Source organism: Lepidochelys kempii, chromosome 2, assembly GCF_965140265.1.
Source record: "Lepidochelys kempii isolate rLepKem1 chromosome 2, rLepKem1.hap2, whole genome shotgun sequence".
In the NCBI taxonomy this organism is placed as follows: Eukaryota; Metazoa; Chordata; order Testudines; family Cheloniidae; genus Lepidochelys; species Lepidochelys kempii.
Window position 1 is genome coordinate 185,741,773 of NC_133257.1, and position 288,358 is coordinate 186,030,130.

General features: G+C 42.6%; 2 protein-coding genes across 2 annotated transcripts; both read right to left on the minus strand.

Moving 5' to 3' along the window:
• Window positions 1–39,069: 39,069 nt before the first annotated feature.
• On the minus strand, window positions 39,070–211,210 carry LOC140906153 (uncharacterized). The gene is made up of 4 exons (XM_073329656.1): window positions 211,156–211,210; window positions 210,460–210,591; window positions 200,194–200,413; window positions 39,070–39,472 (listed from the first exon to the last, which is right to left on the minus strand). The coding sequence occupies exons 2-4, from the start codon at window positions 210,566–210,568 to the stop codon at window positions 39,070–39,072; spliced, it is 732 nt and encodes a 243-aa protein (XP_073185757.1). The 5' UTR covers window positions 210,569–210,591; window positions 211,156–211,210.
• On the minus strand, window positions 53,971–59,208 carry LOC140907333 (uncharacterized). Its single transcript, XM_073333021.1, has 2 exons — window positions 59,135–59,208; window positions 53,971–55,538 (listed from the first exon to the last, which is right to left on the minus strand). Exon 2 carries the CDS (start codon window positions 55,525–55,527, stop codon window positions 54,370–54,372), a length of 1,158 nt encoding a protein of 385 aa, XP_073189122.1. The 5' UTR covers window positions 55,528–55,538; window positions 59,135–59,208; the 3' UTR covers window positions 53,971–54,369.
• Window positions 211,211–288,358: the final 77,148 nt, after the last annotated feature.

Below are 288,358 nucleotides of genomic sequence, written 5' to 3' on the forward strand. Positions count from 1 at the left end.
AACAATCCCAGCTCCCTCAGCCTCTCCTCATAACTCATGTGTTCCAGACCCCTAATCATTTTTGTTGCCTTTCGCTGGACTCTCTCCAATTTATCCACATCCTTCTTGTAGTGTGGGGCCCAAAACTGGACACAGTACTCCAGATGAGGCCTCACCAAAGTCGAATAGAGGGGAACGATCACGTCCCTCGATCTGCTCGCTATGCCCCTACTTATACATCCCAAAATGCCATTGGCCTTCTTGGCAACAAGGGCACACTGCTGACTCATATCCAGCTTCTCGTCCACTGTCACCCCTAGGTCCTTTTCCGCAGAACTGCTGCCTAGCCATTCGGTCCCTAGTCTGTAGCGGTGCATTGGATTCTTCTGTCCTAAGTGCAGGACCCTGCACTTATCCTTATTGAACCTCATCAGATTTCTTTTGGCCCAATCCTCCAATTTGTCTAGGTCCATCTGTATCCTATCCCTCCCCTCCAGCGTATCTACCACTCCTCCCAGTTTAGTATCATCTGCAAATTTGCTGAGAGTGCAATCTACACCATCCTCCAGATCATTTATGAAGGTCCAAGGTAGAGATGAACTGGGCCCGTCCCAGTTTCTCTAATAGTTCATCTGTGCGTGGCATTGGATAGTTGTCTGGGCGAGTTACAGCATTTAGCTTATGGTAGTCCATGCAAAAACGTTATCTCCTCATCTGGTTTGGGAACTAGAACCACTGGAGATGCCCATGCACTGCCAGAGGGGCAGATTACACCCATCTGTAACATATCCTGGATCTCCCGTTCTATAGCATCTTGTCTCCTCAATGGTCATTTTGGTCAGGTGCCAGCGAGGTTATCCTAGCTTCTTAACCCTTTACAGGTGAAAGGGTTTTTCCTCTGGCCAGGAGGGATTTTAAAGGTGTTTACCCTTCCCTTTATATTTATAAAATGCCCCCCAAATCACAGATAGGGTGAAACGCTGGCTGTGATTTCTTCCTGGAGCTCTAGGAGAAAACAGAGTTAATAAGATACATGCACCTCTAAATATACTACCCAGTATATAAAGACTAACAATATTTTCCACATCTCAAGGATGATTTTAATCAGTTGATTCTGGGAAACTTTCAAGGGAGAGTGCATCAGCCACTTTGTTAGAAGCTCCTGAGATGTGTTGGATGTCGAAATCAAAATCTTGGAGAGCTAAACTCCACCAAATAAGTTTTTTGTTATTTCCTGTGGTGGTATGAAGCCACTGTAGCGCAGCATGGTCGGTTTGCAGGTGGAAACACCGTCCCCAAACATATGGGCGTAGCTTTTCCAGAGCATAGACAATGGCATAACATTCTTTTTCACTGACTGACCAGTTGCTTTCCCTCTCAGACAGCTTCTTCCTGAGAAACACTACAGGGTGGAATTCTTGATCCGGTTCTTCCTGCATTAAAATTGTTCCCACACCATGCTTGGATGCATCTGTGGTTACTAGGAATGGTTTGTCAAAGTCTGGGGCCCTTAGTACAGGGTCAGACATGAGTGTCGCTTTAAGCTGGTTAAAGGCCTTCTGACACTCTTTGGTCCACTGAATGGCATTTGGCTGTTTCTTTTTGGTAAGGTCTGTCAGGGGGGTGGCGATTTAGCTGTATTGCGGTACAAATCATCTGTAATAACCGGCAAAGCCTAAGAAGGATTGAACCTGTTTCTTTGACTTGGAGACAGGCCACTTTTGGATAGCATCCACTTTGACCTGTACGGGGTTGATAGCTCCTTGACCCACCTGGTGTCCAAGGTAAGTCACTCTGTTCAGGCCTATTTGACACTTCTTAGCCTTAACAGTTAGTCCTGCCTCCCTTATGCGCTCGGAGACTTTTGTAGACGTTCCAGGTGTTCTGCCCAGGAATCCGAAAATATAACCACATCATCAAGGTAGGTGACTGCATATTCTCCTAATCCCGCTAGGAGACCATCTACAAGTCTTTGGAAGGTGGCGGGTGCATTCGCAGCCCGAAAGGGAGTACATTAAATTCATACAGCCCGACATGGGTGGTGAAGGCTGACCTTTCCTTGGTGGATTCATCTAGCGGTACTGGCAGGTACGGGCCCAGTTCATCTCTACCTTGGACTTAACCAAGAGATGAACTGGGCCCGTCCCAGTTTCTCTAATAGTTCATCTGTGCATGGCATTGGATAGTTGTCTGGGCGAGTTACAGCATTTAGCTAATGGTAGTCCATGCAAAAACGTTATCTCCTCATCTGGTTTGGGAACTAGAACCACTGGAGATGCCCATGCACTGCCAGAGGGGCGGATTACACCCATCTGTAACATATCCTGGATCTCCCGTTCTATAGCAGTTTTAGCTTGAGGAGACCCCCTGTAAGGTTGGACCCTAATTGGATGAGCATTACCTGTGTCAATGGAGTGGTATGCCTGTTCAGTCAGTCCTGGTGGCTGAGAACGTCAGTGCGTAGCTAGTGCACAGCTCCTGGATCTGCTGTTGCTGCATACGCCCAAGGGTCATGGAGAGGTTCACCTCTTCCACACCACCAGCACTTTTCCCTTCGTAGTAGACACCTTCAGGCCACTCAGCGTCATCTCCTCCCTGGACTGTAAACTGACAAACTTTTAATTCTCTGGAATAAAAGGGCTTTAGAGAATTAATATGGTATATCTTAGGCTTTCGGTTGGAGGTGGGGAATGCTATGAGATAATTAACAGCTCCCAGGTGCTCCTGGACCGTGAATGGCCCTTCCCACGATGCTTCCATTTTATGCATCTGGAGCGCCTTTAAGACCATGATCTGGTCTCCTACTTCGAAGGAACACTCTCTGGCATGTTTATCGTACCAGGCTTTTTGCTCTTTTTGAGCATCCTGTAGGTTTTCTTTAGCAAGGGCTAGAGAGGTTCGGAGGGTGTTTTGTAGGTTGGTTACAAAGTCCAGAATGTTAGTTCCTGGAGAAGGTGTAAATCCCTCCCATTGCTGCTTCACCAACTGTAATGGCCCCTTAACCTCGTGGCCACATACAAGTTCAAATGGTGAAAACCCTAAACTAGGATGTGGTACGGCTCTGTAGGCAAAGAGCAAACTGCAAAACTCGGTCCCAATCATTGGAGTGCTCATTTACAAATTTAATCATGACCCCCAAAGTCCCATTAAATTTCTCCACCAGGCCATTTGTTTGATGATGGTAAGGGGTGGCAACCAAGTGATTCACCCCATGAGCTTCCCAAAGGCTTTCTGTAGTTCCTGCCAGGAAATTAGTTCCTGCATCTGTGAGGATGTCGGAGGGCCAACCTACCCTGGCAAAAATGTCTGCTAGTGCCTGGCACACACTTTTAGCCATGGTGTTGCTTAGAGCTACTGCTTCCAGCCATCGGGTGGCAAAATCCATGAAAATCAGTATGTACTGCTTTCCTCTGGGTATCTTTTTTTGGAAAAGGACCCACAATATCCACAGCGACTCGCTAAAATGGAACTTCAATGATGGGGAGTGGCTGGAGAGGGGCTTTGACCTGATCTTGGGGCTTTCCCACTTTTTGGCATACCTCACAAGACCGGACATAGGTAGAAACATCCTTGCCCATTTCCTCCCAATGGAATGACCTCCCCAAACAGTCTTTGGTCCTGTTCACCCCAGCATGGCCACTAGGATGATCATGGGCTTGGCCCGGTACTTAGTTGGAACTACCAACTGTCTCTGAGGATGCCAGTCTTCCTGGTGTCCACCAGAAAGAGTTTCCTTGTATAAAAGTCCTCTTTCTGCAACAAACCTGGATCGATTAGAAGAGCTGAGAGGCGGTGGGTTGCTCCATGCCACCATCCAAGCTCTCTGGAGCTTTCATCTGCTTCCTGTTCAGTCTGGAACTGTTCCCTTGATGCTGGAGACATCAGTTCCTCATTGGATTGTGGACCTCGGCTTGGTCCCTCTGGAAGCGATGAAGGGGATGGGGCTGTTTCTGTTGATGGTGAACCGCTCTCCGCTGGTGCACTATGTTGGGGTTCAGGCTCCGGCTGAACCTCTTGGGTAGGGTTATCGGCTGCTGCCGGTTCAGGTTCAGTGGGGCCCTCTGTTGTTGGGGTTGCAAATACTGGATTCAGTGCTGGCAATGGGTCTGGTGCTAGTTGTTTTGCCGGTTCCGGTTCTGGGACTGGCTCTGTCTGGGTCTCTGGGACTGGATCCACTGCTGCTGTTGCAGACATTGGCCTGGGGTCCGGGTCCATCACCTCTGACCAGGTCCTGGTAGAAGTTTCTGGAACAGAGCTAGGCGTGACGGCTGATTTAGCCTGGCTGCGGGTGACCATTCCCCCCCTCTTGGCTAGCTTCACATGATTGGCCAAGTCTTCCCCCAACAGCATGGGGATGGGATAATCATCATAGACTGCAAAAGTCCACGTACCTGACCAGCCCTTGTACTGGACAGGCAACTTGGCTGTAGGCAAATTTAAATTTTAAATTTAAAGTTTGACTTGAAGGGTTGAATCGTCACTTGGATCTCTGGGTTGATTAAACTGGGGTCCACTAAGGAAGCATGGATAGCCGACACTTGTGCTCCGGTGCCCCTCCAAGCGGTGACCTTCTTCCCGCCCACACTCACAGTTTCCCTCTGCTCCGAGGGTATCTGGGAGGTATCTGGGCCTGAGGACCTCTGGTGTGATTCCGGTGCAATGAACTGTAATCTGTTGGGGTTCTTGGGGCAGTTGGCCTTTATATGCCCCGGCTCATTACATTTAAAACATCATCCAGCTGACGGGTCACTGGGGCGAGGTGGGTTGCTGGAGAATGGTGTGGCGGGACGATAAGGGGTCTGGAGGGTTCCTTGGGGGGTAGTTGGGGCCTTGGGCTGCCTCAGGTAGTAGGGTGTGGTCTGAGGTTGTCCCTTCTGGTATCCACTCCAACTGCGACCAGTTTTTTTCTTTTCTGCCAGCTCCACCCATTTGGCTCCAAACTCCCCCACCTCGATTACAGTTTTGGGCTTCCCATGTAGGATGTATCTTTCTATTTCCTCAGGAACACCCTCTAAGAACTGCTCCATTTGCATTAGGAAGGGCAAATCTTCTGGAGATTTAACACATGCTCCTGATAGCCAGGCATCCCAATGTTTCACAATGTGGTATGCATGTCGGGTAAATGACACGTCTGGTTTCCACCTTAGGGATCTGAACCGCCAACGGGAATCTTCGGATGTTAGCCCCATTCTGACTCTCGCCTTGGTTTCAAACAGTTCATACCGGTTCGTTTGTTCCTTAGGCATTTCAGCCACCACCTCAGCTAAGGGTCCACTGAGCTGCGGCCTCAGCTCTACCATGTATTGGTCTGCAGAGATGCTGTACCCAAGGCAGGCCCTTTCGAAGATTTCTAAGAAGGCCTCGGTATCATCACCTGCCTTGTAGGAGGGGAACTTTCTGGGATGGGAAGTGGTACCTGGAGAAGGATTGCTAGGGTTTGTTGGTATATTCTGCTGAGCCTTTGCCTTCTCCATCTCCAGTGCATGCTTCCTCTCTTTTTCCTCCTCATAGAATCATAGAATATCAGGGTCGGAAGGGACCTCAGGAGGTCATCTAGTCCAACCCCCTGCTCAAAGCAGGACCAATCCCCAATTAAATCATCCCAGCCAGGGCTTTGTCAAGCCTGACCTTAAAAACTTCTAAGGAAGGAGATTCTACCACCTCCCTAGGTAACGCATTCCAGTGTTTCACCACCCTCCTAGTGAAAAAGTTTTTCCTAATAACCAACCTAAACCACCCTCACTGCAACTTGAGACCATTACTCCTCGTTCTGTCATCTGCTACCATTGAGAACAGTCTAGAGCCATCCTCTTTGGAACCCCCTTTCAGGTAGTTGAAAGCAGCTATCAAATCCCCCCTCATTCTTCTCTTCTGCAGACTAAACAATCCCAGCTCCCTCAGCCTCTCCTCATAACTCATGTGTTCCAGACCCCTAATCATTTTTGTTGCCCTTCGCTGGACTCTCTCCAATTTATCCACATCCTTCTTGTAGTGTGGGGCCCAAAACTGGACACAGTACTCCAGATGAGGCCTCACCAATGTCGAATAGAGGGGAATGATCACGTCCCTCGATCTGCTCGCTATGCCCCTACTTATACATCCCAAAATGCCATTGGCCTTCTTGGCAACAAGGGCACACTGCTGACTCATATCCAGCTTCTCGTCCACTGTCACCCCTAAGTCCTTTTCTGCAGAACTGCTGCCTAGCCATTCAGTCCCTAGTCTGTAGCGGTGCATTGGGTTCTTCCGTCCTAAGTGCAGGACCCTGCACTTATCCTTATTGAACCTCATCAGATTTCTTTTGGCCCAATCCTCCAATTTGTCTAGGTCCCTCTGTATCCTATCCCTGCCCTCCAGCATATCTACCACTCCTCCTAGTTTAGTATCATCCGCAAATTTGCTGAGAGTGCAATCCACACCATCCTCCAGATCATTTATGAAGATATTGAACAAAACTGGCCCCAGGACCGACCCCTGGGGCACTCCACTTGACACCGGCTGCCAACTAGACATGGAGCCATTGATCACTACCTGTTGAGCCCGACAATCTAGCCAACTTTCTACCCACCTTATAGTGCATTCATCCAGCCCATACCTCTTTAACTTGCTGACAAGAATACTGTGGGAGACCGTGTCAAAAGCTTTGCTAAAGTCAAGAAACAATACATCCACTGCTTTCCCTTCATCCACAGAACCAGTAATCTCATCATAGAAGGCGATTAGATTAGTCAGGCATGACCTTCCCTTGGTGAATCCATGCTGACTGTTCCTGATCACTTTCCTCTCATGCAAGTGCTTTAGGATTGATTCTTTGAGGACCTGCTCCATGATTTTTCCGGCGACTGAGGTGAGGCTGACTGGCCTGTAGTTCCCAGGATCCTCCTTATTCCCTTTTTTAAAGATGGGCACTACATTAGCCTTTTTCCAGTCATCTGGGACTTCCCCCATTTGCCACGAGTTTTCAAAGATAATGGCCAATGGCTCTGCAATCACAGCCGCCAATTCCTTTAGCACTCTCGGATGCAACTCGTCCGGCCCCATGGACTTGTGCACGACCAGCTTTTCTAAATAGTCCCTAACCACCTCTTTCTCCACAGAGGGCTGGCCATCTACTCCCCATGCTGTGATGCCCACCGCAGCAGTCTGGGAGCTGACCTTGTTCATGAAGACAGAGGCAAAAAAAGCATTGAGTACATTAGCTTTTTCCACATCCTCTGTCACTAGGTTGCCTCCCTCATTCAGTAAGGGGCCCACACTTTCCTTGACTTTCTTCTTGTTGCCAACATACCTGAAGAAACCCTTCTTGTTACTCTTGACATCTCTTGCTAGCTGCAGCTCCAGGTGCGATTTGGCATTCCTGATTTCATTCCTACATGCCTGAGCAATATTTTTATACTCTTCCCTGGTCATATGTCCAACCTTCCACTTCTTGTAAGCTTCTTTTTTATGTTTAAGATCCGCTAGGATTTCACCGTTAAGCCAAGCTGGTCTCCTGCCATATTTACTATTCTTTTGACTCATCGGGATGGTTTGTCCCTGTAACCTCAACAGGGATTCCTTGAAATACAGCCAGCTCTCCTGGACTCCTTTCCCCTTCATGTTAGTCCCCCAGGGGATCCTACCCATCCGTTCCCTAAGGGAGTCAAAGTCTGCTTTCCTGAAGTGCAGGGTCCGTATCCTGCTGTTTCCCTTTCTTCCCTGTGTCAGGATCCTGAACTCAACCAACTCATGGTCACTGCCTCCCAGATTCCCATCCACTTTTGCTTCCCCCACTAATTCTTCCCGGTTTGTGAGCAGCAGGTCAAGAAAAGCTCCCCCCCCTAGTTGGCTCCTCTAGCACTTGCACCAGGAAATTGTCCCCTACACTTTCCAAAAACTTCCTGGATTGTCTATGCACCGTTGTATTGCTCTCCCAGCAGATATCAGGAAAATTAAAGTCACCCATGAGAACCACGGCATGCGATCTAGTAGCTTCTGCGAGTTGCTGGAAGAAAGCCTCATCCACCTCATCCCCCTGGTCCGGTGGTCTATAGCAGACTCCCACCACTACATCACTCTTGTTGCTCACACTTCTAAACTTAATCCAGAGACACTCAGGTTTTTCTGCAGTTTTGTACCGGAGCTCTGAACAGTCATACTGCTCCCTTACATACATTGCTACTCCCCCACCTTTTATGCCCTGCCTGTCCTTCCTGAACAGTTTATAACCATCCATGACAATACTCCAGTCATGTGAGTTATCCCACCAAGTCTCTGTTATTCCAATCATGTCATAATTCCTTGACATCACCAGGACCTCCAGTTCTCCCTGCTTGTTTCCAAGGCTTTGTGCATTCGTATATAAGCACTTGAGATAACCTGCTGATCGCCCCTCATTCTCAGTATGAGGCAGGAGCCCTCCCCTCACAGACGTTCCTGCCTGTGCTTCCTCACGGTATCCCGCTTGCCCACTTACCTCAGGGCTTTGGTCTCCTTCCCCCGGTGAACCTAGTTTAAAGCCCTCCTCACTAGGTTAGCCAGCCTGCTTGCAAAGATGCTCTTCCCTCTCTTCGTAAGGTGGAGCCCGTCTCTGCCCAGCACTCCTCCTTCATGGAACACCATCCCATGGTCAAAGAATCCAAAGCCTTCTCTCCAACACCTGCATAGCCATACTTTGACTTCCACAATTCGATGGTCTCTACCCAGGCCTTTTCCTTCCACAGGGAGGATGGAGGAGAACACCACTTGCGCCTCAAACTCCTTTATCTTTCTTCCCAGAGCCACGTAGTCCACAGTGATCCACTCAAGGTCATTCTTGGCAGTATCATTGGTGCCCACGTGGAGAAGCAGGAAGGGGTAGCGATCCGAGGGCTTGATGAGTCTCGGCAGTCTCTCTGTCACATCGTGAATCTTAGCCCCTGGCAAGCAGCAGACTTCTCGGTTTTCCCGGTCAGGGCAGCAGATAGATGACTCAGTCCCCCGGAGGAGAGAGTCCCCGACCACCACCACCCGCCTCCTTCTCTTGGGAGTGGTGGTCGTGGAACCCCCAATCTCAGGACAGTGCATCTCATGCCTTCCAACCAGAGGAGTCTCCTTCTGCTTTCTCCCCCCAGACATATCATCTGGTCCACTCTCCGCAATGGTACCTGTGGAGAGAACATGAAAGTGGTTAGTTACCTGTGCCTGTGTTGCTGGAACCTGGACATTCCCCCTTCTTCTTCTGGAGGTCACATGTTGCCAAGCTTCTTCACTGGCCTCTTGGCTCCGCTGTGCAACTTGCTCTAAATCTTTAGAGCTTTGTGCCCGTAGAAGCATATCCTGACTTTTGTCCAGAAAACCCTCAGATTCTCGTATGCAATGCAGGGTCGTTATCTGTTGCTCCAGACCTTCAATCTTCTCTTCCAATATGGAGACCAGTTTGCACTTTGTACAGACAAAGTTGCTTCTGTCCTGTGGAAGAAAGACAAACATAGCACATCCAGTGCAGGTCACAACAGTTGAACCCCTCCCTTCCATATCACCTTCCTACTATGAGCTTCCTCAGAGAAGTTGGCAAGATGTAAGCCTCAGTGGGCTCACTCCAGGCGAACTCCCAGGCAAACTCCTGCTGTGTGCTGCTTTGCTGGTTCGCTGCCGCTCAGCTGGTTCGCGAAGCTCTGGCTATTTTTAAACAGCCAGGCTTCCCTGAAACAAACAAACAGACAGCCCCAATGCCTCCTCCTCCTCCTCCCACATGCTTCCTCTCTTTTTCCTTCTTCTCCAGTTCTTTGGCCCTTGCCTCCATAGCTCTCCTGTGGGCAGCCTCTTGGTTTTTTTCTGCCTCTTTCGCTGCCTCCATTTCTCACCTGTGGGCAGCTTCTAGGGCTTTTTCTGCCTCTTTCTCTGCCTCCAGTCTGGCTAACTCCAATTTGTTTTGTGTCTTGGTTTCTGTCATCTTTGCCTCTCTGTTTTTAACTAACTTTACACCCGAGAGTTAGAAAAAAGACAAACAAACAAACAAAAAACTTGGCTTGTAAAATTTGGCTGTGCTGTAATATGATACCTATATTCTCTGATAGTGATTGTCAGCCTACAGAAAAATCCTAAAAAAACCAACAAAACAAAACAAAAAAAAACCCCAAAACCCCCTAACACCTTTGTCTCCAGGCAAATAGGCAGAAAACCCCTCTAGTTGCTCTTAGGTAAAAAAACTTCTTCAGGTCTGTGAAGACTGGTGAATTTCCCTGCAGGAGGTTAACTACTGTGCCTTTAGGTAGAGAAAACTCCAGCTCACAAAAGACAGTTTCCTTTTGTCTCTTCTCTGGCCCCCAAGCAGAGAAAAAAAAAAACCTCTAACTGCTTTCAGCTTAAAACCTACTTTCCAGCAGCTCAAAGGAAAAAAAATTCCTTTTCAAATCTATGTTTCTGGTTCAAAAAATCTCAAATTGATCTCAAAATTATTTCAAGTTAATCCCATCACTCTGCCACCATGTCAAGGTTCCTTCCCCACTCTAAACGCTAGGGTACAGATGTGGGGACCTGCATGAGAACCTCCTAAGCTTACTTTTACCAGCTTAGGTTAAAACTTCCCCAAGGTACAAACTATTTTACTTTTTGCCCTTGGACTTTATCGCTGCCACCACCAAACGTCTAACAGGTATATAACTGGGAAAGAGCCCATTTGGAAACATCTTTCCCCCCAAAATCCTCCCAAACCTTACATCCCCTTTCCTGGAGAAGGTTTGATAAAAATCCTCACCAATTTGCATAGGTGAACATAGACCCAAACCCTTGGATCTTAAGAATAATGAAAAAGCATTCAGATTCTTAAAAGAAGAATTTTAATAGAAGAAAAAGTAAAAAGAATCACCTCTGTAAAATCAGGATGGTAAATACCTGACAGAGTAATCAGATTCAAAACATAGAGAATCCCTCTAGGCAAAACCTTAAGTTACAAAAAGACACAAAAACAGGAATCTACATTCCATTCAGCACAGCTTATTTTCTCAGCCATTTAAAGAAATCAGAATCTAACGCATATCTAGCTAGATTACTTACTAAGTTCTAAGACTCCATTCCTGTTCTGTCCCCGGCAAAAGCATCACACAGACAGAGAGAGACCTTTGTTTCTCCCTCCCCCCAGCTTTTGAAAGTATCTTGTCTCCTCAATGGTCCTTTTGGTCAGGTGCCAGTGAGGTTATCGTAGCTTCTTAACCCTTTACAGGTGAAAGAGTTTTTCCTCTGGCCAGGAGGGATTTTAAAGGTGTTTACCCTTCTCTTTATATTTATGACACCCTTAATTCTGTATTTACATTTTGTTAATAATTTCGGCCCTGCTCCCATTCTCACTGGCCAATGGCAAAACTCCCATGGCCTTCAGTGGAAGCAGGATCTGCCCCTTGCATCTTAAAGAGTTACAAGATTAAAAAAACCAACAACAAAAAACTACCACCTTATCATTTCACCCGAAACATCTGTTTGTCAAAAGTGCTCAGTGTTGATTTAACTTTGCTCCCACTGAAGTCAGTGGGAGTTTTACTATTTACTTCAATGGCAACAGAGATAGACTCCTACTGAGCACTTTGGAAAATACCATGCACCATACCATTAGCTATGATGTACTAAGCAACTCAATTCCCACTGACACCAACAGGAGTTAAAGATACTCAGCATCTCACAGGATGACTGGTATAAAAATCCCCTATTTATCATTCCCCTAACCTCAGTCTACTTGTCTATGTCCTTAGATTGTGAGCACCTTAGATGAGGGGCAGTCCTTTCTTAAATGCCTGGGAAGCTCTTAGCACATGGTCGGTGCTATCATAAAAGATGATGATAATAATAGGCTCTTATTGATTAGAAACTCAAAAAGATCCTGGCATGGTGGCTTTCAAAGCTGCTTTCTTATTTTTTATTATATTGTCTTCACAAAGCACTCGACGTGTGTTTTAGCCCCACAGAAGATTAGAAGACCTGTGGTTGTTATTTTGCAGCAGACAGGACTGCTAAGCTTTTTTTCTTCCTCTTTCTTTTTTGGAAGAGATATTTTTGGACGCAGAAGTTGGACTGTCAGTGTGAATCAATGCCATTACTTAAAGCTAAGAGATATCTCTCAGGCACTGTGGAAGAATCAGCTGGGTTTTAAATTGATAAGTTACCTCTGACATTTATAAACACCCTTTAGAATCAGAACATTATTTTAAAACATTTAGTATCATTTTGTGAGGACGGTTCATCCTTTAAAATCTCTCTTTGCTCCTCCTGAGAACTAATTCAATGTAATAGACTGCAGTTTCAGCTAGATCATTCAAGAGGAAAAAAAACTTTTAAAAAATGATTGACTTAACCTCACTGTAAATATTCTATTGTTATTGGTTCTATTAACCTTTTTGCCCCTTCTCTCTTTCCCACAATGGCTCATAAAAGGCTCCTTTTTCAATGCAGAAAGTGCTTTGCTAATGAGAGCAACCCCTCAAGGCTAAAAATAGACCTAGAGAAAGAAGAGAGGAGGTCCGCAGATTTTAAGGCCAGAAGGGACCATTGTGATCCCTTGCATAAGACAGGCCAAGAAACCTCACCCAGTAATTCCCGCATCAAGGTGTAGGTATTGCTTCCAGCACAGTGAGTGTGGACAGCTCAGGAGAAGAAAAGTCGAACATATCAGCAAAGGCTATCTGCACACACAGAAAGCTGTGGAGACCCATCAGCCCCATCTTACCGAGAGGTGGCATTTAGTGGATACAGAGTGACAACTATTGACCTATATACCAGTTAGAAAGATCAGCCATAGAACTGAGAAAAACTTGTAAAACTTGGCACTAGCTTATTGCTTTAAGAGTAATAGGGGCCTATTGTCTTTCCTCAGATTAGAACAATACTCCAACCTTTTGGAGACTGCAGATATATACTGCACAGGAATCCTCCTAAATGTTTGTTTGTCTTCGACTCTGGCCAGCGAGGAAGGATGGTCCAGTGGTTAGGATACTAGCCTGGGATTTTGGAGAGTATCCAATACTAATAAGGGTATGTATCTCTGCACACTGCAATCAAAGGTGTGATTTGTAGCTCAGGTGGGCATTCCAAGATGAAGTTGCAGCAGCACAGGGTTCAGCATGGCCTGTACAAGGCCACAGGTCCCCCTGAGGATGTATGTGCCTTGCTAGCCCACAATGAAGCCTGTTCCACCACATCTTCACTGCTATTTGTAGCTGTGCTAGCTAAATTAAAGCTAACACAGGTGTACCGACCCAGGCTGCAATCATACCTCCAGTTGCAGTGTAGACATACTTTAAGTCTAAAAAGTCTACCATGGACTGCAAGGGAGATGCCATCTATAATTAATCCTTGGCTATAGTAGTATTACAATAAAGTAGAATTTGAAAGGTATAAGACGTAGTCTATACACCTCTCCCACGCTATCAGCACTTTTTAGACAGCGAGGGCCTTAAGTTTTCTGGATTTGTCATGCAGAGCTAGCTATCCAGTGCAATCAAACTTTTCTTAAGAATCCCAATAAAACTACATTTATCAGAGTCCATTTGATGCCTTCATGGACAGCACTGTGTGCTGCTGCCATGCAAAAGACTAGGGTTTGAGATTCTCACTGCTCTGGGAGTACTATAGTGGTGATGCCTTCTGTCTGTACTGGAGGGTGAGCCAGTACCCTGCAAAGATCTTCTTTGCATTACACCAGGAGGCACAGACTCACTGACACTATTAAGCAAGCACTCCTAACACGTGGAATGAAAATGTTTGCTTTTTGCGGAGAATCCCAAACCAATCTCTTATTTTCTGTGATAATAAATCTGGCCATCATCTGCTCGAGAAGATCCAAGATGAAAAAGGTATCCAGTGATGTGAACTTTGTAATAGATCCAGCTGTATGAATGTGTAAACTTGCTTTTCTGAAACACAGGCTGACAAAGCCAAGTGACTCACTTCTTCTGGCAAGATGGAATCGGATGTTAAATTTCCTTGCTCCATCTGTGGTGTAATACGGCAAGTAAAATATTTCCATTGCTTCTGATATTAGAATGCTATGTGGATATTCTAGGATGGCTGTGAAGGCCCGTAATTTGTTAACAAGGATGTTTTGGGGAGAACCAAGTACCCGCTTGTTATACAAAAGCCAAATAGTTCAAGGACTGTTGCTGTCAAATCTTTGTATATTTGATAGCGTAATAGTTTCATCCTTCCCATTTTGGGTTCTTCTCTATGAAGGGTTATAATATTACAACTGTTTATACTCTAAAATCAAGTAAATGAGCACTTCTTTTCTTCCTCCTCCATCTTCATAGAGGATGGAATAGATTCATAAATTGCAAGGCCAGAAGGGACCATTTTGATCATCTAATCTGACTTCCTCTATAACAGAACATAGAACTTCCCCAAAATCATTCCTAAAAGAGCAGCTCTCGTAGAAAAACATCCAATCTTGATTTTTAAATGGCAAGTGATGGAGACTCTACCAAGATTCTTGGTAAATTGTTCCAGTGGTTAATAACCCTCACTGTTAAAAAAATTATACCTTATTTCCAGTCGGAATTTGTCTAGTTTCAATTTCCAGCCACTGGATTGTGTTATACCTTCTCTGCTAGATTGAAGAGCTCATTATCAAATATTTGTTCCCCATGTAGTTACTTGTAGACTGTGATCAAGTCACCTCTTTACCTTCTCTTGTCAAGCTAACTAGATGGAACTCCTGGAATCAATAATATTTTCTAATCCTTTAATCATTCTCGTGGTTATTTTCTGAACCATCTCCAATTTATCAACACATTTTCTTAAACTGTGGGCATCAGAACATAAGACTGGCCATACTGGGTCAGATCAAATATCCATCTAGCCCAGTATCCTGTCTTCTGACAGTGGCCAATTCCAGGTGCCCCAGAGGGAATGAAAAGAACAGCTAATAATCAAGTGATCCATCCCCTGTCAAACAAAGGCTAGAGACACCACCCCTGCCCATCCTAGCTAATACCCATTGATGGACCTATCCTCCATGAATTTATCTAGTTCTTTTTTGACCCCTATTAGAGACTTGGCCTTCACAACATCCTCTGGCAAAGAGTTGTACAAGTTGACTGTGCATTGTGTGAAGAAATACTTCCTTTTGTTTGTTTTAAACCTGCTGTCTATTAATTTCATTTGATGATCCCTAGTTCTGGTGTTATGAGGAGGAGTAAATAACACTTCCTTATTTGCTTTCTCCACACCAGTCATGATTTTATAGACCTCTATCATATCCCCCCTTAGTCATCTCTTTTCCAAGCTGAAAAGTCTAGTCTTATTAATCTCTCTTCATATGGAAGCTGTTCCATACCCCTAATAATTTTTGGTGCCCTTTTCTGAACCTTTTCCAATTCCAATATACAATTTCATTACAGAACACAGTATTCCAGCAGTCGTCACACCAGTGTCAAATTCAGAAGTTGTGACGTTATCTGATTAAAATATGACCATGTAGATCATTGTTGCTACCACTGTTATATAATTGCAACAAATCTTGTAGAAAGGCTGTCAAGTAAGATGTCTATGGTAAGGTTATGAATTGCTGAATACAATTATGCTATTTGTATGCATGTATCATTTTTGTATTTGAAGTTATGAGTATTGGCTCTATACCTGGATTTCAAATGTTTGCTCCTATGGTAATGCCCACAAGGTATTTAGCCTGCACATCTTGAAGGGACTATTCAAATTTAGTGGCTCATCACGGAACATTTAACTCACAATGGAAGACCCCCATTTACACTGAACGGACTTTCCTGTGAACATTCTGTCTGGTGTATAGGTAATGGCTTCTCATGTGACTTGCCCGTGTAACTCCAAACTCCATCTTTACCTGTAATTTTCAATGACCTGTGCTGAGAGCTTGAAACAATAGATTTCGCTCCACATGGTAGAAGCTATAAAAGGCACTGGAAACATCTCCATTTTGCCTCTTTCTTGCTCCAGCCTCTGCACTATGGACTTATACTAATGGGAGCATTCTAACCAAGGGATTGAGGACCTTCCAATGATTTAGAAACAACCAGAGACTTGACTTAAGCCAGCAGTTTATTCCATCACTGCTTCAAGCCGGATCCAAGAACTTTGTAATTATTGTAGATATTTGATTTCTTTAACCAATTGTAACTCTCATCTTTCTTTTTGTAAATAAACCTTTAGATTTTAGATACTAAAGGATTGGCAACAGCATAATTATTGGGTAAGAGCTGAGTTATACATTGACCTGGGTGTATGGCTGATCCTTTGAGATCAGAAGAATCTTTCATTGGATGAAATTGGTTGCAAAGAACCACTCATCTTAAAGTCTAGTGGTTTTTGTGGCAATACAAGGATTGGAATGCCTAAGGAAACTGCTGTTCTGACTTCTTGTTAGCCAGTGAGGTGAAATAGAAGTTTACTTTTGTTGGTGGTTTAGTAAATCTCATGGGAGAATAACCATCAGTCTTGGGCTTTGTCTGCCCTATTTCTCAGCAGTTTGTCCTAAATTTGGTATTCTCAGTTGTGACCCACTCAGACACAGTTACAGAAGTAAAATAAGCTCTCTACTCCTACTTCAGAATCTCCTGTTTATGCGTCCAAGGATTGAATTAGCCCTTTTGGTCACAGCATCACACTGGGAGCTCATGTTCAGCTGATTATCCACCACTAGCCAAATTGTTTTCAGAGTCAATAATTGTGTCTAGGAGGGGTAAAAGACAGAAATATTTCTGTAATTATTTAGGTACTAATTACTTACGAAATTCTATTAAAAATGTCATTGTACTGTCGCTATTTGCTAATATATATTCATAATATATTAATATGCAATATATTTAGGCTTGGACTTTTATCAGTAAATGTCAATTTCAGCATACACACACAAACCAGTAAAGAAATATTTCCATTGATAATAGATAAGCAAAGAAAGAAAAATGCTGCTTGAGAACTTATTCGTTTGATTTCAAGAAGTTTACTTTGTATATTTTGACATGTGAGGTTGTGGTTGTGGCACAATTTGTGGTTTAGTGGTTACCAAGCTTTAACACAATGAATATCAACATCTGTTATTAAATAATTATTGTCTGGCATCTCTCCCCATAATTTACCACAACAGTGAAAAAGTGATTGATTAAAAATAGAAAAAATGCTTAAAACATTATTTTTGCAACTGTGAAAATTTAAAATTTCTAAAAAAAATGTTTAAAAACATATCCATTAAAAACATAAAAAAATCTGCCAAGTCTAAATACGTTCAAAGTCCTGAGCAAGGCTTAGGGAGGAAAGCAATAAAAACCAATTAGCAATAACCAGGAGAGACAAACACACAGACAAGGCCAACAACTATTTACTGCAATGTTTCAGAGTAACAGCCGTGTTAGTCTGTATTCGCAAAAAGAAAAGGAGGACTTGTGGCACCTTAGAGACTAACCAATTTATTAGAGCATAAGCTTTCGTGAGCTACAGCTCACTTCTTCAGATGCATATGCATCTGAAGAAGTGAGCTGTAGCTCACGAAAGCTTATGCTCTAATAAATTGGTTAGTCTCTAAGGTGCCACAAGTCCTCCTTTTCTATTTACTGCAATGTTCATTCAATATCAGGCTCCACAAAGAGAGTGCTAAAGCACTGAAATGGGTAGTTTAAGAGGGAGGAAGTTAATGTCTGAGAGAGGCCTGCTACAAGTGTGTAGACTGGCTGTTAGAACAGAAGACTATGAAGCAGGAGATTCTGAGCCAAGCTCTGACAATGTGGCCTTAACAAGTCACTTAAGAATTCAATTTGTTAGAACTTGGGACGGATTCAGATGAGCACGGCTTGCTGTATTGGGTCCTGAGTCCCGCCGTTTCAGATTCCAACAGATTATAAAATAAGGATAATTAAGCTTACGTACCTCCCAGGGATGTTGTGAATATTAATAAGCTAATGTGTTTAAAGCATTTTGAAGATGAGAAGTTTTCAGTGTTACTGCTTACCACTGTCTTTATACATACCGAAAAAAATGAGAAAGATTAATTTTTAAAGCTATAGGAGGAAAAGATGAGAAATCCCAAGGAAATAAACTTTCTCCTAATGCAGATTTTCAGAATGATATCAAGAAGTTGGGGGTGCAACAACTGTGTATTATTGATGCATTCATTATGAAGAACTGCAATGCTGTAAATCTGAAATGATGTATAGGTAGGGTTGCCAAGCATCCAGTTTTCAACCGGAACACCCCATTGAAAAGGGACCCTGGCAGCTCCAATTGGCACTGTCGGCTGGGCCCTTAAAAGTCCAGTTGGTGGTGCAGCAGGGGCCCAGGGCTAAGGCAGGTTCCCTTCCTGCCCTGGCTCCACATGGCTCCCGGAAGCGGCCGCCACCTCCTAGCAACCCCTAGGTGTATGGTGGGCCAGGGAGGTTCCACGCACTTTCCCCGCCCTAAGTGTTGGCTCCGCAGCTCCCATTGGCCAGGAACTGTGACCAATGGGAGCTGCAGGGGCGGCACCTGTGGGTACGAGGGCAGTGTGTGGAGCCTCCCTGGCTGCCCATGCGCCTAAGGGCTGCCCATGCGCCTAAGGGCTGCCAGGACCTGACAGCTGCTTTCTGGGAGCTGTGGTAAGGACTGCCAGGACCCCACACCCTGAGCCCCCTCCTGCACCCCAACCCCATGCCTCAGCCCAAATTCCCTCCTGGAGCCCGCACCCCAACAACACCCCAACCCTCTGCCCCAGTATGGAGCCCCCTCCTTCACCCCAAACCTCTCATCCCTGGCCCCACCCCAGAGCCCTTAGCCCCAGCCAGAGCCCGCACTGCCTCCTGCACTCCGAACCCCTCGGCCCTAGTCCAGAGCTCCCTTCTGCATCCCAAACCCCTCATTCCCAGCCCCATCCCAGAGCCTGCACCCCCAGCCAGAGTCCTAAGTGCCCACACACCATTCTCTTGCCCCAGCCTGGAGAAAGTGAGTTGGGGGGGGAAGAGTGTGCAATGAAGGGAGGGGGGATGGAGCAAGTGGGGGCGGGGCCTCATGGCAGGGGCAGGGCCTCAGGGCTGGGGTGTTTGGTTTTGTGCAATTAAAAAACTGGCAACCCTATATACAGGAGTTGGTAAAAATAGCAACACAAGTCAAATGAAACTTCAGAGTGATAATCAGCTACAGTTTTTATTCCAGCACAGAAAACCTTCCTTCTCACTTTTCTACCTAGTGTAGTACATGTGATGCTAAAGAAATATCTTTCAAAATATTCAGCTCTAGAGCTGAGCAAATAAGTCACAACAAATATGTATCCAATGATTTAAGTTTATTCTTCTGTGCAAGGAATAGCTACAAGCAGATCATGGTTTCTTTTATTTCATTATTTAAATTATTGTTCAAGAACTCATTAACATTCATAGAGCGTGAACCCAAAAAACCTGGGTTCCTATGCTCCTGAAGTACTCATTTTAAAATGAAAGGAATTGAAGGAAATATTCATGGAATACCTTTGCATTTACTAATTTTGCAGTATTGATTCAGTTCTGCATAGCACTTATATAAGACTTCACAAAGAGTTATTCCATAAAACGTTCATGTGAAGGTGGTGAGTATATTATACATGTATAGGGAAACAGAGTTTAACAACCCATGGTAACATTTTCAAAAGCACCTCAGTGATTTAGTAGGCTAAATCCTATTTCAAAAGTGACTTTGGCCCAGATTTTTAAAGGTATTTGGGTATTGTTGCGCTCAGCGTCACAACACCTAGCTGATTCAGGAGCCTAAATCTCATTTTCAAAAGGAATTTAGCACTTAGGAATCTACATTCCATTGACTCTTGATAGAATTTAGACTCCTAAGTGCATAAATCCCTTTTGAAGATGAGATTTAAGCTCCTAAATCAGTTAGGCATTGCAATGTTGAGCGTAGCAATGCCCAAGAATCTTTAAAAAATCTGGGCTTTAAGCATGGACTTTCAAGGAGACTTAGGCTCTCAAGTGCCTAAATCACTTTTGAAAATGGGACTTAGCCACTTTTTGAAAATTTAACCTGAAATCCTGCAAAATGCTGAGTATCTTATCTGAGTTGCTCAGCATCATCAACTCCCTCTGAAGTCATATGAACTGAAAGCACCTAGCACATTATGGAGCATTCAGCTGCTGGCAGGATTGGCCCTAAAATAATTTGGCCAAAGCCATATTGTGAACCAATAGCCAAGCCAGAATTACAGTTCAGGAGTTCCTGATTCTCAATTCAATATGAAAACGCACCCAATCACACGGCCTTCCTTCAAAGGTCTCTACTGCCTCTTGGCCCTGAAACAGTATCGCACTGCCAGAAAGCATTACTTGAGCTGACCTGCATAAGACAGAACAAAGAACCTCACACAGTAATTTCTGCATCAAGCCCATAATTTCTGTTTGAGCTACAGTATATCTTGTATAGAGACATCTAACCTTGATTTAAAGACTTAAGTGATTGAGACTCCACCATGTCCTAGGTAAGCTGGTCCAATGGTTAATTACTCTCATATTCTAAATTATTCTCTATAACATGTCAATAACATTAGAATTTGTATGCATCTGAACACCTCATTCAGGGCACCAAATGACTACCGCTCTTAGGGAATTCAAGGAGCACTGAGGGGGCTCAGCATTTTGTAGAATTGGACCCAGGGGCCCCTCTACTTGACTTGAAGCACAACCTGAAGCAGTTGAAAAATAAATTTATTTCAGTAAGACCAACGGTAATCCATCACAATAGGCCATTCCTGTACAAAACAGCCAGAAACCTATAAATGCCTGATTGAAACAGGTCATTCTGAAAGGGTTTGATGATTCACAGCATCAAAGGCCTTATTAAGGTCCATAAATAGCCCAAGCAGAGTTTAAAAAAAAAATCTTTATCTAATGGAGCAAGAAAAATATGTCATTATGAGTGTTAATGTCACCAGCAGCACTGTGCACTTAGTAGGAGCCTGATTGGAGAAGGCTCCAAGAAGAAAGCCAGGTTGATTTAATCCTTGTATGCCAGCGCAATATATCCTGTGGGTAACTGCCACAAGGACACTGCCAGCCTCACAGAATTCAATACATTTCAAGTTGTTTTTGTGTCAAAAGACTGCATTTAGACATGCTGTGTTGACTCAAAATTGGGAAGCTTGGATTGTGTTTTGAGACACTTGAAATTTCTAAATGGATTTTTTTTAAAGCAATGACCCCCTCCTTGAAATAGGATATTCATGAAGCTTCATTAAACTCTTTGCGTGTGGGGGGTGCAGGTGGATGTGGATGTGGGTGGGTGTCAGTTGTGGTGTCTTTATATTAACCTTTCATGATATAAACAATGTTCTAAAATGTTTAACTGTCTTTAGAACTGATCAGGTTGGACTTCTTGCCCAGAAATCATTTTTTTTTAATTTTATGGTAGCATTTAGAGATCCCAACAGAGATTGGGGCCCCATTGTGCGAGGCACCGTACAAATACATTATGAGAGACCGTCGGCACTCCGAAGAGCTTACAGTCTAAACAGACAATAATGCCAACAGGTGGGATGAGAAACAGAGGCGCAGGCAAGTGAATAGACTTGCCCATGGTCACACAGCAGGTCAGAGGCAAATCCAGGAATAGAATCCAAAACTCCGGACTCCCACAACAAGGCCCCCTCCCAATTTTAACTCCCATATCCTGGGTGCTAGAACATGAGGCATTACCACATAGCCTTACCCTTATCTCGTATCTTAAGAGATGAAAATGCAATAAGCTCAATTAAGCCATTATTAATGTGGACTTCATACCAACAGATGGTTTCCAGTACTTTGCAAATTGCCTGATTTGTCTTGTGTCTTAGTGTGAAATTTACAATGTCTCTGGCATCAGCTAGTATGGTGGGAACAATAGAGGTGACGACTGCATAGAATAAAGCTATATATTCTGGCTATGTCCCTGGTCAGTTATTTGTCTAGCAGGACCAAGCCCATAGTAGACCAACAGAGCTGCTTTGCCTAACAGTTGCACAATAGCCAGTTTTAATTTACTTTTATAGAATGAAGTTTCCTCTGAAAATTATGCTCAAAATATAGTTCTGCAGATCATAGACTAGAATCATAGAATATCAGGGTTGGAAGAGACCTCAGCAAGTCATTTAGTCCAACCCCCTGCTCCAAGCAGGACCAATCCCCAACTAAATCATCCCAGCCAGGGTTTTGTCAAGCTGGGGCTTAAAAATCTCTAAGGACGGGAGATAACTCATCGCCAGCGAGGATATAGTCTCAGGGAATGTCGGAGATTAATATTGTAACTGTTGCCACCACGTTATAACCTGTTTTTCTCATCTTCGGCTTGTCTTGCAATACACATGTATCCTTTGTTTATAAAAAGGTGAAATATGCATAAAGAATGTGTACCTTAAATTCTGACTTAAACTTTAATTCTTTGGAAGGGATGAAAGTTATTAACATTCCTGATCTGGAGAGGTACTGAGCCATGTCCAGTTTCTCCTGGGTGACACACATATATAGTTCCAACAGTTCCAACCAACTCTCCATTCCGTGCAGCCAAATCATAGCATCGCTAGTCCCCAGCGTTCACATACCATGAGTCAGTCCTCTAAAAATTGAGATTGACTTAAAAATCATGAGTTTTTAAAATGTTTAATTTTTTTTTGAGGCGTTAGGGTTGTGTTTTCAAACTTTTCTTCACAACTATGAGGACTAGAAACTTCCATTTTTTAAATAAAACCTGGGAGTCTCAAACAATGACATGACTTCAGGGGCTGGAGGTTTCAGAAAAAAAAACAAAAAGGTATCATAAGAATTGGTAACACAGAAATGGTGAGGGGAGGAGGGGTCAGAATTCATGTAGTTCTAATTAGCAGCTTTTTAAGAGTTTCCTCAGTTCCCTTTATAGTCTGCTCATGTCTAAATACGGAACCCTTCAATGCTGTTTTTTTACAATCACTTTTCAGGACAGGACTACAATAAGTTCTGCCAATATCTGAACAGGCACAAAGATACAGAAATAAAGCTCAAACCGTTTTAGGTTCAGAAACCTATATAAAACTGATCTGTCCCAGATTTAGGCCCTGATCCTGCAAGTTGATTCACCTGGGTACAGGGCCATCCCAGGCCTTAGAAACCTTAAACCACTCCACAAGACTGCACCTTTCACTAACACAAAGTAAAACTACTCTGCTCAGTTGGGAGGTGTATGTTAGAACCAAATTTGCAGAACCTTTACAGAAGCTCTCTTGTAATTTTATCACCAATAACTTCTTAAATGAAAACAAAATATTAGAAAAAAAATGTTAATTTCCTTAATGTTTGCATCTCTGATATGGAAGACTGGGGTGCCCAGAGGCACTGCAATGTGCTAGATTTATGAGCCGCTAAAAAGCTTTCTTAGCAGGTTTTTTTTTTTAGCCTCTTTTTCTCACCGCAAGTCTCAGTATATTTTAGAGAAAGTCTGTTACAAAGAAAGCTCTAATGGATTAGTTTGTTTCCTGCAGCGATTAGGCACTTTATTAATATTAAAAGTTGGCTGAGTCAATGAAAGTCTGTCTATAAAACTCAGATCTGTTCCCAGATAAAAAAACTTTAAGGTTATGCACATGTACCACCAAGTTTTTAAAAAGGCATAAACAAGTGTTATAAGTTCCTTTGAAATCCTACATTCTTTAAAAGGATGGAAAGTCAAAGCTAAGGTGCTACGTATAAAAAACAAAACAAAACAAAACAAAAACTGCAATCTCTGGAAATTATGAAAAAGCAAAGTTTGATCCACAATAATTTCCATGTTTCAGAGTAGCAGCCGTGTTAGTCTGTATCTGCAAAAAGAAAAGGAGGACTTGTGGCACTTGAGAGACTAACAAATTTATTTGAGCATAAGCTTTTGTGAGCTACAGCTCCATGTACACTCAATGTCACATACATACACACTTACATGCTCAATCATTTGCATACTTTAATACACAGATTCACAGTCATATACATAGCTATGGCTATTGCTTTTACATGAAAGGCACTCAGATACTACATGATGGGCAGAAGTGTAAAACGCTAATATAGATACATATTCATTGACACACACACAGGCTTATACAAAGGCACACTCACATAACTTTTAGAGATGCAAGCAGTTCGCCCCTATAGAAATTGTTGGAATGAGACATGAGTTTGGATGCTTTGAGCATTTATTTTATTGCATTTTTAGCATTTGAAATGTGGCTAGTGAAAGCTGTCCTGTTAGGAACGGGGACGGGGGGTGACCCTTTATTGTGTTAGAGACAAAGACCTGTGTGTAGAAGATTTTGCTTGTGTGTCCAGAGAGTGGAAGACTCTGCCTGTGTCAGATGCAAATGGGTCAGAATTTGGTTTAATAAACTTATCTGTCCATAAAGCAAGCCTCATTCTTGAAGATACAACATTAGCACTGCACTTTTGAGGGACTGGATGCCTCGGGGCATTGCTCATGAGCTCAGAGTTTTTCACCTGTAGATCACCAGTTTGACTCCAACCCAGCTCAGGGCTTGCCAACACAAAAAAATTGTACTGTTTAACTACAACACCACAGGTAAAGCAGTACAACTCCCTAGTGTGGACTTAGTTATACAGGTAAAGTGCTTAGACCTGTAGAGTTTATTCCTGTATAGGAAGGGGAAGAAGATACAACAACAATGGCACTTTTATACTGGTATAATTGCATCTACACTAGATGATATGCCAATATATGTATGTCAGAAAAATGTACACCCTTAACCAACATATTTATACAAGTATAAGAACTGCCTGCAGACCAGGCCCCAGTAGAGATTAAAAATTGTTTCCATCAAACGCATGTTGGGTAAGCCCTATAGTAGGTGACTTTGTCAGTCCCCATTCCAACTCCCATGTTTTATTGACATACTATACTTTGCACTAGAATGTAAGTCCTTTGGGGCAGGAAAAGTCTCTTACTGTAAGTTTGTACAGTGCATAGTCTAGCCATGATCTCAGCTGGGCCTTCTACCAAGAGCTCTGACAGCACAAAGCAAATACATAGAATCATAGAAATGTAGGGTTGGAAGGAACCTTGAGAGGTCATCTTGTCCAACTCCCAAAATGAGGCAGGACTAAGTATATCTAGACCATCCCTGAGAGGTGCTTTTGTCTAAACGGTTCTTAAAAATTTACACTGATATGGATTCCACAGCCTCCCTTGATAACTTATTCCACTACTTAATTATCTGTGTAGTTGGAAAGTTTTTTCCTAATAACTGAAATCTTCCTTGCTGCAGATTAAACTGATTACTTCGTGTCCTCCCCTCGATGATAATGGAGAACAATTGATTACGGGCCTCTTTATAACTGCCCTTAACATATCTGAAGACTTCTCAGGTTCTTCCCCCACCCCCTGGTCTTCTTTTTCTCAAGACTAAACATGCCCAGTTTTTTTAACCTTTCCACATTGGTGAGGTTCTCTCTTATATTTGGTGCTCTCCTCTGGACTGTCTTCAGTTTATCCACATCTTTCTTTAAGTGTGGCACCCAAAACTGGACACAAAACTCCAGCTGAGGCCTCACCAGTGCCAAGTAGAGCAGGACAATTATCTCCAGAGACTTACACACAACACTCCTGTTAATACACCCCAGAATATTTGCTCTTTTCGCAACTGCATCACACTGTTGACTCATTCAATTTGTGATCCATTCTAACACCCCACATCCTTTTCTGCATTACCACTGTCTAACCAGTTATTCCCCATTTTGTATTTGATTTTTCCTTCCTAAGTACAGCACTTTGCACTTGTCTTTATTGAATTTCATGTTACTGATTTCAGACTAATTCTCCAGGATATGAAGGACCTTTTGAATTCTAATCTTCTCCTCCAAATGCTTGCGAACCATAAATATGTCCTCCCAGTTTGGCAACGAGCCACTGATAATGATTGAGTATGTCGTGAACCCACCTTTTAGTAATTTTATCTAGACCACATTTTCCCAGCTTGCTTATGAGAATGTCACATGGAATTGTGTCAAAAGCCTTACTAAAATCAAGACATATTACTTCTACTTCTATTCACTAGGCCAGTAACCTAGTCAAAGAAGGACGTTGATCAAGACAGATCAAAAAAATATTTTACTCGTTTATTTTTAATCTGATATCTTGGCCACTCATAATTTTTGACCATTCACAGTTGGCAATACTGGAGATATGCATTATGTATCTGAAAGTCCTGGGTTCAAACCCAAGTAATGACCCATGAAAAAGATATAGGTTATCATGTAATTAGAGATTGTAACATGATGCATTTGTGCAAGGTGAAAGAGTTAAGGTTGCATGAATAACCTTATTTCTCGCATTTCCTAACTTTTGAATGTTTGGCTTTGCAATATTAACAGTCCTGAAAGCATATGCAGTAGAGCCTCAGAGTTATGAACACATCAGGAATGGAGATTGTTCATAACTCTGACATGTTTGTAACTCTGAACAAAAGGTTATGGTTGTTCTTTCAAAACTTTACAGCTGAACATTGACTTAATACAGCTTTGAAACTTCGCTATGCAGAAGTAAAATGCTGCTTTCCATTTTCCCCTTTATTTTTGTAGTAGTTTACCTTTAACAGTACTGTACTTGCTATTGCTGCTTCTTTTTTTTTTTTATTTTGGTCTCTGCTGCTGCCTGATTGTATACTTCTGGTTCCAAATGAGGTGTGTGGTTGACTGGTCAGTTCGTAACTGAGGTTCTACTCTGTGTGTGTGTGTATATATATATATATAAAATCACACACACACACACAGTTAGAAGAACATTACTGAGCTTGCAAAGTAAAGCACTCAAACTAGGCAATGCCAGGATTAGGGTTGCTTGTGCAGCCTTAATTCAGCTCCCTTCTAGATATGCATTGTGATACAGTCTTTAATTAGACAATCACGTACTATTTTCCACACAAGATCCCTGCCTCATTGATGGACAGTGCTCACTTAATGAGCTGCTATTCAATATTTTATTACCTCCTTATTGTTCAATGTGTGGCCCATGCCTTATTTACTGCACACTATTCAAACCCCGCTCTGAATACAGAATCATTAAATTTCCTCATAGGTTTCCTCTGCAACTCATCAATGTAGTAGCCAACTGCTTATCAAACCTTGATTTATTTTCACAACACCCCAGTGAAGTGAGGTGGTGGTTTAAACCCAATTTTACACCTGGGGAACTGAGGCACAGAGATTAAAGTCAAAAGTGTCTAATTTGGGATGCCCAATTTGAGATAACTAGAGCTTGAGTTTTCAGAGTATCAAGCCTTGTAAAGAACTTTATATATTCAAGCATAGCTCCCACTGATTTTGGTTACAGCTGAGTGCGCTTAGCACTTCTGCAAATCAGATCTGAGGGTCTTAAATTGGACACCCAAAAGATGAGAAATTCACAATCCATGACCACCTGTCAAAAGTTTGGTGCAAATGATTTACCTAGCATCACATAGAAACTCTGTGGAAGAAGCAGGGATAGAATCGAGTTCTCCAGGGCAGCATTCAGCCGTCACAAACATGAGCTCATCCTTTATTTTCCTGCAATCCCCTTCCTCATTCACTACACACCTTCCAACTTCTGCAACAATAAGGCAGGGGTCTCACAGACAAGAATATCCTTCATTACACAACCCTGATTCATTCCCACTGCAGGGTAGAAGTAATAATATTTGACTATGTAATTAAAGACTATCATAATTAGGCTTGGAAGGATTAGATTTGTATTGATAAATGTTGATAATCAATTTCACTGCACACACTCAAACTGACTAAAAATATTTCAATCAACAATAATAAAAAAATGTACATACAGTAAAGTAAGAAAGATGCTACTTGAGAACTTATGAAAATTTTTATTAGAGTTTGATTTAAGGGTATTTACTTTGTATATTTTGATATATGGTGTTGACAATTTATGTTTTAACAGTTAGCAAGTTTCAACTTTTTGAATCTCAACATCTATTGTCATTAAACTACTGTCTGACACTCTCCCCCCCACCCATGATTTCCCACAATTGTGACCATTTAAATAGAGAAAAGTCCAAAAAATGCTTAAAAGTAAACATTGATATTCTCTTTTGAAATGATAAAAAAAATTCTGCCAAGCCTAATCATGATGCATATGGACAAGGGGACCAACTGAGGTACTAAATCCTCACATTTATTTAAAAACGGAAGGAATGTGGTTTAGGTGAAAAAATATTTTACAAATATGCACGCTAGCTCATTCAATAATTTGCATAAAACATCCCCCGTGGAGCCGCACAAAGCTTGGCAGCTATGTAAACAAGCTGGTGGAGCTGCTGTTTCAGGCTTCAAGCTGTGGCTGAGCTGTCCGGTTGCAACACACTGCCTTCTGTGGCTCAGCCCAGCCCATCAGCCATGGCTGCAGCAGCAGCCTAGAGCCCTCAGCTCTGCACTCATGTGATCTCCATCTGTTTGGATAGCACAGAATCTCCCTTGGCTTTGTTGACAGAGACTTTCACAGATTTTTTTAATTCAGCGTAAATAGCTTAAAGATTTTACTACTGCTGCCCTCAAAAACTAGCTCTTGCAATAGCCAGAGCAAAAATCTACCCCCTGTTGTAAAACATGAAACTACCACAGAGAACTCAGAAGAAACCAAAATAAAACAATAGAAGCCACCCAAGAAGATTGGCTGGAACACACCCACAAATAATACTTACCGGGGCATCAGCACCATTATATTTGGCGGGGCCGGGGGGGTTGAATGGCATTACTTAAGCACAGGTTGCAGTGTGTCTGGGATCAGAAGGACTCACATAAGGAGTGTCTAAAATCCAGAGTGATAAAACATGGGAAATAGATTTGATACATAGGGTTCCAGGCAGGCTTACATATCCACTGTAATCAGGACTCAGTTGCTACAAATGTAATGCTTTGTCTGTTCTTATGTTTGAAGTTAATTTAGCAGTTATGAAACCCTGTGAAAATCATTCAGGTCTATTACCCCTACCCAGGGATCGCATTGGATCCCCAGCACAAACAGTCGGAGGTTGTTTTTAAAAGTTACAGAAAACAGGCTCAGGCTTAGTCATTATTTGGCTCGGAGGTTTCCAAGGAAGACTCACAAGGGCATAATTCTGCACTGCACCTCTGAAAGGCACGGGATAGAATTCACACCCCAGGGAAAAGTAGGTGAAGGCAGTGTACCACCTTTGTGCTTTTCCAATCCTGGGCTGCTCCAGGGACTGCCAAGGTCTGTTATGGCAGCCTCCTGGGGCTGCCCTACAAGCCACAGTGCTGCCCAGAATTTCTGCGAAGCTATAGGCTACCACCACCCAGGATGTTCCCTATGTTAGGGCTTGTGAGAGGCACCTCAGAAGGACTGTCTTACAACTCTCCTCCCCAGTATCTGGGGCTTGGGAAATCCTCTTCCAGACGCAACTGGGGCTTTTAGGACCCCTTTATGCCTCTCCAGCCCTTTAACTCAGCATAAAGGAGATGGCGTGGGGGTGAGGCTCTCATCCAGGACACTGACGAAAGAGATGGCAGTAATTCAGCTGGACGCGCTCTTCCCTCTGAGTCAGTGCTGCAAAGGCACAAGACAAAGTCACTGGCAATGCAGTACCTACAGCACAGAGTGGGGGACTCCCTTCTGTGGATCAGTCCTATACCCCTGAGAAGCCCCATTACCTGTGATGGAGGCCTGCTTGTGCCTACAGGATCAAATTTACAGGATCAAATCATGAATTGGGGCCTTTGTGTTGCAGAAAAGAAGTGAGCATATGGCAACACGGTGAGCAAGGGGTTAAATGAACAGAAAATACAATTAAGCTGAAACATTGTTCCAGGAGGCTAAAATACTTATTCTAAAGTCCTTCACGTTGTTCTGTAGCCGCACATCAGAGAGTCACCGTTTCTTTTCTTTTTTTAGTTAGAGATGACAGACAATTAGTTTAACAGACGCTTAAAGTGATTCCTTCAAAGCTTCATTTAATTCTCTATGACTGAACAGTTTCATTGCCCACTTTTTAATTGCTGCTTCTAATGGAGATGGGAAGGTAAATCAAAAATTCTAAGCTGTATGAGACATTAAAGACTGCACAGATAAGTAATTTCTATTGTTTTTCCATTTATTTCCATACTGTGGAAAATTCCATTATTTGTGTATCCCTTTCTGCTACCTGCATTTGGAACCATTTTCTTTAACTGTACTATTGTAATGCCACTAAGAGGACACACTTATATTTTTTAATATTTTGCTCACTGTTGCTTATGATAATAAATCTTGGAATAGTTTGAGACTGAAATCTTTCTCTACAAAATTAGGTCCCAATCCTGAAAATTGTGGACTTTTAAGCTCACAGTGAACCTCACTAAAGCCAACGGACGACCCAAACACAACTTGACCATTTTCAGGATTGGGGCCTTTTATTTCCCATTATGATATACATCTGCGGGTTTGCTCATCATTTTTGATAGCCAGCACCGGTTTTCTTGGAACTGCATGCTGGTTATGTTAACAATTTTTTTTTAAAAAAAAGAGTAATAACAAACATACATTAGGTTAGGGGAATGGCTCTAAAGAATTTTGGGGTTGACAAAAAAGACCCAGGTTTTTCACATGTGGGTGTTTAAATTAGGAATACATGGAGTGGGATTTTCCAAAAGTGCCTAGACCATCTGGGAACCACATGCCATGGAACTTTTAAAAATCCCATCCATCAATTTATGATGAGACTTGGGCTTTTAAGTCATTTAGCGTACTTGGAATTCCACACACCCATATTAGGCACCTAAATAAGTGACCAGAGTTTCCAAAGTGAGGAGTATCTGGCAGTTTCCATTGACTTCTGTATAACCAAGGATTTGACCCTGCGATAATTATGGCTCTAATGGCCCCCTAAATTGGATGATGCTTCCAAACAGCTGGGCATTGGCTTCAGGCAGGTACTAATATATAGAGCTCCACAGCCACAAATCCTTCTGTTTATTCAGCAGGATTGTCTGTTTAGTTTATTGATTGATTCACTCACCAGGGAAGGAAGGATTCCCAGGAAGCTACACAGCTGAGGCAATGGCAGAGTGGCCCATCTTTCCATGTGCTTGACTTTTGTTTGGTCAGGGAACCCAAGAAAGGGAACTCCATTCTTTCTCCTCTTCAAGAGACTGAGGCTGTGTCCTTTTCAGTTTTTTCGTTCCAACAATGCAATGAACATTTATTTTTTCATGCTATATGTGCTATGGGTGCTTTGTTAAAGCTCTTTTGTGCTTTTTTTTTTCTTCCTATCAGCTGTGACATTCTATTTTTCCATCCTTTCTCAGTACAGGAGAGAGTCCAATTGCCTTTATTTCTTGCTTGAACACATTAAGGGTGGAACAGCATGCCTGCAGCTCCACAACAGTTCAGCAAACAATACTAGGTATAAAAAGCAATCCCTTAATCCAGTTTAGCTTGTTTCTCCTTTTCTTCCACAGCACATGATGAAAGCTATCACCTTGGGAAGAGAATAATTAGTTTAATAATCCCAGTTTAGTCCTAGGGAGGAGAATGAGTCTGTAAGCAGCTTCCTGTCAACTGGATGCTATTAGGCCACAGGCAGCCAACCTGGGACTAATGTAAAGAATCACAGGTGTAGCAATCAGCAAGCAGGCACTATGGGTATTCTGCTCTATAAAAGTTCTGCAGCAGATACTTGAATCACTTCAGGTATTTGCTTTTAAGGAGGCAGGATGGTGGAAAGAACGTTCCACAGAAACTAAATCTTCGCAGTCATATCTCACTTATGCCTGGCTGTCTTCTGATCTCTGGGGAGACTATACTCTATGTTTATGGTACTTTCTTTTTTTCTTTTAATAAATACTGCTCGTTCACACATTTGATTTTTTCTGGTCCACAGTTATTGTTTGGGATGCCACTCTGGTCACTCGGTGGCTGATGTGCAGTCTTAGGCCTTGATCCTACCACTGCCTCTGCAGGCTTTACCCACCCAAAACCACACTGGAGTCTGTGGGGTTCCATGTGGGTCCACATCTGCAGAGGAAGCAAAGGGCTCCTGCAGTACCTAATTGAATCATGTCTGCTGAAGTGTTTAGACAAAACCAGACCTGCATACTAGTAGCAGACTGAGTATTGTGCCAAAGCCATGAAGGGACACACTCCAGTCCTCTTATAATTTTTAATGTGTGCATTTTGCCTTCCACCATTTGCAACACCTTTTATGGAACATGAGAATAAATTTCTCCCTTAGTTTCCCCATGCCCTTTCATTTGACAAACACTATTCCAAACCTGCAACCCTCCCCCACAATACACCCCACCATCACCCATTTCTCATTCAGTGCAAGCCAACACAATATTGCTAGCCCCAAGTGTTTAAAAAAAAAAATCACAAGACTGGTTTAAAATTCACGACATTTACAAAATCATCAATAGGGCAGGGGTGGCAAGACTTTTTGCCAGCATGACCCCATTTTAATGAATTACTTCCTTGTAGAACCCCAGACAGCAGGGAGGATGTCATTTTGTAGAGCAAAATGGAGTTCTCTCCACAGCATGACCTTGCACACATGGTACCTATACGGTCATGCCACAGGGAGGAAGCCATTTTGGTCTAAAATGGCCTCCTTCACAATGTGACCTTGTACATATGATGTGTGTGAGATCATGCTGTGCGGTGGACATTTTGTAGAGCAAAATGGCATCCTTCATGCACTGTGACCATGCAGGCACTGTACATGCGAGGTTGCACTGTGTGGAGTGAAATGGTGTCCTCAGCACACTAGGGATCGCTTCTACCCCATCTGCTGATGGTGTGACTCCATTTGGGGTCATGACCCAGAGTTTGGGAACAACTGATATAAGGGGGGGGGGGGGTTCTTGTTATTTGCTTCCTGGGTTTTGAGCCTCTAGAGTTTCACATTTTCAAGTTTTTCTCTGCAACTGTAAGAGCTAGGAATGTTGTTGTTTTTAAATCAAAGCTGAGATTTTCACAATCCTCTGGCGCTAGGAGCAGAACCTTTAAGAAAAACCATCATGAGATTTGTGATGAAAATCACAAGCTGACAACATGGCTCCACCCCCTTTGTTCTCATCAGCATCACTAATGAGACGATGGAGTTGGGAGTTACCATCTGTGCAGGCTGGCTTTGCAGATTCTAAGTAAAAACACTGCAGAGTCATAAAGAAACAATGACTGCTGTTTGGAGGAGATTATGGGGTTTCAAGGTTCTTAATGAGAGAATGATACAAGGAAGAAAGAAAGAGCCCTTTTAGGATATTTTCTGCCAGTTTATAACAAATTCACCTTTAATCAAATTGTGTACCTAAGTTACTTGACAGTGTCCCTTTAGCATTATTTAAAAATAGTCATTTTAGCATTTTGTGTATTAATAGTTTGATTTCTCACCAATTATCTCTGTGTAGAAAATTTGCATGTAAATGCTCACAGTAGAGTACCAAAAGTGACTTTTTTAAAATTCACTTAAAGGGATAGCAGAGGGATGTCATTCAAATTGTTGAAAAAGATTGAAAAAAAAAATCACTTTTCTTACCCACAAATAAGTATACATTCGTTTTATTGACTACACTCAAAGGTCACTCTTAAAAATGTTTAAGAAACCAAATAACTAAACTTAGCCAAAATTTATTGTCTAAAGACAAAACAGTACAGTACAAAATGATAATTTACATACCCTCCTTCCAGGAAGCAATTCTTATCTTGCAGCATGTTCACCTTACACAGAAGGCATGCTTCCAAGATACACCAGTGGTGTTTATAATATGCTTTTGCAGGTTACAAAACTTTCTATATCACTACAATAGACCCCATCAATTCATAACAGTTCCTGAACTTGTTTTGTTTTTAATTCTCTCATTTCCATCTTGGATACTACATTCCAAACCAGTTGTTGTAGAGGTACATCCCAGCCATTCATGTGTCTTGGCTTTGACAGGTTTCCTATTTTCTAATGCCAAAGCTGCTTTCAGCTTTGCAAAGTGTTGTGGGATACTTGAAATGGGCGAAAAGAATTGTGTGGAGATTATTATATATTCTGCTAATATAACTTCCTAACACTTATACATTATATATGTAATGTATATTTTATTAACATAATACCCATTAATGTGGTATGCCTAACATATAGGTATTGGCTAACAGTTTTCTGTCAAAAATTGATGCCTTTTTCAAGCTTTGTGCAAAAGTCAGTTTAGGAAAGTGAAACAGTGTTGTCTGCTAATTACAGCAGAGGATCTGCTAGGTTTGCTTCCTGGCTTTTACACTAACTCTGTATAACCTTGGGTAAATCACTTAAGTGCAAAGTATTTTTAATGAAAAGAAGGACTATGATGTTCGGTTTGCTCCAGTTGGGAGGATTAGGTTAGATGCAGAATGTTATACATCAATGCAGAATCTTTTTTTCCCTATCATGTTTTGATGAAGTTTGTACATATGGGAATGTGTAATAAGAAAGCTGTATAGCTGCTTCTATAACTGATGTATAAGCTAGTACGCAGTGATAAAAGTCTTTATTCACATTCATTTCCACTGACAATCAAAAAAAAAAGAGGAAAAATGTTTTTCTTCTGTGAACCAAAGGTCTTTCAAGTCATATTTTCATAACATTTTTCAGGTCTTAAAAAAAAAAAAGAAAACAAAACAAATGATGTCTCTGACTACATTTGGCTCACCAGAGATGAACTTTTGCTGTAAGAGCTTGGAACCAGAGAAGTTGACTAGCTGAGAGTTCTACCTCTCTACCTTGTGACTATCATACCCACTTCTGGGGAAGGGAGTTGAAACTCTAACAATAAAGAGAGACAAATCCCATCACTCTCTTTTTTGGGGGTTGACCATCACAGATTAGGCACTTTAGTCCTTAGAATGCAAATTGAAGCCTTTGTCACCATGGTCTCATCATCACAAAGCCAACTAGGGCTGGCCTTACCATGAGATGAACTGAGGCGACCGCCTCAGGTGCCAGACTGTGGGGGCAGGGGAGGTGCCACTAGGACCCGGAGTGTAGTAAATTGTGTCTGCTGCTGGTGCGTATGTATTCTCTCTGCTCTAGGTGCACAGAGATGGTGGAGTGCTGTGCTGGAGGAAGGAGGGCACAAGAGACATAACAGGCAGGCAGGAGGAAAGGTGAGAGGGGATAACAAAAAGCAGCAGGAGCTGCAGGGAGAGAGAGGAGGAGGAGCCTCTTATGTACCTCTCTATGTACCTCAGGAGCCCGGACTGATTAACACCAGCTTCTCAGGGAGCTTTCTGTTTCCTGCTGCTTCCCTTAACCCACTTGAGGAGAACAGGCAGTCAACTGAAGTAGTAGGAGCCAGTTAGGCCCTTAAGACACTGATATCTTCCCTCACTCAGGCCCTGCTACCAGCCTGCTTATTTGTCCCCTTCAACTGAGTGTTGAGAGCCACTAGAGCTGGCACAGGAGAGCAGTCATGAGTGAAAGAAGAAAACGCCCCTCTGGGACAGCATTCAGAAAAAGAAAGCAAGCAAAGGAAGCTTTTCTATCTAAGCAGGAAGGAGCTCTCCTGAGATACATAGACTCAAATGTTCACGGTGAGCCTTCCGGCCCCAGTGGGGATGTGATCCCTGATCTTCCAGTTAGTCAGAGTGCAGGTGACCTGGCAGCTACTGCCGCATCCATATCTCCATCTCAAATGGATGTAACCATGCCCATTCCTGAAGAAAAGTGTAGATCAGAGAAGAGTGTGGTGGAGGCGCAAGAAACAGCTGCTGCTGAGTTTAGTTCCTTAAGTCTAGATGATCCGGGACTGTGGACCCACTTGAACAGTAGCCTGAGGGACTTTCTTGTACTGCATGGGCTACAGCAAGTGAAAAACTTCATATTCCCCAAAGACAATGACAATAGAAGTTTCCATCCAACACATTACTGGCATGAAATCCCCAATGGTGACAAAGTGGAGAGGCCATGGCTTATGTACTCAAAAAGCCCAGAATGCTGCATACTGTTTTTGTTACAAACTCTCCCAATCTAATGTTCCAGCCACATTGGATTCTACAGAAGCAAAGGACTGGAAAAATCTGGCTAGAAATCAGGTATGCCATGAGAAGGCAGCAAATCACCAGACAGCATTCCATAGGTGGAAAGAGCTTGAGACGAAACTAAAGTTAAAGGCCACCATAGATGATCAGCATCAAGAGAAGATTGCATCAGAGTCTCTTTACCGGCCAAATGTTCTGAAAAGGCTCACTGCCATTGTGAGAATGCTTGCTACCCAAAACTTAGCACTGCATGGCACTTCAGATGAGCTTATGTGCCAAACAATGGAAACTTCCTTAAAATTGTGGAGCTGATGGCTAAGTTTGATGCTGTACTCCAGGAGCATCTAAGAAGAGTCACCATCCAAGAAATATACACACACCACTACCTTGGAAAAACAATTCAAAATGAGATCACACAGTTACTGGCAACAAAAGTCAAGCAGAAGATTGTGGCAGATCTGAAGTCAGCAAGATATTACTCTGTTATTCTGGACTGCACACCTGACATCAGCCGTATGGAACAAATGACTTTAATCGTGCGTTTTGAAACAACAACAACAGAACCTAGTGAAAATGTCCCTGCAATGGTGACTGTTAGAGCATTTTCTAGAATTTATTGACATTGATGATACTACAGGAGCTGGTATGACAAATGTGCTTCTTAAAAAGCTGGAAGATATGGGAATTGCAATAGCTGACATGAGAGGTCAGGGCTACGATAATGGTGCCAACATGAGAGGAAAGAACAGAGGAGTGCAGACACGGATCCAAGAGTTAAACCCTCACATGTTTTTTGTCCCATGCAGTTCTCATTCATTGAACTTGGTGGTCAGTGATGCAACATCAGCTTCTGGTGAGGCTGCTGAATTTTTTAATGTAATTCAAAGCATCTGTGTATTTTTCTCTGCATCAACTCATTGATTGCAAATTTTGAAGCAACACCTGAGAACATCCTCTCTGACACTGAAACCACTGAGTACCACATGATGGGAAAGTCAAGTGGAGGCGATAAAGCCTATCAAACACCAAATTGGGAAGATAGATGATGCCACAGTTGCCATTATGGAGGATAATGCTATGACAGGAACTGTTCGTGGGAGAACAGTGGCAGAGGGAAATGGAATCACCACAAACATATATAACTTCAAATTTCTGTGTGGCTTAGTGTTGTGACATGACATACTGTTTGAAATAAATGTTCAAAGCAAGAGATTCCAAGGTGTTGACCTTGATATATCTGGAGCAATGGAACAAAGCAAAGTCATACCTACAGTCTTACTGGTCAGATGAGGGATTTCAAAACTTTCTGAAGAGTGCACAGAAGTTGACAGAGGAACTTCACACTGAAGCTATTTTCCCACCCATTCAAGAATACAAGAGTCACCAGAGACGACATTTTGATTACAAGGCACGGAATAATCCCGTAAGAGACCCCAAACAACAATTCAAAGTTGAATTCTTTAGCCAAGTGCTAGATTGTGCAATACAGTCAGTTGAAGAATGTTTCATGCAGCTCAGGGAACACAGCAGTATATTTGGGATGTTGTATGATATTCCAAAACTCCTCACTATACCTGAAGACGACCTACATCAGCAATGCAGGGCACTAGAGACCGTGTTGACACATGATGACATGAGCGATATTGATGCAAGTGATTCAGGTGATGAACTGAAAGCCCTTTCAAGATACATTTCAGCAGGATCAACTCCAAAGGCTGTTCTGGAATATATGTGCCCAAATAAGATGACCACCCTCTTTCCAAATGCTTTTGTTGCTCTGCGCATACTTCTAACACTTCCTGTAACCGTTGCCAGTGGAGAATGCAGCTTTGCCAAGCTGAAGTTAATAAACACATCTATGCTCCACAATGAGCTGGTTGGCCTTGCAACCATCTCAGTAGAGCATGAGCTGGCCCAGACTGTGGACCTTCAGCAGGAAGCAGTTCAAATCTTTGCAACCAAGAAGGCACGGAAAGCACCCCTTTGATTATTCAAACAGATAAAAATGCCAGTGTTTACTATGCAGACAAGAAAAGTTAACTTTCAAACACCTGAACAGCAAATGTAAGTGTTACTTAAAATTTTTTAACAAGGCATTTTAAGTTGTTAGTTCTCCTTTATTGGGGTAGGTAGCAGAGCAGTACCATAAGAGGAGTAGAACAGGAAGAAGGAAGAATTGAGACCTTTCAAAATTTTGGGCCAAGCGAGGGGATATGGGGGCGTCATTTGAGCTCCCCGCCTCAGGTGCCAAAATGTTGTGGACCTGCCCTTAAGCCAAATGTTCTTTCAAACTGAAATGCACTACAAGTGTCATGCACTCAGGACCCAAGCTGACTCTCATTGATTTCAATGGCAGCTAGATCAGGCCCTTTATGTTACTGTGTTTTTGTGGGGATGAGAGAGAGAACAAGAGAGAGCATTAATTAAGTTGCAATATTCTTTAGGACGAGGACCCATCTATTCTCTGTTTGTACTGCACCTAGCACAGTTGGATCCTGGTTCATTACTGGGGCCCAAGAGGCACTTTCATTAATGCAAATAAGAAATAAGATTTATGGATAGCAGTAAGCAAAAGCATGAACTTTCAGCTCCACTTGTTTCTGTGACAGAATGTGTAAATTACAATAGGTGACACCAGCCTGAATTTAAGAAAAGGATAATTAGTTTAATTACACTGATATTTTTAAATCCTACTTGAGAACAATTTCACACAATTACTAGCATGACTACAGTATTACTTCATCTCCCCTACAACCATAAATCAGGGTAAAGAATAGTGTAAGACAAAAATGTCAAGATTTTCTTAACTCTATTGTTTTCCAAGCTTCTAATTATATTGGTCCTTTTGCTGACCACGTGTTATCAAATTGGAATAAAGAAAATCTTTTATTTTATATTTCCACTTCGGATCTCTTTTGTGACTTCTTGAAGGAGAGTAAAATATGTTGCTACCTTCTTGCACAAGGAAATGAGAAGTTTTCTGTGTAGACCCTTGTCTCTCCTAATAAAATTTCATGTGCAAAGATCTTAAAAGTGTTTTACACACCAGCTATGCCACACACTAAGTCTCTGAGGCAAGTATTGGCTCTATTTTATACATGAACAAACTGCAGAGCAGGCAGATTAAAGGCCAACATTTTCAAAAGAGGCCTCTGACTTGAAATGCCTTAGTTCTGAGACAACTTGGCCCTATTATCAGTGGTGTTCAGCACCAAAAATCCAGCTGCAGTAAGCTGGAACTGTGGGTGTTCCCTGGAAATCAGGTCTGTGGGCTCTCAAAAACTGTGTCAGTAGCCAGGCTGCCAAAGGGCAGCTGCCTCGTCCTTCATTGAGGTAGCAGCACCTAGACATCCAGAGGCTGGATTCAATGAACACCTCAAAGACTTGTGGTGTAGCGAGGACTCTGTTGGAATTGCAAGCTATCATTTTAAGGCGGCGGGGAGGGGGGAGGGAATTTTCCTGGCTTTGCTTGCAGGCTACAGGGCACTGTAGCAAAGCATGCCAGCGCTGCCAGAAGTCGTCAGTCAGTTGTTTTGCCTTGTTGTTGTAGGGAGCAGCCTGTCTTCCCGGCCCCGTTTTGAGGTTCTTGTTCTGCATCCTAAAAAATAAAGCAGTATTATATTGCAACTTTCCAGCAAGAGCTTTTATCTAATTTCTCTGTGCATATGCTGTGAGCATAACAGATCTCGGTCCTGATGCAGGAATAACAGCCGCTGCCTTGGAAGCAGGGTTACGTGAGTGCTTCAGGTAGGAAGCTAAACCTGCTGAAACCAACAGTGTTGTAGATACCAAATCAAATCCAAATCCCTTCAAGTTCCAGGGGTGGCCTAGCAGATCAGCCTAGAAAGCCCAGCCAGTTTTTAGGGAATGTTGGAAAAGATTTTAGATTCAGAACAGATGCTGAATTCAAGGTCAAGTCTGAAGAGTTCTGGTTGGCTGCCAAACTTGAAGCCAGAGCTACACACATCTCTAGGTCAGCCAGCTGCATGAAAAAAAGCCTATGGGAGTAGGAAAGAGGAGTAAGGAGAGCTGGACGTCGACTTTCATTGGTAAAGATAACTATCTAATGTTAAGACGCTATTTTAATTTATGGAGTTATTATTCACCTTTGGCAAAGAGCTTTTGCCTTTTAAAAAGTCTCCAATTTATCTGTCTTGCCCCCGCTTTTTTTATTGTCTTTTCTTCCTGTTAGTATGATGTGACCCTTCAGAGGAGCTACCAGAGTCCAACATGGCACATGAATGGGCCTTTGTATTAAACAAAAGCTTTGCTTTTGAATCTGCCCCTTTTTGTTAGTCAGCAGTGGCCAAACTGCAGCCTTCCAGGTCTTCCAATATGCCCTTGGAAAATGCTTGGCTTTGCAAAAGAAACGCTCACGTATGGCTCCCTCTCTACAACAGCTGTTCCACCATGTGGCAGCCAAGCAGAAAAATGCACCAGCTTCCTTTGGTTTCGGCTTTTGCCACGGGTTAATAGGGACAGAAAGTGGAGAAAAGCCCAGCTCAACGTGGAATTAATGGAGTGTGTTATGCTAAAAAGGATTGCAAGACAAAACTACGGTGGTTGGGCAAGCAAAAGATTCAGCAGGTAAGGGGCCAAGGGAGCTTGCTTGGAGGCTAATCTCTGAGCTAAAACGTAATCTTCAATCATTTTGAAAGGGGAACTAGAAGCCTGGAGGGGCGATTGAGAGAGGAATCTGGCTTTTCGGAGCTATTATTCTTCTGTCTTTTCATGAGGCAAGGGGCCAGATCTTCCGCTAGTGTAAACTGGACTAGCTCCACTAGAGTCAAGGGAGTTATACCAATTTACACCAGGCAAAGATATGGCCTCTCGGTTGTTTCCAGCCTGCCACATCTCTGCCTACAGTAGAGCCTTTATTATGTTCATGATGAATGCACATCACTGTGGTATGGGCAGGAATCCATACATCACCAGCAACACTGGGCAAGGTGGGGGTGGGAAGGAACATTTCAATTCCTCTTATGCCCACTGGTTTTGAAAACATTTGTACTGAAATAATTATTGTTTTATTTAATAACGCACTTAGATAATTACAACTTTGAAAGCAACGCATTTATCCTCCAGTGAGTCAGAAAAACATGTATAAATCCATGTAATATCCAGACATGTCTCCGATGGGACCGAAGAAAGCAGAAGAGGAAAATATCAATGGATTTTTTAACCATTTTGCAAAGGGAGAACAACAACAAAAACCTCTGACGCACAATGAACAGCAATAAAAGTTAGCTCTTCTGGACTGCAACACGATGCCCCCGGATGAGTTATTGGCAATAGGAATTAAACCCAGGCTCTGACTCTGAAAGCATGTGACCCTACTACCTGAGATAATGAACCCTGGCCCCATAGCTTAAAGGCTGTAGACAACTCATAAATCTCCATATGGGGACTAATCAATGGAGGGACACAAAGAGCCATCACATGGGAGCAGTTGATATATGCAAAGAACCGGAATTCATTCATACACACTGTGGTAGTCATGTATTATTAGCCCACCTTATATGCTGCGAAACAAAGTGCAGAGAGTTGTCTTGGGTCACTCAGGCTATGTCTACACCACGGAGCTTACAGCGGCACAGCTGCACCAATGCTTCTGCACCGCTGTAAGCTCTCTAGTGTAGCTGGTGTAAGCAGATGGGAGAGAGCTCTCCTGTGAACTTAATCCACCCCCAACAAGCCGCCAATGTGGCACTGTCCACACTAGCGCGTAGGTCAGTGTAAATCATGTCACTCAGGAGTGACTTATTCACACCCCTGAGCGACATAAGTTATACCAACATAAGTGGTAGTGTAGACACAGCCTAAGTCAGACACAAAGCCAATATTAGAAGTCAGCAGTTTCCTGGCACTCCCCCCAACCCTGTGTCCATCCCCATAAATCACAATCTCCTACTCTACACTCAAGGCCTGATCCAACGCCCCCTAAAGTCAATAGAAAGACTCCCATCAATTTCAGTGGGCTTTAGATCAGGGCCTTAGTGTTCTGCTGATGTTAAAGGAAGCTCAGATCTATGAAGTGAATGCAGAATCTGTATTAAAGGTCTGCACTGAGAACTGGAGAAGAAATGCTTATGTGATTAGTTAGTTTTGAGATGTAGGTTCTTTGGTGCAGGGAGAAGAACTACTGCACAACAGCTAGAGAGTTTGCTCTCCATCTTATTCTTTCTAAGTAGAGTCAGTTCTTGAGGCAGTTCCTCTCCCTAAGAATTAGGCTTTGATGCTGAACTGAGATACCTGAAAGAGGGGGAGTGGCCTTGATGCTGTTTAACTATCTGTTCCAGGCCTAGCATATATAGAGTAAATAAAGAAAAATACCTACTCTCCATGTCCCAGAATTTCCCTTCAATGGGAAACCAGGCGAGAAGGTTTCTCGGTTACACTTACCTGGACTTAAGAAAATGTCTTCTCGAACTTAGAGTATTATACCTCTACTATAGAATTCTATTTGTTGGCTTTAAAAAATAATGAAAGAGAGTTCATTCTCTATCAAATTCTAAATGTGTTTAGAGTAATGTCTACATAACCCACTATATTTCTGTAAAACCTGCTTGGTTTCCTCCCTATTAAACTTTATAGGACTTTTCCATGAGGGTTGTTTCCCCAAAAGTTCCCTCACTGTCTTCTTTTCATTAGTGACTTCTGCCTTGAAGCCCAGCAGAGGTATTTCTTCCTCCCTCAACTCCATCCCCCCAAAAGGGAAGTATAAACAAAGTCTCTGTTCCTTCCCACGCCTTGCCATCTTTTCACCACACACTCCCTCCCTGAGTCCAGTTGGGCTTTTCCTTTCCCCATATTATTTGAGTGAGGGAGGAGCATTTCTTTTCCTCATGCTTTCCCATTTAAACATGAGGAGCTGTAGCGTATGTCTACACTACAATTAAAATCCATGGCTGGTCCATGCCAGCTGACTCAGGCTCATAGGGCTGTTTAATTGCAGTGTAGACGTTCGGGCTCAGACTAGAGCCTCAACTCTAGGATCCTGTGAGGTAGGAGGGCCCCAGAGCTCAGGCTTGAGCCTGAGCCCAAACATCTACTCAGCCATTAAACAGCCCCTTAGCCCAAATCCCACAAGACTGAGTCAAATGGTACAGGCCAGCCGCAGGTGTCTTAACTGCAGCGTAGACATACCCATAGGAGGCCGGTCTTTCCCTGCCCTCTTCAGACAAAATGGTTGTAGCTGTTTAGTCTGGCAACCAAACTTGGCACAGCTGGGCTAGGCCTGGAAGCAAAAGCACAAATTAGTGCTCTGCGAACTGCGCCTGGCCTTTGGCTGGACAACGTTAGTGGTGCGCGTGTCAGTCATTCCATGCACTCTCAACAGTAGTAGATTCTTGATATAACTGAGGCTGGTGCTGTCAGCTGTGGTTGGGGGCCTGCTCCTAAATTCATCTCTGAGGGTTAAGCAGTGCTGGAAAACTTGAACCAGCTTCATTTCCCCCAGGTACTGCGTCTGACAACAAGAATTGACTTACTCTACTATTGTTATTTCCGTCATTATTGTAAATACATCCGGTCCAGTGACAACACATTCAGTGAACAGATCGATCTTTTCCTTGGATGATTGTGTATAATTGATTCCCTAGTTCAACACCTGTGCCCATGCTTCAGCCCCACCCTCACCCCCAATTCAGAAGGCAAAAGAATATGTGCATGGAGTGGTTATTTAGTCTAGTGTCTGAGGCACCCCAGTTGCTATGGGGGGGATAGGAGAGAGTTGTGCATCGGGAGGTGGTTCGCCGGACTAACTGAAAGCAATCAGGTAGTCAGTGAACCACAGTACACTGTCTGCCAGCTCATGCATACCATAGGTGGTGTCTCAAATTATCCACTACATCTATCCATAGCATCTCTCATTTATACCATCACATCGCATTATGTCAGATTACATCGTGTCAAGTCACTTCATTTTCTCTAAAGGAAACTCATGTCAGACAGACTCGCAGAAGATAGATAAAACACCACAGAAATTATATTTAATATGAACAGCGTGGCTGCTGTGGGATTCCCGCAATAGTATCAGTGATCGCAAAGATCTCTCTTATTTCAAATACTGGATTCAAATGTCTAATTTCTTATGTTAAATGTATGTTGCTGGTTTAATAAAGGCCCCGTTATCTAGTCCCACAGAAAAGGCTGTTTACTTTCAAATCCATAACAATATTTTCTATTCTACAGTGTTTTTCAGCCAAATCTCAAAAGACATCTGTGCAAACATTAACCATTTAAACAATCAATTCTCAATATAGAATTGTAGGAATGGAAAGGACCTTGAAAGGTCAGCTAGTCCAGCTCCCTGCACTCATGGCAGGACTACGTATTATCAAACACCCTGACAGGCGTCTGTCTAACCTGCTCTTAAAAATCTCCAATGATGGAGATTCCACAACCTCCCTAGGCAGTTTATTCCAGTGCTTAACTACCCTGACAGTTAGGAATTTTCCCTAAAGCCCAACTTAAACCGCCCTTACCGTGATTTAAGCCCATTGCTTCTTGTCCTGTCCTCAGGAGGTTAATGAGAACATTTTTTCTCCCTCCTCCTTGTAGCAACCTTTAACGTACCTGAAAGCTGTTATGTCCCATCTCAGTCTTCTCTTCTCCAGACTAAACAAACCCAATTTTTTCAATCTTCCCACATATATCATGTATTCTAGACCTTTAATAATTTTTGTTGCTCTTCTCTGGACTTTCTCCAAATTTGTCCACATCTTTCCTGAAATGTGGTGCCCAGAACTGGATACAATACTCCAGTTGAAGCCTAATCAGCATGGAATAGAGTGAAAAAATTACTTCTCATGTCTTGCTTGTAATACTGCTGCTAATACATCCCAGAATGATGTTCACTTTTTTTGCAACAGCATTACACTTTTGACTCATATTTAGCTTGTGATCCACTATGACCCTCAGATCCCTATCTGCAGTACTCCTTCCTAGGCAGTCATTTCCCATTTTGTATGTGTGCAACTAATTGTTCCTTCCTAAGTGGAGTACTTTGCATTTGTCCTTATTGAATTTCATCCTATTTACTTCAGACCATTTCTCCAGTTTGTCCAGATCAATTTGAATTTTAATCCTATCCTCCAAAGCACTTGCAACCCCTCCCATCTTGGTATCATCCACAAACATTATAAGTGTACTCTCTATGCCATTATCTAAATCATTGATGAAGATATTGAACAGAACTGGACCTGGAACTAATCCCTGAGGGACCCCCCACTTGATTTTCCCTTCCAGCTTGACTGTGAACCACTAATTACTCTCTGGGAATGATTTTCCAACCAATTATGCACCTACCTTTTGATAGCCCCTTCTAGGTTTTGTTTCCCTAGTTTGTTTATGAGAAGGTCATGCAAGACAGTATCAAAAACCTTACTAAAGTCAAGATATACCACATCTACTGCTCTCCCCCATCCACAAGGCTTGTTACCCTGTCAAAGAAGGCTATTAGGTTGGTTTGACATGATTTGTTCTTGACAAATCATGCTGACCATTACGTATCACCTCATTATCTTCTAGGTGTTTGCAAATTGATTGCTTAATTATTTTCTCCATTATCTTTCCGGGTACTGAAGTTAAGCTGACTGGTCTGTAATTCCCTGGGTTGCCCTTATTTCCATTTTTATAGATGGGCACTATATTTGCCCCTTTCCAGCCATCTGGAGTCTCTCCCGTCTTCCATGACTTTTTGAAGATAATCACTAACGTCTCATATCTCCTTAGTCAGGTCCTTGAATATTCTAACGTATTTCATCAGACTCTTCATATATATAGTTCATTATATAGTTTAGTTTGAAAATACTTCGGGGCTGCAGCCCTACTTGTTTCCATTGGAACAATGCTGGAAGTATAAATGCTGACCATTAAAGCTACTTGGATGGGCTCGAAGTGTGGGTTGGTTTACTTAGGGACCCAAGAATATTCCACCCCTGCCAACATTTCATTCCACCCTACCTACATTCTGCTATATTTTATTTCTATTTCCCATGTTATGCCCTATGTAGGCTGAAAGTGCTCTCCCTTACTCAGAGACTGTAAGGCTAGAAGGGACCCATCATGATCATCTAGTCTGTCCTCTGCCACATTGCAGGCCACAGAACCTCACCCACCCACTTCTGTGTACACACAGCACAGCAAGCACAATGAGGCTTGATCTCAGCTGGGCAATTAGGGTATGACTACATGGCAAAAAACAAACAAACAAAAAAAAAAAAACCAACCCTGCAGCGAGTCTTCAAGTCCAAGACTTGGGCTAGCTAAACATAGCAGTTGACATTCCCACTCAGGCTGGAAAACAGGCTCTGAGACCCACCCCCTTGCTGGGTTTCAGAGCCCAGGCTCCAGCCTGGGTGGGAATGTCTACATTGCTATTTTCAGTGCCTTGGCACAAATCCCCAAGCCCGAGTCTGTAGTCCCAGGCTCTGAGACTCCCTGCCACAGGTGTTTTTGTTAGTGTAGACATACCCTTATGCATCAAATGCAATACAAATAATATGCCATGTCAGACTGTCACAGCTGCAGTGAGGGTAGGAGCTCAGAGTACCAGAGGGGGCTGATGACAGAGCATTCTCTAGGAGGTCGCCTTGATTCTGAAACTTATGCCAAAATAGCCCAGACATGTTAACCTTTTGGGCTTGCTGCAAAAGCCATCTTTTGATAGGGCTTTTGGGGAGGGCTGACGATCTGAAATGTTCGGGGGAGGTGAGATAGGAGCATTTCTGCTGCTTTGATGCACTAATTGCTTATGTTAATCTATTTCTTTGCAAGTTGCTATTGTTATTTTGCTGATTTGTTCTGATGGCTGAACTTAACCTGGATTTAGGTGGTGCATGGGACCAGTGATGACCCTTACCAAAGGAGTCAGTTCCACCCTATGTAAATTCTGAGTTTACTTAATTTGCAGAGCACTCACAGCTGTACACGAGCATTTTTATTGTATTTAAAACTAATCAAATACTATTCTACTTTAATATAATTTTTCAATAATCCACAAATTTCACCCATCATGAAGTGATACTGTGAAGGATTAACCAAAGCCCTAAAAGCAGAAGTTAACTTCTACTTTTATTTAGCTATAATATGATGTAACAATACTCATGTGAAAAACAGAGATTTTATTCCCTTCAGGATACTGGAGGAATTTAATTTCTCATACCAACTTCATTCTCCAGCTTTAATTAAGGCCCTGTTGTTTATTGATCCAGAAGGTACAATGATTTCTCTTGGAGCACCAAAAAAAAAAAAAAGAAAAGAAAAGAAAAATCTGATTTGTTGTGAACAATAAGAATCTTTGCTAGTTATAAAGGATCAGAGAAACATGGGATATTTGCTCAAATAGAATATTAGACAGGTAACTTCGCAAAACGAATAGCAGTGACTGTGTCTTTCACTTCCTGGTACTTGTATGTAATAAATTAAAAGCATTTGCTGCCCACAGAAATCACTTTCCATTTCTAAGAAAAATACAAGGCATAAAACATAAAAATGATTTATTTTTAATGTAAACTGTGAGGAGGAATTTTGTATGGTTCCTGCTCCCTCTCCCCCCACACCTCATACGTACACAGCTCTTCTCAATGAAGATTTGAGTTCAAAACCTGTTTGTAAACTATTAAAATCCAGCAGATCAAGATCTAACTTCCATTATACATATGCACATGAAACCCCACTGAAATCAAAAGACATTCACACAAGTATAATGGAGGATATAATCTGGCCCAGAGTCCACATGGACAATTTCACCAATGGGTGTGATTTTGAAATCACACCAAAGCCAAAAAAACAACCCTGCTGTGCTTTGCCTCTTACAAGGATTAAATGTCTGCTTAAGAGAACCCAGGAGAACACACTAGGTATAATTTTACAACATTGCTGTGTTCATTTAGTCCTTGTTCCTGCAATGTGCGCTTTGCCATTGACTTCAGTGGCATAAGCAGAATGCTTACAAGATGGCAACGCACAGGATGTTCCTGTGATTTAATAAAATCATCAGTGCATGTTGGCTCCTTAAAAATAACCCAGAAAGAAAAACAACAACTTCACATGGGAGAATCTCAAAAGGGTCAGATTAAGCACCCAAAATTTGGCTATTTATTACAAGTTTAGATTAATATATTAAACCTTTTAGATCTGCAAATCTGGCCTATTCTGTTGAGATTTCCAGCACCTACTGCTGGAAAGATTGGTCAACAACCCAGAAATATACAAAACTCACTAAATGAAAATAAGGGGAAAAAGTTAACTGAACATTTTCCAGACACAAAAAAATAATACACATGAATACATAAAATTAAATAGAGTTTTGAGTGGAGGTTTGAGGGAGAGTGTTCTTATTTTGTCTAGCCTAATTCATAACAACAATCTCGATAACCCCAAGAAATACTGCTGTTGCAAGTCCTGTTACATATATCATCAACATTCCAAAATCAAGTAAGAATCAGGACTCAGCTATTCACATAATTGGATCTGACTATCCCTTCTTCTGCCATAGAGTTCCTACATGATGCTGAGTATGTCACTTAAACCAAAATGTTCACAGGTGCCACAGATTGTGTGTTCCTCATTTTCTGAGTGCCAAATGTGAGGGACCTGGAGACAGATTTGCAGAACTCTTGGGCACTCACAGCTACAACTAAAGGTGATTGGAGCTGTGATGGACACAAAGTGCTATAAAAATCAAAAATAAGGCTCTAAATGTTTCAAGTTGGGTATCCAAAGTTAGTGACATTTACCAGTTTTGGCCTCAATCTCTCTGTCCCTCAATTCCACAGCTGCTTAAATGGAGAGAATACCATCTCGTCTCCCAGGAGTGTTGTGAAGATAAATTCACTAATATTTGTGAAACTGTGGTGGAACACCATTGAAATGCCATGAGGAAATTAAGAATTTGGCATTCAGTGCAGGGTTTGGATGGTGTGTGCTAAATAAGGGCTGGGCCACACATTCAGTGTGGAGGATAAAAAGAAATATTGAACAAGTGCCCATGTCAAGGTTCCTCCCCCACTCTGAACTCTAGGGTACAGATGTGGGGACCTGCATGAAAAACCTCCTAAGCTTATCTTTACCAGCTTAGGTCAAAACTTCCCCAAGGTACAAAATATTACACCCGTTATCCTTGGAATGGCCGCTACCACCACCAAACAATTACTGGTTACTGGGGAAGAGCTGTTTGGACACGTCTGTCCCCCCAAAATACTTCCCAAAACCTTGCACCCCACTTCCTGGACAAGGTTTGGTAAAAAGCCTCACCAATTTGCCTAGGTGACTACAGACCCAGACCCTTGGATCTTAAGAACAATGAACAATCCTCCCAACACTTGCACCCCCCCTTTCCTGGAAAATGTTGGATAAAAAGCCTCACCAATTTGCATAGGTGACCACAGACCCAAACCCTTGGATCTGAGAACAATGAAAAAGCATTCAGTGTTTTACAAGAAGACTTTTAATAAAAAATAGAAGTAAATAGAAATAAAGAAATCCCCCCTGTAAAATCAGGATGGTATATATCTTACAGGGTAATTAGATTCAAAAACAGAGAACCCCTCTAGGCAAAACCTTAAGTTACAAAAAAGATACACAGACAGAAATAGTTATTCTATTCAGCACAATTCTTTTCTCAGCCATTTAAAGAAATCATAATCTAACACATACCTAGCTAGATTACTTACTAAAAGTTCTAAGACTCCATTCCTGTTCTGTCCCCGGCCAAGACGACTACAGACAGACCCTTTGTTCCTCTCCCTCCTCCCAGCTTTTGAAAGTATCTTGTCTCCTCATTGGTCATTTTGGTCAGGTGCCAGCGAGGTTACCTTTAGCTTCTTAACCCTTTACAGGTGAGAGGAGCTTTCCCCTGGCCAGGAGGGATTTCAAAGGGGTTTACCCTTCCCTTTATATTTATGACACGCCCCCCAAATCTCAGCTAGGGTGAAACACTGGCTGGGATTTCTTCCTGGAGCTCTAGGAAAACAGAGTTAATAAGACACATGCATCTCTAAATATACTACCAAGTACATAAAGACTAACAATATTTTCCACATCTCAAGGACGATTTTAACCAGTTGATTCTGGGAAACTTTCACGGGAGAGTGCATCAGCCACTTTGTTAGAAGCTCCTGAGATGTGTTGGATGTCGAAATCAAAATCTTGGAGAGTTAAACTCCACCGAAGAAGTTTTTTGTTAGTTTCTTTGACAGTGTGAAGCCACTTTAGTGCAGCATGGTCGGTTTGCAGGTGGAAACGCCGTCCCCAAACATATGGGCGTAGCTTTTCCAGAGCGTAGACAATGGCATAACATTCTTTTTCAGTGACTGACCAGTTGCTTTCCCTCTCAGACAGTTTTTTGCTGAGAAACACTACAGGGTGGAATTCTTGATCAGGTCCTTTCTGCATTAAAACTGCTCCCACACCACGCTCGGATGCATCTGTGGTTACTAGGAACGGTTTGTCAAAGTCTGGGGCCCTTAGTACAGGGTCAGACATGAGTGTCGCTTTAAGCTTGTTAAAGGCCTTCTGACACTTTCCGGTCCACTGAACAGCATTTGGCTGTTTCTTTTTGGTTAGGTCTGTCAGTGGGGCAGCGATTTGGCTGTAGTGCGGTACAAATCGTCTGTAATAACCGGCCAAGCCTAAGAAGGATTGAACCTGTTTCTTTGACTTTGGGACAGGCCACTTTTGGATAGCATCCACTTTGGCCTGTAGGGGGCTGATAGTTCCTTGACCCACCTGGTGTCCAAGGTAAGTCACTCTGTTTAGGCCTATTTGACACTTCTTAGCCTTAACAGTTAGTCCTGCCTCCCTTATGCGCTCAAGGACTTTTTGTAGATGTTCCAGGTGGTCTGCCCAGGAATCCGAAAATATGGCCACATCGTCAAGGTAGGCGACTGCATATTCTCCTAATCCCGCTAGGAGACCATCTACAAGTCTTTGGAAAGTGGCGGGTGCATTTCGCAGCCCGAAAGGGAGTACATTAAATTCATACAGCCCGAGATGTGTGATGAAGGCTGACCTTTCCTTGGCAGATTCATCTAGCGGTACCTGCCAGTACCCCTTGGTTAAGTCCAAGGTAGAGATTCATAGATTCATAGATATTTAGGTCAGAAGGGACCATTATGATCATCTAGTCTGACCTCCTGCACAATGCAGGCCACAGAATTTCACCCACCACTCCTAAAAAAGACCTCACACCTATATCTGTGCTATTGAAGTCCTCAAATTGTAGTTTGAAGACCTCAAGGAGCAGAGAATCCTCCAGCAAGTGACCCGTGCCCCATGCTACAGAGGAAGGCGAAAAACCTCCAGGGCCTTCCAATCTGCCCTGGAGGAAAATTCCTTCCCGACCCCAAATATGGCGATCAGCTAAACCCTGAGCATATGGGCAAGATTCATCAGCCAGATACTACAGAAAATTCTTTCCCGGGTAACTTGGATCTTACCCCATCTAAAAACCCATCACAGGCCATTGGGCCTATTTACCATGAATATTTAATTACCAAAACCATGTTATCCCATCATACCATCTCCTCCATAAACTTATCGAGTTTAATCTTAAAGCAAGATAGATCTTTTGCCCCCACTACTTCCCTCGGAAGGCTATTCCAAAACTTCACTCCTCTGATGGTTAGAAACCTTCGTCTAATTTCTAATCTAAATTTCCTAGTGGCCAGTTTATATCCATTTGTTCTTGTGTCCACATTGGTATTGAGTTTAAATAATTCCTCTCCCTCTCTGGTATTTATCCCTCTGATATATTTATAGAGAGCAATCATATCTCCCCTCAACCTTCTTTTAGTTAGGCTAAACAAGCCAAGCTCCCTGAGTCTCCTTTCATAAGACAAGTTTTCCATTCCTCGGATCATCCTAGTAGCCCTTCTCTGTACCTGTTCCAGTTTGAATTCATCCTTCTTAAACATGGGAGACCAGAACTGCACACAGATTCCAGGTGAGGTCTCACCAGTGCCTTATATAACGGTACTAAAACCTCCTTATCCCTACTGGAAATACCTCTCCTGATGCATCCCAAGACGACATTAGCTTTTTTCACAGCCATATCACATTGGCAGCTCATAGTCAACCTATGATCAACCAATACTCCAAGGTCCTTTTCCTCCTCCGTTACTTCTAGTTGATGCGTCCCTAGCTTATAACTAAAATTCTTGTTATTAATCCCTAAATGCATGACCTTACACTTCTCACTATTAAATTTCATCCTATTCCTATTACTCCAGTTTACAAGGTCATCCAGATCCTCCTGTAGGGTATCCCTGTCCTTCTCTAAATTAGCAATACCTCCCAGCTTTGTATCATCTGCAAACTTTATTAGCACACTCCCACTTTTTGTGCCCAGGTCAGTAATAAAAAGATTAAATAAGATTGGTCCCAAAACTGATCCTTGAGGAACTCCACTGGTAACCTCCCTCCAACTTGACAGTTCACCTTTCAGTAGGACCCGTTGTAGTCTCCCCTTTAACCAATTCCCTATCCACCTTTCAATTTTCCTATTGATGCCCATCTTATCCAATTTAACTAATAATTCCCCATGTGGCACAGTATCAAACGCCTTACTAAAATCTAAATAAATTAGATCCACTGCGTTTCCTTTATCTAAAAAATCTGTTACTCTCTCAAAGAAGGAAATCAGGTTGGTTTGGCACGATCTACCTTTTGTAAAACCATGTTGTATTTTGTCCCATTTACCATTGACTTCAATGTCCTTAACTACCTTCTCCTTCAAAATTTTTTCCAAGACCTTGCATACTACAGATGTCAAACTAACAGGCCTATAATTACTTGGATCACTTTTTTTCCCTTTCTTAAAAATAGGAACTATGTTAGCAATTCTCCAATCATATGGTACAACCCCTGAATTTACAGATTCATTAAAAATTCTTGCTAATGGGCTTGCAATTTCTTGTGCCAATTCTTTTAATATTCTTGGATGAAGATTATCTGGGCCCCCCGATTTAGCCCCATTAAGCTGTTTGAGTTTCGCTTCTACCTCAGATATGGTGATGTCTACCTCCATATCCTCATTCCCATTTATCATGCTACCATTATCCCTAAGATCCTCTTTAGTCTTATTAAAGACTGAGGCAAAGTATTTGTTTAGATATTGGGCCATGCCTAGATTATCCTTGACCTCCACTCCATCCTCAGTTTTTAGCGGTCCCACTTCTTCTTTCTTTGTTTTTTTCCTATTTATATGACTATAGAACCTTTTACTATTGGTTTTAATTCCCTTTGCAAGGTCCAACTCTACTTGACTTTTAGCCTGTCTCACTTTATCCCTACATATTCTGACCTCAATAAGGTAGCTTTCCTTACTGATCCCTCCCTTCTTCCACTCCCTATATGCTTTCTGCTTTTTCTTAATTACCTCTCTAAGATGCTTGCTCATCCAGCTTGGTCTACAACTCCTGCCTATGAATTTTTTCCCCTTTCTTGGGATGCAGGCTTCCGATAGCTTCTGCAGCTTTAATTTAAAATAATCCCAGGCCTCCTCTACCTTTAAACCCATAAATTCTTCAGTCCAATCCACTTCCCTAACTAATTTCCTTAATTTTTGAAAGTCAGCCCTTTTGAAATCAAAAACCCTAGTTGCAGATTTATTTTTGTTAATCCTTCCATTCAGTTTGAACTGAATTAGCTCATGATCACTTGAGCCAAGATTATCCCCTACAACCATTTCCTCTATGAGATCCTCATTACTCGCCAAGACCAGATCTAAAATGGCATCCCCTCTAGTCGGTTCAGCAACTACTTGTTGAAGGAATCCATCAGCTATCGCATCTAGGAAAATCTGAGCCCTATTATTATTACTAGCACTCATCCTCCAGTCTATATCTGGGAAGTTAAAGTCTCCCATGATCACACAGTTTCCATTAGTATTTACTTTATTAAAAACATTAAAAAGGGCTCTATCCATATCCAAATTAGATCCCGGTGGTCTATAGCACACCCCAAGCACTATCCTAGGGGAGGCTCTAATAGTTTTCTTCCCCAATTTAATTATTGCCCAGACAGACTCAGTCATATCCATTTCATCGCTTCTTATTTCTTTACATTCTATCTCATCATTGATATACAGTGCTACTCCACCACCTTTACCTTTATTTCGGTCTTTCCTAAACAGCACATACCCTTCAATACCTGTAGCCCAGTCATGACTACTATTCCACCAGGTCTCTGTTATACCTATAATATCTGGTTTCACTTCCTGCACCAGTAACTCTAGTTCCTCCATTTTGTTACCTAGGCTCCTTGCATTAGTGTACAAACATCTTAATTTTTGCTGTTTGGCCTCACTCACATTCTGTACCCTATTAGGCACGGTTATTTTACTACCAGTATAACCTATTAGACTTGTATCTACACTGCCCTTCCTCCTACCTACAGCTGTATCCACTCTTACTTCATTTTCTTTCCACTCTATGCTAAATTCTGGCGTGGAGATTACCTGGACATCTCCCAACCATCTCCCCCAAATTCCTAGTTTAAAGCTCTCTTAATCAGTTGTGCCAGCCTCCATCCTAGAAGTCTATTTCCTTCCCTACTCAGATGAAGTCCATCCCGAGAGAACTGTCCTCTATCCATGAATGCCTCCCAATGGCCATACATCCCAAAGCCCTCCTTATAGCACCACTGCCTAAGCCATCTATTGATAGTCATAATCTTGTCACACCTTTGTTGCCCTTCTCTAGGAACAGGCAAAATCCCACTAAAGATCACCTGAGCCTCAATTTCCTTAAGCGTCCTCCCCAGCCTAACATAGTCTCCCTTAATACTTTCCAGTGAGAATCTAGCCGTATCATTTGTTCCCACATGAAGGATAATTAGGGGATTCTTTCCCGCTCCCTTTAGAATCCTTTTTAACCTCAGGTCTACATCCCGTATCTTAGCACCTGGAAGACAGCACACCCTCCTATTTTCTGGATCAGCTCTGGTTACAGGCCTATCTATTCTTCTCAATAAAGAGTCCCCAATCACATAGACCTGCCTTTTCCTAGTGACAGTGCTATTCTCCAGTCTATCCCCTGTTCCCTCTGGCTGCAAGTTTTTTCCATTCCCATTCTCCCTTGTAATCCTTTTTAACCCATCCTGTATCCTCCTGGGGCTCATATTTGGTGTAATCTCCATTAACTCTTCCCCTTTTCCTATAGGACTAACCGCTCTTCTCTTCTTCCTTGCCCTGTCACCTTCAGTGACTACCTGCTGAGCCCCTTCTTCATTTTCCAACTCTGCAAACCTATTCTGAAGCTCTATTTCTCCTTCACTAGCCCGTCTTTTCCTCTGCCTAGTTCTTTTAGTCACATGCTTCCACTGACCACTTTCCTCACCCAGTCTCCCCTCAAAATTCCCTAGTCCTGCTTCCATCTGCAAGTCTGAGCTTTTCCCTTCAGATACCTCATGTCTTTGCTCCATAATCTGCTCAAACCCCTTCCTAAACTCTACCAGACTTTCCACCTGCATCTCCAAACCTCTGATCTTTTCCTCCATCAGCTCTATCAGACGGCATTTCATGCAGACAAAACTCTTACCAGGTGCCCCCTCCAGGATCATGTACATACCACAGCTTCCACATCCAGTCATCTTCATTGTGTCATCTGCTACATGGGTCACTCCCACTGCCACCTCTGAATCTGTCATAGCCTTCCCACCTAAATCCTGTTAATCTGGGAAACACAAACCACACCAAAACACCACCACCCACAGCAAAACCAAACCCCACACAAGCACCACAAGACAAACTCCGCTTTCAAACTCCCACTCAAACTCCCCTGTTTACAGCTCTGTTTGCTAGCTCCTGTGCTGCTGCAGCTGTCTGTGCTGCTGCCTGACTGGCTGCTACCTTTATAGGACCCCTAGTCAGTGAAGCCCCGCCCCCTAATCAGGGCTCAGCTTCTCTTCCAGCACAAAGCCCCTACAAGCCTCTACACATACAAATACTACCAATACAAAGCCAAACAAACACAAATACCTTCTCCTCCAACAGAACTCCCACTCAAACTCCCCTGTTTACAGCTCTGTTTGCTAGCTCCTGTGCTGCTGCAGCTGTCTGTGCTGCTGCCTGACTGGCTGCTACCTTTATAGGACCCCTAGTCAGTGAAGCCCCGCCCCCTAATCAGGGCTCAGCTTCTCTTCCAGCACAAAGCCCCTACAAGCCTCTACACATACAAATACTACCAATACAAAGCCAAACAAACACAAATACCTTCTCCTCCAACAGAACTCCCACTCAAACTCCCCTGTTTACAGCTCTGTTTGCTAGCTCCTGTGCTGCTGCAGCTGTCTGTGCTGCTGCCTGACTGGCTGCTACCTTTATAGGACCCCTAGTCAGTGAAGCCCCGCCCCCTAATCAGGGCTCAGCTTCTCTTCCAGCACAAAGCCCCTACAAGCCTCTACACATACAAATACTACCAATACAAAGCCAAACAAACACAAATACCTTCTCCTCCAACAGAACTCCCACTCAAACTCCCCTGTTTACAGCTCTGTTTGCTAGCTCCTGTGCTGCTGCAGCTGTCTGTGCTGCTGCCTGACTGGCTGCTACCTTTATAGGACCCCTAGTCAGTGAAGCCCCGCCCCCTAATCAGGGCTCAGCTTCTCTTCCAGCACAAAGCCCCTACAAGCCTCTACACATACAAATACTACCAATACAAAGCCAAACAAACACAAATACCTTCTCCTCCAACAGAACTCCCACTCAAACTCCCCTGTTTACAGCTCTGTTTGCTAGCTCCTGTGCTGCTGCAGCTGTCTGTGCTGCTGCCTGACTGGCTGCTACCTTTATAGGACCCCTAGTCAGTGAAGCCCCGCCCCCTAATCAGGGCTCAGCTTCTCTTCCAGCACAAAGCCCCTACAAGCCTCTACACATACAAATACTACCAATACAAAGCCAAACAAACACAAATACCTTCTCCTCCAACAGAACTCCCACTCAAACTCCCCTGTTTACAGCTCTGTTTGCTAGCTCCTGTGCTGCTGCAGCTGTCTGTGCTGCTGCCTGACTGGCTGCTACCTTTATAGGACCCCTAGTCAGTGAAGCCCCGCCCCCTAATCAGGGCTCAGCTTCTCTTCCAGCACAAAGCCCCTACAAGCCTCTACACATACAAATACTACCAATACAAAGCCAAACAAACACAAATACCTTCTCCTCCAACAGAACTCCCACTCAAACTCCCCTGTTTACAGCTCTGTTTGCTAGCTCCTGTGCTGCTGCAGCTGTCTGTGCTGCTGCCTGACTGGCTGCTACCTTTATAGGACCCCTAGTCAGTGAAGCCCCGCCCCCTAATCAGGGCTCAGCTTCTCTTCCAGCACAAAGCCCCTACAAGCCTCTACACATACAAATACTACCAATACAAAGCCAAACAAACACAAATACCTTCTCCTCCAACAGAACTCCCACTCAAACTCCCCTGTTTACAGCTCTGTTTGCTAGCTCCTGTGCTGCTGCAGCTGTCTGTGCTGCTGCCTGACTGGCTGCTACCTTTATAGGACCCCTAGTCAGTGAAGCCCCGCCCCCTAATCAGGGCTCAGCTTCTCTTCCAGCACAAAGCCCCTACAAGCCTCTACACATACAAATACTACCAATACAAAGCCAAACAAACACAAATACCTTCTCCTCCAACAGAACTCCCACTCAAACTCCCCTGTTTACAGCTCTGTTTGCTAGCTCCTGTGCTGCTGCAGCTGTCTGTGCTGCTGCCTGACTGGCTGCTACCTTTATAGGACCCCTAGTCAGTGAAGCCCCGCCCCCTAATCAGGGCTCAGCTTCTCTTCCAGCACAAAGCCCCTACAAGCCTCTACACATACAAATACTACCAATACAAAGCCAAACAAACACAAATACCTTCTCCTCCAACAGAACTCCCACTCAAACTCCCCTGTTTACAGCTCTGTTTGCTAGCTCCTGTGCTGCTGCAGCTGTCTGTGCTGCTGCCTGACTGGCTGCTACCTTTATAGGACCCCTAGTCAGTGAAGCCCCGCCCCCTAATCAGGGCTCAGCTTCTCTTCCAGCACAAAGCCCCTACAAGCCTCTACACATACAAATACTACCAATACAAAGCCAAACAAACACAAATACCTTCTCCTCCAACAGAACTCCCACTCAAACTCCCCTGTTTACAGCTCTGTTTGCTAGCTCCTGTGCTGCTGCAGCTGTCTGTGCTGCTGCCTGACTGGCTGCTACCTTTATAGGACCCCTAGTCAGTGAAGCCCCGCCCCCTAATCAGGGCTCAGCTTCTCTTCCAGCACAAAGCCCCTACAAGCCTCTACACATACAAATACTACCAATACAAAGCCAAACAAACACAAATACCTTCTCCTCCAACAGAACTCCCACTCAAACTCCCCTGTTTACAGCTCTGTTTGCTAGCTCCTGTGCTGCTGCAGCTGTCTGTGCTGCTGCCTGACTGGCTGCTACCTTTATAGGACCCCTAGTCAGTGAAGCCCCGCCCCCTAATCAGGGCTCAGCTTCTCTTCCAGCACAAAGCCCCTACAAGCCTCTACACATACAAATACTACCAATACAAAGCCAAACAAACACAAATACCTTCTCCTCCAACAGAACTCCCACTCAAACTCCCCTGTTTACAGCTCTGTTTGCTAGCTCCTGTGCTGCTGCAGCTGTCTGTGCTGCTGCCTGACTGGCTGCTACCTTTATAGGACCCCTAGTCAGTGAAGCCCCGCCCCCTAATCAGGGCTCAGCTTCTCTTCCAGCACAAAGCCCCTACAAGCCTCTACACATACAAATACTACCAATACAAAGCCAAACAAACACAAATACCTTCTCCTCCAACAGAACTCCCACTCAAACTCCCCTGTTTACAGCTCTGTTTGCTAGCTCCTGTGCTGCTGCAGCTGTCTGTGCTGCTGCCTGACTGGCTGCTACCTTTATAGGACCCCTAGTCAGTGAAGCCCCGCCCCCTAATCAGGGCTCAGCTTCTCTTCCAGCACAAAGCCCCTACAAGCCTCTACACATACAAATACTACCAATACAAAGCCAAACAAACACAAATACCTTCTCCTCCAACAGAACTCCCACTCAAACTCCCCTGTTTACAGCTCTGTTTGCTAGCTCCTGTGCTGCTGCAGCTGTCTGTGCTGCTGCCTGACTGGCTGCTACCTTTATAGGACCCCTAGTCAGTGAAGCCCCGCCCCCTAATCAGGGCTCAGCTTCTCTTCCAGCACAAAGCCCCTACAAGCCTCTACACATACAAATACTACCAATACAAAGCCAAACAAACACAAATACCTTCTCCTCCAACAGAACTCCCACTCAAACTCCCCTGTTTACAGCTCTGTTTGCTAGCTCCTGTGCTGCTGCAGCTGCCCTTCCCAGTTTCTCTAATAGTTCATCTGTGCGTGGCATGGGATAGTTGTCTGGGCGAGTTACAGCATTTAGCTTACGGTAGTCCACGCAAAAACGTATTTCCCCATCTGGTTTGGGAACTAGAACCACTGGAGATGCCCATGCACTTTCAGAGGGGCGGATTACACCCATCTGTAACATATCCTGGATCTCCCGTTCTATAGCAGTTTTAGCTTGAGGAGACACCCGGTAAGGTTGGACCCTAATTGGGTGAGCATTACCTGTGTCAATGGAGTGGTATGCCCGTTCAGTCAGTCCTGGGGTGGCTGAGAACGTTGGCGCGTAGCTAGTGCACAGCTCCTGGATCTGCTGTCGCTGCATACGCCCAAGGGTCATGGAGAGGTTCACCTCTTCCACACCACCAGCACATTTCCCTTCGTAGTAGACACCTTCAGGCCACTCAGCGTCGTCTCCTCCCTGGGCTGTAAACTGACAAACCTTTAATTCTCTGGAATAAAAGGGCTTTAGAGAATTAATATGATACACCTTAGGCTTTCGGTTGGAGGTGGGGAATGCTATGAGATAATTAACAGCTCCCAGGCGCTCCTGGACCACGAATGGCCCTTCCCACGATGCTTCCATTTTATGGGCCTGGAGCGCCTTTAAGACCATGACCTGGTCTCCTACTTTGAAGGAACGCTCTCTGGCATGTTTATCATACCAGGCTTTTTGCTCTTTTTGAGCATCCTGTAAGTTTTCTCTAGCAAGGGCTAAAGAGGTTCGGAGGGTGTTTTGTAGGTTGGTTACAAAGTCCAGAATGTTAGTTCCTGGAGAAGGTGTAAATCCCTCCCATTGCTGCTTCACCAACTGCAATGGCCCCTTAACCTCACGGCCATATACAAGTTCAAATGGGGAAAACCCTAAACTGGGATGTGGTACAGCTCTGTAGGCAAAGAGCAACTGCTGCAATACTAGGTCCCAATCATTGGAGTGCTCATTTACGAATTTACGTATCATGGCCCCCAAAGTTCCATTAAACTTCTCCACCATGCCATTTGTTTGATGATGGTAAGGAGTGGCAACCAAGTGATTTACCCCATGAGCTTCCCAAAGGTTTTTCATAGTTCCTGCCAGGAAATTAGTCCCTGCATCTGTGAGGATGTCGGAGGGCCAACCTACCCTGGCAAAAATGTCTGCTAGTGCCTGGCACACACTTTTAGCCCTGGTGTTGCTTAGAGCTACTGCTTCCGGCCATCGGGTGGCAAAATCCATGAAAGTCAGTATGTACTGCTTTCCTCTGGGTGTCTTTTTCGGAAAAGGACCCAGAATATCCACAGCTACTCGCTGAAATGGAACTTCAATGATGGGGAGTGGCTGGAGAGGAGCTTTGACCTGGTCTTGGGGTTTTCCCACTCTTTGGCACACCTCACAAGACTGGACATAGGTAGAAACATCCTTGCCCATTCCCTCCCAGTGGAATGACCCCCCCAAACGGTCTTTGGTCCTGTTCACCCCAGCATGGCCACTAGGGTGATCATGGGCTAAGCTCAAGAGCTTGGCCCGGTATTTAGTTGGAACTACCAACTGTCTCTGAGGATGCCAGTCTTCCTGGTGTCCCCCAGAAAGAGTTTCCTTGTATAAAAGTCCTCTTTCTACAACAAACCTGGATCGATTAGAAGAGCTGAGAGGCGGTGGGTTGCTCCGTGCCGCCGTCCAAGCTCTCTGGAGGCTTTCATCTGCTTCCTGTTCGGTCTGGAACTGTTCCCTTGATGCTGGAGACATCAGTTCCTCATGGGATTGTGGACCTAGGCTTGGTCCCTCTGGAAGCGATATAGGGGATGGAGCTGTTTCTGTTGACTGTGAACCGCTCTCCGCTGGTGTACTATGTTGGGATTCAGGCTCCGGCTGAGCCTCTTGTGTAGGGTTATCGGCTGCTGCCAGTTCAGGTTCGGTGGGGCCCTCTGGTGTTGAGGTTGCAAGTACTGGATTCAGTGCTGACACGGGGTCTGGTGTTGGTTGTTTGGCTGGTTCCGGTTCTGGGACTGGTTCCGTCTGGGTCTCTGGGACTGGATCCACTACTGCTGTTGCAGACATTGGCCTGGGGTCCAGGTCCATCACCTCTGACTGGGTCCTGATAGAAGTTTCCGGAACAGAGCTAGGCCTCACGGCTTGTTTAGCCTGGTTGCGGGTGACCGTTCCCACCCTCTTGGCCTGCTTCACATGATTGGCCAAGTCTTCCCCCAACAGCATGGGGATGGGATAATCATCATAGACTGCAAAAGTCCACATTCCTGACCAGCCCTTGTACTGGACAGGCAACTTGGCTGTAGGCAAATTGAAAGAGTTGGACTTGAAGGGTTGAATCGTCACTTGGATCTCTGGGTTGATTAAATTGGGGTCCACTAAGGAAGCATGGATAGCTGACACTTGTGCTCCGGTGTCCCTCCACGCGGTGACCTTCTTCCCACCCACACTCACAGTTTCCCTCCGCTCCAAGGGTATCTGGGAGGTATCTGGGCCTGTGGACCTCTGGTGTGATTCCGGTGCAATGAACTGTAATCTGTTGGGGTTCTTGGGGCATTTGGCCTTCACATGCCCCAGCTCGTTACACTTAAAACATCGTCCAGCTGACGGGTCACTGGGGCGAGGAGGGTTGCTGGAGAACGGGGTGGTGGGACGATAAGGGGTCTGGAGGGTTCTTTGGGAGGTAGGTGGGGCTTTGGGCGGCCCCCGGTAATAGGGTGTGGTCTGGGGTGGTCCCTTCTGGTCTCCGCTCCAACTGCGACCAGTTTTCTTCTTCTCTGCCACCTCCACCCATCTGGCTCCAATCTCTCCTGCCTCAATTACAGTTTTGGGTTTCCCATCTAGGATGTATCTTTCTATTTCCTCAGGAACACCCTCTAAGAATTGTTCCATTTGCATTAGGAAGGGCAAATTTACTGGAGATTCAACACTTGCTCCTGATATCCAGGCATCCCAATGTTTTACAATGTGGTAGGCATGTCGGGTAAATGACATGACATGGTTTCCACCTTAGGGCTCTGAACCTCCGACGAGACTGCTCGGGTGTTATCCCCATTCTGACTCTCGCCTTGGATTTAAACAGTTCATACTTGTTCATGTGTTCTTTAGGCATTTCAGCTGCCACCTCAGCTAAGGGTCCACTGAGCTGCGGCCTCAGCTCTACCATGTATTGGTCAGTAGAGATGTTGTACCCAAGGCAGGCCCTTTCGAAGTTTTCTAAGAAGGCCTCAGTATCATCACCTGCCTTGTAGGTGGGGAACTTTCTGGGATGGGAAGTGGTACCTGGAGAAGGATTGCTAGGGTTTGTTGGTATATTCTGCTGGGCCTTTATCCTCTCCATCTCCTCCACATGCTTCCTCTCTTTTTCCTTCTCCTCCTCCACATGCTTCCTCTCTTTTTCCCTCTCCTCCTCCACATGCTTCCTTGCCTCCATTTCCCTCTTGTGGGCAGCCTCTTGGTGTTGTTCTGCCTCCCTTTCTTGTTCCTTCTTCAGCTGCATGAGTTCTATCTGTCTTTCATGTTCCCTTTGTTTTTCCTCAGCCTGAAATTTGGCTAATTCCAGCTGTAGTCGAGCTGAGGATTTGGCCATTCTAATCTCTCTGTTTTTAACTAACTTTACACCCGAGGTTTAGAAATAAACAAACAAAACTTGGCTGTAAAATTTTGCTGTGCTGGAATAGAATACCTATTCTCTGATAGTGATTGTCAGCCTACAGAAAAAGACAATTCCCTTGTCTCTGCTCTGGGCCCAAATTAAAGCAAAAAACCTCCAACTACTTGGAAACCTGCTTACCCAGCCCAAAGAAGAAAAAAATTTCTTTTCAAACCTGTGCTCCTTGTAAAACAAAAAAAAAAATCAAAATCCTAAAAAAAACCCTGCCACTTTTGTCTCCAGGCAAATGGGTAGAGCACACACCCCCTATTTACTTTTAGGAAGAAAAGAGAAAAAAAAAAAAAACCTCTGGGTTGGAAGACTGTGAATTTCCCTGCAGGAGTTAAGTACCCTGCCTCCAGGCAAAGAAAACCTGCAATTCACAAGATAATCCCCTTTTGTCTCTGCTTGGCCACAAAGCAGAGAGAAACCAAGCTGCTTTCAGTTTCAAAGCTGCCTTCTGGACTTCCTAAAAATTCCTTTTTAAAATCTGTATTTCTAGTTCAAAAAATCTCAACTGGATCTCAAAATGATTTCAGGTTAATCCCACCACTGTGCCACCATGTCAAGGTTCCTCCCCCACTCTGAACTCTAGGGTACAGATGTGGGGACCTGCATGAAAAACCTCCTAAGCTTATCTTTACCAGCTTAGGTCAAAACTTCCCCAAGGTACAAAATATTACACCCGTTATCCTTGGAATGGCCGCTACCACCACCAAACAATTACTGGTTACTGGGGAAGAGCTGTTTGGACACGTCTGTCCCCCCAAAATACTTCCCAAAACCTTGCACCCCACTTCCTGGACAAGGTTTGGTAAAAAGCCTCACCAATTTGCCTAGGTGACTACAGACCCAGACCCTTGGATCTTAAGAACAATGAACAATCCTCCCAACACTTGCACCCCCCCTTTCCTGGGAAATGTTGGATAAAAAGCCTCACCAATTTGCATAGGTGACCACAGACCCAAACCCTTGGATCTGAGAACAATGAAAAAGCATTCAGTGTTTTACAAGAAGACTTTTAATAAAAAATAGAAGTAAATAGAAATAAAGAAATCCCCCCTGTAAAATCAGGATGGTATATATCTTACAGGGTAATTAGATTCAAAAACATAGAGAACCCCTCTAGGCAAAACCTTAAGTTACAAAAAAGATACACAGACAGAAATAGTTATTCTATTCAGCACAATTCTTTTCTCAGCCATTTAAAGAAATCATAATCTAACACATACCTAGCTAGATTACTTACTAAAAGTTCTAAGACTCCATTCCTGTTCTGTCCCCGGCCAAGACGACTACAGACAGACCCTTTGTTCCTCTCCCTCCTCCCAGCTTTTGAAAGTATCTTGTCTCCTCATTGGTCATTTTGGTCAGGTGCCAGCGAGGTTACCTTTAGCTTCTTAACCCTTTACAGGTGAGAGGAGCTTTCCCCTGGCCAGGAGGGATTTCAAAGGGGTTTACCCTTCCCTTTATATTTATGACAGCCCATTAATTGAATGAGGCAGGGGTCCTGTGGAAAAAGTATTCTGTTACAGTAATTAATGTCTCTGTCATAAAGCATATGCACAAGTGAGCTGAATTAAGAGTGTACAGACAATTTTTGGAGGCTTGTAACCTTGCCAAGATTGGACACATTTTCACAGGAAACAGCAAAAGGTAAATCCCTAATAGATGCAGTAGATATTCTCAACAAAACAGTTGTATGAATTGTTTTTTTAACATGAGCAAAACTACGTATTTCCCTCCCCTCCCTACTTGTTCTCAGAAGCAACTGGACCTTTCCAGAAAAATTAAGCCCAAGATTGAGACCTGGCTGACATGAAAAACTTCAGCCCAAATTCTTAAAGTTTGCCAAGGTTATAAACAGGAAAAAGGGTTTTATAATGGAAAATGTTGGATAATATTAACTATAAGCATCACTACTAGCTTCTCCATAGAATATAAAGGCTGGGGAACAAATTCATCTCAGTGTGAAGGGATACACAAAGCCCTAGGCTCTCTTAATTCCCACATAATAACTCACCACAAAGTGCCCTAATGTTAATGTCACACCTGGTGAAACTCCACAAACTTAATGAAGTTACTCCTGATTTGTACCAGTCTAAGCGAGAGAAGAACCAAGCCGTGTATGTCTGGGTTTGTTTATGATTCAGCTATCCCAGGAAATGCATCAAAATGTCAAGAACACATCAGCCTGTCAGCTTTATTTTTTCACAAGCCAAAATGGTGTATTGAACCACAAGGAGCTTACGGCTTAGCAAAGCTCTCTTCTGCCATGCAGGCTTTGATTCCTTCCTAGTCTCCTCATTAGAGTGGAGCGCCTTATTCGTCTGGCTGTTGTTTATACCAATAAGACATGTAATAAAATGTGAGTCCCAGGGTGCCAAGTATTGGAAACAGAGAGAGGAAGAAATATGCAGTGGAGGCTTTTCTCTGTTGTTGCTGGTTTCCCCCTCCCACTCTTCTCCCCTGCTCATCCTACTGAAAATTATTGCTCAGCAGCCCTTTGCATCATGATCTCACTAACAGAAGCCCCAAATTTTCTTATTCAGATAAGTTGTCCAGATGCAAAGGATGTGCTTATCACAAAACAACAATGCGACACTTAGGCTAATAGAACATCTCCCTCACCCACTCCAGAATTCCAACACAAGCTGTTTCCATTCACTGGTAGATTATTTGTGTGCACGCGCATGTGCAAGAGAGAGAGAAAAGGTCACAGACCCACCATTGCATTTATTACAACTTTTCTTTTGGAGCTGGCAAATTTAATTTCAGTTCTAGCCAAGGTGTCTAGAGAGAAGAGTTAATAAGGAAAAATCTGAGTTATGTGAGAAATAGGGGAAGAACCCAGCTTTGAATATATGCCAGGGGAGTTTGTATGTGGATGGGTTTTTTGTTTTTTAATTTTCAGACACATTGACTTTTTATGATATCTCTTGGAAAAGTGTGGTTAAAAAGAAAATTGTAATAAAAAATATAGCTGCATTATCTTCCCAGGAATATATTGGATTTCTTCTGCAACAATGTGTAAATTTCTGTTCCCCAAAATGTAAGATACCATATAATCTTTAAAGATCATTTTTATATCATAATGTGAAAAAATAATACATGGTGAGATTCTCTAACGATGCTTTATATCCATGAGTTCAGGTTTTAACCTCCCCGCACCTCCATTAGAACTCAGTAAAACCTAAATGTGGATATAGGTAAATATACGAGACAGACCCTTAGCTGAAAATCAGCATAGCTCCACTGACTTCAATGGAGCTACACCAATTTATACCTGGTGAGGATCTGGTCCCAAGTTATTAAGTATTTTAAACCATTCAGTATTTTAAACCAATTGGATATGCCCATTCTTGACTAGCCACAGACTTTTCCTTAAATAGCATGACATGGAAAGTTGAATCCCTATTCACCAATGCCCTGTGCTCCTTAGAATCATTAGTAAGCGGAAGTAATGGAACCAGAACAGACCTCTTGGCCTTAGCTTATGCTCACAATTCTAACAGATTGTGCCAGAGCCTACCTAGGTGCGGTGCAAGCTGGAGGGCAGTAGTCGACATCGTCACAACACTAGCCCATGCACACCCAAAGACTTTGCACAACATGGTGGCAAATTCCTCACATAATAGTGCCCAGAGAGATAGCCTGACGTCTTCCAAGCTAGAAGATTGCTCCAAAATTATTGGTTTTTTTTTTTACTGTAGCGATCTATTTTATGCCTTAAATATGTATTCTCATAACGATCTAATCCCCCTATCTAGGCATCTATACTGCACTCATCACAATGATATCTGAGCTCTGAGGTTGTTGGGTCTTTTGCACTTGAATATTTATCTGCATAAAGTATTCAGTGCATAAAAAATATCCTAAAGGGTCTGGACAGCCCATTCTTAAGGGAAAGTTAAATTCCAGATACAAACTTCACAGTTAGCCCCTTTCCCAATAAAGGGCTGAATTAAACTGCTGGATCCTAATTACCCATGAATTTGAAAAATTTTGGATTGGTCCAAACTTTATAGCTCAGGCCTATCTCAAACTTTGAGGCAAACTGTCAAAATAAGGAATCTGGGTTATTTAAGCAGCTGAAACATATCCTCCAATTTGAGCCTCTAGACTTGCCCAAACCTCATCTGAGAACACATTGTATGATGGCAGCAAGATCATTTCCCCCACAGTAATATCAGACTGCATTTCAGAGCTAATTTTAGTGCTAAACATCTTTCATGATTGTCCCAGTGCCGTTTTGCTCCTGTGCTAAAAATCAGAGAAACAAATGAACCTCAAACAGAAACAAGACAGGCTTCAACTGAACGAGAAAATTGTATGCGAGTTTGAAATCAGACCTAGGTGGAACTGAGCGCATAAGATTACTTCTCTGACCTGTGTCTGTAATTGGGTAATAGTAACTGTAACTGCTGAGTTTCAGCTCTCCATCCTCATCTAAATTTAATCTCACTCTCCAGGGTGCTTGCTATAGTGCTGAAAATCCATGCTAATGGGAAACTTTACAGACCACACACAATATATTGAATGCTAAAACTGAAAGCAGAAGCACAGAGTGAACTCAAAGAGAGGGAGAGAACAAGGTAGAAGCTGCGTGATGATGGTCAGTTGGCTCACTGAGTTCTGCTAGTTCTAGGGTCAGCCCAGTGAGTTACTGCAATTGCAAAGCATGTTCTCACATACTGCATACTTGCTACTAGAAGTACTGCAGGTGGGCACCTTCACCTGAGCATTGAAGAGTTAAACACACCAGAAGGAAAACACTTTAGAATAGAGCCAGGTGAATACTGAAAAGAGATACTTGGAAAAAATTTCCACTAATTTTATCATGAGCCATTCTCACACCTCTTTAGTTCTTGCACATTCATCCAATTAGGGACCAGAGATAATACAGGCCAGATTCCCTGCTGGATTAAATTGGCACAGCTCTATGGTCTTCCATTTACACCAGCAGATAATTTGGCCCAATGGTTCTTGTCTGCCAACATGGGACTTTTCTGACATACACAGCAAGCCAACACAGTTGGAATACTGTACACTAGCAGAGAACTGTTTATAAAAAATTTACAGTGTTAAAAAGAACTGTAAACAATTTGGTCAAGAATTTCTAATAAATCTGAGGAAACCAAGATCTCTTTGTGAATATCTACAAACAAAATAATGAGACAGAATTTATTGGCTACATTGTGACATTTGTTGTTGTTGTTTTTTTTTTCTTTTTCACTTAGCTCTGCACTGGAATGTGATCCATGCTTACAGCATTTGCAGCTCATAGACTTTAAATCCAGAAGGGACCTTCTGACCTTCTGCACATTACAGGCCACAGAACCTCACCCACCCACTCTTGTAATAGACCCCTAACCTCTGGCTGAGTTACTGAAGTCCTCAAATCATGATTTCAAGACTTCAAGTTGTAGTGAATCCACCATTTACACTAATTTAAGCCTGCAAGTGACCCAAGTGACTCTGTGCTACAGAGTAAGGTGAAAAAACCCAGGTCTGCCAGTCTGACCCAGGGGAAAATTCTTTCCAACCCCAAATATGGCAGTCAGTTGGACCCTTAGCATGGGGGCAAGATCCAGCAGCCAGACACCAGGGAAAGAATTCTCTGTAGTAACCAATGTTCCCTCTCATTTTTGACAGGCCGTGTGCGCAAAAAATTTCTTCTGTGCAAATTTTTGTGCATGTGGTGTTTCGCTGTGTGCGCGGGGTTTAGGATCTGTGTGTGCTCGCACACACGCACAGCTTAGAGGGAACAGTGGTAGTAACTCAGAGTTACTCTGTAGTAACTCCCCATCTAGTGTCTCATCATTAGCCATTGGAGATATTTGCTATTAGCTTCCTATGCTTCTATTTCACTGAAAATGATAGCTCAGAGGTTCAACACTGAAGGCGTAAGCTACAAGCACAGATTTTTCTCTTCACTGAGGGCCATTTTCTGACACACTTTCTCATGCTGAGTACTCCAACAAGTAGTCCTGTCAAAGTGAATGGGACTACTTGTATGGCCCGGTCCATAGCTCATGTGAATTGGCTTAACTATATTGAAGTCAATGGGTCTATGCAGAGCCCCACCAGCTGAGAACATGGCCCATGGAATAAAATGCTATTTAGTGTGAGTAAAGGAATCATCTGATGACCCTGAATAAGCAGGAGGTTTGTGAAAGATGAAAAAGAGTGGGAGAGGAGTAAGGAAGCTATAAACTCATGTTACCCAGGTAATTTCAGAATTTAAAAATAATTTCCAATCCCATGTAAACCACAAACTGGTTCAAAGAAATTCATATGAAGCTGAGAAGGATGATGATCTTGTGGTTAAGGTACTGGCCTGGATCTTAGGAGATCTATGTTCAATTCCCAGCCCTGACAAAGGCTCTCTGTATGACCTTATGCTTAATTTCTCCATACCTCTTTATAGAGTAGAGATAATGGTACTTTCTTTCTCCCACACTTTCTCTGTCTTGTCTATTTACAGTATTAGATTAGGTATGGACCATCTCTGACTATGTGGATGTACAGTGCCTTGCACACATAGTTTTGTCTGGGTCTTCTGAGCATTGCTGTCATTTAAATAAAGTTTGATCTAGCAATATGAATGAATACATTAATTCCAGCAACTATGGAAATATTAACCCTCATTACTCCAGGTGATAGTTTTCTCTGTGTTTTTCCCACAGTCATTGCATGGAATCTTTAACTTTTTAATCAAGGGCTCTGTAGAAATTTAACACAAAACTGTAAAAATATGATATTTGTAAAAATATAAAGATGTGAGACCCATGCCCTTCATCATCCAACAAACAACAGCTGGACACAAAGTGAAGCTGAGAATTAAAATGCTCTTCTTTTGCCTCTGACGGTGGGAAAATGAGAAAAGGGTGGATGTAGATTTTGCTGTTGGAACAAATCTTCCAGATAGTTATACCTGTTGGCTCTTTTCATCCTACACAACAGCTGTCCTCCCTGTCATCTGTGCTAGTAGTACCATGAGAGATTATATAGATTCATCCTGAATCTTTCCCTCAGAAGTTAGGACCTCTTCATTTGTGACAGAACACAGTCTCTCTCCTTCACACCCACTCTGCCTCTCTGCTCTCTCTCAGACCTCTACTGACTGCGTTCTGCCTCATTTACTGGAGAAACTGACTGTAGGGGAGAACACTGACAAAAAATAATGGTATACATAGGTACTCTACATAGTTCCCAACTTACATAAGCACGATTTCCCCAATAGCAAAGGATAGGCAGGACTGACAGAGTAACAGCCAGAGAGAAAGGTAATTCACTGGAAAAAAAGGAAGTGAGTCTGTGAAATTATATGGAGAGACATTTTTAGTTCTCCACGGGTGCGAACAGGCTAAAAACAAGTTTGGTGGTGGTAGCAGGGTGATTCTGAACTGACCCTTTTTGTGAAGTCTAATAAAGTCTATATAAAATATAGTCTATAAACAGTTTCATAGCAGGAAGCCCTGAAGAGGCCTAGAAGTTTAAACCAGGACCTAATTATAGAACTTATATTGCCCCATGCAAAGGCTTAAGTTCAATATTAATAGAGTAATAATAATGGTTTGCATCAATAGATGCTGCTCCTCACTTATCTCTTATAAAGATCTCAGGATTTGCTCAGCCAGGGTCAAATTACAGTTCTCTCTTGCTCCAAGCTCTTGAACAAACAGTCTCATACAAAAACATAGCAGAAAACATAGTATTGGCATCAGTAGGGTTGAGACCAGACTAGGGGACTCAATGGGAATGGGGTAGGCGTCTATGTGTCAGAGAGATTTTTAAAAAATTGGAGGCCCACACCGTGCCTGGAAAATATGCACATTCATATACAAATAGGAGATTGTGTAGACCAATTGGGCTGCCTATTAATTTCATTAGGTGACTCCTGGTTATAACATTTCCCTATTCATTTTCTCCACACCATTCATGATTTTATAGACCTCTAGTATGTTCCCCTTTAGTTGTCTCTTTTCTAAGATGATCAGTCCAAATCTTTTTAATCTCTCCTTATATGGAAGCTGTTTGATAATCGTAATTTTTTTTTGCCCTTCTCTGTACCTTTTCAAATTATAATTTTTTTAAAAAATGGGACAACAAAAACTACATGCAAGTTGTGGGTGTACCATAGATTTTATATAGTAGCATTATGATATTTTCTGACTTATTTATCCCTGCCACTGCATATTGAGTAAAATGTTTTCAGAGTACTATTCGCAATGACTCCAAGATCTCTTTCTTGGGTGGTAACAACTAAGTTAAACCCCATCATTCTGTATTTTAGCTAGGATTACTTTTTTTCCAATGTGTATTACTTTGCATTTATCAACACCAAATTTCATCTGCCATTTTGTTGCCCAGTCACCTTTGTGAGATTCCTTTGTTACTCTTCACAGTCACCTTTGGACTTATCTCGAGTAATTTAGTGTCATTAGCAAACTTTGCCACCTCACTGTTTACCTCCTTTTCCAGATCATTTTTGAGGATGTTGAATAACAGTCCAGGTACAGATCCTTGGGGGACCCCGCTATTTACCTCTTCCCATTGTGAATACTGACCATTTATTCCTACCCTGTGTCTTTTAACCAGTTACTGATTCAGTTACTGAGAGACTTCTAAGGATACAAAATCCAAATTGACATTTTGTCAAAAAAATAACAAACATCTGAAAACCAAAATTTGTGATTTAGACTTCATTCTCTGGACTTGGTTCCTTATCTGGACTACATTTCCTGTGATGCACAGGAGTAGTTCAGCCAGAGAAGAGTGTGCACCACAGCATGAAAAATGTGGTCCAATCAGAGAGCCTGGACCATAGAGGAGAAGGGGATCACAAGACACCTGGCACTACAATTCCCATGAACCCCATGGCGGTAACTCTGAATTCAAATGTTCAGATATGTTTTAAATTTTTCACCAAAAATTTGACATTTTCCATAAAAAAAATATGCATTTTCTGATCAGCTCTAGTATTGACATCAGAAATTTCCCCTTGATTAATCCTAAACTTAAGACTTTCTTCTTTCCATCCTTTTGCAGTTTTTCTCTGCTGTGGAATACCATTTTTATTTTAATACTGTGATATGATAAGGCATTTTGGGATGCCTCAACATAATAGTGTACTGTACTGGATAAGTTGTTGATACTCTTGTAATTGTGGTGTTAATAAAAGGTAGCTGCACACTGAAAGACCAAATGGACTGAAACAGGACGAAGGATGTAGTTAATGAAGGGTACGTCTTGCATGCACAGGAACAAAGTCACATTTTATATTCTTCACTATTCTTTCAATGGTTTATCTTATTGTTGGGTGGAATCATGCCACAACTGAACTGTGGAAACAAGCAATGGACAATGCTGCAAAAGTCTGAATCTCTGTCATCTCAAATGGATAGATTTAAGGCTGCTACGCTAAGTTTTCTTCTCTGAAGGAACACGTAATAGGTACTTGGATCAGATAATCATAGCGTAAGTTGCCATAACCTACTAACCAACCATAGCAGTGTTAGTAGCACTGATTCTGTCTGAGAGATGTTCAGCTATTTAAGGGTCAGATTCTGATACTTTCAGTATCAATAAGGGTCTTACTCCACATGTGATTCTACTGAAGCACTGAGTAATTTCAGTGGATTAATACTATCCCTCTTTGTAGCATTCTTTCGCTTTACAGTAAGATTTCCTGTAGTGAATTAATAGACTTGTTATGGTTCTACTCTGACACTGTTGCTTCTCATTGCATTTTTAAATTAAAATGACCAAAACGTGTTCTTTGGGAAGAGTCCTTTTGATGTAAATTGGAAAATGGACTTATGTTTGATTTGCCCTTTTGCTGCCACTCTAAAGTATATTTAAATGGTGCCCGCTCATTGCAACAGACAAAGTAATTTTACAGATTTCATCTGAGCTTTTTGACTTTGCTGTTTATACAGCCACAGCATATCCTCCAGAAATACATATCTGTGGAACAGCAAGTTGTTTAGTTGCCCATCCCTGAGAAGCTAGGAACTACAAACAGAAAGAGTTGCAAACTCAGTTTAAAACAGCTGGACACCCTAGATCCGAGTCACACATTCAACAGGTACAAAACTTCTGGCACTGCTTTGGCTCTCAATCTGTCACTCTTTCAAAAATAGTTATTTTTTAAATACTCAGCACAGAATACTCAGGAGACACTGAATTCAAACTTATTAGCAAAATATCTAGAGTCAGATTCAGAATCATACAGACATTCCCAAAAAAAGAGGATACTTTAAAGTTATAAAAGCAGAAGACACTTCTGTCATGGCTTACTCATGCAGAAGCATTAAATTCAGCAATAGGGATAAAAGTAGAACTTTTAAGGGACTTGGTTACAGCAGCAGAAAGAATACTACAGAGAATCTTCTGAGGAAATCAAACCAAGGGAGTAACAAGTTCTAAATGACAATCTTGTTATTAATGATCAACTATGACCCTGATCCAAAGCGCGTTAAAGTTAACTGAAAGACTCACACTGACTTTAGTCTTCAGAGTGGTAGCTGTGTTAGTCTGTGTCAGCAAAAAAAATGAGGAGTACTTGTGGCTTCTTAGAGACTAACAAATTTATTTGGGCATAAACTTTAGTGGGCTAAAACCCACTTCATCGGATGCATGCAGTGGAAAATACAGTAGGAAGATTGTGTGGAGGTATATATATACACACACACACACACACACACACGACATGAAAAAATGGGTGTTACCATACTGTAACGAGAGTGATCAGGTAAGGTGAGCTACTACCAGCAGGAGAGGGGAAAAAAAACCTTTTGTAGTGATAATCAGGATGGCCCATTTCAAACAGTTGACAAGAAGGTGTGAGTAACAGAAGGGGTGAAAAAAATTAGCATGGGGAAATAGTTTTTACTTTGTGTAATGACCCATCCACCCACAGTCTTTATTCAGGCCTAAGTTAATGGTGTCCAGTTTGCAAATTAATTCCGGTTCTGCAGTTTCTCGTTGGAGTCTGTTTTTGACGTTTTTTTGTTGGAGAATTGCAACCTTTAGGTCTGAAATTTCAGACCTAGAAGTCTGAAGCTTTTTTCCCCCCTACAGTTCCTCACACCTTCTTGTCAACTGCTTGAAATGGGCCATCCTGATTATCACTGCAAAAGGGTTTTTTTTCTCCTGCTGATAATAGCCCTCCTTAATTAATTGGTCTCATTACAGTGTGTATGGCAACACCCATTTTTTCATGTTCTCTGTGTGTATATATATACATATATATCTTCCTACTGTATTTTCCACTGCATGCATCCGATAAAGTGGGTTTTAGCCCACTAAAGTTTATGCTCCAGTAAACTTGTTAGTCTCTAAGGTGCCACAAGTAATTCTCGTTTTGTTTTGTTTTTTACTGACTTTAGTGAGATTTGGTCAGGCCCTAAATGCAATTCTCTACTCCCTCCGTGGAACCATTCTGTTGGGAAGTGTGGGTGGGGGAAGAGAGGGGAAATACACTGGGGACCCTGAGCCATTGTTGGGGAACCCAGGGGATGCTCCAGGTATGGGGATGAGCTCTGTAGCTCATTCCAATGGAGGGCAAATTTCACCCATCCCTAATGGATCCCACTATTGATGACTCCATGGGTAAAAGAAATTGAGAGTCAGCCACAAAAATCATGAGATGGGCTTGGAAATCATTAGGTTTTAAAACAAATGCTAGGTTATTTTTATTTAGTTCTGGATTCTGAGCATTTGGGGGTCATATTTTCAGGCTTTTTCCACAACCACGAGGGACAGAATCTTGCTTTAAAAAAAATCAAATCTGAGATTATTCCATGATCAGGACTCCAGGAACTGGAGCTTGCTGGAAAACATTAAATATTGTGACAAAAGTCACAAGAGTTGGCAAAACTGGGATCCTCACAGAATCATCCTTTTCCTTTACCCTTTCCTATCCAGGCCTTATATTATTTACATGTAAGGCTTCAGTGTGTACATTTCCTCTTAATTTAGGAACAATAGCTGAAATTTTTCTCTCATGCAGTTGGCGTGATATAATACCTGGAGTTATAGAAATTGCTCCTTTTAGAAGATTAACTCATTTAGAGATTGATCCTCCCACTCTTAGGGTATGTCTACACTACGGAATAAGGTCGAATTTATAGAAGTCGGTTTTTTAGAAATCGGTTTTATATATTCGAGTGTGTGTGTCCCCACAGAAAATGCTCTAAGTGTATTAAGTGCATTAACTTGGCGGAGCGCTTCCACAGTAGAGGCTAGAGTCGACTTCCGGAGTGTTGCACTGTGGGTAGCTATCCCACAGTTCCCGCAGTCTCCGCTGCCCATTGGAATTCTGGGTTGAGATCCCAATGCCTGATGGGGCTAAAACATTGTCACGGGTGGTTCTGGGTACATATCGTCAGGCCCCCGTTCCCTCCCTCCCTCCATGAAAGCAAGGGCAGACAATCGTTTCACGCCTTTTTTCCTGAGTTACCTGTGCAGACGCCATACCACGGCAAGCATGGAGCCCGCTCAGGTAACCGTCACCGTATGTCTCCTGGGTGCTGGCAGACGTGGTACTGCATTGCTACACAGTAGCAGCAACCCCTTGCCTTGTGGCAGCAGACGATACAGTACGACTGGTAGCTGTCATCGTCATGTCCAAGGTGCTCCTGGCCATGTCGGCCACGAGCACCTGGGCAGACATCGGCGCAGGGACTAAATTTGGAGTGACTTAGAATCATAGAATCATAGAATATCAGGGTTGGAAGGGACCCCAGAAGGTCATCTAGTCCAACCCCCTGCTCAAAGCAGGACCAATTCCCAGTTAAATCATCCCAGCCAGGGCTTTGTCAAGCCTGACCTTAAAAACCTCTAAGGAAGGAGATTCTACCACCTCCCTAGGTAACGCATTCCAGTGTTTCACCACCCTCTTAGTGAAAAAGTTTTTCCTAATATCCAATCTAAACCTCCCCCACTGCAACTTGAGACCATTACTCCTCGTTCTGTCATCTGCTACCATTGAGAACAGTCTAGAGCCATCCTCTTTGGAACCCCCTTTCAGGTAGTTGAAAGCAGTTATCAAATCCCCCCTCATTCTTCTCTTCTGCAGGCTAAACAATCCCAGCTCCCTCAGCCTCTCCTCATAACTCATGTGTTCCAGTCCCCTAATCATTTTTGTTGCCCTTCGCTGGACTCTCTCCAATTTATCCACATCCTTCTTGAAGTGTGGGGCCCAAAACTGGACACAGTACTCCAGATGAGGCCTCACCAATGTCGAATAGAGGGGAACGATCACATCCCTCGATCTGCTCGCTATGCCCCTACTTATACATCCCAAAATGCCATTGGCCTTCTTGGCAACAAGGGCACACTGCTGACTCATATCCAGCTTCTCGTCCACTGTCACCCCTAGGTCCTTTTCCGCAGAACTGCTGCCTAGCCATTCGGTCCCTAGTCTGTAGCTGTGCATTGGGTTCTTCCATCCTAAGTGCAGGACCCTGCACTTATCCTTATTGAACCTCATCAGATTTCTTTTGGCCCAATCCTCCAATTTGTCTAGGTCTTTCTGTATTCTATCCCTCCCCTCCAGCGTATCTACCACTCCTCCCAGTTTAGTATCATCCGCAAATTTGCTGAGAGTGCAATCCACACCATCCTCCAGATCATTTATGAAGATATTGAACAAAACTGGCCCCAGGACCTACCCTTGGGGTACTCCACTTGATACCAGCTGCCAACTAGATATGGAGCCATTGATCACTACCCGTTGAGCCCGACAATCTAGCCAGCTTTCTACCCACCTTGTAGTGCATTCATCCAGCCCATACTTCCTTAACTTGCTGACAAGAATACTGTGGGAGACCGTGTCAAAAGCTTTGCTAAAGTCAAGAAACAATACATCCACTGCTTTCCCTTCATCCACAGAACCAGTAATCTCATCATAAAAGGCAATTAGATTAGTCAGGCATGACCTTCCCTTGGTGAATCCATGCTGGCTGTTCCTGATCACTTTCCTCTCATGCACTTTCCTCTCATGACTTGACCAGGTCATTCTCTTTAGTCCTGCAGTCAGTCCTATTGAACCGTCTTATGGTGAGCAGGCAGGCGATACGGAGCAGCCATGAGATGTGGATGGCATGCAGTCCTTCTGCACCGTCTGCTGCCAGCCAAAGGTGTAAAAGATAGATGGAGTGGATCAAAACAAGAAATAGACCAGATTTGTTTTGTATTCATTTGCCTCCTCCCCCATCTAGGGGACTCATTCCTCTAGGCCACACTGCAGTCACTCACAGGGAAGGTGCAGCGAGGTAAATCTAGCCATGTATCAATCAGAGGCCAGGCTAACCTCCTTGTTCCAATAAGAACAATAACTTAGGTGCACCATTTCTTATTGGAACCCTCTGTGAAGTCCTGCCTGAATTACTCCTTGATGTAAAGCCACCCCTTTTGTTGATTTTAGCTCCCTGAAGCCAACCCTGTAAGCCATGTCGTCAGTCGCCCCTCCCTCCGTCAGAGCAACGGCAGACAATCGTTCCGCGCTTTTTTTCTGTGCGGACGCCATACCAAGGCAAGCATGGAGGCCGCTCAGCTCACTTTGGCAATTAGGAGCACATTAAACACCACACGCATTATCCAGCAGTATATGCAGCACCAGAACCTGGCAAAGCGATACCGGGCGAGGAGGCGACGTCAGCGCGGTCACGTGAGTGATCAGGACATGGACACAGATTTCTCTGAAAGCATGGGCCCTGCCAATGCATGCATCATGGTGCTAATGGGGCAGGTTCATGCTGTGGAACGCCAGTTCTGGGCTCGGGAAACAAGCACAGACTGGTGGGACCGCATAGTGTTGCAGGTCTGGGACGATTCCCAGTGGCTGCGAAACTTTCGCATGCGTAAGGGCACTTTCATGGAACTTTGTGACTTGCTGTCCCCTGCCCTGAGGTGCATGAATACCAAGATGAGAGCAGCCCTCACAGTTGAGAAGTGAGTGGCGATAGCCCTGTGGAAGCTTGCAACGCCAGACAGCTACCGGTCATTTGGGAATCAATTTGGAGTGGGCAAATCTACTGTTGAGGCTGCTGTGATGCAAGTAGCCCACGCAATCAAAGATCTGCTGATATCAAGGGTAGTGACCCTGGGAAATGTGCAGGTCATAGTGGATGGCTTTGCTGCAATGGGATTCCCTAACTGTGGTGGGGCCATAGATGGAACCCATATCCCTATCTTGGCACCGGAGCACCAAGCCACCAAGTACATAAACCGCAAGGGGTACTTTTCAATAGTGCTGCAAGCTCTGGTGGATCACAAGGGACGTTTCACCAACATCAAAGTGGGATGGCCGTGAAAAGTACATGACGCTCGCATCTTCAGGAACTCTGGTCTGTTTCAAAAGCTGCAGGAAGGGTCTTTATTCCCAGACCAGAAAATAACTGTTGGGGATGTTGAAATGCCTATATGTATCCTTGGGGATCCAGCCTACCCCTTAATGCCATAGCTCATGAAGCCGTACACAGGCAGCCTGGAGAGTAGTCAGGAGCTGTTCAACTACAGGCTGAGCAAGTGCAGAATGGTGGTAGAATGTGCATTTGGACGTTTAAAGGCGCGCTGGTGCAGTTTACTGACTCGCTTAGACCTCAGCGAAGCCAATATTCCCACTGTTATTACTGCTTGCTGTGTGCTCCACAATATCTGTGAAAGTAACGGGGAAGACGTTTATGGCGGGGTGGGAGGTTGAGGCAAATCGCCTTGCTGCTGATTAGACGCAGCCAGACACCAGGGCTGTTAGAAGAGCACAGGAGGGCGCGGTACGCATCAGAGAAGCTTTGAAAACCAGTTTCATGACTGGCCATGCTACGGTGTGAAAGTTCTGTTTGTTTCTCCTTGATGAAACCCCCCGCCCCTTGGTTCACTCTACTTCCCTGTAAGCTAACCACCCTCCCCTCCTCCCTTTATTGCCTCTGCAAGCGGTGATCAAAGTCATTGTTGCTTCACATTCACGCATTCTTTATTCATTCATCACACAAATAGGGGGATGACTACCAAGGTAGCCCAGGAGGGGTGGTGTAGGAGGGAAGGAAAATGCCATACAGCACTTTAAAAGTTTACAACTTTAAAATTTATTGAATGCCAGCCTTCTTTTTTTTGGGCAATCCTCTGTGGCGGAGTGGCTGGTTGGCCGGTGGCCCCCCCACCACGTTCTTGGGCGTCTGGGTGTGGAGGCTATGGAACTTGGGGAGGAGGGCGGTTGGTTACACAGGGGCTGTAGTGGCAGTCTGTGCTCCAGCTGCCTTTGCTGCAGCTCAACCATACACTGGAGCATACTGGTTTGGTCCTCCAGCAGCCTCAGCCTTGAATCCTGCCTCCTCTCATCACACTGCCGCCACATTTGAGCTTCAGCCCTGTCTTCAGCCCACCACCTCTCCTCCTGGTTATTTTGTGCTTTCCTGCACTCTGACATTATTTGCCTCCACGCATTCGTCTGTGCTCTGTCAGTGCGGGAGGACAGCATGAGCTCAGAGAACATTTCATCTCGAGTGCGTTTTTTTCTTTCTAATCTTCACTAGCCTCTGGGAAGGAGAAGATCCTGTGATCCTTGAAACACATGCAGCTGGTGGAGAAAAAAAAAGGGACAGCGGTATTTAAAAAGACACATTTTATAAAACAGTGGCTACACGCTTTCAGGGTAAACCTTGCTGTTAACATTACATACACAGCACATGTGCTTTCGTTACAAGGTCGCATTTTGCCTCCCCCCACTGCGTGGCTACCCCCTCAACCCTCCCCCCTCCCCGTGGCTAACAGCGGGGAACATTTCTGTTTAGCCACAGGCAAACAGCCCAGCAGGAACGGGCTCCTCTGAGTGTCCCCTGAAGAAAAGCACTCTATTTCAACCAGGTGACCATGAATTATATCTCACTCTCCTGAGGATAACACAGAGAGATAAAGAACGGATGTTGTTTGAACACCAGCAAACATACACTGCAATGCTTTGTTGTACAATGATTCCCAAGTATGTGTTACTGGCCTGGAGTGGTAAAGTGTCCTACCATGAAGGACGCAATAAGGCTGCCCTCCCCAGAAACCTTTTGCAAAGGCTTTGGGAGTACATCCAGGAGAGCCGCGAATGCCAGGACAAAGCAATCCTTTCACATGCTTGCTTTTAAACCATGTATAGTATTTTAAAAGGTACACTCACCAGAGGTCCCTTCTCCGCCTGCCGGGTCCAGGAAGCAGCCTTGGGTGGGTTCAGGGGGTACTGGCTCCAGGTCCAGGGTGAGAAACAGTTCCTGGCTGTCAGGAAAACCAGTTTCTCCGCTTGCTTGCTGTGAGCTATCTACAACCTCATCATCATCTTCTTCGTCCCCAAAACCTGCTTCCGTGTTGCCTCCATCTCCATTGAAGGAGTCAAACAACACGGCTGGGGTAGTGGTGGCTGAACCCCCTAAAATGGCATGCAGATCATAGAAGCGGCATGTTTGGGGCTCCGACCCGGAGCAGCCGTTCGCCTCTCTGGTTTTCTGGTAGGCTTGCCTCAGCTCCTTAAGTTTCACGTGGCACTGCTTCGGGTCCCTGTTATGGCCTCTGTCCTTCATGCCCTGGGAGATTTTCACAAAGGTTTTGGCATTTCGAAAACTGGAACGGAGTTCTGATAGCACGGATTCTTCTCCCTAAACAGCGATCAGATCCCGTACCTCCCGTTCGGTCCATGCTGGAGCTCTTTTGCGATTCTGGGACTCCATCATGGTCACCTCTGCTGATGAGCTCTGCATGGTCACCTGCAGCTTGCCACGCTGGCCAAACAGGAAATGAGATTCAAAAGTGCGCAGTTCTTTTCCTGTCTACCTGGCCAGTGCATCTGAGTTGAGAGTGCTCTCCAGAGCGGTCACATTGGAGCACTCTGGGATAGCTCCCGGAGGCCAATACCGTCGAATTGTGTCCACAGTACCCCAAATTTGAGCCAGCAAGACTGATTTAAGCGCTAATCCACTTGTCAGGGGTGGAGTAAGGAAATCGATTTTAAGAGCCCTTTAAGTTGAAATAAAGGGCTTCATGGTGTGGACAGGTGCAGGTTTACATCAATTTAACGCTGCTAAATTCGACCTAAAGTCCTAGTGTTACTCATGAAAGTTAGTCTAACTGAAAATCATCGGGACTATCAGTCTAGACTAGAATAGAGTATATTCCATCTGTCTGTTTATCCGAGGTATTTATAGGGTGCCCAGCCAACACCATTGCATCTAGGTGCCAACTAGTCACATAAGGACTCCAGGATCAGGGTCCTAATTTTGGGAGTGGCATTTAAAAAGTAGGAAGATGCTAGCCAGAGCCTCAGTTTTTCTGTTGCTTTTGTCCAGCAGAACCAGAGAATCACTCAACCCCAGTTTAAATGTGACATTTAAACGGGGTTAGTTTTGACTCAACATCTGGTCCACAGTTACGTGCATGGTTCTTTTAAAATCATTGGCAGATGCAAATCTTCTGTGACACTTCACAACACTATTTCACCACAAATTACCCTAATTCTGAATTTACAGCTGCAGGCACAAAGAGGGGAATGTGTTGTGATGATTTCTTCTGTCCTCGGTTAATTGCCACGTGGAAAGATTGTCAACCCTAGGGCGGGATGGCTGGTGTCTGTGAAGCAATCAGATTGTCTAAGCAAGTCCAGCTGCAGATGGGCCAGATTAATTTTTCTTTGACAGCCAATAAAAAGAGGGAGTCAAAGAGCTGCATTGTTTACAGATGGCTCATATGTGAAGGTCTGCAGCACTCACAATAAAGCTGATACAGAACATGTAGCTCATACAGGGCGACAGCTTCTTAATGTCTTTGGACACCATTAATATACACAATTAGCGCTGCTGACAGGCAGCTCCTCCATTACTTCATTAAAAATACCAGGACATGCCAACGTGCAAATTTTATAGCATCACTCTTCTTGACGTGGGCAAGTAGGTACTGAAATAACACCACAAGACTAGGGTGCCACCGAATATCCCACAAGCAGTCAGGTATTCCATGCACCATAGCATGAAATAGGGGGACAATTCAAGAGGGCAAATGCTCCCTTTAACAAATATAAACATGTGGAAGGGAAGCACAAGCATACAGAGAGAGACAGTCCCTTTTGAAATCCACCACATCTCCTCTGGGGGGTGGGGCCTTTGGCAGAGCAGACTGGTCAGAGTGTGGGGGCACTGACTCTTACAAAAATAAGAATCATCCCAAAGGTTTCAGCCTATTTGTGATCTCTTTAGGCTTCCCAGCTGGGGTAATAGCCGCATGGGTTTTATCCCCTGCCATACTGATCTGGTTGGGCCCATGCCATTCAGTCACCCATACTCCCTTGCAGTCTGTTCAGCCTATAGATGGGGAGTTATTGCTACTCATGACAGCAGTAATTTCTGTATTGCTCTTTGCAATCATGAAGCTTCTTTGCCCTGCGAAGTGATCATGCCATGCAAAATGCTCAGACTCGCCTCCATAATGCAAACAACACTGTATCTTGGAATAACACCTACTGAATACACAACATATTAGAGAGCAGGAATGAGCCCTAAGGGACACGTTTTCCAATGTAAATACAACAGCTGGATTTGAAACACACAGACCTTTGCTTGTTTAAGCAACAAGGGTATCTTTAGAATTTGGGAACCCCATCATGGTTATGCTTGGGGACCTTCCATTATGTACACTGGAAATTCTCCCACTCTGTGTTTGTACAGCACCTAGAAAAATGGGACCCTGATCTTATTTGGTATCTAAGTGCTACCATACTAAGAGTAAACAATATAATCCGATCAACCTCTCATTTCTTCCCCCAATCCTCTCAATCTTTCTTCCCTCCTCTACTTTCTCTCTCTGCTAAGAGTACATACAGCCAGCAGACTGCCAATTAATGCATTCCAACATCAGCAGCACCCACAGTCAACAAGCTGAATGTCACAGTCACATGCCATTAACTGAGAAGCCCCCATGGGATTTGGATCTGACCCGTCCCATAAACTGATTCTGACAAATGGATATCAGTATATGCAAACTGGCTAACTGAGCACCTAACTAGCCATTACTGATTTCACTACACTCATTTTTGTGGGTGCTGTCTACTAGAGAGAGTACAGGGCTGGAAGTTGGGAGACCACTTTCTAATCCCAGCTCTGCCACTGAGCTGCTGTAGGATCTTGGGCAAATTCCTTCACCGCTCTGTGGCTGTTTACCCTCTCACCAGAGGTCTTTCTTGTCTATTTAGACTGTAAATGCTTCTGAGCAGGGTTGGTCTTTACAATGTGTTTGTACTGTGCCTAGTATAATGGTCCCACCAGAGTCAGCTGGGGACCCTAGGTGCGAGTGTAATACAAATCCTCGGTAACGATAGTAATAATACACCCATATTTTAAAAAATTGGCCCTGTTGATATGTTACAGGTAACTAGTGTGTATAATTTATTACTTCCAGCAGCGTATCCGTATTTCAAAATATAGCCAAAAAATTACACAATTTGCAGCACTTAATGCAAAGACCTAGTGTATTGGCTTATTTTCCTCTCTTTATACTAATTTTATACTCTGACTTCAAAGGAGTGGTTTTGGATTTACACCAGAGTGAGTGAAAGGAGAATCAGACCCATTGTCTCTAAAAGTGATGCAGCCAGTATAAAATTCTGCAATTTCTATGGCAACAAGAAGGAAACTGCTAGCTGTCTGGGATTTGCTCGCTCACATGCGAGAGAGAGAAAGAATATTTAACATGCATAACCAATTTAGCTTCACCAAGGGACAAATCAGTTGTATAGAAACATCACCTTGGCTTCTTCCATGAATTCTCTTTCTCATGAACTCACAGGGTACCTGCTTGTTTTCTATAACGAATGATTATGTGAGACATCAGTATTCTTCATGTGAATGAATGGTAAAAATGGACTTGCCATTGATTAGATCATTTGGTCACGTTTCCAGATTGCCGTGGCACTGATCCTCACACAACCCTAGCCCAGTACAGTACTAACCTCAGGTCTGAGCCCGCAAACACTTACTGACAAGCATACATTCTGCCTGGCCCTTTATGTGGGTGCACAGGGGCAAGAGCTAGAGGGGGAGGGGAAACAGAGCCGTCTCTGACCTGTACAGCTCACATAAGGTTAGGGCCAAGCAGAATTCCATTCCTACGCTCAGGAGAGTTCCACTGAGTTTGTTTCATCCCGACTCTCCTGTGCGCATGCAGTGCCCCAATGGAGGCAGGGAATGATGAGGGGCGGGCAGGGCCACAGCTCCACCCTCTTATTCAGCCAGCAGAGCCTATTGACCATGTGGATGGAGGAAGATGCCCCTCACAAAGGCATTCCTTGGGGCAGAATGCAACCCAATGCTCCGTCTGGGATGGTGCAGCTCCACGCCACACCCAAACTGAGCCTACCGTGTCCAATCCAAGGCCCACTGAATAGAGAGACTCCCATTGACTTCAATGGGCTGTAGGTCAAGCCCACAGTGTTGTTACTGTAGTACTATTGCTCTGAGTAAGCAGAGCACTTAGGTGTGTGAGAAGACCAATTGACTATTCGTGTGCTTAAAGTTAAGCACAAGCTGAAGAGCCTAAGCACACAGTAAGTGCAGGGTTAGATCCTCACACTGTACAAACTCCTCGTGCAATACAGTCATTACAGTTAAATGACGTGGGTATATGAATAATTTTTTAAAAGGCAGGGAAAGGGCCTGATACTGCAGAACTCATTTGCACAAGTCACTGGAGTTTTGCACAAGTAGAAGCAGTCCAGCTCAAAACTAATCTCTTGACTGAGTCTAATTCATATTGTGTAAAGAAGAAATACTCCCCTTTCCTCAGTCAAGCACCCTGAACACTTAAATGATACGTAATACTCTCTAAACGTGAATGAATTCAGGGCTACTATATAGTACATATCATATAGCATCGTCTTTTAAAACTGCACACTTGCTGGATGAGCAAGATGGCTATTTTACTAGTAGGTATTTTACAATACTACCAGGATGTGAACATAACATAATGTAAATAATTCATCCAAAAACTGAGATAAGGTTTCAGAATTTTGTGGCACATCACTCACATGCTTTAATTTTATTTAATTTTTTTGGCTGCAATGTGCCACCTAGGCGGTGCCACCTGGCAGCAGTTTCAAGGCACAGCCTGCATATTATAAAACTTACCAGAGCCAAAAAACATATGTGTGACAAACATATGTGTGACAATCCATTGTTAAGCAGGCAGCATGCCACAAAATGCTATCATCCCTACAGCACAGTCCTGAAATGCATTGTAGTTGAGTATTTTGGACTATTAGGATATATACACCTGTATGTGGTCAGAAACGTAATTATCTGATGTAACTATCTCTGTGTAAATGAAGTGCTTTACACAATATTCTTAATAAATAATAATAATGCTGAGAATATGGATAGATTGCTATAGGGATAGAGGAAACATCTGACATCCCCACATTTTTACATTACTTTTACCATAATAGTGATGCTGCAAAAGGTGCACTTCCTATTACATTACTGAGTTGGGTACTGAGTGAACACTGACAATATTGGGCCAGACTCTCAACCGGTGTAAATCAGTTTAAAATGGGACCTTCAAGGGAGCTAAAAAGATTTTCTTGGCCATGCTTTTTCCAAAATATAAATAGGCTGCAAATGGTGATGGGTGAATCTCAAAAGCCTTGGAATTCGGAGCAGGCAAACTGCAAGCTTCAGATGTGGAGATATAAAGTGGATGAGTGTATATAGTTCAGTACTACAAATATCTGATCAGGCAGCATGCTCTAACAAACAGAGTGAGATGGAGTCTAGAATTCCTATATTCGAATCCTAGTGCTTCCAGAAGGTCACAGTGTGGGTTTGAGCAACTCATTTAATCACTCTGTAAAATGAGGACGCTAGTTTTATTTATCTCCCTTAAGTAGGTAATTTTTGTACTGTTCTTTGAAGATGCAAAAATATTTGCAACAGGCTGTGATTCTGAAGTCAGGCCTTCAAGATATTTTAGTTTGTGTGTGTACATTTTTGATGCTGGTGCTCTTTATCTGATGTGCCTTACCCTCTAGCAGTAGATGTGTGTTGCACTAGAATCCACTGCAACCAAAAGGTGTCTGTAATCCATATTACTATTATTTATACTGCAATAGCACTGAGAGGCCCCTCTCCAGGCTCTGTAGTGCTAGGCACTGTCCAGACATGCAGTGAAAGGGGGCGTGGTAGGGGAGAGGAGAGAGAAATAAGTTACTGTACATTAAGCAGAGGCCTCAGCTCACTAGCTGCATAGCTGCTGTCAGCTGGTTGTACCTTGTAAGCATTGCAACAATATTGTTTCAGGAGGAACTATTACTATGGTATCTGCACAAGTACTAAGACAGAGGCTGACAAGGGAATAGATAGTGTCGCCTTCCTGTGGGTTCTGCTAGCTTATGCAATGGAAATAGGAAAGAAAAAAAATCAGATTCCCACATTAAGATTCAGAGATGCCAACTCACAGCACAAGCCAGGAATGCACCGTAAAAGTGGCCGGTTTATTGATTGCTGTTCTTTTCATTACCTGGTGTACACAGCTGATTAGATCTCAATAGAATCAAATTTCAGGCTCAAGTTCAGGAAGCAGGTCAGCCTCCTGCACAAAGAGAAAATACAGTGACGGTCTGCTGAAGCTGGGCAAATGGGAAACAGACAAATAGCTGGTGTTATATGAACCAGACTTAAGAGAGCATTATATTTGGAGTCTCATGCAAAGTTAAAGCACTTCTTACACTTGAGCTTTATTAAGGCAGAATTGGGCTTAAGATTTTCAAAAATGGCTGCCTACAGTTGGCCTCCCATGTCAATATTTAAGTGACCTCCTTTTCAGAAGTGCTGAGCATTCAGCACCTCCCCCAGACTCCAACCTGGTTGTGGAAGCTCCACACCTCTGAAAATCATGCCACTTACTAATATGAATATAAATGCCCAAGTTGTAAAGAATTGTATGTTAATTAAATATAACCTTTAGAGTCATTATAACAAAAGCATTTGAAGTGAAGTGTAAGACCCATATTTCCTCTGCCCATCCAGTTCTGTTGCATCATGTGACAAAATGGCCAATCTTGGTATGGTGAGTCCTGTGCTTTTCTTGGCAGGGGAGCTAGGATGCCACCCCTTGCCCCTACTCTTGGGGTGCCAAGGGCCCCACTAGTGGCCCAGGAAGGTGGTAGAGGAGGGAACCAGGGAAGCAGTCTGGGTTTGTACCTCACCCTGAGCCCCAGCCCCTCTCTACCCCTGTGGGTTTCTTACCCTCTTTGGTAGAGTTACCCTTAGTCCTTGACACTGGGGAGGTAGTCTCCCTTCCTCCAGTTCTCTGGACTTTCAATTCTCAGTAATACAGCTCCAATCCTCTCTCCTTCCTCACTCCCCCACTATCTACCTGAGGCAGGAGGTTTTATTAGGTTCCTGACAGGGCCTTAATTGGCTACAGGTGTTCCATTAACCTGTAGTAACCTTCCCTAGTCTACAGGGAACCACACCTTAATTAGCCTAGGGTTTATATATCTCCCCTCTCCCTGGCCCCACTGTATCACAATATGAAATGCACCACTACAGTCCTTCATTGTATAAAAATGATATATGTTAAACCTACTCTTCTCTCCTGTATCAGACAACAGGGATCTCTCAGCTCAGGATTGTGAGTGTAAGATATTGGAATGTTAAGGCCTGCATAGGCTAAACACAAATATTTGGGAGGATGAAAGGTTTCCCCACCCATAGCAGGATGGTGGATGAGGCACAGTATGTGAAGTGTGTAAGCTGCTCTCTCGCCCATTCCAGGTGGCCAGGGAAGGTAGTACTTTGGGCCATAGAAGATGAGATTATAGATTGCAGGTCACTTAATTAGATACCACTTATGGACAGAGGTGGTTTGTGGCAAATATCTGGCTATTAGATGGAGAAATGCAGCCAAGGATAGTGAGGCTGAATGAATGTTTGGTGAAGGCACCTAAATTATGGATTGTGTCGCTTTTAAATATTTGGTGGCTATTTTGTTTGCTTTATGAGAATTTTCAGTTTCTAAAACGGTTACTGTACATTAATAAATAATTACCACCTTAATCAACTCTTAAGTATGCTCATTTGTGAATATCCTTAGGTTATATATTTTCTGATATATAGATTTTTAAAAATACATTTATACTATGAACTATCAGGACATATAGTTACAACCAATCTAAACCTAAAAATCTTCAAAGTGGTTGCATTGGGGAAGATAAAATCCTAAATTACTGCTACAGATCTCAGGGTACATCTATACTTTTCTAGTAGAGTAATTTTCCAGATCAAACGTTGATTGAGCTAGTGCACTAAAATCACCAGCATGGCGCTGCCTACGCGGGTCGTGGCACAGTCTAGCTGCCCCATGTACAATTCCACCCAACTCCCCCGAGTATGTACTCTGGCAGCTAGCCCGTGCTGCCACCCTGGTGGCCATGGCATGCTTGCTCAATCAAAGCTATTGTGAGTACATTTGCCCCAGGGGGAAGTTACACCTCCTGCCGCAGCATAGACCTTAAAAACCACAGTAGCGTCAGTTTAGAGTTTGGTTACTCCAAGCAGTCACCCTGGATCTCCCCATCTTCACTCTGTAGCATTAGGCACAGACTGCCTCTATAAACTTTGTAGTGCATGGTGTGGGCATTTATAGCTCTTGCATATCCCAGACTGTGCTTGCAGGCCTTGTAAACATCATAGTTGTAAGCTTACAAAATATACAGGGTGAAATTCTGCCCCATAGAAATCAATGGAAATTTTGCCATTGACTTCTGTGGGTTCAGGCTTTCACCCTATGTCTCCTAACTACTAGGCTTATGGCTAATACTCCAAGGTGCACGTCAACTCTTCAAGCCTCAGTTTCCCTTTACTATTCCCCCATGTTTACCACTCTTGAACAAATTACTTAGGCCCTGATTCAGAAAAGTAAGTACCTAAGCACATGCCTAACTTTAAGTATATCAATTGTACCATTGACTTCAATGGAACTACTTACATATGTAAAGTTATAGTTAAGGTTGGTGTATAAGTATCTTCTTGAATCAGGGCTAATGTGTGGCCCTGCATAACTCCAGAATCATACACATAAAGAGCAGGATATACAATTTGTACAGTTCCAATGTACTCATAAGCACCATGCACATAACTCTAGTGACCTGACATATCCAAGATTTGTCAGCCCTTTGTTACATTTTAATATATTCAGTAGATTATACCCAGGGACAATTTGTCTATTTCTAATCTGATTGTAAATGTTTTCCTATAAGGAACATTTTAATGTCTGGTTTCAGAGTAGCAGCTGTGTTAGTCTGTGTCTGCAAAAAGAAAAGGAGTACTTGTGGCACCTTAGAGACTAACAAGTTTATTTGAGCATAAGCTTTCGTGAGCTACAGCTCACTTCATTGGATGCATTCAGTGGAAAATACAGCGGCGAGATTTATATACGTAGAGAACATGAAACAATGGTGTTACCATACACACTGTAACGAGAGCAATCAGGTAAGATGATCTATTAACAGCAGGAGAGGAGGGGGGTGAACCATTTGTAATGATAATCAAGGTGGGCCATTTCCAGCAGTTGACAAGAACGTCTGAGGAACAGCGGGGGAGGGGGAGGGAATAAACATGAGGAAATCGTTTTACTTTGTGTAATAACCCATCCACTCCCAGTCTTTATTCAAGTCTAAGTTAATTGTATCCAGTTTGCAAATTAATTCCAATTCAGCAGTCTCTCGGAGTCTATTTTTGAAGTTTTTTTGTTGAAGAATTGCCACTTTTAGGTCTGTAATCGAATGACCAAAGAGATTGAAGTGTTCTCCAACTGGTTTTTGAATGTTATAATTCTTGACATCTGATTTGTGTCCATTTATTCTTTTACGTAGAGACTGTCCAGTTTGACCAATGTACATGGCAGAGGGGCATTGCTGGCACATGATGGCATATATCACACTGGTAGATGTGCAGGTGAACGAGCCTCTGATAGTGTGGCTGATGTGATTAGGCCCTATGATGGTGTCCCCTGAATAGATATGTGGGCACAGTTGGCAACGGGCTTTGTTGCAAGGATAGGTTCCTGGATTAGTGGTTCTGGTGTGTGGTTGCTGGTGAGTATTTGCTTCAGGTTGGGGGGCTGTCTGTAAGCAAGGACTGGCCTTGTCTCCCAAGATCTGTGAGAGTGATGGGTCGTCCTTCAGGATAGGTTGTACATCCTTGATGATGTGCTGGAGAGGATTTAGTTGGGGGCTGAAGGTGATGGTGGCGTTCTGTTATTTTCTTTGTTGGGCCTGTCCTGTAGTAGGTGACTTCTGGGTACTCTTCTGGCTCTGTCAATCTGTTTCTTCACTTCAGCAGGTGGGTATTGTAGTTGTAAGAATGCTTGATAGAGATCTTGTAGGTGTTTGTCTCTGTCTGAGGGGTTGGAGCAAATGTGGTTGTATCGTAGAGCTTGGCTGTAGACGATGGATCGTGTAGTGTGGTCTGGATGAAAGCTGGAGGCATGTAGGTAGGCATAGCGGTCAGTAGGTTTCTGGTGTAGGGTGGTGTTTATGTGACCATTGCTTATTAGCACCATAGTGCCCAGGAAGTGGATCTCTTGTGTGGACTGGTCCAGGCTGAGGTTGATGGTGGGACCTAAAAGTGGCAATTCTTCAACAAAAAACTTCAAAAACAGACTCCAATGAGAGACTGCTGAATTGGAATTAATTTGCAAACTGGATACAATTAACTTAGGCTTGAATAAAGACTGGGAGTGGATGGGTCTTTACACAAAGTAAAACGATTTCCCCATGTTTATTCCCCCACCACTACCACCACCGTTCCTCAGACATTCTTGTCATCTGCTGGAAATTGCCCACCTTGATTATCACTACAAAAGGTCGTCCGTCCCCTGCCCGCTCTCCTGCTGGTAATAGCTCACCTTACCTGATCACTCTTGTTACAGTGTGTATGGTAACACCCATTGTTTCATGTTCTCTATGTATATAAATCTCCCCCACTGTATTTTCTACTGCATGCATCCGATGAAGTGAGTTGTAGCTCACGAAAGCTTATGGTCAAATAAATTTGTTAGTCTCTAAGGTGCCACAAGTCCTCCTTTTCTATTTTGACGGCTGTGTGTCATAATATTTTAGCTGCCAAAAAAGCCATCGCCAGACATCTTCATTCCATACTTACTGTCCCAGTGTCAGTAAATCAGTAGGCTTAGGTCTATGAATGAATGTTTTAGAATTAGACCCAAATGGATTGTACCTAGTTCTCTTCCCCTTATAGACAAGGAGTTGACATGCTGCTTAAATTTTGAATTAAAAAATGAAAACATTCTGTACTTTTGTCAGATGCTTGAGCTATGGACAGCCCTGCTAGGGTTAAAGTCTGAAAAACTAAAACAAAACACACAAATGTTTTCTAAACGTTTTAATTGACTTATTAAGAGCCTTCATAAAAAAAACAATCAAAAACAGACTCCTCCCTTGAACAACAGCTGAACAGATCTCATACACATGAACAGTCATTGACTCAGTATAGTCCACAATAATAATACATTCCAATCTCTGTGCTGAGAGTGCTCCAACTGCTTAGGCCACATGGATTCTTAGCTTTTATCTGCTGTATTTCAGCTTGATTTTGGACAAAATGATACAATAGAAGGATAAGAGACTCCTTCCTCATTGTGGGCTCCACCTGTAAGGTGCTTGAGCACTGTGGCACCAGTCCTGCAAAGCACACGGACACAAATGCTTTGCTGATTGGGACCAGAGCATTTAGTACTCTACAAGATTGACCCCATATTCCCAGTCCTCTTCTCTAGCAGTTGCTATATCTGCCTCTTACCTGTTCTGCCAGTTCCACTTCCTAAACAGGTAACACAAGTGAAAAGTTGGGCTATATTAATAGTGCAGACACTGGCTTCCCACAAGGACGAGAAACCTCACATTAGTGATGCCCTTAATATTTGTCTCAGTCTCCAAGAAAAGGACCTGACCCTGCAAGCTTTATCCCATTGACTTCAAATGAGTTTCTCCTTATTTTACTATTTTACCAGCCTACTCAAAACTGCCAGCACAAACACTGGAGAAGGCTTTACACCTACACATTGAAATTTGCAATGGGAAAGGCTTATTAAATCATCTGGTCCATGCCCATGTCAATGCAGTACTGTCACCAACAATATATTCCAGCTTTAAATAACTACTGTGATTGGGTTTTCTCTGCTTTCTTTTTGAATTTATTCCACAGTCTAACAAACCTCCTTGTTAATCAGTCACTTGATATTCAAGCTACATTTTCCTTTGGTCATTTGCATCATATACCAGTTATATAAGGCCAGAATGTGAAGTTACTGCTTGTCACTGTTAGTAAGATGCCACAGAGCTCAAGCACAGTCTGGCCCTCAATGTTTTGAGCCTGCTGTGCAATTTCTCATGATGCTTCCTACATATTAACTTGCTTGGCCCATCAATCATATTGTCATTAGAGCATCCCCAAGACCTCAATCCTTTTGCCCAGAGCTATGTGAAACAATTCATTTTCACTTTCCGTTATTAGTTATTGAACACTGTGTGTACAAAGTAAGGTTTTTGCACAGAGAGAATTCACAAGCTTGATCAAGCCTACATTTCATCATTACTATTGACACATTTCTTCTCCCTTCAACCAAAATGATGAATATCCAACTATGAAACTCACACGTGCATCACAAGTAAAGGTTGGCCACCGTCACTGAGAAATGTCACCATCTTGTAGCAAGAGACAGGTTTGCACCTGCAGAAAAACCGATAAAACAAAAAACACCTTTCTCCATTGAAATCAGAATAAATAAGTAAATAAAGGCCAATACCACAGTGAAAATAAGATTCTTCATTGGCAGTGCAAATTCTTACTTCACAGCTCTGTTACTATATCTTCTGTTTGAAGGAGAATAAAATAACTCTGACCTGGTTTTTGCCTCTTTTATCTCAGTAGTGCAGCAGGTTATAGAAACATCACTGGAAGCTGTCAAGAGGTCTAAAGAGAAGACTTTAACCTTCTTATTACAAAAAGTGTTCTTTTCCCTGTGCATTCTTGACCTCATGCAGCAAATCATTCCCAAATCAATCTCCCCTTCATGTCAGAAATCATTTGTAGAATTAAGTGTACAGAACTATTGTAGAGGATTCTGAGTCTATCCATCCATCCATCTGCTGCATCCATCCCAAGAGGCAATGGGTATTTAGTTAGTTATCAGTAATTGTTCTAATATTTTAACAGAGCAGCCATGATGATGAAAGCCACAAACAAACAGAGATAGAGGAGGTATAAAAAGGTTACTGAGGTGTGCTTATCCAAAGTCAAAAAGTGATGAACATTATAAAATTCATACAAATCATTTTAGGACTATCCAAAGATTGAGAGGGCTTCCCTCCTCTCCGTTATTTAAAAAATGGTAGATAGAAATGTTCCATCTCAGTTTGTTGCAAATCTAAAAACACAGCAAAGCCTGTACAGATATATATCAACACCAGGTTCAGTGAAAGGTATCACTGCCAGCAGAGATGAATTCAAACTGCAAACTAATAATACTGATCATTCAAACTTTGACTTTTCAATGTAATTTTTCATTGGGAATTCAAATTCCAACAACTGGGGGGGGGGGGGAAAACTCTCCAAAATGTTCATCAATATTTTTGGGTGATGGACCATGTGGTCAATTTTTTTCTAATTTTTGAAAAGTGTCATCAAAAATTAAAAACTAGTAAAAAGATTTCAAGAAGTATTTGAATTATTTTTAAACCAGTTCTACTTTCAGATAACCCTATGTCTGTGATTGTTCAGATCAAGAACATTTGGTTTGGCCCATTAGGATGATAGTGGCTGTTTGCAAAATTTAAATCCACGTTCAGATTTGGATTTTGCTGTTGTCGATAGCTGTTGTGAGTGTTCCTCTGACCTGGATGCTGTGGTTGTGATTGGGGGAAGGCTAGAGTTTTAGCACCCACTGTTCAAAAAAGGATCATTTGCAAAACCCATTTTGTAACAGATAAGGCTCGGGTGAGAACTGTGTCTCGGTCTATATATCGCTAAAGCTAACGTGAGAGAGCTGAAACTTGGCACTGGTGTCAGTGGTTTATTGCTGGCCCACCTGACTGAAGGGGTGAGACAAAAATAAATGCAAAGGAAAGAGCTAGGTGCTAGAGCTAAGAGCTAGGTAGACTTGAACCTACTGGGGAGGGGGTTAATCCCCCTCAACTCATTTTTAAGTTAGTCTCTTGTTACATTTAAGATTCTTTAGTGCCCAGCTCTCTGCACCTCTCTGCTGAGAAAAAGGCACATGACTCACATCCACTGAGGGTGAAATTATCAAAGTAGATTCCTCAGACCACTTAGAAAAATTTTGACCAAATGACACAAGGAACACTACTGTGTGTGTGTGTGTTTGGTGAAGGGGAAGAGGAACTGTGCAAAGGGGATCTGCTTTTTATTATAGTTTAGGAGATTTTTTCCCCCTCCCCTTCTTTTCAGCAGCAGTTAGTTGCTATTTTCACCACCTGCTAATTACTTAGCGCTGGTTTGTGGGAGGATTCTGCTTCGCACAGCATCCCACACAGGTTGTCATTTTGTCAAGAATTCCTTCATTAACGAGCTGTCAATACACTGCCAACAGCCACCATTTGGTTTATTCAGGGAACGGGGGCGCTCTGGGGTGGAGAGTTGGCCCCATGCGGTTTTAAAATAAAATAAAATAAAATAAATAAATAAGGGAAGAGGCAGATGTCTGACAATCTGTTCCTCTGTGACATGTTGCAGCCATTTATTTTAAAGAACCAGGCAGAAGGGGGAGGAGATAATTGTACAGATTGTGCAGGTTGTACATCAAGCCATTCCTTCCCTCTTGCACCGCTTCCGAAAGAATTTCTGGGTACCAGGAGTTCTTCCCACCCATCCTCTAACTTTAAAATAATACTACCAGAGAAAAGCTTCTACAGCAAAAAGGCACAGTTTGCCGGTAACCTTTGAGAGGAGTCATCCAAAATGAAATATGACGAAAGCCTGCCAGTCGCATAGGTGTTTTCAAAGGAGTTTGTCCTTTCCCACTAATTAAATGGATTAACACAGAGGCTGACAGGCTTTGCCATGTCTTCCTATCACCATTCTGTGCAGATACTAATGATTTAGAATGGCTTTCGGGAAGGGAGAGGCACAAAGCCATGCTGTATTTGCACAGTCATCTTTTCTCATCTATTAGCCCGAGATCAAATCCCAGCTTGGTTTTACTGATTAGTTTTTGATTGTACTGTGCCTACTGGGTAGGCTTTTAAGGTTAGCACAGCTGCTGAGAGAATTAGTGCATTTGTCCATTCTATTGGGTATTTCTGAGAACCTGTGATGCTGCTATTAAGATCAAGGTTTGGTTCCAAAATGTCAAGCTGGATCTTAGCTGTGTTGGTATTGATAACTGGAAATGAAAAGGGAAGTGGGGAGAAAGAAAGAGAAATCTATGGAGTTTCCAGCAACCAAGGAAATAAAGCATCATTTGGATTTCCAAGTGTGAAGAACATTGTTTCTTTTCCCAAGAGGCATCTCTGTAAATGCTAGGCAGGTTCTCGAACGGTGAGACTGGCTACTTCAGGAAGGCTTCAGTTATGTCCAGGGAAGATTCAAGACAGCTTAGGGGAAATGAAAGAGAAATGTATTTTGTTCCTGCATAATTATTTTCCCTTAGGCCCCAAGAAAAACAGGCCCCTGTTTTCACCTGTCAAATATGCCCACAAAACCCACATATGAACACACAAAATGGGTAATTGCCCACACAACACTCCTATTTTTATGTATATGCCATTACCATATTTGCATATGCAAATATAGAATTGTAGGCCAATGTAACTGCAAATATTGGACTTATAATGGAAACTCATTTCCAACTTTAAGGTGGATCAAAAATTATTTAGGCAAGTAGATTTCTCTAAGACAAGACCCATGAATCTTTGCTTCATCATTACAAGAACTTTTGCTCTAGGTCCAGCAAATAGAGAAGAAGTCTTCATGTCAAAATGACTGCATGACTGAGGAAGGAGGTAGAATAGGTCACCTGCAATTCTATTACAGAAAGCATGTTTAAACTGATGTCAAAGGCAGCACAACAATTGCTTCAAAACATTCAAGTGCAATTTAAAATGTTGCTGTTTGGATGAAAAAGCCACTTCCCCTCACAATTGGAAATACCTCCCAAAAACTCACTTCCATGAAGCCTTTGTGAGTGGAGTGGAGGACAGATAGCAGTAAGACAAAAATGGAACTGGTACAACATGTCTCAGTTATCCTCCACTTTGCAAATATGTTGCATCTTTTCCTTTCCTTCTTCATTTTTCCCTTATTTTGTTGTTCGTCTACTCAGATTGTAAGCTCTCCGGGACAGAGTTCTTCCTATACAACTGTACTACACCAAGCATATTTTGGGCACTACCATCAGTGCTTAATTTGTCATGAAAGAGGTGCTGGGGCTCAAGCATTTATTTATTTTTTTTACATTCACAACTGATGCACCAAGCCCAGAGGTGCCGGGGCGATGAACTGCCAAGCCTAGAGGTGCTGGGGCTCAACCGTGGCACAAATGAAGCCCTGATTACCATATTACAAATCAAAAACAGCTGTTCCTGACATGCTTAAACTCATCCACACCGAATCCTCCCATTTTTCCATGAAACTTCTCATTCAGAAGTATTCAGGACTAAATGTAGGAGCACCGGAGCTTTTATAAGTGTAGCCATGGAGAGACCCCAGAGTATTTTTTCATTGAAGATAAATTAGGCAAAGGAGTTTAAACACAAGTGATCCTCACCTCTCTTCTCACATTAATCCTTTAAAAAACTGCAGAATAATTCTCAATGAAAAAACTTAAAATGACACATCTGTAATCCGTTTGTTCAAAAAGAAAAGGATAAGTTTGCATTTCAGAACAATTCACAGCATGCAAATGAAAGAATCCCCACTGTTTGCAAACATTTACCTGGCTACTCTCTTCAGGGGGCAAGGTGGAGGAAATATTGTAGGCAGAAAACTCATGAGCAAAGCTAAAGCTTCAAATAAATAACGTTTATAATGATGCTCTGCTATATCTTTACAACGTACAAGGTGACACACTGTTAGAAGAACTTCTCCAGAAGACCCATCTCCACAGTAGTTTGAAATCTAAAACAGTGGGACCAGGATTTGACCCACAATTTGGCCTTGTATATCACTTTTTTCCCCCACAGTAATCTTCATTAGTTAAATGCAGAAATAACCGATTGAGAAGAGGTTTGAAAAAGAAGTACTGAACAGTGTTTTCAGCATCTCTTAGCCTGTTGCCCAAACAATCGTCTACACTTTTAAAGTGGTGCTTAGGGAGGGAGCTGTGTGGTTCCGATCTACTTTCATGGGAGTCACACCGCTAAATCCCTGAGGTAACACTTTGAAAATGTAGGAAAATATGTCAAGCTAACCCGCCCAAACCAGTCGCTGTTCCTGGCTGTAGAGCAGAGAACATTAACATAAACCATTGAATCAAAAGGAAAAACCTACCGGGCTTTAAATTTGACTATTATACAAATATTTCTTCATCAGACTAAATGGGAGAGAGAGAGAGAGAGAGAGAAATCATCAACAGAGGTAGTACCATGACAGAACACAGCAATTACGGATGGCAGATATCATCATTGTTACTTAAACACTGGCGATGTGCGTGGCGTTGCTCACGACAGAATAGTCTGTCCTTACCAAGAAGAGCTTAAAATAGGATAATGAGATGATCCCTCTGGCAGAGGTAAGGGATCAGGAATATTTTTATAACATATTCATCAGGATGAATTTAATGGCATTGGGCTATTGCTTCTATTTTTCAGCTGCTCAGGAAGGGTGCCGGATGGAGTCTAATTACAGCATTCACTTTCTGGTGTGGAAGTCAGGTAAAAGCTATTGTTGCTCCCACGCAATCAGGATCCACTAGAGCTGAAATATTCTGAGATTGGAATGGTGCCAGTGCTGAGTGACACTGCTCTAAGAGCCGGCTCCTCAGCTGGTGTAAAAAAGCTCAGTCCCATTGACTTCTAAATAGCTATGCCAGTTTACAGCAGTTTAGGATATGGCTGTAAGTGTCTATTTCATTAGTACATTGTCTGTTTAAATAATATGGGAACAAAAGCGTCACAGCCAGCTTAGCCCTTGACATAGCAACTGAGTGTCATTTTAAGTTGAAACGTGCACATTTAGGATATTCAAAATGTTTTTTAAATAAATGATAAAAGAGACAGCCTGGTTTCTTGGAAGTGCGATTAAACAGTGAATCGGATGAGATCTGAAACCTATGTAATTAACTTCTGCACACAAGTCTGGAGTTAATTTTCTGTGCATCATATGTTTCTGTAGAGTGGCTCTGTTTTGATGTTTAGCTGTGATGTTTTATTTGTACTGTTTTATTGTTCACAAAATAATAAAATATATTACATAATAAAATATATTACATACATAAAAGGCAGTCAACATAAGGCCATATTATGCCATTGAATCTTAAGCAGTTCTCACCATTTGTTTCAAAGGAGGAGTTTGGCTCAGAAAATTTTGGTACGATAAAATTTATTGGAGACAATCAGGGCCAACTCTCCCCTCACACTGTTTTTAGATTGGTAGGATACCACTGACTTCAGCAGAGATGATTCTGACTTACACTGATGTGAAAAGAGAGTCAGGTTCTCATTTTGCAGCCCTCACAAAGGCAAACTTCTGTTGAAATCCAAGGGGGGATTTACCGGCCTGAGAAGGTCCTATATACACACACATATACATACACACACACACACATATAATTGCATTTGCAATATGACCATAATGAAGAATCATAGTGAGTCACTTTCTTCTTACACTGAATAAGAAGTCTTTATTATCGAGGAAAATGGTATTACCCCATAGATACTTTTGTCTCTTTCTGCCACTGTAAAACTTTGCCAAGCCGTCTCCTTCCTGGCTTCGTACTATAGATTTAAAGAAACAGTGCCTATATATCATCACATCATTTAGTCTAAGGACAAACTAGAAATTTAGGGACAAATAATCAAATACAATGTAAAAATGGTAGGGCTTTTGGTTCTTCAGTAGCAACTCACTCCTTGGAAGTCGGAAGGTTCAGTATTCAGATGATTGTCATTTAGAAACACAGAACAATCCAGGATGTGTGTTTGAAGATAAGAGAGTAAACATAAGTGAATATTCATAACAACAAAAGCACATTCTGGAAGCTATTGCAGCACAGGCTTAGCAAATAGAATCTATTGCAAAACCCTAGGATCTCTGCCCTGCAGCCCAAGCTGTAAATAAGACACTTACAATGGTTCATTAGGTAGGTAGCTGTGTGAATCGTTATTATTCGTGCTGCTGTCAAAACTACAATGGGATGGAGAAAGTTACATTTGTGACAGGTTTTGGAAATCGTGATATGAGTCATTTGCCACAAGAAGCTAAAATAGGATTTTTTTCCACAGAGGACAAAAATGTCATGATGTTATTTGCATAGTCTGCCAATTAACTTTATCCTGGACTATATCGCCTCCTGGCTCCCTTCATAGTTCTTCCAGTGTGCTGCAGTCCTAATCTATAGTGCCTCTTAAAGGTGACCTGCAAACGAAAGGGGAGGGGGGAAGGAGAGCTTTTTGCTTCTTTGACATGGATAGAGGTAGCCCGAAAAGTTTTGATTTTGATTTTTAAAAAGTTGTTTTTCCCTCCAGTTTTTACAATCAAAATTCAGGTCTTGAGTAAAAATTTCAAAAGCAGCTAAGGGTACTGTGACAGCTTTGCCCACCCCATCTCCAGGGTGCCACCTGATGTACTGGGGTACTACTGAGCTCGCCGGTTCCACCACACTGCCCTGCTGAGCCAGGCCTTCAAGCCCCCTCCAGCACACACACAGGTAGGGCCACACCCAGCTGCAGAAAGAAAGACTCAGCTCGGGAATTGCCCAGCACTCAATTACACCCCTCTGGAGCGTAAACTCAAAATTGTATTGTCTTGCATGGCACAGAAATCTATACAGCATAAGCTCATGAAATCCACCCCTTCCCTCAATGTGGAGGAAGATATGCACAGCTTTTTGCCTCTCTCTCCCCATTATGAGTTCCAAAAACTGGTTTTAGAATAAACCAAAACAAGTTTATTAACTACAAATGGTAGTTTTTAAATGATTATAAGGGATAGCAAACAGATCAAAGCAGATTACTGAGCAAACAAAACAAACATGCAAACTAAGCTTAATATATTAAAGAGACTGGTTACAAGTAGTAATTTCTCAACCGTAATGTTGCTTTAGGCAGGATGCAGAGGTTCCTGAAGACAAGCTGCTCTTACCTGAAGCTTAAAACTCCTCGTATTTCTCTCAAAGGCCAGACACCTTTTCCAGCCTGGGCTCAGTCCTTTCCCCCCACCCTCTTTGTCTTTGTTTCTTAGATGTTTCCAGCAGTCATCCTGGGAGGGGATTCAATGAAGATGAACCTTGATTAACTCACTTCCCTGCCTTAAATAAGATTTACACATGGCGGAAATCCTTTGTTTCCCAGTTTGATCCCCACCCCCATTAGTGGAAAAATACTAGTAGTCCAAGATGAAGTCCAATACCAAGTGACATGATCACATGACCCTGCAGTGTCAAAGCAGCATCCCAGGAAAGTGGGAAATTAGCATCTTCAAAGTCCTATTGTTCTCCCTAATGGCCCATCCAGGCTGATTGCATTCTGTCTGGTGAGCATTCCCCAGGTGTAAACCCACTTGTCATTATTACATAGTCAATATTCCTAACTTCAGATACAGAAATGATATATGCATACAAATAGGATAACTATATTCAGTGAATCATAACCTTTCCAATGATACCTCACACGACCTATCTTGCACAGAACACATCTTAGTTATGCCATATTCATATCATAATATCTCTATGAAGAATATGGGCCGTAGTGTCACAGGTACCTCTACACTGCAGTAAAAAACCCTGTGTCTCCACATCTCAGGTCAATTGACTCGGGCTTGCAGGGCTAAAAATTGCAGTGTAGATGTTTGGGCTTGGGCTGGAGCCTGGGCTCTAAGACCCTCCCCACTCATGGGGCTTCAGCACCCAGATGCCAGCCTGAACCCGAGCATCTACAGTGCAATTTTTAGCCCTGCAGCCTAAATCCGGCAATCCCAAATCAGATGACTCAGGCCAGCCACAGCTGAGCCTTGGGTCTTTTATTGCAGTATAAATGTACCCTAAGTAACTTACAAGAGGGTAAATTCCATTTTCAAAAATGACAATCTCTAAGGAGCCTAAAGATCATTGAGTTTCAATGGAACTTAGGGCCAGCTTTTCAATGGTATTTAGTCTCCTAAAAATGCACAGAGGCACCTAGTGGGATTTTCAAAAGTATCTGAGCAGGTTAGATGTATAACTCCCATTTATTTCAGTGTTTTAATATTGTATTTGTGTGTGTCAGATTTTCTTTTTTTAGATGAGAGCTTTTGTAACGTGGTCTGGAAAAAAATAACATGGTTAGAAATTGGATTTCTTAGATTTATGCTTTCAATGGGAGTTAGGCTTCTAACCTGATTAGGCACTTGTCAAAATCCCAGCAGGTGCCTATCTGCATCTTTAGGAACCTAAATACATTCCCAAATCTGCCCCGTAGGCACTTGGAAAAATTTTATTCCTTGTCAGCTCTGGAAGATTCAATGGCCAAATGGAGAACTAACCAGATGATGATATAAGAACCATGGACATGAAACCTGATTAATGAGAGGGGAAAGCCATTTTTATTCTGACTGTTAAACACTTTGATTTTTAGCGAGTGGTCTGTTTGTTGTTGTTGTTGTTGTTGTTGTTAACGATATCCCTGTTAACTATCAGAGCTGGGAGAAAATCTCTGCTAAGAATTCACCACCCCAGTGCACATTTGAGTTGTCCAACAAAAAAAGGAAAGCCAAGACTTGGGCTTGCTGATACTTGGAAGGTGAAAAACAAACAGAATTTTAAAAAGAAACAAATCCCCCAACCCTTCAGGCCTTCTTTATACAGTATATAGAATCAAAAGGGCATCCTGCCACAGGGTTTTTTCCCTTTGCAGGTCACATTTAACAACTTAGTCCTCACATAGCTCTGCAAAGCACCTCAATTTCTTGAGCTGCCTATGCACTCTGATGCTGACCTGCTCTTCCAGCTGTGACAGTCACCTGTTGAGCTTAGGCTGCCAGCTGTGCCAAATTGTGTAGTGGGGTGTGAAGTGACATATGGGGACCACGATGAGGCCAGAGTCATTTGGGGCCAGATTTTCAAAGGTATTTAGGTGCCTGAAGATGCAGATAGGTGCCTCGTGGGATTTTGAAAAGCATCAAGGCGCTGAACTCCCATTGATGTCAATGGGACCCACAGACCCAGTTAAACCCTTTATAAACATCCTCAACTTTGGAAAAGAAAGGGTGTAGCAAAAGAAAAAATAAATAAAATTTTATAACATTACCATTCTGTTGCATTTTAAAAGTTACTGAAGTTAATAAAGTTCCAGAGAGAGAAAAGGACACATTTTTAAACAGGAAAAAGCAAAATAAAAGACATGAACCTGGACATTATTCATTTTCTTGCACTCAGTGACAGAAGAGGGAAGACAAATTTTAAAAAAATTACCTTCCAAAAAATATACTTAGTGAAAAGTTTTGAAAAAAACAAAAATTGGTTCCATTTCAAACCCTACAAGATGGAAACAACTTCAAAACACTGAATTTTTTGTAAAAACATTTTTTTCCTTTTCCCACCTGTTCTAGTACTAATATTCTACAATTTCACAGCATAATCAGGGGGATGTCCTTATGCAATCCCACTCATAATCAGACTGCCCCAGTATTTATGAACTTACTTATCCTCACAATACCCCACAGAGGTAGGGAGGTATTGTTCCCATTTTACAGATTGGAAAATGCAGCACAGAAACAGAATGGGACAGTTGCATGGTTTAAGGCTGCAGAACATGTCTCACACTTAGAAAAGGAATTTCTTTACACTCAGGTTTCACAGGAACAGACTGCTTTTTTTGCCTTAGAGAACTGTATTCTTCAGGATCACTGGGACACATCAATAGGACTGTACTGCTTATAAATCAGGTCAGAAGAATGCAAACTCAGCCTCCTTATTTTGTGTGCCATGCTCCCTACTCCTGTTATAGACTGTGTCTTAGCAGTGTACCCTCAGTGGTATCTTACTGTATTTGATAGAGCTGATTACACATATTCCCTTGCAACAATGTAATATAGATCAGATTCTTCAGCTCCAGTAGTCATATATGCTATCCCATGATACGACACTCAATACTTCCATTCACCTACACCTGCCACTAGTAACACCAATCACACAAGTGTAGCACTGGCAGGCCAGATGCCAGCTCTTCCCCAGGCTGCAGGCATTAGCTAAGAACTGACAACCTTATACCTGGAGACCAGACCAGTGCACGTCTATGTCAGTTTTGCTCAAAATACTTTTACACACAAATGAGTTATCACCTTAGTCTTAGTCTTATAAGAATGTATTTAGACTCTATGAAATGCATGTAAATTGCTGCATCCATTAATCTCACTTGTAATGTCGGGATTCCATGCTGTAAGGAAATATGTAAGTTTTGCTTTATAACTTTGAAAACGTTTGCTCAGAATTTGTGAATCCAGGCACGGGAATCGTCCTCCTCACCCATCCAGAAGGAACTATCAAAAATCAGATTGGCCGTCAAGGAACATCGCAATACAAAGGATTGGTTGATGGCCATATTGTACCTTGGACATTCTACATGCCAGGAACCCCGTTCTGTAGACTTGGAAGCTGATTGAAGGAAATAAAACAAAGGGTATGTCTTCACTAGCAACGTTAAAGCGCTGCCATGGGGAGGGGAATAGCTACCAGTGCTAGCAGCGCAGCTCCCAGCATTGTCTACACTGCTACATTACAGTGCTGAAACTTGCAGCGCTCAGGGGGGTGTTTTTTCACACCCCTGAGCGAGAAAGTTGCAGCACTGTAAAGTGGCAGTGTAGACCAGGCTAAAATCACAGGAAAATTTTCCATCTCCCTCTTCAATGTTATAACTCTGACAGGGCCAGCAACTCTAAACTGAGGTAGAAATCCCCAGGGGTTACCCTGTGTTCGCCTTGAAAGATGTTTTGAATTGACAGATCACTACAACTCTGTCACTCTTAGGATTTAGATGATAACTCACTTGTGTGCATATGTTTACTTGCTTTAACCTGTGAATAACTCTATTTCTTTTTCCTAGTTAATAAACCTTTAGATAGTTTATTACAGGATTGGCTACAGGCATTGTCTTTGCTGTAAGATCTAAGGTACCAGTGGATCTGGAGTGAGTAACTGGTCTCTTGGTACTGGAGTGATTTTTGGTGTAACTGACCATTTATCACAAGTCCATTAGCCTGGGTGGCAAGTTAGTCTGGGGAGCCTAAGGAGACTGTTTGTGACTCCATGGTAAGACTGTTACAGTGATCCAGGAGTTCACATTTGTTACTGATTTGGTGAAATCTAAATATAGAACACACCACCAGTTTGTGGTGTCTGCCCTGTTTTTGACAATCTGTCCTGACCCTGATGTAGGCCCTCACAGTTGTGAGCCACTCCAGACACTGTGAACAACAAGAAAGAAAGAGTTACTGTGGAAAGAAAGTGGGGCTTCTCTGTAATAATTTATTAATGCTATACATTGACCAGGTTATTGGAATATGTACTGTATGGCTATACTGGTTTAGTTATCTAGCAGACTGTTGGAAAAACAAGCAAACCGGGACAATGACTCCAGATAAGATATCCCTCAAACACTTGGGAGGATGTTACTAAACTATGGGAGAACTATGGCCCAAAAGAGGTTGACTTAACCTCCAAGGAGTTCGCCAAACTGAATTTGGGAAGTGGATCCAAGCCCAGGAAACAAAGACAAAAGACATCTGGATAAAAGTCTCTCTCTCAACAGGGGAGAAAGCTGTCTGTGGGGAGCAGATTGAAACACACAGACCCAGCTGCAGGGGCTGAAGAAGCTAGACCTTCCTAGGCTCCCTTCACAGACGTGAAAGGGCTTAGGTAGATGGACACATATTTAGACCTGTTCTTGTTTTTAAATCCACTCTCTCTTATGTGATGCTTTGATCCTATAGTTAAGATTAAACAATACTTTGGTTTTAGGAAGAATGGTCACTAAACTTAGCACTGGTCACAGACTCCCAAAGGGAAGAACCACAGGTTCTGAACCCAGGCAGACCTGGTGGGGAAGCATGACCAATACACAGAGTATTGCAACCCAGGACCAGTCTAAGGCCTTGTCTACACTACACAGTTTTATAGAAAAAGTCAGCTGTCGTTGACAAAACAACAAAGGCATACACACTACAATGCTCCTCCTGCTGATGTAACTCTCCTGCTATGCCAACAAAATAAAACCACCTCAACAAGAGGTGTAGAGATTTTTGCAGCAAAGTTAGATTGACACAGTGTCAGTGTAGATACTGCACTTGATTATGCACTAGATTATGTTGCTGTAAATGGCCTCCAGGAGGTGTCCCACAATGCCCATCCTAACCGCTCTGGTCAGCAGTTTGAACTCCAATGCCCTGCACCCAGGTACGCAGGCATCCACCCTTCCGCCTTTAAAGGATCGGGAATTTTTGAATTCCACTTCTTGTTTTCTTGGCATAGGCTGCTCACATCGCATCTTTTAAGCGAACCATGCCGGCTCCAGGCAACAAATTCTGTCCCGTGTGGAGTACACTGGAGTTGGTGAGTCTGCTGGCTCTGTGGGGAGAGGCGGTTGTGTAGTTCCAGCTCCACTCCAGCTGTAGGAACTTCGATACCTACAGGAAGATTTCTCGTGACATGTTGGATAAGGGCTACAAACAGGACGCACATCAGAGCCGTATGAAGATCAAGGAGCTGAGGCAAGCATACTAGAAGGCAAGGGAGTCAAACCGTCGCTCTGGTGCTGCGCCAAATATCTGCCACTTCAAAAAGGAGCTAGACACCATCCTTGGTGGCAATGCCACCTTGGTGCCAAGAGCGCCATGGATACTTTGGGGGGGGGGGGCTGGAAACAGCAGCCAGCAGACTCAACCCCAAGAACAAAGTGATGGACAAGGAAGTGGAGTCAGATGATGAGCTGGGACAAGCAACAGGGTCATCTGATATCGTGGCTCCTCTTCTTGACTCCGGAGGGTTTAAGCCAGTCCCAGCACTCTGGCTCTGGTGTGCATGATGCAGGAGAGCTCTGGTAAGTGCTCATTTTGAGCAGCTACTGCTAGGTTATATGAGGTAGAGCTGTCCTTTGCTTTGTTACATGCTAGAAGTGGGTTAAGGGATAGAAATGTACAAGTCTAGCTGTGTCTGCTTCACATTACCCCGTGCAGCTACCAGTGGAAAAGTGTGTTAATGCACATCAAGATTTCATGGGAATCCTCGAGGGGCTGAACTCACCATGTTTAGGGCATTCACCGAGTTGTGTGCTTGCCAAGGGACGGTGAGAAAGAGGTCTGTTTTATTATTATGATTCAATGCTGTGCATGCGCTAACAATCATGCCTTTGTTTATTGTTTCTTGTGGTTCTGCAGATGTGGCCTTGAGGGAAACCCCCTACACACCAGCGGAGCATCTCTGCCAGATAAGGAAGTGACCCAGAAGGAGCAAGGATGACATGTTTCAGGAGGTGCTCCAATCCTCTGATGGCAGGCATAGAGAGAGATAATTAATGAAAAATTAAAAATAGATATCCAGGAGAGGAAGCAGATGACAAAAGTGATGGAGGACCAAACAGAGATATTGAAGCCCCTAATCAAGCTACAGGCAGAACACATGCGTGTTCTTCCCCCCACCCCACCCCCCCGCAGCCCATCAGAAATGCTTGCCATACTCTCCCCAACCTCCTCCCACACATTCCTTGCCACAACCTCCTCCCACACATTCGTTGCCTCTTCCCAGCCCATCACAGCACCCCATTCACTCTACCCCTTCGGACAGCTTCCAAAATGACAGCTGGACTCACACACAACTTTGAGAGCCTCCATCAAGAGATTGCTCCACTCAGTGCTATGTCCCTTTCAAGAAAGCATTTTCTGTGTATTGGTTAATGCTGTTTAATTAAAAAAATACTCTCTGAAAGATAATCAATTTTTATTTGCCTCTTGCATGCGGTGCTTGCTGCTGAAATTAATACACAGTGGCAACTGGCACATTTGCAGACTACAAATCACGGTCAGGAAGCAATCATCAAAGCTTCCATGCTAGGCAGCAAGTTAACAAAGCCTGGCAGAATGCTTTATAGAAAGACACATTACTGGTTCTCACTATCAACATGGTGCCTCAAAGCCTCCCTGATTTGACTAGCCCCGCATTGTGCTGCTCTAATAGCCCTGGTATCTGGCTGCTCAAAATCTGTCTCCATGCTCCACCCCAGGGAAACTTTTCACCCTTCGCCTCACAAATGTGATGCAGTGCACAGCAGGCTGCTAAAACCATGGGAATATTTTTCTCATTGGGGTCTAATTTACCATATAGGCAGCACCAGCAAATTTTTAATCTGTGAAACACACATTTAATGGTCATTCTGCAGCTGCTCAGCCTATTGTTGAAGCTGCTGTCCAGGTCCTTGCTGTCATCCAGATTGCTGGTGTATGGTTTCATGAGCCACGGGAGCAAAGGGTATGCTGGGTCTCCTAGGATCACTATGGGCATATCAACATCCCCCACTGGAATCTTCTGGTCTGGAAAGAAATTCCCTGCTTGCAGCTTTCTACATGGGCCAGTGTTCCTGAAGATGCATGCATCATGCACCTTCCCTGGCCATCCCACATTGATATCAGTGAAACAATCCCAGTGACCCACAAGCACCTGCAATACCATAGAGAAGTACCCCTTTCTATTGATGTACTCTGTCACAAGATGGTCTGGGGCCAAAATTGGGATATGCTTGCCATCTACCACCCTGCCACAGTTAGGGAGTCCCATTGCTGCAAATCCGTCCACTATTTCATGCACATTTCTGGAGTTGCCAGCTTCCACACAGTGATCTCCATGCACTTCTCCACTGAAAGGGCAGCTATCATTTTGGTGTCCTTCCAGCGTATTGCTGGGATGAGCGCCGCACACAGTTCCAGGAAGGTGGCTTTCCACAACTGAAAATTCTGCAGCCACTGCTCGTCATCCCAGACCTGCATAAGGATATGATCTGACCACTCAGTGCTTGTTTCACAAGCCCAAAAGTGACAGTCCACCATGTGCAGCTGCTCCATGAATGCCAAAAGTAATCCATGGCACACAACAGGGCCAGTAGCACAGATTCCTGTTCAGATTCAAAGCTCATGAAACACTGCATGATCCACCAGATTATGTTCATAACATTGACCACAAGATTAGAGAGCAGTGAAGGATTCATGCTTTCAGGCAGAGATGGCAGGTGCAAAGTATACAGGGGCTGTTGAAAAATGGTGTGAAACTTCATCTGAAGCCCACGGAATGATGGGACAGAAAAAACTGCATCATGGGACATTGATGAGCCCACACCCACAATACACTGCAATCCACTCCACCTTCCCATAACTCCCAGCTGCAGAAGATGGCAAGTAGCACACTGGGCTAGCTACCCACGGTACACTGCTCTCACTATCTCACCAACTGTGGATGTGCTCCACCGACACAAGGAGCGTCGTGTGAACATGCACAAGCAACATAATTCTAGTAGTTTGCGATCGTTCGCATAACTTGAGTCGGCTTACCTCTGTAGTGTAGACATAGCTGCAGAGTGAGAGAATTATGAGATTCCGCCCCAGGAGATGTAAAAACATGGAGGCCTCAGGGCTGTGGGGCTGCAGTCAGAGAGACTAGAGAAGGGGTCAGAGGTGCAGCTAGCCCTGTACCCAGGACATCTTAGACCAGTCATTTTCCTTGTTTTTCATTCGTTTGATATTTTCTGAAACACAATCATCCCCATGTAGGGCTTCCCCCCCCCTCCCCTGCAGCTTATTTTATAGATAGAGAACAACATGTCATGAGATTATACGCTCAATTAAAATTTAGAAGAAACATATATTGGAATGGCATAAGATTGATATGAGGTGCCATTCACTTCAGCTGTCTTTGTATCTCTAAGGAGATTGAGTTGTCTATTATAGCCTGTGTTACTATACACCTGTCTACTGTCCAGTGGTATGGGACACTTGGACTTGCCATCTTCCTGTCAGCAAAACTTATTAAAGGTTTAGGGGAAGAGAACTGCTGAGCCCTGCCTTGAAGTTTCTTCAATGCAGGAAATTCTCTTTTTGTATCTGCTTTTTTCAGAGATAAAAGCTTTTAGCTACAAAAGCTGCTCCCTTGAACTAAATGCCCTTTTGCTGTTGGCAATGCCAAAAATAAGACTTTTACATGTAAAAAATATTTTTCAAAGTCCTATCACTCAGATATTATAATTTAATAACTTCAATTAGTTACTTCTCTGCTTATGTGAGTACATAGCCTGCCTTTCTCTTGTTTGAGTTTTGGGAAGTTTCGAATTAGAAGGATCATGCCTTAGAGAATATTGCAGAGAAAAACACAGAGATTGGGGCTTTGAAAGAAATAGGTGTTAAAGAGGATATACAATTGTAGTTGCAGTCATGTCTATAAAAAGGATGTCGAGGGCCCTGCTATGAATGTTCATTTACAAAGTTTCAAGCTGTGAATTTCATTTTACTATTTTCAAAATGCCACATTCATAATCTGTGAGAATGGATGACTAACTACATATGAAGTTACAAGATCATCAGGCTAAATATAATATATATACATTCCTCTCTTATTTCCCTGCAATGCATGACAGGTTATGAAGTACAGAGCTGTGGAAAAAAGTGGAAGTGCCATTATCATGATTTAGAACTGGAACCAGAGTCCTACACCTTGACCTTCTTTGTGCTATTCAAGGAGCTTTTAGCACTGCAGGAAGGCCCTGTTTGCAACATATTACTCAGCAAATACTTTGGGGACTACCAGGTGTTCAGAAGTATCAGCTCATGCAGCTGTATTTGCAATGTATGCTTCCCAGGGGAGCAGAATCACCAACTGGAAGAGAGATTGTGGAAGCTCTTAATAATATCATAGGACATATCATGATGTAACATGACATGACACACAGCATGACAGATTGTAACTTGATAAAATGGCAAATATTTGGAAGGAAAGAAATTTCAACTCACCAAAAACCCAGATTGCAAATATCTGCTATAAATTCCCATAATTTGGTAGAGATGTTGTTGATAAATTTTCATTATCGTCTTATTGCAACAGCTGTGAATCAGTTGCCCTCTAGGCACTACTGTAATACAAATAATATATTATAATAATTTTGACACAGGCTATTTTCAGATGGGCCTTTTTAATAGATGCATCATTAGAGCTCTTCAGACAAGTTATCAGCATAGGTGGTAAATGCAGGTGAAAGATCATGAAGCTATAAATGCCCTTGGTCCCAGGTTTAGCTGGTCCCTTTTCCCTGGGTACGGAAACAGGGGCAGTTCCAGAACAATCAGGAACTTGCTGGAACCAGTTAAGGCAGACAGGCTAATTAGGACACCTGGAGCCAATTAAGAAGCTGCTAGAATCAATTAAGACACGCAGGCTAATCAGGGCACCTGGTTTAAAAAAGACCTCATTTCCCTCAGTGAGGGGTATACAAGGTGTGAGAAGGTGTGCTGCTGGAGGATTGAGAAGTACAAATGCTAGCTGGCGTCAGGAGGCAGGTCCTGTGGTGAAGATCCAGAAGATGTTGGGAGGAGGCTATGGGGAAGTAGCCCAGGGAGTTGTAGCTGTCACACAAGCGTTACATGAAACAGTGTAGACAGCTGTGATCCACAGGACCCTAGGCTGGAACCCGCAGTAGAGGGCGGGCCTGGGTTCCCCCCTTTGCTCCCCCACAACTCCCTATTGGATACAGCAGGTGTTGACCTGGACTGTGGGTCCCACCAGAGGGGAAGGTCCCTGGCCTGTCCCCCAACCCACTAGGTGGACCAGCAGAGACTGTGGGGATTGCTCTCCTTCTTTTTCCCCATGTTGGCTAGTGATGAGGTTAGTTGAGTGAATGGCAAGTTTGAGCCACTAGCAAAAGTGGCCAAACTGAGGGCTGCCGTGAATCTCTGAAGCGAGCAAATCCACCAATAAGCACAGGACCCACCAAGGCAGAGGTAGAACTTTGTCTATATATATATATATAAAAAATAATGCATTTGATTAAGTGTGGCTTGGTTTGTGCACACAAACAGGGTGGGGGAGGGACTATAATGCCACCTGCTACAATGCCACTAACAACAGGACAGTGGGTGTATCATGAAAAGTCATCTGCTTGAAAACACATGGTTTCTTCCCCCAATGCTGCATATACTTCTGCCAAACCTATTTAGCACATGGAGTCAAATGTATCATATACATGAAAAGTATTCCTATTTTAGAGGGCAGCCCCTGGGATTATAGTTACTGAAACCTATTAACATGTACAGTGAAACTATCCTGGCAAGCAGAAATCGTGTCATTTACTTAATTGTTCCATAAAACAATCACATTTCATTGCAAGAATGTGCATGTACTTAATCAGCCTGAGCCACCTCCCACTGAAGTGAATAATTCCCTCTGAAGTCATTGGGAGTATTTCCACTGACTTCATTGGCCTTGGATTAAGCCCTAAAGGATTAGAGAATTTTTAGACCTCAGTATCACTAAGAGTAATGAAGAGCTGCATTTGGCCCCAATCTTGCAATGACTATGTGAGCAGATTCCAGTGCCTGCACAAAGCTCTACTGAAATCAATGCAATAGGATTGCTGGAGTGGGGCCTTATTTGGGACACAAACTGGTCAGTGAAGTTAGGAAGTCACTTGTGCCAGGAATGTGACCATTAAAGAGCTTGACCCTGACGTAGCAGACTCCTGTGTGAAATTATTAGGCAGGTGAAGGATAGGCTGTTCAGGTCACCTTCATAAAAAAAATCTAGTTATTAGTTCTTCCAGCTATGCAGCAGCCAGATCTAGAAGATCCTATGAAACAGCGTGGACTCCCTTTGCTTAGGCTTATGGCTTCATGCAACATTCTTGCAATGATGAAAATAATTAGTTATTGGGAAGATTTTTTTCCCCTAGACATCACAAAGAATTGTCTGGGACAAAAATCAAACAGAACAGTTTTAGAGTTTGCCTTTCCAGAAAAGCCTATGCTCACACTTGGATAGTAAAGTTGCTTTGGGACCACTGATGAATTCTGTTCTTTTATGGGTCATCTAGGAGATCTGTGTGTAAAATCTAGGGCAGGGCTGTACATTAAACAGCACCATTTTCATCCTGCTCCCTCTGTACCTCAGCAGCCACTCTTTTCCTCTTGCTTTAACGAAACAGAGTTAACAAGCCATTCAGAAACTGCTCAGCCACTTCTCTAGACACTTATTTTTTAAACCTCTAATGCTGTACACCTGTATGTAACCCTTCTGCCAGGTGTTGTCAGCAGCACAGACATGTTATCGAGGGGTTCCTTCTGAAAGCTTAATAACACCATCTCGAGTCCTCACCAAGAAACCTGGAAAAATCAAATATCTTCCAGAGTGCAGTACTTCCTCTGAACAACCACTGATGTTGTACCAAGAAAAGTTTATTGGGGGGAAGAGGGTCACAGAATAAATTTTGGAAAGCCAATAATAATTGATCTGTATTTGTCTATTAAGACTCCCCCCCCACTCAAAGCATCTTGCCAATTGTCTTAACTAAGGTCTCCGCTCGGGGTTCTAAGCATCCAACACAGACAATGTGTTCCTGCAGTAGCCACTTCTTCCCTGCTCCCCTTCACCCCTCACTCACTGTTTGCTGTATCATGTGTTTTCAGAGTCCAGAGTTCATGCAGGTCCGTCCCCAGCACCTAAGGGAAGTGCTGCATAGTCTACTACATAGGATCTAACCCAGCTGTAGTGATTACAGCCTTTATTGATTGGAGGAGGGGGGCAGGCACCTCACTGGAATTCTTCAGCTATGCTGCTGCCCTCTGCATCTTCAGCAAAAGTCCCTTTGATCACCACTGCCTGTCTCAAAGCCATCTCGCTCACGAAAGCTGTCTTGTCACAAAATCTTCAGAGGGGGATGGAGCTGACCAGTTCTTGGCACTAGAGATGTACTCCCACCAGGAGATAAACACCCCTTTCCAAACTCTCTCTCACTAGTGCCCAGGCCCACTCAGTGAAATCAATTCCCCTTGCTCATCAACAGCTGCCAGCAAAAAATGTCCTTCCCCTCCATGGAGCCTCTGTCCAGCTGGAGTTCTCAAACGGCTCTAGGCTGCTCTCCTCCCTATTCACCAGCAGGTGTCAATAGTGAGCTCTCTAGTTCCTACTACAGGCACAAGGGATTGTATTATATATGCTTTACATGTCGCTCATTTTCTAGTGTTTTTTTTTCTTTCCCCCCAGTCACTATTAAAGGAATTAATACCTTTAACCCCATTTAACGTTTCTGGATTCCCAATCTGAGAAACTGAAACCTCAGACAGCAGCCTGAACATCATACAAAGTAATCAGACTGGCAGAAAGAAAGCCAGGGGGAGCATCAAGGGTAGTTTTTTATAAGGGACAGAAGCAATAGAAGCAGCATCCGGGTTAATGCATGCAAACTACACCTCAGACCCCTTTTCGTGCCTCTCAAGTAAACCCCTCCGGTGAAAGTGACCTGCCCCTCACTCCAGATGGAACCCGGTGGTCCAACAATTCTGGGAATAGATTTCTGGGCTGCCGCCCACCTGTTTTCCAACTCTGTTTAACATGACACGCCCATCTTCCTTGGGTAGCTGTAAACCCTTTCACTACAGTAGGGTTGCCACCAGTCCAGATTATCCCTTTTTTGAGGTAATTGTCCTGGGAAATCTGTAAGGGGGCTCAGTACACATGTCCAGCTGTACGGTTTTGTGGGCTCAGCATCAACCCGGATGTCCCAGTTTATTGTACATTAGAGGTAATTATAACAGATAGGGCAATTTCCTGAATAAGCCATGTTGTATTAAGTATCTTAGGAGCTCATAATACTTCTCTAGGAGATATAGCTAATGTAACCTTGGGACACATTAGGAGCGTCTAAGGACTCTGAAACAATGTGCTAGGCAAACAAAGTGGCATTGCTAAGAAATACTTGGGAGGAAGTGAAGGCAACTTCTCACCTCCAGACCCCATCCTTTGAAACCTGCACCATGAGGAGAAACCCAGTGTCCGCTGATCACCTGTTACATAAGGCCAAGACCAGACACCCAAACTGGATAAGAGTGTGACTCTCAGATTCATGGGTGTGTTTGTTCTGAGCCCAAGCAGTTGTGAACGCATAACCACAGAAAAACACCATGGGTAAGGTTTAAAGGACTGTTCCACTACAGAAGCCCTCATTGGAGGGGGGATGATCTTTGGTGAGCTTATTAGCATGCATATAGCTTCTTTTATTGTTTTTAAATATGATTTTGCTGTAATGCTACCTTAAGGATAAGTGTGCTTGCCTAGAGACAGCTGGGCGGTAACTTACTGCAGGCCATCATGCTGTTTGCAGTCTCTGAAGAGAAGGGAAAGCAGGCCTGCTGGGGCAGCTTGCCTTTTTAGGGATTCACAGTGTAGGCAAGGAACCGTAAAGCCTGGAAATATGCAGGTCAGAAGGGAGAAACATGTCATCAGGAGGTGACAGCTGGGGAGCTGAAAGCCTCAGAGTGGGTGCCCTTGCAGGACCATAGAGGAGGAATACGGGTGCAGTTGCCCTGAACTGTGACAGCAGCAACCCTACCCTCCAGGGACCTGTGACCAGTAAGCTGAGTAAACTGACTCAATAACAGTCTCTCAAAATAAAGCATTATTTATTCAGCGCCCTCAAAAGGTGCACAACAAGTAGGACACATAATAAGAGGCCTATACTCATGAGTCTAACTTATACCTTAATCTTTTGCATCTTATCCTCAGCATAGCCAAGCCCCACCTCTGGCTAGGAGAAACTTACTGTCTTGTTTACAACAGGCTCTCTCTGGGTTTATCTACAACCTTTATTTTTCAGCAAGCTGGGGTGTAAATCTACCCCATACTAGCCTGCAGCATACTAAGCATCCACATGGACCCTGCTGCCACACACTAACAGTTCCATAGTACACTACACTCTGATACTCCCTTTCAAAGCCACAAGGGTCAAAAAGCACTAGGGAGCTGTTACTGAACGGTAGCAGGGTTCCTGGGGATACGGTGCACAGCCAGATAACACAGGGCAGAGTTATACCCAAACTTACCATGAACTAAGTATGTCTGTGTGCCCCCTTCCCGCAGTGAACTTTCACTGACTCTCCCCCGGCTGTGTCTGGCCACAGGGTATGTCTACACTGCAATCGAAAACCCATGGCTGGCTCATGCCAGCTGACACAGTCTCATGGGTGGTTTAAAAGCCATGAGGAGTTGTGGGGGGAGAAAATGATTGACACAAACAAAGGATGTTGTATTGTAGGTAGGAGCTATTGAAAAGGGAGGGGACGTTGTTGCACAAGAATATTAGATAGCAAAATCAAAAAGTGCATCTTATAACTCGCATATATAACTCGCATATTCCTCCCAAAGGTTCAGACACTTGGGCTCTGGGACCCTCCCACCTTGCAGGGTCCTAGAGCCCAGGTGCCAGCCCAAACCCAAATATCTACACTGCAATTAAATAGCCCCTTTGCCCAAGTCAGCTGGCATGGGCCAACCATGGGTTTTTAATTGCAGTGTAGACATACCTTCACTCAACCTCCACCCTTTCCTACATCAAGAGTCCTGTAATGTTTCAGTGCCCCCTTTGAGCTCTCTCTCCCCCTCAGCCTTGGTAAAACAGCTCTGTGAAGAGGTCATCCCCTGGTAATAACTATAAATGATTGCATTTAAACTATTGCAACTGAGTGTGTGTTAGGCTGTACCTTATCCATGCCATTGTTTTGTCTTTTCTGCTTAGGTCCTTTAACAACTCCTTTTGATCTAATTCCATAGCAAGTAACACATAATAAACACACAGACATACACCAGATTAATAAACAATACAGATACCTCTCCATTTGTTTTAGCCAGGTATATTAAAAAAAAAAAACTTATTTAAACATACAGGATTTATTTATTTATTTTGGAAGGATGAGAAAAGTAATAAAGAAAAACTATTCACTGCTGTGTTTAAATGGCCTAACATACATTTGAGGTAGCTAAGTACATTAAATGTACTGATCAAGAATTATTTCTCTATAGCGTGGGCAGGGTCTAAAGCTATTGCCGTTGATGGAAGATTTGCCAGAGTAAGCATTTACCCTAGAGACACCTGCATTTTAGCTTAGTCTGAATGTCTGTGAGTTTAGTGTTAATGGCTTCAGGCTTCCAACATTGAGCTCTTATTACTTTGTGGTTTAAGTGCAATTATTTATACAGAGGAAAATATTGGCTTGTTTAAGTGTCTGTATCAAGAAATACCTTAAGATACCTGCAGAACAGGTTAATAGAGCCCAAATGAGAATTTAGCACAATCACTACTTACCCTACTAAAAAAAATGTCTTCTCCTGAATCAATCATTTCCCCCAGCTCATAGCCCTATCTCCTTTTGTCTCAGGAGGTCTGTAGCTCTTACTGATTTTTGAGCTTTTTTATTCACACCATCTGAGAAATATTATGGCTTTCATGCTAGTCCTACTAGCACAGTATTTAAACATGCACCTAACTTCAAGATAACAGAACTACTCCCATGATTAATGTTAGACGTGGTTAACGATCTTCTGAATCAGGACCTTAATGCTACCTATGGCCAGAGGCAAATAACCCCCCAGCTTACTCCCACCCCCTATAGTATATGATGTTGGTACCATACTATGAAAACAAAAGGCTTTTGTGCTAATAAAATATATGAAGATATATTGGTTTGTTAGTACTGTCTGTTATTCTTGCTGTCTCTACGTATCCACATAATTATATGGCCCTCATCCTCATAATATATGAACACTTGTCTAACTGCTTTTCTTTAAAAAGAAAAGGAGGACTTGTGGCACCTTAGAGACTAACCAGTTTATTAGAGCATAAGCTTTCGTGAGCTACAGCTCACTTCCTCAGATGCATATCTGAGGAAGTGAGCTGTAGCTCACGAAAGCTTATGCTCTAATAAACTGGTTAGTCTCTAAGGTGCCACAAGTCCTCCTTTTCTTTTTGCGAATACAGACTCACACGGCTGCTACTCTGAAACCTGCTTTTCTTTAGAAAATCTTCCGAGGTGAGGAACTATTAGAAGAACACTTGACTTTCTTGTTCAAGGTTAGTTGCAATTATCTTCACTGCCTCATTTTCTTTAATTTAGCCCATTGTTACGGCTCTTCTTCTGGAGGAAGGAATCAGCCAAGCTGATATACCTGCTGCTCTGTGCGGACAGATGTCTCAGCTATTATTATAGGCTTAATCATAATTCAGAAGCATACAGCACGCTACCAACTCTTGTGCTGAAGCTAACGAAGCTGTGGATGTACTGAAAAAAATTAAGTGTTCCACAGGTAGGTAGGTTAGGTATCATAAAATATCCACTGTGGGAGTTTTGGAAACGGATGAGCAAACTATGGAATTATAAAGAAATGCTGAACCATGGTGTGATACATGAAGGAACACCAGAAACACAGAAAGTTAAGAGTGAAATACTTATCTGTACTGTGTGTTAGTTAAGCAGTTGGGCCAGTTTCCTTGAGCTGCTCATTATTAACCTGTTGCCCTGCATGACCTCGTCCAATTCCCATCTAAGCTGAGATGAGAAATGCAACAGAAGGTCAGATTCTGCCTCATCACTCAGCATATAGATGGAGGCTTTCTGCTGCAGAATGCGTCAATTTGGAGGGATGTTTTGTATGTTATAAGGCAATCACTGAGGGGAAATTAAGTGGGTTATGCAATTGTGGAGGGCGTAATGACCTGGATGGATGTAGTAAGGTCTCCAAGCAGCAAAGCTGGAGAAGTTGCTTTTATGGCTCACCTGGGTGGAAATTTAAGGCCACATTGTGGTTGTTAAACCACAGCTTGCAGCGTGCCACTCATTCTAGCTAACTCAGCCAGAATTTCTCTGAGAAACCTGAGGGAATGCACCACTTTTTAAAAAGCCACATGTGTTTCCACCACACACACCATGGCGCACTCTTCTTGTACCCCGGTACAGGACTAGACACAATCTGAAACTTTATATAGCTAGATAAACAGAGGAAGTCATAAAATCCTCCTTTTTTTGCTACTTTCCTGTGGAACATTGCTAACTATGCACTGGAAAATAAAACAAGCTGAAGCTTTATCTGAAACAGTCTCATGAAGAACTTAAAAGCTACATAATAAAACTAAACCACCACAACACAGGGAGTTAAGATATCTTAGGCTATGCAATTAAAAGTTTTTGAACCTCCAAAAGCTATTTATTACTAACCAGAGCAACTGTGCGATATTACCGCTGTAAACCTTGCCCTTCCCTCCTCCTCCTCCTGTGTTCATCATCCTCCTCCGCTCTCATCACATTCTACCTTTCTTCCATTGAAATTAGTGGGAGAGGGAAAGCAATTTCCATTGAAGTTAATGGGCGCTCAGAAAGATTTGGAGCAGGGACCATGGCTGGGATTTCTAAAAGGAACTTGGCACCCAACTCCAATTGATTTACAGTGAGTCAGGTGCCTAACTCCCTTATGACCCTTGTAAAATCCCATCCAGGGGAAAATTGAAACTCTCCCTTATGGACCATGTAGGGGATAGCCTGGGTGATATGTCCCCTGAAACCCTTCCCCAGTACTACATCAGATTGTTCCCTGATCATTTGAGCCTGATTTCAAATAACTTCTGCTGCTGTAAAGGCACGCTTCATTCACTGGGTGGGCAGAGCTAGAATGTTTTCCTTGTACAAAAATGGCGCTAACTGCATCTGTTACCACGCTAATCCCCATGGAGAAACAGATTTGTGTATGTGCCACCATAATGTGATAACATTGCCATGCTATTGACTGATGGAGACATTTTTAGGATGTGTAGTATCAATTTCTCTTTAAGATTGGTGGATTTCAGAGGCCGGAAACATTCATCTCCATCCCTCAAGTCAAAGTTTGCTCAGAAACTAGACTCATCTAACATAATTAACTCCATACAGAGTTAATTGTGATGAAGTTAACATAATAGAGAAAGAATTACTGCAGTTTATGACATACCAAAGCAATTGTGTTGCTAATTTTTTCTTAGTTTGATTATTGATTCTAGCAGAGGCAGCCTGGTAGAGCTCTTTCCCCTTGCTCCCTTCTGCCTTCCCACCCGCCCCCCGCAAAACATTGACTAAAAAGGTGTTTTTAAAAGTCTTATTCTACACTTAAGGAAAGACTGAAGGCAAACTGAAAATAGAACATTGCCAAAAAGAAGGGAAAGTCAATAAATGATACTAAACAAAAGTTAATGCTGTTTTGCAACAAAATGGCCAATCCCAAGTGTTAAAAAAATGCCAGGCACCCCCAAAAACATGCAATTGTTTTACAAGTCATGAGAGCTAAAAAAAAAAATAAACAAACTTTTGGATTCTTTTTACTTGCCTCTTGATTTGAGTCCTTAGGGTTCAAATTTCCAAGCTTTCTACACAACCATGAGGGCTAGAAACTTACTTTTTGAAAGCTTTTTGTTTCTCACTGTAATGGCCTGGAGGCAGGGGTGAAAGTAAGGCAGTACGGGCTGGTACAGTGTACTGGTAAAAAGTGGCTGCCGGTACTGACCCATACTGCTGACTTTAACATTGTTGCCCCTTTTGCCCTCCTCCCGGGCCACCAACAGCAGGGGGCAAAAAGAGCCGCTTCCCCAGGGCCGGTGATTTAAAAGGGCCCGGGGCTCCTAGCCACCACCTCGGCAGCAGCCATAGCCCCGGGCCCTTTAAATCGCCACTGCAGCCCTGGGCAGCACGGGCCAGGCAGTGCGGATGGGCTGGCTAGTGGACGCCCCTTCTGCCTGAGGCTCCGCCCCTTCCGGGGAGGCCCGGAGCCAGCCCCCATACCAGTAAGAGTTCAATTTTACTTTCACCCCTGCCTGGAGGTCTCCCAAGTGCCCCACAAATGAGCCCTGCCTCACTTCCTTCACCCACACAAACCTGTTTATCAAAGAGCACCCCTCTTTCTTAAAGGTCTAATTTGTTAACACCAGCCATAAGTACTGTATAAGTATGAGCCTACTCAGACACACCCAGCAACAGCCACCATCTCAGGCTCAGCCCCACGAGCAATCTCTGGCTCTTTCTTTCAGGAGACTCTTCTTTCTCATGCCCATACACAGTCTCTGCTTTTAAAACCTATCCTGGTTTCTTCTCTGGGCTACTTCTTTTCAGTCCCTCCGTAAGCAGCAGCTCTCCTCTCTGGAGCTGAGATGTTAGTCTGCTCGCTGTCGGGCCTTGCACAGCTTCTCCCTCAGCTACCCCCTCTTTCTTAATTAGCCCTCAGACTTCAGTGTACACAGGAGCCCAGCCTACCCCTACTGACATCTCCTAGTGCCTCCCCACTGTGAGAGAGGAGGCAGCTTTTATGTTGGTCCCCTTCTCCCAGCTCCTCCCCAGTTGGTTGGGGGAAGAGAGACAAGCAAGATGACTGGTACCTGCTGAGAGTGAGAGGCACAATTTAAAGAATTGCGCTCCCCCCCCCCCCAACAGCTTGAGTCACTCTCTCCCAGGCACGGCCCCCTTCTCTGGCCTCAGAAGCCCCTTCCTGCCGCACAGGGAGGGGGCCAGGCTGGCAAACTTTGGCAGAAATCTGGGAGGGCATATTACTCCACATTCCCACCCCCGTGTGTTGCCTCTGCCTACTGCATCCTCACTACAAAGCTCCTGGCCTCAGGCTCTTAAAGAGAGAATGACAGAGTTTCCTCCCAAGCACCACTTATTCCCAGAACCTTTTCCTCTCTATCCATATACCCCTCAGATCCATATATATATATATATATATATATATATATATATATATTGGACCTTTCAGGTCCTTTGAGGGCTATGGCACATGACAGGGTGGGCTAACCATAAGCCCTACTACCCCTAAGGGCAGACTACCCCATCATACTCATATATCATAAAGGAATAAGAGATTTAAGAAAAGCATCTAACTTCAGGAGACTCATGACAGAATCATGAGAGTTGGCCACACTGCTTCAGCTGTTGTGGAAGAAACACATAGCAAGCACTAGTGCCTGCATAGAGGAAGATCTGGTACAAACCCAAATCCGTTTCTGGGCTAGTATGCTCTGCATTTTGAGGGGTCAGAAAGGGTACACCAGCCATGAGGAGTTGTGGGGGGAGAAAATGATTGACACAAACAAAGGATGTTGTATTGTAGGTAGGAGCTATTGAAAAGGGAGGGGACGTTGTTGCACAAGAATATTAGATAGCAAAATCAAAAAGTGCATCTTATAACTCGCATATGTAACGAAATATTCTCAGAATCAGAGACTTTCAGAGCATGAGTGGGGCCCAGGACACCAAGAGATTGGGCCCCAATGCTCAGTGTGTGCTTCTAATGGCCTAGCAGATTAAGATGCATCTAGTTTCCTTACCAGTTAACCCAAATGATTACTGACCTATGTTTACTGCTGTTTACTAACCTTTTCTGTAGACTTTCATCTCAGATGTGCCATTTCCATAAAATTATGGGTTCCATATTTACTGTTTCTTTTTCTACAGTATTTTTCTGAATTATAGTACATGTGAGAAACATTTAATAAAAAAAATCCTCCACTTGGGGGGGAGTGTAGGGCTAGGAGTCTGAACATGGGTGTCAGGCTTTTTACCTCAAAGTTGTTGGTCACAATCCAGACCAGATCTATAATGACTGACAGTTGTTTCCACAGGCTGCCAGATTAGTGGTATATATTAAATAAGTTTACCAATTCAGTCTAGATCATGATGGACAATTGTTCATAACTCAGAAAACAGTACCACAACTGGGAATAATTCTATAGCTTTGGCTCTAAGCAATATAACTTAAACAGAAGTTATGGGCTAGATTCAGTGATTGCTGGGTGAGTTTGTCTGGCCTCTGTTATGCTGGAGCTTAGACTAGCTGATCATATTTTTTCCTTCTGGCCTTAAAATCTATGACTCTAGCATTGGCAGCATTGTTGGCAGTTTCAACAGAGAGGTCTATGAGTGAAGTGAACACTGGTAGAAAAGAAGAATAATTCAGTCATTCAAATATAAAGGCAATCTAGAATCATTGGTGGACACTTTTTCTAAGCCCTGGTCTACCCTAGGACTTTAGGTTGAATTTAGCAGCATTAAATCAATGTGAACCTGCACCTGTCCACACCATGAAGCCCTTTATTTCGACTTAAAGGGCTCTTAAAATCGATTTCCTTATTCCACCCCTGACAAGCGGATTAGCGCTTAAATCGGCCTTGCCGGCTCGAATTTGGGGTACTGTGGACACAATTCGACGGTATTGGCCTCCGGGAGCTATCCCAGAGTGCTCCATTGTGACCGCTCTGGACAGCACTCTCAACTCAGATGCACTGGCCAGGTAAACAGGAAAAGAACCGCAAACTTTTGAATCTCATTTCCTGTTTGGCCAGCGTGGCAAGCTGCAGGTGACCATGCAGAGGTGACCATCAGCAGAGGTGACCATGATGGAGTCCCAGAATCGCAAAAGAGCTCCAGCATGGACCGAACGGGAGGTACGGGATCTGATCGCTGTATGGGGAGAGGAGTCCGTGCTATCAGAACTCCGTTCCAGTTTTCGAAATGCCAAAACCTTTGTGAAAATCTCCCAGGGCATGAAGGACAGAGGCCATAACAGGGACCCGAAGCAGTGCCGTGTGAAACTGAAGGAGCTGAGGCAAGCCTACCAGAAAACCAGAGAGGCGAACGGCCGCTCCGGGTCAGAGCCCCAAACATGCCGCTTCTATGATGAGCTGCATGCCATTTTAGGGGGTCAGCCACCACTACCCCAGCCGTGTTGTTTGACTCCTTCAATGGAGATGGAGGCAACACGGAAGCAGGATTTGGAGATGAAGAAGATGATGATGAGGAGGAGGTTGTAAATAGCTCACAGCAAGCAAGCGGAGAAACCGGTTTTCCTGAAAGCCAGGAACTGTTTCTCACCCTGGGATCTGGAGCCAGTACCCCCCAAACCCACCCAAGGCTGCCTCCTGGACCCAGCAGGCGGAGAAGGGACCTCCGGTGAGTGTACCTTTTAAAATACTATACATGGTTTAAAAGCAAGCATGTGAAAGGATTACTTTGCCCTGGCATTTGCGGCTCTCCTGGATGTACTCCCAAAGCCTTTGCAAAAGGTTTCTGGGGAGGGCAGCCTTATTGCGTCCTTCATGGTAGGACACTTTACCACTCCAGGCCAGTAACACGTACTTGGGAATCATTGTACAACAAAGCATTGCAGTGTATGTTTGCTGGTGTTCAAACAACATCCGTTCTTTATCTCTCTGTGTTATCCTCAGGAGAGTGAGATATAATTCATGGTCACCTGGTTGAAATAGAGTGCTTTTCTTCAGGGGACACTCAGAGGAGCCCATTCCTGCTAGGCTGTTTGCCTGTGGCCAAACAGAAATGTTCCCCGCTGTTAGCCACAGGGAGGGGGGAGGGTTGAGGGGGTAGCCACGTGGTGGGGGAAGGCAAAATGTGACCTTGTAACAAAAGCACATGTGCTATGTATGTAATGTTAACAGCAAGGTTTACCCTGAAAGAGTGTAGCCACTGTTTTATAAAATGTGTCTTTTTAAATACCGCTGTCCCTTTTTTTTTCTCCACCAGCTGCATGTGTTTCAATGATCACAGGATCTTCTCCTTCCCAGAGGCTAGCGAAGCTTAGAAAGAAAAAAAAACGCACTCGAGATGAAATGTGCTCCGAGCTCATGCTGTCCTCCCACACTGACAGAGCACAGACGAATGTGTGGAGGCAAATAATGTCAGAGTGCAGGAAAGCACAAAATGACCGGGAGGAGAGGTGGTGGGCTGAAGAGAGTAAGTGGCGGGCTGAAGACAGGGCTGAAGCTCAAATGTGGCAGCAGTGTGATGAGAGGAGGCAGGATTCAATGCTGAGGCTGCTGGAGGACCAAACCAGTATGCTCCAGTGTATGGTTGAGCTGCAGCAAAGGCAGCTGGAGCACAGACTGCCACTACAGCCCCCGTGTAACCAACCGCCCTCCTCCCCAAGTTCCATAGCCTCCACACCCAGACGCCCAAGAACGCGGTGGGGGGCCACCGGCCAACCAGCCACTCCGCCACAGAGGATTGCCCAAAACAAAGAAGGCTGGCATTCAATAAATTTTAAAGTTGTAAACTTTTAAAGTGCTGTGTGGCATTTTCCTTCCCTCCTCCACCACCCCTCCTGGGCTACCTTGGTAGTCATCCCCCTATTTGTGTGATGAATGAATAAAGAATGCATGAATGTGAAGCAACAATGACTTTATTGCTTCTGCAAGCGGTGATCGAAGGGAGGAGGGGAGGGTGGTTAGCTTACAGGGAAGTAGAGTGAACCAAGGGGCGGGGGGTTTCATCAAGGAGAAACAAACAGAACTTTCACACCGTAGCCTGGCCAGTCATGTAACTGGTTTTCAAAGCTTCTCTGATGCGTACCGTGCCCTCCTGTGCTCTTCTAACCGCCCTAGTGTCTGGCTGCGCGTAACCAGCAGCCAGGCGATTTGCCTCAACCTCCCACCCCGCCATAAACGTCTCCCCCTTACTCTCACAGATATTGTGGAGCACACAGCAAGCAGTAATAACAGTGGGAATATTGGTTTTGCTGAGGTCTAAGCGAGTCAGTAAACTGCGCCAGCGCGCCTTTAAATGTCCAAATGCACATTCTACCACCATTCTGCACTTGCTCAGCCTGTAGTTGAACAGCTCCTGACTGCTGTCCAGGCTGCCTGTGTACGGCTTCATGAGCCATGACATTAAGGGGTAGGCTGGGTCCCCAAGGTTACATATAGGCATTTCAACATCCCCAAGAGTTATTTTCTGGTCTGGGAATAAAGTCCCTTCCTGCAGCTTTTGAAACAGACCACAGTTCCTGAAGATGCGAGCGTCATGTACCTCTCCCGGCCATCCCACGTTGATGTTGGTGAAACATCCCTTGTGATCCACCAGAGCTTGCAGCACTATTGAAAAGTACCCCTTGCGGTTTATGTACTCGCCGGCTTGGTGCTCCGGTGCCAAGATAGGGATATGGGTTCCGTCTGTGGCCCCACCACAATTAGGGAATCCCATTGCAGCAAAGCCATCCACTATGACCTGCACATTTCCCAAGGTCACTACCCTTGATATCAGCAGATCTTTGATTGTGTTGGCTACTTGCATCACAGCAGCCCCCACAGTAGATTTGCCCACTCCAAATTGATTCCCAACTGACTGATAGCTGTCTGGCGTTGCAAGCTTCCACAGGGCTATCGCCACTCGCTTCTCAACTGTGAGGGCTGCTCTCATCTTGGTATTCATGCACCTCAGGGCAAGGGAAAGCAAGTCACAAAGTTCCATGAAAGTGCCCTTACGCATGCGAAAGTTTCGTAGCCACTGAGAATCGTCCCAGACCTGCAACACTATGCGGTCCCACCAGTCTGTGCTTGTTTTCTGAGCCCAGAATCGGCGTTCCAGAGCATGAACCTGCCCCATTAGCACCATGATGCATGCATTGGCAGGGCCCATGCTTTCAGAGAAATCTGTGTCCATGTCCTGATCGCTCACGTGACCGCGCTGACGTTGCCTCCTCGCCCGGTATCGCTTTGCCAGGTTCTGGTGCTGCATATACTGCTGGATAATGCGTATGGTGTTTAATGTGCTCCGAATTGCCAAAGTGAGCTGAGCGGCCTCCATGCTTGCCTTGGTATGGCGTCCGCACAGAAAAAAGGCACGAAACGATTGTCTGCCGTTGCTCTGACAGAGGGAGGGGCGACTGACGACACGGCTTACAGGGTTGGCTTCAGGGAGCTAAAATCAACAAAGGGGGTGGCTTTACATCAAGGAGTATTTCAGGAAGGACTTCACGGAGGGTTCCAATAAGAAATGGTGCACTTTAGTTATTGTTCTTATTGGAACAAGAGGTTAGCCTGGCCTCTGATTGATACATGGCTAGATTTACCTCGCTGCACCTTCTCTGTGGGTGACTGCAGTGTGACCTAGAGGAATGAATCCCCTAGATGGGGGAGGAGGCAAATGAGTACAAAACAAATCTGGTCTATTTCTTGTTTTGATCCACTCCATCTATCTTTTACATCTTTGGCTGGCAGCAGATGGTGCAGAAGGACTGCATGCCATCCACATCTCATGGCTGCTCGGCAGAAGATGGTACAGTACGACTGCTAGCCATCCTCATCTCTTGCCTGCCCAGCAGAAGATGGTACAGTACGACTGCTAGCCATCCTCATCTCTTGCCTGCCCGGCAGAAGATGGTACAATATGACTGCTAGCCATCCTCATCTCTTGCCTGCCCGGCAGAAGATGGTACAGTACGACTGCTAGCAATCTGTATCGCCTGCCTGCTCACCATAAGACGGTTCGATAGGACTGACTGCAGGACTAAAGAGAATGACCTGGTCAAGTCACTCCAAATTTAGTCCCTGCGCCCATGTCTGCCTAGGCGCTCCCAGCCGATGTGGCCAGGAGCACCTCGGACATGACGAGGACGGCTACCAGTCGTATTGCACCGTCTGCTGCCAGAAGGCAATGGGTTGCTGCTACTGTGTAGCAATGCCGTACCGCGTCTGCCAGCACCCAGGAGACATACGGTGACGGTTACCTGAGCGGGCTCCATGCTTGCCGTGGTATGGTGTCTGCACAGGTAACTGAGGAAAAAAGGCGCGAAACGATTGTCTGCCCTTGCTTTCACGGAGGGAGGGAGGGAAGGGGGGCCTGACGATATGTACCCAGAACCACCCATGACAATGTTTTAGCCCCATCAGGCATTGGGATCTCAACCCAGAATTCCAATGGGCAGCGGAGACTGCGGGAACTGTGGGATAGCTACCCACAGTGCAACGCTCTGGAAGTCGACTCTAGCCTCAGTTCTGTGGAAGCACTCCACCGAGTTAATGCACTTAGAGCATTTTCTGTGGGGACACACACACTCGAATATATAAAACCGATTTCTAAAAAACCGACTTCTATAAATTCAACCTTATTCCGTAGTGTAGACATACCCTAAGTCAATTAAAGGCTCTAGAACAAAATCAATAACATGTTTGATTACCCCATGGTAATTTTTTCATCTAAAATGTTATCCAAGAAATAATTAACTGAATATTTTTTTCAAAATTTAATCAATATCTCCATGGGGACTGGCTGGCTCAGATCATTTCTGGCAATGGGACACAAAGCCTTTCCAGGTTTGAACTGAGCCCACATCAGTAATGATTGAGAACTGTCATACTCAGAAGCTTGAGTGACCTAAAGCAGATGGAACAAGTCAGTGGTCTCAGTCCAGCCCCTAAGGAACGTGCATCCCCCATGTGCATACACCATGCCCGAGCACTCCGCTGTCGCAGGGTGGAGGAAAGCGTTAGGGCACAGGGAGGTGGTTAAGGCTCCCTGAACCAACTGTGGCTAGTCCCAGCAAAAGCTAGAGGAACTGAAGGGACCTTTCACTAATGGAAGCTAGGCATAGCAGAGTTCTGTTCCATCACTCCTCCGACACAAAGGAAATCTTCTGCTGGCCTCTAATGGTCAGATTCTGACTGGAGCAAAGTGGTTTGATTGCAATTGAGAATCTGGCCTGCTATTCCTGATAGGATAGCACTCAGATACATGATTTTTACTGCTGCTTCGCAACCAATATAGAAACTTACACTAATTGTGTCTGCCTGGCCTTGGCTGCATCTTGTTCACAACAGACATAGCTATCTGTGCTCAAAAGGATTTGATTTGAGGATGGGAGCAGCATTACCATAAAGGGCAACAAGCCTGGGACTCTGCTTCATTGCCTCAAACTGGAGATTACAGCAGATCCACTGCATTGTAGGAAGGATGCATGTAGCTCTCTAGTAACCCCTGCATCTGATTCAAATGCATCATTGGTGATCTCCCTCAGAAGCCATATCCAGCTTTCTTTGGGACAGGAGATCAGACAGTGTGAAGTGCTGTTTAAGGATTGGGGGGAAGGAAAGAAGGGGAGGGGAATGACAGAGCTCCTTGATGCTCTGAATGGCCGGGAGGAAAAATAAAATTATGTGCTCAATGTTGTTTGAATTCCACTATGGTCATCCTTCCATGTATACATTTTCTCACATATACACCCAAACAGCAAAATTACTATAATTAGTTATTATTAATATTGATACACCACCACGAGATGGCATGGTGCTTGACAGACAAATTAAAGATCATTCCCTCCCTGAAGAATTTACAGGCACCAGCCCTGATCCCGCAATTTGTTCCACTCAAGGGGGCCCTCCTGTGCCTGCGCAGAACAAATTGTAGCATCAGGAGCTTAACTTCTGAGATCAAGACAAAATGTGGGTGAAGCCTGTTGTAATGTAACTTGGTAGGAGGCACCAAAAGCTACACAGTATCCAAATATACTAAAATACGGAAATATTTCTGTAATTTGTTGTAATTTCTACGGTCATAAATGACTGGTATTTCTCTGCCTACCATATGCTTAAATGCTGTATCTCTGGCACGCTACATAATGCTCGACACTCACAGAACAGTAGGGGAAAGGAAAAGAATGAGGTTGTACCTAGCAGTAGCATGGTTGTTATTAGTGTTTAAAAAACATTGTTAAATTAATGAGCGCACAGGAGGGAATAAGTGATGCCTGAAGTTATAACAGTGTTGATGCTATACTTTTGTTTTGTTTTCTGTACTAGCTGGGGAGCCTCCCATGGGGAGGGCAACCTGGCACAGCACAGAATGTTTGGGACTGGCAAATAAAACCTCCATGGTCATTCAGGTGAATTTGAGAGTAGGAATAAATTAGCAGGAGGTTTTTGAAGGAGAATTGGATTATTTATTGGTAGTTCTCAATGTGGAAGCCCCATCACTGGGGCTGGGAAAGCAACTCAGACTCAAAGAATAAAAATGAGAGAGAGCTGCCACAAACCCTAGCTCCCCCTCCACCACCAACTCCTCAACCCACCCTGCCAACCAAATCCTTCCTTTAAATGTTATTGGTAACTATCATAATCTCATACAGCTCTAAATTGCACCCAGTCATTTGCCCAGGGGCCAGATCATAACTTGATATAGTGCAGAAGAATACAGTGGAACAAATATGGGGAGAAGAAATACCTATTTCTAGATTGCATAGCCACGATCTAAATTGGTAGCAGGTATCAGAACTGAGGGGTTTTTTTAAATGATTTTTCCCTCCGCCCCCACCCTCCTCCACATTCTTTTCTAGGGATCTGGGTTTTATTCCACAAACAGCTGAGAGAGATGATATTTCACGGCCCACATTTCTCAACAAAGAACCCTGCAACTGTGCATTTAATGAGGAGGAGTTTTATTAAAAGGATAGAGCAGTTATATTGGCTAACATAAAAAAGAAAGAGATAAGAGAATGAGCATGTTTCCATAGAAACAAAGCCGCAGCCTATAATATTCTTGATCATTTTTGTCTATATTGGTTTTTTAAGCTGTAAAAACAGATACTGTTCACAGGATCATATAGGCAAGTATATTCTATTTTTTATTTTTAAATCCTCAGTTGGGGTGAGTCAGGCTCGTTGCACTGATGTCAGCATGGCTGGTGGAACTATGTTGTTCTACACCAGCTGAGAGGATCAACCCAGAATCTTTATGGAGAAATGAAATGTGTGGCCATTGAATGTTTGACAATGTATTAGTTGTTGCGTTACAACAATAAGATATCAAAGACCTGATTGTGCCTTTATGACATGGGCCTGTTTAAAATCATGCAGAGGAACACTGTCACAAGGGGGAGCCCTGGAAAACACATCTTAGAAAGACACCTGTGTGTGCCTAGCCACGCTACTGGTATGTGTAGAATGAGGGAGATGGGACCAAAGACTGCTAGCTGGAATTAGTCCCTGCACTCAAGAGGACTGCAATTGTGTCAATCTGTCACTGATGCTAGATGGTATTTCATCAGGAGCACTGTATAATTTACCCATGCAGTCAATAAAGCATCGCCATAGACCGGCACTGTCTAAATAGACTTTGAAATCTGCTGCAGCCAGATGCTGAGTTAAGCAGGCCTTATTTCCCCCTCCACCAGCACTAGAAAAAAAGAAAACATATCTGCTAGTGTTAGGCTTCCACGAAAAATCTCAGTTCAGAAAACCCCTACAGTTGGGGTGGAGGAAGGGACTTCAAACCCTGGTCTGAGTGGTGCAGCTGACCCCATTTTTCTAGTCAGCCCAAACTAAAACCCCAAAGCCTCTAAGATCCCTGAATTTGGGGTCATTCAAAACCTAGATCCAGCTCTGAATGGTCTGAGGGCTGGCTCTCAGCCTTGTGTGAATGCTTTGACCATGGTGGGTGATGCTGTGCAAAGGGCACGAACACTGAGGAGATTTAGGAGGAATCTCTATGAGAGGGAACCCTTCCTCCCACTTCCCCGCGCTTTACATCAGACTTCATCGATTTCTTTGTGTATGGAAAACATATCAAGAACAGGACCCTTATTTAGAGCTTTTCCACCTCCATTTATCTGGCAGAACTAGGAGAGGTGGTGTGATCTGAAAAAGAATATCACACACTTTTGAGTCATCTCTTCATGAAGGAGGAAAAGGGATTTCTAACAGAATGGCAGAATTAGAGATGGATATATGTCCCAATATCATAACTTCAAGACCTAGCTGCTTTCTCCAGTAGCACAATTCATCCTTCCTATAGCAGTGACTGTGTGTCAAGACTGAGGTACTCACTTATAAACGAAGAGTCACTGCAGAACAGACCCTAAAAGAGCATCGGGCCCATTAAACGCCTAGTCATAAAGGTAATGAGTGTGCAGCACCCTGTCATTCAGCCTGTGTGTCCGCTACGGGTTGGTGAAAGAGACCACCCTGACAGCGCAGTTTGCTCAGACAGCAGAGCAAGATGACACACTCTGCTCCTCTCCAAGGAGTGAGCCCACTCCTCCCTCAGATGGCTCTGCTCTCTTTCTGTCCCACATCCCTTTGACAGGGGCTGGTGAGTCTAGCTTTTCCAATAGTAACACTGTTCCACTTCCTTCCCAACAGCCTGGCTATTAGTACCATTCATTTAACAAGCCCCTCCCAGTGCTCCTTGCACTTTACAAACAGATAAGACATGATGCCTGCCCCAGCGAGGCTTCAATCTAGATCAGAGATGGACACAACGGACCGGACATAAATAGCACAAGTTGTGCTGGTATGAGTCAGAGGTGGCATCGGTCAGCTTTAATAGGCTTCTGAAGAAGCACAATGTTTTAAAGTTCCCCCTGGCACCATCCTCACTGCAGGATTCCCATGCTCCTGTGGGCACTCCCTTGAACTCCACTTACCTCTGGCAGGGTTGCAAGGCCCCCTCCATCATAGGTCGATGAAAGCCATAATTGCTAGCTAGGGAGGATGTGGCTCAGAGTTCTACTGTGGAGGGGTCAGTCAGAGAGAGGTTCAGTACTCCTGAGCTAAGAGATCTTCCTTGGCTGCCATGTTATCGGAATGTCATTGTATTTTACCTCTGCCAGATGGCCAAGCAGGCAGGCAACACTACAGGACAGCCTCAGAAAAATAAAAGGAAGAGACAGAGGGCCCTTTGCTATCCTCCTGGGGAAAGGATTTGACGTGCTTCTCACTTCATGAGGATGAAAGTGAAAACATCAGTGACTCTGAAAAGGTGGAACCATTCTCCCATACAGAGGAGGAGTTATCAGCCTCACAGAAAGGTCTCAAAGCACATCCCATATCAGGCAGAGCCCCAGGATCTCTTGGAGAAATCAGAGCCCATCTCCATGGATAGCTATCAAAGCCTTTGTCCACGGGTCCTGCCTGCATGGCTCCTTGAGGAGCCATGGGTGCAATGGATGAACACTCCCAGCTATGCAGTAGAAGGAGACACCATGGGAGTCCATGCTGCTTTTATAACTTGGATCATTTTTCATACAGAAATCCATGGGGTCCTGAAGGAAGCATGCTGTAAAGAATTGCTGCCACCTACCTCCACTCATGAGAACCCCCTGGAGAACTGAACATGGAAGAAATTCAGAGGGGCATCTGGGGGCTTAAGAGAAGCAGTAGCAGCGTGCCATGTTAGCTCCTCTCCCTCCAAGCACTTAGAGGCTGGACAGTTTGCCTCTCGATTCCCTGGTCTTTGGGCCATGCATGGGAAGATAGCATAAAACTCAATTGAAAATTTTAAAAAATACTTTGCATTAATGGACCTAAACCTGAGGCCCTCCCTTACTCTAGTGTTCAAAGCCATCACTGTAGAATACTGCGGTATTATTTTATAAAGGAAAAATAATAGGTTTTTATTTCATTTCCCTTTTAGAGCTTGAGTTTTAAGAAACAGTTTCTGATGTAATTTCTTAACTTTCCTTGTGGAGGGCAAAGTCTCTGCCTGTATCTAGAGTAGCTGCTGCCAAAAGGCAATTTGGTTCTTTGACCAATTTGACACTTCATGCCAGCAAACAAAGGAAAAGGATCCATTTGTTAGGATGTGAAGGTGCATTTTACCACGTATCCCTTCCTTCCCCTCCACAACATTCATTGATTCGCTTGGTATGAATGCAACCCATGCAACCCCTGGGCAGCCGTGATGGACTCGACTTCCTTTATGAGCTTCTAGGTACGTTCACCTGCCTCAGTACAATAGCTCCACAAGCAGCAGTAACAATGAGAACCTAAAATACATAATAGCTGTATATGTGCACCTTGGGGTGAGTGTATTATGGATACAGAGCCATCAGAAAATCCCCGTTTCTCAAAAGCAAATTTGCACCTGTTCATGCAGTGTACATCTGTGGTGCCGTTGGCAGTCAACTTGGGTGCAATATGGGAGACTCCCTGTGTTGAAAGCTGGCCGGCTTGCATCCACTGGCTCCATTTATTATGTGAGTGTAAGTGTGTTTATTCCCCGGTCTCTTCACGGCTCCAGTGTGTAATGCTCTTACTCTTAAGATTTAGACCAGAACGGACATTAAACATCTATTTTCTCCTCCCCCCTTCTTGTGTCTGATGTGCTGAATATTAAATAAGAAAACAAACACATATATCATCTGGAGAAGGGAAGGAAGCACAGGTGCACCTAGCAGGCGATGCGCAAAAACAAAACAATTCATTTCAGAGGCTTGGATTCACTATTGTATCTTGAAGCTTTATCTGACAGCCCAACGTGATACCACTAGCCCACCTACACACGCACACACACACACACACACACAGAGCTAGGAACTGAGGCATATTCTTGACTCCTGAACGTTGTGAATTTTCACAACAGCTTGGCTTAAAGTTATGCAGTACATGTGTTTCTTCAAGTGTTTTATTGTGGGGGGCAGGGAGAGGAACTCAGGTCTCAGTGGCCCTCTCCCTCATATTGTACATCCTCGTGCAATGGAGGCGGGGAGGATGATGCTCTGAACATACACAGTGGATCAAGAAGGGCTTCACATTTTATTCCCGCACTCATTGCTTCTTTGCTTATCTAGATGTGTTCCCTTGTTTCTGCAGCCCTTCCTGAAACAAAGACCTGATCAGCTGTGATCCCCTGAACAATGGCTGGAGATGTAATGAACCGCAGCATTGCTCTCGTTCGTTCCCCAGGGGTGTCTCCATCTTTTATTTCATTTGCACATGGCCCAGATGTTGTAACCACAGTTTATGCCTTTCCATTTTACATTGCCTTTCATTTACTTTTCCAGGTCTGTAGGCCTCAGCACAGACAGCTTTTGGGGAATGAGCAACACACCTGTGCACTCATTTTCAAGCATTAGCATGCGTGTTGGCAAATGCACAGCAGTGTGGGCTATCGGACAGGGCACAGGAATTAAGATACCTGGGTTCTGCTCCTAGTTTTGCTACAGATCTATTCTGTGACCTTGGCCAAGTCACTTCACCTCTCTGTGCCTCTGTTTCCTGTTGAAATAATTGGGCCTACAAATTTACCCAAATTGTGAGCTCAACTGTGGGAAAGTAGATAAAAGTTTACAAATGCTTTAGACACATATAATGATAATTGTTGAGGGGGAAAGGTGCCAAAGGGAGACAGACAAACAAAAAGCCCTCCTGATATAATTCAAGGACCACGTTAAGATCATGTTGGTAAACAAGGGAAGTGTAGGACTGGAACTAAATGAACAAAAACAAGTGGGTCAGAAATTAGGTTTAATTTATGGACCAAATAATGAGAGGATGACCTATTCCACCCATTACTCTCTTTTGAGGTCCTGAAAAGAAAGGATTTTGGGGGAAAAATAAGAAGGCAAAGTGAATGCAACACTAGCTTACTGAAAGAAAGTGAAGGAGCAGGCTTCATCATCGTAGTTGCCACCCACACCTGAGACCCTGGATTCTAGCACAACACCATTAGGCCTATGTCCTCCTGATCCTGAGAGATGTCCTGACCAGACTGGACCAAGTGAGGGACCAGATGACATCACCACCTCTCCTGGTTGTGGCTAAATCCCAAACACAACCTGGGATGTGAGACTTTGTCTCTACCTCCCATGTCCTTGTCCTTCCTCGCTTTATTTTTTTTATTTCATAAGAGTCTGGCTTAGCCTGCCAAGACTGCCTATTTTGCAACACTGCTGTGAGCCTGTGACCAGAGAGGCACCAAAAGCAATGCCCTAAACCACCCTATGCTGGTACAAGTTTGCCAGGTCTTGGCGTGGCAGATAAGACTGTGTGCCATGCCTGTGTTTTTCCAGCCATGAGATTGCAACACCAGAGACAGAAACTGGATTGTCTGTTTTAGCTGTTATTTTCTTTTCCCTTTTGTGCATGTTTGTCTAGTTTTGTCTTCTAGGAAACTGGAACAGACTTCAACGACAACAACAGCTCCAGCCCAATTCAATTAACTTTTCTCTTTTGCCCCAAAAGGACAGCTATTATTATCTATAATATCATCTAAAAACTGTCATATAGGAGGGTTTCTCCATATAAAGACTTTCTACAACTAACGGGAAAGGGTACAAGGGTTATGGTTAAAGTGAAAGGCTTATTTAGTACTTTACGTTTCAAATGCTTCAGCTGTTTTTGCCTTTTATTTCCTCTGTATCTTTAATAAAAGACTAAAAGGATATTTAATGATGTGTTTGCCATAGTACTAAGCAGGCTGAGGTGTCTACACCAAACCCCGAACCTTGTTTAAAACGGTTTAATGTGGGACAGTTTCAGGGTCATGTTAACACCTTTGACTCTTTAGGCTCATATATTCCATCCAGATTAACACACCATTCCCCTCCCAACCTTTCGACTTTGTCTATTTAGAGTGTAAGCTCTTTGGGTCACAAACTGTCTCTTACTAGGTGTTTGTACAGTACCTAGCACAAATGGGGACCTGGTCTCTATTGAGGCCTCTCTAATATAAACAACAACAGCATGAGGGCAGAATCCACAATTAGAATCTATGAGCTACATGCACAGGTGTTTGGAAAAGTGTATGAGCCGATATTTGAGCAGCCAAAGCAGGGAAAGGGAGGGGATGTCTCCTCATGCCCTCACCCACTGTGCACCCATGTAGTGATTCAGCAGATCCTGGTACTTGGCACCATTTCAGCTGAGGCAGCAGGAAGAATAATTCAACTGACATGACAGGAAACGCAATGTATACAAAGAAATAAAACATTCTATCGAGTTAGCTCTGTTTTTTCCATTAGCAGAGGGCCCGATCCTGCTATCTTGACTCAGGTGAAGTAAGTTCCAGTAGAAGCTTTACCTGAGTAGGGACTTCAGGATTTGGCTCACTGAGAAGGACATTAGTAACCTAATAAACTGCACATTGCTTTCAAGAGGGGAATTTTCTTGTTATTATTTTGCCCAAATTAAAATATTCTAGGCAGATTCTTGAAATTATACAAAAGTGAGGCTTTTGACCTCAACCCCCTAAACATTATAACAAATAAAAGGGTAACTAAAATAAAGCAAGGGAAAGACTGATATTAATAGGAAGGGCACAGATGAGTGGCAGATGCGCTTTGAAAACTCTGTAGGACACTAAGTCAAAGACCTAGCCATTGTTTCAAGACTTTGTTTTCATACACACTAAGACTCAAGTTAATTAATCCTTTCACAGCAGGAATCCCTGTAACACATCTAATCCACTACGGGCATGGATTTTTTTTTTAAGAGTTTGAATAAGGGTCTCCCTATTAATATGAAAAGCTCATGATTTATGACTTTCTGTGTGTCCAGACTTAAAGGTGGGAGAGAGGGAGAAGAGAAAGAAAGAACTGAGTAAACTAACTCTGGAGGCTAAATGAATTAGGACAGAGCTGTACTCTAAATGAAATGCTGGCAGTGTTTTTGGACTATATAAAAAGGCATGACGATTTAGAAATAGCAGAATTATCACTGTTCAACTGGGAATGAACTGTAAGTGAAAACTGTGCCCTTCAGCACTATGCCGTGTTAAAATGGAAATTGCTAATTATAAAACTGCTCTCTGGGCTAATTAACCAGAAATACTGTGCAAGCTGGCTAAGGACACTGGGTAAGAGGGCTGCTCTCAGGACACTGGTGGTAGCTGACCTTCAATGTTTTTGTCCATTATACAAGGGAAGCTTTTGTCAGGGAATGATGTTCCAACTTTTGGAGGCTGCCCTCTATTGATATATCATATTCCCCTGGTGCAAAAGTGGCCTTGGAGCTTTTGGTGACCCAAGAAAGATGAGATTACAGTCCAGTAACAAAATATGAGGTCAGAGATGACAGAGTGTGTAGCAAGGATTTTCTCACTAACAAAATGAAAGCTTCAATATTTCAGTTCAGAGAGCAGGGGCCAATAGAAGCACATCCTTTCTTTATCACTTCTGTAGGCAGAGATATTAAGGTCACTCAGGTGTAATGATAGGAAGCTGGAGGCCTGAAACCAGGCCTCTGCATACTTAAAAATGCAACAAGGAGTCCGGTGGCACCTTAAAGACTAACAGATTTATTTGAGCATAAGCTTTCGTGGGTAAAAACCCCACTTCTTCGGATGCAAAAATGCAGGCACTTAAAGCAGCACCAGCAGGTAGCAGCTGTTTTAAATTCAGAAAGGACCGGTGCAAGAAGTGATTACTTAAAGAGAGACATCAGATCAGCCCAGAACAGGAATGCCCCTTCCACCTTGGAACTCCGTGCAAACGTTCGTTTCAAGTGCCCCCAAGTCCGTTCACACCATTACACGGTAATTTGTAAGGAGATCTAAAAATAATTGTTTTGGGTTTGAGAGTGCAGTAGCCTCTGTACTGTCCAGCTGAAACTGCTTGATCTTTCTCTCCCTCTCTGGGTCTATCTGGCTATGTGAGTCAGTTGTTTACATAATACTCTCACTCCAACTATTCTTTTGACTCTCACAGAACGAACAGGCTTACACACAACACTTATGACAAAAACTGTTCAAATCCTGTTGATGGGCTTTTGTTCAAAGGCTATTAATATCTGTCTCACACCATGAATAAATTCTCATCACTTCAACCTTCTTCTAAAACAAAACCAAGCATAAAGTCTAATCTTATTTAAAAAATTGACACATCCAAGAACAGGCAACTTGTTGATGGAGCATGTTACCTTTTTTCTTTTCTTTTTTTTTTTTTTTTTTTTAAGCTAAAGAATCTGCTATTCAGTATTCTGGCAGTTTACGTGATTCATTTGGACAACAAGACTTGGGATAATGGATATGACATTTCAGACATTAGTTGAGGGTGCTGCCTACATGCAGCTGCTGATACTGAAAAGAACAGATGGGACAGTTTCCCGGGCCTTGACTTTCATTGATCCCAAAGTATATGCGATCCTTAGAATGAGACCCTTAAATTCTTGAAACTTCAAAAGACAATAATCCTTTTCTCTGTTTATTTGAAATATTTTTTTCATCCCGTGCTTCTTAGGTAGCAGAGCATCCACCTCTGAGATAGAGTAGACCACAAGGAGGGTAACATAACAAATCTTTCAGTTATGCAGTCACATGCCCTCTCTACTCCTAATGATGGGAATCAGTGGGAAAAGTTTGCAGCATACACTTTTTGTGGCTCCTTTGAAATCGATGACTTAGGAAGGAGATACTGACGACCAGCCAGAGGGCTGCTTTACCTCAGAGTCATTTTAGAAGCCTTCTGTGCCAAGTCAGACTTAGAAAGCTTCATCAGAGGCTAGGAGCAACTTAAGCTTATCCTCTTCCAGGTTTTAGGCACATCTTTCTGTTGTACAAAGAAAACTGCCTTCTTTTTGTCCTTTACACCAGACACCACAGAAAAACACAGCTTTCCACCAGGTAGAATTAAGAATTACTTAGCTCAGTAATCAGGTTCTCTTCCTTTGCTAGGCCACACACTGGTCTCTCGCTCACTCCCCCTTGCTTCCAATATCTGTATGTTTCTGCCACTCCTCCATCTTCCCCTTCATATTTTCCTTCTTTTTCACCTCTTACTTCCTTTTTCTGTCTCCTCACTCTACTCCATTCTTCCCATGATACTGCAGCTGCCAACTCAGCCTATGATGTCAGAGTGCTGCTCATAGAATTTATACCAAAGAGCCTGCTTTTTAATACCTCATTGTGGATCTCAGCTCTGCCTATTTATACTGATTAGAAGTCCCGAGTAAGCAGACTGGGTACATGAGAGTGGCATTAGCAATGCTTCCACAACATTGCATGGGCCCCACTGTGTCCAAACACACCAGAGGACCTCCTTGAAAACTGGAGACTAGAAACCAAAAGACGATGGAACTCTTTAGGTAGGACCCTAAATAAATTCTTGGCGTGACACACCCTGGACCTTACATCATCTCTTTGATAGGCAGTTAATTAGTTACTTTTTGACCTTCATTCTCACCTGAAGAATCTTCTCAAATTAATTCCATCATGAGCTTGTGTAGCTCACATATACATAACCGCTAAATTGTGGAACAGAGCAGAGAGGATCAGGAATAAACTGTTCCAGAGCTGATTTTGTGAACTAGATCAAAACTGCAACAACTTCAAAGACAAGATTTGTCAGAAACTTGTGAATGGATTAACATACTGTAAGAGGGTAAATTAAAGGAACTCAATATGTATAGCTTGGCTGAACAATGACTAAGGTGAGATATAACTACCTACAAAGATCTGAATAAAATTCAGCGATAAAAAGAAATTATTCAGAACCATATCCTGGGTTTTAATATAAAGTTACCCCCCTCATTACCTCCAAACCATTCTACATATCACTCTCACAAGAATTACCTTAGTTAGAGTTTGTAGCCTGTGGACAAATTCTCAGCTGACTTACACACCCAGGTGCCCCTACTGATTTAGTACCATAAATTGTTCTGCACAGTTAATGAGGTTGCAAAGGGCATGCATTAGCAAAGAATTTAATTCACAGGCCACACAGAGTTTCAAGTCTTCTTCACTGATATTCAGAAAATTTATCAAAATAAGTCATTGATGGTGCACAGGGTGCAAATAGTTAGACCCCAGAACATAGTAAGAACTCAGCTTCTATGAAAAAAAAAAATAGGCTATGTGTTTTGATCCTCCTTTATCTACAAAAGTTGTTTCAGGGACGGGCAAATGGTTCATTTTAAAACTAGAAACTCCCACCCTTTTATCCTGCAAGGTTCATTGAAAACACATCCAGTGAATCCACCCACTATAATTTGTCCTTACGGATTTTTCCACATAGATGAAAATACTGCAAGAAGCTTGTTTTTACAATGTTTCCAAATATATACTGAAAGAACATTCTGTTCCAACAATATTTCCAATGAGGTTTACCTTGCAAGGGAAAATATTAAGAGAAGAAGCAAAAGTGGAGAGATAAAGGGGCAGAAGGAAAAGGGAGAGGGAGAGAAATCATGGCATTAAACCACTATGTGTGTTGCATTAGCAATGAAATGAATACAATGCAAAATACAAAGAAAATGGTAAGTGCATACAAGATGCATTTAGCCCCATAGGAGCTTAAGAAGCCACCGGCCACAAAGGCCCAGCTTCTCAAAGGTATTTAGGTTCCTAATTCCCATTAGGCATTGAACACTTACATACCTTTGAGGAACTGAGTCAGAATTCTCACACCCTGACAGGGAGGCATGGTCATCTGGAAAGGAGGAGGAGAATGGGCATGCCCTTAGAAACACTGTCAGTCTGGCATTATTCCCCTAGGAAGATGCCTATAAAAGAGACCCCAACGGACACACAAATTAAAGCCACCCCAAATATGTTGAGCTTCAACTTCCAGCCATTGGACCGTGGTGTATCTTTCTCTACAAGGCTGAAGAGCCCATTATTAATTATTTGTTCCCCAGATAGATACTTATAGATTGAATTCAACCTTTGTCTTTGTTAGGTGAAATAGATTGTTAGGTGAGCTCCTGGAGTCTATCACTATAAGACTGTTTTCTAATCCTTTAATCATTCTCATGGCTCTTCTCTGAACTCTTTTGAATTTATAACATCCTTCTTGAATTGCAGAATGCAGAACTGGACACAGTATTCTAGCCACAGTCACACTAATACCAAATATAAAAGGTAAAATAACCTCTCTACACTTACTTCAGATTCCCCTGTTTATGCACCCCAGGATCTCATTAGCTCTTTTGGCTACCTTGTCACACTGAGAGCTCATGTTCAAGCACCCCAATATTTTTCTGAGTCACTGTTCCTAGAATAGGAATCCCCATCCTATAAGTATGGCCTACATTCTTTGTTCCTATATATTGTGATACAGCATGGCCAAAGGGCAGCAGGAGAGTGTTAGAAGGGAGCTTTTATTCCCTGTAGAGGGAAGAGAGTTTGCTATAGATTAATTAAAGCACCTGAAGCCAGTCACCTGATAAACCCCCCCTGCTTCAATCAGACAGGAGAAGAAGTTGAAGCAGAGTGGATTGGTGTTAGAGTAGAGAGTAGTTTGGAGGAGTTGAAGCAGAGTGGATTGGCGTTGGAGCACAAAGCAGTTTGGAGGGAAGCAGAGGAAAGTTTGGAGAAGTACTGCAGTGGCTTACCAAGGCCAAGACCCTAGGTAAAGGGACACCTGGTTTGTGCAGAGGGAGGGTAGGAAGCCCCACAAGCTGAAGGGCAGGAGAGGGAAGTAGCCCAGGGGAAGGTATTGCTAGTTCAAGCCGTTTACCACTATCCCTAGGGCCCCTGGGCTCGGACCCGGAGTAGAGAGCAGGCCTGGGTCCGTCCCTCCCTCTCCACTCCACTCCTTTAGGACTAGTGGGGAAGTTAATACCCCAGTTCAGGAGCGAGAAATGGTGCCCTGAACCCCACCCCCCACCCCACCCCCAAGAAGAGAAAGTGTGAGACCCATCAAAGTAGTGCTGGCAATTTGCCACAATATATAGGCATATTAAAATGCATATGGTTTGCTTGAACCCAGTTTACACAGCGATCCAGATTGCTTTGAATTGGTGACCTTTCCACTTAGTTATTTACCACTTCCCCAATTTTTGTGTCATCTGCATACTTTGTCAGTGATAAATATTATTTTGTCCTTGATAAAAATATTAAATGAAACTGATTTCTGTCAGATCCCACTGGAAACACACCTCCTTGATGATGATTCCCTATTTACATCTTGAGAACTATCTGTTAGCCAATTTTTAATCCACTTAATGTGTGCCATGTTAGTTTTATACCATTCTAGTTCTTAATCAAAAGGTCATGCAGTACCAAGTCAAAAGCCTTATAAAAATCTAAGTATATTATATCAGCACTATTACCTTTATCAACCAAACTTGTAATCTCCTCAAAAAATGTATCAGGTTAGTCTGACAGGAGCTATTTTCCATTAACCCATGTTGATTCGCATTAATTATATTACCCTCCTTTAATTTCTTTATTAACTCAGTCCCATATCAGTCACTCCATTATATTTCCTGGGATTAATGTCAGGCTGGCAGGTCTACACATTACTTGGGCCATCCCGTATAACATTTTTAAAACTGGCACAATGTTATCTATCTTCCTGTCTTCTGGAACTTCTCCAGTGCTCCAACACTTATTGAAAATCATCATTAACTGTCCAGTGAGCTCCTCAACTTTAATCCAAGAGTTTTAAAACATCTGGCTATCTGGACCTGCTGATTTTAAAATGTCTACCTTTTAGTAGCTTCAGTTTAATATCCTCTAGAGACACTAGTGGAATGGAAGGAGTGTTATCATCACCATATGATGAGACTATATAATCTGTTTTTCCCCCAAATACAGAATAAAAATATTTATTGAACAATTCTGCCTTTGCATTATTATTGATAATTGTATATTTCCTTCTAGTATTGGACCAGTACCATTGCCAGGATTCTTTTTGTTCTTAATATATTTCAAATATATTTCTTATTACCCTTAATTCTGCTGGTCATAGATTTTTTCCGTGTGTTCCTTTGCTTCCCTTATCAATTTTCTACAATTCCTAACTTCTGACTTATATTTATGATCATTGACTTCCCATTTGTTCTGTTTGTTATATATATATTTTTACTTCACTTCCCCTCTTAACCAGGTTGTTTTTTTAACCAGTATGCCCTTCTTGATTGTGGGATTGTGATTTTGGGGGCATCTAGTAAAGCATTCTTAAACAATTCCCAATTATCATTCACACTTTTCTGATTCCTTAGAGACTAACCAATTTATTTGAGCATAAGCTTTCGTGAGCTACAGCTCACCTCATCGGAAGTGAAGCTCATGCCACAAGTCCTCCTTTTCTTTTTGCGGATACAGACTAACACGGCTGTTACTCTGAAACTTTTCTGATTAAATTCTTTCTCCCAGCTGATTTGCCTCATAACTGTTTTCAGCTTCATGCAATTGGCCCTATTAAAGCCCCAAGTATATATGCCACTGCTCTGTAGTTTATTCTGCTTGCACATTGTAAATGTAATCAAGTCATGATCACTTGTACTTAAGCTCCCATTAATTTTTAGTTCTCTGATCAGTTCCTCTTTATCTGTTAAGACAAGGTCTAAGAAGTCCCTCATATAGGCTGCAACACCTTCTGAATTAAGAAATTGTCATCTACAACATTTAGAAATAGCAAGGATTGTTTAATACTGGCAGCATGAGACCTCCAGGATATGTTACTCAAATTGAAGTCCCCCATGACCAAGCATTTTTTTCCCCTGCAATGTAGGTATATACATAAGGAAGTGGTTATCCTGGTCCCTCGTGTCATTTGGTGGTCTTTATCTGTTAGACATTGATCTATAAGCATTCAAGATCATTTTCTTCTGAGCGATCAGTGATTCAGAGAAGGTAGTGCAATTTTGACATAGATAGCCACCACTCCTCCCTTTTGCCCACTCAATCCTTCCAAAATAGGTTATAAGCACTGATTTTAACATTCCAGTTATGTGACTCATCCCATCAGGTGTCAGTAATACCATCTGAAGCAAATGTATGCTCATAAACGAGCAATTCCCATTCCTCTTGTTTATTACCCAGGGTCCTAGCACCAATGAATAGCAAATTCAGTAATTTCTTCTCTTCATGTCCTTTGGTTCCTGGATTAATTTTGTTCTCAACATCCCTTTTTACCCTCCCATTTTGCTATTAGTTTAATGCTGTCCCATAGGAGATTGGTTCCTCTTCTACTGAGATGGAGGTCATTCAAACTATATAGCCACCATTCCCCATAGAAGGTGGACTAATGTTCCACAAAACCAAAGCCCTGCACCCTACACCACTTACCTAGCCAGCGGTTCACTTCCAGAATCTTCTGCCTGCTGTCTTTTTTTTTTTTTAACTCATGGGACAGGAATAATCTCAGAGAAAATCATTTGAACATTATTTTTTTTCAACATACTTCCAAGTTCCCTGAAGTCATTTATTATCTTCAAGATATCCCATGAACAGTGTCATTAGTGCTGACATGAACCATCACCAATGGATCCTTTCCCATTGACTTAAGAAGACTATCCAATCTTAGAGTGACATCTTGTGTCTTGGCTCAAGGAAAGTAGCGCACTGTCCTGTTGTCTGCCTGTCCCTTGCAGAATGTTCTTTCAATTCTTCTGCGTATTGACTCTCCATGTTTGTCATCCTTGGATGGTTAGAGAACTCTTTGTGGGAAAGCTTGATTTTTCTTACAGGTTTGGGCTGAACTGCCATCCAGGTGTCCCCGATACATCTCTCCATTCCCTTGGACCTGCTGGATCTCAAGAGCTATCTTTCATAGTTTTAACACTGAGGACCTGGTATCAATTTGAAACTTCTAGCTGTGTGGTATTCCTCCTGTTTCTCTTCACTCTAGAGACCACATCCTGCCCATCCTAATCTGTCTCCAGCCATGTAAAATGCCACCTTTACCTCTTGCCTCTGGTGGATTCAAGCCACCAGTCCTCCTCTCTGACTTCCTTTCTCTTCAATTCCTTGCTGGCCAGTTCCATTTTATCTTGAACCTGGGGTACTGGTGTTTCCCAAACCTGGCTGTCTGGGAACTCCTCAGCTTCTCTGAATGTCAGTTGCATCTCAGCTTGTCCCTCCAATCCATGAATCTTCATGCCCAGGAAATCCCTTCTGGCTGTAGTAGCTTTGCACACTTTCTACAGGCTGTTGGCATTTCATCTAGCAGTTCAACACCAGCAGGCAAACGTTAAAGGGACACTGATGCTGCTGACCAATATTTTTAGTTTTCATTGTTTGTTCTTACTTTTTTCTGTTTGCAGTACCCTATGAAGCCTGGAAATAACACTTCTCCCTTGACAGATTTTGTCCTTTTCCATTTGGCCAGTAATAGTTCTATTCTAAGCCAACTAGTTTTGGTTGCTTCCTTGTTTATGCACTGGTATCACTGATGTCAGCAAGAATGTGCCCACCTCTGCTTGTAATTCAGTTGGTCCACAATGCCAGCAGACAAATATCAGGGGTTAGCTGTGTGTTAGTCTGTATCCACAAAAACAACAAGGAGTCCGGTGGCACCTTAAAGACTATTTGAGCACAACCTTTCGTAGGTAAAAACCCCACTTCTTCAGATACATGGAGTGAAAATTACAGATGCAGACATAAATATTCAGACACGTGAAGAGAAGAGAGTTACCTCACAAGTGGAAAACCAGTGTTGACAGGGCCAATTCGATCAGGGTGGATGTAGTCCATTCCCAGTAATAGATGAGGAGGTGTCAATTCCAGGAGAGGCAAAGCTGCTTCTGTAATGAGCCAGCCACTCCCAGTCCCTATTTAAGCCCAAATTAATGGTGTTAAATTTGCAAATGAATTTTAGTTCTGCAGTTTCTCTTTGAAGTCTGTTTCTGAAGGGGGTTTGTTTGTTTGTTTGTTTGTTTGTTTTTATTCAAGTATAGCTTCTTTCAAATCTGTTATAGAATATCCAGGAAGATTGAAGTGTTCTCCCCCTGGCTTTTGTGTCTTACCATTCCTGATGTCCGATTTGCGTCCAACACTGGTTCTCCATTTGTGAGGTAACTCCCTTCTCTTCATGTGTCCGAATATTTGTCTGCATCTGTAATTTTCACTCCATGCATCTGAAGAAGTGGGGTTTTTACCCACAAAAGCTTATGCTCAAATAAATCTGTTTGTATTTTTATACTTTCTCTGCTGGCATTATAAACTAAGAGGGACCTTTTTGTGTGCATTTCCCACATACAGTAAAGGGAAATTCTTTACAATTTCTTGGCAATAAAATAATTTGTATAGCTGAGCAAAAGTCTGTTCATAGGTTTCATGACAGCTTCATTGCAAGCACATGTAAACCACCATTGGTGAGTATGTGTGTTACAGGTCCCCCAGTGCCAATCTAGATGATATGCGTAGTTACAACCGCCAGCTACAGAGGTTTGTTTCTTTAGCTCAAGTTGTAACAGCTCGTGCTTTTAGCTCTGGATGTCCCTGGTTCAATCCCTAATGTGCTGGCAAAAGGGTGCCTGTCACACACACAATTAACGTGTGGAAGTCACTGCTGCAAGATGTTATCAACTCAAAGATCTTTGTAGAGCTCAAGCAAGAATTAGAAATTGACATGAATATTAAGAATGCTATCCATAAATTATAAAGGCTATGAATAGTCATGCTTCAGGACAAAAGCCAACCATTAACTGCCTGAAGTTAGAAAGGAATTCCCCTCCAGACACATTATTACAAAATTATCCATTATGGAGTTTTTACATCCTCCTCTGAAAGATTTGCTATTGGCTACTATGGAAGACAAGGGTAATGGACTAAATGCATCATTGGTCTGACCCTGTGTGGTGCGCTTTGTATGTTCCCAAAACAACACTGTGAAAAGTTCACCAGTTCAGTCAAGTTTTTTGTTAAATTTGTCTGTTTCATTTATTATAGATCCAAACCTACATCTGGTTAGTTGGTTGGTTGCCTTTTGATATACAGAAGGAGGACTATGGTTTTGGGGGTGATCTAATGCCTAGCGAAGCCAATGGGTGTTTCCATTGATTTCAATGGGCTCTGAGTCAGACCATGAGTTAATAAACTGAGAATCATTCACATCTCCAATTCAAGACACTGAGAGCCTGGGAAAGCAAAAAACTAGTAATATCTCTGATTCTGGAGAAGAATCACCTGTATTCCCCTCTCTAATCTCAACCCTAATCTTCCAACAGGGATTGACTGAAAAAAGACAAGTGACCCAGATCAGTCAGAAACAGAGTGCCCCAAAAACATTTGCAGAGGACATTCAAAGGGCAGGGGGGAGGATTTTCTCCCCCAGGTTCCATAGGGTATACAGTGAGGTCAGATTTAGTAGGCACCATGAGAGTGTTTCTATCCTGGCTTCAATTGTAGGCCTACATCTCAGCTGATGACATGAAATAAATTGAAAAGAAATGAAACTACTGCAAAGGAAGTTAGTCCCCAGCCAGCTTTAGAAGACTCCTTGAGGAGTTATAAACTTTAATTTTTCAAGGAGGGAGAGGAGGGGTTGTTCTCAAACTACAAGAATTAGCATATTTTCTTCAATGAAAAGCTCCTCTTGCAGCATTATAACTTTATACCAAGGCTACATTAAAACTCCATGTAGAATTTATTCACGGTTCACTTTTTTCTGGCTAAAAGTCCTTTTTTTCTTAACGTAATAGAATTTTATAATGAGACCATCACAAGAACTTACTTTTTCATTAATTCATTTTCAGACACCAAAGTCTTTACTTAAAACTAAAAAAGAAGGAATGAAGGTGGTTGAGTCTTTACAATTATAAACTTAGGGTTTGATCCTCCCCTGCCTTGTGCAGTTATTTACATGCATGCAAAGGGGGATGTAAAAAGCCAGGCAAAATGAGAACAGTGCTCCTTTTGCAAAGGTGTGAATGACTACATAAGGGACAAGGCAAAGGAGAATTAAGTCGCTGGGGCTTAAATACCTACAGTTGACTAAGATGGGTTTGAACCAGAACCCCAGATCCAAATACACCTCAGACTTTAAAAATGTTCCGATCTTGAGCCAAACTTTGCCACATAGGTGCATTATTGCAATTTGTCCAAACTCCAACACACACACACAACTGTAAAGAAGATGGCAAGTAACCAATGGACACTATTTTCTTTACATCTTTTTTCTTCTACCCTCCCAAATCAGGCTGGTTATTTTTCATGCTTGTCCACATTGATTACATTACCTATAATCCAAACAGAATCCCTCGTTTCCCATATATGTAATATCAGTGCATAGCCAGCTCTTTCTTTCCAGCAAACAGCCTACTTCTCTTGTAAAATATAGACAGCTACTGATGGTATTTCATTGCAGCTGGCCCCAGACACAGATTCATTTTCAATTTAGTGAACTGCAAGGATTAGACCTTATGGATTCAATCCAAGGAGAGAACTGGGTAGGTGACTTCATTCCATTACTTTCAGTGGAACTGTGTCTGTCCTGTTCTATAAAACAGCACAAATGTAAACAAGGTGTGAACTGCTTTCACATCTCATTTAGGTAACAGATTAGGCATGAAATGCATTTCACAGCCACAAGTACCAGAGTGGTACTGACTGCTAAGACTTGTAACAATGAAGGACTCCCCACACCCCAGCTCTGGATTAGTTCTGAAAGTGGTTACTATATGGAGGGGGTGAAATACCAACATAAGATGGCATGTTAGCTATTTTTATTAGCTGTCTCAAAATATTTTGATAGTAATCAAAATTCCTAGGGTCTCCTATTGCTCAGAAGATTGATTTCTAGCTCAGACAATAAACCACATCCCAATAGCACCAAACAATGGGAGGGCGGTAGGAGAGGAGGGGAAATGTGTGTGTTTAATAATGAGCATTTGAGCTAACTCTTCAGAGGACTGGATTTGCTTCTCCTGCAAGGAGGAGTATTTAAGGTGTCAGACAAGTTACTGTCCTCTATCGCCCTCCAAAATACTGTACATAGTTGGGTTCTGCATACACTTGCCACTCACAGAATACACTGTAACATCAGCATTCTCCAGTCTTATAAAAAGTACAGATAAATACTGTTATAGAGGACACATTACTGATGTTTAACGATAAATGCACTTGGCTGCAAAACAGGTTGTGTAAATGCAGAATGCAGAAATGCAGTGTTTGTTCATAAATGGAGTTAGGAAATGACTGTCTATTGTGTGGTATCCTAAATAAACAGGAATCCATGGGGAATAACACAGCTCCTCAACACTGTCTCATATTTTAAGGAAATTTGATAGGATGGGGAAAGAGTTAAACTGAATTTTGAAATGTATTTAGATGCCAGTGGCACAGTTGAAAAGTTCAGCAAAGGACAAAATCATGATGACTACTTCGTATGTATAGGACAGTAGAGATTGACACATCCACCTGGAAAGAGGGGAAAAGATGCAGAGGATCTTTATCGTAATACCCAAGAAGTCTGAAGTTTTGCAAGTTGTGATGCAACTCAACAAAAAGTCACTCTGTCTTCTCTTGTGTATCAGTTTGTTAGATCAAAAAGGTTTTAATGTTTGCATTTACATTTATGCATTTTGCATTTATGCATTTTGCATTTATGTTTAATATATAAATAATTAGTATGTACGTCTTACACAGTGCTTTTCATCAGTAAATCTCAAAGTCCTTTGCAAAATTGATCCCGGTGCTGTTGAATGGGCTCTGGTATTACAATTTACTACCCCGTGTCTTTATTTTTTTTAAGTAGGTAGAGCCAAATTCAGGTGCATAGATCAATTATCTGATGGATCTGTAGTACTTAACTAAGTGTAAGTCTACACAGTAATGTAAGCCAGGGGTAGTGGGACTCGAGTCAGCTGACCCGTGTCAGGGAACCTTGAGCATCTACACTGCATTTTAACCCTAGGCTAAGAATGTTCTGACCCTTGCTCAAACTTAGGGTTCTTGCATCCACACTGCAGTGCACAGACCCAAGTGAAAATAACCATATCCTAGCGTGCCTAGCACCCCCTCTCCCCCTGCTAATGTCGACACTCTAGCCTTAGGAACATAGAGCACTGTGGGAAAACTCTACTGCCCACCCTGTTTCCTCACTGTGATGGTGCTAGGCACTCAGGTGCCCATAAGAAGCACATGAAGTGCATTACTAACTCCTTTAGTGGCTGGCTGAGTAGAATGACTTCAGTTGGAAAAGGCTTTACACTGAACTACCATCTAATCTGAGAATTGGGTTCTCCACCTCTAGGCTCAGTTACGTTGGCAGGACATTGTCCATGTGCACCTGTTCTGAGGATAATTAGGACATCAGTCTCCAGGGTTGTCAAACTGTTAAAATGAAACTGCAATTCTGAATTGGTAAACTGGGATGTTCAATGAAGGGGTTTTTAGTTGGTCGGTTTTTCATTTTTTTTTTTTCTGTTTTTGAAGTTTGAAATAAATGTAGATTTCAAAGGAAAACCACACCCACCCCAGCCCAGCCGCCTCTGGCAGCAGAGCAGTGAAGTGCATCCCCAGGGCTTGGGGTGCAGTGTGCTCCAGTGCCCCCTGGGGATCCCTTATCTCTGCCCCTACCGCAGCCCAGAAGGCAGGGAGGCAGGGGGAGGTTTTGAGGCTGGCTTCCACTCACCGCCATCACAATGCACACTGCATGAGGCCTCAGAGGGTAGGATTACATGTGAAACTGAAACTTGAAGCCTAAAATGGCAGCTCATATTCTGCATGAGGCTCAGATAACGGCATTCCTCCAGGAAGGTGTAAACACCAACCCTCCTCCTGTCTATGAGTTGCTATTAATTCTACCGGTACTATCATAAACACTCACCAAAAGGCCACGGCCTGAACTGGTAATGTTGTCCTCCAATAGCAAAGTGTAGGAATGATGTTTGAGACTGTCGAATTGGGATATTTGGGAATTAGGCATCCTTCCAATCTACTGATGTCATGAAATCCCCTTTATTGATGCCTGCAAGCCATAGACAGTAGGTCTGAATAATTCTGAATTAGTCATTGTGATGATTGGGGGAATCTTTCTTTATAAGCTGAGAATTCTGATTGATGCTATTAAGTTATTATAAAGCTACTGTATCAGGGAATGTTTCTGTGTGTGTGTGAAATCCACCTTTTGCTAACATGGGCTGAACAACAGCCTGGTGAGTGTCCAGGAGAGGGAGCTAGTTCAGATCTGTGGTATTCATTGTTTTAAAGAAACTTGTTCTAATGAATTTACATAATATACAAAGTATGATGAATACCAATAGATAACAGAGTAAAGAATTAATTCCACAGGACTAGAATATTGTCATAGGATAATGGTTTCCCACTGATAGATAAATTTGCTGCTGCATTTATGGACAAATAAATATTAATGTGAAACAGTGTCATTTATTGTCTTTTATAGTAAAAGCCTCTGTTATTGTGATAATGCTCTGTAACTTCTATTGTACCAAATCCTCAGCATAGACAATTGTTCTGTTTCTAATAGATCTATCGGGGCAGCAGCGTGACAGTTGCTGAATGTACCATTGCTTACCTGTTGTTTTCTTATCATCTTAGTGCCCTTTATGTGAGATGCTGAGCACTTCTTGACTCAGGAAATCAGTGGGAGTGGATGGTGTTTAGCACCTCAAAAGGAATACATCCTTTGAGACAGATCTGTTCTGTGCTTGTCAGAGACCAGTTTATCCATAAAGGTATGGGCAGGAGAGTATTTCAGTTATGTAAATACCTTTTCTGAATACCTGATTTGTCTTTTTAAATGTTATCAGTCAATGATGGTCAGGAATTGTGCTGTTAGATTAGTTACTGATAGCAGTTAGCAGAGCTTAAAACAAAGACTAATGTCTTTGATTCTAGACATCTCCTAATTATTTACTTCATGATAGAAAACAAAAATTAAACAAGAAACAATCACATTATTCTCATTTTATTATCCATCAATGGTATTTCATTCTCCCTAATTCTTGTCTCTCATTTCCCCGCTTTTTTCTCTTCCTTTCCTGCCTTTCCCCCTGAGTCTCTAAAGTTATGTGTCAGTTGTAAAACCAACAAAAGTCTTTAATCACAAAGTCAGATTATATTAAGAGATGCCTATTCTTTCCAAAGATTTATTTCTAGATGTTCAGGGAATGGAGGTGTTCTTTTCATTTCTGTAAGGGTCTTAGTGGACTTTTCTTTTTTTTTTTTTTTGGCTAAGTAAAATAAATAGAGACATCAAAAAACACTTAAGGCCAGAGTTTTCATACTTGGGTGCTTAATAAACTCATAAATGCCTAGCAGCTCCCATTGACTTCCATGTTCATTTTGGTTTCTTCAGCACCACTGAAAATCAGGTCACTTATTTAAAAAAAAAAAGGAGGACTTGTGGCACCTTAGAGACTAACAAATTTATTTGAGCATAAGCTTTTGTGAGCTACATGCATCCGATGAAGTGAGCTGTAGCTCACGAAAGCTTATGCTCAAATAAATTTGTTAGTCTCTAAGGTGCCACAAGTCCTCCTTTTCTTTTTGCGGATACAGACTAACACGGCTGCTACTCTGAAACCTGTCACTTATTTAGGAGCAGCTCCTCCAAGACATTTAGGCATCTAATTCCCAAGAAATCAAGGACAATTTTAAGATCTGGGCCTTGGTGCCTATCTTTAGACATCCACATTTTATAGCTTTGGCTTTATGATTAAGATAGTGAGAAACAGCTACATTAATTTAAGAAATGAAAAATGTAAAAAAAAGATTATGGGCTTCATTTACACATACTGGGAGAGACATAAGGAAATTATGTCTGCAATACCTTGTACAGTGCTGAGCATACCAAGATGTGGTATTGCAACACTATGCATACCAGCCCAGGGACTTTAAAAGACAACTAGCCATATTTAATGGAATCTGCCTATATAGACCTTGTATAATTGTTGAAGGCAATAAGGTGGCTGGTGAAGCACTAGAATGGGTTACCTAGGGAGGAGGTGGCATCTCCCTCCTTTGAAGTTTTTAAGGCCTGGCTTGACAAAGCCCTGGCTGGGATGATTTAGCTGGTGTTGGTCCTGCTTTGAGCAGGGGATTGGACTAGATGACCTCCTGAGGTCTCATCCAATCCTAATATTCTATGATTCTAAGGTTGCTAATGAACGCCGATTATTTCAAACATATCCAGGCCAGCAAATTCTGAGATATCACCTACACATTTTCTCACCCATATGGACACAATAAATCTGTCTGTATACCAAAGCTACAATTAATTTTATTTCAGAGTCATTGGAGGGAATCGTAGGAATGCAGCACATTCAATTGGCCCTGGTTCTGTGACCCTTACTCATGCAAGTAAGTAATCCCTTTACTTCAGTGAGATTATTCACATGAATACAGTTTGAAGGTTCAGTTTCCCTGTATTTGGTTTGTTCATTGCCTTTCAAATGTTTTACACTTTATATAATCTAGCAAAATCTGGGATTAAAATGGAGATGTTGAGACCGAGAATTATAAAAGAAAAATTGTTTCCCCTCTCCCCCTCTCTCCTTCCTCCCACCCACACACACTGCATGGCAGCATCTGGTCATCATTAAAGTCTCAGATCCTGCTCTGATTGATATCAATGGCAAAGCTCCCATTGTGGTCAGTGGTGCAGGATCAGACCCCAGAATAGGAGAACCAGGAGGGAGTCCTACATCTAGAGTTTGTGGGGGCAGGATGGTGGAAAAAAAGGTACCTTGAAAACCTCACATATGTTTTATAAGAGAATTATCACAACAAATGCAAAGATACAGCAATGATGGACCAGTCTGATTACCGTTAACTACCAATTTTACGGAACCGAAGGGGCTGGTGGTTAAAAAATTTCTCAAGTAACTGTAGTATCTTCTGGTTTAAGCTAAATTTAACACTTACAGAGTCGCAAATACAGAACAATGTTTACTCAGGAGTGCTATTAGCCATGGGCTCTCAGCTCTAATTGTTAAACAACATTCATTACCAGAATCTCGTATAAAAATGGCGAGAAGAAAGCATCTATGACTAAACAATGTTCTTGGTGTTTCTTATGTAACTGCCTCTTGGGGCTAATTAGAGCGGCTTTTGTAATTCACAAGCTATAAATTCTTTCAGATGTTTTCCAAAACAGTGTGATCTCCTCGGTGAGATTCTGGTTTGTGCTGATACTGCAAGTCAGCTAAACATCCCAAAGCATGTAACAATCCGTTAGATTAATAGCGAGTGGAAAGCTGAGCAGAAACTGAATAATGGCCACTGATTTGTTAATTTGCTGTTTCTCTTCCTCACTCATTTAAGGTTAATTGTACATCCTGTACAAGGCTGCAGTCTATTGTTTTGCTAGACTTTTTAATTAGCTTGATAAACACTATCTTTTTTTAATGACTGACCATAGCTAAAAAAATGTAACTAACTACTCCAGTACAACAGAGCAGTTTGGTTTTTCTTTCTTTCTGGGGGACATGAGGGAGGAATTGCCTTATTTTTTTAAACTGGTAGGGAAAATAATGAACAGCAGATGCTTTAAGAAATATTCTAGTCTGACAGATCTACAGATTCTCAGATGTGTTCTGAGACTACAAGGATTGGCACCAATATAAAAACCTGGATATACAGACAGGTATTTTCTCTCTTTAAATACTTCCAGTTCTACTGAAGTGTTTGTGGTCCGGTCATGCTGAAAGGAAGAGAGTGGGAAGAGAGGTGCCTCTCAGTAGAGCTGTTCAGAAACTTTTTGACAAAAAACAGGTTTTGTTGGGTTTTTTCCCCCAAAAAAATGCTATTTTTGTCAAAATTAAAATATTTCAGAAAACATACAGATGAAGTTTCATTTACAAAATCTAAACAAAGTGTTTCAATAAAATCCTGTTTCAGAACAGAACATTTATGACTTTTTTTTGGTTCAAAACCATTTTTGGTGTGTATATATAATATATAAAAAACATTTTGTAAAGCTGTCAAGTTTAAAAGGTCAAAATGAGAACAAAAATGTTTTAATTTTATCAAAGCAATATTGGGATCGACCAGGAATTTTTTTCTGAATAACATTTCATGGGACATTTCAAAAAAATTTCATTTTTTTCCATTTCAGAATGTGGCATTTCCCATATAACAGAAAATCCAGTTCCTGGCCAACTCTAGGTCTGAGACACTGTTCTGCTCCCCTAATTCTGGACCAGTTTGGGGCCAAAACAGCCTTTAATGTAACTTAGAGCAAACCAAAGTTTTCCCAGCATAGAAACCTGCATGGGAGAAAGCGGAGAAGATAGTTGTGGCAGGAGTAATGGAACTGCCAACAATGGCAGAACAGAGGGGACAGAGTGGTAATTGCATTAGATACGGTTATGGATAAACGGGGAAGGATAGTGTTCTATAGGACCATGCAGGTGATCACAGAAAATTTGAGCTGGATGAAGTGGAGAAGATGGAGGCAGTATAAGGATTCAAAGAGGGCACTGGTCAGATGGACAGGCAAAGACAACAGTCTTAACAACTGTTTTGTGTGGACTGGAGGTTGGTGACGTGGGTACCAGGGAGACAAATGAGGAGAATGTTACATTAATCAAAATGGCAGATGATGAAGGCCTTCATGAGAGTTTTAGCTGTATGGCCAGGAGAAAAGGTCAGATCTTAAAGCATTAGAGTGTTTAGCAACTGTTCTAATAATACACAGAATTAAAAGAATGAAAGGATATTAAACTTCTGCTTCCATGCCAGTTCCTGGTTCATGAACAGTGTAACAAACAGTGGTTTTTCTTTGTATCTGATCCAAGTCTGGAAGAAATAAATAAAAAGTTTTAAAAAAATGAAAAAGAAAAATGTTTGGAAGGGAGAATCATTCATTAGAGGATAATGCAAGCAAATTAATAGCAAGATGTCTCCCTCTCCACAGCTACAATAAAAACAAATTGTATTATGCTAACAAAACCAAATTGACAAATATAGAATTACAATTTGGCTTAATATACCATTGCACCTTGTGTACTAAAAGTATTCCAAAGTGCCTTGTAATAGGAAAAAATATTGTATGTGTATTTGTTTTCTTGATCAACTAAACTCTACATGGAACCTTTCTCTCTCTTACACATTTATCCAAGTAGTTTGTTCTTATTTTCCTCCCAGAAAGAGAACACTGGACCCAAATTCTGAAATTCTTACCAAGCTTTGGCTTAGTCCTGATGTAAGCAGAGTCAGGATGAGCTCCACCCTGACACCTGGTGGTGAGGTGTGGCAAGTTGTGGAAAAGAACTTCAGAGGCCTATCTCATTTGCATAGGCACACCCACCCCGCCGAGAATGAGGCCATAGCTGCCCAAATGGTCACTTTGGCTGCTGTGGGATCCCCAGTGTCTCTGTTATTGGGAAAGGCAGAATAAATTGTTATTACCCTGATTATGGGAACTGTGCTTGGAACTGTACTTGGCCTTTTGTTATGATGGAGGGACTCACCATCAACTAAGTAGCACTCGCTAGGCAAGGGTCATGGGTTCCAAAACTCTGTGAATGGAGAAAGGCTGGGAACAGGTATTAATACTTGGTGGTATGGGACCCCTGGTGATTACATGCTAATTGCACTTTCTCCTCTCTCCACTGTGGAATATCAGAGCTAATTTTGATTCCATTAGGAGTTTAGTTAAAGCTGCTGAGCTCACTTTGGGCTAATGGTGCACCAGCACTGAGGCTCCCCTACTACAAGCTGAATTCACAAAAGAGCTGAACTGACTAAGAGCTGAAATCACTGAGTGTTGTGTTAAGTAGTGGGGGAGCCTGAAGATATATTGTGGAGCAGTTCATGGGACGGCAGGAGCTGCTTGTGGGACACGGAGCAGTTCGTGGACCGGCTCGTGGAGGAGTTCATGGGGACAGCGGGAGCTGCTTGTGGGCCCTGGAGCAGAGCTGAGCGAAGCAGTTCGTGGGGGGGCTGGTGGAGCGGCGCAAAGCCCTATGGAGCTGCGGGGCGGTCAGCTTCAGATCATGTAAGGTGCCCCTTACCTCTCTCTTCCCCCCCCGCAATCTCCACCCAGGTTGGGAGGTAAAGCTCTGCAGATAAACTTTTGAACTCTGGGGCTGCCCTGACCAGGGACAGAGACTTTTGGGTTGTTGGACTTCTGGAACTTTGGGTGATTTGGGGTTGCTGGACTCAAGAACCAAAGGAAAAGGGCATGCCCCAATTTGCTTGGAGTGGGTTTTTTGCTCATGGGTCATGTTATGAATCCTGTTGGTGGTGTTTCCCCAACATAATGCCACATTGTTTCTCTCTGTTATTAAAAGGCTTTTTGCTACACTCAGACTCTGTGCTTCCGAGAGGGGAAGTATTGCCTCTTGGAGGCACCCAGTGGGGGTGGTATATATTTGTCCCAGGTCACTGGGTGGGGGCTCGAGCCGGTTTTGCATTGTCTTATTGGAATGGAACCCCTAGATACTGAACCCGGCCCTTGTTGCTGCCAACTCTGACGGGCAGAAGGGTTACACTTACGCTCAGGCTCAGTGCACACTAGAAAATTAGGTCAGTATAACTATGTTGCTCATGGATGTGAAAAACCCACACCCCTGAGCAATGCAGTTAAACAGACTTAAGCCCTGGTGTAGACGGTGCTAGGTTGACAGGAGAATTCTCCCGTTGACCTGGCTGCTGCCTTTCAGGAGGTGGGTTAATTACGCTACCTTGGGAGAATCACTCCCGTCAGCATAGGTGGTGTCTTCACTGAAGTGCTACAGCAGCGCAGCAGCTGCCGTGCACCTGCGCCGCTGTAGCATTTTAAGTGTAGACAAGCCGGCCTTGCTCGAAGTTTGGCCTGAAGAGTCATGACTGAGCAAAAACTGAGTTAGGATTCCCTCTGTATTTTCCATACATTAAAGGCCAGATTTTCATAAGAGCTCAGCTCCCATTTATACACCAAATAAGTAGCCAGATTTTCAGAAGATTCACCGTCTTGCATGCTAAGCAGTTTTGAAAAATCTGGCTTCTTCATTTAGGTGCCTAAATAGGAGCAGAGTTCTTTTGAAAATCTGGCCTCCACATGCGCTAGAGATAACTGCAAGTGGAACAATAAAAAGATTTCATTTGGAGTGGAATATTTATCCAACTTTGACGTGAACTACCTAACCTCTCTCACAATCTGCAAAATGGAGCTCAAAATCTCCCAGGCACAGGCTCTCATAAAAGATTTCTGATACATCCAGCTTCTGGATAAGCTGAAAATACTGTGAGAACCACTTTCCTCATGATATTCAGGATTTCTGATTCTGTTTGCACTGAGATCCAGGAAGCACAGGGGGGTGTGAAAATGCAAAATAGTGGAGAAAGAAATTAACTGTATTTTTTCACACTCCCCAAAATGCTTCATTTTAAGTTTTAATCTATTTTTATTTTATCCAAATCACTTCCTGTCATGCACAGATATAGGGGATGCACTTGAACGCATTCTGGATCTAGAGATATCACCAGTTTCTAGCAATGTTCTCTATTTTAAGCAAAGGAAATAACTCTGCGAACCTGCAGTAGCTGTAACACCAGAATGAATTTTTAAGTGTGCTCACTCGAGGGACAGGTTCAAATTATGGAAGGTCAGTAAGTGTGAACAACACAGCCAAAACATGATCATGGCAGAAACAGCACTGTTTCTAACCATGCTAGCAACAGCTATATAAAAGCAGAGTTGTTTGGCTTGGAATTAACATGGTTACTATAGTCACCCTTACTCTGGGATTAAAATCAAGGGCCTAATCCTGTGAGGTGCTGAGTACCCTCAATTCCATTACTTCATTGGGATCGAAGGGTACACAACATTTTTCAGGATTGGACTCTTAAAGCTCTAATCCTACTAACTAATCGATATGGGCAGACCTCAGTCATTGACTACAACGGGGCAGTGGTCCACATGACAGATCAGTTTATAGGATCAGGGCCTTACTCTGATACTTCTGATGTCCTTTCACTTTCTAAATTTACACACACACTATGGAATTTCAGAGGGAAAACAGCTACCCTCACTTGTGTGCAGTGTACTGACCCAGGGCTGGCTCTAGGCACCAGCTAAGCAAGCTGGGGCCTGGGGCAGCGCTGCTGAAGGGGCGGCACTCCGGCAGCAGCCCCGGAGGCAATTTGGCAGTGACTCTTCTGACTTGGGTCTCGCTGTCGGCAGCAATTCAACCGCAGCTCCCTCCGATGTTCCTGTTCTCTCCGGCGGCAGCATATTTGGCAGGGGTGGTTTTTTTGTTTTTTTTTTTCCCCGCTGTTGCTTGGGGCAGCAAAAAACGGAGAGCCGACCGTGTACTGACCCCAGCACACTCCAGCCCTCAGGACAGAATTTTTCCCAGAGTTTTCACTCCTGCTGTCTTCAGCTTATTCCAAACTAATCATTATGGCACAGAACAGAAAGCTTTTCCTCTAAAGTTCTGACAGATTTCCTCAGAGAGGTTTAAAAGAAAAAAAACACAAGGAAACCAACTCTGGTTCTAAAATCTGTGAGTGCCCTAAATAGAGGTTGGAGAGGGGGTGTTGGGTTTTTATTTCCTTTTGACTCAAAATCAAAATAGGGTTATTTTCTTAATCGCTTGTACCAGCTTGTTTTCTTTTTCTAGCAGCACTTTGAGTTGAGCTCACACTGTAATAATTTCCTTGAGGAGAACAGATGGGGTTGTGGGGGGAGCTTTATATGAGCTTTGACTTTTTTTTCCTTTGTTATTTCATTTGACTATTTAATCAATACAGCCAGCGGTATTTCTTAAAGACAAAAAGGATCTGAAGCTAAAGCTAACATATTGCTTAGCAAACACATTAGGAATAAGCTGAGAAGACATTCCATACGGTGTTTTCTTAATTGAGTCATAGGACCAGATTCTTACTTATAGCCAAAGAGCACAGAGCAAAAGTGGTGGGAAAACTTTTCACGCACAATTCCCCGATTCTGGGCCTTCTGAGTACCCTGGCTGGTCCCCCATATATGATATAGCACCCTGAAGGCTGCTCTTCATTACACTGGCTGCCAACAGCTCCAAGGAGCTGAAACCACAGCCAGAGATTAGAGGGTACAGGGCCACGTCAGCAGAAAAGTAAGGGTACTGTGGAAGCTGATACACTGACTCTGTGCTACTAAAGCATTCTCCCCTACACTGAAGTCCTCGTTTAGCCAGTTATACTTACTCCATAGTCAAATTCTGCCAACAATAGAGTGTAAAGCAGCTGTACAGCACCGAGAGTCCAGACTAGAATTTGTACAGCTTTGTCTTTACGTCTACCTCGCAGTTCTCACCTGCCCTTCTGTAGATTACCAAAAAGTTCCAAACTTTATAGGTTTTGTCTGCTCAGCCACCAGGCATCCTAAGACATAAAATGTATATTCCCTGTCCTTTTGTGTTTTAGGATGCCTTCAAGTTTCTAAAGTTTGAATTTGAAAAAGCGAACCATATATGACTTTTGTATAAGCATAATTCATGGGTGGCAATGGATCAGAGAAAACAATCAGACTAATAAACACAGATATATTCAGCACATTTAAAGTTGGACAGGCTTGTTATATCACAGACACTAACACAACATTATATTTGAGAGCTTGATTCTCTGCTGCCTTGCTCCTTAGGTGATCATTTATCTTTGTGTAAAGTAGATATAAAGAACTGCCTTTCCGATTTGATAGCATTTTACTCCTACTTTGCACTGGTATAAATGATCACACAAGGAGCAAGGCAGTGGAGAGTCAGACCCTGAGATTGCAATGCACAAAGACCAAGAAAATTAGGATTCCCAAGCCAGAAGGTAAACAATACCCCGGTAATGGTGCTAGTTAGAATTGTTAAAAGGCTTCCCAGAAGAAATATGAAGAAAAAGAGGGAAATCATTTGATACATGAACAGATGAAGAAAAATGTTTTCCTCTCTTCTTGTTACATTTCCAGCTTAGCTTTGCAGATGCAAAGGGTTTGGACAAACATATGCATGCAAAGTTTTGGATATTTCTCCAGAATGTATCCAAACTGTGTATCTTCTGAGGTCTGGCCATCCCTGGTGTGTGTATCTGTATGTATCCATCTATATTATCTGTCTTTTATTTTTTGTGTGAGTAAAAACAAAAAAGAAAAAGACTAGCAGAAGAGCATAGTTTCTGGATTTAAAAGCTGCATTTGGTTGTTATGGTAACTTGACTTTTGTAAAGCTGTCTTTGTGACAAAATAGAAGTCCTCTGCTTTAGCAGAGATCCTAGTGAGAAAGGATGCAAAATTATACGTACAAGATATATAATTTTAAAACTTACAAAAATCCACACTGTTTTCTTTCTAATCAAAATAAGCCAGCAGCCAGTTCTTGAGTCGCAGTGACAAAGTAACAAAGCATGTTAGCCTAAAAATTCTTTTCATCTGAACATAGGTTGGAAAGTACAGAGATTTTTGCCTTCAGCACATAAATAAATAAATAAAATGAGCAGCTTAGGTCTTGGGAGATTACATTCTCTCACACACACACACACACCTGCCAGCCTCACTCTTTCATGCTGCCCTTTCTGCACAGTTCTGAGAGGGGAGGGGGAAAAAAAGACTACACATTTTGTCAAAAAGGTTGGTGACAGAGGCCATTGTCCCTTTGGTTACGTTTTCCTTGCAACCTCTCTTTACGAGTTTAGGTGCCTCCTTCACCATCTCTCCCCATTCCCACCATCAGTTACTTACAGATGGGGAAGTTTAACACACCTATGCAGACACATGCACACAGTTGTTAAAGGCCTGTCAACTGCTGACAAAGTGCCAAGTTGCAGACATTAATTTGCACAGTGCACTTTTCTGAGAAGATCAGAGTTTCACACATGTCCTGCTTATTTTTCCTTGACCTTTGAGGGCTGATTCAACATGTAGGTTTGACTAATTTCATTATTCCATCCAATCTGTAGGAAGTGCTGTGTTTGAACATCAGTAATTAGCCATCCTTTCACCATTATATTCATATAGTCTGTCCATAATGAGGTATGTAATGCTTTGCTAATGTGCTACACATCTTACTTTAAAAAAAAAAAAAAAAACCTGTCACATTGAATATACAGTAGCAACAAATCAACAGAAGAATTGATTCATTCTCTCAGCATTCAAGATATTATTCCAGATTCAGTGAAACACACACACATTATGTGTAGCACCAGCCTATAATGCATATGTATCCATAAGTTAAATGTTTTTGCCTACAATGATATTTGTGTTAAAAGCAAGCCAAACTCTTAACTCAAATTTTTATTCCCCAGCCTCTGATTTTGCACACCTCCTTTCATATGCACAACCGTTTGTGTGAGAGTTCCATTTTGAGCCAACACGTTGGGCATTTGGGCATCCTAGTGTATAGCATGCAAAAGCAGATTTTGCCTGAGAAGACTAAATCCCGATTTTTGAGGACTCAGTTAGTTGCACACATACAAAATCACAGGTCAGGACTGAAAATGTGTCATTGGATGGCTTGTCCATAACTGGTTGTCATATTTTCCTCTAGCATGAGATACAGAGCGACAAAGTTCCAGTTTTCAGAGTAACAGCCGTGTTAGTCTGTATTCGCAAAAAGAAAAGGAGTACTTGTGGCACCTTAGAGACTAACCAATTTATTTGAGCATGAGCTTTTGTGAGCTACAGCTCACTTCATCGGATGCATGCCGTGGAAACTGCAGCAGACTTTATATACACACAGAGATCATGAAACAATACCTCCTCCCACCCCACTGTCCTGCTGGTAATAGCTTATCTAAAGTGATCATCAAGTTGGGCCATTTCCAGCACAAATCCAGGTTTTCTCACCCTCCACCCCCCTGACACACAAACTCACTCTCCTGCTGGTAATAGCCCATCCAAAGTGACAACTCTCTACACAATGTGCATGATAATCAAGGTGGGCCATTTCCTGCACAAATCCAGGTTCTCTCACCCCCCCTCCAAAAATCACACACACAAACTCACTATCCTGCTGGTAATAGCTCATCCAAAGTGACCACTCTCCCTACAATGTGCATGGTAATCAAGGTGGGCCATGTCCAGCACAAATCCAGGCTCTCTCACCCCCTGCCCCTTTTTTCCCCGGGGACACACACACACACACACACACACACAAACTCACTCTCCTGCTGGCAATAGCTCATCCAAACTGACCACTCTCCAAGTTTAAATCCAAGTTTAACCAGAACGTCTGGCGGGGGGGGTAGGAAAAAACAAGGGGAAATAGGCTACCTTGCATAATGACTCAGCCACTCCCAGTCTCTATTTAAGCCTAAATTAATAGTATCCAATTTGCAAATGAATTCGAATTCAGCAGTTTCTCGCTGGAGTCTGGATTTGAAGTTTTTTTGTTTTAAGATAGCGACCTTCATGTCTGTGATTGCGTGACCAGAGAGATTGAAGTGTTCTCCGACTGGTTTATGAATGTTATAATTCTTGACATCTGATTTGTGTCCATTTATTCTTTTACGTAGAGACTGTCCAGTTTGACCAATGTAAATGGCAGAGGGGCATTGCTGGCATATGATGGCATATATCACATTGGTGGATGTGCAGGTGAATGAGCCTCTGATAGCGTGGCTGATGTTATTAGGCCCTGTGATGGTGTCCCCTGAATAGATATGTGGGCACAGTTGGCAACTGGCTTTGTTGCAAGGATAAGTTCCTGGGTTAGTGGTTCTGTTGTGTGGTATGTGGTTGTTGGTGAGTATTTGCTTCAGGTTGGGGGGCTGTCTGTAGGCAAGGACTGGCCTGTCTCCCAAGATTTGTGAGAGTGTTGGGTCATCCTTTAGGATAGGTTGTACATCCTTAATAATGCGTTGGAGGGGTTTTAGTTGGGGGCTGAAGGTGACGGCTAGTGGCGTTCTGTTATTTTCTTTGTTAGGCCTGTCCTGTAGTAGGTGACTTCTGGGAACTCTTCTGGCTCGATCAATCAGTTTCTTTACTTCTGCAGGTGGGTATTGTAGTTGTAAGAAAGCTTGACAGAGATCTTGTAGGTGTTTGTCTCTGTCTGAGGGGAGAGTTGTCACTTTGGATGGGCTATTACCAGCAGGAGAGTGAGTTTGTGTGTAGGGGGGTGGAGGGTGAGAAAACCTGGATTTGTGCTGGAAATGGCCCAACTTGATGATCACTTTAGATAAGCTATTACCAAGCAGGACAGTGGGGTGGGAGGAGGTATTGTTTCATGATCTCTGTGTGTATATAAAGTCTGCTGCAGTTTCCACGGCATGCATCCGATGAAGTGAGCTGCAGCTCACGAAAGCTCATGCTCAAATAAAGTTCCAGTTGAGGAAAGCTCGGCACAGCCCCACCTAAATACACCAGACAGAGGCTCCCTTTTGGTTCACATGGTAGAATTCCTGCCTTTGGACAATGGTTCAAATCTCAGTTACAATAATGTGCAGGATGCCCATGCACTGTGAGACCAGTCATCATGTGGGGGATTCTGCACAATGGGGAGATGTGATCATCAGTGATGAGATCTCTTTCCCCCATTCTAACAAGAATCTTGGTTGAAACCTAACAGTGTCAGAGCAGCTAGTAGAACTAAGAGCCCCAGTGACTGTCTGAAGGCCTTGCAGAGGGGAGATAATAGCAGAGCCATGGGAATTCACAACACCGTGCTGAAAGCTAAAGCAAGACTCGCTATAGCAATCCCTGCAAGAGTGGCGACAAGAAATTTAAAATAAATATTTAGCTTTGAAAGGCCCCAGTTTGTCAAGCACTTCTGCAGACGTGAGCTGTCCCGTTCTTTGCATGCTATTCATAACGTTTGTAGAGTCTGCGTCCTACAAACGTTAGGTAAATATTATTATGTCCACTGTAAGGGTCATGAAATTGAGGCACAGACAGGAGTGACTTGCCCAAGATTACCCAGCAGGTCCAGGACAGAGGCAGGACTAGAACACAGATCTCTTAACACTCAGTCCAGTGTGCTAACCACGGGGAGATGCTGCTTCCCATCTGCCTATTTGCATTTAACTGTAAAGACTTTAACTGTACGTAATATTCCCCCATGGCTTATACTGCTGGTGACTGTAATCTTGCTGAAAAGTGACATCATTTGCGACACAGGCAATGCAGGAACTTAATGAAAGAGACTGTAAATAAATTTCCATCCCCTGTACTAATGGTTCAGCAATCAGAAGACAGATGTTCTAGCTTAATATTTAAACAAAATGGTTCATGTTCAATCAATAAAATCCTTTGTCTGATTCTGAAATCAACATCAAAGCAAAGAAAACTGCTGTACAATTCTTTACTCTGAATTCCCACACCGCTTATGTTACTAACAATCTACTCTTCAGCAAAATTAAAACAGAGCAATTGTGTAGTAGTCTGAGCACAGGACTGGGAGCCAGAAACTCCTGTCTCTCTATCTCTGACAAACTCCTTCTGTGATCTTGGGAAAGTCACAACTACTTTGCTTCACTTTAGGCTCTGTAAAATGGTGATTATATTTACTTACCTATCTCACACAGAAGACCAAGAGCTCTGGAGATGTTAAATGCTAAGTTAATGAATTATGGTCATCCCCAACAATAAATGCATAAATGTTGTTTTTCTTTTTAAAAGTCTATTTTCAAATACTTTTCACATTTTGAAGAAAGAAATGCTGATCAGGAGGGCTGGGTAAACTTCATGGATTTTGAAGACTGACAAACTATCTGAAATATGTTTAGGGCTTGCAGTGTGCAAACCTAGATAGTGAACCTTTTACTTCTTTAAATACAAAACCATTTTTTTCCAAAAAAGGTTTAATTTACATAAAAATTCCAGCTAAGTGTCATGCTTTATAGCTAGAACCTCCTCATCTTCAAAAGCCAGGCTGGCACAAGTGGTTTATATACTTGTAACTGACTGTCAGGACACAAAAAGAACGAGGAGTACTTGTGGCACCTTAGAGACTAACAGTACACAAAATCTTGTACAGAGAGGAGAGGGGTTGCAGAGCTATTCTGCTGACTCACCCTGGTAGCTAGACCACGAAGGTCTCATTAGCTCCACTTAAACATGGATGCAAAAAGGAAGTCTCCCTCAGGCAAGAGAGAGCTAGAGGAAAAGGCTAGAGGTCCTACAGGTAGAAATGCTAAATATTCCAAGTCAGAAGGGATATTTTGAATTAAGGCTTATGTTTTTAAATACACTACAGTCCTGCTTCCTTCAGGCTTTGTTATTTTCATTACAAATAAAAGTAAATCCCCAGGAAAAGGTGGGAGGGCAGCATGAGTTTAGCCAACCCCCGCAGTCGATATGCTGTGTTAGAAGAAGGACGGGGACACCACAAATTTACAATACTGTTTATATCTTTCATGAGTTCATGCCTTTCTACACCTTTTTCAGTCTTTGTTTTTACTTTCTCCCCTCCCTACTCCTTTTCGTCTTTCACCTTCGCCATGCTCTTCCTTCCATTCACCCTAGGCACCTCTCACCACATTTGCCTAAGAGAAATGCAAATCCAATAACATCGTTTGAGTGAGTCTGAAATTAGGCAAAATGAGCTTGCCCAGCCCTGCCATTGCCATGTGATCTTTCAGATTTCTGTACTGAGAAGGCAGCGGTAGGATAACTTTAATTCAGCGATGTGCTGTCACTGGGCCGTGCTTCTCCCCAGCTCCAAAGCACGTATTGCCACGTCCAGTCTCAGTCAAGGTGGTTTATTTTCTTAACAGAGGTTAACAAACAAATGAAAAACAGTCTCAACTCCATTCTTAGCCCCAAGCTGCAGGGCTACTCTTCCCAGGGGTCTCCTCCTGGCAGCCTCCCAAGCTCAGTCAGCTCTACTCCCTTCCCTTGCTCCAGGGACCCATCACAGCAGCCAGCTCCATGCCACTGTAGCTTTCCCTCCTCTCAGTCCTTCCTCCCTAGCTGCCTGCGAGCAGCCCTTTATAGGCCCAGGGGTAGCCTAGCCTTTTTAATTAGCTGGATTGGGGCTCACCTGCTCCAGTACAGGGACCCTGGGCTTAATCTATCCCCAGGGACCAGCTACTCTGGGACACGTGGGTAAGTTTAGATGGTCTACAAAAGCACGACCATAGTATAATGGCACCATCATCCTCTACCGTCAGACTGTGGAAAAGAGACCACAAATAATCCTGGTAGATCTAGGTTATATTCAGAGATGTAGATTTGCTGGTTTGCATCTGCAACTTTTAACTCAAGGGCACCCCAAACCCTCTCATTTTAGGACCATATTGGCAAATTCATAAGGAGCCAGACAAATACACCAATTTGCATAAAATGGAACATTTTGAAGCTGCCCTGATCTTAACTAGAGTTAGGCCTGTAATCCACACAACCCTTAAATTTGCAGGCATTTGCATCCAGATTTGCCTCTGGATCTAAACTTTGCAGGCAGCCCATCTCTAAAATGGGCCAAGTCCAAACTCCAGTTTTGACCCCACCACATGCTGGAGAATTTGCATATGGATCTGAGCTTTGCATCTTGGGCCCATCTCTAGGCCAGAATCCCCTTTCATGCTGTTTTTCACTCCAATGCAATTCCATTGACTTTAGTACAGTTACTGCTATTTTACCAGTGTGAGAGCAGAATCAAGCCCACCCTCAGACATGGTGGTGCAGTCCACAGAACTCCAGGTCCCAGCATGCAATGCTCTTTCACGCTCAAAGTGCCCTAGTTGCTGAAGCATGCAGTCTTTGCGGGCCACAGGTAGTCTCATTTGGTTAATCTCTATTTTAGTTAATCTTTTCTATACTAACTGTGCTTGTTTCTGAGACTCTTCAGTTAAGTTCCAGCTATAGAATATTTTCATTTCATAAGCTGATTCCATTTCTTAAGTAAAATTCTTGTTTTCTGGATTTGCGCATGTTGGCTGCTTTATTGCTTTTGTTTGACATTTCCACAAATTCTCTTTTGTATGTGACATGAAATCTGCTTAATTCTCCCTTTGTTTTCTTCTGAGCTATACAAAAAAAAAATACAATGCAAGCTGCTGCATCTCTCTGAACACTTTCTCTCTGTGCAGTGCCAAGGAGACACACTAGAGGGGCAAAAAAAATCCCTTTACAGAACAAGATAGGGCAAGTGAAAAAAGCTGCAACAGTAAATGACACATGCCTGGGCAGCTGGTTTCTTCAGGACCCAGATAAGGACAAAATGTTTTCTTTTGTGAAACCCTGTAAATGTGATTTCACAGCCCCAGAATCGAGTTGTTCACTTTGACACAATGAGAGATGAGGATCCAGAAAAACACCAAAACGAGTATAAAGCATGCAGGGGGGGAAAGTTGGCTCACTCCTTTGCTTTACAAGATACAATAAAGATATCTGAAGCAGAGGTAGATTGTCGTCATCTCAGCAGTGGAACCCAACTTGTGGTCATGCCTTGGGACACCTATTATGAAGTTTATTGAAGAGTATTATCCTAAGGTGGTTGTGACTGTGAGGATGGTGTGACCTCCCATAGGCAAAGTTCACTGCTTGCGATCTGTTGGGAACAGGCTAGTTAGAAAAACAATATTTTTCTGCAGCAAGCATGCTGAACGCCAAGGACTTACAGAGAGAGACCAAGCCCTTTACATATTATGGGATCCGCAAGCCTGAGCTGTGAGGGAAAGAGAGAGATGGAGCACCGTTTGCTTGGGTTCCTGTTTGCACTATCTTGCAGAAGGCAGGAATAGGCATAGTGTGTCTCTGGGTCCCAACACCCCTTCAGTACTCGTTACATGTATTTTTTTTAGATGGAACATGCCCTCCCCTCATCACTTCTCTATGTCAGTGCTGACCAGTTTCCCACTTGCATTCCTCAGCCCTTTGCAACCAAATTCTAAAGTGCTTATTACCATAGCGTGTAGGAACTTCCCAGGGGTTACACAAAACAGTGGAATGTAACCGGAAGGGAAAGCCAGTTCTCTGTCCAACTCTGTTTTAAACACCGGGTTCTAATTTTATGCACACTGCCAAGTTTTCTTCTATTCTGGTACTTTGGGGGAAATTTTAATCGAACAGGACAGTCTTGCAACCAGATCAGAAGGTGCGAAGAGCATAACTCTTTCTGACCTCCATTGGGGGAGTGTTTCAGGGCCTTGGAACTACAGTTGGGAAGATTCTTCTTCTGGCTCCCTCAAGTACATATCTGGGCTCTGATCGTACTTGTACTGGTGGGTTGCAGAAGGAAAGAAAGAGGGTCCCTGCAATAACATGGGCTTGCTTTATTAAAGGCTTTGTAGATTGGCACTGAAGTGGATCTAGTAATGAATAGAGAAAGAGATGAATGCTGGTGTTATGCACAAGCTATAGCTTGTTTTTCAGCTTCTTGTTAGGAGCCAAAGAGAGTGAATTCGGGGAGTGGGGGGCAAAAAGGTAAAAACTACTGTGACCTGGTCATTGTCCAAGAGGAATGGACAGATTCTGCTTGCTAGCTAAAGATGGACGGCATCAAGCTTTGATGGCTGTTGCTGATTGCATACCCAGAGTTAGCAATGAGCCCAGCATGATCAAGGCTACACTGCCTTATCTACCAGAGGATCGATGTTCTTCATTTAGGCTCCAATTTCCTCTTTGCACTGAGATAGCCGAGAAGCAACGCTGTCAGAGCAGGCTGAAAAAAAAAAAAAAAGAGAAACCTGTGTGTCACCAGTATATTGCAAGCCATATTGTCCACTATATCCCCTAACACTGATATGGTATAAGATCAATGACTGAAATGAGATGATGTGATGTCCATGCCCTTGGAATGTGTTTCAGGAAATGCTATTTCAAGCTCACTACATCAGCAGTTTCTGCACTGAAACATCATTATTTCAAGCTGTATGGAAAAATGGCAATTGTACATGGACTGAAGAGGAGAATGGTATAATAATATCTGTAAAATTGGGGCCCGAGAAGACAGGTCTCCTACAGTGGTCTTACATTGTTCATTTCCCAGTTAACATCTACTGGATGTTAAAAAGCAGTGCTCAAAAGAATCAGTGGGAGTGGAATGTCAGTCATGCAAGAATTTTACATTCCGAAGTTTACTGTTTACATGGACTGTTGGTACAACCAACACAATTTCAGGAGGAGGAGGAGCTGGTGCATTCCTGTACAAAGGGACTTACGTCTACTAACAATAAGAGCAAAATCATTGCCTTCTCAGTCTTGTTGCTGGAAAAGGAAAGGATTGGATATTTATATTTCGAGTGAAAACATCTACTGTTACATAAGATAGGATAAGCAATGTTTATAAGAAATGTAAATCTTCATGGTCCAGGGCAAAGGACAACCACTAACTGATGGGGGTCAGGAAGAATTGCTCCTATGGACAGGTTATTCCTTAAACTTGCCCACTCCAGCATCTCTTGCTTTTTCCATGGAAGAATCGGGTTTTGTCCACTATCAGATACCACTGGTCTGATCCAGTACAGCAGTTCTTATGTTCCTAAGAATCATTATCTTCTGTATTCCAAGTGACTCAACTAGACCTTTCCTTGATTATATGAAAAGCATTTTCATGTGGTTTCTTATCAACCTGACAAGCACATGGGTCACTGTAGAATAGTCCAAGTCCTGCATTCCTTCTGACATCTGAGCCTTATTTCACAGCAGCAGCTGTCAGCTCCTATGGCAGAGCAGATAAAAACACTTCCACTATTGTGCCAGGCTCAGGAAAATGCCTCGCTCATGCTGCATTTGTTTGCAGAGGTTAATCAGATTCAGAAGGTTTCTAGAATTTTGAAGAGAAAGTGCTGAAGAGCTGAGATGTTTATGCAATGGGTGAAACCCCTAAAGAGCGCAGAGAAACAAGGGGTGAAGCAGAATTACTCTGTGTCCAGGGAATAGTCCCACAACAAGCTTTCAACTACACTTACCTACACTAGACTATCAAGGAACCTGATAACATCTGTATAAAAAGTACATCCTCTGCCTATAGGAAAACAAAGTGTTTTACTTTCCACATCTACAGGAGCAGACAGTCAACACATTCTTCTCACACCCCCATAAGCAATTTCAGGGGCCATTTCCCTATCCCCTACCTTGTGTCAAGCAAGAGGCATCTCTATTCTGTTTCTCTTTCATTCTCCTTCCCCATCTTTCTCTCTCCCTCCCCTTTGTCCCTTCTATCTGCCTTTGAGGTCTCTTTGTTTTGTACCCAAACCCCACCCCACCCCAGTCTTTTACTCTCTGCCATTATTTTCTACCTCCCCAAAAGTCCTGACCCCTCTTGCTCGTCTTCCAAGATCACTAGACAAAGGAAGAATGTGGCTGCCATCACCTCTGGGTGCTGTGTTGCTGTCTCTCAGCTGCTTGCAGCATTCTTTCAGCTCCCCAGCTCCTCTGCTGCAAACACAGCACTGCAGTGAAAGGCAGTGGGGCACAGCCAGGAGGATGAGAAGGAGCTTAGAGACAGAAGGCACTCGGAGTGGTTATGGAGAAAATGTTTGAGCTACTGATCTGCCTCCCACAGGCCCTACAGCAGCTGGGCAAGCAGCCCTCAGTGGCAGGCAAGTGTTGAAGATTTTTTTCTTTTTTGCACGTGCGTGCGTGCACACACACACACACAGATATAGCTATAAACAGCTAACCAGGAAGCCAGATCCAGATTCCAGAGAAAAGGGAGCAAAATGCTTGATCCTTCAGCTAAAAGCTGGAGGTCAGGTAGGTCTGCTTTCAACCTATCAGTTGGGTTACATTTTGAAAACTCCCTCTACAATGGTAAGGGCTAGAAACTCTCTTTTGAAAACAACACTTTGCTCTGTGTTTTTTCTAGATTTCAGAGTAGCAGCTGTGTTAGTCTGTATCCTCAAAAAAGAAAAGGAGGACTTGTGGCACCTTAGAGACTAACAAATTTATTTGAGCATGAGCTTTCATGGGCTACAGCTCACTTCATCGGATGCAGAGAATGGAACATATAGTAAGAAGATATTGTGACAGGCTGGTTAGAACACCTGCAGCCAATCAAGAAGCTGCTAGAATCAATTAAGGCAGGCTAATCAAGGCACCTGGGTTTAAAGAGGAGCTCACTTCAGTTTGTGGTGTGCATGTGAGGAGCTGGGAGCAAGAGGAGCCGAGAGTGAGAACGTGGACTGTTGGAGGACTGAGGTGTACAAGCATTATCAGACACCAGGAGGAAGGTCCTAGAGTGAGGATAAAGAAGGTGTTGGGAGGAGGCCATGGGGAAGTAGCCCAGGGAGTTGTAGCAGTCGCACAGCTGTTCCAGGAGGCACTCTAGACAGCTGCATTCCACAGGGCCCTGGGCTGGAACCCGGAGTAGAGGGCGGGCCCGGGTTCCCCCCAAATCCTCCCAACTCCTGGTTAGACACAGGAGGAGTTGACCTGGACTGTGGGTTCAGAAAAACGGCCAAGCTGAGGGCTGCCATGAAGCTCCAAGGCGAGCAAATCCGCCAATAAGCGCAAGACCCACCAAGGTAGAGGAGGAACTTTGTCACTATATATATATATATATACACACACATATATATATATATACACACACACACACAGAACATGAAAAGGTGGAACATGAAAATCTTAATTAGCCTCTTACTCAGCCTTTTCACGTTCTGTGTGTGTGTGTGTGTGTGTGTGTGTATATATATATATATATATATATTATATACACAATCTTCTTACTATATGTTCCATTCTATGCATCCGATGAAGTGGACTGTAGCCCATGAAAGCTTATGCTCAAATAAATTTTTTAGTCTCTAAGGTGCCACAAGTACTCCTGTTCTTTTTTTCCTAGAGAGTTTAGCAATGATACTAAAGAAGCCAAAAACTATGGTGGAGGCTGATATCCCTGGAGCAGCCAGGAGGGAGCCAGTGACAGGGGAAATGGCTAGCTCTGAAATTCTGCAGGAGACAACCAGGCATCAGACCAGGAGCCCAGAGCTCCCAACAAATACGAGAGGAGAGCTGCTAACTATTAGGTGCAGTACACCCCTCCTACATTTTATTTTTGCTATGTCTACGATCAGCTAAGGTCTTATGATTTTAAAAGGACTCACCCCTGATACCATTGCTGATTTAAACTTCAGGTGGAGTCAATTAAGAAGAAGCAGAGATTAGAGGGGCTGGACATGCAGGCATGAGATGGAGAAGCAGAACCATAGCCAGCAGTTTTAATTTCACATTTTCAGAGTTTTTAGATTTTTCACTTGATTTTTTTTTGTTTTTGCTTTATACACTGAGTGTTACAAAAAAACACACACACGCTAACTGCACCTTGGCATTTGCTTTGTAGGAACAATTTTTCTGAGCCTAAGTATAGAAAACACCACAGTAAATTCAAATACTGTAGTAAATGTTCAGGTTATCTTTTTTTAAAAAAGAGGCAACCACTGTGTTTAATTCAAGGCTTGGATTTAAACTAACCTTACCCTCCATATACATATTACACAGGGCCAGATTCCAATACCTTTACTCATAAGAAGTCTTATTGACATAAATGGGATTATTCATTTAGGGTCTGATTTAAAGACTATTAAAATCACTGGTGATCTTCCCATTGACTTCAAATGGCTTTGGATCAGGCCCACAGTAAAGTTGTCTTCTGGGTGAGTAAGAATATTAGAATCTGGCCCATAGTGAGATGGTGTTACAGAAGACAGTGTAAAAACAACCGTTAGGGCCTGTCATCCTTCTCAACCTTCAATACCATTGAAGTCAGTGTTGTTACACTGGGGTACAGGCTGTGTGCAGTGAGAATCAAGCCCCGTCTGGGGCTACATATACTTGTCTGAAGCATGGCGGCTCTAAAGTGAATGCTTTGAAATGCTGCAAGTTTTAAGTAGTTTGAAGTGCTTAGTCTGCATTTTCATAGCCTGTGTCAGAGGGAGTTTGTTTTATTTAGTCTAAATGCCAAAATGAAGTGTGGATTAAAAAATAAAACACCTCCAGTCCTCGGAAGTGTTATTATGCATGCCTGCATCTCAACAGCTTTTCACAGTTTTCCAGCATAGGAGGAAAGTGTTTGCCACTAGAGTTCCAAATATGTCTTTTAGAGCCGGCTCCTGCTATTTTTTGGCCTACACACACTTGAGAAACACAGTGAAATGCTCTTGTATTGAATTTATACAAAGGCCTTCTTAAGAATATGAAACAAGAAAGATTGTTAGATTTCAACATCTATAATCCAAATGAACCACTAGAAGTGGCACAGACATGGATTCCCTGCTATCAGCATAAAGGGATGTTTAAACTAGGTGGAAAGACTAAGAGGGTATTAATTCAGAAGAGAAGTAAAAGGAAAAAAAAGTCAAATTTCCATCTACTTTAGCTACAGAAGCACTGCATCGAAACAGCAGCACAAGTTGGTGGATAGAAAGCTGGCTAGATCGTCGGGCTCAATGGGTAGTGATCAATGGCTCCATGTCTAGTTGACAGTCAGTATCAAGCGGAGTGCCCCAAGGGTCAGTCCTGGGGCCGGTTTTGTTCAATAACTTCATTAATGATCTGGAGGATGGTGTGGATTGCACCCTCAGCAAGTTTGCAGATGACACTAAACTGGGAGGAGAGGTAGATATGCTGGAGGGTATGGATAGGATACAGAGGGACCTAGACAAATTGGAGGATTGGGCCAAAAGAAATCTGATGAGGTTCAACAAGGACAAGTGCAGAGTCCTTGCACTCAGGACGGAAGAATCCCATGCACCGCTACAGACTAGGGACCGAATGGCTCGGCAGCAGTTCTGCAGAAAAGGACCTAGGGGTTACAGTGGATGAGAAGCTGGATATGAATCAGTGTGTCCGTGTTGCCAAGAAGGACAACGGCATTTTGGGCTCTATAAGTAGGGACATTGCCAGCAGATCGAGGGACATGATCATTCCCCTCTATTTGACATTGGTGAGGCCTCATCTGGAGTACTGTGTCCCGTTTTGGGCCCCACACTACAAGAAGGATGTGGAAAAATTGGAAAGCGTCCAGCAGAGGGCAACAAAAATGATTAGGGGACTGGAACACATGACTTATGAGGAGAGGATGAGGGAACTGGGATTGTTTAGTCTGCAGAAGAGAAGAATGAGGGGGCATTTGATAGCTGCTTTCAACTACCTGAAAGGGGGTTCCAAAGAGGATGGATCTAGACTGTACTCAGTGGTAGCAGATGACAGAACAAGGAGTAATGGTCTCAAATTGCAGTGGGGGAGGTTTAGGTTGGATATTAGGAAAAACTTTCACTAGGAGGGTGGTGAAGCACTGGAATGCGTTAACTAGGGAGGTGGTGGAATCTTCTTCCTTTGAGGTTTTTAAGGTCAGGCTTGACAAAGCCCTGACTGGAATGGTTTAGTTGGGGATTGGTCCTCCTTTGAGCAGGGGGTTGGACTAGATGACCTCCTGAGGTCCCTTCCAACCCTGATATTCTATGAAATTGTAATTTTGTGTTGTCTTGTATTCCATGCGAAGATTTCAACTGTGGCTGGCTTACAATAAGGAAAAACTGGCAGCAGGTATCATAAGCTGGGGAAGGCTGTGGCTCCCCCTATGTGATGGCCCCAGCTTGGGCTGCACAACCTACTATCCCGGCGCTGGGAGCTGGGGGGCTAGCCTGGGCAGGGGCTGGCGGCCATGGTGTGGGAGCTCGGGGCTCTGGCGGGAGGTGAAAGGGGTGGGGCCTTGGGTGGAAGGGGTGGGGCTGGGGGCTAGCCTTCCCCAGCCAGCAGTTCATATGCCGCCCATAGGAAGAAGGCCTGAAAATATAACTAATTCTTAGAGGGGGTTGCAAAAACGTGTGTGGAAGGTGCCAGTTCAACAGCACTAAAGGCCGAAGTCTTCTGCTCCGCCACATCATAAGGATGGCACAGAGAGGGGCAGCACAAGCCACTCCATTCTGACTCAGTCTTGTCCTGGAGGGAACACTCGCTATGCCCAATAAGTCCTTAGCCTCTCTGCTAGCACTACCAACTAGATGGCTGAGTTTGGGCCTGTCCACTCGGAAGGGGGTTGAGACCACCAGCTCATTTCCTAGAACCCACCAAATAGCCATCACTACCAGCCGTGGCAAGATTCTAACCAGTGGCCTAGAGGTGGAAATCCCATTGTCAATCCCCTGTCCTATCCAATGTATCTTCTTTTAAAAGTTAGTAGCCCCAATCTGCCCTCAACTTCACCTTCAGTTATACAGTATAACCTTATTTAAGTGCATAAAACTGATTGCATGTAACAGAAAGCAGAATATAGCCTGTGTGTCTATGTGACCTACTATTATTCATGTTCGAGGTACAAAGCTTTCAGAGCAAAAATGCTGTTGATAATCTGGAGCTCAGCACAGCCTCAACACTGCAGAATGAATGTGACCTCTCTTCTGCATCAAACCTAATATATTATAAAGGAAAAAGGAGAAATTAGCCAAGTTCTTGAATGTAGGTTTTGTCTTTCATTTTAATTTAAATCTTAATACGTGGTGGGGCTTTTAAAAAAAATAATGTTGAGAGCTCTGTATCACGACTGTGTCATTCTCTTCAATCATTCGGTTTCCTTTTGAGAACAAAATGACACCGAAAAGCATGAGAGCTATGTGGGTAGTGATACTAGTGAAGAACCTGCTGCTTGAGTCTGCCCACTAAGATACCAAAAGAAACTGCCTGCTTCTCACGGAGAGCATCACCTACTACTTCCCTAACACAAAAATGCTGCAGTATTTTACAACAGAGCTCAAGGTTGCTATTACAGGCTGTAACGCTGTAGACAATTACTGTAGAATGCTCAGATGCTCTTAGAAAAGCCTATTTTAACATTTGTAAAATCCTGCATGTAATTTTTCACAACCCAGTCTGCACCCTCAAATCTGGCCCCACCATGAGTAAGAAATAAGACATGGTGAGGCTGATTTATCACCACACATTTTCACATAAAATTAACACAGGCATATTTAGTACATATTATTCTCAAATCTAACACCATGGAATGGTGTCCTAGTACCCATACCTTTGCAGTACAGGGTCCATATCAGAGTTGTTTTCTATGCATGGTTTTTTGTTTAGCTAGAATGTCCCTTTGCTCTTGCATCCACCATATGTTCCCCACATTTTAAAGAAAAGGACAATTGGTTTATCTTTGTTCATTACCACAAGGAGTGACATAAGGCTCTGATTTGGTAAAGAGAACTATGCAAGAGTTCCCTTGTGCCCCCAAACAGCCTCATTGGCTTTGGGGTGCATGGGTCTGTTTACACCGCTCTCTTTGCGGGGCTCATCCCTAAACCAGTAAGTGAGAATCCTAGGACCTCCCAATCTAGTAGTCTCTTAATCTGCATTCTGAGGCATTACCAAGAGCCATAACAGAGTATAATCATATGAGCTGGTGAAAACAACAACATATGATCACCAGAGACTGACGACAAACTATGGCCATATTGTACTTATCCAAATGCACAGATTCAGCAGTTGCAAATACAGGTGTTTTCAATTAGCACTTTTCAAGATACCAAAGGAGGTGAGCCATGTTCTTTCTTAAAACCACACTGGGGGGAGGGGGTGAATTAACAAACTGAGGAACTATGAAGGGGCAGAATTGGGGTGACAAACTCAGCATGAATGAAAGCATTGAGTGTTGTGGGAGGCATATAAATAGAGCGCTTGGGACCCTATTAATGGCCAGCAAGTCTTGTCTCAGGTATATATTGTAGCTGCATCTTTTCATTCTTTTATGTCTGCGATATCCTTAAATGAATTATATAATTGTGGGGGAGGGTAATACAATTTCAAAAATAAAAATTAAAAACCAATGTGGGGAATATTTAAATTTAAATAAAGTGCACAAGGGTATGTTTAGTGATAGTCACTACCATGGTAAAAAAAGGGGGAAGATTTTACAAAATTGGTAATGGACCAGTTAAACATCAGCAAATGAGAACCACAAGCTGCATTCAGTGGCAATTTAGGGTATAGCAGAGCGATAGGATCAAACCTTGAGATGGCACATTTAGCTAATCTGGAGAAAGCCATTTAAAAATAGACATCTGAAAGAATGGATTCTGAGACATGGTCACATTTCCCATCATCCTGTGATGTAGGATTTAAGCTACTGTAGCAGCAGCAATACAGTAGATTCACTAATCTGCAGTTCATTGAACCACCACCTGTGTACTCTGCACAAAATATGAGCATTTTTTCCCCAACCTCACAGCAAAGATGTGATAGCAGATTCTGTAGTGAGGTCTCCTATTACACATCCCTTTTTTAAATTCATCCAGAAAAAGATAAGGGGGAGGGGCAACCAGTCCTCCATCTGACTTTTTTCCCCATCTCAGTTGCACCTTAGGGTTGCACCATATTAGGTTGGCATATTCTCTTTGATGATTAAACTGTACTGTATATACAGTGGAGCTGGACTAATTAATCACGTCTTAGAGAGACCCTGGCTGGTGACACTAGGCAGAACAGGTTTGTCTTATTCTGGAAGCTAGAGCCAGGGAGAATTACAGAGTCTGTCTGTATCGATTGGTCTCAACAAAGAATCCGGTATTTGTTAATTACAACCAAGCTCTCTCTCTGCTCTATCACAAGGGACATTACATTGGCATGGTGGACACGTGTCTCATACATGGAGGCAGCAGCCAGCAGAGCAGAAAATCATCATCAGGTACATCCAGCACAAAAGCTGCCAGAAATGAGGTAAAGGCAAACATGAAATCCAACGTCAATAAGCTGCTGGTTTCCCTCTGTTCTGAAGGGGTTACATCATCCCGCCGACACTTTGCTTCTTTGATCCTGTTACATCAAAGCCCTGCAGGAGAAATCTGAATTGGAGTAACCCCTGCAAAAAAGGGTATTTTCCTGAAGCTGGCACCATCAAATATGTTCCTCTTATCTGCTCTGCCATAGGAGCTGACAGCTGCTGTGAACTAAGGTGCTGCATGGCCCGACAAGGAAGCATGCTAATTGTGGTGTGACAAGGCAGGTAACACAATAAAACTTTATACCTCTGAAGCTGGATGGATTACTGCCAGCTCTTCAAGTACAGCTCAAGAGGTTCACTAATAGGGCTGTTTAGAACTATTTTTCAGAAACACCTCTGCTTTGGCTGAGGTTGTATCCACGAGATTTGCTTTTACGCCATTCCCAGGGTTTGCCTCTTGCCCCAAGCCTTCAATAGATGATTTCTTGCCTTTAGATATGAAGTGTTATTGTCTGTCCAATTAACACTAATAAAAAAAAATCCACACACACGCAAAGCGGAATAGCTACAAGGAAAAATATACAAGGATTCTGAAAGACTTTGGGAAGCATGGTAAGAAACAGAAACCCAAACACTGAACCCCCTGCATGATGGTATAAGTTGCCCATGAGAAATAATCCCTTCAGTAAGTCAACAGTGCCAATTTTCTCTCATTATATAGCATCTGACATGAATTTCTACTCTGAATGCCACCGAAACAGAAAACCTCCAATATATGCAGAGATTAGCTGACATATGCTGCTGGAGATGTGACATACATTAAGCTTGTCCTATGGGCAAGATTCTGGGTTCGCAATGGACAGCTGGATAGCACAGCTCTAGCAGATGAGCAGATGTGGCTTGAAGCATTCTACCTCCACAGGGCAGACTCAGGCAGAATACCTCAGGATGGCACTATGGGAATGAAGCATCAGGAGGTAGCCATGTTAGTCTGTATCCACAAAAACAACAAGGAGTCTGGTGGCACCTTAAAGACTAACAGATTTATTTGGGCATATGCTTTCGTGGGTAAAAACCACTTCTTCAGATGCATGGAGTGAAAATTACAGATGCAGGCATTATATAATGACACATGAAGGGAAGGGAGTTACCTCACAAGTAAAGAACCAGTGTTGACAGGGCCAATTGATCAGGGTGGATGTAGTCCACTCCCAATAATAGATGAGGAGGTATCAATTCCAGGAGAGGCAAAGCTGCTTGTGTAATGAGCCAGCCACTCCCAGGCCCTATTCAAGCCCAAATTAATGGTGTTAAATTTGCAAATTAATTTTAGTTCTGCAGTTTCTCTTTGAAGTCTGTTTCTGAAGTTTTTTGTTCAAGTATAGCTACTTTCAAATCGCTTATAAAATGTCCAGGAAGATTGAAGGGTTCTCCTACTGGCTTTTTGTATGTTACATACATACATACTTTCCGCAGTACCCCTTCCTAGGCAGTCATTTCCCATTTTGTATGTGTGCAACTGATTGTTCCTTCCTAAGTGGAGTACTTTGCATTTGTACTTATTGAATTTCATCCTACTTACTTCAGCCCATTTCTCCAGTTTGTCCAGATCAATTTGAATTTTAATCCTATCCTCCAAAGCATTTGCAACCCCTCCCCGCTTGGTATCATCCGCAAACTTTATATCTAAATCATTGATGATGTTCTCTCTGCCACTTTTAGTGTGCCCACCTTTGACCCTATGGTGTATTGAGGACTATGTTGGAATTGCAAGCTACCACTTTAAGGATAGGGGAGTTTTCCTGATCCTTCTTGCAGGCAAGAGGGCTCTGTAGCAAAGTGTGCAATCTGAGTCAGCTAGAAAGAGCCAACCTAAAGCAAGGTGGAATGAGTTTTGCCCCTCTGCCACAGGGAGCAGCCTGTTTTTCCCTCTCTCTGGCTTTGGGTTCTTGTGTGTTACCACTCTGAACGCTAAGAATTAAAGTAGTGCTACATTGCAACCTTCCAGCAAGAGTATTTGTTTTTTCATCTAACTTCTCTTCATATGCCATGAACGTAACATCATTCAATGGTGTTCCCCTCCTGTCCTCCCAATCTGGTGCTGCAAAAAAAAACAACAACAAAAAAAAAACACACAACAGACAACTACTACATAAATTAAGCATACCTGAGATGCCATGGTAGAACCCTGGTCTGTAATAGGATGAGAGGGACTGGAGAAAGAGGGTCAAGTTTCAGGAGGGACATAGTTTGATGGGACAGGAATGCAAGCTGGTGGCTGGATTGCTACCAGACAAACACAGGCTTCCCAGGTTGTTATGCATGCTCTCTATGCATGCTCAACAATAACCTCTTTCTTACAATGCTGCCTGACCACCACATCATTTATTGCTAGTTAAATATGGTCCTTCAGTTGCAAAGATATGGCCTCTTGCACTTAAGCTAAAGGAGAACTTCCTTAGCTAGCAAAAGGGTTCAAAAAGGTGTGAGCAGGAGACAGTTAATCAAATACAGGAAAAGAATTCAAATTGAAGCTAGCTAAAAATAAAGTAAAGAACTCCCTAAAACATTTCAATATTTTGGCCAAAGCAGAGGTTTGGGGATTTTTTTTCCACCTCCTTGTCTTTAAAACTGCTACAAACTTTGCTGGTTCCAATTTGTAAGTTTACCTCTTGAAATCTAGCATGAAAGGGCAACACTCTGCAAAATCTAGCACTAACAATGGTACATGCATGGGAAGGGGGAGTTGGTGCATAAGTCAACCATTATCATGTCAGCACTAATATCATGGCTCACACATCTGAGGGCACACCTGTTGCAACTACCACAAATGTAATCACTTCCTATTATTTTTCTTTCTACATATACTCTCACTGAAAAGCTTATTTTCTTTACAGACAATACATTACTTCACTTAGCCCAGCATATGAAAGGAGAAAAGTGGAGATGATTATTGAGATGACCCTTCCGTCAGTCCTTTGATGATAGCTCCTCAAATCCAGACAAAAAAATAAGGTTACCCAGCAGCTTTAATGAACTAACTATATTTAATTGATGTCTGACATTAACTAACTCTCATGAGAAAGGTTATACTTTTGTCCCAGACAGACATCATTCATATCCTCACATAAATCTAGTGTTTATTGAGTAGGACAATTTATATCATCTTACAAAATGTCAAATAGATTGACTCTTGCTCCAGTTTCTAATTTCCTGATATAATGAATATGTACATTCATTGTTTGCTAGAAAGTGGATCTCAGATAAAGTCTCAGATTATACTTCCTGACTTTAAAATTAATTACTGACAGATTAAAAAATATTAATTAGGAACAGCAAGATCCATCTATTGTCATTTATACAGTAGCAGTCATCATAGTATCTGAACACTAGGATTGCCCAGTGCAGCAGGAGAAGGAAAACATTTGCAAAAGCACGTCTGCAAATTATTTGAGGTCAGGATTTGCAAAGGAGCTTCTGGTAGCAGGGTTCCAATTCCATGTGGACTCTAACTCCCACATGTGCCTTTGAAAATCTCAATACAAAACGCTACATGGAGTAAATTGCCAGCTATTTCTTGTGATTTTTAATCAAATGGCACCTGATTTTCACTCAGTGATAAGCCATTTTAAAATATGATCCAAACTTGGGACAAATTATATGCTCACACAGCCCCATTGACTTAATGTTTTTGAAGTTGTCTAGGCTTTTGTTTGCTCTCAGATCTAGTTTTATTATGTTTGCCTATATCTAGTCTATTTTTATACATGCTTATACAAGGGAGAGCTCACTACCTGTGCAAATCAAGGACTGACTGGAAGGTGCAGCAGGGCTGAAGCACACGAAGGAAAGTGGAAGGGAAGGGAAACTCATCTTTAATTACCAGTGCCTTAAAAGGGCCAAAACACTTAGTGCTATGAAAGTTCTAAAACAAGAGAAGCTGGAAACTCCCCGTCATAACCATACTGCTAAGGGCAGCCTAGAATTCCTCCTTACCTGTAAGGGGTTAAGAAGCTCAAATAACCTTGTTGGCACCTGAACAAAAGGACCAATGGGGAAAGAAGATACTTTCAAATCTGGGGTGGGGGGAAGGCTTTGTTTGTGCTCTTTGTTTTGTGTGTTCTCTGGGGAAGCAGAGAAGCATCAGGTCAGAAAACTCCTTCTCCTAAAATCATCCTAAAATGAGTCTCAATATTGCAAAAAGAGTAAGTAAGTAAGGTGCCAGCTTCAGGAAAACACAGCCACACTCCTGGAGACTAAAGAATACGGGGTTGTCTCCATAGATGTAAATCTTAGTATATGCTACTATTAAAAACGTTTAAAATTTAAGCCACTCCTGGGAGTGGCTTTTCACCATTATTAAACTGGTGAAAAAAAAGCAATTCTCTCTCACATTATTTGCAAAATGAAATTTAAAAAAAACGAAAAAAAACCTTTGAGAGAGATGATGAAATTCTCACTCCATCAACACTAAAAACAATTACTATTAAACTGCATCTCATGAATATGTAATGAAAGCGCAAGATGCATTTCTCTGCTGGTACTGTTTCAAACAGCTGCCTTTTGGTAGTAGGAACACCATTTACACACACATCAAGGTCTCTTGCTGGTAAATGTCTGCCTAAACCAGAACCTTCTCTCGAGAAGGTATCATGATTTACTGCCTGGAAAATGACTGTGTTGTCACAAACACAACTTTGCTTCCATGGGCATGATCAGGATGCAGCAGGTTAGGATAGTCAACGTTTGTCCGTATACCATTCACTCAAACCACTTCAATGCCTAGGAGAAACAGCAACCCAAATATATCTTGGGGACCAGCATTCCTTGTGCACCAACACTGCAGTTCACATGAAGAAGAAAGTTTCCTCTAGCTTTGTACATAAAGGGCCTAGGGACAGAGCACTCAGGGAATGTCTCTTGATTCTGTTTGTTTTCACCAGCAGTCTAACTAGTTTCTTAACCAGGCCCATTTACCACGGTATGTGTGATACATGAAGGGGCGGGGGGATGAAGGGGGAAGTAGCTCCCTTTGATGGGCACCCAGCCAGCCAGTTAGCTGTAAAATCCTTCTTGGTCTGTTCTCTGCTTGCCTTACCTGTAAAAGGTTAACAAGCCCACAGGTAAAAGAAAAGGAATAGACACCTGACCAAAAGAGCCAATGGGAAGGTAGAACTTTTTATAATTGGGAAAGAAACTTTCCCTTTGTCTGTTGTTCTCTGGGCTGCAGGGACACGGAGCAGCAATGCTATCAGCAAAAATGCTGTATAAGGTTTGAACCAGGTATGAAAAAGTATCTTCCATACCTAAAAGAAATAATTTGAATAGGGAATGTTTAGTTAGACGCTATCAGGTTTATTTCTTATTTTGGCTTGTGGATTTCCTCTGTGCTAACCCCTGATTCTTTTGTTTGCTTGTAACCTTTAAGCTGAACCCCCAAGAAAGCTATTTTGGGTGCATAATTTTTGTAATTGTTTCTTTTAAGATCTAGCAAAAAGCCTAAATTCCAGATGTATTTTTTTCCTTTTTGTTTTTAATAAAATTTACCTTTTTTAAGAACATGATTGGATTTTTGGTGTCCTAAGAGGTTTGTGCATGTTGTTTGATTAGCTGGTAGCCACAGCTAATTTTCCTTTGTTTTCTTTTTCAGCTCTTCCCCGGGAAGGGGGCGGTGAAAGGGCTTGAGGGTACCCCACAGGGAGGAATTCCCAACTGCTCCTTCCTGGGTCCAAGGGGTTTTTTTTTGCATTTGGGTAGTGGCAGTGTTTACCAAGCCAAGGTCAGAGAAAAGCTGTAACCTTGGGAGTTTAATACAAGCCTAGAGTGACCAGTATTAATTTTTAGAATCCTTGCGGGCCCTGACCTTCTGCACTCAAAGTAAGGATTCAGCCTTGACAGTATGTGAGTGGCTCCATTCAGAAAGCCAGAGATGGTTGGCCTTCAAGGCACACTGTGTTCTGCATATTTGCTCAGGCTTTTCTCTGAAGGGTAGCTTGAGGAACTGTGGGAGGCTTTCTTGCAGTTTGGGGAGTTCTGACTAACTGACTTTGTGTCTATCTAGTTTGTTCTGAAGCATGTGGTTGAATGTTTTCTGCGCAGGCACCTATCCCTTGCGATGGGGGACGTTTTACTGACAACAGACCCAATCCTACAAAGTGCTGAGCATCTCCTGCAAGGTGCTGAAGGCCTTCAACACTCTTTTACATCAGTGGGAGCTGAGAGACACTCAGCATGCCAGAGGAATCGCTCAGCACTTTGCAGGGTATGATCCTGACAAAATAAATTAAATGAGAGAAATGTGGGAGAGGGAGGCTGAATGTCTTCTCTCTCCTGGGTGGGATTAATCTTCTTTCATCATCCCCTCTTTCATTTTCAAAGCACTAGAGCACACCATTTTTCCAGACTAAAGTGTTTTAATCTGCAGCCAAATAAAAACATTTCCATCATTCATATTCTCTAGGTCTGTAGGGGCCCATACAAAACAGTGAGATATTCCGATCATTAAAAGTGACAATACATATGTGCATTACCATCCATTATGTAGGACCAGAAATATTGTTACAACACTAGCATTATATTAGGGGGGAAAAACTGTAGCCAAAAGCTCATCCACATTTGGATTAATAGTGCAAATATCCAACTGTCTGATTATTGTATATGTCCTTGTGTAGATGTTTTCAAACTCATGCTGTCTCTATAATTGTGACTAAAAAGGCCATCAGATTCAGAACATTGTTTCCCATATTTCTGAGTTACATTTATGGGCTAAGACACGCCAGGGTACACTGTGCTGTTGCCTTGTAGTAATTCAAAACATGACAGGGGAACTGCAATTCTAGACTAAAGATGCATTAGCAGGGCTGTCTGAGGGCAACTTGCACAACACCTGCTCATTCTTAGCTTAGCTCTAGTCTGCTAGGAGACCCTCAATTTCCTGAGCAATACATTTTGCACAGCTATACCAGCAAAAAAAAAAACAAAAAACCACCCTTTGCTGAAGCTGGAATTGTAAACAAATATCAGTAAGTTAAGTTGAAAAAGCCTTAATAGAATGCAACAGTTGAAACGCTGAACGGCCCAAAAGCCCGGGAATTTAAAGTTAAGGTTACACATTAAAAAGACAAAAACAACAAGGAGTCTGGTGGCACCTTCAGAAATTAATCTGTTAGTCTTAAAATGCATCTGAAGTGGTTTTTTACCCATGAAAGTTTATGCCCAAATAAATCTGTTAGTCTTTAAGGTGTCACCGGACTCCTTGTTGTTTTTGTGGACACAGACTAACACACGGCTACCCCTGATATTAAAAAGACAAAAATTCAGGCACAGGAAAATATGGTAATGCCAGTGATGCCAAATCTTAACAACCGGTTCCCTCCTCACCCCATGAGAGGGTTGTGGCCCACCCCCGGCGACTCCTGCCCCATCCAACCCACCGCATTCCTTGACACCCCCCACCACAGACCCCTGCCCCATGCTCCCCTGACCTCTGACTGCCCCCAGAACTGGGCAGGAGGGTCTCATGAGCCACCATAGTGGGTGCCAACCCCACCCCTAAGAGCCAGAGGGACCTGCCGGGGGGCAAGGTGCGGAGTCCTGGTGGTGCTTACCTGGGGCAGCTCCCAGGAGCGGGGGAGCGTAACTGAGAGGAAGCAGGGGGAGCGGCTGCTCCCCCACTGATCACATCAAAAGTGGCGCCTTAGGCGCCGACTCCATGGGTGCTCCGGGGGAAGAGGTGGAGCGGAGTAGAGCGGGAAGCACCCACAGGGAAAATTTGGTGGGTGCAGAGCACCCACCAGCAGCTCCCCGCCCTGCACCCTGCCCCAGCTCGCCTCTATCTCCTCCCCTGAATGCACCACCGCGTTCTGCTTCTCCGCCTTCCCGCGAATCAGCTGTTTGCATGGGAAGCCTGGGAGGGCTGAGAAGCAGGCGGTGGCTTTGCACTCAGGCCCAGGGAGGTGGAGGCGAGCTGGGGCGAGGAGCAGTTCCCCTGCGCCACCCCGGGTTACCTGCTGCGGCACGGGTGGCCCTCCTCGCGCCCCCCCGCCTCAGCTCGCCTCCGCCTCCCTGGGCCTGAGCGCAAAGCCACCGCCTGCTTCTCAGCCCTCCCAGGCTTCCTGCACGAACAGCTGATTCGCGGGAAGCTGGGGGGTGGGGGCGGAGAAGCAGAGTGGGATGACGTGTTCAGGGGCGGAGGTGGAGCGGAAGTGAGCTGGGGCCAGGCACGGGACGGGAAGCTGCTGGTGGGTGCTCTGCACCCATCAAATTTTCCCTGTGGGTGCTCCAGACCCAGAGCACCCATGGAGTCAGTGCCTAAGGTGCCACTTTTGGCCGGTTGTTAAATTTAGAAGCTCTTTTAGAAGCTCTTTTAGAACCGGTTGTCCCATGAGGGACAACCGGTTCTAAAAGGGCTTCTAAATTTAACTGGTTCTAGCGAACCAGTGCGAACCGGCTCCAGCTCACCACTGGGTAATGCTGAGTTAAGATACAGCAAACAGTCATGTTGCTGAGGTGCACAGATACTAGGATATGGTCCATAAAAGCACATAGATATATCAGAAATTTTGCATCTAGTGATGCCCATTTCCTAAAGACCATTAAAACTGGCATATAGAATTCCTAATCCATGGATAAACTCTTCTAATCCCCAAAAGCTAGCCAATGGTACTGTGATAAATGAAGGGGGTGGGTAGCTTCCTTTTATGGGCAGCCAGCCAGCCATAAAATTCCTGTTAGTAGCTGTTCTCTACTTGCTTTACCTTTAAAGGGTTAAAAAAGCCCATAGGTAAAAGGATGGGAGTGGGCATCTGACCGAAAGAGCCAATGGGAGGGCTAGAACTTTTTAAAATTGGGAAAAAACTTTCCCTTTGTGTCTGTCTGTCTATTGTTCTCTGGAGAGAGGAGACACAGAGCAGGAACAGGGCTGAACTATGCTATAGGAAGCTTTAAGACAGGTATGAAAAACCATCAGATCATACCTAGAGACTACTTCTTTGAAACCCCCAGATATACAAGTAGATCAGGGAATGTCTAGGAAGATGCGATTATATTTATCTCTTTTTTTTTCCCTTCTTCTTATTGGCTCGTGGACTCCTCTGTGCTAACCCACAAATGCTTTTGTTTTGCTTGTAACCGTTAAGCTGGATCTCAAGAAAGCCATTCTTGATGCTTAATTATTATATTTGCGCTTTTTAAATCTTGCAATAACCTAAATTTCAGATGTATTTTCTTTCTTTTTGTTTTTAATATTTCCCTTTTTAAGAACAGGATGGGGGTGTGTGTCCTAAGAGGTTTGTGCATATGTTGTTTAATTAGGTGGTGGCAACAGCTGCTTTCCTTTTTTTTTTTCAGCTCTTCCCCAGAGGGGTGTGTGAAAGGGCTTGAGGGTACCCCACAGGGAGGAATTCCCAAGTGCACCTTCCTGGGTCCAAAGGGGTTTTTTGCACTTGGGTGGTGGCAGCATCTACCCATCCAAGATCAGAGAGAAGCTGTGATCTTGGGAGTTTAATACCAGCCCGGAGCGGCCAGTATTAAATTTTCAGAATCCTTGTGGGCCCCCTTGTGGGACCTTCTGCACTCAAACTGCCAGAGTGGGGAATCAGCCTTGACAGGTACCAATCAAATTTTTAGACCAGGAGAGAGTAAAATCCGAAGATGTAGCTATTTCAAGCCATCTGTACATTTTTGGGTTATGACAAGGCAGAAGATGGGAGACTTCTAAAAGCATTCAAACACTTCATTTTGATAACTCGTCATTCACAAATGCCTTATTTGCTTTAGACTTTCCAGAAGAATTCTACATGTAAAATTTCAATGAGATTGGTTTAGTTTTGGTAAATTACAGGAGGTATTAAAAAGGGGGGGTTATTGGGGAAACTTAGCTTCAAGCTTAAATGTGGACAGATTACTATCCTTCAAAATTACATACACTCAGAGGACACTTCTTTACTGTAGTGGAACATAGCATAGCAAAGAAAATGAAAATAGACTACAGAATGCATACAGCAAAGCAAAAGTGATATAAATTATGGTGACAAGAATATAACTGGTAAAAACACTGAAGTAAAGAAACCATATCATGTTAAATGTGAAGTATCCTATCATATATCATACTTCAGCATGAATATATGAACTTACTGGAATGAGTACATCACTCCTGTAGCATGACTAATACAATCAGCTTGTTCATGTGACCCTGATGAGAGCTTCCTGTATGTGAGATTTTAAGGTGAGAATTTAATTATGTCATCTGGCACTTTAAATCTCTCAAATGAAAAGTTATCAGCAGATAAAAACCTTTTGCTGAGTTCAGTCAGTGATTCAGAGAGGTGAGTTTGCAGAAATGGCACAACTAAATCTAAAGGTAATGTTAACATTTATTCTTTTGGAATAAAGAACAAATTTAGGAGCTCATGAAGTATTGTGCTGAGAGCACTCAACAAAGCCAGGCACAGCATGGGGAGACACTGTTAAAACTTGCCCTTTTAGCTCCATAGTTCACTGCTTCAGAATAACCTGCTGCTAGTTCACCACTGGTCTCTGCTACCCAGACACTCCCAGTAATGGCCCCCCCAGTTATCTGGTGGTACTTTGATATAGACAAATATCCATGTGGTACTAGAATAAAATCACCAAACTCACTTCATCTTGTGACTTAAGCAGTGCTTAAACTTCTAGAAATAGAAGAATTGAGCTCTTACCTCCTATGCCACTATTTTTATTCAGAACAGTCATGACCCTGAGTTTTCCCCAAGCCTGCATTTGTTAAAGGGGCTACATGGATTCACCCGCTTGCTGCTAAATCTTCATCAAACTATCAGAAACAGAAGAAAGAAAAACCATTACTAGTACTTCACGACTTAGAGACGGCTCTTTGAAATGAAGGGCTGGAATCTCTTTCCAGGAAACATTCAGATCTGTATCTGATGCCAGCAGCAGTATCCAACTGAGAGGAGCTACAAACCAAGCATGTGTTAGTACCCCAGGGCACAGTTTGGGCAGCAACATAAAATGAACAAGACAAGGTAGTAGCAAGATAAGAATGGACTGAAGGTTCTTTGAAAGGCTTTAAATGATGCTGATATTTTTAACAGCTTTTAAACCCTTTTTAAAGAGCTCCTCTGCTAAATGTTACAACTAATACATTAGAAGGTTTGTTTAGAATTTTTCCCTCCTCTTAAAACCAGTTTTCTTCTCTCCTATTTCCTTCCTATCTTGCATTCCCAAACCAAATAGTAGCATTTAGTCTTTTTTGGTTTTGTGGTGCCGGTGGATGTTTGAATATACAGAGGCACATTTTTAGAAGGGTGGCAGCCTCTCTTTCATATAGGGACTTGCGTGTATGTGTGCGCACGCATGCCCTCACTTATGGCCAGAAAGGCATTTGAGATTATGAATCAGATTGGAAGAAATTGCTTTAATTTTCTTTGATGTTCCAAAGGCAGGAAAGAATTTCACACCTTTGAGAGTGCCTTTCGTCTGCAAGAACATTATAGCTTGTGGGGGTGCCAATCAGAGCCAATTATAACTGGATTGGCCTCTGTTAGCATAAATCTTTCCTTCTCAAACTTGCTTTTGTGGTAAGCTCACAGTTTCTCAGATCTGTATGTAGTGAGATGTATAGAGATGAAACATGCATTTGCACTTTGTATTAACGTTTCAGACATAATGACTAAAAGGAGTAGGAAGGTGTCCAAATCAGCTTTATTACAAATATCCACTTCTTCAAGTAGGAAAAATATTCAGATCTATGAGCAGCAGGCAACATGCTAGGATTCACTAATACATAGCACGAAAAAGATTCCAGTGGTGCAGAATTGTGGGGTCAGGGAGGAGAGGGGCCTGGTCCCCCTCTCACTTACATCATTGAAAAACAGCAGGAACTCCACTAAAGCTAAAGCATGAAAAGAGAATCCAACCCCAGAACTTGGAATTCTACTAGAGTGCAATAAATTGCACACACCTATCACCACACCAAGAGCGTTCCTGAATGCTCAAAACCCTCCCTGAAGAAATGAGGCTTGCAGTGGCACAGAAACTTATTCTACCGGCTCAGTAGCTAGGCTTTAGGCCAGAGGTGGGCAAACTGCGGCCTGCAGGCCACATCCAGCCCGCGGAACCATCCTGCCCAGCCCCTAAGCTCCTTGCCTGGGAGGCTCGCCCCCGCTGTTCCCCCACCCACGCAGGTGTGCCACCGCATGGGCAGCAGGGCTGCGAGCTCCTGCCGCTCTGAACGGCATGGTAAGGGGGTGGTGGCGGCGGCGCCGTGCACAGCACTTAGGGGATTGGGTAGGGGGTCCCGGGGGGCAGTCAGGGGACAAGGAGCAGGGGGGTTGGATGCAGAGCATGCCTCTTCAACATTGTGGTGTCACATCATGGCCGGTTTTGCTTCCCCTTCTATCAATTTTAAATCAGTTTGTGTTTTCATGAATGTTACATGGGAAGAATAAAGACTGTAGGGTACAAGTCACAATGGGGCCTGGAGTGTTGTCCTGCTGAGCACTGGACTGCCTGCTGCCAGGTAGAATTTGCAGCCCTGAGTTAGGTGTCCAGACTCCCTATCCAAGGCATGGGAGCGTGAGGTGCCTAAGAATGGGATTCATAGAAGCTGGTACATTGAGCAGGGAAGATGCCTAACTAGCCAATAGGAAATGCTGAGGAGAGGGATGTGACCTGAGCCCTATTCCTCAGTGGGAGTTAGGTGCCCATCTCCATTTGGGATTCACAGCTATGAGCTCTGTCCTGGAGTTAGGTGCCTAAACCAGCCAGATTAGTCCTTTGTCAAGAAAGACTAAGGCAGACGAGCCTTCCCACTCTCCCCCAACCATTACCCCTGTGGTTAGAGACCCCAGTTCAATTCTCTCCTCCTCCTGTCATGGACCAGAGACTTAAACTTAGGGCTTCCCCCTTTCAGGGGAGGGCCTTAACCACTCGGCAGTGGTCTCTCAAGCTCTCCTTTTGAAGCCATTCTACTGTGTCTAAATAATTAAACATTCATTGAAGGAGGGGGACCAGAACCTGGCTCTCCCACCTCCCAGATGAGCACCTTAACCACTGGGGTTTGGAATCATTCTGAGTCACTCTCTCCAGCCCAATGACTATTCAACTACTTCTACAATGTGGACCAGCTTCAACAGGAGAGATTGAGAGTGCCCTGTTCCAGAGAACCATGCACCCCAGAGGTCACTGCTGGGACATAGCAGACACTTATGCATGTCAAGCAGCGTGGGGGTGGATTAAACCTGGGTTTGCCGCATCCTCAGCGAGTGCTCTAACCACTGGGCTAAAGTTGTGGGTGGGGGCACCTCTCCCATCTGTTTTGTGTGGATGTGGATGTGCTCTGAGCATGTCTACCAGATTGGCCCCAAAAGCAAGATAGGTGGGAGAACACCTAGTCTCTGAATCTTGCAGTGGCTTAGGCGTGAGTTAGATATTGAGCCACCGGTCAGTGTCAGGATTCGGCTGCGCACATGTCCAGCCACAGAAATACAGGCAAGTTGGGAACTTCAACAGCAGAAACCGAAGGGCTTAGGGATTTTGGCACATGCAGGGTTAGGTGACCATTGAGTAGTGGTTTTGTGAATGCCAATGACACTAAATGTTGGACTTAGGCACCTAATGTGTAGTTAGGTGCCTAAATCCCCCTTGTGAATCCCACTCAATGTCCAGAGTTTTTTTATTTAGGGCCTGATCCTGCACCACTGAAGTCAATAGGTAGGTGCAGGATCAAATCCTTAAGGCCAAAAATAGGTTGCTAATTTATACACATATGTAGAAGCATAATCGGGACAGTGTGTTACAAATGGCATAGCTCTTAATTGTTCTTAACTAAACAAAATTCATATTGATGTCCATGGGCTTTTCACAGAGTAAGAACTTTAGGAGCTGGTTTTGTGCATGCAAAGCACATTGGTTGCAACAGCATATTTGGCACATATAGTTATCAAGAAACCACCACCACTTATATTTTGCAAATTAAGGCCCCAAACCCTACAATGAGCTGCAATGGGGCAGACGTCTGTGCCCACACAGTGTTCCATTGAAGTCCATGGCGCCCAGTGTGGGCAGAGGGTCTGACAGGTGCACACATTGCAGGAACTGAGTCTCATTGCCTATTTTTTTTTTTCCAAATTTGACCTACCAAGTACAGATCATACATCTGTGAGGGGTAGGATACAAGAGAATCATTTGTCTCGATATGTCAAAGAGTGAATCATCTACTCCAGGAAGAATGGCGCGTGAACTGGCAAGATGCAATTCATGTTGACAGGACAAACCTACTAGAATAGTTTCTGCATGCTGAAGGATAATAGCATCTATTGTGGGACTCTTGTGTTTCTGAAGGAGATTGTTTGCGGGTGCTAAGTTAAATTTAAGTCTTTATGTTACTGTAACAGACAGAAAAAAACAAAAAGGTAGTTTCTTCCTCTTAAAACCCCCTCAATTCAAGCTTCTGACCCGGATCCTTGGCTCCAGCTGAGGAGTGCCCAGCGCATCTTTACATTATCTTTGTAGTCCCCCACCCAATCCTGGGGCAGTTCTATGTCCAACTGGAGCTCCAGCACAAATGAAAGTAGCCCCCAGACTTTGCTCTATCATCGATACAGGACCAGAGAATGAAAAAAGAATCTGTTAAATCTATTCATTAATCAACATTTCTTGTTTAAAATAAAAACATAAATCAGCATGATACTTTGTGGTTGCAGTCTCCTAGCAACGGAACTTTCTCTTAAGTTGTCCGCTCACGGAGGGGGTGTTTAAGTCTTTAACCACCTTCCTGTACAGCTATACTGAAACCGCTAATCAACTCCTTTCTTAATATCAGTTGGATTTTCCATCAAGAGTGGTTGTTTAGGCTAGTTCTCTAATCTGCCAACTGCACTGGCGGAGGAGTAGCCAGTGCAAGTGCACAGGGTCCCATCTAACTCAGAGGAGCCCAGGAGCGCTGGTGGCTCTAGGCAGGGTTCAGTGGTACAATTGCATCCACAGAAATGAGGCCCAGATGTGCACTGCTCACCTGGATGAGAGATGGCACCCAGGTCCCACTCTGCTGGCCGGGCGCTCCTGCCAGAACCTGCAGCACCTTCTCTCAGCACCAGGGACTTACAGGAAGCCTTGAGCCGGGGAAGGGGGGGGGGGGAAGTATGCACGCCACCGCCACTGGAACAGGGGCACCTGGTATGTGTGCTCCTGCCCACTGCAGATTGTGATGGCAACTCCCGCCCAGAGACCCCAGGTACAGGAGCGGGAGCTGGGCTGGATTGAGGGTGGGAGTAAGACTGGATGTGGACTGGGGAAGGTGGGCAGCAATCCTGTATGTGGGGCATACAGGACAGGGGAGAGGAGCAGGGCTAGATGGAGGACAGAGAGGAAGAGGGAGAGGAGCAGGACTGGCTATGGGGGTGCAGAGTGTGGGGAATGGAGCAGAATTAAATGTTCTGACATATTGAAAAGTTGAATTAGCACACTTGATGAGTACAAATAAGTGTTACCCTCATCAGAATTTGAGGGAGGGGACCCATCTTTCTGTTCTTCCACCACTGAACACTGTCTCATATAATACAGGTGTCTTCAATCTTCACAGCATTAAGATTTTCAATCAATTTAAACCATACTGTGAAATATCTTTCCTTCATAAATACACCAGAGGCTAGATCGTCAAGGTGATGAGCACTTTAGGCCTCACCCAGCAATGCTCTTAAGAATGCTCTTAACTTTACACATGTGAGTAATGCCCTGAAGGTAATGGGACGTCTCGAATGCTTCATGGTAAGCATGTACTTCGCTGGATCCAGTACACGGTACTCAACACCTCACAGGATAAAGCACCAAGAGGTTGGGGCTAGTAAACTAGAAGTAGTTCAGACTGTTTGAAAGCTCATCTTCTGTGGCCTTCTCTCTACTTCTGGCAGCACGTAGGGTATGTGTAGCTACGCGCCACAGGGAAAAGCAGGCCTCACTCATACTGTAGTGTGTAGCTCCATGCAGCAGTGATGCAGGGAGGAGGCAGTGGAGAGCCAGCAGAGCCTTTTCCCGCTGCCTCCTCCCTGCCAGAGCCCTTCCTCACTGCTGGAGTCTCCCTCTACAGTAGGGAAAGGCTCCAGGAGTGGGGTGACAGCAGGACACTACACTCCTAAAAACAGCAGTGTAGACCCAAGAGACACTGCTTGGGCATGTAGAGAGCTATGTAGGGGACATTCCCTAAGGCTCAGGTGTGTGTCTTAATTCACCTAAGCAGTGCCTCGCTGTTTACAGAGCTATTTATACCGATGATAGGGAGGCATGCATGCAGTGTATGTGCTCTACATACTGCCGTAAGTGTAGACGTAGCCTATGAACCACAGGAACTGCCTCTGTTTGTGTATCAGGGGATCAAGCCTCTATAATCATTAATGATACGTCTAGTGTTATTAACAAAAATCCATACTTTGACTCTCTTGTGCATATGCAATATGCCCAGATTTTAACATTAGATTTGTGTTTTATTTATTTCTTCTATTGAAGATTTCACTTAATCTGTACATGGGTTTTTGTAAGCCCTTCTAATTAGATCAGAAGCATTTCAAAGTCCTGCAATATGTTGCAGTGTTCCTACTGTAAGTGCAGCAGGAAATGGACACAGCAACCTATCTGGCATATGACTAGTACTGCCTAAAAAGAAGGTTTTAATGATGCCTTGAGCCAGATTCCTGATTCCCTACATGTTTTATAGTGCAGCAAAATGAGCAGCCTCTAGGCAACCCCATGACAGGTTAGAAATGAGAAATTTTAAGGGCTATTAAACTTTCTAAAGTGTTCCCAGTGGATCAGCATAAACTCACTTAGTGCCTGTATTTCTGTAATTGTAATACAGTGGGAACATTCACGGTGTTCAATGGCTTATTCAAGGAACTAATACTTCCAGCTCTGTGGTATTGCAGAGGGAGTGGGTTAAAGCTGTGATGCAAGGGGAAAAAAGTGCAGTGGAATGGTAGTTGAAGACATGCTGCAGGTGTTTTACTTATGCATCCTCTTCTTCTTTGGGTCTAGATTCACATGGGGGACTTGGGCACCTACCTGCCACTTCAGGTGTTCCACACCCGCATCTCACCTGCGGTGAGATCCAGTCAGCATGCTCAGAGGCCATCTAAGAACATGCCTCCCAGTTGGGCTGTGCACAAAACACAGTGGTGGTGGTTCTGACCCTTACACCCAATAGCCCTGGGCTGGAGCACATGCCTTAGGATGTGGGAGATCCAGCTCCAAGTCCCTCCTCTACCTGATTCAGAGCAGGGACTTGAACACAGAACACATCCTAGGTGAGCACCCTCTCCACCGAGCGATAGGAGTGACATTCTGAGGTGGAAAGAGAACAGGAGGACTTGTGGCACCTTAGAGACGAACCAATTTATTTGAGCATCAGCATTCATGAGCTACCGCCCACTTCATCGGATGCATACTGTCATTCGGAGGTGGGAATCTCTCCCGTTGAAGCTGTTTGAGTGTGTAAGAAATGCTTAAATAGTCATTGGGAAAGAGTACGAATGACTATAAAATGAGTGTATTCACCCAGTGGAAAGGAATGAGTGAATGGTGCAAAGACAGGAAATACACAGAATAAGGAATTAGAGCCTCTTCCTAGACCTTTGAGTTTTGTATGAACTTTTGGACAGAGATGACATCCATAAAACATGTCTCAGAGTCTTGGTATATGCGTATAGTCTGAGAGCACAGTCTAGCCCTTTACTGTGAAACAGATTTCTTGAGACATATCCCAGGGTAGCATATAGTGACAGTCTGTATCATAAGAGCGGTTTCGACATTAACATGGATAAGCACTGTACATTAAGTACTATAAATTCATCTGTGTTATGACTATATATGGGTAAAAAGGGGCGAATGACTATGTATGGGTAAAAAGAAAAGGAGTACTTGTGACACCTTAGAGACTAAAATTCATTTGAGCATAAGCTTTCCTGAGCTACAGCACACTTCATCAGGTGCATGCAGTGGAAAATACAGTGGGGAGATTTTATATACACAGAGAACATGAAACAATGGGTGTTACCATACACACTGTAACGAGAGTGATCAGGTAAGATGAGCTATTACCAGCAGGAGAGAGAAAAAAAAAAACAACCTTTTGTAGTGATAATCAAGGTGGGTCATTTCCAGCAGTTGACAAGAATGTGTGAGGAACAGTGGGGGGAGAAGGGAGGGGAACTGGGGGGGAGGGGGAAATAAACATGGGGAAATAGTTTTACTTTGTGTAATGACACATCCACTCCCAGTCCTTATTCAAGCCTAATGTAATGGTGGCCAGTTTGTAAATTAATTCCAATTCAGCAGTATCTCATTGGAGTCTGTTTTTGAAGTTTTTTTTGTTGAAGAATTGCCACTTTTAGGTCTGTAATCGAGTGACCAGAGAGATTGAAATGGATGCCAAGTAAGGTTACGCTGCCAGAGTGGCATGAAGGGGCCTTTGTGTCCAGGAGAATCAGAGCCAGAAGAGTACCCAGAAGTTACCTGCTACAGGACAGGCCCAACAAAGAAAATAACAGAACGCCACTAGCCATCACCTTCAGTCCCCAACTAAATCCTCTCCAGCGCATCATCAAGGATGTACAACCTATCCTGAAGGACGACCCATCACTCTCACAGATCTTGGGAGACAGGCCAGTCCTTGTTTACAGACAGCCCCCCAACCTGAAGCAAATACTCACCAGCAACCACATGCCACACAACAAAAACACTAACCCAGGAACCTATCCTTGCAACAAAGCCCATTGCCAACCGTGTCCACATATCTATTCAGGGGACACCATCATAGGACCTAATCACATCAGCCACACTATCAGAGGCTCGTTCACCTGCACATCCACCAATGTGATATATGCCAACATGTGCCAGCAATGCCCCTCTACCATGTACATTGGCCAAACCGGACAGTCTCTACATAAAAGAATAAATGGACACAAATCAGACGTCAAGAAATATAACATTCAAAAACCAGTCGGAGAACACTTCAGTCTCTCTGGTCACTCGATTACAGACCTACAAGTCGCAATTCTTCATCCAAAAAAACCCTTCAAAAACAGACTCCAACTGGTAATAGCTCACCTTACCTGATCACTCTCGTTACAGTGTGTATGGTAACACCCATTGTTTGATGTTCTCTGTGTATATAAATCTCCCTACTGTATTTTCCACTGAATGCATCCAATGAAGTGAGCTGTAGCGCACGAAAGCTTATGCTCAAATAAATGTGTTAGTCTCTAAGGTGCCACAGGTACTCCTTTTCTTTTTGTGGATACAGACTAACACAGCTGCTACTCTGAGATCTGTATATATGGGTAGTAGTCAATTTTTAATTTAGCATCTCTAACATTTTGCATTAAGAGGAAAACCTAAAAGGCTTGGATCCAGATGTCAGGAAAATCACATACTCCCAGCATCCTCCTGGGCCTAGGTCTGACCATTGTTTTTTTACAGAGAACTCAGATATCAAATCATATCCCAGACTCTTTAGTACTGTATAAGCAGATACTCCAAGCGACTCTTTTGAAAGGGAACTTGGGAGAAGTTTCTCTGTATCCCACCCTCATCTTTTCCTGTTATGGTGGTAGAAGATGCAAAGTTAATGCAGGAGTAGCTGTCTACTGAATGCAGACAAGACTGGAAAAGAACAGAATTAATTTGTTGGTGCCTCTGTAAATAATACAGCTGAGAGTGGATATTGTTTCAACTCAGATTGTGGGCCATATTCTTGGCCACAACCTTATTATCTATTATTATTTCTATTGCCGAAGTGCTTATGAGCCCCCGTCACAAAGGGACCATAAAGCCACCTTAATTGCAAGTTAAAGATTCCCTTACGTGGCAAGGCAGGCAACACCAGCTCTACACCACCCCATCTGTCTGCACAGGAGGTGTAGAGGGAGTGTGGCAGGCAAAGTGGGGAAACAGAGCATCACAGTAATCTCAAGCTGGTGGCACAAACTCTTTGAGTCACTGGCAACCAGGCACAGCTCAGAGCAAGCATGAGATAGCTTTAAATTGTGCCAAAGGCTCTGTCCGGCTCAACCATCAACAGTCTGTAAAGGTGGCATAAAGCTAGTCTTATGCCACTCAAGCCCTGTGCCTGTCAGTTTCCTTTTCTTTTAAAAAAAGAAAAGAATCCCTGCACCTTAAACCCCCTTCAGATTCCCAAGGAAATCCCGGATGCAGGTTAACTTCTCAAGAGGACACCATTATAAGGTGATTACAATGGCTACTGCTGAAGATGTGCAATGAACAGGTCTTTCTTGGGAGAGCTATATTTTTCCCGTTACCAGAACTTCAGGCCACCTTCTTATTTCATTGGTAATATAGACATAAATCTTCCAAAGAGACTTCCAGTACTGTGGACACTGTCATTTTATCCAGCTATTGCCCCGGCTTAGTCACAAGTTCATTTGATTTTATTGATGCAGCCTCAAACTCGTCAGTCAAAGGAAACATCTGAGTGAAATCTGTATGTTTTTAATAGGGTAACGATTCTGAAAGCCCTCAGACAGAGCTTTCTTGGGACAAGAGAAAAACAAGAAGCCTACTACAATGAGCCCTTCAATACAGGATTTTTCACTACGAAAGCAGCATTATCTAATTGTTTTAGCATCGGCTTGGAAGTCAAGAGATCATGGTTTTAATAGACTCTATCCGTGCCTCACTTATTAATCTCCCTAGCTATTATTACTCAATAATACACCCTAGCATACCAGGGATGTTGTGAGGCTTAATCATTGAATATACGTGAAGCACTTTAAAATCCTTGGATGCAGGTGCTATTCTGACAGCAGACATTTGGACCAACACACACAGGATCGAACAAGGGACTGCCAGTTCTAAAGCCTGGGCTGCTACAACTTGATCCAAAACTCCACGAGTGGGGTTGTTCACAGACTCATATCTCCTGAGGATCAGGCGCAGAGGGGAACACACATCCGCCAGTGGGTTACACTATATTGGGGTGCTCAATAGTACTATTTTAGTTTTATTTTTACAAGTAGTACCAAGAATGGTGTATTGGCTCTCTGTTTCTTATGAAATTTTATGAAACCTTGGTCCGAAGGTTCCTTGCTTTAAAGTACAGGAATGGTTTGGCTTCTACTGATAGGAAACATTGAAAAGGAAACAGTGCAAATCTCTCCAGAAGAACATGAGATGTGGATGTGTACATGCCTGTCATAAACATACAGCCAAGGGTAGCATAAAATACCTCCTTTACCTGTAAGGGTTAATCAGTTCCATTAACCTAGTTGGCACCTGACCAGAAGGACCAATGGGGAAAGAAGATACTTTCAAATCTGGGGAGGGTTTTTTGTTTGTGCTCTTTGTTCTCTCCAAGACAAAGAGAGAAACCAAACAAGTAATCCAGCTCCTACTGAATGATACATCTAAAATTACAGAAATAGTAATAGCAAGGAAATGCATTAGAGTATCTTTTGTTTTAGCTTGTGAATTTTCCCTATACTAAGAGGAAGGTTTATTCCTATTTTTTGTAACTTTAAAGTTTTGCCTAGAGGGGAATCCTCTGTGTTTTAAATCTTATTACCCTGAAAAATTACCTTCCATCCTGATTTTACAGAGGTGCTTCTTTTAGTTTTTTTCTTTATAATAAAGTTCTGTTTTTAAGAATCTGACTGGGGGTTTTTGTGTCCTAAAAACCCAAGGGTCTGGTCTGTGCTCACCTTGTTTACTCTCAAGCCTCCTCAGGAAAGGGGGTGAAGGGGCTTGGGGGGATATTTTGGGGAAACAGGAACTCCAAGTGCTCCTTTTCCTAAATCTTTGTCTAACTCACTTGGTGGTGGCAGCGATACCGTCCAAGGACAAGGAAGAATTTGTGCCTTGGGGAAGTTTTTAACTTAAGCTGGTAGAAATAAGCTTAGGGGGTCTTTCGTGCAGGTCCCCACGTCTGTACCCTAGAGTTCAGAGTGGGGAGGGAACCCCAACAACCCCCCATACTCTCAGGGAACACAGAACCTTTTTAGTAGCATCCTTTAAACACATGGACAATGACAGCATCTCTGTTTTCCTTTCACACTAGCCTATTTCCATTTAAGAACCACTTAAAAGCTATCCACAGAACATTCTCAGCACAAATAATGAGTCCATGTTTATTAAGTCCTCGATGAAAACAATTAAGAAAGGAGAATTAACTATTTTTCTAGTTTCCTTTGGCTTTCTTTGAGCCATGAATTTGCAGATTCTTACCTGTATGGAGTTATCAAGACTGCATACATGAGATAAGTTACATAGGTGCATTAACATTTATAAAGACAGGGCCTGTCAGGCTGTGTCATCTCTGCCAAAATAAGAAAGCAAAACCCAGCAGGAGCTAAGAACACTTACCATCTGGACAACTGGGAGATGCAGACAACAGCATTCTCTTGCAAAATGGCTACTTCACAGCTGCAGCCTCTTGTCTCTGTCACAGTTAGAGGAACCAGGCCCCAGAAAAGCCTTCTGGGAAATAGTTCCCATAAGAGGCCAACCCCCAGCACAGAGGAAGGCAATTCTAGAGAAGGGGTTGTTTCTGCATCATGATGATTGCCACACTTGCTTAGGACACCTGGAAGAGATCAATAAGGAGATCAGCCTCCCCCCTTTGAAGAGCCCTTATTTAATATATTTGAGGCAGTATATTTATCAACCTCAAACTGTAAATATATGGAAATGTATTACTAACAATGTGTTACAGAAATGCTTAGAGGCCCCAGCTGAGACTGCGCTCCCCCGCCTCATTGTTGTAGGGACTGTGCAAACATATAGTAAATGCAGTCCTTGCCCAAAAGAGTGTACAATCTAAAAGAAAAGATGACCTTTGATAAGTCACTTAATCTCTCCATACCATCTATGAAATTAAGATAAACACTTTTCCCCCCTACCCTTTGTCTGTCTCGTCTATTGGTTTGTAAGCTTTTTGAGGCAGGGTATGTTTCTTACTATGTTTGTATACCCAATGGGGCTCTGGCGTGCTTGGCCTCATGAGACTATGACCATTCAAATGATAAATAATAATACACAAAGTCTGTGGTAGAGCCAGGAAATGAATCTAAATCTCATCAAATCTAGACCAATACATGAACCATAAGACAATCCTTCTTTAAAAAAAAAAGTCTCAAAACAATTAAAATATCCATAAACAACTGGAAATAGCTTGATCTGTAGTAGTAAGGAAAACAGAAAGCAGGCTATTGAATAAGAAAGAGCTTGAGTCTCACAGAAACACATTGAGTGTTTTGAAGTATCCAGTGTGGACTCGGAAAAATGGATTGCAAAAGTCAGAAAATCCTTGACTCAGAAATCTATGTCACTAGCAAATGGGAATTAAATTCTAATTATCAGTCTGACATGTTTCAAAAACTAAAAAACATTCTCTGCAACTGTCACAGAGTCAAAACAATTATTTGCATGCATGAGCAGATGTCAGATATTGTAGGGGCGTATATGTACTTGCAAATTTAAAACAGAAAATTTTCTAAAATTGGAGGTATAATCTGTTACCCTAATTGCAACATATACACAAATCTTGCGTGGAGGGAAAAGTGCTGATTTAGTCTTTCTATTTTTCTCTAACACAGAAGCTGACTTCTGAGCACAAATAAACTGAAGTAGAATAGAGAATCAATCACATCTTTAGACAGATCCAAAAACCTCTCCAGTTTTCCAGCCTCATCTTTGAATTCTGTTGTTTTGCCTTCTGTCCTGTTACTGTTATTTGCAAACTGGAAGAGTATATTGTATTTTGATTGTATTTGTACTGTATTTAATGGTAATAGTAGCTTGCACTGACAATATACAATGCCTCTTATACCCAACTATATCCAGAGTACTTTACAAATGTAGGCCCAGCATCTGCAAATAATTCTCATGTAAGGATGGTTACTGTTTTTTATTTTTATCCCAGAGCATCCAAAATGTAAAAAGAAAAGGAGGACTTGTGGCACCTTAGAGACTAACACATTTATTTGAGCATAAATTTTCGTGAGCTACAGCTCACTAGTACTTGTGGCACCTTAGAGACTAACCAATTTATTTGAGCAAACTGCTGTAGCTCACGAAAGCTCATGCTCAAATAAATTGGTTAGTCTCTAAGGTGCCACAAGTCCTCCTTTTCTTTTTGTGGATACAGACTAACACGGCTGCTACTCTGAAACCCATCCAAAGTGTGTTTTCCATCCAGAATCCATTATCCCACCCCCAAGATCTGACAGTCTAAAGATTGACATGTATGCAAACCAAGCAGATGGGGGGAGCAAATACATGTGTAAAAATGCTGTAAATTATACCTAGATTGTTCTTTCAGGTGTGACACTATCAATTTTCTTGTAGGCATCATGACAGAAATTGGTCTTCGGGAGAGACTTCAATGTGGAGAAACTTAGGGCCTCACCCCAGATTTGTTCAGGAAAAATTTTCCATGCACCCTCACCCAAGTTCAGGTCATAGAATTAGACCATTAAACTAAATACAAGCGACATACTTTTTCACCAAACATTCACATGTAACCATCTCCAGGGTGGAGTGCAATGACTGCTTAACAGCATCCAGCTACACTACAAGGCTTAAAATTGTAGGGGAAGTTGAGGTAAGTAAAACTACGTTCCCATCACCCCATCATACAGAAAACAGGAGAGTTATGTCTGCTTTTATTTATCATAGTTCTTTGCACATCGTAAAGAATAATTGCCATGGTTATGTTAAACAACTAGATTCAAAGGAGTCCAATCTGTTCTCCTCTAGATTCCACTGCGGAGATCCCTAATCTGGTGGTATAACCTGGTGTAGATCCACTGAAGTCAATGGAACTATGCCACTTTCATACCAGTACCTGGCCCGATGCGTGTACTGACCAGTTAATAAGCTGTCAAATAATGATTTGCAGTGAAAGGTTCTGCACTATAATTTTCCTGGTTTGGTATGGTGGCAGCAACCTCTCCAACAAGAGCACACGCATGAGACTCAGGAGTTCCATACATCCCCACGGCAACACATTAGGATGCAATTCAGAAAAGCACTTAAAGCCACGCTTAAATTGGAGATCATATTTAAGTCTCATTGGGACTTAGGCAGATGCTGAAGGGCTTTCTTGAACAGGGTGTTTTCCTGAATTGGAGCCTGTGTTTCTTCCGGTGTTCGTGTCAATGTCTCTGCACTACGAAGCCGTCACTTTTCATGACTGTTTTCTCGGGTTATAGCGACATTTGATTACCTGGCTCTGCTGCCATAGCAGCTTGTCAAAGTTAGACTGAGTATGCGTCTTTGTGATTTAATTAAGTTGAGAAAGAAATCTACTCTTAGAGTTGATCGTTGTTGTTATTATCTGAGTTTGTGTCAGCAAGAAGGATTTTATCATCTAACAGGGAACAAAAACAGTTTTGTCCATAACGCTTATTTAGTATGCATGTAATAACTATATTTTTATTTTGCTATCACATTCAGTTTGAGCAAGATAGGGATGATGCTAATGTCTCCAGGGATTTTCTTGGAAAAAAATGTATTCATAAACAAGTGTGAATGAGTCTAAAGTATATTTTTATTTATTAAGTTCACTGACTGCTTTCCATTCAGAAGATATGGAACTAGAATAAATTAGGACCTTGGGGAATTTGTGCATTCAATGAAGCTAATGACTAACACTTTGGTCATGTTTTCTGTTATGTAATAATATATCCTGTAGCCTTTTGGACTAATCAAGTGAAATAAGGGGATTTATGTACCAATGTGCTTTAAGAAGAGGGCTTAAGCAGATTCCCAAAGTAATTTCATTTGACATTCAAAGCTATTTGATTGCAATATTTGAACACTTCTAGCCACATTTGTATTCAGCATGTGGAAATCCGAGTTTTGTAATGCTTTGAAGTTGACTAATACATGCTGTTGGTTTCTTTTCCTTTTCTGCAGTGCTGATTGATTTCATATCACCCTGGCAAAAACACTGAGAGTACATTCCAAATTGCTAGCGTTATAAAATCCCAGAGTCACTGGCATACTGTGGACTATTATGTGGTATTTGGGGACATGATATTCAAGAGGAAGAAATGGAAGCCTTATTGTATATTAATGACTAACAATTTTTCTCCAGTGTGAATTTTGCTAAGATGGTAGACAATAAAAATCTAATGTAAATATATTTGTAAGAATGTGTTATTTGTGAGAATTTTATTAATATGATATGGTTTCACCTTAACCCAAGGGCTGGGATTCTTGGAAGACACAAAGGCAATGGTGACATGTACACATAATCCTCCTCTTTCCCCATCATTCTTCCTGTTCTTCCTCCTCACTTTTCTGTCCTTTTATACTTACTGTATATAGGTCACATTCTGCTTTAAAACTTGACTGCAGAGGAAGCTAGCAGCTTGGGCTATTTATATTTGAATTATGGGCATTTTTGCAGTAAATTGAGTTAGAATATCAGCTATAAGGATGGAGGAAGACGGGATCTATGACAAAGATAAATACAAGAGTGTGCCACTTGTAGACAGAACATACACTTGGAATGAATCCCCGGGCATGAAGCATCTTAAAGTTCCTATAGCCATTCCACTCATTTTGCTTAGAACACTTTAGTTCTTTGCTGTCCAAAAAAGTTGCCACGTGCCGATTACACGAATGTCACTATGCATGTACACTTTAATATAGAGTTCTCACTTACATTAGGATATTAACAAGAGCATTGAAGATCCCTTTCTTGCAATCACACACACAAATGCCAGTTCTGTTTTTGGTCCACCAATGACTTCCACCTGACATTCAATCCAAACACTGCCCTCAAGTAATTAACATAGTAAAAAGTCAACAAACAAAAAACTCCAGAAGCTGCCTGAAAAGCAGAGTTTATGACCTTTCACTAATAATACCCCCAGCTTGCCACAACCCCAGCTCCACCAGTATTGCTAGTCCTTGCTGCACAAGGGCCCTCGGCAACTAGAAGAGGGTTCTGGCCCTCTTGATGGTATGGATAATAAATTAAATATAGTAATAAGTAAGAATCACATAGTTCTGACCTGATTTGTAGCTATAGGGAACACATGGGAAAGAATTCACCTTTTTTAGGTAAGGGGGAATAAAGACGACACCTAAGAACTAAATCTTGTTTACTCACTTGTGCACTCCTCCTTGGAGTGAGTAGTTCCACTTCAACTGCTCATGTGGGTCTGGTAAGGTTTGCCAGATCCAGTCCTACCAAATAGTGAAAGAACTTGGAGATAAACAGCTCAGTGTTTCTCTATTCTGGCTACCTTTTAAGAAACATGTTCATACAGTCCCCTTAATTTGTATGTTATGCTGCTTTCTCCCTCACCCTTCCAAAATGCAGCACCATGGAGGTTGCTAAGCAACATTCTTGATAAGGTCTCAGCATCCATCAGTGAAATGCTACATTCTTCCACGCTCTGCTCCATCTCAGAACTGAGGAGGGTGTCATTCAAAGAACATCAGTAAATGCTGGCTTCTGAGGTAGGAAACAGAGGCCTTGACAGCTGGAGAAGAAAGAGGCTACTATTTTTAAATAACTAACTGGTTTTGAGAGAGAGAGATTACAGAACTCTGATTTTGCAGTCAGTGAAATAGGAGGTCTTTGGCAGGTCAGAAAGCCTTCTTAATTTAGTATGGATTTTTGGTTTGAACTAAGGGTTTGGTTGTTGTTTTTTTAGCACTCCTCTACCTAGGTACACAGCAGTTTAGTGCTCTCTCTAATGAAGAAAACATTTTAAAGCTATTAAACTAAATGAGGGAGAAAAAGCCAGTATAACCATTTGCTACCACTCATGTTTATCTAGTGGCCAAAACTAAAATGTGGTTAAGAGTTTTCCACGTAGCAGATTCAAACCCATCAGTCTTATGTGAGGCTATAATTAAAATAGGCAGTATTCCCTAAGAAGTGTGCTTGTGATGTATTTCCATGTAGCTGTGTGTGCATGTGTGTGTGTGAGATGCCAGCTACCAGATGGATCAGACCAGCACTTTTCAGAACCTAATTATTTTTCTACCTACTCTGTTATAATTAGAGTTGGGTGAATAATTCATAATGAATAATTTATTTGCTTAATTTCACCTTTTTCCCCCTATCAATAGCTGTCCACAGGCTGTGGAATTCTTGAATTTATTCATAATTCAAAATTTCTTCAGTGATTAATTCTTGGTCTACAGATCAAGTAACAACTGCAAATTGCAAATACTCACAATTCAAAATTCATGCTGGCTACTGGTATGGTTCATAAGTTGCTGGGAATTGCTTCTGTTTCCCTCTTTGGATGATCAGCCAATGAGGCACTGATTGCAATTTGTGGGGGGTTTTACAACTGAATATGCAATTTGATATTTTCCTGTGGTGAATATTAGCTAAAATTCACTTTTTGCAAGTATTTGCACTGGTAAACCAAAATGTTCATGGAAAATGAACATAAAAATGTAGCAAACAGCTGAATCTAAATTTGCTTTCAAATATTTATAAAATAATTTTTTCCTCTACTGTTTGCTCAGATCTAGTTAAAATCACACCAGACATTGTTGATCCAACCCCTTTATTGTCTACCTGAATATGTCAGTCAGACCTCCATCAGAGTTGTCTATTCTGTTATAGCTGGGATCACCAGGTGGTGTTGTTACACATAGTCTTAGCAGTTCTTTTTTTTTTTTTAGCATTTGAGCAAATTTTTAGTCTTGGAAGAAAATGCTGTGTTACTTTTGTTTTCCTTATGTTGTTTTTCTGATGCAGATTCTTTGGGGGAGCTGTGGCAAGCAGCAAGGTAGTTTTCTCTCTGCCCTAATCTCTCTAACTAAAGTCAATTCTTGCAAAGGAGTGCTCCATAGGATCCAAGCATTGGTGTTTCAGTTAAGTTCCTGACAGAAGATATTTCTTGTGCATTCTTTGTGATAACTTCTGTTCTAGAAGAGGTGCATATGTGGAAATAAAACAAAGTCACACTAAGCATATACCCAGACTCTGTGTCACTGATCTCTCCTTCAGCAGGGGGCAACTCTGCAAAGCCCCAGGCATCTACTACTGCTCAGCACAGGGGGTGACAATATCAAGTAAGTAATGACAGCATTACATAATAACTAACATCATGAATACAACAGAGGTTCCCAAACTCTTGTCTATGGATCATTGGTAGTCTACAGAGAGTTGCTTAGTCACACAGGACTTGATCCAAGGCCTATTGGAATCAATGGGAGCATTTTCATAGACTTCAATGGGCTTTGGTGCTGGCACATCGCCTTTTTGCATCAAAGAGAAATAGAAGAGATGGGTGGGAGAGATTAAATGAAAAGCAAAAAGCAAACACAGTGCAACTAATTTTTTTCCAAAAAGCACAACACACTTATCACATTCAAATCAACTAAAAAGGCATTAAATACCCTCCTGTGTAATTACTGAAGTTGCAACAGGGGTCTTGTGTGACGAGGAATGCGAGAGTGTGGGGCCCATGCAGTCACAAAGAAGAGAGGTAGGTGGTCCACAGTACAATCCTTTTAGTCCACCAGACAATCTCTTTAAAATGTGGCCCACAATATGAAAAAACTGGTCTAGATCTAGCATAAACACTTGTCTCAGTATAACAGTTATTCTAAAGCAGGCAAAACTCTGGCCAGCTTGGTGGCCTAGAAGTATGGCTCATCATGACTGTGATGAAGTGAAAATTTTCTGTAACATTTTTATGAACGCTATGCATGGCAATGACTGACTTGACTAGGAATTGCTACCCAGCAAGTGAAAAAGAATTCAAAATCTGCTTTGGGGGTAGAATTGGAAACATGAGGTAATTGTGTTGTGTAACTGTCTGTGGCGGTATGAATGAATCGTTAAAGACCGGCTGAAACCCACCCATACTGATGGAGCAGACAAAACCAATTGGAACCCTAACGACCAAACAACTGACACCTAACAATAGGAAACTTCAGCATATGAACATGTGAATTCAGCAGGGGTCTGCAGGAGGAGGACAAGGGACAGAGAAGTGACAGGCAGCTGGGATAAGACCGGGTCTCTGGAGAGCCAAAGGAATTCAGCTGGGACTGGGAGACAGAGACACAGAGAGGAAGTCAAGATGCTTTCACGGTAGCATGGCTCAGGGAAGCCCTGACTTGGCCAATATGGACTATGTCTTCACCTTTGCTTCTCTGTGCTAACCTAAGGACTTCCCGATGCTGTGTTCCAGTTGGCTAATAAACCCTACTCTTCTTTGAAAAGGCTGCCTGGTGTCACTGCACATACTGGCAGAGATGCATTGATCCCTGAAGAGCGCAAACATTCTCTGAAGAAGAATATCTCAGTTGGACTCATTGGGCAGAGCTCACAGTGTGAAACAGGAGTGCTGGAGTCTAGAGGCTCAGTCTCTGAGGCACTGTGGCCATATGGCCTATGCTTAAAGAAGAGCAGGACCCTTTGGGGGTCTGTCACACTGAAGGGACTCCAAGGACCCATTTAAAAACTGAGGAGTGGCACACAACCTTTGAGTCCATGACATTTACCATACAGGAGATATAGGTTTAGTCTTTGTCTTGGTCTCTTGTCGTATGTGCCAGCCATCTCACGGTGACAGAAGGCCCAGTTCACCATCACCCTGCATTCGCATGACTACAAAGTGGATGTAAAATGCCACCAGATCCATTTCACACACACATTACACTGAAATGGCTCCATTTCACACACACATTACACTGTGAGTACACAAGGTGGAGAGCAGTGATGAGTACACAAGGTGGAGGGCAGTGATGAATCAGGCCCAGCACCTTTATCCCCTTAGAGAGAAGTAGGGCTTTATGTCACTCAAAGCTTGAACCATTTAGATTGTAAATGGAACTGTGCCCATTCCTCTGATCAGAAAGAAGCTTGCTAGTGCCTGTGATGTGGAGACTTGGTGGTGATTAGTGTAAAAACTGTGGGAGGATGGAGGGGACCTTTACAGCACTGAAAGAAATCCAAAAAGTGCCCTGGAAAGAGAATAAGTTCCTGAAAATTGAAACTAGAATTCTGTGCAGACTTGAACCACAAGAGGCCTGAAGACACAATTAGGAGGGGTCTGAGTTTGGAAATATTGGAAAATATTAGCTAGCCACTTGTCTACAGCGATTTGTTTTTCTAAAGACATATTATCCAATAGTCCTACCCTTTAATTTATAGAAAGGTATATTCACTGCCCATTTATATCTGGAAATGGGAACAGAACCATCCTCAATTGTATGTCTCCATCTTAGTCACGGAGGATGAGTGACAATTTTTGTTTCGCTATTGTAACTCACTAATAATATATGGGTTTGTCACCAAAAAAGCCACTACCCTAAAAAAATTTCAAATGAGATAAAAGTTATCCAGTCCCGAGACATAAACCTTATTTTCCTAAGGCTCAATGGACCATCCATACATAGCACTGTCTGTTTGTCTGTCTCCATACTTAGCACTGTCCATTTGTTGGCTGGTAATCTTATCTGTAAAATCTACCACAAATATTAATAAACAGCTGCAGAAGTCTTGCTTGGAAAGAAAATAAAATGTGATTCAAGTAATATTAAATGGTGAAAGATGCTCAGAATTAACATAGTTTTATTTCTTGAAAGAACAAGGAATTTTGGGTGTCTCAGAATTATTTGGAGCTCTTAAAAGAAATTAGTGATTTTAAGGGTAGTACCTCAGTTATGACATGGACTCAGGAGTTAGGAAAGCCAGCTTCTCTTCCTGCCTCTGCCACAGACATGTTGAGTAAACTTGGGCAAGTCACTTAGGCCCTGACCCACAAACATTTAGGCACAGAGAGTATGTCTACACTGCAATAAAATGCCCTTGGCTGGCCCATGTCCACTGACTCAGGCTTGTGGCACTTGGGCTGCTGGGCTATAAAATTGCAGTGTAGATGTTTGGACTCAGGCTGGAGACTGAGCTCTGGACCGCATGAGTGGGGAGGGTCCCAGATACTGTGCCCCTCAAAATCCGTTCATGGAAAGGATCCTCTGTGTGTGAATCTTCCCTCACTACATAATCTCACAGCCACTTCTCCACAGTATCAACTTCTTCTCAAGACCTCATGGAAGGTGTTCCCTGGGGTTGGGATATAAACAGGCAGGACCTGGCAGGCTGCAGTGGGGTGTGGGCAGTATTTGTGTTGGAGGAGATGCTGAGTTTGGACAGTGAAGATTTCCTCTAAGGACGATTCAAAGGGCAATGTTCAAGAGAAGTCTCTGATACAAAACTTCCTTACAGCCCTGTTGCCACAGAGCAGGACAGAGATTGCTGTGGGCCCAAAGTGGCTATGAATGGTCCGGTTCCCCAGTGGATTCCCCCAGGATCTTTGCAGTTTGTTGGCAGCTTCCACAGCTCATCTCCTGAGGAGCAAATCTCCTGACAGAACAATCAGGACGAAACTATGGAAGAGGACCCTCATGAAATTTTCCTCCCACATGGCTCCCTTCCCACAAGTTCCATGAGATGGATTAAAGCTACAACATTTCAATCCCACCCTAATCATTCCCAGAGTTTGAGGGTTGGATCAGCCCACTGTAGCAATAAGGATCTGTTGCAGAGCCAGATCCAAACTTCCCCAAAGTTTGGGAGTGTTCCAATCCAGAGAGTTCTTCAAATACTTCCTAAAATGAAGGTCAATTCCTACCTACCTGTTCTTCTGTAAGCCACCTGACAGATCTCTTGGTCATGTCGAGAGACAACATAGTTGTCCATATTAACCTCTCTGTTCTTCCGGATCAGCCAGGAGGGGGTGCTCATGTAAACAGATGTTGAAATCTCCCCTTTTCCCAGTGAGAGAAATGATAATTATCAGTCCTCCTTATACTAGACCTTGCTTGTCTAGAGCCCTGTAGCCTATATTTTAAGTCACATCTCATGCTAACTAAATCACCTCCCCTGCTACCCACCAACCTTCTTAACCCCATAATCTTTTGAAACTACAACCCAAACAGAAGCAGCAAGCAAAACAATACAAAGAATCCCTTGCATCTGCAGCAAACTGAGTACAGTTTCACTTTCAATAGCTTTCCTTTTTTTTTTTTTTTTTTATTCCAAATGCCGCTCAAACAAAGGGACATGCTTTTGGGGCTATTTGAGTAATAAAAAAGACCTTAAGATAGCAGTCAAAAATATGTGCAGTAATAATGAAGGAATTTTTCCAGCCCTGCACTTAATTTAAAATTGCCAAGATTAGCATATGCACTTTACTCTGGGCACTCTAGGAGTTCAGACCTCTCTCTCTCTCTCTCTTTCTCTCTGTGCATCTCTTTTTCTGTGCTGCTCTCACACCTGCAGCAGCTGATAATCATATGCAGTTCCAAATGAGCTCAGAAAATGAAAATTACCTTCAAAAGGCAGGAAAGTGCATTTGACATCCCTCTTGTTCCAGCACTTGTGAGACTGATATAATTACCACTGTGAGCATGCAGGCAGATGGCAAACTCGGCAGCACCTTGTATTCAGTCAGCAAGACACTGCAGAAATGTTCTCAGTAACATTTTGTTCAAGATGTCTCAACTCACAAATCTAAACACTGGCAACTAGGATAGAACTACTGATTATTAGTTAGCCTGAAATAATGAGAATATTACACCCCACTGGTCTACATGTCTATACAGCTACAGAGCACTAACTATGGCTTATGGGTCATAGCTGTGTGTGGTCAGCTCTGAGCAACATGTAAACAAACACTAAGGAAAAAAATCAACCTTAAAAATATAACTGCAGTGAATCAAAAGGAAAGGGCTAGATCCTGCTCTGAGTTACACCAGGAAAAATTAGAAGTATCTCCACTGAAGTCACGAGAATGAAGGCTGGCGGAATTTTGAATCTATTAATAGATTTCAAACCATGTAGTGTCACAATCTCACCACACCTGTTGGTTTCCAGCTGTGTGAGCAGTATTGGGAAGCTCATGTAGCACCAGGAGGACGTGGCAAGACTGAATCAAGCAGATACCCACCTGCCTTGGTGATCTGTTTTTATTTTTAAAGAATCTACCTGGATCCTTGCTCTTGAGCTGGGGGGATTGGGACTGTCCCCTAATGAAAGGGGTCTGTTCTTGGGAGCTGTACCAATCAGGAGGAACGGGGCATGCTGCAAGGGAGAAGATGCTCACATGGCCGGGAAGCATTGCAGACCAAGCTCGATGATCCCACTGCAATAATAGAGGCAGTCGGTTAGGAAAGGGCTCGCCACATTCAAGACCAAATCTGATCTCTCTCTCTCCCCTATTACTCCAGAAGAATTCACATATATACAGGAGCTTTCATTTTAAATTTACTTCTTGAAATATGGAAAACTTCAAATATAGATTGTATTTCAACATAGAGTGGGGCTGCTTATATGTATGTACAGCACTTTGAACATGAATGGATGGATTCCCAGTGGGTCAAAATCAACATATCTCCAGTGAAGTCACTGGGGCTGTGTTGATTTACACCAGTTGAGGATTTGGCCCATAAAGTGCTATATAAATGCTATTATTATGTGCAAGGATGGATTGATTAGATGGACCATTTTTCAATACCTTGCCTTGGCTTAGCCTCCGTTTACTGGAATTCTTTAGTCTATACTATTTATGCTGCGTTCTCTATGGGTAATTTAAAAATATAATTGAAGAGTGATATTTTATTATTAAGGTAGACTATTTTGTATTGTTAACTATTTGTGCTCATGTAATGCTAGATCTTTAAAAACCATAACATGAGATTTATTGTTCTATCAATCAATATGTGATACTAGATATAAGAGTTAATGCTTCTGATTCTGATCTCAGTTATGCAATTGTAGATCAGGATTATCTCTACTGAAGTCCATACATTTTCACCAATATAAAACCAATGTAAGTGAAATCAGAATCAGGCCCACTATTTCTGAAAGGTATAATGTAGGATTTTCATAATTCAGCCATCTCATGCGAAAAAAATCATGTTTCCCTCCTATTTTATCGTCTCTTCTGACTTTCAAATGAGAGAAAAATCCTTCAGAATCTCCTAGCATTTTACACACACAGGGCCAGATACTGCTCTCAGTTGCACCAGTCAGGGCCGGCTCTCGGTTTTTCGCAGGGGCTCGTTGGTTGACGGAGTGGGGCTGGAGGGAAAAAAAGGATGGCCGGAATGCCGCCCCTGGAAATGTGCCACTCCAAGCACATGCTTGCTTTGTTGGTGCCTAGAGCCAGTCCTGGTACCAGTGTGAATCCAGAGTAACTATTGTTTTAAATTGATGCTGTCTCAGGTGGAATAACTGAAAACAGAACACAATTCATAGTTCATATACTGAGAGATAAAAGTTCTGTTTCAGTGAACAAAGTTCATGAACTGAGGCGCCTAGCAAGTTAGAAAGTTCTGCTTCCTGCATATTTAACTGGAAAACAGTCAGCACGCTATGTTGACTGTGTTTTTGTTGATGCTGAAATGGAGTTGGCTTTCGTTCTTGAACATTCTTAGTGCTTGTCTCTTTCTCACTCTCTTTCTCAGACTGCTTGGTTGTGAATGAGTTTGTACAGAAATACAGTAGCAATTTAATTTTGATTGACAAGCAATGCTGTACTGTTGAGAAAATACTGAGACAGCGGTAGTAATGATACTGTGTTTGACACCAACACCTTCAACAGTACGCTTTACAGGCAAATGCATCCTTTGCTGCAAATATCAGCTTCAGTGCAGCCATGAAGTGGGGCTGGCAGACAGTAAGGGTATCTACACTAGGCTTTTTTAACTACAGTAGTTGCTGATTAACATGAAGTACTTAACACATCTGTAAAGGCTAGCATGGACACTCACTAAGCATTTGTTCCAAGATGCAAACATTTATGCTTGTTCCAGGGCTCAGATCTTACTTCACTTTTTAAAAAAAGAGGCATTTTTTACCTCTGGGTAACTAACACACATGAGCTATCCCAAGGTTTAAAAAAACACAGTGAAGAGAAACACTTGAATTTTACTATGAGGTAAACTAGGCAAGGTCAGCACTCTGCCCCTGCCTGGAGTTGATCTTCCCTAGTTTACTCTTAAGGTAAAATTAAAGTGCCTTGTCTTTGCCATGTTTTTACTAAGGCTAGCCAGAAAACAAGAATTCCATTTTGTGAAAAATTTCAAAGTGTTAGCATTTGGTTTTGTTCCCCACACACAGACTGAGACCTTCCAAAATTTTTCATGAAAAATAAGAGAGAGAAACAGACAGACCCCAGAATAGTAATAGACCAGTGGTTAGGGCACTCAGCTGGGATGTGGGAGACACAGGTTACGGAGCATGGACTTGCACCTGACCACTGTTGGTTATTCAGGGCTCTCACAAACATTTTCTCTCTCTTTCTCTGATTTTGATCAGAAATTCCATCCTGGACCCGGGAAACATCCCCAGTGAAAGTTTTATCAAAGTCAATATATTTCCACAAAAAGTTTCAGTTTCAACAAATTGCCATTTGCCAACAAAAAAAATTTGTCAAAAAAATTCTTCACCAGCTCTAGTTTTTATTTCGGGATAGCTCATGCGCATTAGTTACCCAAAGACAAAAAACATACCTTTGTTTGGCAAGGAGAATAATGCCTCAGCTTACCTACTGACACAAAACCTTTGGGAAATGTCCACACAGATATATTAACTATCTTGAGTTAATTGGCATCAAAAAGTCTAGTATAGAGAAACGTATGTGACTCAGCAGGGATGGCTGCCACTATATGAGAATGTCAGTCCCTTGTCCTGACAACTTTGAAAATGTCAAGGGAGAGAAGCTGTTATTAGTTTTCTGTCAGTTCAATATCTGTTTATTCGTGTATATGATGGAAAGGAGAGAAGAAAGAAACAGAGAGTTTCCAATGCTGAATATATATTGCAGTAACCTACATAGATTTATAGTACAGGACAAACCAAAATTTCTGGCATAAACAAAAGCTGATTAGTATATAAGGAATATACAGTCTATATCTCAGCCAGAGGTCACTAGAATAACATAGGAGAAACAGAGGGAAAAAAGTTTCCACATTTTAACAAGCTTTGCATAATACTGTGACAAGAACTACAGTGAACAAAATTCACTGCACATAGATCAAGAACCCACAGGCACCTACACAGCATACAGAACAGAACAAGGATGTTCAACAAGCACAAAAGCTGCTGATCAAAGCCCAACGTCCTCCTCATCACAAACAATATCATTCCCCTGCTAAAAGCCCTTTAACACAATGTAACAGAAAGCCCGCACTTTGAACAGGAATGAACTTAGAAGACAAACAAAAAAAAGCAACACATTTTCGAGCAATTAATACTGAGAAACAAATTCTGCTTCCTGCTCAGCCTTTTTGCCATCAAATATGCAGCCTATAGAGGATCAAGGAAAAAAACTCTGAAAGGTCACAGACCTTTACTATATATACTAACAGACCTGAAGGCAAGAATAAACTTTAACATTATGTATAGACTTTGGACCCAGGTCTGGCCTCACTTTCACCAATGTTACATTAGTGCACCTCGCTGACAATAATAGACTTTTCCCCTGATCCACACCGATATGAAATAAAATCAGACTCTTGGCTTTTCTATTCTTGAAAATATTCATACTCTATGTATTCTCATACTCATCCAAATAATAAGTATGCCTGTTTTGCATTGTTTAAGTACCCACTAGCTTTCATTAAAGAATACTTTAGCCTTCTCAGTTTTGAGGCGTTAATAATGATAATACATTATTTTATATCTTCAAAGTGTGATCAATCCAAGTATTTATATCTCCTTTTTTAAGATGGATAAACTGAGGCGCAGCGTGGTTATGTGGCTTGTCCATGACCCAATGGCAGAGCTGGCAACAAAAGCCAGATTAGAATAAAATTAAGTGAGAATGATTAAAAATTAAACTATGCCCGGAAATGAAGTGGAGGCTGGTGACAGCTCAAGGAGGGTAGGAAAAAATGAGACAAAGGCATCCTCAGAGCCAATTAACAGCACTGAGTAAAAATCATACTGAATCTAACTAAAATACGGTAGGCAAAAAGCTTCCTTGCATACCAATAAAAAGTCACTAAAATAATGTTGAACTGAACAGTCAGCTGGAGACTTATTTTGTGCTAGAGTGTTCCATAATGTGAATCAAAACATCCACAGACACTATAATAGTCCACTATGTGACAAAGAGAGAAAACATTTTTGCTACCACCTTTGTTAAGAGCACTAACTAAAGCATTGTTTCTCAAATTTCATTGCACAGTGCCTCCCCTTTCTGACAACAAAAATTACTACATGACCCCAGGAAGGAGGACCAAAGCCTGAGCCCCACTACCCCACCAGGAGGGCCAAAGCCCAAGTCCAAGACCAGCCACCTGTGGGGGCAGGCGAAGCCAAAGCTCAAGGGCTTAAGCCATGGACAGGGGGCTGTAACCTGAGCCCTGCTGCGCAGGGCTGAAGCCCTTGGACTTCGGCTTCAGCCCTGAGCAGTGTAGCTCAGACTTTGGCTTCAGAGTTTGGGGTCCCAACCCACAGTCTGAGTACCGCTGATCTAAAGGATATAACTTGCACAGCTCTTATATCTTTATGTTTTAAAAGCAAATCTTGCAAAAATATATTGAAATCTTCCTTCAGTATGTTGCCAACAGAAAATTACATCTGTGGGCCAAAATAATTTTGTGTAGTAGACATATACGCTGTTAGGACACACAGTATATCATTTATATTTCTGGAGATCTTAGTCACTCTGAAAAATAATGTGGCAGTCAGGCTCAGAAATGAATGCACAAGATTACTGCTGCATCTGTCACACAATGCTGCAAAAATCAGAGCCACACATAAACATGGTGTTAAAGACTCTCATATGGAGCCTGATTCTAATTTCCTTTTGCACTGCTGAAACTCTGTTGACTTCAGTAAAGAATCAAGTTGCTTCTGATTTACACTGATAGAAATCAGAACAAAATCAGGTCCATAGGGTCTTGATGCCATAGTAGAATTTGCATTAACTGTGTAATACTGTGCCAGGGGATCCATGAAATATTTGTAATGGTTGTTTACCTGAAGCTGATTCCTCAGCTGAAGTCAACTGATTTACAACAGCTGGTGATCTGTATTTGTATTTAGATGACAAGCAAAAATAAGTTTTCTGGTCTTAGGTTAATATCTATTTGAGCACATCACAAAACGGCCAACCTTTTCTCAAAAAGAATCCATGACTGGAATACCAAGGGATGCTGCAAGTCAGCAACAAGGGACATTGGCAGAGTTGTGCAAGGGAAGATTTCATTTCACAACTTTCATTCTGCCTGGCTCAAGTCAATGTTGTACAGCACGTTCCCTGCATTTTGGAGCACCACGTTTACTCAGAAGCTTGTCCAAGAAAAAAAAAAGGAACTAAAAGTACAAGTTGTGATATATTTCACCTGTATCCTCTAAGAGAGAATTTTATTTATTTATTTTTTTTTAGGTTATATCTGGCAGTTGTATTGCAAAAGTTCCAGATCCAATAACCAGGTAATTTATAGACACACAACTGAAAATGTCAAAGAGAAAAATAAGTGGAAATGAAAATATTATTAAAAAGACCAAACTAGGACTTGAAAATACTTCACAGGGGACAAAAAAAGTAGTTGCTGAACCCACTAGAGGGGATGCCATTTTAGATTTGGTTTTGGTGAGTAGTGAGGACCTCATAGAAGAAATGGTTGTAGGGGATAATCTTGGCTCAAGTGATCATGAGCTAATTCAGTTCAAACTGAATGGAAGGATTAATAAAAATAAATCTGCAGCTAGGGTTTTTGATTTCAAAAGGGCTGACTTTCAAAAATTAAGGAAATTAGTTAGGGAAGTGGATTGGACTGAAGAATTTATGGATCTAAAGGTAGAGGAGGCCTGGGATTATTTTAAATCAAAGCTGCAGAAGCTATCGGAAGCCTGCATCCCAAGTAAGGGGAAAAAAATCATAGGCAGGAGTTGTAGACCAAGCTGGATGAGCAAGCATCTCAGAGAGGTGATTAAGAAAAAGCAGAAAGCATACAGGGAGTGGAAGAAGGGAAGGATCAGCAAGGAAAGCTACCTTATTGAGGTCAGAACATGTAGGGATAAAGTGAGACAGGCTAAAAGTCAAGTAGAGTTGGACCTTGCAAAGGGAATTAAAACCAATAGTAAAAGGTTCTATAGCCATATAAATAAGAAGAAAACAAAGAAAGAAGAAGTGGGACTGCTAAACACTGAGGATGGAGTGGAGGTCAAAGATAATCTAGGCATGGCCCAATATCTAAACAAATACTTTGCCTCAGTCTTTAATAAGACTAAAGAGGATCTTAGGGATAATGGTAGCATGACAAATGGGAATGAGGATATGGAAGTAGACATCACTATGTTTGAGGTACAAGCGAAACTCAAACAGCTTAATGGGACTAAATCGGGGGGCCCAGATAATCTTCATCCAAAAATATTAAAGGAATTGGCACAAGAAATTGCAAGCCCATTAGCAAGAATTTTTAATGAATCTGTAAACTCAGGGGTTGTACCGTATGATTGGAGAATTGCTAACATAGTTCCTATTTTTAAGAAAGGGAAAAAAAGTGATCCGGGTAATTATAGGCCTGTTAGTTTGACATCTGTAGTATGCAATGTCTTGGAAAAAAATTTTGAAGGAGAAGGTAGTTAAGACATTGAAGTCAATGGTAAATGGAACAAAATACAACATGGTTTTACAAAAGATAGACCGTGCCAACCAACCTGATCTCCTTCTTTGAGAAAGTAACGGATTTTTTAGACAAAGGAAACGCAGTGGATCTAATTTACCTGGATTTTAGTAAGGCATTTGATACCGTGCCACATTGGGAATTATTAGTTAAATTGGATAAGATGGGGATCAATAGGAAAATTGAAAGGTGGATAAGGAATTGGTTAAAGGGGAGACTACAACGGGTCCTACTGAAAGGTGAAATGTCAGGCTGGAGGGAGGTTACCAGTGGAGTGCCTCAAGGATCGGTTTTGGGACCAATCTTATTTAATCTTTTTATTACTGACCTTGGCACAAAAAGTGGGAGCGTGCTAATAAAGTCTGCAGATGATACAAAGCTGGGAGGTATTGCCAATTTAGAGAAGGACAGGGATACTCTACAGGAGGAACTGGATGACCTTGTAAACTGGAGTAATAGTAATAGGATGAAATTTAATAGTGAGAAGTGTAATGTCATGCATTTAGGGATTAATAACAAGAATTTTAGTTATAAACTAGGGATGCATCAATTAGAAGTAATGGAGGAGGAAAAGGACTTTGGATTATTGGTTGATCATAGGATGACTATGAGCTGCCAATGTGATATGGCTGTGAAAAAAGCTAATGCAGTCTTTGGATGCATCAGGAGAGGTATTTCCAGTAGGGATAAGGAGGTTTTAGTACCGTTATACAAGGCACTGGTGAGACCTCACCTGGAATACTGTGTGCAGTTCTGGTCTCCCATGTTTAAGAAGGATGAATTCAAACTGGAACAGGTACAGAGAAGGGCTACTAGGATGATCCGAGGAATGGAAAACTTGTCTTATGAAAGGAGACTTAGGGAGCTTGGCTTGTTTAGCCTAACTAAAAGAAGGTTGAGGGGAGATATGATGTCTCTCTATAAATATATCAGAGGGATAAATACCAGAGAGGGAGAGGAATTATTTAAGCTCAGTACCAATGGGACACAAGAACAAATGGATATAAACTGGCCACCAGGAAATTTAGACTAGAAATTAGACAAAGGTTTTTAACCATCAGAGGAGTGAAGTTTTGGAATAGCCTTCCAAGGGAAGCAGTGGGGACAAAAGATCTATCTGGCTTTAAGATTAAACTCGATAAGTTTATGGAGGAGATGGTATGATGGGATAACATGGTTTTGGTAATTAAATATTCATAAATAGGCCCAATGGCCTGTGATGGGCTATTAGATGGGGTGAGATCCGAGTTACCCAGGAAAGCATTTTCTGTAGTATCTGGCTGATGAATCTTGCCCATATGCTCAGGGTTTAGCTGATTTCCATGTTTGGGGTCGGGAAGGAATTTTCCTCCAGGGCAAATTGGAAGAGGCCCTGGAGGTTTTTCGCCTTCCTCTACAGCATGGGGCACGGGTCACTTGCTGGAGGATTCTCTGCTCCTTGAAGTCTTTAAACTGTGATTTGAGGACTTCAATAGCACAGATATAGGTGTGAGGTGGGTTTTTTTGTAGGAGTGGTGGGTGAAATTCTGTGGCCTGCATTATGCAGGAGGTCAGACTAGATGATCATAATGGTCCCCTCTGACCTAAATATCTATCAATCTATGAATCTGTGAAAACTGAAGGTTGCTTGGCTAGGTGGAGGTGTCAGATTAGTAGACAATATGACTTGATGATTACAAGCAAATGGCAGGCCAGAAGGGTTCCATTCACATTTTGGCTGAATTACCGACCCAATGAGAGGCTTTGGCAGAGTAAGTTGATATCCAGGTGCCTCAAGAGGTCAGCCCAGTGTACTAAAAAATGAGTGTGACATTGCACTCTATATGATTTTATGGAAATATGCTTATGAAAGTAAATATAACTGGAACATGTTTTATGCTAGATATGCCATGTAACATATCTCTGCAAAGGTTATGATCTACTGGATATATTCATCCTATTTGTATGCATGTATCATTTTTGTATTCAAAGTTATGAATATTGGCTATGTACTTGTTTAATTTTAAGTAGCCTCAGTGAAGCAGTTGGTCAGCTTCCTGAGAAAAGACTATTCTCAGTAAGTGCCCAATCAAGAAACACTTAAGCTAACAATGAACTTGGAGATGCCAATCCACATCTGAGCTTTCCCGAGAATGTGGCCCTGCTGGTAAGGAACTCAGTCATGCATGGACATGAGACTTGCCCATGTGACCCCAAAACTCCATCTTGGAGCTGGATTCTGGATAGGAGAGAGGAGGGGGGTCTCCACCCACAAGAGAAAGTCTATTTAAGCCCCTGGAAGACCCCTCCATTTTGTCTTCAGCTGGCTCAAGAGATAGCCTCTCCACCCCAAAGGATACCTGAAAGAAACTGGAACAAAGGACAGTAACTGAAGGGGTGTGAGTGATTGCTGGACCCAGACTAGAAGGAGGTTAGTCTGTAAAAGAAGCTTATTGGAACATCTCTGAGGGTGAGATTTCATCTGTAATCATTTTCTTACTGTATTAGGTTTAGACTTGCGTGTTTTATTTTATTTTATTTAATCTTGGTAATTCATTTTGTTCTGTCTGTTATTACTTGGAACCACTTAAATCCTACTTTTTGTATTTAATAAAATCACTTTTTACTTATTAATTAACGCAGAGTGTGTATTAATACCTGGGGGGGGCAAACAGCTGTACATATCTCTCTATCAGTGTTATAGAGGGTGAACAATTTATGAATTTACCCTGTATAAGCTTTATACAGGGTAAAACTGATTTATTTGGGGTTTGGACCCCTATTGGGAGCTGGGTACCTGAGTGTTGGAGACAGGAGCACTTCTTGAGCTGTTTTCAGTTAAGCCTGCAGTTTGTGGGACGTAGTTCAGACCTGGGTCTGTTTTTGAAGCAGGCTAGTGTGTCTGGCTCAAACCAGGCAGGGCACTGAAGTCCCAAGCTGCCAGGGAAAACAGGGTCAGAAGTAGTCTAGGCACATCAGGTGGCATTTCCCAAGGGGGTTTCTATGATCCAACCCATCACAGTGAGGACCTGGAAATTATATTTGAACCCAGCTGCTCTGGGGAAAAATTGTTTTTAAAGGTGTTAAAAATGTACATTATGGTTGCGCTGGGTACCTAAATTTAGGCACCACAGATCAGTACTTAGATGCTTATCACAAGTAATTAAATGCCTAAATATAGATTTAAGGACCAATTTTGAAAATTGAATGCCCCATGCAGATGGGAGAGATGGTTAGGGAGATAGATCATTGCATATGTTCCTATAAATCCAAAACACAGGAAGAAAATTACAGCCATGTTTGATGGGTGGACCGAAGGGTGGGGAATAAACTGGGCAGAGGAAGAGAGATGTGTGGTAAAGAGAAGAAGAAAAGAAAAACAAGGAGGAATGAGTAATAAAGAGTGAGAGGAAACACAGCAAGAGAGAAAGATGAAGCAAAAGCATCAATGAAAGTTATCAGGTTTGCATATATTATCAAATAGGAAAAACTGCAGAATTTTCAAAATGGATCTTGGAGTTCTCACTCAGTCTAAACTCTCAGTGGGAATTTTGACTAAGTAAGCACTTCAGAAATAACTTATGGGCTCTACTTGTTTGCTAACTGCATATCTGGCCAGGTGGTGTAAAATCCATTGACTTTATTAAAAACAGTGAGAGTTGCACCTGTGTAATTGTGAGGAAAATTTGGCTCAGTGTCTTGTTACATTATACCCTGTGTGTGAATTCACTCCATTTCGTTCCTATGGAAAATGCTGAATATGATGGACAACTAACTTCCGCAGATTAGCATATTTCCTATTGGCATCTAAGGTAAAAGATCGTTCAAGCACCTGAATTTTAGATTCTAGTCAGACATTCACCTCCCAACATAGGAGTCATTCTCATTATTATGCAAATGTCATCTTTTACCTGAAGGCAAATTCTTGCTTCTTCATATTTAAATTCCATCTAGTTTTCTTTGATCTCTAAACAACATCACATCTTTGAACTTTTCTTAGGAACATTTTAAGGGACAAAAAGTCTCACTTTTTTCTCCTCTTCTAATAATGGGATTATTGGCTAATTTCACTGGAGCAGAGAATGTTCTTTCTCTCAGTACAGAGAGCTGATGAAATCTCAGTTTAAATGTTAGAGAAATTACAATGTCATTTACATCTAGTTTGCTTTCTTAAACAAAGAAATATTCAATAAAAGACTACTAGCAGATGCAAAAGCAGCAGTAGAAGCACTCTCTTCAGTATTCAATAAAGCCATACAGCAAATGAGTTGAAATTTAAATTTAAATCAACAGTTTTCTGCAGTTGTATGACCAAGAAGGTTATAGATATTTTTTCAGGATAAATGTTTTATTTTGAAGAGAACATGCTAAGCACCCAGAGCTAATTTCACCTTAAACCTATCTACAAACTTCATCCTTGGACTATGTAAACAGTTTCCAAGATAAGGATAATCTTAATTCTTGAGGAAAGCAGATGGAATGTCTCTATCAAGTATCCTTAGATATTGGTCTTTGTCAGGTTGATATATCCCTGCCCAGTGCAAAAGCCATTGGAGTAAATTCCTCCATTAGGGAAAGTTCAGCAGTTGTTGAAAACTTATTGGCAGAGAGTCCTCTGCAGACATTCAGGTTTTAGAACATAGTACTAAAAGCAGCACCGGGCAAGGACTGAGATGTCAAAATCTTTTTCTTTGTTAATTATCTCCTGCACAAATGTATCTGCTGGATATATGGCCCTGAACATCTGCTACCCTTAGGCAGTGCCAAGGATTTAACTTTTCTTTGGGGAAAAATGAGGTTTGTCAAGTGTTTATATTTTTGTCATCTCATCACTTTGGCATTTTTTTCCCTTTTTTTTTCTTTTTTCCTTTTTTTGTGATGCCATTGAAAGGCGTGGCTGTTTTGAAGCTGCCAGAAAAAAATACTAAGACTTCCCTGGCTATTTTGTTTTTGAATCAGAATATGGAAGAACAGGACATAACACAGAGCCATGAGTAATAATTAGGAAGAGCTGGGTAATAAAGCAAGAATAGATAGTTCTTTAAAATGATAATAAAATTTCTTATATGTGCCAGCGCTATTATGCAAGAACTGTCTGTTACAACTGCAGTAATGGGCCAAATTCAGACCTCAGATAAAGGACACAAGCTGCAACTCCCTTTGACTTCAGTTGGGCTCAGTGGGCCATATTCTAGTCTCAGTCACACCTGTATTATCTCCAGATTTACAGATTTGGCCCCCATGAGCTCCATTCTTGATCACACTCTGGTGAAAATCATAATTACATTGGAGTGGTCCACTGATGTAAACAGATGCAGTGCCAGCCTGTGGAGATCCTATGCAGTTATATTTTGGCCTCACACACACACACAACACCTAATAAAAAGCGAATTGGGGTCCCCCCCTTGAACTGCTCAGGGCCCTAAGCAATTGCTCAGTCAGCTTATACCTTGTGCTGGTTCTGGGTGTAAAGCCAATGTAAGTTAGGCCACATCTACACTACCCACCGGATTGGCGGGCAGTGATTGATCTATCGGGGATCGATTTATCACGTCTAGTGTAGACGCGATAAATCGATCCCCGATCGCTCTGCCGTCGACTCTGGAACTCCACCATGGCGAGAGGCAGAAGCGAAGTCGACGGGGGAGCAGTGGCCGTCGATCCCGTGACGCGAGGACACGAAGTAAGTGATTGTAAGTCGATCTAAGATACGTTGACTTCAGCTACGCTATTCTCGTAGCTGAAGTTATGTATCTTAGATCGATCCCACACACACACACACAGTGTAGACCAGGCCCATTGTTTCTTTTACTGAGGTTAAATAGAATAACAAACTTCTCCGCAGTGAGACTGAATCAAGAACTGCTGTTGCTACAGTTGGTGGTGCACAGGACACTGCCTTTCAGTAGGGTAGGAGCTGCCAGCTGCATTATCTTTAGAATGATCACTTTAAAAAAGGAGTCCTTTATTGAAATTAATATACAAAGAGTATCAGCAGGGCTTTGATTTTACAAACATAGGAGCCCAGTTCTTCCAGACCAGCTAAGTTGTGCTCAGTGCAAATGTGGATCATGCCACATTTTAAGTCCCCTGATCCTGGGACCACTGGATACTAGACCAGTCTCCAGAACACAGTAGTGCAGCCTCTATTTTACTCCAGCTGCCAACCACTCAGCAGGGTTATTCTAGCATATGGGCACAGGGATACCACAAGTCATTCCCTTTTTGCCATGGTCATGCTCCCTGTGCCAACGACTGTGTGCTACAGTCCGCTAGCCCATTAAACAGAGTTAGACCGCTCTGGACCACCAGTATGGTGCAAGAAGCCATGAGCAACCAGAGAATCCTGTCAGTGGATTACAATGTTTGATGCCATTTTATCTAACAAAAGATTCCATTTTAAAAAAAAAATCTTATTCCTCAACCTATAAACCAGTTTTTCATTGGTGGAACGTTATATGATCCATTCCTGTATCATCTTGTCTTTGACTTTAGGCACGAAAAAGAAAAAATGCAAGTCAGTGGGATCACTCGGGGGGGGTGTATAGATTAGAATTTGCCCCTTAGCTTGATCACTTCCAGAGACAAGAATAACAAAAATTAAAGTTCCTTTTAGATTTTCTTAGTGACTAACACCTTTCTTTCCTTCCAGTTTAATCTTGGAAGCCTCATCTTACCCTATTGGAAACTCTGCTCAGGATTGACCTTTCCTGCCAGGAAATAATGTTTGTGGGAATCTTCAAATGGAAAGAAGCATGTCTGTGCTGTTTAGACTCAAAGTTTTTTTTAAGAGTGGTAGGAAAACTAATTACCAGCAAAATTAGCTCAGATCCACTGAGCAGTTTTAGACTGATATTATGCTCGCTTTATATATACAGAGCTTCCATTGGTATCAATAGGAGTTTTGACAACATTGAGAGCAAAGGAAATCAGTTGAGCTCCATCATGTGGATCTCAGAGAAAAATTTTACCTGTTGTGTGAGGTTTTCAGTTTGTTTTGATTTTAGACCTATGTAAAGAAAGTCCTGACAACATACAGCCAGTAAGGAATAATCTAATTGTTTTTCTTGTGATCAGTTTTTAACCAGCATTCATATTTGGGTAAGTGGGCACTCAGCAAAAATCACACACAGTCATTTAGCAAATCTACATGACTTGGCTACTCCATTGTTTTATCAGCAGCTAAATTACTTCGGCATTTACTGCCAGACATCAGAGCTTCAAGGCAGTTGAAAAAAGGAACAGAACAGTGGGCAAAAACAACTGGTTGAAAATTGGATGATGGAATAGCAAAGAGACACAAATAGAGGGGGAGGAGAGAGTTTATAGAGAAAATTGATAAAAGAGGATTCATTAGACCCTAAAAAATTCTTCCTAGGGAACCCCATACCCTTGGGTTGGGAAAAGTAGATTGGTGAATCCGTCTAGCTCCTGGACATACTATGATAATTCTTCAGTCTTGAAAAGCAGACATGTGGAGAGTAGGCAAGGGGAAAAGTTATTTAAGATATGCCAAGTAGTTCACAGAGATGCCAAGTCACGCCATCTGCGAGCATGACAGAGTATTCTGGGATTTCTCTCAAGATCACAGGCTTAGATGAAGTAATTATGCTGTGACTTGTATGTCATTACACACACCAAAAAAAAAAAAAAAAGCACCTTCACGTTGGGCCCAGTTGTTCTATATCCTTAAGGGAGTAGATCCCAGCTATTACAATTGCCATTCTGACAGTGTTTCTGTTCCTTATTCACCTTCCTTTGCTTCAGACTGTACCTTATCCTGCACTCTTTTCAAACCATTTTTTCTAGGCATTTATTTTCAGGTACACACTCGGAAAAAAGGCCAACAGCAAGTGTATTTTAACTCTCACATTTAAGTGGTTACAAAGTTTCATCACGTTAACAACAATTACTTTGCCCACTACCTAGGAAAATATGCTTCCTAAGCCTAGCATTGTCTCTTAGGTAAGAGACCAACATATCTTTGTCATTTACCTTTGAACTTGAGCAGAATCTAATTGGTATTTCTTTGTCTATCTGTGTGGAGAAAAATATATTCTGCAAACAAAAATACTTGCTCTATTTCATTTCTTGTTTACTTTAGAAAGATCAGATGAGAATCTGCGGCGCCTCACACAACACAGATCTCACAGTCCTGGGGGAGGGAAGGCAAATGTGGCTTTGTGCCATGTTTGCAACCTCCTGATTCCAAGCTACTTTGGAGGCAAAATCAGCCCCAATTGTATCTTAGGCATTAGGGGTCTTTCCTAAATGACAGCAGCCTCCCCAGAATGCCTAATAAGTTCTGGCACCTCTGGGAAGGCCCACAGTCCTATGCATTCCAAGCCCACATCCTCCTGCCCTCTGTCCCAGCCATAGCACACTCCATACAACAGGGCTTGCAGAAGAGAGGGGCCCTTACATGCCTGCACTGGGGAAATTCTCTCCCGGTAGCTCCAAGGCTTTGTTAATGGCCCTGTATGCTGCTGCAGCTTATTCCAGTTGCCCCACAGCTCTGGGGTTTGACAACAGATGCAGAAGAGGGGTTAAAATCCTGCATATCATTTTGACCTGACATAGTTTTTTAAACAATAAAGCAAAATATTAAAGAGTTACCTAACTGACCCAATTTTCAAATATAATTATATTTAACAAGCTGTGAATGTGGTAATCTTTGTGGGCTCAGTCCTGCTCCTACTGAAATCAATGGATTTACCAATGAGTTCAGAATCAGGCCCAATGTAATGTCAACTGTATATGAATATATTATACATGTTGTATGTTCAGGGAACATATGTATTATATCTGTCTATCTCAACTCCCATCACTACAGTATCTGAGCCCTTCACAGACTTTAGTTTATTTATCCCCAGAACATACCTGTGAGGTAGGGAAGTACCATTATTCCCATTTTACAGATGGGGAACTGAGGCACATAAGAAATTTGTGACAGAGCAGGGAACTGAATCCAGGTCTCACAAATCCTAGGCTAGCACAGGACCATCCTTGCTCTCGATGAAGTATTTACCTATAATTTTTTCCCAATCTATAGCTATATTTTTAGGAGAGCTCAACACATGGGATGCTGAGCACTTTAGAAAATCTGAACCCAGCTGTGGATGATGATAGCCTGTAAATCTAGCCCTGATCTCTTTTAAGAATCTGGTCCATTATGTCACATATTGACCTGAGTACCTTCTTCAGTTTTATCTGTGGGGCAGGGTTATAGTGGGGATGCCACAGCGTAAATGAGAACTGAATTTGGCCCCATAGGTATACCAAAAGCTAGGATGATATTCCATACAACAGAGAGGTTTGCAAGGCTTTTACTACCTTTAAAAGTATCCAGTTCTATACTTCCATATTTCAGAAGTATTTGAATGTATGCACTGTACCTACAGTGCATGAAATGTAAACATATATGCAACTAGCAAAACTAAAAGAGATCTGGTTGAAGCGACATAATGCTGTATTTAATTGAAAAACGTTTATTAAAATTATATTTCAGAAATTCCAAGTTCAAAACAGCACTGTTAGAATTGGAGATGGAAGGGCAGATTCTTTGGCCCAAACTGCTCTCCTCCTGTCCCTCAGGCAGCATAAAGCTGCCACATGTCACCAGCTGGGAAACTCTTGGCATGGGCCAGCAGAGCGTCTTCCCATAGTGCCCAGCAAAAGGACATGTTGTCAGCAGGGAAGCCCCCGTGGGGCCTTACCCCAGTTGGTATCATTTAAAGCAGCTCCCAAACTTCTCTAACCTGCACTGCCACTGGGCCAGCGAATCAGGGAGCTGTAACTGGCTCCAACAGGCTGTCTCCCCACTTCACTCCACTGTGCCCAGCACAAGCTGGACATCACAAGAATCTGCCCCAGTCTCTGTAGTTAAAGTCTCTTTGTATGCATTGTTTGTGCTTGTCTGTCCTTCTTAGGGGCAGATTCCTCTATGCCCTTTCTTTACGCTTCCCTCTGGCTCTGACTGTGGGAGTACAGCAGTTCATGCTGGGTAGCCATGAGTTAGGCAAGGAGTCTCTCCTCCTCTTAACATCAATAATTTGTTCCTGTGGTACCTGAGCTTGGGTTTGTTGCGTGTTTGTGGCCTTCATCCCAACAGACTCGAACTACATTATTCAGACTCAGAGATTTCAAGTCTGAGACGTTCAGAGGAGGGGGGTTAGTTCCTCCAGCTACAGCCGCAGGGCAAAATTCAGCCCTTCTTTGGCACCTCTGTTCCACCACATTCCTCCAAAGTTCAAAGCTATTCAGATCTGGGGTCCTGGTTTGGGTCTCCTTTAGTCATAATAAGATAGAGGTTGTAGTGAGGCAAAGTGGGGATTGGGGATTGGTCCTGCTTTGAGCAGGGGGTTGGACTAGATGACCTCCTGAGGTCCCTTTCAACCCTGATATTCTATGATTCTATGAGAGTGGCCTACCTCCGAGGCTGACCAGGAAGAACCACTCCATGCGCCGTGGTGGGTGGAGCCAGGCCAGGCCCATCCCCTGCACTGGAAGCAGGAGGAGCCAGAAAGTATAAGAGGCTGGGCCTTCAGCTTAGCTGGGCTGGAGCCAGTGAAGGAGGCAGACATCCCTGCTCTGCTGCCATCCGCTGAATACCCAGAGGAGCTGCTGGGACTGCCATCCGCCGAGTACCCCAAGAAGATGGAGAACCCAAGAATGAAGGAGCCCTATGAACAGACTGGGGTAGGAAAGAGCCCAAGGAAACCAGACATTAGTCCAGTTGTGGTGCCAGGAGTTGAGTCAGCATGTTGCAGTGGGCTCCCCGTTAACCCAGTGGTGGGATCACTCACCACTGCTAGGTCCCTGGGCTAGAATCCAGAGGAGTAGGGTGAGACTAGGTCTCCCTACCCCTGGCCGCCAACCCCATCCCTGGGGAGCAGCCTACCCACCCGAGGCTGTAAGGCCTGTGTTTGCTGCCTGCCCCAGCTAGGGAGGCTGAGCTAAAGACTGCTAACTGCTCTGCCCCACCCAGAGGGCTAAAGCCTGATGGTGGTTGCCTCTGCCCAAGCAAGGGAGCTGAGGTGCCAGACTGCTAGTTATCAGACCCCATCACAAAGGGCCGGGGCCCTAGACCATTGACTACTAGTCTACCTTGCTAATCCCTTGCCAATTGATTATTGATAGCTTGCTAAGTAATGTAGTGAGACAGAGTGGCCTCCCTCCAAGGCTGACTACTCGAAGCCACTACAGAGGTATAACAGCTTCAGACTGTGCAATTTGTATCTTTATTTTATAAGCAAAAATGCAATGCAAGTTGCATTTATCAACAGAATCTTTTTGATCTACAATTAACATCAGAGTTGTATATAAAACATCTCAGTCTTAAATGTCTCTACTTATCACAGCAGTCTACGCTGTTTATATTTGTGGAGCAATTTGCACAAATGCCTTTCGATTGACGTAGGTTTAGTGTTTCTCTCTTACAAATGATCATATTTATATAATATTTTTTAACCTCTTGGTACCTTGTGCTTTTCTTCCTCTTACACTGCCTCTTTGTCAGGAAATAGCTTCATTCATTTCTCAGACACAATTGCTTTAGAATAGGCAGATGGAGAACATGAAGAGTGAAACAAGAAAACCATCTCTACGTGACATAACAATGTCCCCTGGGTGCTAGTGTGTATAATACTTTAAAAGAGGCGTGTTTTACCTTAGAGATAAAATCAATTACTTTTAATTGTGGTTCTCAGCATGAAAAAGTTAGAAAATCATATGTTTCAGTTATCCACATAGTTACACCAATATGTTCAAAACAGAAAGACACAGATAAATATTTACTAGAAGAAATAGAAACTTATTTCTACTGGGAGCACACTGAAGTGTTTTTTATGCATGTCTGAGTGAAGATGATATGTTACGTCTCAAAGTTGTCTTGGGTCTGTCTCAGTCATGATAGATTTAAAGTGTCCAGAACCAAATCCAAATGCACAGTTTATTTTTTAATTACTCTAAAGCTTGGTGTTTCTCTAAGTCACCAAATCATAGCAGTGTTTCACAAAATGACTATAACTTCATTAATAATCTCTTTCTTATATAGTTGTCAGTGATATAAACAAGTATTAAAATTCCACAGGGATACGACACTTTAAAGATGAATCATACACACACACACACACACACACAAACACAAAAGTATTCAGACATTATGTAGGTAACTCATCTGAGACCATGGAATCACTCCTTTGTCCCACAGAACAATTGCAAGGCTTCAATGGACCCTCCAGCCCTGCCACTCCCTTCATATAGGGGGCTCGGGCACTAGGATCACATAAGTACGGATCCAGTAGCCCCTCTTCCAGCTAGTCCCTGTCCTGCCTTAGTGTCCTTGACCTCTACATTGACCTGTTTGGTGCTGGCACACAGCCTCACTGAGTGACATCATACAGACTCTCTTGCATGGCTGCTCCATAACCTCCCTCCCCTCTGTTCAGGCCAATGCAGGCCTAGGCAGCCCCTGGCACATGGTGAATTTCACACTAAAAGAATAACAAGGAGTCCGGGGGCACCTTAAAGACTAACAGATTTATTTGAGCAAAAACTTTCGTGGGTAAAAACCCCACTTCTTCAGATGCATGGAGTGAAAATTACAGATGCAGACATGTATATATATATATATATAGACACATGAAGAGAAGGGAGTTACCTCACAAGTGGAGAACCAGGGTTGACAGGGCCAATTCGATCAGGGTGGATGTGGTCTACTCCCAATAATAGATGAGGAGGTGTCAATTCCAGGAGAGACAAAGCTGCTTCTGTAATGAGCCAGCCACTCCCAGTCCCTATTCAAGCCCAAATTAATGATGTCAAATTTGCAAATGAATTTTAGTTCTGCAGTTTCTCTTTGCCGTCTGTTTCCCCATTAGCTGAAATGGTGCAAAACCCATCTTGACTTTTTTATGCTTATGAGTCAGCACCAGTTCAGCTACACCAAAGGTATTAGAAAGGGAAAATGTAAGCTGAATAACCAAAAATATTTCCTATGGTCAAGTGTATTATGCTGTGGAATAGTTTCCCAACTGAAGTGATGGAAACCTCATTACTGGGGGCATATAAAACTAACTGGCAATACACTAGAAACTGTACTGTAGAGTTGGCAGGGAAATGGACTTGGATGATAGTCTAATAGCTCTTTTCCATCTGTAATGTATCCAGGAGATGCACACATCCCATTCCTTCAGATCACAGTGTTACATTTTTAGTTGGAACTCAGATTGTTGTTGTTATCCTAATACAAGGACAAGGTTGATGTTATGTGGGGCCAGACTCTCAGGGTTGTTATTATGGAACAAATTCTACACATGTAGCACTCACTCTGATTTCAATGGAAAACCTGAACCTGCATACAGACAGAATTTGGCTACACTGGCATTAATGGCTGGCCCCCATCTACCTTGTTATATTCATTTTTTTCTCCTGTAGAGCAATCATTTCCCACTGTGATTCTGACTGAAGAAAAATTTGACACCTAAATTCATAATCCAGTTCACAGAAAGCATATCCTTGGATTACAAAACCTTACTGAAGTCTCCAGCCAGACACCAGAGGCAAACTGCTGCTCTGAAGACCTAGCAGGAGATTTTCCTAAATTTGTCAAACATGACTGGAAAGAAAGAATTATAAAGTCTAATGCTGTCTACCACACTCAGACATGAAAGGCCAGAAGGAAGAAGTTTCTGAATCTAGGACCCAAGAGACTCCGAGATTTTGCTTTTCAAAAAGGATCCAGCTGTTCTAGAATTCAAGTTTACCAAAGCTTGGAGCAAGAGGTAGACAGGGATTCTTAACAGCCAAGGCCAATGCAGTGTCAGAATAATCAGAAATCAGGAATGAGCAGATGCCAGGAACCCCAGCTGTCCTTCTTGGCAAATGATCCATACATCCCCTTCTGCATTTCTGAATCCACAATATTATGGGATTTAATTAAAAAAAAAGATAACCAAGAAGGAAAATAACATCCGTACAGGCACATGTTTTAGTTAAAAGAACACTGGTGTTTAGAAAGAGTCTGAGCTATTGCATCTTTCCTGATGGAAAAACACTGCAGAGCTGGAGTAATTCCCACAGAATACAAGGAACAAAGTCACAGAAAATTATAAAGACTCCTAAGGGCAAGTGCCTACTTGGTTTTGAGTTAGATGTAGTGCCCTAAAGCTCCATTGACTTCCATTAGAATCTGGGGTGTGCAAAGGATGCAGGATCAAAAGCCTAGAGTGGGCTCTTACCTATTGCTGTAAGATAGCCCTGAGTCAGTCTCATGTTTGAAAACCCACTTTCACATGTCACCTGCCTCGACTAGGACCAAGGAGAGGGAGTAATGAATGTGTGGAAGGTAGGTAAGTACATTTGCTTGAGCTCTCTTCCCTTCATCAGCTCTGCTGCTCCCTATAGTACAACATGTCTCATGGCCTGTTATGGCAAATCAAACTGGCACCTGAATAGGAACAAATATCTCTGACCTTCTACATACTCTGCAGCTGGGAACACCACAGAGATATTTGGATTTATTAACTGAATTAACTGAAGCCAAAGAGAATCCCTGAGAAACATTCCCATGATAAAAAATTATAGCCACCAAAGATTATGGACAAAGGCTGCAGCTGCTTGCCTTTGCCAGATCTAAAGGGATAGCACTTCTTAATTTTCAACCATTAACCATTTGAAATTAGCAGCTTATGTTACTTTTCCTAAGTTTTACTGAAGCTTGTCCATTCATCTTTAACAATAGTGAATAATTTACTAACGTGAAATAAAACCAAGATGTTAGCCTGCTTCTCCTCTCTCACAGCGATGCGTATCAGGAGACGTATTGAAATCCAATCCATGGTGTTAAGCAACTGTAAAACAACATTTAATATGCCAATATTAAAAACAAAAAACCACAATCCAATATTTGCCATGTCTTCTTCATAGTTTATTTCATCTGAATGCTGCAGTACGTCACCGGAGTGTGATTTAATGTGTAGATTTAGTACAATTAAGCATCACCCTGGTAGTTCTCTTTCTTTTGTCTCCTGCCCTTGCTACATGTAGTCATCAGGAAGACTAAAGTTTGCTCATGAAGTCAAATAAATTTCCTAGCTTTAGATTTAAGTACAGCAAATGTAAAGTAGCATTTTAAAAACCTGAACCTATTAGCTTTCTATTAATAATTGTTACTCTAAATATATATATCACAAAGAGAGAGAGAGAATATATATATATATAAACACAAGGCCAAATCCTGTTTGCCTGCCTTATGCAAGTAAGCCCAATGAGGTCAATCAGCCAAATTCTGCTTTCATTTACACTGGTGTTAGTCTAAAATAATTCCATTGGTTTCAGTGGGACTTCTCACACAGGAAGGTGAGCAGGATTTGGCTCCCAAGATCGAATTCACATAAACTATCTGACTTTGTGTTTTTCTCATTGAGATGGGTAAGAAATTTTCACTCTGGCCTGAATGTGTCCAACTGTACTTTTTCTTCTTTTGCAAAAGTCCTCTCATATCCACCTTTTCACAGCAGGCACACTGCTCAGCTCAGTGAGAGGCTAATTAAAATACGTTTCTTTTCTTTATTCTGCATAGTGGTATATTAAAATCGTGTATGCATGCGCACATGCCCAGGTGCACATTTCCTTTTTCACTCTAAAGCTCTTTCTTGAAAACGTGCCAGTGCTATGAGCCTTTCTTTCCTGAAGCGTGCATTTGCATCGAGCAGTTGCATATTCTACAGTTGCTGGCATATGCTTGCAACCCCACCACGTGCACTTGTTTTGGGCATTGTTCACATATGCTCTTAAAACTTTGAGAGATTTTCTTTTAAGCCCTGTGATAATGAGGGTAGTTGACACTTCTTGTGCTTAAGGAATTGTGTGCTGTGATGGCTATGCTCATGTATTGTTTTATAATACTCTTCTCTTTCCAATGTGCTGGGCTAACCACAGGCCAAATTCTCAGCTAGTAAAGTAAATCAGCATGGCTCCATTGACTTCAATTAAGCTACCCCATTTTATACCCATTGAAGATCTGGCCCATTTTGTTTTTCCCCCCAGAGACCAGGTGTTTGTTTTTATTGTACTACGGTTCTGTGTATATTTAATGGCATGATCAGAAAGGTTCCCCCAGAATTTACTTATATAGGTGATTTTACTGGAACTCAGCATTAATAGTCTATTGGGAGGGAGGATTTGGGGTAAAAATACACAAGGCAACAAGTCAAGTTATGCATCCCTGAAAATATCATTTATGTGGAAGTGTTTCATTTGACTTCAATGGCACCAGGATCAAAGCTTAAGAATAGTTTCAGAAAACACATTCATATTACAAGGAATGGAAAGAGGGAGGAAGAGGACAGTACTAGTACAGTACTGGTACACCATGAATGAAATCCATCCCAAAGGCCTACACAACACTTAAGTTCCACGTAAGCCTTCAAATTAGAGATGAAGTGGAACATATGTTTTTTCTAAAGGATTGGTGCGGATCCTCTTGCATAGAGGAAAATTATACCACTTGTGAGCACTGTTATGTCACTGCAATTGTATCCCTAGTACCCAGGTTGCAGAGGGGTGACTTCAGTCTGGACATTTCAGATATACAGTTCCTGTTCCAAGGCCTGATCCAAATGCCATTGAAGTCAATGGAAAAACTCATGGACTTCACTGAGAGTTAGGATAGGCCCCAAATGAACAGAAATGGAAAGGGGAAAGGAGATATATAATAGTACCACAATGAAATCACCACAATCATGTGAGATCCAGCATGCTAGGGTTTCCACCTGTGATGGGGTGTGCAACCCACACGAGCCGGAAAAGAGTTAATGAGGCTCAGAGCAGGGTTGAGTAACCTGGTAGGCCACACCTGAAGGAGAGTTAGGCTTGATAGGCAAACACTGATTGAGGGTGGAGCCCAACCAGGTAGGAGCAGGCGGGGCTTATATAAATCCAGGAAATGAGAGCAGAAAGGGCTTTAGTGTGGATGCCTGCAGTCACTCTTTGAGGTTAGAGAGGGAAAGGAGGGAACCTAGAGGGAAATTTGAGCCCCAGGATCCAAGCCCTGAAGGAAGGGTTTGCATAGGGGGGTGGTGGAGAGAGAAGCCTGGTAGAGGTAGAATAGGAAGCAGCCAGGAGAAAGGTGGCAGGGTTTAGGGATGGTGCAGACCTTGGCTGCTGATTGTATGGTTCCTGGGCTGTAGAGTAGAGGGTTGGCCCAGGTTCCCCACCAGACACAAGGAAGTGGCATAGGCTTGAATTAGAGGACTGCTGAGAACAAGACCTCGTCAGCCAGTCTAGTGATCCTTTGATATCGTGAAAGGATAAAATTACAGTGACCTAGCTGGAGGTCCAAGCCATGAAGAAGCACCATGAGCCGCAAAGAAGGAACAATTGAGTCCAGAGAGAGTGACCACAAGGCAAGCAACTGTAGGGGTCGTCAGGCTGGTTGACAACTAATCCCCAGATGAGTAACAAGGAGTCACCCCAGTAGTGAGCAGAAAACCCTGTGACACCACCTGTTGAAGTTTTCCCAGGATTATCCATTTTTTTAGGTAGCTGTCTTGGGAAATCTGTAAAGGTGCTCAGTACACACTCCCATCTGTCCAGTTTTATAGGCTCAGGATCATCCCAGCTGTCCTGGATTTTTGTACCTCAGGGGTTTAAACCCTACAAACGCTGAGCCTCAGATTGGGTGGAAGCAGCAGCTCTCCTCGATCAACTGCTGCCGTTTCTACTACTACTATCCAAAACAACCCTAATATGTTGGTGGTAATGTCTATGATTCACACAGCATGCTATGTGCTTCCACACAGCACTAGTGTGGTTAATATACTAGCCTTTAATCAGCCATAATTTCCCAGACCCATTCTTTATTTAGTCTGTCTAGGGATCTATGGTATGATCTAAGATATATCAGCTCAGGTATAAATGCTACAGGTGGACACAGGCACCTTAAATCTGTTATCAGTACTAGCATGGAAGTAAAGATAAGTGTAATATTTAAATCTAAGTGTCAAACTACTACTATAGTAAATCAAGATGAACACTTCCTTGCAGTCTCTCACGTTATGTCACAAGTTATATCACCTTTTTTCTTAAGCAAGCTGGGCCTCACCAGCAGGAGACTCAGAAACGCCAATTATGATGAGAAAAAGTATGTTAATTTTTTTATTCAAATAAACCTAACAAGGTATGTAATGGAGTGAAATGCTTTCTGGTTTGTGAACTTACAAACTGTCATTCTGAGGAGAGTATTACAGACCAACCTCATTCTAGATTGGCTTGTGACCCCTACCCATCATTTGCATTGAAAAGTCCCCTATTTACCCAAATAAATTGAATATCCCCATTCTAGCCACACACACAGGAATCTGCTGGGATTTTGGTTTGGGTTGGATTCTCTTATGTTGCCCTCATTTATTTTTAAACATCCACAAACCAAAGTGTAGAAGGCTGAAGATCTATGGTATGTGGTAAACTCAACCCTCTAACTCACCAAGCTTAGTTTTGAGTCAAAGAATTTTGAGTCTTAGAAAAGGTTCCTGGTCATAACCTCATGCAAGAGATAAAACAGCTGAGCCTGGATAACAGCACTAATTCCTTCCTCTCCTTTTTCTGCCTTTCAGGTCAGTCAGTATTTCCCATTCCCAGCACAGTCAGCTGTGTTTTTCTGTCTGCTTTAAGCAACATTAGCAGCAGCCACATCAGAAAAAAGAAAACGTCCCTATTAAGGATGTTGGGCCAAAGCTAATCTTGGTCTTCATTTGCTTCTAAAATATGGGGCCAGATTCTATCCTGCACCAAGATCCACTTGGCACAGGAGAGAACATAAGAATAATCATACTGGGTCAGACCAATGGTCCGTCTAGCCCAGTGTCCTGTCTTCTGACACTGGCCAATGCCAGGTGCTTCAGAGGGAATGAACAGAACAAGGCAATGATCAAGTGATCTATCCCGTCATCCAGTTGCAGCATCTGGCAGTCAGAAATTTAAGAATACTCACAGCATGGGGTTGCATCACTGACCATCTTGGCTACTCATTATTAATGGACCTTGCAGCTAGCAAGGGATGTGAAGGGTAACAAGAAGGATTTCTACAGGTATGTTAACAACAAGAAGAAGGTCAGGGAAAGTGTGGGACCCTTACTGAATGGGGGAGGCAACCTAGTGACAGATGATGTGGAAAAAGGTGAAGTACTCAATGCTTTTTTTGCCTCATTCTTCACAGACAAGGTCAGCTCCCAGACTGCTGCACTGGGCAGCACAGTATGGGGAGGAGGTGAGCAGCCCCCAGTGGTGAAAGAACAGGTTAAGGACCATTTAGAAAATCTGGACATGCACAAGTCCATGGGTCTGGATCTAATCCATCAGAGGGTGTTGAGGGAGTTGGCTGATGTGATTGCAGAGCCATTGGCCATTATCTTTGAAAACTCATGGTGACTGAGGGAGGTCCCAAACAATTGGAAAAAGGCAAATATAGTGCCCATCTTTGAAAAAGGGAAGAAGGAGAATCTGGGGAACTACAGACTGGTCAGCCTCACCTCAGTCCAGGAAAAATCATGGAGCAGGTCCTCAAGAATCCATTTTAAAGCACTTGGAGGAGAGGAAAGTGATCAGGAACAGTCAACATGGATTCACCAAGGGCAACTCATGCCTGACCAACTTAATTGCCTTTTATGATGAGATGGGGAAAGCAGTGGAAGTGATTTATCTTGACTTTAGCAAAGCTTTTGATACGGTCTCCCACAGTATTGTTGCCAGCAAGTTAAAAAAGTATGGATTGGATGAATAGACTATAAGGTGGATAGGAAGCTGGCTAGATTGTCGGGCTCAACAGGTAGTGATCAACAGCTCGATTTCTAATTGGCAGCTAGTATCAAGTGGAGTGCCTCAGGGGTTAGTCCTGGGGCCAGTTTTGTTCAATATCTTCATTAATGATCTCAATGATGGGATGGATTGCACCCTCAGCAAGTTCATGGATGACACTAAGATGGGGGGAGAGGTAGATACGCTGGAGCATAGAGATAGGGTCCAGAGTGACCTAGACAAATTGGAGGATTGGGCCAAAAGAAATCTGATGTGGTTCAACAAAGACAAGTGCAGAGTCCTGCACTTAGGACGGAAGAATCCCATGCACCGCTACAGGCTGGGGACCGACTGGCTAAGCAGCAGGTCTGCAGAAAAGCACCTGGGGATTACAGTGGACGAGAACCTGGATATGAGTCAACAGTGTGCCCTTGTTGCCAAGAAGGCCAATGGCATTTTGGGATGTATATGTAGGGGCATTGCCAGCAGATCGAGGGACGTAATCATTCCCCTCTATTCGACATTGGTGAGGCCTCATCTGGAGTACTCTGTCCAGTTTTGGGCCCCACACTACAAGAAGGATGTGGAAAAATTGGAAAGCATCCAGCAGAGGGCAACAAAAATGATTAGGGGACTGGAACACATGACTTATGAGGAGAGGCTGAGGGAACTGGGATTGTTTAGGATGCAGAAGAGAAGAATCAGGGGGCATTTGATAGCTGCTTTCAACTGTCTGAAAGGGGGTTCCAAAGAGGATGGAGCTAGGCTGTCCTCAGTGGTGGCAGATGACAGAACAAAGAGCAATGGTCTCAAGTAAGAATGATGCAAAGAATATATTTAGCTTCTCCTCAATGGCCTTGTCTTCCTTGAATGATCCTTTAGCCCCTCAATTATCCACTGATGGTTTTACAGGCTTCCTGCTTCTGATATACTTTTTAAAAATTGCTGATAATTTTTGAGTCATTTGCTAGTTGCTCTTCAAATTCTTTTTTGTCCATCTAACTATCCATTTACACTTGACTTGCCAGAGTTTATGTTCCTTTCTATTTTCCTCAGGAGGATTTGACTTCCAATTTTTAAAGGATGCCCTTTTGCTTTTAATCACCTCTTTTACAGTGTTGTTTAGCCATGGTTGCATTTTTTATTCCTCTTACTATTTTTTTAATTTGCAGTAAACATTTTAATTTGAGCCTCTGTTATGGTGTGTTTAAATGCCTGCAAGCTGTATGGAAACTTTTTCACTTTTGTGACTATTCCTTTTAACTAGCTTCCTCATTTTTGTGCAGTTCCCCTTTCTGAAGTTAAATACTACTCTGCCAGGCTTCTTTAGTATTTTCCCTCCCCCTGAATGTTAAATTTAATTGATATTATGGTCACTGTACCCAGCAGTTCAGCTATATTCACGTCTTGGACCAGATCCTGTGCACCACGTAGGGCTAAATCAAGAATTGCCTCTCCTCTTGTGGGTTCCAGGACTAGCTGCTACAAGAATCAGTCATTAATGGAGTCTGGAAACGTTATCTCTGCATCCTGTCCTGGGGTGACATGTACCTAGTCAATTTGGGGATAGCTGAAATCCCCCATTATTATTGAGTTTTCTATGTTTATAGCCTCTCTAATCACCCTGAGCATTTCACAGTCACCATCATCACCCTAGTATATTCCTACTGCTATACTCTTATTACTCAAGCATGGAAATTCTATCCACAGAGATTCTATGGTACTATGGTTTGTTTCATTTAAGATTTTTACTGTATTTGACTCTAGGCTTCCTTTTACATACAGTGTCACTCCTCCATCAGCACAAGCTACTCTGTCATCCCTATATATTTTGTAACCTGGTATTAACGTGTTCCAGTGATTGTCATCATCCCACCAAGTTTCTATGATGCCTAGTATATTAATATCCTCATTTGATACCAGGCACTCGAGTTCACCCATCGTAGTATTTAGACTTCTAGCATTTCTACACAAGCACTGATAAAATTTGTTACTTTTTAGTCATCTGCCTTCATGTGAGAGGAGGAGGATTCTCAGAGAGATGGTTACAGCTCCCTGATTTTCAAGCTCCAGCTGCCCCTACTAAGTTAACGTAGCATATGGGCTGATTTAATTTACAACAGCTGGCTATATGCCTAAGGGACCACATGCTAGCTAGGAATTTGTAGTGCACTATCACAGTCCTCCTCACCCTTATATTTCCTCCTCAGCCATACCTCCCGATATACACTCTATGCCAGGGTTTAAGTTGGGGGGGGAGTTGACAAAGGAGCTGGCTCTCCTGGCTTTACACCATATGAGGTTGATTCCATCATCCATACATACCTCATTCACACATCTAAACTACACTAATAAGATTACATCAGGGTTTTGCAAAATGAAGGTTGCAGCAGGGTTTACAAAATGGAGTGAGCATTTTAAAATGGAGTTTTTGAGGTACAATATGGACAAGTGTAAGGCATGGCAAACAGTGAACAGAAGTTACAAAATAGACAAGGATAATGAATGACAAACAGTGAGCAGAAGTTACAATGTTGAAATAATGTAAGTTTCAGTGATTTAAGCAGCAATTGGATTGAAAGTGAAATTTACAAGGGCAGCTGGCTGAACAGCTATGGCTCTTAACAAGCATCTTAATTGTCAATTAGCTAGTTATTGGGGTGACCGGTTTTTATGAATGAATGTTGTTTCCTTCATAAAGCTTTACTTATGAACAATTTCATTTATCAGTTCTACACCAGCATACAATATTATCAAGGATAATGGCTCTATTATTTAAAAAGTGCCATTCACTATTGGTCATTGGTCTATTCATAACTTAAAATAAATAGCAAGAATGTCAGAATGGTTATTCAGAACAGTCCCACTAGGAAGGACAAAGAACAGCAAGAAGAAAATATACAAAACAGGAAGGTTTGCTTTAGTTTAATTGAATCTGAACTGTGTGTAGATGGTGACTGCTTGGGGGAAAAAATAATAAAGTGCATAAGCATCAATGGCATACTCACTTAAGAAGAAGGGACCAAGGTCAAAGTAATTGAATATGAAGTTGGAATGCACTATAGGATGCAAAAGAAGAAAAGCACAATGGAAAAGCCTGGGAGATCTGTCATATCATAACATGACATAATATACCAGAGATGACTCTCAGAAGATAAAAGCCCTACTACTACATATAACAACAAGAACAAATAAAGGAGGATTTTCCTTTAGCATAAATGATAGGGAGGCCTGTATTTTAGGAGATGATCATCTTGGGTTCTATCCCACATGCTGCATGTGAGTAGAATAGCTGATAACCATAATGGCTATACAAGGCAAGTCATAGATTTGTTGCAGTAAGAATGTAGAAGATATTCCTCTGGTGTCAAAGAGACTACACCGCTAAAGATACCAGCCACCACACCAGTTGGAGAGAAGATAGGCCAAAAGCACTGAGATGGCTTCAAGGAAAAATAAAAACCCATCAGGATTGTGCCCAGTGGAATCTTATCAAGGTCTGTAGCAGCACTAAAAATCTCTTCCTGGGAACAGTCAAGAGCAGAAGCCTGACAAATTTTGATGTGCTGGGTCCATTGCAAATGTGGATCTCTGACAGATGGTCAAAATTACAACTACGCTTATGTCAGTTGAGAAGGGCAACATTAGTGGACAGATCAATGTTCAAGTAATGACTCTTTCTTCTTGACAATGTCCACCAGAGATTCCACCTCTTACAGAAATCAAAATCAAATAATATCCTACTACATTAAAATAAAGAGGAAAAAGGAATCCTGAAAATAACATTATCCCATAAGATTTCTCACATGCACAACAGAATTCAGGAAAATAAGACTTGTTAGTATCTTCCTCCTCTGACAAAATAGCCATAGCTACTGCTGCTGCTTCTCTTTGTTCCTGGGGCGCTAGTGAAACTGTGGTTAATTATAGCCACGGCAATCCAAAACTTCTCAGGGTAAAACACTGGAGCTTTTGTACCAATATTGGAAGTCAGATATTAAATCAATTTTTTCCTTCTCTGACTCCACAGTCAAATAGGACACATCAGGAAAATTATGTGTGTGTTTACAAGAGAAGCAAACTTTTTGTTTTTAAGTTTCATTGAAAGCAAAACCTATTCTGTTGTTCGAGTGTAAATGAGATTATGAAAATACTTAAGACTTCCATGGCACTTCACTTCTTCAGAGCACTGTAATTAATTATTATCTTCTGATTTAGGTCGGTGTCATTACACTAGCTGTTTCTCAGTTCTACATAGCAGATCTTAATTCCTTAATTGCAATGGACTAGTTCCTCTGCTGGTCTAAATTGGTGTTGCTCTGTCGCAGTATTTTGTTCTCCCAACATCCACAGGCCTGTTACGGAGTTGTCTGAAAGAAGAATTTTGTCCCCAATTAAAATTGTTCTTTTTATTAATATGTTTAAACATGTTTGATTTTAGATTCCAGAATATATGGGAAGAATAGTCCTGTACAAAACCCTGACAGGACAGAAATGGTGGGTTAGTGACTGGAATTTATTAGTTTGTTTGATTGTTCCCATTGAAAACTTTAGAAAATAAGATTTTTTTTTAAAACGTGATGTTCCAAAGGGAGCCAAACAAAGAAAAACACAGAATAGCTTCTGGACTAATAGCAATGGTGTATGTGGAAATTTCTGCAAATCAACTGCTGATGATTCAAAGATGGCTTTATGAGGAAATCATAAATGTCATCTACATGGACTAATCCTCCAAAGAATATATCAGATAACCACTTCTTATTCTTTTTAATTCAGTGTACGTAAGTCAATAGTCACAAAATCTTCTGTACTAACAAACAATTTCTGTTTCTTATTAAGGTATTAAAACTTAGTTTCAAACTCTATTGAGGGAATTGCGATGTCATATTGTTAGCTATTCATGTGAAACATTAACATTCCAATCTGAAGGGAAACATTAAAATAATTGGATAATCTAAGGTGCTATAGATGATGCCATCTCTACTGTGTGATGGCATCCCAGGCCAACTAGTCACCAAGCCATCCAATTGTTAGGCAATGACCATCCTAGTTAGTTACAGAGCTAGGAAATACTTCAGATTATTCCAGATATCTGCTATATTTCTCTCCCTGTTTTCCCTTCACTAGAGGATATTTCTAAGAAAACAGATTTTTGTATCTGATTCTGATTTCATTTATAGTTGTGTAATTCAATTGTCTTAGTAGAAAGCCTATTGATTTATATCAGGATAAGTGGGATGAGAATCAGGTCCTTTCTTTCTTAAAATACTCATCCACTCCTGCTCTTTCTTCTGGGAATTAAAGGATCAGTTATTGTATTTGGACTTCCATCTCATGCATCCCCTCTGATGTCAATGGTGTAAATCAGGGCAGAATTTGCCTCAGTCCTCAGTGACATATAACTGTGGAAATTATGTCACAGAAAATGTCATAGTGACTTCAGATGGTGATTCCATTTTTACTAGCTGTCCTAATGAAGGAAAAGACATATGGAAATGAGTGTGGCACATATGGAGCATAGTTTCTAAAAAAGAATGTTTTTAAAGGCTAGCATGTCAGCAGACAGCAACTCTTTAAGACAAACCACTTATAGGATCAAGTATAAGTGGTGATAAACAAAAGAAGCTTCCCTAATACAAATAAAGCCTTTTTTAAGATGTACTTGACTGCTCATTGGAAATAAGATTCTCTGTATCTAGCAGGGAAAGAGTAAATTCCCCATAATTGTTACTGTTGTATCTTTTTTTTTTGTTGTTCTGTTTTTAGCCACTCTTGACATCTTCTGGCTTAGATGAAAGTTCTCGTCAACTCAACTCAGCCCTCCTCCTATTCTTTATCAGTACTGCAAAGATGGGCCACCTCCTGAGAAAGAAGGTAGGAAAATATATCTGAAAAGTTGCTGAAATACTTATTGGCCCCATGGGAAGGTCCCCAAGCTTGCAACCATCCCAGGCAAAATTATCTCCTTAGGGCTGAAGCTGTCCATTTCACCCCACTTTTAAAGGGCCAGCTGCCAAGGAAGCATACTGAGAAAGGGCTCCTAAAAAATGATAAACCCAAAGTGGGGAGTGCAGTAGTGGTCAGACAGTAAAAATGGCTGGAGCTCTCAGGGAAAAAGGGCTGAATTCTGCCTCTCTAACAACTAATGATCTGGATGAAAGAGAGTCTGAGCTATCCCGAATTGTACCCCGGTGTGCACCATATCTGAGCTAGTGGTGTCTTCTGCTTCTTTTGTGCTGACAGTACAACTCCTCAGGGGACTCAAGACTTGCCTGTGCTGAAGCCCATAATGCCACGTCTTCAGTAATATTTTTATCCATGCTAGCGCAAATAAAGCTAGCATAGGTATACATACCCACGCTACAGTCACACCTTAAATTGCCGTGTAGACCTGTCCTGAGCTCTCCCAGGCAAGAAAATCTTTGGCTGAGTTACAAAATCAGTGCATGAAGCTCCTCTCCTTCCCTTTATATCCTCACAGTTATTGTCATCCCCTCTCTTTTTCCTACTGGCTCCCTCAAAGATTTCCCTTTGAGCCACAGCTTGATAGAGGCACCCTCTGGTTCTGTAGGAGTATGTAAAAGGGATGTCACACCAGAGGCATGCCACAGGCACGTTCCATGTCTCTAAGGGTAGGTCTACATTGTAATTAGACAGCCAGAGCTGGCCTGTGCCAACTGATTTGGGCTCAGGCTGAGGGGCTGTTTAATTGCGCTGTAGACGTTTGGGCTGCAGCCCAGGCTCTGGGTCCCTTCCATCTCATAGGGCCCTAGAGCCCAGGTACCAGCACAAGCCTGAACTTCTACACTGCAGTTAAACAGCCCCTTTAGCCCGAGTCAGCTGGCATGGACCCGGCATGGGCTTTTAATTGCAATGTAGACATACCCGAAGTGAAAGTTCAGAATGCCTTCCACTCCAGGAGGGAACAGGAATATTACCACCTCTGCAGCACCAAGAAATTGGAGAGCAATCATTTTGTGATTATTACTGGGAAAAGTGCTCAGTTAATAGTGAGCTTCAGTCCTCCGTTGGAACTGCACTATTGTGTCTATTGCCATTTCATTTTACCAATGTATAAAAAACACAGACATTCTAATACACATTCTAAAAGGGGAAAGGCTTCCAGAAAAACATACTAAGAGAAGATTGTCCTGAATTTAGTCTCAAGCTGGAAAAATAACACTTCATATTTATATTGTGCTTTGCATTTTAATCCTCAGCCTGCATTAGTCAGAAGTATTATTGTCCTCATTTTACAGATGGGAAAAGCCAACAGAGAGGCTGTATGAGTTGCCCCAGACTAAACACCACACCAGTCATGGAGGCAGAATAAGAACTCAGGAATACCTATCTCTGAGCCCTCAGTTCAGCAGAGCATGCTGGTACTCATCTTTTGTGCATTTGAAATTGCCCAATATTATGGTTTGGCTATAAATTGCAAATCTTCCCAGCTATAGGGCTTGGAGAAGAAGAGCCACTGTTTAATTTCCCTTCCTGTTACTAGATGGCCTTCTTCCCTTAAATACTGTTGTGGACTGAAGTATTAAATGTATCCTGGAATATCAGGCTTATGCTTAAAAAAATAGCCACACATTTTAAATTTTCTACCTCTGGCTACTAGCATTGATTCATAGACTTTAAGGTCCAAAAGGACCATTACATCATCTTGTCTGACCTCCTGTACATCACGGGTGGTTACATTTCACCCAGTTACTCCTATATGGAGATCCATAACTGCCATAGCACTTTTGTTCTGTTATGTTCCTGAGATATATAGATATATATATGTATGTAGAAAGAAACAGAGACCTTGGTCAAAAATTGGAATTGTTACTATGTTTGACAAAAGTAGTATGATTAAAATGCACTGAAGCTGAAATAACAACTGCGCTCTATCAAGATTAACACTTGCCATCCTATACATGCTGCATTTCTAATGAAAGTAATAGCATCTAAAATTCATCCTGCCTCAGAATATGCCTTATACGCAGAAACAAATCCACCCAACTATGGCTCATATGCATGCAGTGGACAGAATGACATATCAATGTATCTTCAGCAACAAGAAGGAATTCCAACCACAACAGCAAAATCAACACACAGTTATTTGTCACCTTGCTGGAGCAACTTTCCCACCAGGCAGGGTCAGAAATTTTCAGAAGGAACAGTTTTCCATCAGGAAATACTGATTCCATGGATCCGAAACATCCTGCAGGCCGTTTGATTCAAAGTGTCAAACTGTGTCATAACAACATCAACCAGAAGACAATTTGAAGAAGAAAATAGAAGATGTTTCACTCAATACTAATCTGAGCAGTTGTTTTTAATCATTTTTTTTAAATTAAATATAAAATGAAATTTAAAAATATGCAGATAAAATACTAAATTCAAAAGTTTCATTTTGAAAAATTTAAACACTTTGTTTTAAACATTTTTCTTCAAAATGAAACTTTTGAATTCAGTATTTTATTTGCATACTTATTTTATATTTCATTTTATTTCCACCAGAAAAATTTCAATTTTTTTGTTCCAATTAGTAACAAAACATTTTTCAAAATCTTGGAATTTCCCAAGAAATGGGTATTCTGAGTTTTGACCAGCTCTATTTCCCACCATCAGTGGGAGGTCTAAAATGCCAGCTAAATTCAGAATTGGCTACAGTGTTTTGCTAATGAAGATAGCAATGATCATTGCCATTTTACAATTACCAATGGTAGTTAAACAAGTGAAAATCTAGGCTGCATATCAGGAAATGTCTCCTAACAGAGAAGTCTATTAGATTTTGAAAGATGTCCCCCAAGGCAAGTAGTGGAAGCTCTGTCACTTGACTCAATTAAACTAGACGAAACACTAGAAAATACATTATAGGAAACAATCATGAACTAGCCAAGCAGATGGACTAGATTACCTAATTGGTCCTTTCCATCACTAAATTCTGTGGGCCAAATCCTGCTCCAGTCAGTGCTGCTAAAGGGAACCAGGATGCCAGCAGATGCATCCTGTGCTCTAGGACTCCTGCCAGAAGAAAATGTTCTGTTGAGTAGGCACTAAGAGTTTTGCAGAGAGATGCAGTTTGGGACTGTTATGAAGTGGAGAAGCATACACCTTCAGCTAGAGCACATGTGACTCACTGGTCAATGTGTGTTACATGTCTTCCCCTGTGACCGATCCACAGAGGATGAGAATACTACCTAGATACTTATAAGTCTGAAGAAGCTGCCTATGCTCTTTCCCCCATGTTTCAGAAGCACAGAGCAAAATCTAGAATCTATGCAATGCATCTGATTCTGTCAATGGTAATTTTGCACTTACCTTAAACAGAGGCAGAATTAGGCCTTATGATGAGGTTGTTCTAGCTATCTAGATTCTAACACAGTGCCCATCCTCATGTTAACCTGAAGCATCTCAAAATCATGGTCTGTGCTCATGAAATATATTTTCAATATAACCTTCCCATGAAACTCTCTCAGGCTATCAGAAATAAAACCCATCATCCCTGTCTTCCAACAACGGAAAGCTTTCAGAACTTTACACAGTTGGTCAGAAATGCCATGTGATCTAATATTTCCCTTACCAATACTATGTACACAGCTGTATTCAAAACCTCCATTTTTTATAATCTACAATAGTATCCATAGAACTGCTAATTGAATGCTGATCTTCATTTATCTTCCACCTCACTCCTTCCAAACACTAGAGCAAATTTCTTGATCAAAAGATAACCTGGATCTTCTTTTATTGCTACAAGGTTCTGAACACCTGCTCTTTATAAAAGCATAGAAATGTAGGGCTAGAAGGGACCTGCACTGAGGCAGGACCAAGTGTTTCAGTTCTTAAAAACCTTCAGTGATGGGGATTCCATAACCTTCCTTGAAAGCCTTTTCCAGAGCTTAACTATCCTGTAGTGGGAGGGCTGCCCCACTCCTGCAGGCAGGGGTTAAAAGTGGTCAAGCTAGGATGAGTGGAGAAGCAGCCACAGCTGGGGCCATGCCCAATCAGGCCACAGCTGGTCCTATAAAAGGGCTGTGAGCCCAGAAGCTGGGGGAAAATCTCACTCTAGCCCTGGAGGTGGAAGGGCTAGCTACCTGAGAGACAGTACCTGAAGTGGAACAGAGCTAGGGAGCTCCCCAGCCTGGTAAACCCTCAGGCTACAGGCCTTGTTAAGGGCCCAAAAGGTACTGGGGCTGTAGAGGGACAGCTTGAGGATAAGCAAAGGCAGCAGGTCCTAATCCATTGCCAATGATGAGTGGCCATTACTGACTGCAGTCTGCTCCAGTGAGTGGGGGCTAGATGATGACTGGCAGTAGCTACTGAGGCAAAGTGGGGATAGAGGCTGGGGGTTCCCCTGGGGAGGGAGACCCAGATTGTGGATTACTGCTGGGGGCAGAACCCTGAGATAAAGGGCACTGGGATCTGGGAGGGACAAGGGTGCCTGAGGCAGATGAATCACTGGCTGGAAGAGGGCACTCCGTATGCTGGAAAAAGAGCTTATTGCCAGCTGACCAGCAGGAGGTGCTGCACCAGTGAGTTGTTGCTTTGCTACATACCCATACAGCTAGAAAGGTTTTTTTTTAATGTCATACGCAAAATATTAGACAATTAAACTTCTAGAGAACTAGATAAAACTAAGCTAGTCTGTACAGAGGAAATTAGACACTATATAGTAATGGCAATCACTACATTGCATCACTGAGTAAGCTATTAATTTGTGTGTGTTCAATGCAAAATTTTTAAGAAAAAATCAAAGTGCTGGGACTTTTAAGTTTAGGATTTAAACCCACGGAGTTGGGATATTCAGAAGAAGCTGCCAATGCAACCTTAGTTCTAGTCACCTTGCCCTGTGATGCAGTGTCCACTACATGATTACATAATCCTGGGCAAGATTAAGTCCCTTCGATGATGTGAAACAAGGTTAAAAGAACTTTTACAGTTAATAAATAGTCATTAAGTAATTGTGTAAAATATCTATTAAAAGTGTCGAAAATCATAGTTTCAAACAACAGATTTCCTCACCTTTTGTTAGTAACATCATTTTAGACGATAATTAAATAATTTTCAGCCTCTCCATTACTCTTTACTAGTCATGGCATTTACTTTTTACACTTCTCTCAATTTGACCAATGAAAATAGATCAGTCAGTTTCACTTTCTGTATCTCCTACTCTAACAGAATGCCACAATACTTGTCTTGCAAATGTTGCAGAGGAATATTCAAAAAGCTAGCTTTTAATGGAATTTGTATTTATTATTTTATTAGGATTACACTAATTTTGTAAAAATTTGATCTGACCGCATCAAACTGCAAATTGCTTGATGTTGTTGAAAAGAAATGGATGAGATGTACTTCATTAACTGTTTTTTTTGTCTAATAAATATTGTGTAGGGTGGTACTGTAGCTGTCATGGTGGCATTCTCCTCAAAGTATAGCAGGGGAAAGTGTCCTGCTGTAACTTCAGTAAAAGTCTCTCTCACTACTGCACTCTACCTCAGAATTATCTTTGTGATATCTCCCAGTGCAAAGTCCTTTGCAACAGTGTAGGATCCACTGCAGATAGGGAACCAATGGTATATAAGACCCTGCAACAGATCCCAATCCACAAGATAGACACTCTCATCCCTTTCTTAATTTGGTTTCTCTACCCAACCAATTCTGAGTTTGTGTATAGTTATGGTGACTCCCAAATTGGGACTGGAGGAATTCTGGGTAGAAAGCTTGTGCAAATAAAACTCTCTCTGTGGTTATATTTCCCCTGTTTACCAATAGCTGGAGCAGAGAATTCCTTCCCCTCTGAAGCTCATGTCCATCTGGAGTTCTGGATAAATAGCTTATGCACATGAAGCAGCCCTGTGGCCATTCTTCCTTGTTCATCAACAGCTGCAAACAGAGAACCCCCTCGAGCTTTTGGCCAGAAGACTTACACACAATGAGTGCCATAAGAGGGCTCTCAAACCATTTAAAGGCATACTACTACACACCTAAAACAGTTCTGTATCTTTCTGCTTCACTGGAGAGTTTCTGCTTGGAACTTTCCTCATCCCTACTCCTGCCTGGCTTCCTGCTATCAGTTTAAAAAAATCGCTCACAGATCCCTATAACCCCCACTGGCACAACTTGCACTAAACCCTACAACAATTATAGTCCTGTGCTCAGAGAAGCCTGGGAACTTCTCCCTCAGTGTTCCCCAAAAGGGACTAGGAGGAGGCAGAGCCATAGCCAATCCTCCTCCTAGAACATTGTCTATAGGGAGCAGGCTGCACCATTCTAAAGAATGGTTCAGCCTGTGCTGTCCCATACACCCAAGACTACTGTGAAGGGATTGACTCGATGCTTTCCTCTACCCCAGCCAGTGGTGAATACCACAGCTTGTCCCAAAATGAGAGAAGCTCTGCTGGAGTCTGTTGCAGTAGAGCAACACCAAGAAACTTTTGGATATGTGTGACAGGAGGATTGCTGGGACCCTACTGGGAATGGAGGCTGCATGAAGTCTAGCGCCTGTCCACGTGTTCATAGGGAGGAAGAGCCACATGTTGCCAGGAGTCTAGGTTGGGTGACTAGAACAACAAATAGGAGAGTTCTCAGAACCAGTTGGGGGGTTAAAGCTAGGGCCACTAAGTGCGGGGACCTTGTGAGAGACCAGAAGGTGAGTCACCAAGTGCCAGGACTGACTCTTGGCAGATCAGTTGGGAAGGCAGGCCACATGGCAGAAGAAGTTGAAAGGAGCATGTAACAGGGGAAATTCAAATTATTTAGATTGGGATAAGCAGCAGAATTGTTCTATGCTTAATTGAATGGAACCCAATCCCCACCTCTTTTGTAGTTTACCCCTCCCTGTCCAGGAGTTCTCTGCCACATACACATTGTCTTTCTCATTGGGGTGTTCAAAGAATTCTGAGCATTCGAGAGGACACATTTTCCATACCAAAATTCAGAAATTATATTGCACCAGATGATACAGAACTCTGAGCACAACTTTCTTTGGATTCTGTACATTAGCAGGTTGTCAGATTCAAAGGGGCAGATTTCACAGTGGTAGCAACATTCCTTCAGCAACAGCCACATTCTTCCGAGACATTTTGTTCTAATTTGAAAAAGGGTCATGCCTCTGGCAGCTTTGATTGGAGCAATGCACTGAGCTGTGTGCACAACACCCACTCTCTCATTTGAGAAGCAGCACTTTCCAAAAACAGCCTATGGAAGGGAAGCTCATGCATCTTCTCCACTAACCATATAGTTGGCCTATAAAACTCAACCACAGCTGTTAGGTTAGCTGCAGCCCATTATTCTAAACTTCTAATAAAGAAAGCATTGCATATTAAGAGAAATGTCCTGCAGATGAGGTAGCTCTGAAGGGGGTCGCCTTGATTAAACTAGGTTGTTCTACTGAGAAATCCTCAATGTGCTCTCTTGGTTATGGCTGTTAGTGCGGCAGCAGGGTGACATGAATTGCCTTTTATCTAATTGGAAAACTCCCACAGAGTTTAGAAGTACTCATTTAGACAGGCAAATCAATAAAGGAAATGGTAAGCATGAGAATATAGAGGGACTATAGAGTCTGTGCTGGGCCTATAGGCATCCACCTAATGAAGATTAACTCTTGCCAGTTTGCTGCGATTCCTGGTTTTGGGTTACAGTGAGAGGCTGTTCCATTTCATCCTGCGATAGCATTTCAGAGGAAAAAGCAAAATGCTGATGTTTGAAGAGATAGTCTAGCCTTAGATATATTTGAGGGAAGAGGCCAAGTAACCAGATCAGAAATTAATCTTCCCTCATTCCATTAAAAGGAAAACAGAGAAAAACTAACTTGAGGAAATAGCATGAGCTGTGGCAGTGTTTCCAGAATGCTGTAATGTTGAAAGTTGGATTGTAATCTAGGGCTCCTTCGGATTTGGAACAACCACTAGGGAGCAATGAAGGGTGCTCATTTCCCGCACCCTCAACTTTTTACAGTCCTTTATGTGTGTGTCATGCCCCCCGCCCATTGTAGTGCTAGGATTCATGTATTTTCTCTCTCTCTCTCACACACACACACACCACTTTTAAAAATGAGATTGCACCACTGCTTCAAAACTGTTAAACAATTCTTGGCTTCAAAAAAAAAATCTAAAAATTCCTATAGTTATTTGGTTTGAGATTGTTTTTTCTCTCTCCTGTTCCTTTTTTGCCATTTCTTCTCCTAAATCTTTAATAATATGCCGTATGCTCACTGACTTCAGGCATCAGAGAGAAAGCCCTGTTTAATAATGTAAATATCTGTTCCCCCAGTGATGCTAATGAGGAGTTCTATGCATAAATCACTGCATGCATTGATGGGAGATGAGATCCTGATGCCTACTTGCTTTCTTTACCCACTGAAATGAGGGCCTGATTTTCCCTCTTGTTTACACCAGCATTACACCCAGGTAATTCCGTTGACCTTAGTGGGGTTACTCCAGATTTGCATTGGCATAAGTCAGAGGAGAACCAGGCCCATTGTGCGAGAATGGGGGACTTTTCACAGTGCTGCTATGATCACAATCATTCTCCAGACTAGCTTTTAGGCCCCTACTGAAATGACTTGTTTCCTTTTTGGGGGCAGGCAGCAGTTTGGTTTGGTTTGTTTTTTTGTTTTGTTTTGTTTTTGTTGGTTGGTTGGTTGGTTTTGGTTTTTTACAGTAACTCTCAGTGAAATTTGGTGGAATATCATTCACCTTTCCAGCCAGGTCAGGATACTGAAGGCTCATTGTTTGTCCATGTAGTTCATGTGAATTTGTATTTTAAGCTAGAAACTTGGGTGGAGCTACACCAGTTGAAAATTTGGCCTTTTTTTTTTTAACCTACTGTCTGCCACGCCAGCAAACTGTAGAGGAATAGCAACTTCAACTCCTATTGAAGTGACTGGGACAATGATTGGAGCTTAGAGATTCAGAATTGCGCCTTCAACATAAAAAGTATCCTTTAAGCTAGCACACAACAAATATAACATTTTAAAATGAGGGAGGGGACCATAATAGAAAGGCCTTGTGTTATTCTCTGCCATGCAGTAGAACTGGGATCAAAAGAGACCTTAGGACTCTCACCCCTTGGGCACATCTGTGACAGTCTTGATCTCCAGGAACATGGCTCCGCGCTGTAACAGAATGGGGAGCCATCTGCCCAGCAAGCCTGTTGCCCATGTTGTTTCCACATTGGCCATTATTGTTGTCATCACAAAAAATCTTTAAGAGGCCTGCACAATCTCCACTCTGTCCGAATGTTCATCTCTCCTTCCTGTTCCCATGTAAGTGTCTAATGCTGCATCTCATCAGCCACCATAACAAATACACATTTGGAGCAGATGCACCAGCAAGGGCAGGTAGGTGAAATTGTACTCCCAACAGAACAGCCCCAGTTTGTTTGATCACAGCTTTCTCGTATTAACTTCAAAACAAAGCAACTGAAAGCAGTCTCGGTGCCCCCTTACAGCCTTGTCTAGTTTTTCTTCCAGAGCTCCACAGTCCTTGCAGCTTTTCTTTCAGAGCTTCACAACCAGCCCTAGCTCAGACGTCCTCCCAGCCAACTGCTATTCCTGCAAGCGTCTCCCTCTTAGGCCTTCCACCGGACAGGTGCAGAGAGAGCCCTTCCCTTCCCTGATCCTGAGTCTCTCTCTACAGAGTGATACGGCTTCTGTTTATAGCAGGTGCTGCTTTCAGCCTGCAGTCACTTTTCAGCCTTAAGAAACCACGCCTTGGAAGAGGGGATTGGAATATGCACTCATGTCCAAGAGCAGCACCACATTACAGGGCCCAACTGTGCAATTCTGACTCTCCGAGAGTAAAATTCACCCCTGTGCAGAGAGCCCATGCAAGGTTTATGCACCATTTAAGTGCCACCTATTTTGAGTACTTAAGTGGGGCATAGTCTTTGCGTGACCCATTTGTGCCAGTGTGAATTTCACGCATTGAATATTTTTTTTTACAAGCAGTCTCATTGACCTTAACAGAACTACTTGTGTGAGTAAGTACAACTCAATAGAAGAAAAAGCTGCACAATCAGGCCCTTAAACAAATTATTGAATAAATCGTTGCTGCATTGCCTTTTAGTTCATATCTCCCACAGCCATCAAAACCAAAGTCTGAACAATCAAAACCAACAAACAAAAGCCAAATGATCCTTTAAAGGGGGTACTTTCATTTGCACTAGTGCTAACTTGGAAAGGAGAATGAATAATAAAATTAATGGATTTTTTATGAGTTCCCTTTACTCTTATTGACAAAGTATGTGTTTTAATAAGGACTTTATATCCTCCTGCTTGATCCCACACTGAAGTCATGGTCCTGTGCTTTGGACATCAGTCTGTTGCCATGGAAATGATTGTAATATCACAAATAACACAGCACTATGATTTCACTGAAGGATCAAAGAGGAAGCAAAAGGCAGGCTAGGAGGGAACAAGTCTTTAAATACAAGTAGCTTTGGCTATTAGCAAAGAAAGGAAGAGCAATTATGAAAAATATGTCTAAGGCAAATGAATGTATACCTTACTGAGATAATTATGAATGCTTTCCCTGCAAGGAAAGTCGCTCTAAGTCATGATGTGAAGGATTTCATGTATACCACTGTCTATCCCATCAGTGTGTCAAACCACTCCTCATTTGAAACATTTCCCTCTCCAGGCGTACAGTATTTTTACTGGAGCTGCCCGTTTTGAATTCTGTTTCTCACTCATGCCCCTTAATGAGTTCACGTACAGGATTTGTTTAGACTTAAGTCTGTGGCCGTGTTTAAATTTGAGTTAATGGCCAATTTACTCACTGTAGCTAACGCAATAGTAAATGATGGGCTCGACATTACACAAACGTTTGTACCAGGACACAAACATTAGTGATTTACCCTTAGACTGAGGCCACAGGAGTAGACTCAGCTCACAGGAGAGGACATTCCAGAGAATCACATTTATGTTTACTTTTGGCCATTTTCTCTCTGTACTTCTTGATTTCAATCAGGACCCGGAGTACAGTACATCAGTGCAACAAGAAATTTTGTTGGTGTAGCATTACCAGCCAGCTCATATGAAATTCCTAGGCCAGCTTTAAGAGTTTCACATAAAGTCTAAGAACTTTATCTTAGACTTTTGGGTGCTTATCTGAACCAAAATTCCAAACCTCTTGAGTCACACCTCAGTAAAGACAACTCCTAACACATCTAGTGTCAACAAATGTATTTTGAAATATTCATAAGAAAAGTTGTGACCTCCAGAATTTGCTTTTATGCCTTGCTGTATGTTCTTGTGAGCTCTGCTTCAGGATCTTTGGGGTGGCCTTGAACTAAAGAATGAGAGAGGAGTTAATATTCAGTTCAGTTTTAGACTTGCAGCTTTAATGAGCATGACTTTCTCCTGAAGGCTGCCAGATCTGGCAGGTCTTTACAAGCTCTCTTCCACATATCTCACTGCAAATGGTGTCCACCTGCTACCCTGTCAAGCATTAGGACGAAAAGAGGCTGCATGGTGTTCACAAGACAATACAAAGAGAGTAGGCAGAGTGATTGAGGGGGATACAAAACAAAAGGAGAAATGTCTGCAATGGATCATTAAAACGTAAGTGTGGTTCTTGGTAGACTCTCCACCATCCTTTGAGCTTATAGACTTATGTTTCTTCTGAATGCCAAGACACACACACAATAAACTTGTAATTGCTTTATACGCATTTACCTGTGTACACTCATGTTTCCTAACACTACTATTTCATCTAAGCAAGAGAGCCTAAAGTAGCTGTACTACTTACCAAAAAACTATCCAGAATTTACAGGCTTTTTGCCTCCAGATGTGTTTTAACCTGTTGGGAAGCCTCAGAATTCAGCAGATTAATGTATTTGGAATGTCATTCTTTAAAGGGCATCGCTACCAATGGTTCATTCACACTGCCAAGATTTAATTATCTAAATGAAGCGCCCTCCAAGAAAAGTGTCAGGTATTTTCTTTTTCCAGCTCCACTTCTGTTTGTACTTTTCCCCTTCTAATTGAAATTAATTTCCCTGGCTGTTTTATTTTAGAAAACACCTGGAATGCAGTTATTATTTCAAAGAGGTAATTATGAAATTAGAAAGATAACAATGATATTTGTTTCTTTAATTGCAGATATAAATAGGGACTAGAATGCAGAAATTGCTTACAGAGATCTTGCGGGATTCTGCCACAGGAAAACTGTAGAACTAGCTGCTGTTCTGGCATATTTCATTACAAAGAGACATAGATCAAGAGGTAATGCTTCATGGTAAGCATGGTTTGGTTAAAGTTCAACTCTCTGAACCTAGAATTGAATCAGACCTGAAACTTTGATGAGGCCATTCCACAGCTGAGCCATTTTTGCAATGCCACATCAATGGCACAGTGTGCAGGGTAAGTATGAGAAAACCTTCTGAAGTTTAATATGGCAAATCAGTGGGACCTGGCAGAAGATTACTGGGTCCTGCTGCTGATTAGACTGGATGTCTCTGATAATGACAGAGTAAGCCGGATAGAGCAAGGGATGTCCCAGATGAGGCTGAAAGCACAGGAGCAGAGCTAAGTGGGGAACCCTGGCCATTGCCTGCCAATGCTGTGCTCTGCCCTTGCCAGCAGTGTTTCTCTTATTCTCATGAGCTGTAAAATTTACTCCTAAATTATAATTCACACACACACACACAAAGTCCAAGATGCTGCAACAGCAGTGGCAGCGGTTCAGGTTGCTGCACAAAGATCAAGAGATCAAGGAAGGAAAATACTTAGATTTTTTTTAAGTTCTACAGAACAGGTCATGTCTTTGTTCTATACCGTGCATAATCATAAGGGGCTGGGGCCTCTAGGTGCTGCCACAATACAAATAATGAATAGCAACAACCGGCTGGATACCTACAATAAGAACAAGATGGGATTAGTCACCAACTCTTCCAGAAACACTCCATTATTTTAAATAATTGTAGGCCTTCGTGAAAGCTCTAATTAAGTGCATGTACAGTCTGAGGCTCTTTAGAAAGGCACTTCCTCCTCCTCCTCCTCCTCCTCCCTGGAGATTGAGGCCAAGGGGCAGGTACCACATGAGTTGCCTGCTGATCCTGTTGTTCACATGACTTCATCACTTTCAGGTATTGATCTAAGCCCCTTTACAAGCCATGACTCCTGTGCTTCCGACTGTGTAATAAAAATCTGCATCAAAATGCATGGCACACAGGTCGCAGTGGGCTAGAAACAACATTTTTCTTACAGAACAGGAAACCTGACCGTGTCAATGGAGGCTAGTTATCACAGTGTTGTTTTGATCCCTCTGCTGCAGTTGTAAATAACTTGCATGGGGCTTGTAACAGGGAATCAGCATGAATCCATCGCATTAGCAATAAAAGCAAAGAGCTGTGTGTGCCTCTGTTGGTGGTAGAAGTCAAACAGCCCCTGTACCTTAAAAACTCTATGCCTCCCTAAGTGTAAAAGGCAGGGGGATAAAATGCTGAGTTATTCTAGAATGATCATTAATTATGGCTTTTTTTCTTCTAGTTTTAGTTATCAGTCAAGATTTTTGTTAATGAAGCAAGATAATGATACATCACATTCCTCTTGGGGCCGGCCCCATAAGCTGAGGAATTTATGTGTCCCCACTGCAAATGGCACGATAGGATTTAAGGGGGCTGTGCAAGTGAGCTCACACTCTCTTCCAACTCCTTTGAAATATGGAGCTCAGATTTCACAGCCATGCATGGGATAGACAGGGAAATATATGAATCATGGCTTATGAGTCACCATTCCGTTACACCAGTTTTACATTTAAATCAATGCAGTCACCCTGGCATAATATTGGTTTAAAGGTGATGGGGAATCAGGGACAATATTTATACCCAGGCATTCTGTAAAAGGTATTATGTAATTTACAGCTCTGAATGTGACTTCATTTTTCTTCATATTTAGGTCCATCATTTCCCAGCCTTGGGCACAAAGGAACTAAGAGGAGTCAGAAAAGGATAGGAAAGAGGGGAAAAAATGGATATAAAACAGAGAGAAAATATGACAACAGTTGTGCTTAAGCATGGTACATGAGGTCATAAGAGGTGGTGTTGGTATTATGGTGAGTGGAACTGGAGAAAAAGGCTCAGGCTTCAAGAGGGATCCAGTTTAGTGGGGCACATGAGGCTCTGGGGCTAGTCTGCTATGAGACAAACCCAGGCCTATCAGGATATAATGCTGACCTCTGCATAATCAATAAAGATCTCGTTCCTATAACTCTGCCTGCCTACTGCATCCATTATTGTTAATAAAACGGTATCCCCCCAACATGCCATCTCAAGTGGGGGTGGAAAGCTCCACCAAAAAAATTGTATGGAACAACTGATGATGCCCACTCAGCTGTTGCTGCTTTCCAAAGCAGCAGCGATATTGTGGAACATTTGGTACCTAATTTCCTAAATTAAGAAGGGAGAGGATTTGTCACCTTCACAGAGGTCTGCTGCAATAACTGTAAGGTCAGAGTGTGAAGGACTTTTATGTGTTCCTTTCATTCCTCAAAAAGACATATTAAATTTAGGCAGAGACCATGATTAAATTTTTATTGCAAACACACGGGCTGGCACTGAGGGATTGGTAATAAGATACAGAGACTCTCATCTTGAGTTCACGGGGTTCAAACGTGGCCATTGTCGGTAGTCATAAAAGATTACCATCGTTTGAGAGGTTTTTTGAGGTAACCTGCATGAAATGAGCTAGTGGTCTCAATCCAATTCTTTGTATACAAGTGTCCTTACCACAGGAGGCAGACTCAGTCCAGAGGCCAAGACTTGAGAGACAGAATGAACTATTCTTTCATCCTGCGTGGTGGTCCCTCCATGTCAGTGCTGAAGCACATTGATGGAGTCATGTAACAGATGTGCCCAGGCTGTACTTTTTGTATTGATAAATGCAGGATGTCCGTTTCCAGTCCTGTCAACCCAGCACCTTTAGCAAACCTTAAAAACCATTTCTTAAAATAATCTTTGTTCCCGCTATATTGTTCATGGCTCTGTTTCATTAGAACTTCCTATTTATCATCTTCCTTCTAATATGTGCATGGTACATGCACAAATGGTGTTATGTTTCGAGGCAACTCTATACATAATTTCACTCTTAGTTTTGATAGAGGGCACAAAATATATAGCTATTTTAATCAAAAAATGTGCTAGAAAAAATAAAAACAGGCACACAGAGAAGATCTAGCATGCTGCTTTACTGGATCACAGAATAATTTGGTCTGGATTAGAAAGAGCTTCTAACTGATCATCTACACCTTCAATCCTAATGCAGTAGAGACATTACCTTCCAAATGAATATTCTCATACATTTTAGACTTTTCTTACTGAAGTGTTCTGTTTCACTTATTATATCAGTACAACTGCAAATTGTTTTGCAAGGCTAGAGTCAAGGGGCCCAATTCTCCTCTCAGTTACAGAAGTGTAAATCAGGATTAACTCCAATTATAAGAGGTTTATGAAACTGGCTGAATCATACTAAACAAATTCCTAACTTTGGGGCGAAGTTGTTCTTTTTAAAATATTAATAATTTAGTGGGGTTCTTTGTTTGGGGGGGTTGGTTTTGGGAGTGTGTTTATTTTTAAGATCTGGAGATTTCAAAGGGATATTTTACAAGATCATGGTTGGGGGTTTTTTGGGGTTTGGTTGGTTTTTTTTGACCAGAGGGAGTGTTATTTTCATGAAGCAAATTTGTGTAGACATGCAGGATAGATCATTACTATCAGATCTATATGTGATTCAGTCTGAAAAGTTATTTAGGACGACTGAAGTGGGCTGAAATACTCAAATGGTGCATGTTGTTGCAGGGGTGCTGGAACAATGTGTATAATGGGGGTGCTGAGAGCCACTGAACCAAATGTAAACCCTGTATATTATGGAAACCACTTCAAGTCAGGGGATGTAGCAGCACCCCTAGTTCCAGCACCTATGCATTGTTGTACCAACAACACATCTGTAGTGTAGATATTGTACCTAACTTGGTCAGACAGCTACCACAGTTTGTGTTTGTAAGTTTCTTCCTAGGTGGTTCCTGTAGCCTCTGGTCCAGATACGACAATTCCCAGGATGCACCAAGGGAAGAGGTGGTGAGAGAGGAGAAGGAAAAGAAGAGTGTGAGCTGTGTGAAAGACTGAGAGGAATAAGCCTTACCTTTGCTGTTATCAAGCTTCCTGTGTCTTCCTCAAAGGATTCAGATACAAAAGTTATCAGAGGAGAAACTGGGAATGTTAGTAGCTGCTTAGGGGACAATCAGGGCTTTTGGCGTCAGGAAGTTATGAGATGCAGTTAGAGATTGTGAGATAAGCATATCACCTGGATGTTAGTGCTAAAATGATCAGCGGTGACATAATTAACAAGGCTGACATATAAACTGTACTCATGAGGCTTCAGAGTTAATGACCTATGGCTTCCATTCCCCGTCCCCTTCAGTTATAACAGGTGCAGAACTGGCATGGGTGAGGATCTGGCATAAATAATTCCCTATAAACAATGTTTCACTATAGCTTCAACCCAGCTTTTCAATGCTGCATTCTCTCTTCCCTTTCCCACAAGCATCAGGCATAATGGACAGGGTCTCTTCATCTCACCCTCTGACAGTCATGTTCTAAGCTGGAGACTATACTAGTCCCAATAGATGTATGGGGAACCAACATCATGATCTCTTTATCTGTCACAGGCACAGAAAAAAGCCAAGATGTGGCTTCCACTCCACGGGTGGAAGCTGAAAATGTCAACTTTTTGCCCCACCATCTCCAATCCCTGGGGTGTGTGGAGTTGAAGACTAGCAACAACTTGTTGATAAATTGTATAGTTAATTGCTTGCCCACACTTTGGTTCATTATTAAATATACTCAGGGAAGCAAATAACTAATATCAGTCAGGTTCATTGTTCTGAGCCAATAATAATATAGTACAGGACAAAGTTTCTCCACAATACCAGTCTCTGAAAAATGATCTCATGGATTGGTCACCTTACGCAAAAAGTGTGCTCCCAACATTACACATTTCAGCTGCTAGTATTTATAGGATGATTTTACAAGTTACACATTTCTTTACAAGTCACTAAAATTCAACCCATCAGTTTGTCCCAGTTCCTTTACTTGTTGTTCTGTTCCTTTCCTTACCTTTGTTTTGGATATTAACATTCCAGATACAAAGCCATGAAGGCAACTCCCTACCTGTTGCTATGGTAAAAATCTCATATGTCTTGAACCTGACAGCTTTCCTATCTACTTAAGCCAGAGCTTACTTCAGCTAATGCAAGGTGTTATGGGATATTTATCGCAAGTGAACAGGATTGTACTAAAGGTATAGGGCAATCTAGGCTACATAACTGCTATAATATTTGTACTTAATGCTGAGGATAATATATATTATCAGCATATATTGGTCAACAAACTTTTCTTCTCCCACTGTTTTCATTGAGCAAACGAGGAGACCTAACCAGTTTGTAGTGCAGCACTTCACAGTGGAGCCTGCTTATGGCTAAAGAAAATATTTGAGATAAGTAGAGTTTACCTTCATAATACATAGAACGAAAGTCCACTGAAATAAAATGAAGCAATTTGTGACTTTCATTCCATTTCACACTGAGTCCAATCTATATAGTAATGTAAAGTGAACTCTTGAACTATGTATTATATAGTATCAAAGACCATTCTGGTTTCATGAAAGAACTTCTAACTGTCCCATTGTATAAGGTCTACAAATCTTTCAGGTCTGATGTAATTTCAATAGATATCGTTAAGCGTCAAGACAATACAACCTACTACATCTAGACATATTACATGTAAGTGGGGGTACTTTAGTTGGATAACTGTTGCTAGCATACTGATCTTTGTATTTGAAACTATTTCCTATTATCACTCATGCCAAGAAACACCGACACAAAGATAAGAGCTCAAATTCCTTTTGTTCAACTTTTCCTTTTGATGGATCTTGTCATTAGTGCTTATTGTATTTAGTATAGAAATATAGAATGCTACGCACTGACACTTGCATTCAAATTGGACCCCTTAAGAATTCAAAGACATTGTCTCATGTACTACCACAAAGACTGTGAGGCAGATTCAGTACTGTAGCAGTTTTATTAAAATTCTGTCAAGTTCAACAGCGATTCAGAGCCAAGACGATATTAGCAAAAGATTCATTCTCTCTCTCACACACACCTACCACTTCTTTTTAAAACTACTTTTGATTTTTAAAGACATTTTAAAAATCCATTAAATCCCTCTCTTAAAATTTGTAGTTGTGACACAAACTGACAAAAGCAAAAAAAAATAAAGTTAAAGCTGTTGTTCCATCCTTAGTTCACAGCATTGTGACTATAATAATTCACAGGTCAGAAAACTGTGCCTTTGTACCCTTTTGAAGGTCCAGGAAGTAAAGTTGTCAGTTTACCAGCATGCCTCTGTGTCACACCATTCTTGCAGAACTGACAGCCTTATCAGTGAAATTCCTGGAATTTCCAGGTTTGTGTCTGGACATTAATGCTAGTATATTAATATGTTTTTATGTATTTGTTAATTTTAGTGCCCTTCCTTTTTAAACAATGTTTATAATGAAAACCAAGAGGACAAAGTTTTTCTCCTTTAGTGAAACTAACATTGCTTTTTGTGTAATTCAGTAACCCCAGAATTGCTAATTCTGCTGATTTGATTTCCCACAGTAGCTGCCTCCCTATTTACCACACAGCAGAGGTCTGATACCTTCCTACTGAGACAAGTACCTTTGCCTTCTCCTTTGGGCTCCTAGTATTCTTCCAAATTATTCTGATTGATATAGACCTCGATCCATGCTAATTGTGTATCGCTTCTCTTATAAAGTGTGGTTTCCATGGTAACAGCATTGGGAGAACAGGTGCATGGAAAGCTGTGATATATTAAATGACAGTTACCCTCTGCCTCTGCTATGCAGATTGCCGTTCTCAGAGTTTATTTATAGCAGGTAGTAATTAATCTGTGTGAATCTCATTTCATTGAGGAGGAAAAAAACTGCAGAATGATTAACAAGAGGCCTAATTATCCCCATACCTTTGAGTCTGAAAATTTTGTCACCAGCAAATAATTCTAACATAAAATTGTTGAATTATCATTTATATAGAGGTGTCATTATAGGAAACTCTAGGCTAATGTCTGTAACAAATACCCTGCATTCTTCTCAAATTGAATCTACTGAATCTTGCACTAGTGTCACTGCATTTGAGATAGAGCAACAACATATACCCATTGACTCTCAAAAAAGATATAAATAATTTGGGCTTTTCACTGCAACCTAATGTTCATAGCTCTTAATCAGCCAAGGATCAAATGCATGACACTGGCCTTTACAACCTATGACAAAGACTCTTGACTGCTTATTTCAGCTCTCATACTGACTCCCTCTGTGGCCTTGAGAAAGTCACTTAGCCTCTCCATTTCAGTTTCTCAGTCTATTACAGATATAATAATACTTGTTTACCTCCCTCTCTGAAGTGTTATGAGGATTAATAAATGAATGTTTATAAAATACTTAAAGATTAAAAGTACTTATTAAACTCTTGGAAGAGAATTCTCACATAGGCGCTGTTACCTAAGTGAACAGTAAATTCTGTGTAGTAGATTCATGGGAAGTATTCACTACCAGATTAAAAACATTTATGTCCCTAGTTCAACCTTATGGTTTTAGAATTGCTTAAACATAATTGATAGGTTTTTTGATAGTCCAGCCAGAGAAGAAAGAAAAATACTGTAATGTTTTGCTGGTCAGAATCATGATTCACATTGTGATGCAACGCTGATGCCAGATGGAATTTTTAGATATGTCTCCTGGCTGTTATGGTTTTGTTTTCTTTTTGTTGTTGTTTTTGTTTTCTTCTTTTTTTAAAACTAATAAATTTGATCATGCTTGGCAGAGAAAGCTTGCGGAAAAAAACCCAACAACAGAAAATGAACACAAGATCAAAATAGCCTCACAAAAATCAATACACATAACTCAGATGAAAGACTATAGTTTGGAGCATAGTGCAGCTAAAGAAAATATCCTCAGTTGCTTTTACAGATGCCATCTGAAACATTTTGTAAATGCAACTATTAAATTCCTAATTACTGCAAACCATACATATGTTGGAGGACTTTTTACAGCTAGGAAAAGTTAAACAAGGAGAGAAAGTGAGCAACATCATTCAAATACAATATAAACTCCATTTATTCAAAAGCCTCAGGGGCATCAGAAACCTTCCGATAAACAGGGTTACAGAAGTAGTGGCAGGGCAGCCAGTTGGAGGGCACTGAGGGCATGTCTACATTACAGCCCTAAGTCAATGTATGTTAGGTTGATTTACAGCCACTGCAGTAATTACTGCAGTGGCTGATTTCCACACTGCCCTTCTTCTGTGGGTGATGTGTGTCCACACCAGAAGCGCTTTCACTGACTGATGAGGGACAGTGTGGGGGACTGACAGCCAGGGCTCTCAGCTCTGCGCAGGTCCCCTCCTGGAACCCAGCTGTCGGGGTCAGGGGGATGGCCACCAAGACTTTTCGCCTCCCTGAGTGGAGAGGGAGGATCTGGGGGCAGGTGGGCTCTAGCTGCCTAGCTTTCTTGTCAATTTCACGGTGAAATTGACAGGACAGCCAACAGCAGAAGTAAGTAACATCTACACAGACACTGTGTTGCCCTAATTACATCAACATAAGCCCTACACCTCTTGTGGAGGTGGAGTTGTTATGTCAGTGCAGTAGGGCACTTACATTGGTGGGACAAGGCTGTAGTGTGTACACTGACGTAATTAGATTGACATACGCTGCCTTACGTCAATCTAACTGTGTAGTGTAGACCAGGCCTGAAAATGCTTCATTCAGCTCCCCAACCCGGAGTGTAGGCTTTGCAAGCTAAACAGCTTTAAAATGGTAGGGCTTGGAGGGCATCCCTTTCAAAGTTGCTGTTTCATATGCAAAGAGTGAAGATGAGTGCAGGTTAAATTGAACAAGTGGAACTTTATGAAATCCTGTGCACTACTCTGTCCATATTTCTGAGATGTTTCCATCCTATCTCCCTTCCTTCCCTGTTTTCCTTGTGTCCCATCAATAATAGTCCATTCAGCTCCAGGGAACATGGATCATGTTACAGTGGCTACACTGAAAAGGCAGCCAGTGTTTTCATTCCGGGGTATGGTACAACCTGAGGATACATAAATAAATGTCATTTAAGTAGGAGTTCCTTCTAAACAGAGTTCAGACAACCAGGTTTGCACAATAATTGGTTCATTTTTTGTATAAGGGCCTTGCTGCGGTAACTTGCCCCTTCAGACAACTTGCCAGAACCACAGTTTAGGAGCAGTCAGGTCACATTATAAGGTGTATCGGTTTAGGCAAGCTTTTGGATGAACTTTGGACGAATGTGGCTTCGAAAAACTGGTGATTATAGCCACTGAATTAAGTAACCGTGGTAATTTGGTCACCCTGCATGGGTGCCATTGTTTATTTTGAATGTATATTTTAAAAAATGCAAGATCCAATCTGCATCCAAATTCCTATGAAGACCATTTTCTTATTTTGTCACATTTGAAACAGCACATTCCAGACAAAGGAAAAATATGCAAAACTCACACAGAACAAAATTCACAACAACAACAGCATAACAATTATTCATTTCCTGCCCAGACCCAGTTAAATGACTACATGAAAAATGAAGGATGCATATATGCATACACAGGTGGTAAACTGTACTGTGGTGCAATTCCTCAATTTACATGCTATCTCAGAGGTATAAACGTTGCACAATCAGCCTTTGGTCACATATGATTTGTACCTTACTGTAAATCATTGCTTACTCACTGAGACCCAGACTTGATCTCAGTTACACTGGTGTACAGCTGGAGTATGTTCAATGAATTAAACTGAATTATTTCCTATTTACTCCCGCAAATGGACCCTCAGAACATGATATTCAGTGAACAAAGTTTGTTAAATTATTCTTAATAGACCAGATTCAATTCTGCACAAAAGATCTGCTTGGTACAGGAGACAGGGGTGAGGCTGGTCATGGAGCCAATTATGGTTCCTTGATTCCCTGGGCTGATCTGCATCAGCCTTAGCCCCAGAGCTGCTCTAACATACACCAACAGGCAATACCAAGGGATGGCATGCTATCCTGGGATAGCTGGAGCACACTGCATTCTAGCTACACACCCTACTGCACCTGACACACCCCCTATGCCAAGCCAGATGAGGCATGGTTGAGATGTTGGCTACACATCTCTGTGCCAGCTGTCCAGATCATGCTGTTTTCTGGCCTATTTTTTGTGCTATTAGAAGGGCTGGAACGCAGGGACAATCAAGCCCAATGTTAGTTTTACAAACATTTATACTGGAGCTGTTCCCAAACCTAAAAATAAGATCCAAACACCCCCAAACTTTGGGGCTGTTCAAAATCCAAACCCCAAACCAAATTCAAATTTTCTATCTTCATAATAAACCAAACCAAACCAAACCTCCAGTTCTAAACCCCCAGAGTTCCCTCCTGTACCCTGTACTTTGGGATGTTTGGAATTTGAATGCAGATGCAAACTTTGTGTCTAGGGCTCATGTCAACCATACATTAACACGCAAACTAGATCAGATAATTTAAAGTCACAGTCCTATCCTCCTTCAAATTCCTCCTCAAGACTGACTTCTACCTGCCGATGGCTAGATAGAGTCTAGTGGGGACTTCTGATATTTGTCTTATAATGTATTTGTTATTCTTGTTTTTAAAGAAATTGACGCTAAACAATCTAATTGTATGCACAGCTTCACTATGTAAACGCATGTTCTTATTATTGTTATTTTGTCCTCACTCCCCTTAAACCTTCTCATTTTTTGTTACATTCATCTATTGAGTCTTGTCTCAGATTAGACTGTAAACTCTCCAGGGTAGGGACGATCTCTTATTGTGTCTCTGTACACGGCTAGCATGATGCAAGTAATAAATAGTAATAATTTATATCTCTTATATCAAGCATTTTAAGATCTTGGTTAACTCCTATTTACATAAGATCTGCAAATAAAGTGGGCATCTATAAATCATACATAAATCAGTGTAATCGTTAGTTTAAACACACACGCAGAGCAATCCTTTGTGCATGTAATATCAGAAGGTTGGCCAAGGATCCTAGCTAGACCCTCAGTTCCATTAGTAATAGCAATTATAGTTTTTACCCCAGCAACAGTGAAAAAAATTTCAAATGCCATCTACAGCTGCTTCTAATTCAACCTTCCTTTACATTAAGCATACACAAATTTCTAGTTTTTGCAATGATTTTCCAAGTTTTCCTCTCTAAACAACATCAAGTCATACTTCACAAATGAGGATATAATTCCCTTCAGCAACTCACATGATGCATTTAAAAGTCCTTGTTGCTTACTCATGGTTTGTATACACTGTTGCAGAACTTAACAAAACTAAACTAAACTAACAAACAAAACAAAACCAAACTAACAAAATGTTTATTTTTTACCATTCAGCAATTCTTCATCTTTATATTTTAATACCACAATTCAGTATATATGTATCATCATAACCTTTAATTAAGTTACGGAAAAAACCATAACCTTCAATGTCAACATTTCTTTTTGTTCTCCAAACATAGGTTTTCAGGAAACTTTTTATTCAAAGTCCAGCATTATGTTTGTAAAGCATTAAAAAGCCTTGTCAGTAATTTCAATTTTTAAGGGCGTTTTAGTTTAGTTTAAAATATTCAGTTGTAATCAATTGTCCCCCAACGCTGTATATCTTGAACCTCCATCCTAATCCATACCAACCCTGGGAATAAAAGGCAGGGATCAAGAAATTAATTCATATATTGTGCATAGCAACTACTTCCACTGTACATCCCTGGACTGGCTGAACCAACTGAGTCTAGAAGTGACAAATGACAGAAGAATACTAATCATCTCAGCATAAATAACTATTAAAACTTTGGAAAGTCTTAGCTCCACAGTGTAGTAACAGCATGCAATACTTATACCATTATGATTACTGCACAGAAATGGTTGCACTCCCAGTTACATTAAATTGATTTTTAAAGACATATTAGATTTTTTTGGTCATTTGTGTTACTACAGGGTGGAGTCAAAGTTGATTGGGTTCCTTAAATGTGTATTTCCATATCTTTGCATGTTTGGCTTTATTTTATGTTTAACTTTAACTCTTGAATTTCCTGGGTTTGTTATGCTTGGTTTTGGAAAATTACAGCATCCCCGCGTCAGGTTACTGAAATGTACTTTCAACATTAAGTCCTGTTTAACATCCTTTTTATCTAGGAATTTCCTTTTTTTAAAATATGATACATGAGCAGTAAATAAGGAACCCAAATAGAATGTTACCATGTGATATTTCTAATGATTTGATCATATGTAGACTCAATCAGAAATCTTCTTTTAATTTTACCTTTAGGGTCAAATTCAGAAGTACACTCCAGCTGCTTTATCCCACTTTGGGGTAGTGCAAAGCTGACACTGTACTATCTAGTTTCCCCCAGCTTGTGATGTTTACATTCCTAGGCACTCACATACACACCAGTTCTCCCCCTCACTCCCTCATATTCCCTTGCACACATGTACACGTGCACACCTGCACACACTGGTTTCCGGAGTATGCTGTCAGGTGCCACTATCTTCCTTAAGGTAGCTTGGCTTCACTCTAAATGGGAGCAATGGGAGTTGGTGGCCATTTTGAAAGAGAGCATATTTTGCTAAGAGCAGCTTGTAGCCTCCCTACAGTCATTTTGAAAAGCAGTCATTTTTCCTGAAGTTCTCTACAGCAGAATATTATTCATTGGATTCTGCTGAAGAAGAAACTTTCATGTAGGAAACATAGGAGCAAAAATTACCATTAATCTCAAAAATAATTTCTTCAGATGTAGCCAGTGCATAAGTCAGTTAGTATTAACCACATGGGAAATGAAGTATTTGCATTATTCTATTATTAAGATCACTCAAGACAAAATAATGGTCTGACACTTGGGGCTATATTTCTTAAATGACCCATTTTTAACTAGTTTTAACTCATTTACTTGTAAATTCACTGGAAATTCATTCCGTACTCATGCTGTAATCTTGGGGAGAACGTTCTGCATTCTTCGTATGTAATAAAGTAGTTGAATCTCCATTTTACATTCAAAACTCAGACTTAACTATAGAGTCACGAGTGGCACTTTTATACTACTGACTGCCCTCTGTGTAGAGAAATTCTGCCTGAATTCCATATTGCCTCTAAAAAATCCATGGTATACCCACATCTTGAACACTGCATGCACATGTGATCATCCCATCTCAAAAAAGATGTATTGGAATTGGAAAAGGTACCGAAAAGGGCAACAAAAATGATTAGGGGTATGGAACATCTTCCATATGAGGAGAGATTAATAAGACTGAGAATTTTCAGCTTGGAAAAAAGACGAGTAAGAGGGGAAATGATAGAGGTCTATAAAATCATGACTGGTGTAGAGAAAGTAAATAAGGGGGTGTTATTTACTCCTTCTCATAACACAAGAACTAGGCATCACCCAACGAAATTAATAGGCAGCAGGTTTAAAACAAACAAAAGGAAGTATTTTTTCACACAACACATAGTCAACCTGTGGAACTCTTTGTCAGAGGTTGCTGTGAAGGCCAATACTATAACAGGGCTCAAAAAAGAACTAGATAAATTCATGGAGGATAGGTCCATCAGTGGCTATTAGCCAGGATGGGAAGAGATGTAAAACCATGCTCTGAAGAGTCCCTAGCCTCTGTTTGCCAGACACTGGGAATGGGGGACAGGGGACGGATCACTTGATGATGACCTGTTCTGTTCATTCCCTCTGGGACACCTGGCATTGCCCACTGTTGGAAGACAGGATACTGGGCTAGATGGACCTTTTGGTCTGACCTAATATGGTTGAATTTGTGCACTCTAGTTCTTCTATGTGACCTAATCCAAAATAGTTTCTCTTGCGTCCAGCATAGACACTTTTCACTTTATCATCTTCAAAACAGTGTATGCTGTACATTAGAGGTACCTTCTTAGCCACTTCTTTCCCAAAGATCTTGCTTCTGTAGCTTTCTGTTTGGCTAAGTTGCCAATGTTCCTGAATCATTTTGGTTGCATACCACTATATCCATATAGTCACCATCCCTGTAATAATCTATCACTTTCATAACAAAACAACCAGAACCATTCCCTTTAGAGCATAATACAGATGCCCCCAACTACCGCAATTGTTCCGTTCCAGAAAGCCTTGCGTAACTTGAATTTTGCGTAAGTCGGAAACATATACCCGTATGTTACGCAAAAATTTCCGCAACTCGAAAATCCTATTTCTGGCTTATGGAACTTTTTCTGTAAGAGCGAATTTGTGTAAATTGGGTCTTGCATAACCCGGGGAGCATCTGTAATCATTAATCCAATTCCTTTGCCAGTTCATACTCAGGAAAAATCATCATTATAAAATGATCAGAATTGAGCATTATGTCCCAAATGAGGCCTCATTAATTCCTTTACAACAGTATAATCATCAGGTCAAAACCTTTTTCAGTCAAAAATCTCATTTAAATCAATGAGAATTTCACCTGAGTGAGAAGTGAATAAAAACTAATTAAGAACTTTGGGATTTAACATATTATTATTATTTGCCATAATATGTTCTAGTAACTGTGTGATCATGGGAGACTTTAACTTCCCAGATATAGACTGGAGGACAAGTGCTAGTAATAATATGGCTCAGATTTTCCTAGATGCGATAGCTGATGGATTCCTTCATCAAGTAGTTGCTGAACCGACTAGAGGGGATGCCATTTTAGATTTGGTTTTGGTGAGTAGTGAGGACCTCACAGAAGAAATGGTTGTAGGGGATAAACTTAGCTCAAGTGATCATGAGCTAATTCAGTTCAAACCGAACGGAAGGATTAACAAAAATAAATCTGCAATTAGGGGTTTTGATTTCAAAAGGGCTGACTTTCAAAAATTAAGGAAATTAGTTAGGGAAGTGGATTGGACTGAAGAACTTATGAATCTAAAAGTAGAGGAGGCCTGGGATTATTTTAAATCAAAGCTGCAGAAGCTATCGGAAGCCTGCATCCCAAGAAAGGGGAAAAAATTCAGAAGTTGTAGACCAAGCTGGATGAGCAAACATCTCAGAGAGGTGATTAAGAAAAAGCAGAAAGCATACAGGAAGTGGAAAAAGGGAGGGATCAGCAAGTAAAGCTACCTTATTGAGGTCAGAACATGTAGGGATAAAGTGAGACAGGCTAAAAGTCAAGTAGAGTTGGACCTTGCAAAGGGAATTAAAACCAATAGTAAAAGGTTCTATAGCCAGATAAATAAGAAGAAAACAAAGAAAGAAGAAGTGGGACCACTAAACACTGAGGATGGAGTGGAGGTCAAGGATAATCTAGCATGGCCCAATATCTAAACAAATACTTTGCCTCAGTCTTTAATAAGACTAAAGAGGATCTTAGGGATAATGGTAGCATGATAAATGGGAATGAGGATATGGAGGTAGACATTACCATATTTGAGGTAGAAGCGAAACTCAAACAGCTTAATGGGACAAAATCGGGGGGCCCAGATAATCTTCATCCAAGAATATTAAAGAAATTGGCACATGAAATTGCAAACCCATTAGCAAGAATTTTTAATGAATCTGTAAACTCAGGGGTTGTACCGTGTGATTGGAGAATTGCTAACATATTTCCTATTTTTAAGAAAGGGAAAAAAAGTGATCTGGGTAATTATAGGCCTGTTAGTTTGACATCTGTAGTATGCAAGGACTTGGAAAAAAATTTGAAGGAGAAGGTAGTTAAGGACATTGAAGTCAATGGTAAATGGGACAAAATACAACATGGTTTTACAAAAGGTAGATCGTTCCAAACCAACCCGATCTCCTTCTCTGAGAAAGTAACAGATTTTTTAGACAAAGGAAACGCAGTGGATCTAATTTACCTAGATTTCAGTAAGGCATTTGATACCGTGCCACATGGGGAATTATTAGCTAAATTGGATAAGATGGGGATCAATAGGAAAATTGAAAGGTGGATAAGGAATTGGTTAAAGGGGAGACTACAACGGGTCCTACTGAAAGGTGAACTGTCAGGCTGGAGGGAGGTTACCAGTGGAGTTCCTCAAGGATCGGTTTTGGGACCAATCTTATTTAATCTTTTTATTACTGACCTTGGCACAAAAAGTGGGAGTGTGCTAATAAAGTTTGCGGATGATACAAAGCTGGGAGGTATTGCCAATTTAGAGAAGGACAGGGATATCCTACAGGAGGATCTGGATGACCTTGTAAACTGGAGTAATAGCAATAGGATGAAATTTAATAGTGAGAAGTGTAAGGTCATGCATTTAGGGATTAATAACAAGAATTTTAGTTATAAGCTAGGGACGCATCAATTAGAAGTAACGGAGGAGGAGAAGAACCTTGGAGTACTGGTTCATCATGGGATGACTATGAGCTGCCAATGGGATATGGCCGTCAAAAAAGCTAATGCGGTCTTGGGATGCATCAGGAGAGGTATTTCCAGTAGGGATAAGGAGGTTTTAGTACCGTTATACAAGGCACTGGTGAGACCTCACCTGGAATACTGTGTGCAGTTCTGGTCTCCCATGTTTAAGAAGGATGAATTCAAACTGGAACAGGTACAGAGAAGGGCTACTAGGATGATCCGAGGAATGGAAAACTTGTCTTATGAAAGGAGACTCAAGGAGCTTGGCTTGTTTAGTCTAACTAAAAGAAGGTTGAGTGGAGATATGATGTCTCTCTATAAATATATCAGAGGGATAAATGCCAGAGAGGGAGAGGAATTATTTAAGCTCAGTACCAATGTGGACACAAGAACAAAAGGATATAAACTGGCCACCAGGAAATTTAGACTAGAAATTAGACGAAGGTTTCTAACCATCAGAGGAGTGAAGTTTTGGAATAGCCTTCCAAGGGAAGCAGTGGGGGCAAAAGATCTATCTGGCTTTAAGATTAAAGTCGATAAGTTTATGGAGGAGATGGTATGATTGGATAACATGGTTTTGGTAATTAAATATTCATGGTAAATAGGCCCAATGGCCTGTGATGGGATATTAGATGGGGTGGGATCTGAGTTACCCAGGAAAGAATTTTCTGTAGTATCTGGCTGATGAATCTTGCCCATATGCTCAGGGTTTAGCTGCTCGCCATCTTTGGGGTTGGGGAGGAATTTTCCTCCAGGGCAGATTGGAAGAGGCCCTGGAGGTTTTTCACCTTTCTCTGTAGCATGGGGCACGGGTCACTTGCTGGAGGATTCTCTGCTCCTCGAAGTCTTTAAACTACGATCTGAGGACTTCAATAGCACAGATATAGGTGTGAGGTTTTTTGCAGGAGTGGTGGGTGAAATTCTGTGGTCTGTGTTGTGCAGGAGGTCAGACTAGATGATCAAAATGGTCCCTTCTGACCTACGTATCTATGAATCTGTGAACTTTAAGACTCTAAATACCCATTTTCACCCTCATCTCATTGATTAATGCATTTCTTGGCTGACTTTCATAAGGACTGTCGTTGAACTAGTCTCTCCCTGAGCCATTCTAGATTTTGTGTCTGCTGTAACTCAGATTTTCAGACACTTCCTCCCCTTACCAGATTGGTGTCAGGTGCAAATTTTGTCTCCTTACTTCACTTCCCCCCTTTCAGATCACCAATAAAGGGAACTAAATGGTTCCTCCTACTGATGCTTGTGACACTGCATGTCACCTCCATCCAAAAGGAGTCCCTCTCATAAGTCCTGTTGCTGCCCTCAGACTTTGATCCAGTCTCTTATCCATTTAAATAGCTCAACTCCATGTTGATCTCATATATGGGTCCACAAGATCCACTCCTAACAACAGATTACGAAGAGAGAAAATGACACTCTTTAAGGACCCAGTTCTCCACCTATAAAATATGAAAAACTCCCATTATCTTCAGTCCTTAATTCAGATTTTACTAAGGATGGAGGGGATATAAGGGGAGGCACAACCACCAGGAGATCAGGTCCTCCCCGACCTTCTTTTCCCTTGGTGTTGTCCCCAGTGTTCCCCCACCTCCCTCTTGACTCATCTACAGTGCTGCTCCTCCCCACTTAATGCCTCCCACCCTAGCTCTTGTTGGTGCCAGAAGGTTCCTGGATTGCTGCAGCAGGCAGAGCCTGCAGGGGGAGGAGGGAGAACAGATATGATAGTACTTCTTCCTCCTGCCCTGCAATAGGCTCCCTTCATCCACTCAGAGGACCAGCACTGGGGACTAGGGATCCAGAGGGAGTGCTGCTGGAGCGGCCCGGAGCAGCCCTCCAGCACCTGAAATCCAGCATGGAGCTCTGCTCTGGCACTTTGGAAATAAAAATCTGGGTCGATAATGAATGTTTTTCAAATCACAAGGGTCATTGCTCACATGCCCATTGATACAGCCTGGCAGCTGGCTCCACGGCAGTGCAGCACTGCACTGCTCCACTCACCCTCTGTCTCTGCCAGGGCTATCAGTGCTGTGCCTCGGTCACCATCCTGGGCACACAGCTCCCTGAGCACCCTGTCTGCTGGCCAGGGCGGGGGCAGAGTGCCTGGGCCCGGTAGCAGGTTTTGCCGACGCACTAACCATGCGGCTGGCAGATCAATGGGGCGTCTTCACCCTGCCAGGGATCAGGATTGAGCAGGGTGGCAGCAGCTTGCCAGCAATTTGTTCCCCTGCACTCCGGTGGGGAAGCTGGGCTCGGGGAGGGGAACAAGGTCTCCTGGGAGAGAAGATGGGGCTAGAGAAGGGATGGGAGCATTGCTGGGTTGGGGCCACCTCACAGCCAGGCCAGTCCTTGTCTCCTGTAGCTGAGAAGGCTCCCAGAGCCAGGAGCTGGCACTTCCAGACAGACCCCATCGGGCACAGGCTGTGCCCTGAGTTGGGAGCAGGAATGGCAGCTCCTCCAGAGACACTGTGGCTCAGCTGTGCAGCTGGCAGTGAAGCAGGTGCTGCCGACCAAGCTCCTGGACCCACACTGAGTCGTGCTGCTGGAAGGCTTCACCAGCTACCCCCAACTGGCTGCTTTTCGAAGCACTAATGGGCCTGCATGGTCCGGATCCCAGTAACCAAATTGACCACACTTCCATCTCCCACCCACCCCATGGGTCCATCCCCCCATCTATCCGTGACTGGTTAACCCTAAGGGCCCATCCCTGCCCTCTGAACTCATCCAACAGACCTACCCTCTTTCCCACCCCATGTCCCTTCTTCTCTCCTCCCGCAACCCCATGCTTGAATCAGAAGCCATTCCCGCCTCCCTGCAGGTCAGCATTGGCCATGTTCAGCGGAGGAGGGAAGGGAAAAGGTCCCTGAGGGTGCCTGGCACTGTGTCTCCAGCAGGCAACACATGGCACTGTGCCTCGTCTACTCCTTTGAGTGGATTCCCTGTGGGGATGACCTGGCGGACATAATTTCATCTAGAGAAATACAGGCCATAGAATTTCACCCAGTAATTCCTGCATTAGAATCATAGAATATCATGGTTGGGAGGGACCTCAGAAGGTCATCTAGTCCAACCCCCTGCTCAAAGCAGGATCAAACCCCAATTTTTGCCCCAGATCCCTAAATGGCCCCCCCAATGATTGAACTCACAACCCTGGCTTTAGCAGGCCAACGCTCCCGCAAGCTCAACAACCTGTGGTTGAACTGGAGTCTATCTTTTAGATAAACATCCCATCTTAATTCAGAGATCTCAAGTGATGGAGAATCCAGCACATCCTCTTGGTTACTTGTTCTTATGGTTAATAGCTTTCACTAAAACTTGCACCTTTTTTCCAATTTTTCAACATCCTTTCTGAAGTATGAACACCAAGATTGGACTCAGTATTCCAGCAGCGATCTCACAAGTGGCATAAGCACCGTCCTTACTCCTATTTGCACATCCACAGATTGCATTAGCCCTTTTGGGCATAGCATCACACTGGGAGCTCAAGTTCAGATGGTTGTTTAGCTTACCAGCAAATGCAACAGCTGTAACTCCCAGGCCAACTGTCTGTTCTGGCCTGCTGCCTTTCAGGAGAGATCTATCCCAGGCCTTATCTGTGCTGCCATTGTAGTGGTGCTGCCATTGTCCCATGGTGTAAAGCAGCCAGGCAAGCCCCTGGTGTGGTTTGCTACCTCTGCTGCAGGTGAGGGCATTGCTGCTACGGGGTGTTGGGGTGATGGATTGTAAGTGTCCCCCTACCAGTCTGTGGAGTATTACCAGGTGCTGTGAGCCACAGGGATCCCCATGCAATGAATCTCTGCCCCATGCACTGCATGCTGGGCTGCCCCTGCCTTGGACAGGGCACTGCGCCCAAGCAATGATGCGCAGTATGGTGACAAAATTACCAACTTGAGATCATTTTGTCAGGGCTCCGTCACTATAAAATTTAGCGCTATGTCACTGTAGGAATCACCAGGAGATAAAGGGGAAGGGGAGGAGAGAGAAGAAGTCAGAGGAGGAGAAAGAGGGTGCAAGTCTGACTCTGGGGAAGGGAGGGGGGATAGATTCTAGGTAGAGGGAAATGGAGACAGAAGCAGAGTCTGAGGAGAGGATAAAGAAAGAGGGAGAGAGTCTGTGGAGGGGAACAGGAAGAGAAAGTGATGAGAGAGGGCCTGGGGAGAAGGGGAGGAAAAAGAGAGGGGGACAGTGTGTATATATGAGAGTGAGGGGTGTGAAGGGGAAAGAATGAAACCTCTGTGTAGGGGAAGGAGAAAACTAGGGGAGAGAAAGCTGCATATATGCTGGGAGCGAGGGGTAGAGCAGGGGAAACTGCATGGGTCAGGAATGTGAGGGTGTGTGTACACACATGTTGGGACAGGGTAGAGGGAAGGGACAGTGCAGCAAGTCCTCTGTGTGTACAGATTGGGACTGGGGGAGCCTACATGTATGAGTGTGAGTAGATTTGTTTCGGAAGGAACCTGCATGGAGAAGCAGATTCTGCGGGGAGCATCATGTGCTAAAATGATATTGAAGGGGAAATGGTCTAATAAAGACAGTAAAAGATATAGGGTAGAGAAAAGGATTAAAAGAGAATGGAAAAGAACAAATGTAAGGAAGGCAAAGTAAATTTAAAAGTCTTCACTTAATAGAAAGGATATATGCACAATTATAAAATAAATAGCCATTTTTTAACTTTCTTAAAAATAAAATATGTTTTTGGGATAAAGACAGAAACTGACATAGGTCCAGCCCTTGTGAGCTACCCTCATTCTCTCCTGATTAAGTCATTTTTACCTAGAATAAAATTCTCTCTTTTGGTCAACCTATTCCTCACAATTTTCTTCTGTGGTTGCATCTGTTGCCTTTGGCATCGAAATCTCCTAATGGCTTCAATGAGAGTTGCACATGGGCTGAGAGAGGAGAATTGGGACCCTTGAATTTCACACATAAGATGATTAATAGCTTTTGAGACCAGAAGGGACCATTATGATCATCTAGCCTGAGCTCCTGCATAACACAGGCCTCAGAATTTCACTCACTGATTCCTGCTGCAAGCCATCTTCTGGATGAGTTAGAGCGCTGAAGTGGAGCAAAGTTAAAAATCCTGCTGCCTGCAATAAACATTAGAAGAGAAGTATCATTGTTCTTCATCCAAATTTGGGTGAAGACTGAGAAAAAGGAAGAGAAATATGAATATTCGTTATTGTAAAAAAAATGGAATTTTCTCTTAGGAGAAAGAAAAGGAGGACTTGTGGCACCTTAGAGACTAACCAATTTATTTGAGCATAAGCTTTCGTGAGCTACAGCTCACTTCATCAGATGCATCCGATGAAGTGAGCTGTAGCTCACGAAAGCTTATGCTCAAATAAATTGGTTAGTCTCTAAGGTGCCACAAGTCCTCCTTTTCTTTTTGCGAATACAGACTAACACGGCTGCTACTCTGAAACCCATCTTTAGCTCAGACTCCCTGGATGTTCATGCCAAAAAGTTCCTAGCTCATAAATTCCTGAAAGAACAAAGAGATTGGTTTTCTCACTCTATTATTTATATATTACTTTTTTCTATTTAAAAATTGCTAAGTGAATTTAGAGCTCAAAAAATGCTGGACTGACAACCCTGTGGTCTCAAGTCATCTGTATATCCACAGAACAGATACTGCATGGACAACAGCTCAACAGGCTACCCCATCCTGCCTTATGAGCGTACCTCAACACGGTCGTACAGAAACCACCTCCACACATCAGAATGTAGTATAGTCTCCGTACCCATTCATTCCTCGGCCACTCAGCTGAGAGTGCCAAGAACTGCGAGTAGTTTTTGTGATATTGAGAGCTGCGTAAATAAAGGCCCCAAACTGATGCTAAACAGCCATCAGGTGGAAAGGACTTTCCATTACTACCAACTTGATCCAGCTTTGAATTGGTTACCTAAAGATACAAGGGCTCATATCCTATTATTAAGTCCCAGACCCTGCCAATCCCCCATTCCATAGACATAATTTAAAGTTAAGACCATGTCCTAAAGACTGCTTTGTTTTTGCTGGGTAGCTTTTAGTAATGCAGTATTCTACAAAGTTTGAATACTGTATTTTAGTATTAAGGAATTCTGATGTTGAGGCACAAATCTATCTACTCATGGAAGACCCTGAATCTTAGAATTTTATTTATGTAACACGATGTTGAGGGTGTTTTCTATGAGAACTACTTTGTATTGACACCACAAGTGTTTCCTTACGTAACCCAGGGAGGCAATTTCAGAGCAGATTAGAGGCCAGGATGATGTGACTTTCAAAGCCCCTGCTGCATAAGGGAGGGTACAGAAACAACTGCACCAGCAGGACTGGCTGGTGGCATTCTTTCTATGTTTGCCTCATGCTGTCAGATTCTCTGCATGGGTGTACAGAAAAGGAGTAACTGGTACACCTTCCTACAGGCTCCAGTGTTTGCTCCCACAAGTACTCACTGGCTGGTGAACCAGAGAAGAACAGGAAGTGGGATTATGACCCCATGTTAACCTCACCCCCATCAGAATATGCAGTGACACTGCCCATGCTTTACATTCCCATTGGACTGAAGCCTCCACTGTAGATTCAGCTGGGACATATGTTTTCTTGATGTCATGCCTGTTAATTATTGAAAAACACAATAATGTTTGTAAAGTAGCTCAGCGTGTGGATGGAAAGCCTAGAAGTTCACATAAAATCACACTGATTTTTTTATAGTTTCTTTTTTTCTATAAGTGGCCATAAGGAAACATAAATATTCAAAGTTTAAAGGACTGAAAAGGCATTGCAGTGATCTGCTCTTTCACTGGGAAACTGGGGAATATATGCAAGATGTTTTTGTCTATTGGGATCGCAGGTGATAAGAGGAGCATAACTGAGAAGACATTGGAGAGCACTTCCTGGGCAGTAGTCTTTGAAACACTGTTGTTGTTATAAATAACAAAACTGTGAAAAAGGAAAGCTATCAAGCCCAGGCACATCCACATGCAGAGGGGTTACCTAACCATCATAACACAATCATAAAGTCAGTCATTTAAATTACAAGATGGGCCTAAAGCAAAAATCCAGAGCCAAACACCTCTGAACTTTGTAGAAATTCAGATCCAGATCCTGATCCCTACATCTGTAACAAACCAAATTAAAAATCAAGATCCAAACACCATCAAATGTTGTGGAAATTCAATCCAGACCTGAATTTTGGAGCTCAGACTCATCTCTAAAAATATAAGGGGGACGGAGAACAAAGATATTAATGAAATCTAATCTGCAGTAAGAAATTTTTCTTGGAAGTTAATTTGCACCACATCAGACCAAACCAAAAGACAAGAAAGAAAGGCAGTGTCAGGAAGATGTGCATGCAGATTAAAGCCTCAGTTCAGCAAAGCAAGTAGTTATATACCATTGACTTCAAAAGGATTTAAGCCAGTATTTAAGTATATTGCTGAATCAGGGCTAAGCTTGAAGCAATGGACTCTCAGCTGCACAATAACAAACAATCATTTGGGTTAATAAATCTGTATCCACTTCACACAAGAAGCAATAACATCTGATTGGAGTCATTTTCAAATTCTCTTTAATTTAGGAGAATTTGATAACCTCTTCAGGTAATACAGTTGTAAAGAGAATAGCCCATGGGTAATCTGGTATTGCAACAATTGAAAAACACCACTGCTTGAAGATACAGTCTTATTCACATTATTCTCTACCGGGTATAAACGGAAATAGTCAGAAGCTTAAACAGAAGCTATTTTGTGTTTCAGTTAAGAAACAATTCAAGTCAAACAAACAGCCAGTTCATTTACTCATAAGAGGATATGTTTTCAGCCAGCCTCCACTTATGCAACCCCAAAATGGGTTTTGTGCATTCAGAGAAGTAGCTGTGCACGTCAAGCAGGTATCTGCATGCTTAAATGCCCAATGTGCATACACAAATACCTATTTTGTGCACACAAACATGGGGCTTGTGCCTGGAAATAACATGCACCTACCAATTTTGCAGAGACTTTTTGAGAATATGCCCCTAGTGATTCACTGTGATGCCAAACTATCAAGGTTTGTTTGCATCCATGTCTCCTTCGTCTCAAGTTTATTCATAGTGAAGGCATAACAATCCTCTGTCTGTTATAAATACAAAAAATATATACCTCACTTTGGAGATTACAAACAAATCCTCTTCTTTATTCACAAGTGCAAGGCAGTTAGAGAAACAACAAATATCTTTTTCCACTGAGCTGAAATAGCAACATTATATAATAAGCAGAGCCAAGGATTGGGAGTGAGGAGAGCTGGAGTCTGTTCACAACTCTGCCACTGATTTGCTCTGGGGAAGCAGGGGAATAGTCCCGCTATTGTGGGGAACTTTCCTGGCTTCTTGCCCTACCCCGGTGGAGTGGGCTAGTGAAAGGATCTGAGTCCTCGCTCCAACTTTCTTTACCCAGTGGCCTCCCTGCCCTTGAGGATGCCCCTTCCACTCTCCTGTCTGGCAGAGTCCTCGTAACCCGAACAAGGCTGGGCCCAGGATTCCTGGGGGGCTCGACCTCCAACCCTGCTGTGGTCACCTAGGACAGGGGCTAGGGTGCCCCACTCCGGGGTATTCTCTCTGCACTGGGCACTTCTCTGACCCACTGACCATTACATACAAGTTAAAGTTATTTAATCAACAATTAATTTTAAAAAGAATAAGGAAAAATGGGAAAGGTTAAAGGAAACACATCAACCCGCTCTGTGGCAGGGAACATCACAAACAGTGTCTCTGGAATGTCAGGGCAGTTCACAGTCTGTTCCTTGTAAGTCCCAGGCCTCCTTCTCAGGCCCTGGCTTTGCTGGAGGGATGCTGTGGGTTGGGCACTTACTCTGATGGTGGCCACACGCTCTTAGGCTCTAAGTGGTAGGACCCTTCTTCCCAGTGTCGCCCCTGCCCTGTCGGGGTTACGATCCAAGCCTGGCCTGCAGAGCCTCTTGGCTGAGGTGTCTCCCTGTGCTGGGCCTGCTGTCCAGGGTCCCCCTCAGTCTCCCCAGCTGCTCACTGCACCCAGCTCCGGACTGCTCCAGCCACAGCTCCACAACTCTGTTTCAGCACTGCTGCTGCTCTGCCTCCAGCTCCCTGGGCTGCTTCTTTGGCCCCTTTGGCTCTGGTTGCTGCAGCTCTGCTCCCAGAACTGGTCTGCTCTTCAGGCTGCTTCTGTGACTCTGCTCCCAGCACTGACCTGCTTCCTGGGCTGCTTTTCTGGACCCCCTGGCTCTGGTTGCTGCAGCTCTGCTCCCAGGACAAGTCTGCTCTCTCTGGGCTGTGCCTCTGGCTTTGGGGCTGCAGCTCTGCTTCCAGGACAGGGTCTGTTCTCTCTGGATCTGGCACAGCTCTGCTCCCCAGCTCAGCTTGGGCCCCTGCTTTCTCCTTAGCTCGGCCCCACTCTGTCTGACCCAGGCAATTCCAGCTCACACGGAGGACAGGACCTCCCTGGCCTCCTGACTCCCTGATTAGCCTGCCCGCCCTGTCATTCAGGCTGACCTGGAGCATTGGCCTCTCCCCATTGTTCCTGGGGTCTATCAGTCTCAGGGTCCTGATTTTCCATAGACCCTTCCCCTTTTAGTACTGGGAGCTAGCCAACCAAACACCCCCACTGAATGTTAGTAAGGGGGCAACAGTCCCCTTACATCTGGAACCTAGACCAGCATTTCTCAAACTGGGGTCCTTAAACGTTTTGTGCCTTAGTTTTCCCATGTGTAAAATGAGGCTAATAATACTTCCATACATTTCTAAGCATTTTGAAATCCTCAGAGAAAGAAATAAGGCCAAAGTATTGTTTTTATGAAAGCTCTATAATAGGTCCTTAGAAAACCTTTAGAATTCAACACATCTACTTGTGTTCATGTACAAACATAAGATACATAAAATATTTATTCCTAGTGAGGAGGGCTTTAAACTAGGTTCACCGGGGGAAGGAGACCAAAGCCCTGAGGTAAGTGGGCAAGCGGGATACCGGGAGGAAGCACAGGCAGGAACGTCTGTGAGGGGAGGGATCCTACCTCATACTGAGAATGAGGGGCGATCAGCAGGTTATCTCAAGTGCCTATATACAAATTCACAAAGCCTTAGAAACAAGCAGGGAGAACTGGAGGTCCTGGTGATGTCAAGGAATTATGACGTGATTGGAATAACAGAGACTTGGTGGGATAACTCACATGACTGGAGTAGTCATGGATGGTTATAAACTGTTCAGGAAGGACAGGCAGGGCAGAAAAGGTGGGGGAGTAGCACTGTATGTAAGGGAGCAGTATGACTGCTCAGAGCTCCGGTATGAAACTGCAGAAAAACCTGAGTGTCTCTGGATTAAGTTTAGAAGTGTGAGCAACAAGAGTGATGTAGTGGTGGGAGTCTGCTATCGACCACCGGATCAGGGGGATGAGGTGGATGAGGCTTTCTTCTGGCAATTCGCAGAAGCTACTAGATCGCACACCCTGGTTCTCATGGGCGACTTTAATCATCCTGATATCTGCTGGGAGAGCACTACAGCGGTGCATAGACAATCCAGGAAGTTTTTGGAAAATGTAGGGGACAATTTCCTGGTGCAAGTGCTGGAGGAGCCAACTAGGGGGGGAGCTTTTCTTGACCTGCTGCTCACAAACCAGGAAGTATTAGTAGGGGAAGCAAAAGTGGATGGGAATCTGGGAGGCAGTGACCATGAGTTGGTCGAGTTCAGGATCCTGACACAGGGAAGAAAGGTAAGCAGCAGAATACGGACCCTGGACTTCAGGAAAGCAGACTTAGACTCCCTCAGGGAACTGATGGGTAGGATCCCCTGGGGGAATAACATGGGGGGGAAAGGAGTCCAGGAGAGCTGGCTGTATTTCAAGGAATCCCTATTGAGGTTACAGGGACAAACCATCCCGATGTGTCGAAAGAATAGTAAATATGGCAGGCGACCAGCTTGGCTTAACAGTGAAATCCTTGCGGATCTTAAACATAAAAAAGAAGCTTACAAGAAGTGGAAGATTGGACAAATGACCAGGGAAGAGTATAAAAATATTGCTCGGACATGTAGGAATGAAATCAGGAAGGCCAAATCACACCTGGAGCTGCAGCTAGTAAGAGATGTTAAGAGTAATAAGAAGGGTTTCTTCAGGTATGTTGGCAACAAGAAGAAAGCCAAGGAAAGTATGGGCCCCTTACTGAATGAGGGAGGCAACCTAGTGACAGAGGATGTGGAAAAAGCTAATGTACTCAATGCTTTCTTTGCCTCTGTCTTCACGACCAAGGTCAGCTCCCAGACTGCTGCGCTGGGCAACATAGCATGGGGAGTAGGTGGCCAGCCCTCTGTGGAGAAAGAGGTGGTTAGGGACTATTTAGAAAAGCTGGACATGCACAAGTCCATGGGGCCAGATGCGTTGCATCCGAGAGTGCTAAAGGAATTGGCGGCTGTGATTGCAGAGCCATTGGCCATTATCTTTGAAAACTCGTGGCGAACGGGGGAAGTCCCAGATGACTGGAAAAAGGCTAATGTAGTGCCAATCTTTAAAAAAGGGAAGAAGGAGGATCCTGGGAACTACAGGCCAGTCAGCCTCACCTCAGTTCCCGGAAAAATCATGGAGCAGGTCCTCAAGGAATCTATCCTGAAGCACTTACATGAGAGGAAAGTGATCAGGAACAGTCAGCATGGATTCACCAAGGGAAGGTCATGCCCGACTAATCTAATCGCCTTCTATGATGAGATTACTGGTTCTGTGGATGAAGGGAAAGCAGTGGATGTATTGTTTCTTGACTTTAGCAAAGCTTTTGACACGGTCTCCCACAGTATTCTTGTCAGCAAGTTAAAGAAGTATGGGCTGGATGAATGCACTATAAGATGGGTAGAAAGTTGGCTAGATTGTCGGGCTTAACGGGTAGTGATCAATGGCTCCATGTCTAGTTGGCAGCCAGCATCAAGTGGAGTGCCCCAAGGGTCGGTCCTGAGGCCGGTTTTGTTCAATATCTTCATAAATGATCTGGAGGATGGTGTGGATTGCACTCTCAGCAAATTTGCGGATGATACTAAACTAGGAGGAGTGGTAGATACGGTGTCAGGTAGGGATAGGATACAGAGGGACTTAGACAAATTGGAGGATTGGGCCAAAAGAAATCTGATGAGGTTCAACAAGGATAAGTGCAGGGTCCTGCACTTAGGATGGAAGAATCCAATGCACCGCTACAGACTAGGGACCTATTGCCAGCAGGAAAGTGAGTTTGTGTGTGTATGGAGGTGTGGGGGGTGAGAAGGCCTGGATTTGTGCTGGGGGTGGCCACCTTGATTATCATGCGCATTGTGGGGAGAGTGGTCACTTTGGATGAGCTATTGCCAGCGGGATAGTGAGTTTGTGTGTGTGGTTTTTGGGAGGGGGGTGGGGGGGTGAGAGAACCTGGATTTGTGTAGGAAATGGCCCAACTTGATTGTCATGCACATTGTGTGGAGAGTTGTCACTTTGGATGGGCTATCACCAGCAGGAGAGTGAATTTGTGTGGGGGGGTGGAGGGCGAGAAAACCTGGATTTGTGCTGGAAATGGCCCAACTTGATGATCACTTTAGATAAGCTATTACCAGCAGGACAGTGGGGTGGGAGGAGGTATTGTTTCATATTCTCTGTGTGTATATAAAGTCTGCTGCAGTTTCCACGGTATGCATCCGATGAAGTGAGCTATAGCTCACGAAAGCTCATGCTCAAATAAATTGGTTAGTCTCTAAGGTGCCACAAGTCCTCCTTTTCTTTTTGCGAATACAGACTAACACGGCTGTTACTCTGAAACCTGTTCCAGGCCTGTGGAGATCAGCATCCAGAGAAGCAGAGACCAGGCCTGCTGCCTGCTAAATACGGTCAGCTGAGACCACCAATCCAGACCAAGGAGCCAGGAGAGGCCCCTGCCCCCCTCAGGGTGCAAACACTCTAAAAGGGGCCCCTTCAATACTCTTTAACCCAACCAACATTTGCAGCACTGCTACACGCCTCTCTGGACTCATCCTAAATATCCCATCTGCCTGGGAATGTGCTAAGGAGGGAGATGGGGGTTGGAGAACTGTTGTGAATCTTGAGAGATAGGCAATTTTATTATTTCATTAATATTTTTAGCATGTCTTAGTTAACCTTAACCCCTTCCTTCCCGATAGCCTCTGTTTCCTGCCCTCCTTTGTTAGCTTGTTGGTTTTAGTTGTGGCATTTCATTTGTTGGGTTTGTATTATTGCATTTTTTTTCTTGTGCACTGGGTTATACTCCTTGTTCAGAGTAGTGGTATTAGTCATTTTCCCAAGGAATGGCAGCCCTTGTGTCCTAGGCACAGAGAGGAACCACCTTGGGTGGAGACGCCAGCCGTTACAACAAAAGAAGCCAGGACTCACCTACCCCATGCAAGGAGCGGGGAGAAGTTGTTCTGATTAGCAAGCTGCAGGGAGGAGCCTTGAGCCATGCCTCAGGGGAGGAGCTACAGACAATATGCTAGAATAAGGAACTATTAAGGTTGTATTCAACCTGGGTTCCATTGGTATATCACAGAGCTGGAGGAGAACATCTGTCTGGAGAGCAGTGAATGGCACAAGGCACCTGCAACTTCCAAATTAATGAAGGGCTCAGAGCCAGCTAGCACAGCCCCAAAGTGGGCAGGCTCTGGCCAGCGACCTAGCACAGTTGACTCATCATACCTTCCAGAAAACCTTCGCCAGTGGTGATCCTATTCGCCCCGTCCCGCCCCCCACACACACACAAATTAAACCTGCCCTTCTCTGGTGAAACCTCCGTGGGAGTTTGACCATGCAAATGCCTCCTGCCCTCCAATCTCCCTGAGTATCTGACTCCCTGAAGCAGGGGTATAATTTGCCAAGTTCCCTCTTTCTCCATACTCGTGAAGGTGAATCTAGCCCCTAATACACAACTTTTGGATTAGGACATGCTTGAGTATATTCAACAAAGTACTGTATGCTAACTTACAGTCTGTGTGTGTTTAACAAAGCATTTTTGTGATTCTATCTCTATTTGTAAGCTTGCTCAACATTTTCAAACTTTATGTATACTATTAGCATCTGAAAAATATGCTCCATAATAAGTATAAAGTAAGGCCATGAACTGCTCTTAAACTGCGCACACCCCTCACTCTGATCTTAAGAATACTGAATGGACCTAAGTCTTCACTTGAAAGCGAAGGTGCGATTGTAGCATGGGTAGCATAGCCATGCTAGCTTTAATTTAGCTGGCATAAGTAATAAATAATAGCAGTGAAGGCATGGCATCATGGGCTAGCCAACCAGGAACCCTAGTTAGGTATTTGGCCATCTAGCGGATGCTAAAGCCCAGGCCACCACATCTACACCACTATTGTTACCTATGCTGCTGGATTAAAGCTAGCAAGGGCATGTCTACCCAGGCTGCAATCACACCTTCACTTTGTAGTGAAGTCAGAACCCTAGAGTCGATCTTGTGTATTGGACCGCAATAATGGGCTTCAAGCCTGCCAGAGCTGCACAGCCCAGGCTGGATCACCCAAACTTGCTGAATGTTAATCAAGTCACAAACAAAAAACTTCATTAGTTAGTTAAGGTTGCACTCATCAATAAACCAAACCATAAAAAATTAGGAAACAGAAAGTTAAAGATTACAAGATTACAAAGTCAAGCACTCTTAGGTTAGGAAATACCAAAATGAATGTTGTCCAGGCAAGCTTAATTCAACCCTCTTGTGCATGTGTACCATGATGCTGTCTTTAATTAGATGCAGAAGCTGTGAAAAGTTGGGTGTAAGTGACTTGGCCAGAATCACATAGAAACTCAGGGGCAGAGACAGGGATAGCATCAAGTTCTCCAGAACAGAATTCAACTCCCCTAACCAGGAGACCATCCTTTCTCTTCCTGGAGTCCACTTCCCCCAGTACTGCAACTAGTACAAGCCCCCCACCCAACCTCTGCAACAAATGAGGCAGAGGTCCTACAGACAGTTGCAGATTAATTCATCGACCCACAGGGCCCTGCAGGAGCACCAGAACTCTGACCCTGCCTCCTGCCTCTCTCCTCCCCCCAGGACCTCACTGCCCTTCTCCTCCTCTTCCCCCCAGGCTCAGCCATGCTCCTCCTCTTCATCCCTGAGACCCCACCCCCGACCAGGTCAAAAGCCAGAGCCCAGCTGTGATACGGTGAACATATTTTTCATGCACACGCAGAGGAGCTGGCCTGAGCCCCTCTTCCTTCCCCGTGTGTGGAGGAGTTGGCCTGATCGTTATGAATTTACTTTGTTTTTAATAAAAAGATAATATTTTATATTGCTATTTAAATAATAAAGCACTTATGCATTTGTTGTCTTCAATGTGTACTTTGTTACCACTGTTATCTTTGTGAAGCTTCATATTTCACCACTCAGTGCCATGTTGATCAATCTACTGAAAATAATTAAACTGTAGTCATACCAAACATTTTTAATGCAACTTCCTCTTAACTGCAAGTTCTAAATGATATTCTCACTTAATGACATTTCCCATTTTTTTAAAAAGGTGAATATTCAGAAAGCAATAGCCCCAAATTTGTAACAATCATTTAAATACCATATATCAAACGGAGCTGGAATTTTGCATCTTATTTTCATGTAACCCCTTTTGAGGAAAGTAACAAACAATTTCCCTTTGACAAGAAGCAGTGTAACCTACCACAGTACAAACCCAGAGAAGCACAACAGGAGCTTATAAAAAC

Bases quoted from the DNA above. Each gene is read 5' to 3' on its own strand.
- LOC140907333 (XM_073333021.1), bottom strand. From the start codon at position 55,527: ATGACAGATTCAGAGGTGGCAGTGGGAGTGACCCATGTAGCAGATGAC.
- LOC140906153 (XM_073329656.1), bottom strand. From the start codon at position 210,568: ATGAGCACCCCCTCCTGGCTGATCCGGAAGAACAGAGAGGTTAATATG. The intron at 200,414-210,459 runs GTAGGTAGGAAT...GATCTCTTCCAG, and splicing joins GGTGGCTTACAGAAGAACAG to GTGTCCTAAGCAAGTGTGGC. The intron at 39,473-200,193 runs GTAAGTGTTCTT...TTTATTTTTTAG, and splicing joins ATCTCCCAGTTGTCCAGATG to GATGCAGAACAAGAACCTCA.